Source organism: Lichenostomus cassidix, chromosome 15, assembly GCF_008360975.1.
Source record: "Lichenostomus cassidix isolate B80296 chromosome 15, HeHo_3.0, whole genome shotgun sequence".
Lineage (NCBI taxonomy): Eukaryota > Metazoa > Chordata > Aves > Passeriformes > Meliphagidae > Lichenostomus > Lichenostomus cassidix.
The window spans coordinates 11,633,519-11,863,224 of NC_139496.1; the positions used below are offsets into that span (position 1 = coordinate 11,633,519).

Sequence of the window (229,706 nt, forward strand, 5' to 3'; positions counted from 1 at the left end):
GTGATAGCGTAAAGAGTAGCATTGTATAAGATTGTATAAGATTGTATAAGATTGTATAAGGATTGTATAAGATTGTATAAGGATTGTGTATTTATTACAAGGTCAAAGTGAATCATAAAACAACACAGTAAGGCTGGCTGTGCTCATCTTGAGTCACGTGCCACAGGGGAAACTGTCTCCCAGAAGGGAAGGGCAAACCAAGTGCAGGGAAGGCAGAGCTGGAAAGACCACTGCAAAACAAGCATATTCCATTTTCCCTTCAGAGGCCTCCCATCTGGAAGAGCGCGGGAAGAGGAGCAGTTCCCATTGTCTGTGGCCCATGGCTGGCAGCACTGTGCCATCTGCTGATCCACGCAGCTGTGTTGGAGCCTTGAAGGTAAGGCAGCCATCCATCTCTGCCCACAGCCTGCTCTGATTTCAGTGCTGCTGCAGGAGAGTCTGAAATGCAGGCTCTGCTCAGCTCTGCTGCACTCCAGCTGGAGCCAAAGCCAAAACCACGGGATATCAAAGCACAGCTGACCATTGCATTAGTTCCTTGGATCTCTGACAAAAAGCTGTTCCCCAGACTTACAGCCTGAACCACGGCAAAGAAAAATAAAAGACAGTTTGCCCTAAACTAGCTTCCTGCAACCAACAGCAAGTGGTTCTTGCTACAGGCCAGCAAATTGGTGCCAGAGGGCTGCCCAAGGAGCTCCCAGTCCAGCCCAGTTAACCCCTTCCTCCCGAGCAGGCAGCCCCCACATTTGTGCTGGGCAATTGCTCACCTCCCTCTGGCAGAGCCAGCATTCTTCCAGGAATTCTGCCTGTGCCCGAGTACCGGGAGACCATGTGGTAACTCCATTCGCTGCGTGTGGCCAGCTGTACAATTCCATTATGCAAATGACAATGCTGATAATTAAAAGTGTTTATCAAGTAACCACAGAGGAATGGGGCTCTCCTCCATGACCAAGCTGCACTCCTCATCATGGTGGGACTATTTAATGTGCCTATCTGTTATCTTTGCTACAACTGCGTTACCCAAGACACAGCCAGTGTTTGTCTGGGATATGACTGACCTTCTTAGGATATTGACAAAATAAGGTATCTGGCATTTGCAATTTGGCATTTAACACCAGGAAATTACCTCTGAAAATTCAGCCTATTTCTCCTTCCATTTCTAAAAAATTAACTTTTGAAATATGAGAAATTAAGCTAGAAAAACAGAAGAGAATGTCTGGCCAGGTCATATGCAGAAAAGAATCTTTTATGAGGCCTATTGTAATGTTGGTGTTTTCTCAGATCTGTTTCAAGAGAAAAAAAATCAAACCCCCACAAAAAATCAGAGAGTATCCATCAGCAATGTAAAGTTTAAAATGGAAAAAGAATTGAATTAGGCACTAAGACAACTCTTAAATGGTTTGATTTTCACATGGGAATATGTCACATCACAGATTTTTCACTCACAACCACTGCTATAAATGGACTTCAAGGGCAAAATTATGTCAAATTCATTTGAGAGTAACAATGGGAGAAAAAACAAAAATGGAAGTGAGCTCAGAAATTTTAGAGCAAAGAAATGAAAGCAGGTCACCAAGCAGAGGTCCTGAGAGAGAGGGACCAGCTGGGATCAGACTGGACAACTTGTATCTGACCAGTGTCACCACTGATTCCACCAACCGAGTGGCTTAGCCTTGCACTGGAGTAACCCAGACACCTTCAGAAGGGGGTGATGTTTTATTTTACATAACTATAAAGAACTTATTCCTGTTTCTTTGATTAGCCTCAAGATTCCAGCTGGGATTCAACCAGCTGTTTCCTGAGGAATAAGACTAACCTTTGAAGTGACTGTCAAGCACACCAAAAGGCTTTAAGAGCGTACAACTTATTATTTGTGACTTGGACTGCCAAAATTATTTCCTCAAAAATGTCAAAACCAATTAAGAAATTGACAAAACCAAAACAAATGTAATCTTTTGATGACCCTGATAAGACTTTTCAAGACAACTTTCCAGATGTCCTGTCTGCCAGTTGCTAGCTCTGCAAAAATAACAAAGTTTAGATATCATTTTACTCCTTTCTTGCTACAAATATGATACACTCTTTCCTATATTCATTCTCAATTTTTTTAGGGGGTAAGGATAGTGACATCAACACAACAGCAAACTTCTGCAGTTCTGAAGGTAAAATGGCACAACCATTTGTTAAAAGTTAGTAAGTTTACCGAAGACACTATATTGATGCCTAAAACAGGCTACCTGAAATAGAGGCCAAGAGAGTTAGAGTAAAAAGAGGACGAATTTATTAAAGGCCATTAGGTACACCCAGGGCAAACAAAGGCCCCTTGTGAGGCTACACCCAAAAGGGACACCAGGTCACAAGCTCCTCACATTTTGTAAATTCTGTTGTGTTAGCATATTGGTCCTTAATTCTCCAATCACCCTTAGGTGATGATGTTAACCACCCCAGGCCTGCTCCCCTCCAATTCACTGCTGTTTACATAGTTTTGGGCTCTAGGACAGCAAATGTGTCCTTGGATTTCCATTCAGAGCAATTTTTTTGGCTAAAGGTGCTGTGAACAGAGGCTTTAGTGTTTTATATGACGCCCAGAACTACCCCAAAGCTACAGATACAAGATGAATAAAAACTAGAAATTCTTAAGGCATCAGTATGACCTTGATATCTGATGTCTAAACTTGACAACATGGGTTCACTTGGCTAGGTAAAAACACTTCATGATTATTCTTTACAGATGCATCCATGAGTCTGACATTTGATCCCAGGCAACTCCTAAGATTTGTATGGTTCCCTGTTCCATGGGAATCTTGGGGAGCTTCACCAGATAATACTACAAGGGCTGGGATACCTCAAATATAAGCAAGGTGGGAGAAAACCAGATTTTTGTACACATATAAGGATACTTGACTAGTGCTGACAGTTGTTAATTGCCACCTCTGTTATTTTTGCCTTCCCATTAGAAAACATGGTCCTCAACAGAATTTAGTTAGAATTTATTGAGTAATATTTTGAGGAGAGTAATAGAAAAGGTGACAGAAAATGTTGCAGTCACTTGCAACTGTTAAAATGTGTCTTGCTGGCAGCTTCATTTGAAGAAAAAATATAATCTCCAGTAAAAGGTGATTTATCACAATGACACATCTCAACACCTAGCTCAGCAAGAGCCACTTTAATACACACACAAAAATAAGAATGAGAGGCAGAACAGAGAATAGAATAAAAACCCTGCATTTCTGATACCTTCAGAAATGACAGTGCTCTTCTCCTCCACTCCCCACATAAAGGTAGCTCTCTCACCAGGCTCCCAACCCAACCCTCTGGCACATTATCCACTAATCTGAGTTGTTTTCATTGAAAGGGGCTTATTTTTATGTTTGTTTGTAATTAAATTTTAAAAATCTGTATCACGCAAAAATTTTAAGGAAAAAATATTTTCAAGATGTAGGGTTTTAATTACATTGAAATGGTGACCCTGAGATTAGTTCTGTTGGTTAGAGCAAGGTGCTAATGACACCAAGGACAGGGGTTTGGTCCCTGTGTGTGCCATTCACTTAAGAGTTGGACTCAATGATCCTTGTGGGTCCTTTCCAACTCAGAATGTTCTGTGATTCTGTCAAACATCTGGCTGCCATTTTCCCCCCTCAGATATTAATATTCTTAAATCAAAAGTTTTTTTTTTGTTTCATCAAAAAGCAATTTTCTGGGGGAAAAAGGATAGAAAGCCTTTGGCAAGATATTTTTACTTAAACCAAATGAATTAGTAAGTCCCTGCAAACGCGCTGGCTAACACTGCACTTGTCATGAAAGCAGTAACAGAATTCTGTTCTGTTCACAGAACACAAGCTTTGCTCTCCTGTGTAACAGCCAATTTTCCTGAGGTGTGAGCAGAGGAGGAGCAGACCCAGCTGAAGGGTCTGACAGGGCACAGGGCTCTGCTCTCCTTGGCACACTGTCTGCAGGTCACACTGTCCCTGTCCAAAGGCAGTGAGAGTAATGATGCACAGGAATTACTGACTTTGCCCCTCCTCAGCACCTCGCACTCAGACAGAGAGTACAGCCCTTCCTTATGACACTGCCTGAGCTCACAATGCTCACAAAAGATGACATTCCTGGTTTAAAGGGCAGCACAGCTAATGCAATACGTACCTCCCGATTCTGTGACCTGCTCAGTCACAGACAGGACCATTAGAGTCCTAAAATGAACCACAAGTGTGAAATGAAAACACAGCCACAGCTCCTTTCCCCATTCTGAAGGAATTCATTGTTCACACAATATTTTTCAATGCAAGATGAAAACTGGCCAGATGACCACTCTGATTTAAGTCATCAGGTAGTGTCAAGGCTTCTTAAGAAGGAAAAAAAAGAGGAAAATAACCACAGGTGTAGCACTAATAAGCTCAGCATCTTGCCAGCTACGAGATTCCCTAGCATCCAAATATCTGCTAAAGAATGGCTTCATTTGCTCACCGGCAGCACAATCCTTACAACAAGGCCACTTGTTCAGTCTTCTGCCCTAAGCAAAATCCTGCAAAGGAAGGCAGCTTTATTTGGCATTGGTTGCTTTGGGTATCAGTGTATATTGTTTTTAAATTAGCTCAGGTGTGGCTTAAACAGTAGAAATAAGGGATGCTGAGGAATTTCAGAAACCCTGAGGATGTGGTTCTCTTCAGAGATCATATTTACAGATGTTATATTCAACAGCATTTCCTAAAAAAGGATTCCTCGATAGGCACAAACTCTATTACAAGTAGCATTGGGATAAAATTACAGTAATATCACTACTTTAAAAGTTCTTCTCAATTTAAATCACCAAAAAACATAGAGATTTAAGCAGCTTGGTTCCAGATTTTCACTTCTGTCAAAAAAAAAAAGCTGAGGAAAGAATAAAAATAGCAGCAAAGCTATGCAGTGAATACTCTCTTTGTCTGCTACTCTAGTATAAAACAACAGAACCAGCAATAAGCAATCAGGGCAGCAGAGTTTGTGGGGATAAGTAAAACAATGCACACATGAAATAAGGGAATCAGTGAAGTGTCTGGAAATGCTGTTATTTCTTTTAATACAGTAATACAAATTTATTTCTTCAATTGAATCATAAATGACCAATAGAAAAATAAAGATCAGTGAAGACCCTAATGTAAGCAATTGAAAATGACTGCAGCTGTATCTTTTGCAGCCTTGTATACAAAATACCCAAAGAATTGCCCAACAGATGCAAAAATAAACAAACTAACAAATGATGAAACAGCTCCCTGGCTGGGCTTTGTCTGCCAAATCTCTGCCTGGAGAGGACTTTTATGTCCATGTAATGAACTCTCAAAATTATGGACTTACAAAGGAAACAGCTGCTTAGCCATAATGGTAATTATCCTGGTTGGACTAAGAGCACCCAGCCTTGGGGCTGTGGCTCAGGGCACCTGACCTGCAACACAAGACACAGAGCTGGGGCTGAATCAGTGCCACTGCCCAGAGCTCAGCACTGACTCACCTGTGCTGTTTGGCACAGGACAGGCTGGGGACCAGGAGCAGGCCAGTGAGTCTGGCTGGCTGCAACAGGCCCTCCAGGAAGGCCCAAAGGCTGAGTGTGCTCGACACAGGACCCAGGGAGCCATCAGAAGGTGGTGGGATGTCAGAAGTGACCCATTGTGGCACAACTCCACACATCCTACAGATTGTGGCAGCTTTTCGCCCACACTGAGAGGTAGTGGTGGCCAAGTCCTTCTGCCACTGCTCTGCTGAAGGTGGCCTCAAAACCCACTCTGAGACAACATCCTGAGCTCTGCAAGCAGAGAGGTGCTGCCCAGCACCTGCAGTTTTACAGCTGAAATTATCGTTATTGCATTTTTGTGGTCCCAATGGCCCATGGAGCTTAAAGCACCTCTGGGTGCACTGCTCTCTGGAGGCACTGATGAGTGCCTCCACAGAAGGGGCCCTGGCCCTTCTGCTGCCATAGCACTGGCTCTTTGAAGGGAGAGCAGAGCTTGTCCTGTCCTAAGTACAGTATGTCCTTCTCCAACAAACATGGTAGGTGAAGCAAACCCCAATAAAAGCCAGTCAAGTGTCTTTCTCATGGTCATTTGGCAACCTGGGAGTGGTCAGGCCTAGAAAGCAGGAATCTTGACTCTCAGTTTCCTATTCCAGCTACCAGAAAAACCCACTGCTTCCCACAAGTGCTATTTCCCATATTTATCTTGATTGCCTATATAACTATGAATAGTAACAAATAAGACACTCCCTAAATTCTTCTGCCCATATTATCCAGCAGATGGAATCTGAGATTCCCATTACCACAGATCCTGCCCTGAATGGTGGAAGAACCAAACTGAAATGGACAAGGCTTGTACAGAGCTTATCATTTTGGTACATATTTACCTGAGATAAAATCATCAAGTATTTATTCAGCAGCTGACAACGGGGACCACTTGCTAACAACATCTGCCCTCTAATTCCATACTGGCACAACAATTTTTTGGCTCAGAACCCAGAATGCTAACTACACAGCACCACCTTGGAAGTGCAGAAATGTTCACATATAAACTGCTCCTTCCAGCTTAAAGAGCACTGGGGCTGTAAAAGTTGCTGCACTACTGCCATGCACAATAGGGAGCTTTTAAACATGTCATCTGCCAAATACATTTTCTGACAGAAAGTGATCCCTGGGATGATACTGGATCATTTCTGTATGAATGGAGTTAAGCATAGCTTGTAAGGGACCAGTACAGCAGGATTTCAAGAATCAGACAACAGATTAGAGACAAGTGACAAGGCTGATCTCGGCAGCTGCAATTAACTGTCTTTCCTCCAGTCTCTCCTGCACAGTTGTAAGAAGGGCTTCGTTTTCCTCCCGCTGATGAAGGTTGATTAGCAGTCAGGTGGGGAGAGGCTCTGGGGAAGGCATGACGCATTAATTAAATCACTTCTACCAGCTAAGTGATGACACTTTGATTTATAGCAGAGCTCATTCAACCAGACACTGGCATTTCCTGGGCACCAAGATGAGGAAAAGCCAAGCTGGGAAGCAGGTGGGAGAAGAGGAGATGTGCACATAAAGGAAAAAGAACATTGTGAAGTAAATTGTGAAGTAAATACCTGCAACCTATGAACTATTTTTAAAAATAATGCTGCAAGGCCATGAAACATGAACTGAAAATTAGTTAATTCATGTTGCTTATTTATTTTGTCTGCATCTCTAAGAAAAGCTGCTTTAGGATAGAGCCTCGTAAAATTCTCTCAAACTAAACATAATATGTATTATTATTTCATAAGGCGCATTTCAACCTGACACACTCAGTTTGTGGCTCCAGACATGAGTCAGTGCTATCTTCAGGCACAACAGCAACAAGCTTAGAAAGAGAAACTAGAAATCTCCAGGAGGCAGAGCAGGACAGTGATCCAGGGACAAGTTTCAGATGCTGTGCCCCAGCCCACTCCTGCTGCACCCTCTGACAAGACCAATGTATCCTAAACACTGTGTTTCAATTTCTCCCTCTGCCAAAGGGCGATAATGTTATTTCATCAACCTTTGTAAAGGGTTACCTTTATCCAGTTTAATCTATTTTGTTTAGGATTTTGACATTTGAAAAGGCTAACCTAAACAGCCTTCCTCTTGGAAAGCTTTTCTTTTGATGACAAGCCTACATATTCTTCCTTGTAAACTCCATGGTCAAAATCACAAACCTTCACAAGAGAGAAAATATTTCTACATCCCAGAACCCAAAATAGGTCAAAGCATGATTATCAGTACAGTAATATTTCACTCCCTCTTCTGAGTCAAATATGCTTTAACAATTCTTGAATTGCTTTTTTCCTTGAAAGCCTAAGGCAGCACTTAGTGCTTAAAACATTACACTTACTGTACTGGCCAGCAGTATTTTTTAGTAAGACAAAATTTTGCATTTTTGAACACAAAGGTTTGTTTGCTCACAATATTTCATAGACTGAACATTCTTCCTTTATCTTTTTTTAAAGATATGCAAATATTAACAAGAATAATATTGGCCCTCTTCAATGACACCAGGCTCAGCCTGGTTTCATGCATGAAAAGGTAAAATTTAAGGACAACATCAAACAACTAGGTTGACTCCAAGGCTGCATTCCTTTCAGTCAATGTCACTATCCTTCTAGGTAACCTGTGTTGCTGGAGCAGGCAGTGACCTCACACAGGACTAAGGCCATGTCACAGTAGCTGTTTGTAAGATTTAATAAAAAGCAAATTCTTATTCTCTAACCTTAACTAACATGCAAACAAAGGAAAGCACAAACAAACTATCTCTACTCATATGGCTTCCGTAGCAGTGACCAGTGGCAAAAGATCTGCTCTTATTTTAAATCCAAATTCTGATCAGCAAAAGATCTCGTGAGCCCCTTTGCTTGGCACATGCAGCATGTACATTTATCTCACTAACTTTTCTTATCTAAACTGTATTTCTTCTTTCAGGTCAAAACCTTGCTGTGTCTCATATAAACAATTTCTACCTCTCAATGCTTCATCTTGTTTAGAAGTACAGTTACTGTTACCCTTGATAATATCTTGAACTTTCCTAGCACACCCCTTAGGACCTCCAAGTGCTTTATGGCTTATTTAGTGTGAGAGTCGGATACGAGAAAACCCTTTCCTGAAGCAGCAGGAACAAAGAAATTTGGGTCATAAAGGAACTCTGTAGCAGACCAGTACATAAATCAGTGTTCAACCAATCACATTTGTCCTTGTTAATGTTGTATAATATATTTGGCTCCTTTTGCATCATCAGCTCTTGATAACAAAAGACTTTATTTAACACTGAATTTGGTAGGTAGCTAGGTGGGGGTAGGGAAAAAAGCTGGCTTGCTTTTAAATAGATCCACATGCATCTTCTTTTCATCATTAGAATAAATTTCCGGAGAGGTGAGCAGAGGTTTAGCTGCATGACTCTCATTAATGTTAACTTTATTTCAGTAATGAGGTGAAAGTACAATCACTGGAGCTAATATAATCAGAGTGATGAGACAAAAGTCTGCTGCCGTAAATACTGCTGAGGAAGATGACATTGACAATGCTGATAGGCAAGGAAAAATAGGTGTCAGGAGCAAAATGATGCAGTGAGGGTAAAGACCATGCCTTTAGGTATAATAGTAGAGCTGAAAAGTGCCAGGAGCTGTTGCAGTGATGTGAACAGCCTGACACTGGTCACAGGTCCATCTGCAAGGTACTGAGCACAACAATCCTCAGCCTGACTGATTCCCAGGAAAAACTGAGGAAGCAGGGGGCAAACAGTCCTGTGCCCTTAAAAGTCATTTGGGAAGGATATTAAGGAATTAAGTAGTAGTAAAAAAGGAATGTTGAGATAAAACAAAACAGCAGGTGTGGGAAATCAAAAGCTATTGTGACAGCCCCAGAATACAATCCCACTAATATATTGCACCAGAAAGACCTCAGACAATGAAAAGTGAGAGCACCATCGTGCCACTGCACTCCATTACTTTAGCTAATAGAATGATCTGAACTGAACAAGGCTGGGAAGATTTTTACAGTAATTAGCAAACCTGTTAGTGCCCATTTTTCTTCTGCACAACACATGAACAAAAGAAAAGCAGACGCAGCTATTAGGGGAAACTAACGGGAAGAAAAAGTGGGAAGACAGACAATGAGTTGGGTAACTCTGCAGAAATAAAAATAGTAATTACATTTTTTTATTACAATACTAGTACACAAGGATTTTTAGGTTTGCAATAAAAAAATACACTGCAATACTCTAGTAAATATATAGCGTATAATCATCCACATCCAAGTACTACTAGTAGAGCAGGAACAGAGGAAATATAATGTATACATTCACTCTATATAATTCTTGCAACATTCAGTACCTCTGTAAGCAGCTCTGTATGACTTTATCCAGATACCATAAACACAGGGTTGGGGTTTTTTAAATCGTGTGGAACTTATGCACTGCAAGCTGTTTGTACTGAATCCATGAATTTAACTTATAGCTACAAATGAAATGCATTTATAATGACATGAGCAAGACGTGCCCTTTTCACTTGATTTCAGTTTCTTACTGACCCTCTGGAACAGAATTGCTCTGAACCTGCTGATGCCCAGCAGCAGATCTTGGTGGTAAGAGCTCATGCTTTTTGGGCCAAGACAAAGCATATTTGGGTTTGCCATCCTGGCTTGCTGCATTGTCCTAGTCATTGTTATTGCAGAAATCCAACCAGAGCCAGAAGAGCCCTGATCAATATGTCTTTGTTGTGTAGCCCTGAATTAACTACATCTCACTTTCCTTTGACAGCGACACAGATCACAGGCAGCTGCTGCTTCCCCTATGAGAAACACGAATTCTGGAAAGCATATTCATTATCTGGCTGTTAAAAGCAACGGAGCATGCAAGCCTCACCCTGCCTGGGCTACCTGAGACATCAACAGCTCCCTTTGATTAAGTGACTGCCAGCTAGTCACCTTCTCACTCTAACCTTGATGTGGCAGCACTGTGACAAGTGCATACAGTGTAACATCACAAAATGTTCACAAATAGATGGCTTAATTTGTTTTAATAGCCCGGTCCCTTGCAGCATTTCAGCAGCAAACTCTGGGTTTGAGGACAGAATATATCAGCTCTTCACAGGGAACTTACCTGCAAGCCAGCTGGCAGGAAGCCAGGGAGAATCCTGATGAGGTCCAAAGCTCTCAGTCTTTACCTAGCTTACAGCACTTAATAAATTCCAAAGGAATTCCACCCACCCCCAATGACACCATTTTTAAGTTGCAGAACTCAGGAATCTGAAAAATTGACTTTATAAAAATTGCAGCTTCTTAATACATCCCCTGTAGCTGAGTATTACTTGTGTACCAAAAACCACCCCCAAACCTGACTGCATTTGCATTTCATAGTCAGAAGCAACATAGACACTAAAGGTTGAAGTTTGATTTTTATTTTGCTCGTCTTACAGTCGCTGTCAGTCACCAACTCCCACAATGTTTTCCTGGGCCTGAGAATATTTGCGGGATTTTTTTGCAGCTGCTGGAGTAAGATAGTTACGTAGTTTTTACACAAGAACGAAAAATTCAACCTCTGCAATTGTAAAGAGGAGCTCAGAACTTTGAAACTTAATTGGTCCATCTTCAGATGATAAATAAGCCCATTATCACTTATTTTAAAATTTATTATGGGTTTAGATGTAGACCTGGCACACAATTGCTGAACATTTAAAATTAGAAATCTCAACATTCAACACTGCTGTTTCAGTTCATGTATCACCAGTAAATCATCTCACTTCAACTGCCAAGCTTTTAAAAACAAGAATACACAAGATACAGAGAGAACCCAGCCTGAATTTAAAAAATAGCAGGACAGGAAAAAAGCCTGTTGAGCACTGAGAACTAGCTCTCCCAGGTGTCATTAGGCAAAGCAGAACATTGTTTATATATATATATATTTATATATTGTAATTCCTTTTCAGCATAGGGCTGGGTTTCCATGCATTGAGATGAAGGTTCATGACCACAACTTACCTGGGCTCATTTAGAGATAACAACAAAATTTTAAGTACCTACTAAAGAGAGAAAAAAGCTTAACTGATGCTGGTGCTATTTTGGTATCATAAAAAGTTCTAAATATAAACTTATCACAGTAAAGATTCAGATCAGATAGCATGTACACCTTTCCATAAATCATTTATCTCCTGCAAGCAAGCTTCATTAGCGGCTGGCAGCAGGCTGGGATATTGGAATGAAGAGAAATGCTTTTTTTAGCAACATAGGAGTTTTCAGTAACTTTCAAGTAGCTTTGGAACTCCTGTGGCTAAAAAAATAAATGTATGTTTATCAAAGCAAAATCCATTGATTTGAGATGCTTTTGCTCAGTGGGATCCCGGTCCAAGAGCTGAGCTTTTAGGGACAAATGCAACATAAATGGGAAAATTCATACTCTGATTCCCAGCCCAGCGGATGGCACAGTTGTGGAGAAACACAAGTTTTCTCTCCTGAAAGTTTGGATGGGTGTGCCTTTAGCACAGCCTGCAACCATGACAATATGAAATTTTGCATAAATATACAAAAGCAAAGGAAGGAATACAATTGAAGGCCACGGGTAGCACCAGATTCATGTCGGGGTGAAGAGAAATTGAGGAGAGGGAAAAAAAGGAGAGATACCCTCCTTTATCCAAAGCAAGGAGGAGTGCTTTTCTTTAAAAAGCAGCTTTATCTCTAGGAGGAAGAATTCCCACTATCCTGTTTCAGCCTTCAGTAACTACAGCTGAGATAGAGCCAAGGCAAAGCAGAGGAAGGGAGAGCAGATAGAGGGGCCTGAGAAAAGAAAAAGATAAACTAAATCATTCAGTGAGCTGAGAGGAAAGAAGATGAAAGCAGGTTTAGGGGTGGCAAGAGGTTTCAAAGCAAATTCACATCAATGGCAGGCTGGGAAAAGTAAAACCAGGCTGAGGGACTGAGCCTGTCCCTCAGGGCAGGGCTGGCTCCGAGCGCCACAGGGCTGCTGGCCTGGGGACTGCAGAGAGGTTTACACTTAAATACACACTGAAATACTGCCTTTTAACCAAACATGGACCAGCAGCAGGCTCATTGGACTGCGGGCAGTGAGGGGAAGTGTAAGCAAAGCTCCATCTGGGACAGGGACAAAGCAGCACCTCAGCATGACATGACCGCCGCATCCCTCAGCCTCACCTCAGCTCTCCCCTGCGGGTCACAGTCTGCTCCAGCCCTCGCCACGGCCCGGGCAGAGCCGTGGAAATCAGGACACTCTCTGAGGGTGACACACCCCGTCCTGTCTGACAGCCTCGTCCCCAAACAGGTTCGTCACCACAGCACCACGCCAGGCAGATCGTGGGGGACATGGGTGCGTGAGGGCAAAAATGTGGGAAATGGACCGGGGATGTGTGAGGGGGAAAAGGTGGGAAATAGGGGCCAGAGGTGTGTGAGGGGGAAAAAGGCGGGAAACAGACCCTGAGATGTGTGAGGGGGAAAAAGGCAGGAAACAGGAGCCAGGGCTTTGTGAGGGGAGAAAAGGTGGGAAACAGGAGCTGAGGGTGCATGAGGGAAAAAAAGGTGGGAAATGGGGCCAGGGGTGCATGAGGAGGAAAACGCAGGAAATGGACCCTGAGATGTATGAGAAGAAAAAAGGCAGGAAACAGGAGCCAGGGGTTTTGTGAGGGGAAAAAAGGTGGGAAACAGGAGCCAGGGGTGTGTGAGGGGAAAAAAGTTGGGAAACAGGAGCCGAGGGTGCATGAGCAGAAAAAAGGTGGGAAATGGGGCTGGGGGTGCCTGAGGGGAAAAAAGGCAGGAAACAGGTTTGACCAAGGGTGCATGAGGGGAAAAAAATGTCCAACCCCCCTGCCTAGGCAGGGTCACCTGGAGCAGGTGACACAGGAAGGTGTCCAGGCAGGTTTAGAATGTCTCCAGAGAGGCAGACTCCAGGCCCTCCCTGGGCAGCTGTTCCAGCACTCTGCCACCTTCCATGGAAAGAAGGCCTTCCTCGTGTTGAGGTGGAACCTCTCGTGTTTTGGTTTATGGCCATTGCTCCTTGTCCTGTCACTGGGCACCACTAAAAAGAGTCTGCCACCATCTTCTGACACCCCTTGGAAATATTTAAATGGATTAATGAGAGCCACTCTCAGTCTTCTTTATACTAAATGGGTCCAGATCCCTTAGCATCTCTTCGTGAGATACTCCAGACCCCTCATTATCTTTGTGGCCTCCTCTGGACCCTCTCCAGTAGCTCCTTGTCCTTCTTGAACTGTGCAGACCAGAACTGAACACAATATGTGGCCTCACCTGAGCTATTTATTATTATTACTATTATTATTATACACTTATCAATTAGGATACCCCACTGTCATGTCTCTTTTTCCACATTAGCACCCAGGATCACCCAAGAGGTTGAAAACCCAGGCAGTCCTCACTGATAAGTTTATTTTGTAGGTTATTTTAGGTAGCCAGGCCAAAGGTGCAGGAGGAATTCCAGACACACACTCCATGCTTTTTGCTGGAGCAATGTAACAACTCTCATCCTGTACTCATAGGTTCCCCTGCTTTTCAACAACGGGAATCCAGCTCCAACGGCTCCACGGAGAGAGACCAGCCTTTATCCAAAGGCTGTGGTAACCTCTGCTGGCAGCTCCTGGCTGCTACACCAGCTGAGATGCTACTGGAGGTGAGCCTGTAGTTGAGCAGACAAAAAGACAGAAGAGGTGTTTTACATTTGCTTACTCATACTTTTGTATGCATTTGCTACTACAGAGGATTGGAATTTTTTAATTGAATGTGTATTTTTAAGGCATCAATGATTTAGATAAATTAGGACCCTGCTCATCCAAGTATGAACATGTTTATTTCCTCAGATAGCACAGCTTTTATTACCAAGCAGGTCTGTAACTGTAGTTTGCAGCTAATCTACAATTTTCTGTTTGAAGATGTGGATACAGCACAGCGAGTGTCATCTGACATACCTGAGGGATGCATTTTATGGATAGAATAATACCAGTAATGTTACTTTTTTTCAGTGTTTAAACAAACATGTCACACCTGTGACTTATACCCAACCATATCCCACTTCTTCAAATGGTGATTCTTCATATCTGTGTAAGACAGGCACAATTCATATCAATAGCTACATTAAAGGCTCCAGGTGAGGCCATGGTCATAAGTTTTAGGAACTACAAATGTTGTCTTTTTGCTCTGAGGAGTTTAAAATCTAAATAGATTTTTGGCAGGGCAGGAAGAAAATGTAGGCAATGGATATAGGATTTCCATTTACCTTGATTCCTATTATTGTGCCTTACTCTGCAAGTGCATGCAGAGAGATGGAATACATAGAGGAAAAATAAGAGCCTGGGTTTTATTGGAAGCTTTCATTAAATTGGCAAGAAATCAGGTGCTAGTCTTCATTTCAACTATTAACTGTAGAAAGAGATTGTCATCTCATCCATGGAAAACCTAACACTTGCCTCCCATTCCATTTGCAACTATAGCTTGCGGTCTTCTATCTCCTTAATTGAAATACATAATAGAAAAGCTTCTATGAGGCAAGATTTCAGCCAGAATTAATTTCTTCATTTTCTCTACTCTGCAGCTGTTATTTTACCATAGGCAGAACAGCAGACCACAGCAACAAACATGCTTCAATCTGAAGGCAGCCTGAGAAATCTTGCTTAAGACATATACTTCTAATCTACCAAAACCATGATTTCTAAGAAAAATCTGTGGCCGTATGACTGCCTCAAAATGGAAAACATCATGTAGACAATGTGCATGTTGCTACAAGTCAGACCTTAATTGACCAAAAATATTAGATAGAGCTGTCTGTTTAATTAGACATGGATCAAAAATGAAGAACTAAGTACTTTCCCATCATTCCCTGCAGGTTTTGAAGTTGGCATTTTCCCCGCTCTGCATATAGTTAGTTGTTTGCCTCGGGTTGTAAAGAAATGCAGAAGGCTGTTATTAAAGCACTGATAATTTGCTGAACTCCATCTTTTGTGGAACTTGCTGAGTTAGAAAATTCCTTTTCACCTCCTCCCCCACCTCTCCTTGACTAGAATTGAAGAACAAACATCACATTATGATGCTAGGTAAAAGGATCAACTGTGTTTGCAGTTGAGTGACTAGCACAAGACAGAACAAATCCTACAGGTCAAGCCTGTCCAGCTAAATGATGAGGGAAATAGAAAAGGCATTTGCTTTTTAAGAGAATATCAGAACAAAGCCTCATATTTAGGATTTGCAGTGCTTTAGTGCTTTATATTCAGAAATTGATTCCCAGTATAGTTAGAAAATTCTCCAAGTGATTAGAGCCTGGAGATAAAGAATTGCCACTGCAATGAGTGAGATTCTGAGAATGCAGAAAACATGATCTCAACTTATCACCTGTTCAGTGATGGTCTCAAGCCAGAGATCTGTGTTCCCTATTTCAGTAAGGGACATGGCAGTAAGGATTTTTATCCAGTTCTCCACATACCATCCCAACACAGTGGGTTCTTTCAAGGCCAGTGGCTCAAGTCAAAATTTCACAAAACTGGCAGTTAGCACTTTCCCCTTCTGCCACAGCTTGCTGTTTCCAAACTGATACAGCTAAATTCTATACCTGCTCCTCATTACATGTCAGCTGTGACCATCTTTCACTAGCATTAATATTCTTGTAAACTACAGAAATCAGGGAGTACAGAACCCATCCAATTATCCCCAGCACTGACCTCAGTGCAGATAAGCAGAGCTACTTGCTCCATGGTGCTCTCATTAAATCTGCTGCCAGACACCCATCAACCAGCCCAGTCTGTCAGCTGACAAATAAAAAGGAGATGTCAGACACCCACAGAATCACCTGGCTTTCTGCGAGAGGGATGGACGTCATTTAAACCACACAGAAGTATTATCAGGAAGCACAGATTCTGACATTTCTCATCACATATTCCCAACATGAAGCAGTCATTTGCATTCCTTCCCCAGCTCAATCCACTTTTGCAAAGGGTCTGATCTCTCTGTTAATCATTGATAGAAGCATGTTCTCATCTTACATTAAAATGAAATAGATTTTCTGTTTGCCCCTATTTGCTTGCCTTTTTTCACACATATTCAAGTCCTTCTCTGATCCACTGCATTCCCAAACTTACATTTTGGTACAGCTGCTTTGTAGTTCAAAGAAAGATAGGAGAACAGGCAGTATTTTGGAAAACAAATTTTTAATGATTTAACATGTAGTACAGACACAGTTGAACAGCTCAACTACCACAGAGGGAGGATGCAGTTTCTGTCCCATTGGATGGACAATGATCACAATGCACTTCTGATCACATCCTGTTTTTCTAGGAGAGAAAGGGGCCAGGAATTCTAACAAAGTTGTCCAAATTACATTAACTCTTATAATTTCTTATGAATTCTTACAATTACTGCTTCAAGCAGTGGTTTCACCTGCTAAGGAATTAACATCTAGTTGGAAAAGAAAGCAAGAGCAAGACATCAGCATCTTGACCTCATCAGCCGTGGGGCAAACACATGAAGTGCTGGAATGCATCTCAGCAGGAATAACATGATAGACCAAGCTGATGGCCCTCCCTAGGGAAAATGATTATGAAGTGCTGCAAAGGGGTGAAGAATCTGTTTAACACTGAGAAGAGAAGCAACCTCTGCTACCCTCTGAAGACAGCATTTCACACTGCATCCTCACACTGTACCATGGCTGCTGCAGCAAGCTGCCATAGGATGGCAGCAAAGGGGAGACATTTTCAGTTGGATAAACGGCTAATGCTAAAGCTCCCAAGCTTTTGGAAAAACAAGATTTCCAAGACAATCTGCTGATGGAACCATTACTTCACTTGACTTCTGGGACAGAACAACAAAATCCACAACAAGTGAATTTTATCAGATGGTTGGAAATACATCTTCTTTCATGTGTAATTGCAATAGCATTCTACAGATCTTTTGCAGCAGGATACTCCACCACTGTTTGTTTTTCGTGGTTTTTATCTTCAATGCCTCTGTAGACTTTTATCTACATTTTATTTGATTTTTATTTTATGTGGTTTAAGCAAGCATACACAAGTCAAAATCATGGGGGAGATGAATGGGATAGAAACAAGAGAAATGAGGCTCTGCATACAGACAACAGCCCAGTTTATAAAGATAGATAGACTGAAAGTCCAAGCACTTGGACTGTGCAGGGGGAGCAGAAATTTTACAGGTCCTCTACCCACCTTTTCTCTGCTGTGTGGCCTTTAGAGGGAGAGAGTTGAAACTGCAACTTTAGGAGAAACCAAGGCTGTTGTTAGGGTCATTCTGATCAGGCCGCAATTCCAGAGTAGCAAGTATGTCAAACAGCAAATCAAAACCATCACTTTAGCTGAGCTCATGCAACACAGCTGTCCTCAAAGGAGGGCTTGTGCCACCTTCTGACATCCTAATTACTTCACGCACGAGGACATCATTAAACTGAAGTCCTACAACAACTCCACCCTTTTCTCTCCTGCACAACCAGGAGTGAAGTACATTTGAAATACCAAGGCCTGAACAAGGTCAAGCAAACAAATCTCCCCGGCTCCCTTGTCAGCAGGTCAATCAGCAGAGCTGCTGACAAAACCAGGACTCCTCTTTGAGGAAACTGTTGCAGAGTAACAAGGGAAGTGTTTACAGACAATAAACATCCCATGGCAGGCAGATCCCTGCTCTTCTCTTGTGCTATGGGACTTTGGCAGAAGAACAACTCCATTGGAGTTCTGAATGGTTTAAACTCACTAAGAGGAACATAAGCATTATAGTGACAAATCCCAACACAATTCCTTTAGACTGAGGAAAAAAACCCTACCAACTTTAGTCAGGATCTAAAACATCCCTTCTAGCTGACATAGCAAAACAGGGACTGAAAGGCATCCACAACTAGCTATGCAAAGCATCAATACTTTCAGCTAGTGATCCATAAAAAATGAATAAATAATTCATAATTACATATGTAGTGTACGCCATGCATGTCAAGAAGGGTTCCAGAGAGAGAAGCACAGTAGGCATGCTTTGCTCTCTAAAAGTAAAAATCCTTCAGTTACTACTGTCCCTCTGGAAAGTCTCTGGACTGCAGAGACACAAATGAACCTCCACTGACAGAGCCACATTAGATATTTTTCCTACTATATTCTATAGCCTAGATTGACTCCATGATTCCTGAAACTTAGAGGAAGTATTCAACAAAAGCACTGGCACTGTAGCACAGTACTAGCTCTAAATCAGTGCTAGTAAAATCAGGTGAAGAAAGCAAGATTCAGTCATGACGAACTCAAGTTCCTTACTTCCTCTGTTCACCTCTGGGTTTGCCCCCACATAAAACACAAGCTTTTTACGCTGAGGCTTTGGTAAAGCAGCAGCTGTCATCTTGTTTTTCTGGATTCAAGTCTCCAATTCCTTCCTCCTGTTGCTCAGATCCTGCAGCTCTCACACAGGCAGGAGCTCTGGAGGATACTCGCCATAGCAGTATTTGGCAACTGGGTCTCTGTAGGTGTTCTCGTGCTGCACACTCTGCCAGGAAAAGAAGGAGAAGCTTTAACAATACACATACATTGAAACAAGCCTTCACTTAGGGCCATACCCCACAGCATTTAGGCATACAGAAAAAAACTCCCAAATTCTTCTACACATTACAGTATCTTTGGAGTCAAACAACTCTGCACTGCCAACATAAAAGAGCCAGCATATAACAGCACTGCACTGTTGAACCAGAACCTCCTTTTGAGGAGTCTGCCCAAGTAGGTGGGAACAGATTCAATAACAAAAAAAAAAAAAAATCAGGTCAGTTTAGGCAGTATCATCAAATGTTCTAGGCAAGCAAAGCACAATTAAGTTGCTACTTGAAAAGTGTGCATTTTTCTTGATAAACGGTAGAGTTCAGATACTATGGGTAAAAGCCCAATAACTTTAGAGACATTTGGAACTCTGTCCTTTCTTTGCAGTCTGTCCCTATTGCTACATTAAATGCTGAAGCTGCAGGACATTGCCAACAGCACTTTCTAAGAAGGCCAATGATTGCTTAGACCAAAACTTCTAATAAAATCACATGGGTAACAGAAGTTCATCTCCGTCCTTAACAAGCAAAAAAATCGTAACAGTTTTCGAGTTACTATGCAGATGATTGCCAGCACATGGTAAGTCTTCAACTGTACCATAAAGCAAATAGCATTCTGAGGCTACTGGGAATGGCTCTCTCTGTTTTTGTCCTTATGAGATCTTCCCTAGAACTTATCTGAGATCTTCAGTGGTCATTGAACTCAGTCTCTTTTTAGTTAAGCACTTTTTTCCTAGAGAGAATGTGTAACTTTTCCTGCTCTAAATGTGCTTTTCCTTCAGACTGGCTCTCAGCCATAGCCTGAACTTTTATGAAAATGCCCATGTAGATAAAGGCACAACACACCAGCCATTCACAGGACTGAGCTTCATTTTCCCAGGGCGCTTTTTTGGGCCTGGGACATGTGCTTGTGCATTACCTGTGATGAAGTCCTGCACTTGGCCAGACAGAGCTCAAAGTGATCTTCCACTGCCATGAAGAGGTTTTGGAAAGCAATTGCTGCCCGGTTCAAGAACCGCTCCAGGAGATGTTGCTGAAGTGGTCAGCAGAGAGAAGACAAAAACCAGAAACTCTACTTCAACAAGGAGTAATCAAACCCCACCCTAACCTACACAACTCAGGTACCAGAGGAAGAGTAACCAACTCCACTTAGGATTGCTAGCAAGCACTGAAAGGCTAATGCCTCACAGAAACCCAGCAGTAGGAAGAAGATCTAAGAGAAGCTCACAGAATACAGGGAAGTGCCAATTACAAAACTAATACTGGCTGAAGTAACTTTTCTGCAACCATTTCCCTTCAGCAAATGCAATTTCCCTGAAGCTGAAACACATTGCAAGTATTTCCCAGTATCTCCCAGTATTTCCTCCCAAAGGTGGGAAGGAAGAATTTTGTTAAAGCTTTGTTTATAGTTTGCCATATGGTCCTTGGAGGCTTTCCTCATCCTTCCAAGAAAAGGAATGGCCCCTCTAAGGAAAAAGCTCCTCACGAGGAAGCACTGTTAGCCACAGAGGAACCTGAGCAGCTGAGAGCACCTGAAAAGCAGGAGAAAGACCATGTACCTTGCTGGGCTGCAGGCAGCAGGACACACAGTACTCATAGACACTGCAGCAGCCGTTGGGAAGGCAGCTGTCACAGCTGTACAGCTTTGTGCTGGGCACATTCACATTGCAGCAGCCATTCACCAGCAGGTCCTTCCTCTCGCAGATGTAGCCTGGAAAACAGCAACAGGACTAACAACTGGCAAAGCACACTCCTCTGCATGTTCTGTAAAAATCTGTAGTAAGAATAACATTACTTAAGAACAGGTTTGTTTACCATTTAGTAGATTATGATTCCCCCAGTATGAACAAAAGTCCTAGGCAGCCATTATTTGAAATGGAGAGCAGCATTTCAAACAGCTTGGTGTGATCTGCACAACTATTATGTCTTACTCTAATATGTGCTGCATATACAATAAGAGTATTTAAATGCAGAATATTTAAGTTCTGATTTCTTTTTGGTACAGTTCCTTGTTGTGAAAGAGAGAAAGGGATTGGCATTGATTGTATTGGAAAAAAATATGACACACGTTTTTTTCAAAGGGTCTGTGTCTGGATAATTGTCTTTACAGGTCAATATGAAGAGACTTAGAGTTAGACATGGAGGATAGCTGTAATATTCATTGTTGAGTGGAAGCCTTAATAGTATAGAAACATGGTGTATATCCTTATGGAAACTACTGCCACAGTGTTAACAGACTGTGGGAGATCTGTAATTTTTAGAGATCTTATGAACTGGCACCAAGCCTAAGTCAGGTACTGCCAAATTTAACATTGATGCAAATCACAACATATCTGGTGGGTTTTCTAGAGCCTTGATTTGTGGTCATGAAAGATCCAGGGTCTAAGCAACAAGCACAGGGCAGGGCAGGAAAGAGTCTTTAACTTCTACCACTAAAACAAGTGGTTAATAACCTTGGGTTTACAAGGGCCAGATGAGCTTGTTAACTGTGACTGAGCACTAAATTACCCAGCGCTCAGCTGCCTCCATACAAGGCAATAATGTTTCCTCAGGTACTCTCCCTAACACTCCTGACAGCAGGAATACACTGCAGGGAGACACAAATAGCTCTGCAAGCAACCACAGTAAACTGAGCAGGACTCAATGTTTGGGTTGTGTGCAACGGTAACTGGAATTCTTTGACTCTAAGGTGGTCACAGTTACACTCATACAGCCCTGGGCCTCAGCTGAGCCCACTGGGCCCAAGTCTGGTGTGCACAGAACCAAACCAGCAGCATCTGCAGCCACAGCAAAATTCAGCCAGCCAGACGAGAAAAGGTCAAAGGCTGAGTAAAAATGTCTTTATTAAAGAGCTGCTGTTATGTGAAGGTGCCAGCAGCAGTCAGACAAGCAAAGCAGCTTTCAGCACTGCCATATGCAGAATAAATTCTTAATGTCAACTATACCCAGTTCATCTGTAATGAGGAGCTTCCCCTGCACAGAGTTCCTGCACTGGTTACTCAGCTGACTGCTGTTTCCCGAACTGAACTTCACCTTCCACATGATTGGCTGCTCGTGCTCCTGTACTTGGAGGAGATTGCGATCTCTCACCATCCTCTCTTCCTGCAAGGAAAAACAGGAATGCAACCAAACATACAAGTTCTTTCTGCCACTTCAATCCACATGCTTTTCCCGCGGTTAAAGATGCCTAATACTCATAAACTCCACAGCACAGGAAACTCCAGCACTAATGGTGTAAATAACTTACTACTTGTAGTAGCTTACTTCATACTATACACAACAGGAAGATACACAGTCTAGTGAAGTGAGGGTATTCCAGTTCACCAAGGATCAGCTAACACAGTTACAACCACAGAGGTAGTACATGCGATATTAAAGAACCACAGCTGCACGTACTTCTCTTTCATGAGTCCTTTGCCAGTGGAATTACCACTCACAAGAGATACAACAACTATCAAACCCCTTGGAGATTTACTTTTTCCAGTTTTGGTTCAAACCACTATTGCTGTCAAACACAGTATCAGACATTCCTATTTTAAAGTCTTGTGTCTACTAAATATTTCTAACTGAATTTTTATGGCAGCATAACCCAGGAGTTCGGTAACAGCACCTGAAGAACGAAAGTCAGTCTGGGATAAGGGTTGATTTAACCCACCCCGCGGCGCGTCGGGGCCGAAGCCGCGGCCGGCACTGACCTGTTTGAAGGTGCTGGTGATGAAGTAAACGAGCGAGAGCCCGAAGACGACGCCGAGGACCCATCTCTTCCTGAGCAGCCGGCGCCAGAGCACAGCCCCGCAGGGCACCATGGCGGGCCCGGGGGCTCAGCGCGCCGCCCGCCGCGGCTCGGGGCAGCGCTGGCCCGGGGCCGGCATCACCGGCGGGCCGGCGGCGAGGAGCAAACAGCCCCAGGCAACGCCGCGGCCCCAGCGCGGCCCGAGCGCTTCCGCCGGCAGGGAGGGGGAGGCGGAAGCCGCGGCCGGGCGTGCGCCGGGAGGGCGGGGGCGGGACCGGGACTGCGGCCGGGGCCGAGCTGGAGGGTACGGGGCACTGCCGGGGCCGGGCCGGGCCGGGTTGGGCAGGGCAGGGCAGGGTTGGCTCCTGCCCCGCTGGGGCACTGCGCCACGGATTCCAGCGGGAATCTCCCGGCTAATCGGAAGAAAAGGCCTCACTTACGTGTGTGTACATATATGTGTGTATCTACAGAATCGTATTGAGAGATGTATATATATACATGTGTATCTATGTATGTTTGTGCATTATGTGTGTATATATATGTATGTGTGTATATATGTATATATATGTAGATGTATATATATAGAGAGAACTGTATTAATAGGTATGGCTATGTAACTATAGATACGTGTATATCTATGTATACCTATACATCTGTGCATCTATAGGTACGTGTATATGTATAGGACTGTATTGATAGATGTGTATATATATGTGCATGTATATACATATGTATATATGTATATCTATAGATATGTGTATGTATGTGTGTGTGTATATATCCACACATATGTTTATATATAGATGTAGGTATAAAATATATAATATTATATACGTGTGTAATATAGTGTGTAATATATTCTATGACATATGTGTATATATATATAAAATACATTTATGAATATATGTATTTATTACAGACACGTGTGTGTAATAAAACATGTATGTATGTGCACAGTGAAGGCAGAGTACAACTCTGGGAGTACTCCCAGGGAGTGCCTGTGCAGGGAGCAGGGCTGCCAGTGCCAATCCCAGAGGAAAACAGCCTTGTTGGATCATGCATGTGGGCTGGGGTTGAAGCACCCAAGGGTTCCTCCACATCTCTGCCTTTCCCAGGGAGATGGAGGGGTAAAACTCTTTGTGCTGTGCTGAAAATTACTCTCTGTATGTGCTTCTTCCAGGTGGGCCTGTGTGACCACGGGGGCCAGGTGCTTGACAGTCACCCTGCCTGAAGGACCTGAGATGAGTTTGAAATCTGAACTGTCTTGGACTGTGTGAGACACTGTATCTGTGAATGTCTGCGTGCTCTTGGGCTTCCATGTCTCCCACTGTGGCACCTTACTCGTGTGAATAAAGCTCTTGTTCAGGTACTGTGCTTTCAGACAGCTGGCAAACCTTCCCAGAGCCATTATGCCTTTACACAGTACAGGTATAGGGCTACACATTTATTTATATATAACCATACACTATGAAATGTTATAAATAATGACTTTTTATACTCAAGCGTATTTACATTTTAGCCTTAATATTTTATAAAGTAGCTATTATTGTCTGGGGCCATGTGCAGAGTTTGCAAATGGCATTTTTTGTAGATTCAAATGAATGAGTTCCTTATTTAAAAATGTTGTGGTGACCTAATTGTATTTTTTTCATTTAAAATGTTTACACATTTGTTTTCTTTCATTCCCTCTCAGTTTTGCTTTGCAAAGCAAGTTTCTGCAGAAGAGGAAGAACAGATTTCATCAAGAAGATGTTCAGTCAAACGTCACATTGAGAGCTGCTGTTAGATGTCCCTGTGTTCTCTCCCAGGACACTCCATCCCAGAGCTGTACCCTCCTTGTGACAGCCACATCCTGCAGAAGGGGACCTGACTAATTCCTGCCCAGTCTGGAGACCTTTGCCATCTGAAGTTGTCTCTTTGCAAGTGTACTGAGAAACAAATGGGAGCTCGAGGTGTTCTGTTCCAGAAGCAAATGATTCGTGCCAGCCATGTCCCCAGCTGAGTGGGTCCCACAGCCCTCTGCCTCCAGGGCTTGTGCCAGTAGCCACACTGGGATTTGCTGAGCCACAGGGTTCATGTTGAGCGTGTTGTGTTTTAAGGTGCTGAGGAAAATGCAGAGGCGGCACAGCAGCAACACTGACACCGTGCCTCCTGAAAGGTAAATCCTTCCCCTTCTTCTTTCTTCCATTTTCCTCTTACAAGAGGAAATGTTCTGATTTAAGTGTAAAGGGTGTTTTAGAAGATGGAAGCTTGAAATTGAGAAGGACACTGAATTCCTGTGCATGTGGTGTGGCCAGGCTTTCTGCTCAAGTTTGGGGATTTTAGAGAGAGGGTTTAATCTTTTCCTTCCTATCAGTTATTGACTGCTGACAACCACAGTGTTTCAGGATGATCCAGTATGGCACATCTGGAGACAGCTGGTTTAGCATGGGCAGAATGTTTGGAGCTCTGGAGGAGAGATCCATGGCACAGTCCTATGGGGAACCTGAGCACTGTCAGTGTGCAAGGACCAACCAGTGTGAACAGAAACTATTTACACTTCTCTCATTAAGGTGTTTAAAAAGTCTGCTGTTCTTTAGCTCCAAACTACTCTGACTTAGTGTTTTATAAAGAGTTTGGGTGATCCTTTACATCTTCCCAGAGTCTGTATGTAGCTTTGTGTATGTGAGTATTTAGAAGCAGAATACCTCTAATTCGTTTCTGTAATTCTAACATCAGCATGGGAGCCTTGCCATTGTTGTTCTGCTACTAAATATTCCCTGGTGCTTTTCCAGAGTTAGAGCATGAGGTTTTTTCCTACAGAAAAAACTAATCTAATTACTTCAAGACAAAGGTGGAATTAACAAATTTTATTGCTGTCTGAGCTGAGATTATAAGTGAAAGATTGTTGGTAAATATTTTCTTTTCTATAGTGGCTTTTCAAGTAGAATTGAAGCTTAATGTCATGGCCACTGCTAGCATGGTACCATTCTTAATTTCAGGGGGAGAAAAAAGCCATCTTCAGGTTTTTTCTGCATGATGCTTTCTGAGCTTTAACAGTGTAAATCCATATTGTCAGCAAGAGAGACTGAAGTTTTTCTGACTGTAGAAGGAAATGCTTTTGCCACTGGTCTTCACTACTCCAGCCTAACAACTTCAACAAACTTTGTTTGTTTTTAAATATGTCCCAGATTAATTCCTTCCTGCCAAAAGCATAGTTGTGTATCCTGGTAGTATTATTCCAAACAATAGTTGTGTCTTTATTTGTAACACTGGGTTCCACCCAGTCTGTTTGTTACATTCCCAAAAATAAGTTGTGAATTTTAAGTCTGTAAATTGTAGCTGTGAGCTGGTAGTTGTAAGACCCTGAATTGTAATGTTATGTGTGAATTTAAAGGCCTGGTTCAGGAATATTTTGAACCAGAAAGAGGTTTGCATGTCTTGTTGACTTGATTCTTTGCTGGAGCCGGTGGAGAGACAGAGGGAATGGGGTGCAGCTGTAAAAAGCCTTATTAGGAGTTTACATGGTGGGAAAGTTTGCCCAGAGAGGTTTGAAGCTGTCCCCAGAGGGAGGTGACAGGCAGTGCTCTGTGCCCTGGAGGGTGCCTGGGGAGGCATTTGAACCCATGGAGGGAGAGAGGAGTCAGAGCCCTGTAGTACTGCCTCAGCTCATGACCACTGTTTCTAAAGAGATCTCCAGGGATTAAAATCAAGAGAGACCAAAGCTCTGCAACAGGCCTGATTTGTGGGCTTTGCCTCTTGGTGAGGTTTATTTATTTGTTTACTCTCCTTTTGCAAGTTAGAGAGCTATTTGCTGTCAGGCATTTACTGCCTGGTGATCATTGTTTGTTACCTGGATTGCTCCCTGTCATATAAACTTTCCTTGTACTGACTTCTAGTAAAGAAAACCTCTCGTCTTTTGCTGTTAGGATGAAGTTATTTAGACTTTCTTTTTGGAATCTGGCTGTATTCCAACACGCTCAGGAAAGAATGAGTGCAGAAACAGTTCTGTCCAGTGCCCAGTAATTTGGGTACATCCATGGCCCATTTGCCAGAAATATAAAAGAATTTATCTGGACCCATGAACACATCCTTCACTTATAATATTTGTCAGGTCAGGGACACACAAGCAGCTCTCAACACTTCTTTTCCCCAGTGATTCTGTCTCTTATTGGTGTAATTCATCAGTGGGCAGGTAGTTATTGTCCCGAAATAAAGACAGAAGATTTTGGGACTAGGTAATTCTTTGAGTTAGCTTAGTTAATTTGTTTGTTTATAATATGACTTGACTCGGTGGTGCTGTGTCAAGTTTCATGGGGTTTTGTATGTTTTTCCTTAAATACTAAAATCAATGTGGAAGATGTTTGATTTGGTATTGGATGTATTATTTCTTCAGTTTCTCCAAAAGTAAACAAGGTATTTGGGAGCTTCATTCCTTGGGTGAAGAATTGGTGCCTTTTGGTCAGGGCTTTAGAAGTTCTCTGATTTTATCTGAGGAGTCTGGTTACTTGACTCTAGTTCTGCACTGTGACTTCCCAACAGCAAAGAGAGGGAAAAGCACGTGTCAGGTGGAGACCTTGGTATTCTGATAATGTGTGAGGAACTCTGGAATCACTGCAGGTAGGGTTGGGCTACAAGACCACAAAGTTCTGTGCACTCATTTTCGTTTAATCACTTTAATCTCTTCCCACTGCAGAAACCGGAGCCAGACAGTCAGTTCTGAAACCAGCGTGGATGAAAGTGGAGTTTTTGAAAGCCTGAAGGCTGAAGCCTCCTCTCCGCAGCAGCTGTTCTCGGGGCTGGCCGGGATCCCCTCGGGCACCATCACTGCCACGCCCTTCCAGTCGGGGCTGGTGCTGGGCTCTTCGGCAGGCGGTGGGGAAGTGTTCATCCAGATGCCAGCCCCGAGGGAGGAGGGAGCCAGCCGAGCTGAGGGAGCCCCGTTTCACCACCGGCAGCCATCCCATCACTTCCACCACAGCCACCACCGGGGCTCCTCTCTGCTGCACATGGCAGGGGGGGACCGGCACGGGCACGCTGAGGAGGGCACTGAGGAACAGGCTGGAACTCCAGCCCCAGCTCTTTCGGAGCTGAAAGCTGTGATTGGCTGGCTGCAGAAGGGACTTCCCTTCATCCTGATCCTCCTGGCTAAAGTTTGTTTCCAGCACAAGCTTGGTGAGCATCCATGCTTTTTGAACTGTGATTAGAGAGTGATTGGGAAGCTTTATCAGGCTGTGATGTCCAATACATTTATCCATGTGACAGTGGCCAGATGGAGTCTAGCATGAAGGAAACATATTCAAATGCATGGGATGATGCATGTGATAAATTCACCCTACTTTCAATCCAAGCTGTTTTCATCTGGGTCAGATCCATCTGTTTCCTGTCCTGACCAGTTCTATTCCTTTTCCTGATTTCTCCTTGACATTCCTCTGAGGCTGAGGATGTTACCAAGGCTTCTCCCTTCAGAGCTGTCTCTAGGTCTTGCTGGTAGGGTGGCAGTTGTGAAATCAAGTCAAACACATCAGCAGTTCCACTCTGACACTGCCTTTCCCTGCAGGAATTGCTGTGTGCATTGGCATGGCCAGCACGTTCGCCTACGCCAACTCCACGCTCCGAGAACAGGTGGCTCTGAAGGTGAGTTCATCATTTTACTTTCTTAAATTCCCAGGAAAGATCATTCTCCATGCTCAAAATAACATCTGTGTCGAACCTTCAACTGCAGTGTAGTCTGAATGCATTTGTATGTGTACAGATCTGTCTTCTTCTTCTTCTCCCCACAGATGCTCTCCCACAGTTTCTCTCCTGCTTTTTTTGTGAAAGTGTGGCATAGTAAAACAGAGGACAGGTCAAGGATGTTGCAATCTGCTTCTTCTGCCTCTGACTGGCAGTGTCTATTCCAGCACTTCTCTTGGTTTCCCATCATGTACAGCAGAGATGCTGAAACCTATTTGACTTGTTAATGATGAGATTTAACTTATTAGCATTTAGATAATGTTTTGAGATGTTCAGCTGAATGATTTTGTAGATGTATTGCTTGCTAGTATCTTTATAATGCTCTGTGCATAATATGCTTAGAACATAAAGAAACCAGCAGATCTGGTTTTCTGGTCTTCTGATCTTCTGGGTCAGAAGAACATTTCAGTAGCACTAAAGGCACAAGGCTAAAATTGCTTTTTTGTTAGAGTTACATGAGTGGCACAAGTGCATACTTGTATCTACCAGCAGCAGTGGAATCAATGTGATCCAGTGCTGAATGAACAGATAAATGGCACAATCCAGTAACAGATTGCTGTTGCCTTGCACTCTGCACCTCTGTCCTTCCAGCAGTGTGCCCCTTAATCTGCCTGCTTTAAATCTCAGCCCTGGCTGTTGAGCAGCTACAGAGACCTCCTTTCTTAATAAATCAGCTCATAAGAAAAATGGTGGGTATTTTCCTCTCAGGAGTAAAATTTACTCCCCAGAATTACTCAGGGCCAAGACCCAGATCAAGGTCATCTGCTATCCAGCTTCTGTCTGTAACATTCCATTCCAAAATTTGCAATTCTTTTGACCTTTAATTATTTTTTCAGTAAAAAATGCATGTCCCAGAATCTCCATGTTCTTGGATAACACCCAGATGGGCTGCATGTAGTGATAGGGTATATTTGATTTAGCTAAGCCTTTAACTGAGTGATTTTGGATCTATTTATTAAACACCCCTTTGATGAAGTGTCACTCCAACCAGGTGACAGCTCAGAATTTAGGACAATATATGGAATGGACTTCATTTTAATCTGCTTGTCTTACTGCATTTTGAATATCAGGAGATTTTAGATGCCCCAAGAAAGATCCCAGCTTTGAAGATACACTCTGCAAGCAAGGCTGTTGTTTTCACCAGCTTATTTCAATTAATTTCTCTGAAGTTACTTCATCTGGAAAGATTACCTGAGTGAGAGGCATTTCTACTTGTGTTCATATATGTCTTTACCTAGCACCCTGGTTCTGAGTCTTAGTCCTGTGTAAATAAACTAATCCTGAACACTTCATTATACATTTGCATCCCCTGGGTTGGATTTTTTAGCAGTTGAAGGCTCAGGTCAAGTCTTGAGATTTCAAATTGAAAGAACTCTTCTTTTCCTTGCTCAGGAGAAGAGATCAGTGCTGGTTGTCTTCTGGATCCTGGCCTTTCTCACTGGAAACACCCTGTACTTGCTTTACACATTCAGCTCTCAGCAGCTCTACAACAGGTGGGCAAAATTTACATTGTACAGGATGGAGGCAGGTGATAATTGCCAGGGAGGAAAAGAGGGAAGCCTTTCCCTCTTTTGGGAAAGGAAGTGTGTGTGCCTAAAGTATCTGCTGTCTTTGTTACATCTTTGTGATATGTTTCAGTGAAGGAAAAGAATGTGTGTGTCACTTTAGCAGTGGATTGTCCTCCTATCAATAAATGGCATAAGCAGTGTGTCAAAGGGCCAGGGTGTAATGATACAGTACCTGTATCAATGCAGGGTGGATTCTTTCCTAGAGGGACCTCTGAATTCCCATTTTGACCACTGAACATTAAGTGCAGGTGTCAGAAGCAGATAAGGAATTGAGTCACTGATTTTCCTCTTCATGTAATGTCTTCAGTCTATCAAGCTTTGAGTCTAGGACAGGAGATAAACAGGAGATGAAATAGCAGTGTTTTACTCCAGTGTTCTCAGGGCTTGGAGGCGCTTGGGTCTGAGGTAATTAAGATATCTTTGCTTTTCAATTACTAATTAAATTACTTCTCAAATACAGAAAAGTTTGTACTAATGGATTTGGTTCAGCACTGTCCCTGCTTATTATTAGAAATGGCTGCTTCAGTTTTGTTTCCTTCTGGCTTATTTTTTATTTCTCTTGTTTCTAGTGCATGAATAGTAGTAAAGTCTCTGATTCTGTTTCTGTTTTTAGGGTGTAATTTTACCTGTTGTGCTGTGCCAGTGTTGTGAGTATTTTAAATTCATGTTCAGGCTTTTCATTTTGGGTTGGTTACTTTACTTTGCCTTTTTTTTTTTTTTTTCTGTTAAGTTTTTGCTTTCTGCCATGAGGCTTTAGCAGGTAAATACCCTGAAGACAAATCCTGTAGTTTCAGCCTGAGTAGGGTCTAGTTCTCATTGTTGCTCAGGTCAATATCTCCTGCCCATTGCTGGGTGAAATTCTGCTGTCCCAGACTCCACTTTTTTAAAACAGCAAATGTTCAGCCCAGGAAATGCCATCATGTAAGGGGCATTACTTTTTTGGATCTTTGGTTCAGGTAAGAGTATTAACAGAGCTCTTGTTCTGCTTTAGGCAGTGGCCACTGGCAGAGCATGGACCTTTCCACCATGGCTGGGACAGAGTTTCCTTTGTCACCACTTTGTTCCAAGCACAAGGAGCTTTAGGGACTTTGCCCCTGTGGCAAACCAGCCTCAGAGGCTGTGGGGGTGTTCACTTCCCCAGGGGTCCATAACTAGGTTAGGAAGTTAAGTCCTAGGATGTAGGACTTCCCAGGATAAGCTGTTACACCCAGACCCCATGGAGCAAGCCTGTGCACTGAGGGCACTGCCAGCACACCAGAGGCTCTGTGGCAGTGGGAAAGGCAGGTTATGGAGATTGCTGTCTTCCAAGACAGATTTTAGAGGTGTTTGAGTCCTGTTTTGGGACAGTGGGCAAACCTGCTGACCTCAGTATAACTGGTCAAGAGCAAAGCCAAGAGGCCCAGAGGAACCACAGGTCTAATTTGCATGTCTTACTCCTATTGCCCTTGAGAACTTCCTGGGCTTCAGGGGAGTTTCTAGGCTCTCTCTAGCCAGCAGTGAATACAAGGAGCTTCAGCCAGGTTCTCCTCATTGATAGTTGAGCTTTGGTGTCTCATGCCTTTCAGCCTTATATTCCTGAAACCCAACCTGGACAGGCTGGACTTCTTTGACCTCATGTGGATCGTGGGCATCGCAGACTTTGTGCTCAAGTACCTCACCATCGCCCTGAAATGCCTCGTCGTGGCTCTGCCCAAGATCATCCTCGCTGTCAAGTCAAAGGTAGGAGACTCTTCCAGAAGAACAAACCTTTGTCTTTGGTAAGCTTATACCTTTACAACATGTTTGCAACATGGAATCAGAGAATCATGGAATGATTTAGGTTGGAAGGGACCTTAAAGCCCATCTCATTCCACCCCCTGCCATGGGCAGGGACACCTTCCACTGTCCCAGGTTGCTCCAAGCCCCAGTATCCAGCCTGGCCTTGGACACTGCCAGGGATCCAGGGGCAGCCACAGCTTCTCTGGGCACCCTGTGCCAGGGCCAAATATGGATGGAAGAATAAAAATATTAAAATTTCTTGATAAAACTTTGACAGAAAGTCAGCTGGGTATTGAGGGTTGGTTTTTGAGCCATCAGAGGCCTGAGCAAGGGTTTGGTACTATCAGCAATGATTAAAGTCCAGAGAGGTGAGGTAAGCTCTGCTTGAGGAGGAATTGGTGCTAGCAACCAGAGAACTGCTTTTTTCATTGACTTTAAGTCTTGTTTTCTGAATAATCTCTGTACATACGTATTTCTGAAGCAGGAACCTCTTCATTTCATGGGAAGAAGTTGCAAGTATTTGTCTCTTTGGCTTTCCACTTGGGTCAAAGAAGCAGTAGGGTTAAATTTAAGCTAGTGATACCACAAAAGACAGCACCAGATCTAACCATGGGTGAAGAAACATTTTAATTAAATGCTTCACATATTTAAATTTTCATGAAACCCCACCTAGACTAGTCCCAACTTTGGAAACTTTCTCACTACATTATCTTTCTTAAAATACCTTTTCATATGTTTTTGCTTCTACAGATCTCTAATGCTGCCTCTTTCTCCACTCAGTAACATCCACATTTCAGTGGCAGATGTAGCAATGTGTACTATTTGCATTCAGTAAGAAACTTTCTGGCAGCTGTTGGGATGAAAGGCACTCTATAGATGCAAGGTACCAGCATTAATTGCTGAAAGTCTCAGGCAGGGCACTTTGGGGGGTATCTAAACTGGGAATAGTTTTGCTTAGAAATGACATGGGTGGCAGGGGAGTTGAGCAGTTTGTTCCTGCACAGCAGGGCTATTTGAGATGGTTATTAATTTATTTCTGGCAATCGTCCAGCTTTTTTTTTTCTTCCTCTACTATTATTATTATTATATTTTGGGAGATTAATGTGCTGGGTCAGAGCATAATCCAGCCTGGGGAGGGAGGGAGAAGTGATGTGAATAGTCTTCCCAAGATAAATTGCAGTGTTGGAAAAGGTTCACAGCCTTTGCTTGCTTGTCTGAGAGCCATCCCAAGTACTCATTAATCCTTGTCGGGGGAGAAGAAAGAGATGGGGTCTTTATTTGCAGCTCCAGTGAGAGGCTGGGAAGATCACATCTGTCAAGGGCCTGTAATGATTCAGAGCACAGATGCTTCATTTTTAATACCTTTTTCTGGATAGCAATGTGTCTCACTTTTTGTCTTAGGATGTTGTGGATGGTCTCACTGTGCCCTGTCCCCTGAGACTGCTGTTACCTTCCACTCTGAGTTTGGTTTGCTCCCCCAACCTGCAGTGCATCCATTAAGCCAGCTTGGGCTGAGATCTGGTGTCACAAATTACGCAAGATCCAACTGGGATGGGAGAGCTCCAGGAGAACCACAGGACACTGTGGAAACTGTAATTGGTAATCACATAGCTGAGCTCTTTCCCTGAGCCTGGTGACCCAGCTGACTTCTGCAGGCCAGCACAGTGCCACACAGATGAGGGGGTTTTAAATGGAAGCTTTTGCTCAGCACAGTTCTAGTGCAATTTATGCACATGAACTTGGACCAAAATTTTTATCATGTTTTTTGCTTTCTGTTGTCTAAATACTTGCCAGATACAAAGTTATTCTCTTCCTCCCAATGTCCTCCCAGTAGTATTTCTGCTTGAAGCCCAGCTTGGAGTTTATGAACTTCTGGGTGGTTGTCACTTCATGGTAATAGGCTGCTGGAGAACTATAAATTGAACTCAGTAGAGCTAAATTTTTTTAAGATGTATTTATACATAGTGAGAAGTTTTTGTGCCAATATAACTACTCAGAACAGCAGCCTCTTGCTCCCCTAAGAGTGGGTCTGAAGTGGAGGTTGCTGCACTCTCAGGGGTGGCATTCAGCACAGAGGGGTTTAATCCTGAGCTCCCTTGCAGTCCCTTCTTGCTGGCAGTCAGCAATAGATCCTAAAACTTGCCCACGTGAGGAACTTTGATCATCCTGCACTCAGCCTCTGAGCTGGCTCTTCAGATTTTCCTCATTTAGGAAGTTCAAAGGCACTTGCAGAGCTAGCCTGGCTTTTCCTGCTTCTCCTTGGGATTCTGGTCTTCTCTGAATACTATGTGGTTTTTACTTTTATTTATCAGTCTTCATCTCCCCCCTTGCTCTTGTCTGTAGACTGAACACCAGCAAATTTTTTTTCTTTTCTCAGAGATGGTTAATTCCAGATCTTATTCTTCTCTTGTGGACTGTCTTCGTTCCCTCCCTGTTTTCCAGACCCTTTCTCCAGTGTGTCAAGATGAATTTGGAATATAATCCTTCTTTCCAGTGTGTTTACAGCCTTTCCCAGTTTACTGTCAGCTGTACATTAATCTGTTCCATCTAGATCATTAATGAGAATAGTGAATAGCACTAAACCCTGCTTACCTCAGTTGGTTGCATCTTTTCATTTTGATAGTAAACACATGAAAAATTTGGGTTAGAACACTCAGTGCTCCCCATCCACAATTCCTGGGTCATGTTCCTAGTATGGCCCATCTTTTGGTCTAAGATAACGTTTGGATTTATGCAGTGAAAGAAGAGCTTGTGAGTAGGAGAGAAAGGCAGGAGAAGGAAGGTAACCCCAGCATCAGACTGCTCTGACACCTCTGGAGCCTGTGGAGTTTCCAGAAGGATCATACCTGTGCCTGGAGGTGTCCCTGCCTCCCCTGGAGCTGTGACAGGCACATCAAGCTGGGTACAAGTTTCAATAACAGCTGAGCTCATCATTCCTTTGCAAGGGGGGGCTTGGCTCCCACCCTGCATGCTGAAGGCTTCTCCATTAAAAAAGGCAAATAAGATCATTTGGTTCAATATAAAATGAATTAAAGTAAATTAAACTGCAGGAGCCATGTGGCCTGCAGAGGCTTCCATTGTTGTACACACATCAGTGGCAGCTTTTCATTTGCACTGCTAAGGAATGACAGCTTGAGGGGGGTGGAATTCAAAATAAGGAAATAAATAATAAAAAGACACAGTTGCCAAAGATTTCACTTAGGAAATCCCAGGTGCCTGCAAGTCTCCCATCCCCTCCTCATGTTGTTGTCAGCAGTCTAAGCTGGAGAAGTGAGTGAAACGTAGGGGGAGGGAGAAAGAAAATCAGACCAAAAAGAACTGTAAGAATCTGTTATCCTGAGTTCTTTTATATGTGCATCCCTATCTCCATAGGGGAGAAAGATACCAAGGACACTTTTCCAATTAACTTAATGACTGATACATAAGAAAGCCCTAAGTAAGAGTTTTCTCTGCATGCTCAGTGCAGATGTGCAGCCAAGCTACAGGGGACTTCATTTCCAGAAGAGTGAAAATGCAGAAGGAGAACACTGACATTGGTTTGTTGAAAGCATAGCAGGAAGTGACTATTGAATAAATACTCATCAGTTTAATTTGAAAGCTGGATCTAGACATTGCAAATGAGGTTTTGTGGCAAGACTACAATTACTCATGTGAATTTTTTTGCTTTTTGCTGTTTAAATGGTGTCAGTGACAGGTGTGCAATTGCTGGCCCACACATGTACTGTCCACCACTCACTGCAGCTTTGAAAAGATTTGCTTAGTGGGGTTTTTTCAGCTGATTGTTTTTTTAGTGCTTTTATTTTTAAAGTACCATCTCCTCAAGTGTGGTCAGAGAAAACTTGGCCTGGATGTGGCAGCAAGTATAAACTCTGCACTTGGACCTTGGACCAAAAAGCTTCTTCAGGTGCACATCATGTTTCCTGCTGTAGATGGGTACAGCTCTGCCATGGAAACTGGCACATTAATTTCCATATTCCTTCTGAAGCTGCACCTTTTTTGTATCTTAAGGGGGGGGAAAAAAAAGCTCTTAGAGCATTTGAGTCCTCTAAAAATATAGAAGCAATAAAAAATCCGTGGAAGGTGGCACGTAGGTGATGTTTAATAAAAAATAGCCAGGCAAAGATGTTCCATACTGTGCAATATGGAAGTTATTCCTGCTGTTCCCTCACAGTGTGGCTGAAGTGGTGCTCACAGACAGGTGACAGCTCATCCTCTCCTTCCCCTTTCCCTTCTGAGAGAGATCATCTCTCTGGGGAACTCACCCACAAACAGATTCACTCTTCTTGGACAGCAATCTGGGCTTGGATGCTCTGGAGCCACAGGAATTCCAGCATGTCCTACAAAGACTTCTCCCTGCTGCAGCCTGGGACTGGTGTGCTGTCCCAGAGTCAGCAGTGTGGGATTTATTGTTTACAAAATTAAAAAACTAATTAAGGCATAAGAGCAGGTACTGAGGAGTGGGGACTCCTCTGTCCCCCTCCCCAAACATGCTTTGCAAGTTCACTGCTACTGAACTTTAAAAAAATCATTGCTCCTAAGTGCTTTCCCAGTTTAAGATACAAAAAATGTGATTTTCAGAAGTGTTGTGCACTCACTAAAATTCTCATTTCCCCCTCTAGTCCCACCTTGACATTACTCCTCATTAGTCCTGCATGGATTTTCACCAGCACCCTCCGTGCCACAATCCTGTTTACTGCTCCTACCCACCACTTTATCTACTGGCACCATGACCTGAAATCCCAGCAGAGCCTGCTCTCCTCTGATCCAACTTGCCAGCAGGTCTCCAAAGCTTTTTCAAGCATCTCCCTGTTTCAGAATATGCCCTAATGCTGCTGGCAACAGAACAAGTGAGACTTGGAGCTTCCTTTGAGTGCTAATCACACCTTGCAGTTGCCTCATTGCAACTTCTCTCACTTCTGTTGCATCCCCACTCTAATTCCGCTGTGTCAAACCTTGCTGTGCCTCTCTGTTTCTTGTGGTGAGGCACACATGCACTTAGGCAGAGCCTTATGTCAGAGGAGGCTGCACAGGCAAGGCTCAGCAAGGCTCTGGGGGAATTAGCATTGCTTCTGCTGCTGCAACGTGCCCCCTTTGCTGTGTCTAGATTGGGATTCAGTTTTTAATTATGCTGTTCCATGGTATTTTTCTGGGAGATTTCTTCCCTCCCTCACCATGCCCCAAGGATGAAGGTGAGAGATTGAAAGAAGGTGAGAGATTGAAAGAAGCTGTTGCAGCAATTGGAAAGTTCAGAGGAAACAAAGAAACTGCTGGAAGAGCATTCTGTAGGTTCAACTTGAGTGCTACACTGGAGAATTAAGTTCTGTCCTTTACTTTGCCAAATAGTTCCTATGTGATTCAAGAAAAGTCAGGTAGAGCTGCAAACTGAAGTCAGTGGTTCAGCTTTTAATGGTAACGTGATCTATAAAATGAAGTGCTTTTTAAAAAGTCTAATCCCAGACATCTCAGCTTGGACACCAAAACAGCCTTACCTTGACCTTCATCTTTCTGTGCCTCAGGTCCTCATTTAGAAAATGCAGAGAAAAGCTGTCCCTGAGGTCAGCCAGCAATGTGAAAATAAGGAGGTTTTAAAAGTGTTTTCTGTAGTGCTTCATGTCATAAAGGGACTGAAGAAATTTTAAAAATGTGCTACTCTGAGCAGAGCTGAAATGGCAGGAAGGGATCACATGCAGATCTGCCATCAAGTAGTGAGGCTATAACAACATTCCAAGAAGTTACATGCTCAGTGTGCAAAAATAGTGCATTACAGAATGAAATACTGCATGTACAGAAGGAAAAGTGCAATTGCATAAAAATGCAGAATTCTCTTTCAAAATAAGTGCTTGATCTGATGCATAAAAATGGTCTTTTAGTGTGGTGAAGGAGGTGCAGAAAAATGGAATGTTATGCTTAAAGCACTGACTTGGTTTTTAACAGAGCATTGGAAAAAAGGAATCAAAATTTCACCATGTGGTATCTGAGGCTCATCAGCAGAGCTGCTAAAATTAGATCCCAGCACAGCCCTTCCCCACGTGTGCTAATGAAGTGTTTGATAGCAGCAGCAGCTCTCACAGAACTCACTCAGAGGAAGCAGGGCCAGCAGTGCCCTTCTCACTTTCGGTGAGGCTCAGCCCTTGGTGAGAGCAGAGCCTTTCTGCTCTTACCTACCTCCACCCTAATTAGGAGCCATAATTTCAGGTAATATCCATAATTTCAGGTAACATTTAATCTCTGCAGCTCAGCTTGCTCTGGAAGGCTGGCTCCTGCACAGTTCAGTCCTGCTCTGGGGCTGGTTCACAGGCTCACCAGAAAGAGATTTTGCTGATCTTAGAGAGCTGTTCAATCTCTCTGTAGTGCATTCAAGGGAAAATTCCCAGATTTACACAGGTTTTTATCAAATAGGAAAAGTCACCTAACAGAGGCAAACCTTGCCTTATTTCAAGCTGTTGTGCTAAGTCAGATGCACAGGACAAATTATTATATTTGTGCTTCATATAACACAGTTCTAATCGTGAAGAAAAAGAACCAGATGATACATTTTTGCTGAATTTTTCAGACAAAATTCAGCTCAAGACAAAGATTTGACTTTGAAAAATGTAACCTAGATAGCCAAGAGATAACAAGGCTGAGAAGTGGCAGACAGGTATGTTGGGTGTGCTTACCACTGATGGGTGCTGTCTGCAGTAAGTTACTGCTATCAGAAATCTACATTTTGCTGCTGAAATTGTAGGGAACAATCCTCATTTTCCAAGCTTCTGGCTCAGAAGGAGGGCCCCACTTCTGCAGCAGCCCTTTGTAGAATGATTTCTGATTTTCTGACTCTTCTAGTTTAAAAAAAGGGGCTGGTGTGGTGCACTGAGATGCTTGACAAAATTCAGAACTTTCTAGTTCTCTTCAGTGATGGTCAGCTGCCCTTGTATTGCTGCCTCCCTCCTGGAATCACTCTAAACTTGTCAATATTTAATGGTCAGGTGGGTGCTGTTTGGGGCTGCATGGAAGGATGCATCCTTTAAAACCTAACTTCACTCCTGGGAGGCTGTGACCAAGTTTGTAGCTGCTAAAAAGCCTGGTACCCTGCAGTTACCACTGCCAACTGAAGATCAGCGTTAGAAAAGGGAATTCTGAAGGCTCTGGGGAGGATGGAGGTGTTGTGGTTAGATGCTGAAGTTTATCACTTGCTGCCACTTCCACCTGCCCAGCCTGTCTGTGCTCTGGGGCTGCCCCTGCCCCACCTTTCCTCAGTCCTGCTGTGGACTCAGGTGTTTCAGTGCCTCCCAACTTGTGCTGTAGGAGAATTGAGCCTTGCTGCCCCAGCAGCTCTGTCTGATGCAATGGCAGAGCAAGCAGTGACCTGTCCCAGCCCAGCTGTGGGGAAGCAGGGATCAATGAAGGATGAGGGGTGGGAGGAAAAGCTGGAGAAAGCAAAGTTTGCTGCCTTGGGCTTGCTGGGAGCTTTCATCAGAGCCGTGTGGAGGGACATGGTGACAGCGTTGTCATTTCTGCCACAGGAGCTCCCGAAATAAACGATGATTGCATCGAAGCACGAGGCTGGAGAGAGACCTCTGTGCTAATTTAATAAATTGCTCGCATTTAGGACCCCAGATTGTTGCTGTTCGGTGTTTGCTCTGCGATGCCACCTGGGATTAGTGAGGAGGAGGGGATGGGGAGAGCAGGGAAGCAGCCCGGGTCCGATAGCAACCGCTGGTGTGACCTCACTCTCGTCCCGGGGGATATGAGCTCATGAGCGTGCCAGAGCTCTCCGAAGGATTCGATTTGTTGGGAGCAGCAGGATGGCCTGCGAGTGATCTCATCCCGAGCCCCCGGGGAAGGGCGCTGGCTGTTGCCAGCCCGGCTGCGAGGACTTCATCCCCACTCCCCACCTCGGCAATTAGTGATTGGCCTGCGATGACATCACTGATGACAAAGCTAACTGGGACAACACAGCAACATTCCAGGGGAATTTCCCCTTCTCCAGGAGCTTAGCAAATAAAAGGATTTTGACAGGACAAACCCAAATCTTTCGGTCCAGATAATGTCAGTGCAGATTAAGCATCGTTCTGGGCTCAGTTTGCCACCAGCTGTCCCTGTAAACAGCGTGGGACAAACCATTAACTGGCCCTCGTTAGGGCTGGGGGTGGCCCTAAATCAGACCCCCTTATTCAGGCTTTGGTGAAGGATTACAAAGGATGTTGCCCATTCTTTGAGTCTCTTTTGAGAGAGAAGCATTTCAATCAGCACACTTCCCCCTCCCCACCTTTTCTTCCTCGAGGTCTTCAGGAAGGTTTGGTCTCTTTGAGTTTTAAATGCCCCGAGGGTTTATTTTTCAGCACCAGTGCTTTTATCTGTGCATTGCCCAAGAACCAACACACACCTGAGCAGGAAGCTAGGGATACTGACAAACAGATCATTCATTTGATTCTTTGGGATTACCTAAAAAAATTGTCAGGAAGACTGGGGTCACTTTACATTTAATCCTTGTACTTCCAGAAGGGGTGTAAGGTCAAAGACATCTAACTTGCTTTCCTTTTCTCACTAATAATAATAATAATAGTAATAATATCTATAATTTACATTATATTAATCCCACGTTAGCCTTTGCTTTTCTGCAGCATTGTCCAGATACACAATTTATCGATAACCTTTCTAAAGTTTGAAATTCCAAAATGCAGCATAGCTGGGTCAGTCACAGAGCCGTATGGAGGAATGAAGCAATATTTAAACGATATTTATCCTTTCTAGGCACAGAGTTCAGTGGCTGCAGAGAAAGCTGCGTCTCATGTGTGGTCTCTGCACCATTTAACAGTGCAGTGATCAGTGAACACCAGCCCTGCACAAATTAAATGTTCTTCTTTTGGCTTGGTGATAATAATTGTCTCACTTGCCTGGTTGTCTTGCAGGGAAAGTTTTATCTGATTATTGAGGAGCTGAGCCAGCTGTTCCGCTCCCTTGTGCCCATCCAGCTGTGGTACAAATACATCATGGGAGATGATCCATCCAGCAGCTACTTCCTCGGTGGGATCCTCATCATCATGTACAGCCTCTGCAAGGTGAGCACCACCTCGTTAACAGCCTCTGGGGAGCTGTGGCAGGAGCAGGGGAAGCAGCACAGCAGAAGGGGACAAATGCACCTTTTGGTCGTGGCTGTGTTTGCCCAGGAAACTGCAGCAGCTGAGGACACCACGTGCTTCAGCTGCCAAAGGCATTTTGCTTCCCCAGCATGTGGGCATTGCTGAGCTGGGGGAGGATCTGTGGCTGCTCACCAGTGTTGCATCAGACTCATGAAGTCATTGCTGCTCTGCTAATGCCTTTCTGCAGAGGCTGCAGGAGAAGGGGAGCCAGGCTGGGGGGAGCAGTGCTGGCAGAGGTGCTGGCTGTCTCCACAGCTCCAGATGTCACACAAAGGCAGGCTGCAGACACTTCAGTGTTTGTCTCTGAGCTTTCCTCTGCCACTCACAGCTCTGAGTGCGATGGGGAGAGAGAGGGACATCCAAGTCCTGCCTCTGTGAAACAGGCAGCTCTGCCCCATTCTAGCTCCTGGTCTGGCTGATGCAAGTGATGGACAGGAGTAATTAATGTTTCCTCAAATATAAGAGCATTAAGAACATAAAGTCTGTACAACTGTAAATGAGTAGGTGTGATTTAGTCAGAACAGTGCCAGGTCTGAGGTCTAGAAACAGTTGCATTTCTAGTGGTGTGGTGTCCATCCCTCTGAGAAAGGCCAGGCTTGCTCCATCCCAGATACCTGTCTGTGCCTGTGGCTCTGCAGGAGCAGACTGAAAAATGAAGAACAGAGAATATATCCAAGCTGGAAAAAGCTCAGAGCAGCAGAGCAATACTAAATTATAGTGCAGTTCTGTATTGTGTAGGAGTAGAATCATGCAACCCCTCCTGTCAAGGACTTTACAGTTCTTGTCAGCAAATTAGGCAGAGGAGGTTGTGGACAGTGAAGTGATTTGGTCACAGCAGGTCTGAGCCCAAGCCAGGAGCAGAGCACACACTGCCAGAACAGGAGCACAGGAGGCCAGTGCAGCTCCCTGCACACCCATCCAGCCCTCCTCAGCTCTGAGTCCTGCTCTTTGTGCTGTGGGAGAGGATTGCTGGCCCTCAGAGGTGTCATTGCCTGGACCCACTGCTCTATCCAAGCCTTCCTTCCCTGCCCTTGCGGTTTGGCAGCTCAGGTGTGCAGACCACAGACACACAAGAGCAGATTTCAAGTGACCTTTCTTGTGGCCCTGCTTGAAAAAGTAACTCAACACCCGGAAAAACTGCTTCCCTGCAGTTCCATTTGCCATTTTCTGCAGCTGGAGAAGCCCTCAGGGTAGGGAGATGCTGGTGGGGGTTTCTGCTCCTTGGAGCAAGGGGAGCCAAGCTCAAAACCACAGCTGGCAGGGTGAGTGCTTCCCCAGGCAGGGTCAGACAGAGTCCAGCAGCTGCAGGGCAGAGCCACAGCAGTCAGACAGGCTCCAGGAATCACTCCCTGTGCTGGAGTGGCCAGAGCAGGGGGAACTGGAACAAGGCACAGCTGAACTGAGCACCAGCACCTTCAGAACACAGCTCAGCCACAAGCTGAGACCTCCAGGGCTGAGCTAAATAGAGCTGCTGAGCCCAGGGGCAGGGAGGGCTGTGGGGAGAGAGCCCAGTGAGGCTCCTCAGGCCCTGGCATGGGTGAGAGCAATTCCTTAGGGGTCACCTTGATGTTTCTGTGCTGTGAAGCCTTTATAGGGAGTGTTGGGATGACCTAGACTGGAAAAACAACTTCACTTTGGAAAGTTTGTGTCCAGATTGGGGTTAACCCTTAGCAGACCAAGACTTTGCTTGGAAGTGAAGAAAAAGTGGGAGCACCTTCTCCCAGTGCAAGCATGGAGCACTGGGTGTGTCCATGCCATTTACAGGCACCAGAGCTGCAGGCCCAATTCCTTGCCTGAGACACTGAAAATATCCCCAAAGGAGCCCACATTAGCAAAGCCACAAACCACATTAGAAAAACCACAGGAGCCAATTTGGCACTGAGAGCTTCTGTGCTCCTGGCTAAAATCCAGGGCTGGGCTTGGGCTGCATCCCCTTCCCCTGCACAAAGGGCAGGAGCACTTCCAGGAGGTTGCATGGAGCTGATGGGGGCTGTGGTGGTGCCTCAGTCTGGGCTGTGTAGTCATGAACCTCTGATTTTGGTGGAGAAATCCCAGGTGTTTGCAAGTAGAACATCCAGGTTGTATTTTTACCCTGTTCTGAGCAGAAACACTGGGTGTGTGTAACCCAGTAGTAAAATGAGTGATGCTACAAAATCATTCCATGGGTGAGAAATGGATGCTGGGCTTGTGAGACACACAGCTTTTGGGGCTACAGGGAGCTCCAGAGGGGAAGAAACAGAGCAGAATATGGGCTGGGAGAAGAGGAGACACAGAGCAAGGGCTTTAGAGTCATGCTGTAAGTAAAGCAACCAAAAACAGGTGGGAATTGCACTGTGGAAAAGAGCTGATCCCAATCCTTGTTAGAAGAGGGAAGGTCTGAGGCAGTGGGCAGCCTCAAGTGGTGGCTGCTGAGTGGAAGCATTACTGGAAGGAGCTTGGGAGCTCTGTGTTCTGACTGGAAGCATTACTGGAGCCTTCATTTGATTGCCCATCCATTGTAGGATGATCTCATTGGCATTCCCTGCAGTGAGCCCACTTCATCACTCACCAAAACCCCAAACAATGCAATCCTGCAGCTCTCTGGGGCCATGCAGGGCTGCTCCAGCTCTGCACCTGCAGCAGCACAGCCTCCCCTGCCCTGCAGGTGACAGATAGAGCTCCTGCTGTGCCACCAGGGCTGTTCCTTGCAGAGGTACTTTGCACATCTTGTTCAGTCCATAGTGTCTTTCCCTGCTCTCTTCCAGCAGATAGGGAAGATAAAGATTAAGTTTGCAAGCTATTTTCCTTTTTTCCCCACCTTTCCCCATTTCCCTTTCCCTTCCTTCCTGTGTGGGAATGGGTCCATTTAACCCTTCCCTACTTTGTAGGGCTGGACCATTGTCCCCACCACAAACTGCTGCCAGCCCCTCTTTGTGTCCTGTAAAGTCCCCAGTTTGCAGTCAGCTGCTCCCAGAGCTCTTCTGGCCACCCTTCCCTGCTGTCAATTCCCATTTATTACATATTTCATGATCACCATGAAACCTTTTTTGGCACCATTGTTACTTTTTTCCCCTCTGAATATCCATTTGGAGACAGTTTGCTGGGTTTCTGGACTCACATACACACACAGAGGTTTTGTGAAAATTACCTAAAATGGGATGTCTTTTTTGCAGTCTTTTGACATCTGTGGCCGGGTGGGAAGTGTCAGGAAGGCGCTGAAGGTCCTTTGCACCCCCCAGGTAAGGAGAGAAATGTAGAGGAGCAGTTTCAGAGGTGGAGCTTTGCTCCTAGTGGATGATAACATTGAAAATTGTACTGTGTATCATGATCAGAGAATAAAACAATGTTATCCCATGGCTGGACAAGCTGGAGTCTCCTGTCAGTGATGTCAGGAACCTTTTCTGACACCTGCCCTGGCCCAGCTGTGGTGAGAGATTGTTCCTGTTCTGTCTGATTGGAAGCTCTGTGTAATATGGATTAATCCAACTGCAAGGAGCTGACAGAACTTTGTAGAGCCAAGAGTGGGAAGGACTTTGTGGTGCCTGACGTGCAGTGACATTGAAAGGGACCCTGCAGTGCCCAGGGATTATCCCAGGCACTGCATTCCACAGGGCTGATATTTAGATCTGCTGCAGTGACTTACATTTTAAAAGGGTGAAATCAAAGACTGCAGAGGAAAAGAACCTCATCAAAGTTGGTTAGAGCTTATCTTGTTCATTCCCTGGGCTTGGGCTGGTCATTTCTCCTCAGCAGGTTTCTGTTTCCCCTCAATCTGTTACAGTGGGAGAAGCAACATTTACCTTCCATGTACCTAAAGTGGGCAGCCTGTGGGTGCTGCTACTGTTACTCTTTCTTCCATTGTCTACTTGCTAATAATGATACTTCCCTCTATCTAAACAGCCCTGCAAACGATGCTGAATTAATTCTCTCAGCTCCCTGTTGAGCTCATTAAATTCCATTATTGTTGCTGCACAAGTGGAGGCCCTGAAAGATGGAGTCAGCTCGAGGGGAAAAGCAAACAGGGAGCACAGAGCTGCAGCCTCCATCTGTGCTCAGATCTCCCTTCCCCAAACAGTGACACAACACCAGTGTCCTTGTGGGGACTCTGGGGGTGACAGGCAGTGTCTCTGTGCACATTTACCCTCCCAATCCTTTGACATGGAGTTTTTTCTCCTCCTCTCCCTAACAGACCTATGGAGTTCGTGCCACGAGCCAGCAGTGCAGCGAGGCAGGAGACATCTGTGCCATTTGCCAGGCCGAGTTCAGGGAACCTTTGATCCTTATGTGCCAGGTAAGACCCCAGAATTCCCCTGCTGGCATTCCTTCAGGGAATTCCTGCAGTGGGGAGAGGCACAGCCAGCCTGGGAACTCCTGAAGCCATTTGCTGGCTCTTGATCCAGCTCCTGGTGGATATTTCTTGCCCTGTTCTGGATAACAGTGGGTCATGGCAGCTGAGCCACTCTTTGGGGTGACCATGGCTGAGGGATGGACACAGCCCTGTGGGGCAGGGACTGGAATGGGCAGTGCAGATCCTGGGGCTGGAGTGAGCAGGGTTTTATCTGCCCTTTGGGGGGACTGGGTGGCTTTAACACTCCCTTTTGATGACAGGCTTATCAAATTAAAGCAATCCTGAGCATCAAAGGTGCCTCTTAGCCTTGCTGTGAACATCTGTGCAGATGTTCCTGCGCTGGAAGCCCCAGAGAAGCTGCTTTTTGGCAGAGCTGGGATTGTGAGGAGTGACATTTCTGCTGACTGCACATGTGTGGAGGAGTTCTCAGCTTCTCACAGCTCCTCATGCTCCCTTCTTGCCCTTTTCATGCTCCTCCAGTCTGGGACTGGATGGGATGTGCTGGAGAGGACCTGGGGAGGGGTCAGAGTAGAAATGAGAGGAGGAGATAAGGGGTGAAAACTGACATTTATGGGAAGGGGGAAACTGGGCCGGGGCAGTGAGAGCAGAGTAAAGCAAATGCAGAGAGCAGGGGGGAGGAAGGACTTGTTGGAGCTCAGTAAGGATTTAGTAACTCAGGGAACTGAGGGTGGAAACATGGTAGAGGAAAACCCACTCAGCCACTCTGTGAGCCCAGGTGTAGCCTTTGGAATGTTTCTTTCTGGAAAGAAATGAAAAAACAGAACACTAAATCCTAATCTTTGGCCAAGTGGGATTGATTTCCCACCCCCTGTGAGTGTCAGCTGCCCTGGCTCCCTCCCTGCTCGTGGTGACAGTGCCCTTGTCCCCAGCACGTGTTCTGTGAGGAGTGCCTGTGCCTGTGGTTCGATCGGGAGAAGACTTGTCCCCTGTGCCGCTCGGTCACCGTGGAGACGCTGCGCTGCTGGAAGGATGGCACCACCTCCGCCCACTTCCAGGTCTACTGACAGCAGCACACCTCAGCGAGGCACACAGCAGGAAAGGCTGGGGAATCCCGGGATCCTGTGCCCCTGTCTAGTCAGCTGTGGTTTTGTTGTCAGTCTTTCTTCCAGCTCTGAGCCAACAGAATGATTGTGACTGGCAAGAAACTTTATCCTCGAAGGCAGGGGAGGTGTGGGTTATGTTATGGCAAACTCCAGGATTTTTCTGGAGCTGACATGGTTATAAAGTGTCTGGGGTGTTCCCTATTTTCCTGTCCTTTTGGGATGGACCAAACACTGCGTGTCCAGGGCAGAGGAGCTGTGACTGCATGTGCTGAGCAAAGCTGTCCTCTGGCTCAGGCCCTACATTCCCCGAATCCGTAACTTTAGAGAATTACCCAGCACCTGTCTCTGAGAACTCCTCCCAAGCAGTGCTTCAGAACCTCATGTTCAAAGCTGTGGCTGGAAAACTGTAATTTCCCAGCTGCCCCGTTTTTCCAGTTGATCCCACAAATGCCACGTGCTCGCACCATAATGAAATCACAGGACACTTGGGAAGGACCACACCAGTGAAGCTGGAAATGACACTTCCTTTCCCTGGGAATGCTTTTTCTCTTTAATTCTCCTGATGACACTTTCTGATGGCCCAGTCTCTGGGGAGAGCAGCAGGAGGTTAAAGTTGAGTTGGGTTTGTCTGGGTGGAAATCCAGCATCTCACAAACTCAGTGTTTCTGCCCTGTGCTCCTCAGCCAGGACCTGCCTGCTCCTCCAGGGAAGAACAGAGCCTTGAGCTTCAGCAGGAGCTCCTGGAGGGAGGAGATCCCTGAAGAACTAACAAAAATTAACGGTGATGGTGATCCTGGTGGCCAAGGTCTCTGCTGAGGTTCTCCAGCAGCCCCTGCCTTCAGAGGGAGCTGCTGTTTGTTCTGGAGCTTTCCTTGTCCCCAAAGCACCTCTGCTCCCTCCCTGTCAGGAGCTGCAGCATCTTCCCAGCTCATTGCCATGGCAATGGCTCAAGGTGACAGCCCCACCTGAGCCATCAGCGGGAAGAGGCTCCTGGGGGAATGAGGCTCTGTCTGTGCTGATGGAAACTCCACAGGGGAAGAATTAAAGCAAACGGGAGCTGATGGGAACAGGATTAACTCCACATTTCCTTGGAAATAACAATTCAGTGTGGCTGAGGAGGAATGGGGAGAGGCAGAGCCTGAGCTGGGGAGAGGCCAAATGTGGCTTGAGAGATCCAGGGAAGCTGAGGAGGAAAAGTTTCACTTTCCAAAACAAAGTGATTTTTGTCAAATGGATCCTGTGGAAGTGGAGAGCAAAGCCAAGAACTCTTGTTTCTCTCTGCAATGGGAATAGCTTTGCTAATCTTTGGGATGGGGAGAGAGAGTTCAGAAAGGCAGGAAGCCTTTCTGGGCATAAAAATGTTATGTGTGATAGCCTGGAATATTCATCAGGAAAAGGGGAAATGAGGGATTCCGTGGGCAGGGAGGTTCTAAAAGGCTTCAGTGCCACCCTGCAGTGCCAGTGAACCCAAGGGTTGGTGTTCCCGCTTTCAAACTCTTTGAAAAGCTACTTCTCATTCTGAATTTTTCCTAAATGCTTCTGGAAAATGTGTTTGGAGAAGTGTAGGAAAAGGTCAGTTGGAGCCCAGCTCTACAGAAAGCATGGGATGCCCAGCTTCAAAATCAGATTTTCATTAGGTGATAAGGCGGGAAATCAAAGGGAAAGTGTGGGTTTGCATTCTTGAAGTTTTGGGGATTCTTTCTTCTCCTAAAACATGACACTTGGACCAGAAAACATCCAAGGGAAACTCCAGTTCCAATGACAGCTGCTGGCAACTTGTTGCTTTCCATGGGAAAACAGGGAAGGCTGTGGAAGGAAATTCCTCTGAGAGAGGAAATAAAACCCGGAGCCTTTTTTTGCCATTGAACAGTTATTTTTCTTTTTTTTTTTTTTAATAAATTCCTTATAAATATGTACAAAGAGTCTCAGCATATGAAATTCCTTTTACAAAAGAGAGAAGCCCCATCCAGCCAGGACCAGGAGCCTCATGGAGCTCCGAGCACAGGCCCTGCCCTTGCTTTGGTGAGGGGGAAACCTGCACAGTGACCCTGCTGGAGTTACATCCCAACGGTACTGGATCAGCAAAACGCCAGGAATTGGGAATTCCCTGCCTGTTATTCCCTTAGCAATGCCCCTGGGAGAGACTGGGGAATCCTCAGGACTGAGGAGGATGGGGAGGGTTTTGTGATAAACTGGTGGTCAAATTGACTTGGAAAAGGGATGCTGTGAAAACCCAGGGAATTCAATGCCACTGCAGCTGGGTTTGCTCTGCTTGGTGCCACCTGTGACTACTGATGGAGTAATAAAGGATGTTAGTAATAAAGGTGTAATTAATAAAGGTGTAATTAATAATGCTGTAACTAATAATGGCCATTTAATACTCAGATGCGCTCAGTGAATATTTATCAAGCTCCAAAGTCACTTCCTGAAAATATTAAAAACCTTGGGAAATTCAAGCACTCCAGCAGTTCCCACAGAGTGGACACTGAAGTCACATCAAAATTCACTCCTGTGTTCAAATAAATATTGTCAAGGAAAAACATTCACCTGTTTGTATTCTGTGGTGTGGAAACCCAAGGTGGGCGCAGCAGGTGAGGATCCCTGCCCTCCTCTCAGACTGGCTGGTCCTAAGGAAGCCCAATTCCCATAGTATTTACAATTCCCTCAGCCCTTGGATCTGGAATTGGCATGGCCAGAGTGTCCTCACCTGCTGTGATGAGATGGAAAGTTCAGCTCACAGCAAAGGTACAAGAATGAGGCTGAGTTTGAAGCCTGGATTGGAAATCAAATTTGCTAGGAGCAAAGTGGCTCCAAGGAAAGTTGTGCACCTGCTGGGGAGCTGGGATACAGCCAGGAGGGTTGGACATGGACAACAGGGAGTGTCCAGGATTTACTGTGGAGCCACACGTAGTTCTGTACATTGCAGGCTTCTGTCGAGATCAGGGGCAGATGTTGTGAAGGAAAATTGAGAATAGCAGATGTGCTATTCTGTCCTCATCAGGGGCCACTTTTCACAGGGCAGTGCAGTTTTCCAGCTGGAAAGTGCCTCATTCCAGGCTGTGTGTGGACACAGACACTGCACCAGTTTAACCAGTTCAGGTTGGGATGGATTTCCATAACAGTTACTGCTTCTGCTTATGCTGAGGGTTTAAGACCTTTATAACTTCACTGTGATATAGAAACCAAACAAACCCACAAATCAGATGAAATGGATTCAGGAGTGTTTGGGATTTAAGGGAATTGCTTTAGCAATGGGCTTGGCTCAATGAGGAATTCCTACCTTCCTGCTCTGAAGCAGGAGTGGGATTAGTTCCTCACCCCTCCTGGGCACACCAAGGTGTGTGACAGCCCTCATCCCATTTCGTGCTTTTTTACCTGGTGAAAAGAATCCTCAGGGAGAAGAGGAAGGAATGTGGACCTCATGGGCCAAACCCTGGCCTGGTGTAAGCCAGCAGTCAGCAGTGCAGCCCAGAGCTCACCCAGCAGGTGGGAGAGGAGCTATCAGCTCCACACCAGGCTGCTCTTTTACCTTGGAATATGGAATTCCAGGTTGTGCTGGGAGCTGTCTCGGCAGAGAACTGCTTTAAAAATTCATAAAGACTTCCCTGCCAGCCGTGCTCAGCACAGACTATGAGCTCATAACAGCCCTCCTGGCTGCTGAAACCCGAGAGGGCTCCTTGTTCCCATCTGGAGAGCACTCCCTGCTCTTCCCAGCTGACCAAACCCAGGGATTGCTTGGCTGCTGTGAGGAAACAAAAGGGCCAGAGGGGAACTGTGCCGGTTTCCTGCCCACAGGGGCAACAGGGAATTTCCAGGGAGTTCACAGCACCGTTCCCTTTCCATGCAAACACCAACCAGGGGCAAAGCAGGTCTTTTAGAAAGGATAAAAACACCCCTTGTCAAAAAACGGAGGCGTTCAGGGATAGCAATTACACCACAAAAGGTAAGGCTTTGACAAATCCATACCCTCCAATAGGGAATTCCAGGTCTGTACAGGAAATTCTGTCTATAAAACAACTTCACCCTCTGTTCATGCGAAACATCCAGTCTGGAACTACAAAAGTGAAGCAAATCAGGACCAAAGCAGGATTTGGGGTATCCAAACCTGCTCCAGATTTGGGGTATCCAGACCTGCTCTGGTTTCCACCTGGGAAGCACCATAGATGTGGTTGTTCCATGATGGGCAAGACAAGTCTTTAACATTTTTTGCTGACTGTTTGGAGCCCCTGAGGAGATCAATCCCCTGGGAGCTCTGAGGTTTGGGAATTCTTAGAGACAAGCCTGTCCATGGAGGGTGAGGAATGAGGGAGATCAGCCAATCCCTGCACGGGGGCTGATTACAGATTTGGGGGCTCTCCCGAGGTGGGGCCTCAATAGCAAGGACAGAACTTCCTTTCTTTTTCCTTGGCTGTGCTGTTCCACACAAGGATTTCAAGGGAATTGAAACCCTGGGAGCAGCCTGAAGGCTGCAGCCCCCAACAGCAGGAGAACCAAGGGCAGTGGCAGCTGTGTGCACAGGGAAAATGGAATAATGCCTATTCCAGGGGAGAAGTTTCTTACATTCAGAACTGCTAAAGGTGAGGAATGGGTGGGAGAGCCTCTGAGGGATGTGCCCTGCTCCTGGGCTGTCAAGGATGTGCAGGACAGAACTGCTGTCCCCTAAGCCAAGTGTCACATCCATGGTTCCTGTTCACGTGGGAATTGTATGATTCCATACACACAATTTCACTCCCACATCCCAGTGATTCCCAGAAATGGGTCTTTTTAAGGCTCTGCCCAGCACTGGTAGCACTGCTGGAATCAGCTGAGGCTCCTCCTTTTGTCAGAAGAATTTGTCCTTGTTTCTGTAGGAGACTGAGCCAGGAAGGGGTTCAGGATGCTGAGAATTACTGAGCACCAGGCCAAAAATGGCAGGAAAATGTTTCACAGGTCCCTGTGGCTCTGAGACCATCCAGAGGGTATGGACAGACAAACTACACAGAGCTACACCCCCTCCCAACACTGCACATCACCTAAGGCAGGGCAAGGTTCTTCACTGGGAACAATCTCCTCCTCCAGCAGAGCCCTTGCCGCTGTTTGAGAATGGACTCGGATCAATAACACCCAGGAAAATGTGTGCAGGGGCTCAAAACACTGCAGGGAATATCTGATAAAGGGAGAATTTAGCCTTCAGACTGCTTAGAAACATTTCTCCTGCAGCAGTGGCAAATGCAGGGTCTGACTGGACATGGTGGGTGGGTGAGGGGTAGGAAGTATTTTTAAAAGACAAAGAGCCAAATTTCCTTTAGAAATCGGGTTCTAACATTCCTTTATGCCTTTGAAAATGCCCTCCCTGCCATGGCAGGGTCGATTTTCTGGTGCAAATATCTGAAGGTAGGAAAAATGTTTCTAAAAAACTGTGCACAGTCACTGCTGTATCTGGAAGGTACCCGAAATCTGACAGGTAGTTTTGGCTGCAAGGAAAAAAGTGCTCAGCATGAGACTGAAAAAAGCCCTTTGACTTCTAAGGCCAAGTTCTCCTGTTACCCCCTGCTCTAGTGATCAGTGTGGATAAGAGTTCTCTTCCCTGGTTCACAGGATTTGGGACTGAATAAATCACCATGCAGGAGGATTCCCAGCTCTGGAGCTGTAGGAAGTGCTGCTCTAGCAGACTTTGATGTGCACACTGCAGTGGAAAGGGCTCTGTGTCCTTTCCACCTCAGTGCCTTCTGCTTCCCAAGCTCCACACCGTCAAAAGAAAAAAAAAACTGCTCCAAAGAAAAGGAGTTTTATAAAGTTCTGGGGTAGATTATTTGTTTTGTCTTAGTTTCTGCAGAGATTGAAAGAAAGGAAAAAAAAATAGCACCTTCTCAGCAAGTCTTATTTTTTGCTATCTTGTGTATAAATATCAATAACCAAAATAGATCTTTCCTTGTCCCACGTTTCAGAACATCCTCTTGGGGAAACTGTAGCACCACAGAGAGGCAGTTTAGCCCCAGACAAATATTAAATGTAGCACCAGAGAAACTAAAGTCATAGGAAAGCTGCTCTCCCCTGGTGCCAGAGCATGAATATTTACACACACAAACTGCTGTCCGAGCCGCTCCGCACCCGCTCCCCGCCACGCCTGCAGCACAGCGCGCTTGGAATTCTCGGCATTGCTAATCTGGGTGTAGAGATTCCTCCTCACCCTGCCGCAGAGGGGAAGTCAGTGGTGGTGTCCCAGCAGGGCCAGCACCAGTGCCAAGGCTCGGCCTGCAGGAGCAGGGCTGCTCGCAGCAGCGATCTACAGGGAATGTCGCTTACGCTCTCGACAAGGCATGCACGCGTCCACGTCTGCATACACAGGGGTTACATTCTTCTATATATAAGCAGGTTTTGTGTCTCTGGTTTGCTGCTGGGCCCTTGAACAGCTCCTTCCGGGCAAATCCTTCTTCTCACGTCGCCCAAAGCACTTCCAGCATCTCCCACTTCTTTCTTTCTCTCCACTCTTCACAGCTGCTGCTCAGGCTCTGGATTCCCTGGAGGAAAAGGGGAAACAATTTTCTCCAAGGGCACAGGGTTTGCTCCAGCCTAAGAAAGCAAAAGAATGGGGTTGGGTGTTAATTATGTTGATGCATTGGGTACAATAAAAGCTTCTTTTTAAATTTATGCCTGAACCCTCCTACTAAATTTACGGACGAGAAGAGGTGTGGAATTTATGGGGAGGATTGTTTGTGGCTCAGACAGGAGATGATGCCTTTGGCCCCGTGTTCTGCAGATTTCTGGGGAGCTCTCCTCCTGCAAGGCTCCTTCTTTGGGGTGCTCCATCTTCATTTACATCACGTTAACAAAAATGTGAACTTTCAGGGAAGTTGTTCAATTTGTTCCAGGTAGGCAGTGCATGGAGTATCACAGGAGACTGGAAGAACTCACTCATTCCTGGCTCTGCCACTGATTAGATTTGTGGCCTTAGGCAAACCACTGCTTTCAGTTCTGCTGGAAAATGAGGGCACTAATAACTTCTTTGCCTCACAGGTGGGCTGCGAGCCTTAATTAATAAAGTGCTCAGAGAAAGGCACCCATCTAAGTGCAAATTAGCAGGAGAGGTGCCCAAGGGGCATCTGCTGTGAAATTCCCATTTCCCAGCATTTATCCCCCAGTTTGTTGATGGGGCAGATCCCATCATTGCCCACGATGGCTGTGACGGTGAGTGATCCTATCAAAACCCGCCGGGATGAGGTGATTTCAGCGGCTGGGAGAGGGGAGGGGAGCGGCTGACAGTGCAACTGCAGCAGCCATGAGGTCACGGTGTAATTAGGGCTGGCAAACAGCTCCGGGGCAGATCCTGAGCGGCAGTGCTCCGGAATGCCTTCCCTTCCTGCTGTCCTGCCCTGGTCATGCCAGCGGGAAGGCTGGCAGGAGACAGCCTGGGGATGAGCTGAACCTCCAGGGAAGGAGGCGAATTCTGGTGCTGAGCAAAACCCACAGTATCCCGAGGGGCAAAAGATCCACAAGGATCATCAGTCCAACTCCTGACTCCAGGACACCCCAGCAATCCCACCCTGTGCCTCAGAACATTGTCCTAGTGCAGCCTTGGGGCTGTGGCCATTCCCTGGGGAGCCTAACCCAGTCCCTCTTCCAGCCCTCTAGAACGTCTCTGGTTCCTCGGCAGAAGACTGAACCCTGTCTGCTTTTTCCCAGTTCCTGCCAGCTGAGCACAGAATGTGGCTATTCCAGCTTCTCCCTCCCTCATTCCCAGCCTTGCTTTCGAGTTTCGAGGAATCTGAAGCAACAGTGGGAATAGCTGGAAGGAGGAAGGCTGGGATGAACCATCCACACGTGAAGCACATTTCCAGTCTGACAGCGACCAAGGCTGCCAGCCAGCCCCACCCTAGGGCTGCTGCACCTCCGTGCTCCACGTCCCACATCCCACCTGCCCCCTGGAAGCTCTGGAGTATCCTAAAGTGGTTTTGCAGAGCTGCTTGGCTCTTTCGGCAGGAGGTAAATAGGAGAGGTGCTTGCTGTGTGAGGAAGGAAAAACAGCCACCCAAAACCAGCAGCTGGGCACAGAGCTGTGCAGAGCTGTCAGGGATAGCCCAGGGCTTGGAATGTCACACAGCCCTCCCTGCATCCCTCCACGGCTCAGGGACAGGGACAGAGCACCACGGATTTCTCCAGACCCATGAAACATCCCGAGGAGGGGAATGGGACACTGGCACTCCCCACACAAGGTGCCAGAATTCCCCAGAGCAGGGCACAGCCAGGGCTGTGTGTGTGGCACTGTACAGAGCAGGAGCATGTGGCTGCCTGCACTCCAAGAGGTGAGATATTTACTCAAGCTACACTGGAATAAAGAGTTCAGGAGTTGATTAAAGGATTTCCTCCACAGCAAAACCATTTAATCCTTATTTATTATTTCTCCTGTAGCAGCACTTCCAGCTGCCAAGCTCTGAACCCTTGTCCTGCTGTGCCACCCATGGCTGGCAACAGATCATCCGTGGTGTCACTGTATTTTACAAACTGTCTCTCTGTGTCACTTAACGTATAGAAAATCTATAAAAACCTGTAAAAGTTGATAAATCCTAGAACATCTTGAACTCCAAGCGATAAATCTGCTCCAGGGCAGGCAAAGAGCTCAGCACAATGTTTATGCATCTCACAAGCCCCATTCTAAGGGCTTAAATGGCTCTTAAGTTTTGCATCAGCCTCGTGCTGGCCGTCTGCAGGAAGGTGAATTTCATGGAAAGAATAAAAGAGAACCCCAGAATCCTGGCCCTGAGCCCATCTCTCAATAAACCAATTTTGAATATCCTAGGCTGTGTTAAAGCCATTTCTGGGTGCATATTGGCTGCATTGCCAGTATCTGACTCATTAATGGAATATACTTTGAGCCAATTCTGATCTCATTTACAGCACCGTAAATCCAGGGCAACCCAATTGACTCCAGTGGAGTTACTCCAAATTTCCCACAATAGGCACTCAGCAGACAGAGCAAAATTTGGTACTTTGGGTCTGAAAAAGGCTGAGGAAAGCCAAACTACATCCCATTTGTACTGGGGTGGGTAGTAAGTTGGAAAGAGCCAGCATATCCCTTCTGTAGAGCTGCTGAAAAATTGATTATTGTATGTGTCATTCTTAAAACGTTAAAACTTTGGGGGGGACTGTTCACGACTAGCAACATTTTTCATTTACTTATAAAATAAAAGGAATTATGGCTGAGTCCCTAAATGAAAGCATGGATGGAAGTGGTAAGAAAAACTTGACTTCCTTTGAATTTTTTCCATGGGAACTGACATTCCCTCTGGCGATGCATCCCTCTCTGCCTGGGCATGTAGGGAGAGGCAGATTTCGCTCACAGTTGCTCTCAACCAATGCACAAATGAAGCACCGAAGTTATGAGACAACAAATCACTTTGGTTGCAAATCCACCTCAGCCAACCTCAGCACATCCCTGTGCTTTAACACACACAGGCAGCTCCACTTCCCAGTTCTCCGGAATTCTCCAGCCTTTTCCCACAGCTTGCTAAGCTGGTGTTTACCACAAAAACCCAGGCTGCTTTTCTCATGGATGCTGAGCGGGATGGGCATGAAACGACCCAGGCAGGGGGTCCTGTGTCTCTTCTCAGCACTTCTTCGGCTGATCTTTATTCAGGGAGAGGAGGAGAAGCCACCTTTGGGCAGCACCTGCACGAAGCCATGGGAGAGTTTGAGCTCCCGGCTCCAGCAGCAGCTGGAAAAAGGAGTTCTGCTCCCGGCTACTGTGTCAGCATGGAACTGCTCCATTTAAATGGATTACACGGGCCACTCACTTGGCACACGGCCCACTGCTAATAAACAAAATAACAGTTATTGATATATTGAAAGGGAAAAATAATCCAAGGGCTTGGATCGCTGAGGGCACGCTGGAGGCAGGGACAAAACGAGGCACAATCACTTCCTTCCTCACGCAGCAGCAGCTTAATGAGGGAACAAGGGCTGGGCAAGAGCCCTGTCAAATTCCCCAGCAGCCCCATCCGTGTACACTCACACTTCATTAGCATCTCCGCGGGAGATGGAAGGGGAACTTGGAACACTAAAAAACAATTAGGAGGGGCTTCAAGAGTACTAGGGAAGAACTGGGAAGGACGGTGTGTCCGGGAGATCTTCACACAGAAAGACCAGGGAACCCAGAAAGTAAAAAAATATATTGGGGCTCCAACCTTCCCACAAAAACTGTCCTGCTTGGCCTCAGTCCACCTGTGGAATGAGCCGTTTCTGGGCTGTTGTTTGTTTGTTTGTGCAAACTCTGCTGCTTATTTATCAGGAGAGTTAATGCTGAAGGTTTTCTTTATGCAATTTAACTGTGAGGCTGGGGTGAGGGTGGCAGGGACCTTTGGCCTTTTGGAGCAGGATGCTTGCCATGAGGAAAGGCTGGCTTTTTTCTTATCCAGGAGGATAAACAACAGTGGCTGCCTCTTTGTGTGAGGGGCACACACGGGGTGCATGAGGCTGGATGTTTGTCCTGGTGCAGAACCAGCTCTCTGCATCCTGCGCCGGCTCCACTGCCTCTGGTCCTTCGTTTGCTCTGCTCTCCTGCACAGCTCAGTGGGACACCTCCAGAAATCTTATCAACCCGGTTTTAATACAGATAATTAACTGCACTGAGACTTTGGACAGAGTGGCTCTGCATGAACCTCGCAGCAAACAGTGGGGGGAATTCCTGGCAACACAGTGGGCACGGAACCAGGCTGGTGGCGCTGGCAGGGACAAGTAGGGTTTGATTTTAATACACTGCCACTCCTGAACTAACAGAGCGAAATACAAGTGACACTGTATGCCAAACTGGCACCTGACAACTATACTTCATGCCCTGGTTGGATATTTCAAGGTGATGTCAGATTATATATTACAAAACTGCCAGTTGCAAAGCATCCATCCCCGAATCCCAAGCACGGACCGCAGATGCAAGTTGGTCACACACAGCGGCCCTAATCCTGCTCTCCCTGGCATCACCGGGGCTGTGAGAGCAGGAGAGGATCCCTGGAGCACAGGATTATTCCCTGAGCTGTGCTGTTGAGTAAAGCCCCACGGAGCTGAGGGAACAAGTACCAACCTCCTGCCTCAGAAGCCGTATGTGCGCTCATGGCAGCCAACGCCGGCACTGCTGCCTCTTGAAAGGGCAGGAGGGGAACTCGAGTAATAACCCAAGCTGAAACTGGCCTTTTCCTCTTTTCTCCATCCCTTCTGCAAGCACCTGATCTCGAGACAAAGGCTGACTCTGCAGGGCACTCACTAACTGTGCAAGTTATTCTCCTCTTACCAGCCCTTCCATGAAATCACAAGTGTTTAGAGCATGGACTTCCCAGCTTGTTGCAGAGCAATGTTACTGTCACTGCAGAGTTCTCTGAGGATGGCAGAAAAAATGTTTTGTTCAGAAATACTCTGCTGAGGTAATCAAACACTGTCTTACCTCATCTCCAAGGCTAACCCAGCTCACTGCACTGTCACTGGGGCTCCAAGACACTGCAGACAGTCAGAAACCTCCACTGGTGGGAGCAAATTACTTCTCAGGATGAAAAGATTATTAATGGCCAAAATAACCCAGGAACTGAGGTGTAGATGACACAGTTAATTATTCCGGCCTTGTACTGTATTTTCGTCTGCAGCTTGGCCACTTGTGCCTTAGAAGCGTGGCAGGAGTGGGACAGGTTGCACACAGGGACAGCCAGGAGAGTGTCACCAGCCTGTTCATGCCCCCACCTCGCACCTTTAGCCCTGAAACTGCTTCCCATCACACGTCAGGAGCTCCTGTCCAGCCCTGCATTTGTGTTTGTGCCCAGGAGCATTTGGAGGCAGCTCAGCATGCCCTGTCTGTGGCAGCCTTTGAAGCTGTGGGCAGGACGGTGCTGCCCATGGAATTTGCCTCGGAGGTGCCCAGGATAACGCTTGGCTTTTCCACAGCCTTTCATCAGAGCCATTTTTTAGCAACTGGTGGGCAGAAATGGAAGTGAGGACTACAGGACCAACAGCTGAAGAGACTGGGGAAAAGAATAGTGTCTGCCCAATAAACTTTGACAGAAATTAAGACTGCAAACAGCTTTGGCCTCGTGGGATTGCCAGAAAGTCTGGGCTGAGTGTGGGCATGGATCACCAGGGCCAGCTAACAGGCTCTGTCTGCCAGCCCTGCTCACCTGCCACCTTCTCTGCTCGGGATGCAGTGCCAGACTGGGCAGGGAGGAAATTCCCTGGCTTGTTAGAAAGAAAAGGACATTGGAGACATTAGATAAGGGAGCTCATTGCAGCTCCCCCTTGGATTTCAACGCTGAGCTCGGAGAGGCCAGCAAGGCAGACGGGTGGGTTTGCTTCCAAACACTGGAACCACACTTGCCACAAACTGATGGGGAGGGAGAGAAGTGTTTGCTCTGCTCTGACCACAGTCCCACACCACTGCCACCACCTCTGAGGGCTTTGCTGGGCACAGACCTGCAGGCACCATCCAGTGCCTGCTTTTATAGAAACTGAGGTTTTGATTCATCAAAACCCCACAATTTTGCTCTGTTTTTGTTTCAAAGAAAGCTTTCCAAAGGTGACCAGTGGAACCTCCTGCCAGACGCAGCAGTTGTGGCTCAGATGGATGACAACAATGTCCCCCCCCCAGTGCACACACACACACTCAGAGTGCAAACACACGGACCTGCTGGAAAACCTCATTTTTTAGCTCTCTGATAACCCTACTGTCCCTCCACACTACCCTATCCAAGCTGGTGGGATACAAGTGCGTGCTGAAAGTTAGACATGCACTGAAATTCTTCCCTGAACACAGACAAACACTGGGGGGTGTTTATGATGCAATTTAAAGCACCCAAAAGAGGAGCTAGTGCTCCTCAGTCCTGTGGGGACAAATCCACAACCCAAAGAACACTACAGAGCACCCAAAATCCCTGAGCTGACCCCATGTGTGCTCAGTGTCCTTGAGTACTCCCAGGGCTGACAATGCAGAGCTATCCCCACAAGCCCCAGAGCTGTCACCAGGATGACAATAACGAAAGTTACAGAACCAGGAATGTCTTGCTTCCCTGCTGCTCGTTTGCTCAGTGGCTCTGGAGCACAGAACCAGCAGTAACTGGGCTTGAGTGCTTTTCCCTGGCCAGTGGCTTGCCTCAGGGAGAGTTCCCAGCGCTGGGTAATGCATAACCCAAAACACAAAGTCAATGTCCCAGGCTGCCCCACTGGACAGTCCAGTGGGGATATCCCACCACCCCATGACCTTAGCCCTGCAGCACTCGTGGGTCTAAAGCCCACCAAGGAATGACACGGCACAGGAAAAGTTCCTCTATGTAAAAGAGGGGGGGGAGGTTTGGCAGGCACAGGTGTGTGGAGCATCTTCCACCTCCCGGGATCGGCAGCCGGGGCAACACGGGAGCTGCTCGGATCATCCCCCTGCCGCCGCTGCCGGGCATGGAGCTGACACTGCCCCACTCCCCGGGTAGCCCGGGCGGAGCAGAGGCACGGGGGTGGAAGCCGTGAAAGTTTGGGGAAGGGGAAAGAGGGCGTTTTGGGAGTCCTGGGAAAGGGGGAGAGGAAGAGAAGGAGGGGAGAGGGAAGAGCAAGAGGTCGGTGCGACCTGGCACCGGCAGTCCAGGGAGAGAGAGGGGAAAGGAAAGGGAGAGGAAGAGAGATAGGAAAAGGAAGAGCGATCGGTGCGACCCGGCAGCACCCGTACGAGCAGCCCGTGGCTCGGTGCGCTGCCGCGATCAGCCCCGGGCGAGGAGCGGGTACCGCGGACAGCGCGCTCCGCCGGGCCGGACCGAGCCGAGCCCCTGCCCCCGCGCCCGCGCCCGCGCCGAGCCCCGCCGGCCGCCCCGTCCCGCGCCCACCTGTTGCGCGTCCCGCCTGCTCCCCGCTCCGTCCAGCGCCCCTCTCCCTAGAGGCTCCTCCTGCGGATCAGCCAGGCCAGCGCGGCCGCGGGCGTGAGCGCGCAGAGCAGCCCCGCCACGGCGGCCAGGCGGCGGGCGGCCGAGGGGCCGCGGCCCCGCGCCTTGCGCCGCTGCTCCAGCTCATCGCCCAGGCGGCGCAGGCGGGCGGCCACCCGGCGGGCGGCGGCCTCGGGCCGGGCGGCGCGGCCGGAGCCGCAGGGGCTGCAGGGCGCGGGGGGGCCGCGCAGCGCGCACGGGCACATGGCTGCGTCCGCTCGCCGCCGAGCCCGCCGAGTGTGCGGCGGGCGGGACGCGGGCGGGATACGGGGGGGACGGGGGGTTACATCATCCCCCGCGGGGCGGTGCTCGGCCGCGGGCGGAGAGGGGGGAGCGAGGAGACGGCGCGGGGGGCAGGGGGGGAGGCGGTTGTGTGGTGGGACGTTCTGGTGTCCTGAGGTGGTGTGGGAGTTCAGTGGGACGAGGGCAAAGGGCAAAGGGATGGGGAATAGCGTGGGGATGGAGGGGACAGTGTGGGGATGGAGGGACAGCACGGGGATGCGTGTGACGGGGTGGGGGTGGAAAGACATGGGGGGAGCGGGGGGAACAGAGTTGTGCGGTGGGGCATTTCGGTCTCCAGGGATGGTTGTGGGAGTTCAGCGGGACAGCGTGGGAATGGAAGGATGGACAGTGTGCGGATGGAGGGGACATCACGGGGATGCGGGGACATCGTGGGGATGGAATGACGGTGTGGGACAGGGAGTGGAGGGAACAGTGTTTGTGTGGTGGGACATTCTGGTATCCAGGGTAAGAGTTTGATGGGAGAGCATAGGGATGGGGGGGATAGCATGGGGATGGAGGGACAATGTGGGATAGAGGGGACAGTGGGGAACTTGGGACAGAGGGGACAGCATGGGGATGGAGGGACAGTTTGTGGATAGAACAGTGTGGAATAGAGGGGACAGCATGGAGATAGAGGGACAGTTTGGGGATAGAGGGGACAGTGTGGGACAGAGGGGACTGTGTGTGTATAGAGGGGACAGGGTGGGGATAGAGGGACAGTGTGGGGACAGCATGGGGATAGAAGAGAGTGTGGGGGTAGATGGGACAGTGTGGGATAAGAGGATAGTGTGGGACAGCATGGGGATGGAGGGACAGTGCGAGGCTGCCGATGACTGTGGGCTGGAGGAGGGGACAGCAAGGAGATGCAGGGGGGCAGTGAGGGGATTACACAGAGCTGGAGCCGATTTCATCACCCACAGCATTACGGATTCGGATCACATTTCGGGTGGCCGAGGCAGGAGCTCAGCTCCCGGCACTGACCCGGGGCACGCAGAGCCTCCCCAGCTGCCAGGGCACAGGAGCAGGGCTGGCACCCCGGGCAGGGCTCCCCACCACACACCAGCCCTGGGATGACACCGGGGGCTCCCTGTGGGGCAGGAATCGCCCCAAACTGGCCTGTTTCCCCCTCTGCTTTGCAGGGAGGCTGCTACCACCCTCCTGGCAAATCATCCTGGTATTTCCAAGGAGTCTAGGGAGACCCTTCTCCTTCTTCTCAGCCCCCCACCCTCCCTGGAGCAGCCCCTGGGCAGCTCCTGCTGTGCAACCCCTCCCTTGGCAGGGCTCACCAGCATTTACACCCCAGGGAGACCCTCCTCTAAGTCCATCCAAGTGTTGTTTTGTAGGGAAAACAAGTCAGAATCGCAGACTGGTTTGGGCTGGAAGGGACCTTAAAACTCACCCAGTCCCACCCCCTGCCATTGGCAGGGACACCTTCCACTGTCCCAGGCTGCTCCAAGCCCTGTCCAGCCTGGCCTTGGACACTTCCAGGGATCCAGGGGCAGCCACAGCTTCTCTGGGCACCCTGTGCCAGGGCCTGCCCACCCTCACAGGGAGCAATTCCTTCCCAATATCCCATCCATCCCTGCCCTCTGATACTGGGAAGCCATTCCCTGTGTCCTGTCCCTCCATCCCTTGTCCCCAGTCCCTCTCCAGCTCTCCTGGGGCCCCTTTAGGCACTGGAAGGGCTCTGAGGTCTCCCTGGATCCTTCTCCTCTCCAGGTGAACTCCCCCAGCTCTCCCAGCCTGGCTCCAGAGCAGAGGGGCTCCAGCCCTTGGAGCATCTCCATGGCCTCCTCTGGACTCTCTCCAGCAGCTCCAAATCCTTCCTGTGCTGTTGGCCCCAGGGCTGGAGCAGCTCTGCAGCGTCTCACCGGAGTGGGGCAGAGGGGCAGAAAGGGAGCTCCCCTGCTGCCCACACTGGGGGATCAGCGCAGGGCATGAGGGCTTTGGGGTCCCAGCACACCCACCTGTCTTTTGCAGGGTTTCTACATACAGGAGTTCCTCCCCTAAGTGAGGTCGTTTATGTTCTTCCTGGATCCCTGTTCACGTTTATTAGGTTGGGTTCTATAAACAGCACAGGCAGCAATAAGCTTTAGAGGAGAAAAAACAGCAAGTGGCCACTGAGGAAGGTACAGGTGGACACCAGGGTGGGGGAACACCTGCACAAGCTGCTGCTGAGAGCAAGGGCCGTGTTTGATAGTCTGTTCTAGAAGGACTAGCTGTTTGACTTACACAAACACATCACTTACCTGTTTTATTTCCTGAGGGCTCCTCAGAAGTCGTGTTGAAGACTTGAATACTCGTGGCCTCTCCGCTCCCCAGGGCAGCTGGACTGGCTGAAGCGGCAGAAGCTCCACAGCCGTGGTTCAGCATCATTTAAAACACAGCCTTTGAGCACCAAGGTGTGTTGATGCTGGAGAGGAGCTGAGCCAACTTCATGTCCTCTCCAGAATGCCACAGCTCTCGGGCTGTGGAGGCTGCAGGAGGAGGTGAGTGTGATTCAAGCAGCAAACCACCTTCCCAGCAGGTGTGGTGGGCACAGCAGCGGTGGGGCAACCCTGCCCACCAGCTCTGCTTCAGACTTGGCCACGAGAAAGGAAAAAATGGTCCAAGCGGGGTGCATCGGTCAGCCAGAGCGACCAGTTCCACGGGCAACAACCCTCTCAGGGGCCACAGTTGTGAGGGGGCTGAGGGCTGCCGGCGCGGCTCTGGGCGCCCAGCAAGATCCTGCCCTCGCCCCAGCCACGGCTGAGGGGTCCCAGCGCGGCTCTGGGCGCCCAGAGGGATCCTGCCCTCGTCCCAGCCATGGCTGAGGGCACTGAGGGCTCCCTGCGGGACCCAGAGCCCAGACCGACGCTGCTGTCGCCGTGGCCTCGCTCGGCCGCCCGCGGCTCTCCAGGCCAGGCCGAGCCCTCAGGCCACCACCGTGGCCCTCGTGTGGGGACCACAAAAAGACGGCAGCGACCCCAGCCGCGGCTCCCGCCCCTTCACCGGGCACCGACCCCGGCAGCGGCGGCGGAACCTTGTGGCGGCGGAACGCGCGGGCGCGGGGCGCGGTTTCCGTGCCGCGCCGGGCCGGCCCCGCCGCCATGGCCGCCGTGCCGGCGGAGCGGGAGCCGGAACGGGAGCGGCCCTGCCGGCGGGAGGAGCGGGCCGGGGGCGCGAAGCGGCGGCGGCGGGAGGAGCCCCCCGAGGAGCCGCCGGAGGAGCCCCCGGAGAGGCAGGGAGAGCCCCCGCGGGAGCCCCCGGCCGAGCCCGGCTACCTGGCGCTGGCCCGCGGGCTGCTGGCCGGAGGCTCCCCGTCCCGCCGCAGCCCGGCGCCCGCCCGCCCCGCAGGAGAGCCCGCGGCTGAGGGAGCCGGCGATGGAGACGATCTGCTGGGGCAGCTGATCCGAGACCTGGTAGGGCCGCGCGGGGCCGGGGGCGGCCCTGGGGCTGTGCGGGAACAGGCCGGGAGCGGAGCAGGGAGAGGGCTTGGCTGAGGGCTCGCTGGGAGGCAGCGAGCAAAGGGGACGCCGAATTTGGGTTCCTCTGTGCTTGCTTATAACTTCTGCTTGTCAGTATATATCCTCTTACAAAGTTTTAACCCTTCCACGTCTGCCTGTCCTGTGTAATGCACAGGGTGGGATTGTTGGGTGTCCTGTGCAGGGCCAGCAGTTGGGCTCGATGATCCTCCAGGGTCCCTTCCAGCTCGAGGTATTCCGGGACTCCATGGAATAATATTTTTTGCCGTCTTAAAGAAGATTTTTGTTGTTTACTCAAGCAGTTTGATGCGGGTGCAGTAATTAAGTGTATTCTGCCTTTTGACACAGTAGCGTAGTAAGAAAACAACCTTTAATTCTTTAAATAAAGGAGTTAATTTGGAAATAGTCTTAAATACAGTTCTAAACCAGATAAAAGTTATTTTGGTAAATCCTCTAAATGCCATCGAGATTTTATTTACAGCATAGGAAAACGAGGGGGGAAACCCATTTTCTTGTTTCTCACTAACCTCACTATGACTAATTACTCTTTGCTTAAAAAAATTAAAAGGAACAGATTAAATTTCTGTCTGCAAGGCACAAATTAATCCATTTACAGAATTAGTGCTCCATTAGCACACAGGAGCCCGAATCTGTCTCAGAGGGACTGGTTGTATTTGAGTTTTGGACTCATTCCAGTAGACTTTTCGACAGGCTGGTGCTGACTTAACATCCCCGCTTCCTTGTGCTGAGGACAAGCTGCTGGGATTTTGGGGGTGTGGGAAGACCTGGATCTGTCTCTAATGTTAGGATTGCATTAGGCTGGAATCAGTATGAGTTTTTGCTCTGTTGTTATGTCCACTGTTTGCCTTCAGAACCTCAGGCAGATCCCAAATTAGGATCATCCCCTGCCTCTTGGCACCTTCCTAACCCCCATTCCTTTGTTTCTTTGTAGGTCTCTTCTGCAAATAATCCTCATTTAAAAATGGATGTTTTGCTGCACCAAAGTAGCAAAAAAAAGGCAGTTCTGGGTTTATTTGAAGCAGGGTATAAGTTGTCTTGCAGATCAGTTGATAAAAAGCCTGTATAGCTGTTTTTTGCTCTTTTCCCCACCTTTCCTTGCGAGCACTGCTGGTGTTGAGTGTTGTGTCAGCACTGCTGTGTCTGCAGGCCCTCAGTCCTTCCAGGGAGACCTCTGTGTGCATCCAGACAGCCCAGGATCTGCTGCTTGGACGTGAGTCAAGTCCAATTTGGAAGGAACACATCCATGGTGGTGCTCATGAGCCTGGAGCTAATAATCCTTGCCCAATGGCTCCTCGTATTTGTTTGGGCAGCCTGTGGCTCCAGAACGGTTCCGTGGCTCCTGGAGCCGAGCGGGTTCACATCTGGCCAGCTTGGAGCCTGCCTGCATGTGGCCATGGAGATGTTCCCTGTGTGTTTTTCTTCAGTGTCCCCTTTGGAAAGGGATGGGATTTAAATCACACGAAAGCAAAACAATCTTCCTGCAGATCCGCAGCGGGGAGTGGAGCCAGCAGCCCTCGCAGAGAGGGGAGGGAAAAGGAGCTGTTTGTGCAGGGAAATTGTGGATAAGGAGGGAGGGGAGCAGCAAGGTTGGCTGCAGGTCCTGGTTTAAGCAACTTTAGAACAAGTGTGAGGTTCCAGTTTGTATAAACTGGTGTTTTGTTGCTAAAAAGACCTAATGAGAACGTTGCCCATATTTGTGTTGTCAAAACACTTACCTAGTGTAGAATATCTTTTGCATTAAAAACCTCCACACCACCACTTTATATTGTGATTTTCCTGAGTAACTCTGCTTTAAACAAAGCCAGAATATCTTTTCTATTCTACTTTGGTGCTGCAAAGGGCCCAGATTTGAATGGGGAGCAGTTGTGGAAGAGACCTATGAAGAAACAAAGGTACCAGGATTAGGGAAGTGTCAGGAGGCAGGAGATGATCCTGCTTTGGGATCTGCCTGAGGTTCTGAAGGTAAACAATGGAGAGAAGTTTTAACTGGGCAGCTGATTTTGTGCATGAGGATTGATAGACAATGATCAGGAGCACCTTGGGGGACAGAAACCAGAGCAAACACCAGAGAGCAAAACTGGTGACATAGAAATGGTCAGAATCAGCTGATTTTACTTTCTCTGTTACATAATAAAAAAAAATGTTGAATATCCAGGCAGACTAAGGGAGAAGACAAATCATTTTGTGATAACTGCAGAAAGAAGATGTAATAATTATGTAGTTAAACCAAGCAAAATACATCTAGGAAAAATCTATATGCTGCATGTAGCTGTTAGCTTAAATTGATGGATTTGGGTTTAAATGTTTGTTTTCAGATGCTTGACCAGTTAAAGGAGGAACACTCCATATTAAAAAGACATTTATATGTTACTAAAGAAAAAATCTAACATCATCTCTATTCAGTTTTACTCAAAATATTTGTTAATTTTTCCATTATGTGGGTTTGAAGTCTTGTGAGTGAAATTAGGAATGGGCATATGTCTTCCAAGTGCTTCTTTATTGGGTCTTTCTGGCACTTTAGCCAAACTATTGTACTAAAACTTGTGTCTTGCCTTTCTCTGCCCTTCGAGGGGCCATGAAAGGGAGCAGAGGCACAATAACTCCTGAAGTGTTCACAGGGCTGTGATGGCACTGAGGACACCCCATCCTTTCTCCACCCCATGGTAACTTCTCCTGCCATCAAACTGCGTTTAAGAAGCCTCACAACTGATTTTCTCTTTTCAGAATGAAATCAATGAGGTTCCTTTCTTTGATGTCCAGCTGCCTTATGAGCTGGCACTGAAGATATTCCGGTACCTGGGCAAGGCTGAGCTGGGAAGGTGTGCTCAGGTGAGTGCTGCTGGCAGTTTGCTGCTCTGACACCACTTCCAATTGGCAGAAACAGTGAATCAACAGGCACCTCGGTGTAGGGAAGGGGGGTGGTAGCCCAAGGAACTCAGCTGGTTGTGCTTTCACTTACAGGAAACAGTTCCAAAGCTGAATATTGAAAAAGTAATGGTACATGAGCTGGATTTACAGCTGCACTTGAGCAGAGTTAAATAAAACATCTGTGGCTTGGGCAGGAGCAAAGCCTTAAAATTTAAAATGAATACTGCAAGGATATTTTGATTCAAGTGAGTTTGTTTAGAAGCATTTTTGATTCAAGTTAATGTCTTGCTGCAGTATTTAGAACTCAGCACTTGGCAGTGCAAATTGGAATAGTAACTTTTTGTCTGTAGTATTTTCATGTGAGGCTAAATTCTTAAATGGCACTGATTTCCTCCCCTCCAGCCCTGCAAGGGGTTTATATTTTTCTTTTCTGATACTTTCAGATAATGCTCTCAGCAGTCTGTACTCAGGCATAGTCCATAATTTATGTTGTAAACCTCCTGTCTCTTCAGTAGCTTTACTAACTCAAACACTCACACCTCATTCTATTTAGGATTCTTCAGCCCACACTTGGGCCTTTTTATTTCCTTTCTTCACACACTGAATGATGAACCTCCTCTCTGAATGAGTCTTCAAAGCAAAGATAATTGGCAAGTGCTGATTACCCTGTGAAATCAAGCAGAATATTGTGGATATAATCCCAGCTTCTCCCATGGCCACTATTTAGGGTTCCAGGCTGGAGTTCATTCTCTCTTCTGCACAAAGCACACCTTGCAACTTCACAAAAATCCAACCATTCTTTGTGCTACAGACAGTCCAGAGCGTGGTTTGAGTGGAAGAGAAAAATGTTAATGTGTGAAAACTGAGAAGTGACAGACAGAGTCTGTTGAGGATGGTAAACTAAGCACAAATATTCTGCAAATGTTCAGGCTTTGAGGGGAAATGGGGCTTTTAATGTTCAGTGTGAGCATGTCGTAGTGTTAAATAGCTACAAGTGGTTATTGCCTAAATCTTTGACTTGCTAATGCCTTTTAGGAACAGGGAATGTTAAAAGAAAATTAATTCCTTGTGCAGGGCTGCTGCTGCAGAGGGAAAAATTCTCTAGGATTGTTTTTTGATGCTGTCCAGGACACTAAAGCTTTCAGATACGCTCGAGTTTCTGTCCCTTGAGGTAGAGATATGCCATCAATAAAGGCCACAGCCCATGACATGGGACAGGGTTGCATTTTTGAAGTGGATTAGTTTAAGGTTATTCTTTCACTCTCTTTTTCCCCCCCTCCTCAGGCACAATCAGTTTACCTCATGGCACAGTAAAAAGATTGGCTGGTGAAGGGCTGCTCCTTTTCCCTGTGCTTGGGCTGCACTGGATTTTTTCTCTCCTTCACTTTGCTTTTTAGCTTGAACCTGTTCTCATAAGATGTGTTTTAACACATTTTCCACATTTCTCCTCCTCTTCCCAAGTCATTGTTCCTTTGTGGCAGCTGACAGGTAGCTGAGCAAGTGCCCAGTGTTTTACAGGGCTTTCCCAATCAGATGAATATCCAGTGCAGAGCTGGCTTCTTTTTAAGTGCTCAAATAAAAAGCAGAGCCATAAAAATAAATAGCATTTTCATTTTTCTCTTGGTGGTTTTGTTTTTTAAGGGGAGGAAAGCCCTCTTCTGTTCCATGGAAAACCCTGCTGCTTTATGGTGTTATCCTAGAAAGGTTTTTTTTTTATTAAGGTGCCTTGGGATTTCAGTGAAATTGGGGCAGTTGGTAGAATTGGCATCGTGATCCATGTGAGTGCCTTTGGAGAGGAGAGAACCTGTTTGTTTATTTCTTTATGCCAAATTGGTAACCAGCTAACAGGCAAGTAGCCTGACTGCAGAGCCTCTCTGAGATTTAATCACACCACAGACTGTCTGGAGAACTTTAATTTCACCTTGATATTTCCCTCTCCCTTGCTCCCCCACAGCTTTTCATTGATTTTTGGAATTAGTACTATAGAGCAGAACCTGTCTGAGTGGCATTGGAAATACAAAAGCCAGTCAATAACAGTGTCCTCAGTGCCTGAGCTCTGGTGGGTTTGCAGTAGGAGGTGACATTCAGTAGCATCCACCAGACCAGTCCTTGCTGATATTCCACCTTTGGAATTCAAGGAGAAAATTATCCAGGGCTTAATGTCTCAGCAAAACAGGCCAGAGTAATGCAGAATTTTTCCCATGTGAGCACCTTTTGATAGTGTTCTGACCACTGGCAGAAATATCTGTGCCATGAGTGACTCTCGTGTGAATATGAGCAGGTTTGGGAACAGTCACTCCTTCCTTCTGGTCCTGGTGTAGAGGGAAAGGGAAAACAATCCCATGGGACACCACAAGTGTGACAACCTGAAAAATCCTTGTATTATTTGGGGCTGATACTGTAGATTCATTAATTTTACCCATGGCCTGGAGAGCTGGCCTTTACACTGTCACCTTTGGGATAAGGGGATGTGCCTGAATTCAGCAGCACTGGATTTTGGCAGTTTTGTTTCTGAGCAGATCAGAGGGAAATTCCCTTGACCTGTTAGGTTTTCATCTTAAGAGAAGGTTTAGAAGTGTTTACCAACACAGGAATTGTGTATGCATCTAGGGCAAGGGAGACTGTTTCTAGGAATTTAGGAATGAATCGTCGTGCATAAATCAAGAATTTCAGCTGCATGCCTCCAGGGCTCCTGGAATTGTCAAACTGTTGAGGCTTTAATGTTTATACATTTACAAAAAGAAAATTGTATGTATTTTTTTGAGCGTGGTTTTGCATCAAGCTTGTTTATGGGTAAAAGCAGTCATCCATCCTCCTCGTGGTTCAGAGAGAGAGAGCAGAGAAATGGATGGATAAGGATATCCCTGCTGATCCCCCAGTGTGGGGAGGAGGGGAGGGGGAGATTCTGCCCCTCTGCCCCACTCAGGTGAGACCCCACCTGCAGAGCTGCCTCCAGCCCTGGGGCCAACAGCACAGGAAGGACTTGGAGCTGCTGGAGAGAGTCCAGAGGAGGCCATGGAGATGCTCCAAGGGCTGGAGCCCCTCTGCTCTGGAGCCAGGCTGGGAGAGCTGGGGGTGTTCATCTGGAGAAGAGAAGGATCCAGGGAGACCTCAGAGCCCTTCCAGTGCCTAAAGGGGCTCAAGGAGAGCTGGAGAGGGACTTGGGACAAGGGCTGGAGGGACAGGACACAGGGAATGGCTTCCCACTGCCAGAGGGCAGGGATAGATGGGAGATTGGGAAGGAATTGTTCCCTGGGAGGATGGGCAGGCCCTGGCACAGGGTGCCCAGAGAAGCTGTGGCTGCCCCTGGATCCCTGGAAGTGTCCAAGGCCAGGTTGGACAGGGCTTGGAGCAGCCTGGGACAGTGGAAGGTGTCCCTGCCCGTGGCAGGGGGTGGCACTGGATGGGCTTTCAGGTCTCTTCAGCTCAAACCATTTTGTGCTTACAGCTGTGAATAAAAAGATGAGCAGCTTCCATCAGAAAGGCTTTGGATTAAACACTCCTTGGCACTGTTTGTTGTACTGAGCTCAAAGTCCAGCTAGTTCTAATTGAGGCCCCTGGTCTCAGCAAATGAGCCTTGACTCTGCCTTTGTGTGTCTGGGGAAGAAAATAAACCTAGTGAAATAAAAACCATTATCAGATGCAGAGGGATGAATAAACCTTCATTAGGATTTGAGCCAGTTGATTTAGATGGGATTAGAAGAAATTTTGGATTTGATGGAAGAGGTGGGGTTTTTTGGGGGGAAAAATATCCCCCAGGGGCAAAACCAAATAGCAAAGCCTATGTCAGCAAAAGCCTTTGAAGTCCTTCTGAACGTTATTACTTGCTGAACTATAAAATATAAAACTGTCCCTGTGTGGAGCTCAGGGGAACCCAAACTTTCTTTGCTGAAAACAGTTGTAAAAAGATAATAGGAACACTGAAGACAAAATTAAATTCAGGACTCCAAATCTATAAACAAGTCTGTAAGATGTTGTCATTGATCCTTGCTGGAGTTTCTGTGTAGTTTAGATTTGGGAACAGTTTTAACAAGACCTTTGCACATCTCAGCTCCTCTCCAACACCCAGAGCTTGGGTGCATGTCAGTAAAGCCATAACGCCCTGGCTTTTGGGGCCTCACCTGAAACTCCAAGTCAAGCAGATCTAATAAAGCTGACTTGAAGCCAATGGCTGGTTTTAATGCTGCAGCTCACAGTGGTGCTGTAAAGTGAAATGCTTGAGACTCTTTATTAGTGATTTCGTGCAGCTGAGCCTCGCTCAGTGGGGTTTTACAAGGGATTGGCATGCGAGTTTGGGGCTGTAAGAAAAGGCTGGGTTAGGGACCCGTTGGAAATTCAGGCTTGTAAAGCAGCAGGATTCGCTGTAATTTGATTGAAAAAAAATCAGAATAGGATAGGATCTTTATTCCCCCTGAAAGTTGAAAAGGCAGTCGAAGTTTTATGTAGCTCCCCCCTCTTTTCTTTTGTTTTACTGTCTTTATAAAATGCTTTTAAGACCTTGAAACTTGAAAGGTCTGTGCAATATTGTCTGGTTTGGCAGACTCGAAGGTGTGTGTTTATTTTTGATTTTTTATTTTGGAAAGCAAGGCAAAAGCTGGCCTGGTTTGGCTGTGCTTCCCTGAGCGTGTGCTCAGGCTGGCCCTGTCAGGAAAATGTGCTGCTGTTTGGGGAGGGGGCAGAGGTTCTGCCTGGGGAGCTCCACTCCTGCACTGCAGCTGTTCTTTTGGTGTGTCAGCAGAAAGCTGCCTTTGGGGTTTTTTTTTTAATTCTTGGAGCGCTAATATATATATCTATCCTACTTCAAAATCAAATTGAGAGCAAATTCCTAATGGTTTGAATTTTGGATTGGGGTTTTTTTGGTGGTTTTGAAGTTGCTGAGTGTGTCCCTCTAGGGACAGGAGCACTCAGCACTGCTTTTTGATTCCAGATCCTCAGTGCTGGATCTGTCATTTCAGGGCATTGTTATTGCCCTGTCCAGGTTGTTTCCTTTATCAGAGGATGGAGTGGGATTGTCTCTCCCTGCCAGTTTGCATTGAGGTCTCTGGGTGATTATCTAAGAATATTCCTTTTGCTGCACTTGGATATTCCTATCTAAGCTTTGCTCTTCTCTGTAGGTCTCACATCTTAAAAACACTTGCAGGTTACTCATATCACCCCTTTTCTCATCATATTAAACATTTTTTGTGTGTGTGACTATGGAACAAATGGCAAATAAAAATGAAGAGATGGTCCTGGGAGAGTTTGTGTCCATGGGAGGCTTGAATTCTTGGTGTAATCTTGGGACTGAAACGAACATTAGATGCTTAATTGTAACTTACTAAAAATGATGTCAGTCTCAGAAGGTTCTTTTAATCTCTTTAGAAACAGAGCACAATTGATTGCTGCTTTCACCAGTCATGGCTTTCATTGGTTACGTCTGTTTTTTTAAATTAAGAATTACAGAGGGGGAAAAAAAAAGCTACTTAAGTTGGCTCTTACCTCTTGAATCTTTAATTCTGAGCCCACAATTGATTGTGATGAAGCTGTTCTCTCTGGAATGGGCAGCAACTTGAGGCTGCTTGAAAAACTTAATAATTCATTCCTATTTATGCATACTGTAATACAATAGGTTATAAATCACTAATGTCATACCCCTAATCAGGCATTGTCAGTGGGACTTCAGAGATGTGGTGCTGTGATCTGAGAGGGTTTCTTAGCTACAAATATGAAAATAAATTCATATTTTTTCTCTAAGCTCAGAATTCTGGTTTAATTGTTTTCTTGCTGTTTTTCCTGTCAAAAGTTTCCAGTACACTGATGTTTCAGGTTGATATGGTGTGGCCACTAAACTGGTGTCCATCTTATGTGGAGTTTTAGTGGAGTATAAACTCAGTTATCTCCTATAGAACCCACAGAAAACAAGCCTTTTGTTAAAGGTTTAGGGGTTTTATACACTGAGGTGTATAAAGAGTGAACAAATATATTTGTTTAGGTAAGACTTGTGTCTCAGTACAGGCCTGTATTGATTTATATGTTTATATTTCAGATGCTGTTTAATATTTCATATTAAATCTAATTTTTCCTTATCAGTTGATGAGAGATCCATATATGAACATTGATTTCTAGGTCAGCAGGACGTGGAAAATCCTTGCAGAAGATGAAGTGCTGTGGTACCGGCTGTGCCAGGAGGAGGGATACCTGTTGGATATGAGCATCTCCGACCATTCCTGCTGGAAGCTCGCCCTCAAAAACTGCAGAGCCAGAGAGCACATGTTGAAAACCAACTGGAAGGTGAGAGGGAATTTCTTTAAAGGGATCCAGGTGCTGTAGAAAAGTGGGAACCTGGTTTAAGCAAGTGGGAAAGGAAAGTGGGTGTTGTGTATTGCAGCACCTTTTCACCAGTTGAAAGCTGCTGGAGTGTTTTTGGGATAGATGTGTCTTCTCTCAGCAGCAATAGCGAGGCTGGGAGTTTTCCAGCAGTAAATTTTGGTGGATGAAGGAATGGGAGCACCAACCCTTGTGTCTCTCTGGCAGAACCGTGTGGGTGCTGTGAGCCAGCTGCGCTACGAGCCCGGGAGGGTCCTGTGTGATGTCCACTCCTGCGACGGTGTCGTCATGGCTGGGTGAGCAGCACGGGGGAATGGGCACTCCATTGTCACCAGAGGGTGGAGCAGCAGCTGCAGCTTTACTAGAGGGTGTAATGCTCAATTCACCTTCGCCAGAGGGTGTACTGCCCGCTCCATGTTCACCAGAGGGTGGAACGGCAACTACACCTTTACCAGAGGGTGGGAGAGCAACTACACCTTCACCAGAGGGTGTAATGCTCAATTCACCTTCACCAGAGGGTGTACTGCCCTCTCCACGTTCACCAGAGGGTGGAACAGCAACTGCATCTTCACCAGAGGGTGTGCTGCCCACTCCATGTTCACCAGAGGGTGGAACGGCAACTACACCTTTACCAGAGGGTGTAATAACAACTGCATCTTTACAAGATGGTGGAATAGCAACTGCATCTTTACTAGAGGGTGTAATGCCAACTGCATCTTTAACACAGTGTGCAATGCTCAATCCACCTGTACCAGAGGGTTTAATGCCACTTATATCTTCGCCAGGCTGTGTAAGACTCACTCCTCCTTTACCAGTGTGTAAATCCCACTCCACCTTCACCAGAGTGTGTAATGCCCACTCCACTTTTATCAGGCTGTGTAAATCCCACTCCTCCTTTACCAGGCTGTGTAATGCCCACTGCACCTTCACCATTTACAATCTCAGGTGATGCTTTTAGCAGATTCAAAAGCAGCACCTGTTGGAAGCATAAGAATGGATTCACCTGCAGTTCCTGAGATAGGCTGTCCTTAAGTGACTGATAAAGATGGTTATCCTACAACTTAGCAGTTCAAATTTTTATTATACTATTCAAAAGTTACCTTATGTACAAGTAGTCCCTGGGAAGACTCAAGTGATTTCTGATGAAATCTGTGTGTTGTTCTGCTGTGGAAGCACCCAGAATGTATTAAACATTTTGCACATCTACTGAAAAATGCCCCTTTTTAAAATGTTTTTCTGTAAAATATCTTAATCACAAGGATATCTTGTCACAGCACAGAAAAATAACTTTGGAAGGACTATTACTACTCCTTTAGAAGTTACTTTTCTCCATTGTTACTTAAAAGACAACCTGGGAGGAAAATAACCTACTCAAAATAGATAAACTTCTCTTTTCCTAATATACAAGTTTTGTGGACCTTGGTGTAATGTTAGAAATTAATTTGGCTTATGCTGTTAAATATGATTTTAAGAACCTCACAATCTCTTAGAAGAGGTTACAGTGATTCCCTCAATAAGTGTGAGGTTTTACTGTGTTTTGTTTGAATTTCACAGATTCAGTAATTAGTAACCTTCCAGAAATCACATGAGTAAATAAAAATTATTATATCCTGGGACAGTTGGGACACTGTCCTTAACATAGCAGAGTTCCATGTTTTATGGTAGCACTTCATGTTAGGGCTGTGGCATTAGAGTAAACTACTTGTAAAATACTTCAAAATTCACAGACTGGTTAAAAGAAAGATGCCTGGAAAACTCTAATTCATGGGAATGCTTTTGAGTACTCTTGGACAGCTGAGAGCAGGGAGTCTAAACTATCAGATAGCAAACCCAGTTGTTTCCTTGCTGCTGCCAAAACCTCCATCTCTTTTGCTTCATTTTCTCCATTGTATTTATATCCAAACAAGCAATAGATAGAAGTTAGGCAGATTAAATTACATTACTAAAGAATTAATAAACAACAGTTATTAATCCTGCATATTAAAACTCAAATAGTCCATATTTCAGCTTGGTGTATTGCAGGAGTTGGGTTCTCAAAGTTCCACACACTCTTTTCATATTGGTTCCCAATTTCTCCAGTATCTTCTGATTCTCTTTGTCAATTTGCATCAGGAATGTGATACAAGTAAGTAGTTAAAGTTCCTGAAAATAGGTGAGCAGGTAAGAGACCACTGAGGGAAAACTGCTTAGAAAAAGCAATGTCCACTTAAATTACTTTTTAGTAATTTCTCTTGGAAAATGAATTCTCTTTTTAGGAGGTTGTGAGCATATATTTGGTAAAACAACATGGGGAAATCAGAATTCAGCTGTTTGAATTTACCTGGTTAGTAAATGAAACATTTAGAATATTAGAACACAAAAATTATATCATGTCCTTTGCTGTTTACTGCTTGTGCTTCACTCTGCTTTGTCTCTTAATTTGGTAAATGGTAAATATCAAACCAGAGAGACTTCAAGTTGTGACTAAAACTTCCAAGGACATCAGCAAATTGTGCAGGGAAATACCTTGCTATGTGCATTTGGTAATTATTTAGGATATTGAGGAATTTGTTGGGCTTTTGTTGTTTGCTGTGTTCTATTTTTTAAATCCAAACATAGCCTTCCCCTGTCTCTCCCAGCTTACAAAATTGTACTTAATGGCATTGTGCTTTCAAATTTGTCATAAAAGTGTAATGAATCTGGTGATCAATAGCAAACTGTTGCATTCTTTCAGTACTGAAGAAGTAATTTAATAGCTGAGGTTTACAAAGTCAATTCTCCTCTCAGTATAAATATCAATTATCTGCTACATTTAATGATTCTCTCTCCAGTTTCACAAACACTTGTGTGCTCAGCTTTGCATGGGAATAATCAGTGATTACAGAGGGCCTTCTGTGTGTCTGAACTAAGCTGCTGTGGGAGTTTGCAAGGCCTGGTGCTCCAAATGCTAATCCAGAATTGTGGGGCATTTCCCTAAGTTTTTCTGTCCAGTGGCTTGGGACATCACTTATCTGTCTTCTATTTCAGGTTGTTGCACTGGAGGCTCAGGGCTGCTCAGTTTTGAGCAGGTTTTTTGATCATAATTCCCTCAGCCACTCCTGGCGCTCCAGTCCCTTTCCCTTCCCTGTTCACACTCCAGCCCCTCCATGTCCTCCTTGTCCTGAGGGGCCCAGAACTGGACAGAGGATGGGAGGTGCCCCAGGAGTGCCCAGTGCTTTGCCCTGGCACAGCCCAGGTGTCCTTGTCCTTCCTGCCCACTTGGGCACACCTGGGCTCGTGTCTAGCCCTGTTCCCAGCACCTCCAGGGCCTTGTGCAGCCACTCTTGCCAAGGCTGTAGCATTCCATGAGGTGGCTCAGGGTAGGACCCAGCACTTGGCCTTGGTGATGTTCTCCAGAACAAGGCCAGCCTGGGTCAGGAGGGTAAATCACCTCCCTGCTGGTAAGTGATGGGAAGTGGCTGGGTGAGCTCTTTGCCCCCTCCCTCAGCACCCTGGGGTGGATCCCATCCAGCCCCATGGGACTGTGTGTGTCCTAAGTGCCTTAGCAGGATGCCAGCCATTTCCCCTTGGATCATGGGGGATCATTCTGCTCCCTGTCCCTGTCTTCCAGCTCAGGGACTGGGTACCCCGAGGACAAGAAGGCATTAATTCCCTCAGCCTTTTCCTCGTCCTTTGTCTCTGTCTCTCCCTGATCCAATAAAGATGGAGATTCTCCTTAGCAATCCTTTTGTTGCTGATGTATTTATAGAAACATATTTAATTCTTTTTCAGGCAGTAGCCAGATTCTGTTCTAGTTGGACTGGTTAGAGAGAGGAGTTCTAGTTGGAGAGAGCAGGGATGCCTGGGCTCTGGTGTATTTTGGGAGCCTTTGAGTAAGCCTGGAATCACTCAGATTGATTTGAACCTGTGCTGTGCTAGGCCTGATCTTGTCATCTTCACTGTCCTGCTTCAAACTCTAATGCAAAGTGGAATCATTTTTATTTTAGTTGCTGTAGAGCGTTTCTAATCTCTGAAAAGGAATTCATCCAGGTTGTGGGCGGAGTGACTTAAACCAGCAGCTCCAGGTGTGATTCATAGATGCACAGTTTGGGTCAGGAGCAGCTCTTTGTTGATCTGTGAAGGAAGCAAAGATAAACTACACAGAGCAATGCCCCTATTCCATGCTCTCTCCACTTCCCTCCACGCTGCTGCCCAAGCTGAAGCCAGGAGATGGCAGAATATCAAGGATTGATGAAGTGCAACCTGAGCTGGAGTGGAAGGTGGCAGTGAGCAGCTCCCCTTTGTGCGAGCGCCGCGCTCTTGCTGCCTGACATCGGATAATTCAATCTGGCCTGCACGCAGAGCTTCTTGTGTTTGTCATTAAAATTTCATCCCAGTGGTTACGAGGCTTGTTTTCTGGGTCAGCCCCTGAATCCCTTTTCATTTGAGCCAGTGGTGCTTGTGGTTACCTCACTCCCAATCAATGTTGTATTCAGCAGCCTTTCTACAGTTACACGTCTCGAAGGATCTTCTCCGAAGGGATGATGCTCTCCCCCCCATGCTCAATTCAAATGGAGTTTCAGCCCTAAGTCAGAGCTTACTTAAAGCAATTATGTAGCTGCTTGCTTGGCTTTCAGAAATTCCTACTGGTGATGAGGCTCGCTGTGCCTAATGCTGTCATTTGTTTGGGGTCTGTACAGAATGCCTGGATTGCTTCACTTTCTCATACTAAAATCTGAATTTATCTGGTTTTTTATTTAAGCAAATGCATGTTCAGACAGTGAAATTGCTACTTTTTTGCTATTTTTTTCTAATTCTTGGCAGCATAGTCAGAGGTTGGGTCCTCCTGGGCAGAATGATCTCAGAACATACATCTGGTCCTTGTTTGACCTTGTCATTCCAGAGGATCCCGTGGTGTGACATGCCCATGGCATGTTGTGAGCCTGTTGCTGCCTGGCTGGCTCTGAAATACTCACCTGTGGCTGTTCTTGAGCACTGTGCTGGCTTTCCTTGTGCTGGGGGTGCCCATCTCACCTCGAGGCTCACCCCTGAAACCACACCAAGTGGGCTCTGAGTGGGGTGTGTTAATTTTTTAATGTTTGTAGAAAGGGCACTGTGGCTTTACTGCTCTGAAAATAAACAGAAGAGTGCCAGGCCATCCTTACAAAGACGCAGAAATATAAAGTATCAGCTTTTCCTTTTTTTGTCTTCAGTTTTCCTTGATTGAAGGAAGAATGGTGGCCTGTTAGTGAAGAGCTTGGCCACAAACTGATTTAGAAGATGCTGTGAGGAGTCCCTGCCCCTCTTGCAGACTGGGAAATCAGCCCTAGGTTCGCCTGAGATTTTGATTTCAGATGTTTTCTTCCTTCCCTACTGAGTACTGCTAGCTTTCCTAGAGATTTGAGGAGGTAGGACTGGTGAGATTCCTCTGCTGAGTGCCTCGATAAACCAACAGATTCAGATTTGCTCCCTTTTCAGGGTGGAGCACACCTGGCACAGGTGGTGTTTCCCCAAGTGATGCTTGGTAAAGGCAATGAGAAGCTAAGGAAGAACTTTCTAAATACCCTGGGTGGTTTTTTAGGGGAATCTGGACGTTTATTTCTCATGCTGACATGCTAAATGCTGAAATGATTTTATACATTTTTCTTCACTCTGATGAGTCTTGTGGGAGCACTCACAAACAATTTGGGCCTTTCATTTAAGTCATTTTGAGCAGCATGCACACACAAATAGCTGCTCCTTTATGGTGAGTTCCTTTGTTCTCTTCCATCACCTCCCACTCCACTTTCCTCTTGCTCAAAGGTGACCTGCAAATGACTTTTTAGAAGCTGGGCTTGCCACTCTCTTTAGTTTCATAATGATGTGTGAAACTAGCCCAAAAGGCTTGAAAACACTTCCCTGCACTTTTTAGAACTTCGTGTCAACTCTCATCTAATTTGGATTTTTTGCTATAGGGCTTGTGGGTTATTCTCAAGGTATTTATTATTAGCTCTTGCATCTTAATTCAGTGTGCAGACCCGAGGAAACCAAAATATTAATTAGTCGTGAAAATGAATCAAAGTTAACAAACTGAAGACTTCCAACAGCCTGAATAAACCCCTGCCTTGTTTAATTGCTTAAATTTCGCTTGTATGATGAAACTTTCCTGTGTTTCTCCTTCCCCTCCCAGTGACCGGGAGCCAAGATATCAAACAAAGCAGAAGGTGAACATAATTGCTTTTTTCTTCAACCTTTCCCCAAACCTTTTGTGCTCTCTTCACTCATTCTCACCATTGTCAAGGAGCAGTGTCAGGCCTCCCCTTTTCCACGTGAGTCACCTTTAGGAATGACATCAGGAGTTCAGAGGGGTCGGGTGACACACCGTGGGACTTAGGTAAGGCTGTGTTAAGTGACAACCACGATGGCTTTTCTGTCAGCTCCTGAAAAAGAGCCTTTCAGGTGAAACCAAGAGTGGAAGCCTGATCCTGACTCTTCGTGGATGCTGCTTTTCCAGCCTGCCTGGCCACGGAGTTCTTGGTTTCCCTGCAGGTTTTGCTGCTGCAGGGATATGCTCAGTGATGCCTTCAGTGTTCTCAGTCACAGGCAATCATTTTGAGTTTGGAAAACTGGTTTCATGCTAAGGCCAGACAAATCCATCCCTCTTTCTAGGAAACCTCTTGAAGATTTCATTTTCACTCCTCTGGGCTGTCTCCATCAGTGGCTGGAATTCAGGTGATGCCTCTCCTCTCTGCTGCTTGTCTGTGTTCCTTCCAGCGAGCAAACAGATCAATTTACAGCATCCTCAAATGGTGTTTTCTCACCTCTGTCTGCAACTGGAGCCACTGTTCTAGCTGTTGTCTGTCCTTTGTGACATAATAGGGCTGATGGAGCAGAGCCTTCCCAAATTGCATCATAATTCCTCCTGAATGCTTATGAAAATGATAATTTTTTTTCTCCTGTACCCACAGTAATTTGTTTCCTTGGTAGAGCAGCTGCTTTAATTAATGGGCCTGGGCTGATGCAAGCCACTGGAACCTTGATCTAAGTGATGCGAGATTTTTGGCCTTAAAAATCAAATTACTAGAAACAGTTTGGCTTTCTCTAATTTCTGCTTTTATAAATGTTCATTGAAATGTTTTCTGACAGAATAACCCTTTGGCTTGCTTCTGTTCCCTTGGTGTGACATTTGCATGCACTTAATATAGAAGGTGAGGCAGAAGCAGTGAGGATGGTGAAATGTTAATTTTGTTACAGACAACAGTGCTAAGCTGCAGAACGACACACTCCAGCAGCTTAACCCACTTTCTTGAGGGATAATTTCCTAAACAAGGCTCTAAAAATGAAGGTAGAAGTTCTCTGCAGCTCCATTTCTGTGAGAGGTCCACAGATGGGCGTGGGTTGCTGAATTGGAAAGTCAGGTTCCCAGCAGAAGAGGCAGGGAACTGGTCATGAGGCTGCTCAGAATGGATTTCCTACATGTTACATCTAAAAGTGCTTCCAGATCCATTTTGGGACACATTAGTCACATTTTTCAGGGCTGCACTCGTTTATCAAGCATCCCAAAAGAACATTTGGATGAAATCAGAGGGATTAATTTTCTACTCTGCATTCTTCTACCAGCGTTAGGATTGTTTAAAGCTCTGGTTTTGGTTTACCCCCATCTGGTTCTCCTTGTGTTTTATGGTGTAGCTCTCTGCTATGTAATAGAAAATTTTCTCTTCCCCGTTCCATTTGTGTTTTATTTTTGGCCATTGTGTTCTATTTATATTCCTTTCTGCCATGTGAAGTAGTTTTTTTTCTGCTACTATTAGTTTTTCCTGAATCCTTTCCTTAAGAAATGCCTCAGCCAAGCTACCTGTTGGTTATAGCTGGTAAAGTCAATGTATCCAAATACCTGGAAATGAGAAGACAGGGAGAATTGGGAACTTTTACCTCTTTGAGGCACCTCACACTGTGGTAGATGTTTGTAAGCAGTCCAGCATTTATCCCTCACTTCAGAGGAGTGTAAAAAAGGTGCTACAATCAATTTAATTCCAGTATTTTTAATTGTGATTGAGGTTCCTCCCAGCTTGCCCTGGTTCTGATGAAGAGGTGTTTTGAAATTAGACACTGAGTTACCACTGTCTTCCTTGAGACTTGGAGAGAAAATGAAGCTCAGGAGCAGTTTGAACCAACTTGAAGGTGTTTGGGCTTGGCTTTGCATGTTTAATTGGGCCTTATTCTTGAGCCTGCTGAGGGGGGCACTGGCTGATACCTTAATTAAACACATGAAGGACTGGGGAGTGCTTTTGGTGGAATAGGGATGAAAGCTCTGAGGTGCTTGTTGGAGCAAGACAATGCAAAATACTCATTATTTTACTTGCTTATCAACAGGCATCCATTGAAACAGAGACTGTTACTGGAGCAAAATTCCTACTGACTTCAATAAAATGCATTGACATTGTAAGGACTTCATAATAAGATCTTTTGAGTATTAACAGATGGTCACTGACTGCCTGAAACAAAGTTGTTGGGTTTTTTTTTTCGGTTTGTTGATCACCGCAGGTATCTGGAAACCGAACAGACTTTGCCTTCTGGAAATCAAACCTGACTGTGAAACAAAGGGGGTTCTTTCTCCTTCCTTTTCCTTGCTGCAGACTCTTTAGAGGAAAATATAGAAAATGGAAGCTGGTTTCTGATGTGTTTGATCAGAAGTCTTTGGTGCCCAGCCCGGCTTGGTGCAGCGAGCCTTGCCCTGGAGGGGTGTGCTTGAGGCAGCACCAAAAGTGAGTGGCACCAGCATCCTCTCTGAACAGAAACCCAGCAAGGGTCTCGTTGACCCTCTGGTTTGAAGTGAAATTCTGCAGTGCCAGCAGTACCCCAGCCATGAAGGAAAGCAGTTTGTCTTTGCTGCTGCCATGGACTGAACGAGCAGAGTCTCGACTGTTTGGAAAATGTTCCTGTTAACAGTTTTTCTTTTGTGTATTTGTCAGTTTATATATTAGTTGCAGTTGTACTTTGCACAAACACTAATTAGACAGCCATCAACACTCAGGGCCAAAGGCTTACTAACAATGCAACTGTGATAGCAGTGTCTTAATTGGTTGAGTATAATTGTCATTAGGCAACCATAAAGACATCTGGGGCTCTGGAGAGAGATCAGCCTCCCCCTCCTCCTCTTCCCCAAATTTGTTCTGGCTATTGCTATCCAGCACAGTGGAGCTTTTTCAGATGAGATTCTGTGTTTTGACCAGTTTCCTGATGTTTTTCTCCTTATGAAATCGTCTGCCTCTTCAGCACCACTTCATTAGAGCCATGCCCAGCCTCCAGCTCTGCTTCCTCCCACATGTGCTCTGCACTCCACCACCTGCTTCCCAGACATTCAGCGTGGGGCAGCAGCAGCTTTTAACCCCCAGCTCCTTCTGCTTCCACTCATGGGAGAGGACATGAGCAGAACATTCATCTCATTAGGGCATTACTGCCAGTAAAAAGTAGTCAAAATGCTTTTGATTACTGAGTAGGTATTTTTATTGGATATGAATTTAATTTTTTCCAGTTTTTCTATGCCATATGCATTCCACCTATTGTTGTTTAATTTCAGCAAGGTTTTTACGCATCTCTATAAAGCTTAAGCTGAATTTCCAGGCTAATTTTTACAGCTGTATCTATATCTGGCCAGAGTTACAGAAGTGGCTCATTGAGAAGTATATTTAGAAAAATACAGCTTGTCTTTTCTCCTGCTGCTGCTTCTCAAGTGTCTATATTGAAATGTTCTGAAGAACAAGGGCAGAGTGGAATGTGAGTCCATCAAAGCAGAGTCATTTGGGTGGAGAGGCTCTGTTGAACATCAGAGAAGGAAAACTGTGAGTGGGGAGAGCTGGGAGCCAGGTGTGGTGTGGATGGGAGGAATCAGGGAAGGGCTGTCAGGAGAGAGGGAAATTGGTCTTGAAAGCAACAGTCTTCTTGTTCCAGAGAGCAAGACTTTGGGCAGCCTTTCTAAATGAAATAAAACAGGTATCTTCTGTGGGTTATTTGAGGTTTTGGGGTTGGTTTGTTGGGTTTTCTCAGTGCAAGTGTCTTGTGTTAGGTGTTGGAGTATTTACCTGCCGCTGCAAAAATCATCTCATTGCACCCATCAGGGGAAAGAAGCAGCAGCTGAAGGCTCTTGGTGTTAAAACAAATAGAATATATTCAACAGGAAGGGAGTTTTGAGTTGGTTTGGGTGTTTTTTTCACTGCAGCAGAAAGTTAAGTGGGCATTTCATTGCCATTGTGGTAGAAAAATCAGGAACTGAGTGGGTTTGGAGTACTGTGCATGTTCTTGGGCAGGATTTGTATCTGGGATTATTCCATTGAGTAATCCAAATGAAATTTTCAGGGCAAAATGTAAGAGTTGTGGTGGCAAATGAATAGAAATACTGAAATTATCTAGAAATAGTGCAGAGTGTCCTTCAGTGTGTGTTCTTCTCTCCAGCCATCTCTATTGATAGGGCAGATTTGCCAATTATCTGCAATAAAGCAGCCTTTTTATTTTTTTACAGCCAGGCAATGCTTTAATAGTTTAAAAGCCTTTTGTTGTGGTTACAAATTGAAAGTGTGCTGCTCTTTACAACAGCATTAAAAGCGGGGAGTTGAACCATTAAATTTTTTTTTTTTGCCTTCTGAATTGGATTCATCTGTGTTTGAAATTCTTCCAGTTTGTTGCTGGTGTGCAGCCCCAGTGCACACTGGAAGTGGGCAGTGCAGGAGCTGGTTTATATCTCCCATTTCTCCAGGCTGGTTCCCTGCCCAGACCTGGAGCTCCACTTGTGTTCCCACCATGGTCTTGTGGAACATCTCTCCCAGTCCTTCCGCTTTGGGACTGCGCTGGGAAGGGTGGGAATGCTGGTGCTGGTGGGAAATGGGGGAGGAGGGATACAGGAACCCTTAGGAACCTTCCTGAGGAACTTCTCCTGTTCCTGGAGGGCAGAACTCTGCAGTTGCAGCCCCAGGCTGGGACTCCTGGGATTTCTGGAGAGTCATGGGGGAGGTTTGGTGGGCTCTTGCAGGGTTCTGCTGGCACATGGAGTCTCTCTGTTCCCTGTCCCGGCAGGACTGGAGTGAGCAGCACAGCCAGGATGCTCTCAGGGATTGTTGGGTAGTGCCAGAGCCCCCTGGGCACAAGTGGCCAAGCTCTGGTGCCCTGCAGCTCCTGGAAGGGCTGGCACAGCACAGTGGCTCCATGGCACTGCAGTGGGAGCTCTCCAGTGTTTGCTGAGCTCTCAGGGGAAGGAAGAATGAGGAGGAGGAGGCAGCAGGGTGGTCTGATGCAGACCCTGCCAAACAGGTCCCAGCACAAGCCTGTCAGAATTTGGGTCAAATTGATTTCAAACCAATGCTCAGAAGCATTTGGTGGTGCTGTTCCAGGTTGAGCTTGGCTTAGAGGTGGTTCAGGTGGTTCTTTGTGGACAAAAACCAGTTCAAACTGCATTTTGACTTGATTGAATGCTGATACAAAATTAATGTAAGTATTTTCTGTGGTACTGTGATGTTGAATCTCTAATTCCAGGATTGCAGTCCTTGCATTGTTATTTTTGGTGGATCCCTTGTATTCCATGCTGTGTAGGGAAACCAGATGCAGTGTGCTCTGAGAATTACCCAGCCCTGCTCTCTCCTCTTCTGCCATTTTCTTCATCTTTATCTTTCTTTTCACTTCTCCAGCCTGGACTATGTGAGAGCTACACTAGGAGGAGATGCTGTTCTTCCTTGTTTATTTAGGGATGAAAAGGAATATTCTGTCACTGAGTTCTGTCCATTCTACCAGTGTTTTATGTCTCCCCTGAAACTCACTTCTCAGTGACAAGAGAGTTTTGGCTTCCTTTGGGAGGAATCTGCTGCTCTTGGCAGTCAGGAGAAGCTTGAAAACACGACCCCAACCAACCCTAACATAAGGAAACAAAAATCAGCTCCAAATTAAAATGCTTCCAAAACCTTGTGTGTGCCTCTTGTTGAAGGGGACTGCAGCAGATCTGCGCAATCACCTGTCCTGTTGGGGTTTATCTCCAGGTTTTGAGGCAAAAGGAGCCCTTTCCAGTCTTGCAAACTGAAGATATTTGTAGTGATCTGATCTGCGCTCCGCGTCCGATCCAGCGTGAAACATTTTGCTTTGGGGAAGCTTCTTTCTTGGTCTATTCTTCTTAAATTGTGCTGCTGTAAATTGGAAATGAAAGCAGGATTCAGAGGGGATTTTGGGCCTTGTTTGGAGAGGAGGGAGAGGGAGAAGTGTCCCACCCTGTTCTCTCATTTGAGAGGGAGAAGTGTCCCACCCTGTTCTCTCATTCCCTGTGTGTTCCCCTGGAAAGCACAGCAGAGCAGGCAGGTGACAAGGACACAGCTCCCACTCCTGATCAGTGCAGGGAATTAATGTGCATCTCTCTCTGCCTGACAGATTTCACCACCCCCTTGGGCACTTGAATTGCTTCTATAAATTGGAGCCTTTTCACCCAGAGATGTTGGGAGTGATCTGCTCCCAGTACCTGGAGCCCTGGGCATGGCACTGCCCAGAGAGCTGGGAAACCTGAGTGCAAATCCCCCATCTTCCAAACCTTTGTTGCCTTCATCTCCTGTGCCATTAAGTGTTTTGTTTTCCTCATGAGCACAGCACAGCCAGATTCCCCACCACCAGACCTTTGAGGCTTATAAGAATCACTCTTTTGTAATATTTTTCCCCTAAAAGTCAGAATGGAACAACAAAGGTAAACAGCAGGAAGCACCTTTGATTTTCCAAAAGAATCCAAGAGTCAGCAATGGCAGAGGAAGACATCTGAGCCTTTGACAGTATTAATTATTCCAGTTTTGTCAAAACTGGCCTTAAATAATTATTGACCTGTGGTCTTTGACCTGTTGTAGAAGAAGCTTCTTCTCTGTTTTCCCTGCAGTGGTTTTTCCTTTAATAGTCTCTTGTCTGCACATAGATGGCCCAGAGCAGTTTATCTATTTGCTGTCTAACAACCTTCATTCATTCAATATTATCTGAAAAATTTAGTTCTTCTTTATTTCCTCATTGACAAACTGATGCTAAGTTACAGGTTTTGTGATATTTTAGTGAGCCTGCTGCAAAGACAGAACTGCTGGCTTAATTCTAAAGACAGCACTTAGTTGGATTAATTAAATAGTCTTCAGAGATGTAAGCAAATTGATCTGTTGATGACACATCAAGAAATTTCGTCCTATAAAAAGACATTTCTTTCTATAAAGAGCAGTAGGTTGGGTGGGTGCTTGTATGGACACAGATAAATGCCCTGATTCAACCACAAACCTTTAAAGACTGAGAAGAACCAGTTTGAAGTTTTGCCATGATGTAATTTAGCCTTGTTGCTGATTACCTTTTTTTCTCTTGAGCCTAGCTCTCTTTATAAAGTGCATATTGATAGTGGTAGCTCAGCTGTGTGGGGCTTGTAGCTCCCATTCCAGTTTACCTGCCTGCCTTGGTTGACTTGTTGCCTCATTCAGTAAAAGGAACTAAAATGGGCAAAGTTGATGAGTTTGAGGATGGGGAAGAGCAGTCTGGGAGCTGTTTTAACCTGTTCTTGTTTCCTCCCCTCTGCTGGAGCCACCTCTTTTCAGCTGTTGTGGGGTTGATGCCTGAAACAGGGTTACCTGAAACAGAGGCTAGACAAAGTTAGGAGAATAAAAAGCAGATAAATTTATTGAAGTCCTTCAGGTGCATTCAGGGCAGACAAAGCCTGCTTGAGAGGCTACACTCAACATGGACACTGAGTCACAAGTTCATCACATTTTGTAAGTTCTGTCTATTACCATATTGACCCCAATTCTCCAATTACACCTTCAGGTGATGATGTCAACCACCCCAAGCTTGCTCCCCCAGTTCACTGTTGTTTACATATTTTGGGGCTCTGAGGCAGCAAAGTGCCCTTGGATTTTCCAACGGAGAGGAATTGCTTTGTCTGAAATGCTGGGAATAGAGGTTTTTAGCACTTTATATGGAGCTATATAAAGTGCTATACCCCAAAATTAGAGATACATGAAAAACAGAGCCTAAAAATCCTTAAGGCATGAGGCTGAGCAGTGCCCTTGTGTTGCAGGTACACCTCAGGAGAGGTGAGGCTGTGGGACACTCGCACCTGGGACTACACAGCGCCCGTGCTGGAGGCAGTGCAGGGCCCTGGAGCTGCTGGAGCCTCGCCACACGTCTCCTTTGTGAGGATAAACAGCTCCCTGGCCGTGGCAGCCTACGAGGACGGTGAGCAACCACAACTCTCCTCCCTATTAAAACAACAACAGGGGAAAAAAGGGAAAAAAAAAGAAAAAAAAAAAGGCTTGACAAAAATGAAGCAGCTGTGCTCAGCTTTTTGTGTGCCTGTAATCCTGTGTATCCACACACACACACACACACTTGCTTTTATGTGAGAAAGTTGGCCAATAACCCTAAATGCATTAGGAGGCATTGGAACATAGCACCCGTTAAAACTGAGCTTTAATTCCTACTGGAGCTGCTGCACAAAGCTTGAGTGCCAGGCTGTAGTCCAGCCAAGCTATCTTAGGCAAATAACTTGTTTTGCTATAAAAATATTAAATATTCTTCCACCAGCCCTTCTCCTCTGGCCAAAACTCCCTTGGGGTGCTGTGGAGCTTTGTTATGGGGATGGTGGTGAACTTGGATGTCTGATTAATCCCCGTCCCTCTCGCTCTTGGCGTGGTATGTGCATGCACTGAAGTGTTGGTTTGCAGTGCTGGGTTATTATTATATCCTTGGATTTAAAGAAATGAAAGCTTTGACCTAATATTTAGTGAAACCCTCATAAAATCCTGGTTGTGTGCATTGTTTTAAATATCCTTGGAGGTTTTCTATAATGGACAACGATAGCCAAAGACCAGCGTCTTCTGGATGTGGGAACAGCAATTAAAAAAGTCAGGTTTGGACAGTGCTGGCCAACAGGGATCCTAAACTGAGGGGCTCAGGCAGAACCCAGCCCCAATAATTTTTCTTTAAAATGTATCATTTGATACTTAAAATGTATAAATGAAGAATATTTACAAATTTAGAGAGCTTTGTACCCAATACTCTCTTTGATCCTGGCATTTCTACAGGTGAAAACAGAACAGAAGGTGGGTAATCCAAACAAAATCCCTAATCCATGTGTTTTGTTTTAAAAGTAAATCAAATGTTTTATATATTTTAAGAATCTCAACATCCTTAGCTGTTTTACTAGCTTGGATCATGCCAGAATGGTTTTCTGTGGGTAAAAATTATTAATAGGAAGCATTTTCTGACAACAGCAAATCTGGTGTTATTAATATTATTTACTCGAGTCACAGGAAATTATAACACAGGTTTAAGTGCTGCCTTTTTTTTCCAGTGTGCCAAACAATGACTAGCAGAGGGTCTTTTGTTTGTTTTCTGGTTTCCCACTGACTAATCTAATAATTTGTCTGGGTTTTTTGCCTGTCATATCCCTTGCTGTCAGTGCTGAGACTGAACTAGTTTGCATAAAGCTCGGCGTCTTTTATTCTTTTGGGTAGAAATTTTAATAGGCTCTGTGATATGGCAGTTACTCTGATTTGAGAAGCCTTGGTCAGAATAGATTAGTTTCTATGGGAATAGGCAAATAAAAAGATCCATTTTAGCAATGTTTACTAACTGCAAGCTGAAAGCACATATTTACAGTTTGGTGGAGAGAGTTATTTTAAATTTCGGGGAGGGAGCGGACGGCTTTGAAGATAATGCGTTTGATTGTTCTTTGTTGTACTTTTCCAGCTCCCTTTCCTCTTTGTTTGTAAGTTTGACTAACCCAGAGAAACCATCTGCTCGTGTTGGAGGTGGTGCTGTCAGGCAGGGTCTAGACTTCCCTGGCGAATCGCGAGCTCGTGCCGATAACATCGGCTTCTCCCGGGCCAGCAGGGCTCCCGCAGAGCTGGCCTTGGCACCCCATCCCGGGGAAGGGCTGATCCCAGGGAAGGGCTGACACTGTTCCTGGAGATCCCTTCCCAAGGCACAGGAAGCAGAGCAAAGAGGGAGCTTTGTCTTACAGCTGAAGTGCGTTGTAACTCCACGGTGGCACTGAAGGAAGATGGCATTGTGGCTCCTGGTGAACGTTCCCGACAGCGCCAGCCTGGGAGAAACGAGCTGCACGGAGAGGGGAATGAGAGGGAAATGGATGGGGAGCAAATGAAGTTCCCTGTGCCCGTGCCAGCGCTCAGTGGGGGCACTGGATGTACACCTGGGGCAACGGGACTTGGCAACTGGAGCCACAGTTGTGATTTTTGAATTCCAACCCACTGGCCTCATATTTCTTCTGCCTTGTTTCCTATTGTCAGCACTGGCAGTGCTCCAGTTTGATTTTACCACTAATTGTGTTGCACGTTACCGAACTGAAATGAATCAAATCAAAATGCTTTTCCTGGAGCATTAGATAAAGCAGGCGAGGGTTCTGGGTAATGAGCAGATGCTGCTAATGCAGGGACAGGAGAGGCCTTGCCAGGACTCCATCTGCTCCATGCTTGCCTGCCTTTGGCTGGCAGCCACAGCTTTTGGGAAACAGCAGTCTCCTTTAGCCATCCCTCTCCCCCCTGCGCTCTGGAGTTTCACGGTTCGACTTGAAAACAATGTCAGCAGCAACAGGAGAACAGAACTTTGTTCTGCTGTCCTTTGAATGCCATGGCCACCCTGGTGTGGGCACAGCGGGGCACGTGGCCCTGCTGCCCTGCTGTATCACCCTGAGCCTGCTGTGAGGAGCTGGTGGCACTTCACAAGTTGCAGAGTCACTCCGTGGAGCAAAGGAAGGTGGTTGCTGCAGGGATCAGAAGGGCTCCTGCTTGCTGGCAGGCTCCAGGAGGGGAATTTTGGCAGCACTGCTTTTTGGGACTGCAGTTCTGTGGTCTTGTCCATTTTGATGCCCATAAAGCTGCCTGGGGGTGTTGTCCCTCCTGTACCCTCTTTGCAGAGTGATGGGTTTGGTGCCTTCCCCTGAGTGCCAGGGTGTGCTCCAAGCAAGCAGGAGCATTCCAGGCTGGCTGGAGTGAAGGAAAAGGTGTTAGAAGAGAACTGCAGGAGCAGGGGGTGAGATATTTATTCCCATTGGTGGCTGTGGTGCAAACCTCTTGGTTTGGGTGAGTGGAGTGTGATTTCCCATCCCAGTCATCCCATTCCCCAAGCTGGGAATGAAGTCAGGTCTGTCTTGTCTGTGCCTTTTCTGAGGGACAGTCCAGGGATGGTATCATGTGGTGGAAGTAAAATCTGGGAACATTTGGTGGGAACTGGTATGGTTATGATAATGGTATTGGGAAGGCAAGGCTCGTATCACTGAGGTCTAATCTCTCACTGCTTTGAACCCTCAGTACCTGCTGGAAGTGAAAATTAAATGTAAAATGTTGGTTCATGAACCTCAAGCGTCTACTGAGGTTGAATTGGCTCCTCTGACTAGAAGTGTCTTTGGGAAAAATTCAGAATTCACAGTAAAGTTTTGATACTCCAGGCTGGTGCTCATTTCCACCCATGTTTTTCTTATACTGCTTGTACTTCATAGACACATGATATAGCTGAGAATTATAAGGAAATAAACTAAATGTTCCCACTTTGGAGTTAAAAAATCAAACCTGTAAGGAGCCACAGAATCACAGAATACCGTGAGTCAGAAGGCACCCACAAGGATCATCAAGTCCAACTGTTTTCATAAGGTAAAAAAGAATTTTATTTTGTTTAAATCAAGGTGGCAAGACCACAACTCTGAAACAGGACAAACACCATGGAGATTGTGGTGAATTCAGCACCTTCTGGCCTTCCCACACTGTTGTGTTTAAAAGCTGAATGAGCATGAAAACCATGAGCACATTTGGATTCCCTGCTCCAGAACAGACAAAATTCTGGTTTTTTTGGGTTTTTTTTTTTTTTTCCCAGATAATGCGCATGTAAATTGCTTTATATCTTTTCCAAAGCTGGCAGCAACCACCAGCTGGTCTCAACATGGAAGATCTGATGCAGTGGGACTTTAGGATCTGATCTTCCACACCCACATCCAGCCCTCCATCCCAACCTCCTGGAGCAGGCAGCTCAGGTGGGCAATGCCCTGTGCTGTGCCCAGCTCAGGAGGGGCTCTGACAGGCTCTGTGGCACTGCCAGGCACAGCCAGGATAATATTTACAAATGAGATTTAACACTGTTTGCCTCTGTGGTTGTGCTGCCTTTCCCTGTCGGAGGATTAGGGGATTTTGCAGCAAAAGAGATACTTGTTTGTCGTTAATTTTGAGGCAAATATGTTGCTTGTAATACCAGAGAGAGACCCATGTGAAAATAGATGTAAAATCTGCTTTTGTAGGATGTCTTTTGTGCTTCCAGCACTGCTGGTGGAGAGAGAAGAACCTCCAGCCACCCACCTTGGGCACAGCAAGAGCTGGGTAAGGCTGATGCTCCCGAAATCTGGAGCTCAGGCAGGATCTCCAAGCTTATGCTCAATGTTTTCTCCAAATCTGGAGTGAACTGCCATTAATAGACCTCTCATCAGGCCACAATTCAACCATATTTTGGGTTGGAAGTTGAATTCTTTGTCACATTTTGGGGGAAAGTGACAACCAAGGCTGGTGCAGTGATTGTCATGTCAGGTGTCAGCATTACACCAGCAGCAGCCTCTTGCACTTGTTTCCTTTAGCCAAGATTACTTTCCAGCTTGTTCATGTTTCTGAATAATTTTGGGAAATTATTATTAGAGTTCAGTTGGAATCATCACAGTCGTGGTGTGGATTTTACCCTGCTGTGCTTGTAATGTTGATTTAATGACTTTCCAACAATTTGAAGATTTCAGTATTAAAAAGGTAAAAAAAGATAACGTATGGCTGCAACCTTAACTTCACCTTAGCAGGGGAATTGCTTTGGAAATGAGGCACTGGGCAGTGCTGGAGGCAGGAAGACAGACTATGGAGAGCAGTGATCTCATCTGCACTGGTAAATCTTAGCCTGATTTTTTTTTTATGTTGCCACACTAATAACCTGAACTGGAAGGATGGAGGTTTTTTGCTCTTACCCAAACGTGATTGACTGTTGCAAAGACTTGCACACCCATAAATACCTTCTGCTGTTTCTGCAGTGAAATGCAGAATATTCTGTGCAGCACCTTTAGTCCCCATAGCAGCTTTCCCTATTTATAAATCCAGTGGAGTGTTTGCTTTTTCTGTTTTCCTGAGTCCCTTCCAACCTGGGATATTCCTTGAACTCTCCGTGTTACTCTTTATTTTGTGCTCCTTCATTACATGTGAATTTGTGACCTTACAAGCCACATTTTTATAACAGGAATGTATTGCCTGTGTTGTGGATCAGATGTTGCACACACTCTGTTTGCCTGGTTAAAATCCTTTTATCTGGGACAGATTTTGCTGTTGAACATCTGGTTAAGAAAAAAACCAACAAACTACCTGTCTTGAAGCAATTTTATTATTGCATGAGCCATTTTCACTGTTGGCTCTTTTTGTCATGTTTTAGATGCAGTAATAACAACAACAGTAATAGTAACAACAACAATTATAATATAATATAATATAATATAATATAATATAATATAATAATTGTTATTATATAACAATTGTTGCCCAAAATTAGAGCAGAACTGTGAGTTCTGGGTTTCCCAGTGTGCTCTTGTGGTCAGAATATTTTTTTAATTTGCAGAACTTTCATCCATTTAGACACTGTTAAGCCCAATGAAATGCTCATCACAGAGATGTATAAACAAAAGGCTTCACAGAAAGCAGATCAGCCTCCCCTTTTCCTCTTCACGAGACTGGTCTTTAATTGGGATAAATGTGGAACAAAAATGGAAAATCTTCCTGCTTGGAGAAGCCTGGCAGCAAAATCTGTAGTTGGAGAAGTCTGACACAAAAGTCCAGTTCTAACACCCATGATCTGATATCACTGATGGGTTTTTTTGCCTGGTTCAGTCATTTTCCCTGGAGATGAGACTTCCCCATCCCTTTGTTTTGGGGAGCCTCAGCTCAGCCTGGGGTGGGGTGGAGGGGATGGAGCCCATGGTGCCCATTTGGATTTGTTAACTGGTTTTAAGCTAAGTGTGTGCAACCAGTCTGCTTTGCAAACCGAGTTCAGCAGTTATTTACCTTTCAAGCAATTAACATAATTACCATTATGCTAAGAAGTAATTTTGGGAAGTTCTGCTCGGAGCCCTTACAGCTCCGTCGGGACAGTTTTAGTCGGGACTTATCTTTTTGATGGAAGCCTAATTGCAGTTTTGGCTTTGTGTAAACAAACAGAGGCGGCTAATTGTTTAGGCAAATAGCAGATTAATTTAAATATTCATCCCTAATAAAACAAAAATGGTCCCCATTATGGTGCTCATTCCCATGGTGAGGAATATAAATATTCAGTGGGAGTGCCATTAGACAGGGATCTTAAGGATTATCTGCATTATTTCACATCAGTAGCACTTTCCAGATACCAAATAATCTTTACAAAAGCTAACATAAATCAATTTAAACTCATTTAGCTACCATTTCACTATGTGCAGTTTCATTACCACACTCTTGCTTCACCTCCTCTGGGACTGGGGAGGAGTGTTTGCAAACTGGCAGTGGTGCCCATCCACAGCTGTCTGTCAGGGCTTTTATGTCTCCTTCGAAGGAAGAGCTGCCATGAATCATTCCATCATTAACGTGCTCCACTGCAAAGGGAGCTTCTCCAGCCCTGCCTGTCACCTTGCAAGATTGCTTCTCCTTAATTCAGTGCAAAGGTGGCCCAGAAGGCTCCAATTCCCTTCTGTTCCCTCCTGATTACCTCAGGTTGCTCTTACTCAGATTATGATGGTTTTAAATGGAGAATTGGGGAGCCAGGCTGGCAAAAATGCAATTAAAATATGTTGGGGTTTAAGTTTACACTCCTTTATTCTTTAGGATCTGTATTCTTTAGCTTTTCTCTGTGGTCACCAGGGACAGTGTCCAGGGAGTGGCTGGAGCTGGTCAGGGAGGTTTAGGATGGAGATCAGGAAAGGTTGTTCCCCCAGAGGGTGCTGGGCACTGCCCAGGCTGCCCAGGCAATGGGCACAGCCTGAGGCTGCCAGAGCTCCAGGAGGGTTTGGACAGCACTGCCAGGGATGCACAGGGTGGGATTGTTGGGGTGTCTGTGCAGGGCCAGGAGCTGGACTGGATGATCCCCTGTGGGTCCCTTCCAGCTCAGGATATTCTGTGTTTCTGTGAATTGTGCAGCAAAGTGACTTAAAATTGGATTGTGAGCTCTTCCTTGCCGCTGTTGGGGTAATTGAAGGTCTCTGTAATAGTGGAACAAAATTTCAGGTACATAGAAATGTATGAATACATAGAAATGTGAGAAAAGTCAAAGAGTCTTCCTCAGGGTAGATACGAATGTTATTGGAAAGTCAAAAATGAGGAATTAGGTACAGAGAACAGAGCCTGGAATCACAGAATCACAGATGGGTTTGGGTTGGAAGGTCCTTAAAGCTCATCCCATTCCACCCCTGCCATGGCAGGGACAACTTCCACTATCCCAGGCTGCTCCAAGCCCTGTCCAGCCTGGCCTTGGACACTTCCAGGGATCCAGGGGCAGCCACAGCTTCTCTGGCACCCTGTGCCAGGGCCTCACACCCTGCCAGGGAAGGATTTCTCCCCAATATCCCATCTGTAAATCCCCTCCTTCAGCTTCAGGCCAGAGCACATGAAGACTCCTCAGAACCTCTCCCATGGTTCAGAGCAACCACAGCATCCTGAAGTTCAGCTTTCCCACCCTCATCTCTTCCCTGTATATTCCCTTTTTCCCACCAGACTGATGTGCAGCTGTTCAAATGCTCTTTGCAAGTCGTGTCAAACGCTGAGCTAACCGAGTGCCCATTTTCCTGTGTCCAGGAACTGTCAGTGTGTGGAGCCTGCTGTTTGGGAAGGAGCCAATCCATCACTTCCAGCACAACCAGAGGATCCAGGCTTTAGCTCTGGCCCCGGGTGGCACCACGGTGGCCACGGCGTCAGGCTTTGAGGTCAAGCTGGAGAGCCCTGATGACAAAGGATTCTGGCAAACCCCAGCAACATTTGAAATCCAGAAATTGGTGAGTCTCCAGGCTTCTCTGCTCCTGATCTGCTGATTATTTTTGGTAGGGTTAAGATGGATCTTACAAAAGTCTTACAGCCTGAACTAGCATTCCCAGCCCGAGGCTGTGACTTTGGAGCAGGTTAAGGCATGAGCCTTAACCTTGCTCTTCATCCCTGAAGAGCAAGAGGTGAAATGCTGGCTTAAACAACAAGTGAAAATGAACACAAGTCCATATGGTGCAGGAGGTTGGCTGGGTTTAATTTTTTTTTTCGATTTTTTTCTTTTTGTCAACAGTAAACTAAGTTGGCTCATTTTGTAAATCAGTTTTCTCGCGTAGAATTGGAGCTAAAACTCCAGGTCTCATTCCAGATCCACACTGTCTGATTATTCTGAGGCAGGATATTGCAGGCAGCCTGATAGTGTCACTTGTGAAGCTGTAACTACTCATGCAGTTTCTTTAGGTTGCACCTTCTGTCACTGAAGTTTTGAGACTTGTAATTAAAACTCATTCTCTGAAGTTTTATTTTGTCTCAGAGTATCAACATTTGTTTGAAAGGGGATGGAAGTGTGTAGGAATAATTGAGTCTTGCAGCCTCTCTCCTGTGGGAGGAAGTTGTGCAGTTAAAGGGTGTGAAACAATTTAAACCACTCCTGATTAACCTCCCCTCCAAAGCTAAGTCATTCTTACAGTTCAGAAATAAGCTTGATCCTTGTTCTTTGTGCAGAATTAATCCATAATTGGGGTGATTCAGGACACACACGAATAGTTTGCTCAGTTCAGCATGTGGCAGCAGTGATGTCAAAGATTTTTTGACTGTATTAAAAATAAAAAGTCTGCTCTTTTTAGGTCAACTTCCTTAATCTGGTTCCAGATGTCCCAGGCAGTCCAGTGGCAGTGGCAGCTGCAGAGGACATTGTGTATCTCCTGAAAGAAGAAGATCCTGGCAAAGTTCTCCACTCGGTCTATGGCCAGCCTGTCACCTGCCTCGATGTGTCTGCAAAGGAAGCAGCCTTTGGTGTCAAAACCTTTGGCTGGTTGTTGAATGAGCCCAACCAGGTATTGGGATTATTTTCTGATAAGATTTCTTTTGCCTTTGTAATTAAGAAAAAAAGAATTCATGCTGCTGAGGAATTCCTCCCTGCTTTTGACAGTAGAGGGGAGAGATTTTAAGGCAATAATCTGATTCTTCTTGGTGTTCTTCTGTGGGCTGAAATGAGGGATTATTGTTCAGCCAGCTGAGTTCACTTTGCAGCCTCTGCTCCTCAGCAAGGCCCAGCTAAGTTTATGCTGCACCAAGGGAACTCATCTCAAAAAACCCACCTAAAAACCCCAATAAACAGGCCAAAAACCCAAACCATCCCTCAGCCTTTCTGGTGAGGACATCCTGAGTAGTGCCAAGCAAATAAGCACCCTTAGGAGGAGGATGCTTTTTGTGTTGAGTATTTGACCAAGCTGTGGAGAGATCTGTTTCCAGATGTCTCCAGAGGAGTTCCTGTCCCTTTCCTGCATCTGTCCTGCCTTTTCCACTCCCTTGTTTCATTCCATTTTTGTGTTACACTTCAGGCTGTCAGCAGTGAGGGAAGGAGGGGGCTTCAGGCAGGTGCAGAAGGAAACAGGAGGGCAGCACCCAGATGAAAGGAGCTGTGATCTGTAGTGTGAAAATGCAGGATTTTCCTTAGCGAGTGACTAGAATGGGAAAGCTTTATTTAGGACTTCCTCTGTATTGGGAATAAACATGTCCAGCTGCATCTCATTCCCCTTAAAATTCCCACTCACCATAAATACCTCGAGGGCTGAGATGCTACGAGCTGTGCTGTCTTTATTAATTCCTTTGCTCTCCTAATCCAGCTCTTTTCCCTGCAGAGGTGGGAGGTCAGGAGGTAAAATTGCCTCGTTTGGGTTCATTACCCCAGTGATCCCTTCTGTGCCTCATAAAGGAACAGAGGAACCTCCCCAGGCCCCGAGTGCCGCTCAGCAAAGCTGGACATTGCTCCTGATTTAGTCCTGATCTCCCTGCCTCTGGCTGGCAGATTGGATTAAGCCTGGTGCATCCTAATCAGGGAGATGGGCCCAGACTGCCGGGGGGTGTGACAAGGACACTGCCTTGGCACTGCTGCTCTGGCTGACATCACGCCGGAAATTAATTACTAATGGCTATTATGATAATTAGCGGCCTCGCACAGACGTGGAGGGACTTTGCAGGGGCTGATTATGGTGACAATCTGTCTTTGGGAGAGCTTTCCATGCTGGAAATGCAGTCCTGGAGGATTCCAGCCCCCTTGGCTGCTGTCTGTGTTTCTCCTCAGTTTGGGGTTTTCTTTGTTTTCCTTCAGGTTGTTATTTTTCTCCTCGCAATCCCTGCCTAGTAACCTGCTTCCTGATGGAAACATTTAGGGAAACCATCATTTTCTCCCCCCCTCCCTCTTTTTTTATTAATAATTTTCTAATTTTAGCCACATTTGACAGCAGAGCCGAGATCTGAGGCATAAATTTGTGGGAACTTTTATGTCGGAGAGGAGGAAAACATCAAATCCGTGGCCTAGACTTGGCTCCTGTCAGATGAGAGACACTCGTGCAGGAGGGAGGGGAGAGCAGAAATTCTTCATTCCTGAGAAGTTCAGCTTTCACTTTAGTAGCACCAGACAGCCCAAATATGATGCTTTTTCTTGAAAGTTCTGGTTTAGTGCTCCTGGAACTCCTGTTTTAAGTTAAGCTATGAAAGATTTTGTTGTTTCAGCTCTGTTAACTCAACACTAAATCTATTATTTCCCTTATAAGCCAAATTCTGGGATCTGTGTTCCCATCTAGGCTTGTCTAGGGCTAATTAAATAGCCCAGATAATGACCCAGGGGGGAAACCCTTATTCCCAGGGCATCCAGGGGACATTCCTTGAGGGATGATGTCAGGCCAGTGACACATCCCCTGTGTCAGGCAGTTTGGAGCCCTGTGATCACAGAGCTGCTGCTGCAGCACCACCAAGGCTGGGCATTCACCTGTTGGAATTTTGGGTTTGAACACCATGGGTGAGATTAAATCCACAGACTGCCTTTCGTCCTCTTTGTGTCAGGATCTAAACCTCCTAAGGAGGGAGCAGCATTAATGTTAGGCTTGACTTCTGATTTCTGATGCAATCTGGATCTGGCTGAAGTTTTTCTCAGAGCTGATGCCTTTAGAACCTTCCCTGAATCTGCTGTCAGGTAAGTCTGGTCTCCTGCTGCAGTTCCAGTGAGCTTTGTGGATTATTTCTGTCAAATTTAGAGGTGTTTATTCTCCTGAGATACAGAAAAAAAAACCTCAAATGCAGCTTTATCCTGTATTTTGATTTCTGTTCAAAATTTTTAACATATTCAGCAGTTCTTGGGGATTTAGGATAATGAGCACAGGAGGATTTTGGGGTTTTTGCACCAAAGAAGCTTCATACAGCATGCAAGAGAATTTTTCTTCTATTATATACAGATATCATCATCAGGCACAGTTCAGCTGTGGTTTTAGTTGCTTTGCTAACCTGATTCCAGAGGTGGTGGATGGGGTAGAGAGGAGGGAAGGGATGATTTTCAAGCTTCCAGCTCCCAGACAGAAGGCTGGATGTGTTGAACTCAGCTCTCCTGGGTGCTGCTTGTTAATGCTGTCGCTTTTGCAGCTCTTTGGAGCTGCTGATTGGCTGGTAGTTGATGAAAGGTGCTCAGCCTCACCTGGCTCCTCTCAGCAGCCACTGAAACACTGCCTGGGTTTGCTCCTGGATCTCATGTTTCCATGGAATTCTTCAGCTGCTTGGAAATCTGAGTGCATCCAGTGGAATTAATCACTGTTGGGAACTGGTAGTGAGTGAAAAACAAATTTTAAATCATGGAATGGTTTGGGGTGAGACCTTAAAGCTCACCCAGTGTCACCCCAGCCGTGGGCAGGGACATCTTCCATTAACCCAGGTTGCTCCAAGCCCTGTCCAGCCTGGCCTTGGACACTTCCTGGGGCAGCCACAGCTTCTCTGGGCAACAGTAAATAATCCTTTAAATTGATAGTCATACTTTTTAGCTTTTCTTGGATGATGTATTTAGGTCATAGCTGTTTTAGATAAGCTTTTACATCTTTTTGCTCCTTATTTTAACTGAAATCCTCCCAGCTCAGAAGATGCATTGTCTTTTCTGATGCCAAATGTCTCCAGTTCTCATGGAGTTCCAAAGACCTCCATTTTTTAAAATCTTAATCTTTCTTGTTTAAAAAATATGGGTTTTTTCACTTCTATTAACCCTCATGACCCTTGTAAATAGCCCAATTTTCAACAAATTCATCTTTATGAGCCCTCATTTTCATACCAGTAGAAGGGCAGGGCTTACTGGTAGCTGAACAGATGGAACTTGCCCAAATGTCTGTCCTTGAGGAGCTGCAGGACTGCAGGGTGTTAGCAGGTCTTTGGAGGTGTTGAAAGATGTTTTAAATACCTTTTTCTTTGGTACCATCTCAGAGGGACAGAACTGAGGAACTGAACTGTGTTGGCCACTAGGAGAAGTAGAGTCCAGCAGAGAGTCCAGAACTTTTCCTTGTCTAAATTTTGCACAATTTATTGATCAACCCCTCTAAATGACCAGGAGTAATCTTGCAAGTTGAAATAAATACATTAATAAATTAAGGGATAAATGAATAAAGGAATAAATTAATAAATAAAGGAGTAAATTAATAAATCAATCCCTTTTTATTGGCTGCCATGAATGACATTCTGGCTTTTTTGTACAGTGGTGTGAGTGCCTCAAAATTGGCACAGTGGCTTAGGGAGGTGCCTCAGGTTTGGAAAACACAGCTGCCAGGATGTGCCATGAGTATTCCAGGTGATGTTTTTCAGGCTCAACTTGCCTCCCTTCTCCACAGGAGAAGATTTCCCTGAGGTTAGGGAAAACCTGTCCCTGGGCTGGAGGGTTTTATTTGAGTGAATGGGTGGTTCGGTGGGTAAACACCACATCCTCCCCACGGGCCCTGGAGCTCTTCAGCCACGAGTCAAACGAGCCTGGTGACCCCACTGCAGGTCCTAGCAGACATGTGCCCACATGCCAGGCCCATCCCAGGCTGGCAGAGCCCCGGGGGCTGGCAGTGCCCAGGGCTGCAGGTGCGTTGGCAGCGCCGGCACAACGCTTGGCTCCCCTCCTTGCCACCAGCCTGGAGCCTCACTCTGCAACTCCAGGCACGGGGAAACTTCAAAGGGAAAAGCAAACTCCACTTGTCTGTGGCTCTGTGTGTGCCTGGTGCAGCAGGTGTTGGATGGGGAGGAGTGGGGAGCTGCTTTTCCTGCTGGATTTGCCGGGAGCTGTGCTGGGTTGGGGTTTTCAGCATCGCCCGGCGCGTGTGTCTGCCAGGGAAAAGTCACCTTTAGGATGGCATGAAAGTCAATTTTCCACATGCTCAGAGAAGTGCTTGTGTTCCCAGCTCCCCACAATGACTTATATCTGGCAAGAACTTGCAAAATAGTCTCCCTGGCTGATTGTCAAAAATTACATCATATTGGAGTAAACTGCTTTTAAATCAAACATCCATTATTCATGGATATTAACTGCTTTTTTTTATTTATTTATTTTTTTAACTGGCTGTTTTGTGTTTGATTTACTCTTTTTCTTCCTCTCTGATTGTCTGTCTGTCTCCCTCAGCTGCTCCTTTTAAATCTTAGCTCATCTTGAAATTTATGGAGCCAGAACACTTATCTGTGTGCACAAGTATCAGCGTGCTGACCTTGCATTTGTTAACAGTCAAATTGTTTTTGTTGTTGTTGCAGTGTTATGTGCCATATTTACAGTAGGCAAGCCAATACATTTGCACTGGGAAACTATGCCCCTGGGGCTTGTAAACTTTAAAAATATTCTTTTTTTTCCACATCACTTTAGAAATAAAACCCAAACTTGCAGCAGGGTGTACCATATGTTGGGTTTAATTTGATGAGCTCCCCCACAAATGCATATTCCTGCTTTTGTAGGTACCCTCTGGATTGGATGGGTTTGACCTGAGCAGAAACCAGATCCTTTTTTATTTATGGTGGACTTGGAATTTCACAGCCCTTTTTTTTTTTCATTGGCAGTATTTGTGTGTATTCAGACAATGTTTTTTTCCAGTTGGCAGAGGGCTGGACAGAAGGAAAGGGGGAGAAACATAATCTGAAAATAAATGTAAATTCTGTTCTCAGCCTTGCTGCTTGATCCTCTGCTACTCTGAGCAACTCAGGGTGGTTTTATTTTATTTAATGAAAACAACAGAGAACTCAATGCTGGACAGTTCTTTCCGAAAAAGTGGTTCTTTAATGTATCCTGTGTGTTGTTCAGTGAGGAAAAGGATGTAGGGTTGGAGTGTGGTTTTACAATACGCTTTTTGCTGATATTTATGATGCTTCCTCCAACACTTCATGGAAATGAGAACCAAATCCACCTCACATGCAGAGGGATTCACCCAGTCCTGAGACACAGCTCGGTCTCCACCCTTTGGCCAGGAGGCAGGAATGGGATGGAACAGGAATGGGGTGGAAACAGGGGAGGTAGGAATGGGATGGGAAAGGGGAGGCAGGAATGGGATGGAAAAAGGGGAGGCAGGAATGGGATGGAACAGGAATGGGATGGCAAAAGGGGAGGCAGGAATGGGATAGAACAGGAATGGGGTGCGAATGGGATGGAACAGGAATGGGGTGGAACAGGAGTGGGATGGAACAGGAATGGGATGGAAAGGGGAGGTGGGAATGGGGTGGAACAGGAATGGGATGGAAAGGGGAGGCAGCTCTCAGCTGCTGGCTCCCAGCCAGGACAGTGGGATGAACACCCCAGCTCTTGTTGAAAGTACCACAGGCTCTTTGATAACAAGTGCTCAGGGATTTGTTGTTTTAATGTTCCGTCCAAAAAAGACATCTCCAACAGCACAGCGTCCCAAAACACCTGCTGGGGGTTTGGACACGCATGGAAGAGTTCCATCAGCAGCGTTCCCTTCAGTTCCTTGGTTTTTCTTGGAAGTATCTCAAGCAGAGTGCATCGAGCACGCTTGACCTCACTTAGCTGCGAGATGGAACAAAGCTCACAGCTCAGCTCTTCTGGCTCCAGAGCCTTTAATTCTTTGGGAATTAATTTCAGGCGTCTTTCAGGAGTTCTTGGACAGCATTTAAAGAGAGTTCCCTGTACCCACCGCTCTGCAATTCCATGCAGAACAGTAACTTTTCCTTTCTTCCCGTGCCTGGGCTCGTGGATTTGCTGGTTCCCTCCCCGAAGAGTGGCCACAGGTTGAGCCGTGCCCAAGTCACCCAGGAAAGAGGGGAATTAGTCTAATGCACTGCCTTAACAAAGGGAGAGTATGAGCATGAATAATTAATACCCCAGTCTGTGGCAACGGGCTAAAATGAAGTCCCATTTGCTCAGCCTTATTAAAAGAGAGAGAGGGAGAGGGAGGGATGGTAAAGGTCGTTAAGGGACTTGTAACAGGGGAAGAATCGCCTCAGAGATGGATAATGTGTTTTCTAATCTCTGTGGTCTTTAACTAAACACAATGCTGGAGGTACTCTGGCTATTCCTGGCTCGCTGAATTATTAAGCATTCAGGGAGATTGCCTGGCTTTTGGCCAACAATTGGACTTTTCATTTGGCCAATGTTAATAGGTGACACTTTTTATTTGGGGCGCTGGAGCCTGGTGCTGGCTGCACGGGGTCTTTAATGCTTTTCCTCCCTGAGATCCCACTGGGGGCAGGGCTGCTCGTTAGTGTGTTATCCCAGGGTTCTTCATTTCACACCCAAATGCTCTTGGTTCACTTCCCTCAGCTCGGTACCTATTAGGTCACTGGGCTTGGGTGTCCATTATAGGATTATAAATACCTTTAAAAGGGTAATCCCTTTGCAGTGTGCATTATAGGATTATAAACCTCCCAGAGATCTTATGCTTTATCTGCCCTTTAACACACAGGCCCTTATTTCAAGTCCCTATTGACCAGGTATTTCCATTCTCTCTCCTTGGCCTTTGTAAGGAAAATCCTTCTTGCCTTGGGATATTACAGGAGAGCTCATCAGAGGTGTTCCAGCAACTTCAGAATTGTCATCAGAGTGCTTTTAAACCCCTGTCTCCAGGAAATTATTATTCAGACTTAAGCATTCTGAGTGCTTTTTGCTTCTTATCAGTTTGTCAGGATAAGGGTTTGAAATTCATTTGCAGGCCATAAAACTGCTCAAGACAGGTTGAATTTTGAGGTAGGCAAAACCTGGATACTGAAAATCACAGAGAGGCTCTTCCAGCGATGAGGATAATTGGTTAGAAAGACATTTGTGCATGATAAAATTTAAATAAATTTTATTTTAAGCATCAGTCCTGTTATCGATTGTTAAAATAAACAGTCTTTAAAGGAATGGAGACAGGCATGAGAAGAGAATGAATTGAAGGAGATAGGAGAAGATGATAAAAGCTTTTCTTCCATTTTTGTGGGTGGGAACCTTTATTTTTTACAGATTTTGAGATGCAAACACTTTAAATTGGTGGCCATCTGTAAGTTTTGTGAGGAGAAATAAGTAAATTTTTCAGCTGGTGTTACCTGTGAGCTTTACCAGGCAGGGCAAATGAAAACGGGGGAATCTTTCGATGCTACATGGAAGCAATTTTTCATTGCAGCCTTTCATGGCCATGACTGGATGCTCAAGTATGTATCACATGTTTATAAGATAGATGGGAGCTCTGGTCATTTAGACAAATTAATAGTTTATGGATGTTCACGGGAAGTATCAGCCCCAGGGGACTTTTGAGAAAGCAGCTTTTGGCCCTCTCCCCTCTGGAGTTTTAACATCCAGCTGGGAAGGGCTCAACTGGGAGCTGGAATGCATTGCTCCTGACCCCAGCATTTATTGCTCTTAAGCTGAATTCAGCAGTTTATTGACTTTGTCTCTTGTTCCAAACTTTCCAAGGAGAAGTTTTGGTTGCCAGGCACAGATATTAATTTCCTTTGCACTGAAAACTCCTTTTGCCAGGACATCATTATCTGTGGGTTTGGTTACTGAGCTGTGGGGAGCTGGGCTGAAGTGAGAACAGGCTGTAAACTGCTTTTTACCTCAAACACTAACATTTCCATGCAGTTTGTAGCATTTTTCCTTAGGGTGGAAGTTTAAGTTAATTTTTTCAAAATCTTTGCTTTGGTTTTTGGGTCTTGGGGGTGGAAAATGCCATATTTTTTGAGACAGCTTCACAAAGAACACAACTGGGACATTATAAATTTTAGGAGCACCTGAGGAAGTTGGAGATGGTTGTGTTGATCCTGATAGGGAGCTGGAATATGTCTGAATTTGCCTGGCTTTTACTTGGGAGAAATGGCAGGGGAGGAAACCTGCAAATTCTCTGCCTCTCTTTGCACACTTCCTCCAGATTTTGAGAGCTTCACTTTGGTTGTCCAGAGGCCTCCATCACAAAATGATCCCCTCCTTCTCTCTTAATTCAACCTTTCAGATCTCTAAAATGGCACAGATAGGAAATAAAAGGCCAGGCAGCCTCAGTGCTGCTGTTCTGGCAAATGTTGGAATAATACATCCAGATAGTGCAATATTTATTGAGCTGCACGTGGCTATAATCAGCAAATTAGAAGTAAAGGATATTGATGTGACGTTGACATGGCCATGCTGATGTTGCCATGGAAGCTGTAGGGTTTTTCTGATGTTTTAAATACCATTAACTCTTGTCATGGTCACGGGTTTCTTTTAATTGAAACGAGCATCACCATGAAATTTAATCATGTTTATGAAGTTATATAAGACCAGGTGCAGCGCTGAGCTCCACTGGGCTTTGACCAGTGCATTTTTCTGTTTCTAAAAATACTTGTTCTCCTAAATTGAAAGGCCCAAGTAGACACATCTCATCTGGCCCCTCAGGAAGGACAGCAAACATGATTAAACTGATTGAGGAGAGGAGTGGGAGCGGCCGGGGAACAACGCGTGCTTCTCATGCAGCTTCTGGTTGAATCATCTCGGCTGCTGCCTAAAATCAGAGTTGTTTTTGTGCCTTTCCCATCTGAGCTGCCACTTCAGATGTGACATTTCTCTGTGTGTGTGTGATGGTACCCAGGCTCTCAGCAGGGCCATGGTCAGCTCTGCTCTGCAGTTCCTGCTGCACTTGGCTGGATCTGCCTCTCTCTGTCCATCTGTCCAAACCTCCTCAGGGCTGCTGCTGTTTCTTTTACTGCTCTCTCAGATGTTCAGATGGATGATAAACTCTTTGCTTTTCCTGTAAGCCTGAAGATTTGACCTGTGTGGTTTGCCTGAGAGCTTACCTGGCCATACTGGTGTTGCATCCCTACTTCTTGCTGGATCCCACTGGGAAATTTGAATTCCTAATTTCTGAGAGTGTCATTGCCTTTCTTCATAGGGACAGATCTGTCTCTTGGTTCTGTTTTACACATCCAGCAACGAGTCCTGCAAAACACCTCTGGTGGTCACAGCTCTGTGCTGTGACAAAGTGTCATCGTGGTGCTCCTGCTAAATTTCTGTGGTGTTTTATTCTCTTCCTGCCAGATCCTTCTTTACAACCTGGAAACAAACCAGTGTGTGACCAAGGTGGGCAACTCCATAGGAGACTTCTCGTGTGTCAACCTCCACAACAGCCCCCCCAACATGCTAGTGGCAGGCAACAAGGACAGAAGGTGGGTGCTCCCCTCCCCAGCCCCCTGTCCTGCTGGAATTGCTTTCTCCTCTCCCATTTCCATGAAGTTGAGGAACAAACCATTAGGTAATAGTTGGATGTGGCTGTCTGTGTGCTTTGTCTTGGGAAGCTCCCTGGGAAGAGGAGCTTTCGGAGCCATTTGGTGGCCGCAGTTGGTGCAAAGCCCGGCGAGAGCACTTGGAATATCTTCCACTTCCCCGCCGCCACCCGCAAAATGAGTTTGGCATTTCAAAGCTCACTTTCTGATATTAAAAAAATAACCTAAGGGATGAATCATGTAGGATGAGATGGGCCCCGCTGCCAAATGATGTCAAGAGTGTATTTCGGAACACTGTGATGTCCCTCAGGTGACGGGGAAAAAAAAGAGACTTTCATATGAACAGATTCCAGCTTCTATTTAGCTGATTAGCAGCTTTCTCTTTAACTCCTTGGCTTGGGGAGGAGGATTTTCCCAGCTCAGTGCCTGGTGCCAGGAATGGCCGCGCTGGGAACAGGCAGCGCGAAAGGATTAAAGTGCTTAAAAAGACCCTTTGAGTCCAATTTTTAGATTTCCTTTTTTTGGCCAGTCGTTCGTGGGGTCTGATCCAGTGCACCAAAGGAGATGTGGGATGGCCAGGAGCCAGTCTCTAATGGCTCCTGCTTCCTTCCCTCCTCCTTTCCTCACTGGGCACCAGGCTGCAGGTGGTGCTCTGCTCTGGTGCTGGGATCAGATTGGAAGGCGGGTACTTCCCTCTGCCAAATCCCAGACCTCTGTCCCGCCAGTGCAGCAGCTTGCAAAAATGATTATTTTGTCAAACAGCTTTTTTTTTTCCTTCTCGGTGAATAGGGAGTGCAAGCAAACCTCACACTTTCTCAGCAAGGAGGATAAAGGAAATAGCTGAAGTTTGATAAGTGGAATTGAATCCCTGGGAGGGTTTTTTCCTCTAAAAGCAGAGAATTGATTTTCCAAAGCACTCCAGTAAAACTACCTGCAGTTCTGATCTCCTGCATGGCAACAGGAGAGGAGCTGGGGCTGATATCCCTCCCATTTATAGTAGAGTAGATATCTGTGTCCTTCCCTCCTGAGAGCTTTTGGGTTTTCAGCTGAAGCACTGACTGAGTTCAGGGGGGTTGGATATCACCAGAACAGCAAGGAGTTAGGGATTAGTAGTTTGGAAGACAAGTTTGGCATCCAGGAGGCAGGACCAGGTGAGTTCCTTGTGTGATGCTGCAGGAAGGTGGAATGAGACTGGAATCTCCAGAGCCAGATCATGGAGCAAGTGTATTAAACAGAGACTTTGCTATGGGAGTTCAGGCTGCTACTGGCCAGAGGGAACACTTACTGCTTGAATTATATACCAGATTTCACATGAATCTGCTTTTCTTTTACTCAAAGCCCTGATGTCAAAAAATAATGCTTGTGAAATGGTTTTGGTAGGACCTGTAAAATCTGTCTTTCCATTAGAAATTCCTGCTGAAGCATTGCTGATGGATTTGATTCCTGAGCTGTGCCTTGCTCTGGCAAGAGGCCTCCTAGCAGGGAGCGTGTGCTGATCCTGCTTTTCCTTGGTGGAAGCTGGGGTGGTGAGACTGGGAAAGCAAACATATGGCAGACCCAGAAAGGTGTGGATCCAAACTATTCCATGCTGTCCTGAAGGCAAGGCAGCTCATTCCCAAGGTAGCTAACAGGAAGGTCCAAGCCTGGCCTTAACACTTCCCTGGAGCTAGGATGAATCCAGAGTGCTCCCACTGAGCCCAGCTGTCCAGGCAGGACGTGCTGGGCCAGCATCACTGGGATTGGCAAAATACTGCTCCTTTTTCCCCTTCAGGCACATCTGAGCAGCACAAGTGTGCCTCTGATCCTTCCAGGGGTGTGCCAGAAGGGACACCTGCCTGCAAGCTGGGTGCTTGCTCATGGAATAAGCAGGATTCAGTCAGATCTTCACTTCCAGCTGTGCTTCCCAAACAGGAGCAGCTTTGGTTGCTCTGAGAACACACACAGGACAGCAGGGAGAGCTCCAGGAGTGAGCCCTTCCAAACTCCCCATCCTTTCCCAGAGCACTGCCCCAGTTTAGAGCCAGAGCTCCTCTCTGCTGGAGCTGGAGGGAGTGAGGAATCCCTGCCACCCTCCCACTGTGGGATGGGCTGTTCCACATGGAGTTTGTTCCTCGCCCTGCTCCAGAGTGTTTTCCTACATGTCACATGGATGCTGCTCTGCTGGAGCTCTGGACTGTTCTGCTGCCTTCTCTCTCAGTCCCTGAAATGTGTGAGTTGTAAAATCATATGATGCAATCTCCGTTGGAGAAGGGGAGAGGAAGGGCTTGCAGCACCATTAGGATCATAGCAGGGGTATGGGATGAAGCACAGTTAATGTGATGGAACAAGTGTGTTTTGGCCTTTTGTGGGATTAATGTGTACCTGATGGGTTTGTTCCTGATAGTCATCAGCTGGGAGGAACTGGCTCTGGCTTCTTCTCAAATCTGAGATCACTATTTCCCCTTTCCTTCTGTTTTCGCTTGCTGCATTTTTTATTCACTCATGTACTTTGCATTATCTCTTAATCTTGACAAATAAAGATCAAACCAAACACTCCTTTGTGATATGTACTGGGTTTAAAACTTAACACCATCAGCTCTAACTGGTTTGTGGCCGTGTAGCAGTGGTTGAAATCCTAAGTTCTTTTTCTATAGTTCTGCTTTCTGGATGAGCCTTCAATTCAGAAGGCTTTGTCTGAGTGGTCAATAGTGTCTGAAAATCAGATGTACCTAAAAACTGCCCACACTCAGTTGCATTTTTGAAGTCAAAACAGATCCTGGTTGCTGGGTGCTTTGTTTTAATATTGGTGATTAAGTGAAGGGTATAAACCTGTAATTCCTTGTCTTGTCTTTGAATTGCCACACATTCAGTCTCCTCTGAAATCTTTGTAATACTAATCCTTTCCTTGATCCTGGTAACAATATTATCCCTCATCCATAGTGGATGTGGGTGTGTGCCAGGGGTGGGATGTGTTAGCAGTATGCCCAAAACAGGCATTTTGTGCCTTGTGCTATTGCTGATGTTTTGGGGGCACAGAGAGAGGAGCATTCTACAAATTTCACTTACATTTTATATAATGGACTCATAGAATCATGAAATTGTTTGGGTGTGAGGGGACCTTAAAGCTCATCCCATTCCACCCCTGCCATGGGGTGGCACCTTCCACTATCCCAGGCTGCTCCAAGCCCTGTCCAACCTGGCCTTGGACACTTCCAGGGATCCAGGGACAGCCACAGCTTCTCTGGGCACCCTGTGCCAGGGCCTCCCCACCCTCCCAGGGAACAATTCCTTCCCAATATCCCATCTCTCCCTGCCCTCTGGCAGTGGGAAGCCATTCCCTGTGTCCTGTCCCTCCAGCCCTTGTCCCAAGTCCCTCTCCAGCTCTCCTGCAGCCCCTTTAGGCACTGGAAGGGCTCTGAGCTCTCCCTGAATCCCTCTCCAAATGAACACCCCCAGCTCTCCCAGCCTGGCTCCAGAGCAGAGGGGCTCCTTGGAGCATCTCCATGGCCTCCTCTGGACTTGCTTCAACAGCTCTGTGTCCCTTCTTTGCTGGGCCCCAGAGCCTCTTTAGGTCCTAGGACCTGTAAAGACTCCGAGAGTTCCTTTATGGTGGGAGAAATCTGCCTGAGAAAGCTCTTCGCTTACAGAAATCAGGGTGAGCCTTCAGTGGTGAGGTGGATGGACACTCCTGGTTTCCCAGCCCTGGAGCAGCACTGCTGCCACCCCAGATGTATTCCCATAACCCCAAAAGCCCTGGTGCTGTCAGAACCCACAGGCTGTAGGTTCCAGGCTGGTTTCACTGCTGTTCTTTGCTTTCTTTCAGGGTGAGGGTGTTTGACCTGCGCCGGGGCGAGGCTGTGTGCTCTCTGTATGCACACCAGCTGGGCGTGTCTGCAGTGCAGATGGACGAGTGGAAAGTGGTCAGCGGGGGCCAGGAGGGGCTGGTGTGTGTGTGGGACCAGCGCATGGGCACCAAGCTCTGGGAGATGCACGCCAGGTACCTGGGGCTGGGGGCAGCTGGGGCGTGGGGGCTATCAGGGCTGGCTGGAGGAATGGGAGAATGAGATTTTTTGGGAGTTCTGTGTGGTTTCTCTGTGATTTGGGACCAGGTTGCCTCCCTGCCCGGAGCCATGGGTGTTTCTGTGAGGGCCCTTTAGCTGTCATGGCCTTTTACTCATAAACTGAGTGTTTCAGTGGGTGTTGGGGAGCAGGGAAGTTGTTCCCCCTGGATTTTCCATTAAGTTGAGTCAGTGACTTCTCTCTGCCCTATCCCCAGCCTCTAAAAGTTGTTAAACCTTGCATTCAAAGTGCTGGACTGCCTGTTTTGAGAGTGACCTGTTCTGGCTGTCTCTATCCAGTGTTCCAGTGTCTCAATCCCTGTGTTTCAGGGAACAGGATGAGCCTGTTCACCTCATCCACACATCCCCCTAAGGGTGAGGATCAAAGCATTTAAACTCATTTAAATACTGAAATATCAGTTTGTACTGAGCACAAGGAGCACAGTACTGATAGTACGAGCAGAGATCAGAATCCTGGAGCTGACACTTTGTACAGCTAAATGAAGATTTCCTGATCAGAGCACAATTCCTGGGCTTTGTCTGGATAAAGACTCGAGGATTTAGCTCCTTGTAAGTCTGAGTGATATCCATAAAATGAACAGATAAATCCTGATTTTTTTTTTTAATGCATCTTCCCCAAAGAAAAGCTAGATGAGGTATTTACAGCCAGGGGAGTTCAAGCTGGAGTTGTCATTGATTAATAGCAGGTATCACTTTCTGTGTTGACCCTGGGAATGATAAAGCCTGTTGTGATGTGGCTGATGCATTAAGGACAATATTCCATTGATTGTCTCCTTGGCATGCTCATTAGTGCTGCTCCAGGACGAGGGCAGGCAGGGCAGGGCTGAGCTTGGGGATGTACTCAAAGTGAAACCCTTCGATTAAACATTTAGAAAACACTGTTTAATCTATAGAGGAATCAGAAGGGATCACTTCAATCAAAAGGCTTTCCTAGATAAGGTGTGTGCTGTTATCTGTGCCTTCAGCTCTGTGCCAGGAATGGAAAACAGGAGCAGGAGCTGAGGGAGGTGACAGGAGACACATTTGAGGTGTGGAGATGAGCCATCCTCATCTGAGGAGAGAAGTGACTCCTGCTGGAACAGAAAGTGCTGTTCCTGTGGCTTGGGGTTAGTTACTCACCATGGAGAGGGAAAGGGATGAAGACCTGACTTCAGTGCCCAAAGGAGGGACATGAGGATGGGGAAAGGTCTGGAGGAGCAGCTGAGGGCACTTGGAATGTTCAGCTGGAGCAGAGGAGGCTGAGCTCAGAGAGCTCCCAGGGGCTGCAGCTCCTCCCAAGGGACAGCTCTGATCTCTGCTCCCTGGGACAGGACATCATCCAGGAATGGCTGGAGCTGGGCCAGGGCAGGTCAGGTTGGAGATCAGGAAAGGTTCTTCCCCCAGAGGGTGCTGGGCACTGCCCAGGCTGCCCAGGGAATGGGCACAGCCTGAGGCTGCCAGAGCTCCAGGAGTGTTTGGACAGCTCTACCAGGGATGGACAGGGTGGGATCGTTGGGGTGTCTGGGCAGGGCAGGAGCTGGGCTGGGTGATCCTAGTGGGTTCCTTCCCACTCCATGACTCCTAGCTTGTGCCTTACAGTGCATTCCTAAACCAGCTCAGTGCCTGGGTGTGTGGGGTGTCCTTCCCCTTCATTTTGAGAAGCATCCACCCTTCCCAGGAGTGCTGCAGTCCTCAGGGCAGCCAGCAGCCAGCCCAGCCCACATCCATCCTCACAGCTTGCCAGCACATTTTCCAACCTCCCCGTGCGTTCTGGGAAGAGCCCACTAGATGGGGATAGAAGATGTGGGATGTGCTGCAGGCTGGAGGAGCCAGCGGTGCAGCTTCCCAGCCTCTGGCCGGAGGGAGGGCGCTGATTTCCCTGACTCCTCGTTCAATCCAAAGCCATTCCTTTCCCACACCCGGGTCTGGGCAGTCCAGTGCAGGTTGCCCCTCACCTCCCCCCGTGCCCCGGGTTGTTTTCCAGACACCCAGTGCGGCACGTGTGGTTCAACTCCCACAGTCTGATCACTGCCAACATCCCCGAGGACAAGAACCCCCGAGGCTCCAGCATCACCGACGATGACCCCAGCGTGCCCCGCAAGTGAGTAACCAACCCTCAGCAATCTGCTTGCCTTTCAAACAGCACCCCGAGCACCTGAGTCATCACCCAGAGCGCTCAGAGGGGGTACAGCATCAAAGAAATAATGTCTAAGGGTAAGGTTTACCAAACAAGAGATGAATTGGCTCTTGATTTGCTTGAGCTCAAAGAAATGTATTTCTTTCTCAGCGGGGGAACATAAAGTCCACTGAAGCCAAGCAGGGAAAGCAGCCCTTTCCATGCTCGAAATATTAGTAATGCTATCTCCTCCTAAAGGGAAAACTACTGGCATTTAAGCTGCAGGTTTTGGTATTTGCATCTCAAATGGCTGTTAGTGCCTAATTGAACTATCAAATACCAATGTATTTATCTTCCCCCGTGCTGGAGAGCCTGGAGATGTTTCAGCAGATGACAGTCACGTCTCTGCAGGGCTGGAGGCAGTGATTCACCAGCCCTTCCCAGGCTTGCTGGGTCCCTGGGAGGAGGCAGGAGAGAGTTTTCCCTGTTAGAACTGCTCAGCCTCCTGCAGAAGGGATGGGGGTTTTACCCAGCTCCTGCAGCATCACATTTTTCAATTGGGATGATTTTTCTAGTGATTTCTACCTGTTTCCCCATGGAGGTGAAGTGGTGTGTCCTGGTTGTTTTCCATGCAGGTACAGGGGGATCATTTATTCCTACGAGTTCTCTGTGGACCAGCTGGCTGTGGAGAGTGTCCTTCCCATCTGCCGCTCCTCCTACGATGAGGTGACAGGTTACAACTACAACATCGGCCTGGCAGTGCCCTATGACAGCATTTAGGGAATTCCTCAGCTCCTGGGGGCCAGGCAGGGCCACAGGCAGAGGAAAATCCGTGTGGGATATGCACCCAAAAGAGCAGCTGTGGGCTGGGATTTGCCCTGGGGATGTGAACCCAAACAGAGCATGGCATCTCTGGAATGTGGTGCTCTGGACATGGCCAGAGCTGCAGCCTGGTGGAGTGGAGAGGCTGAGGAGGGAAAGGGAGCACTGCAGGGTGAACAGAAATATTCCTGCTGCAGGGCCCATCTTGGTCAGGAAACCAGAGCAGCACGCTGAAGGGGTGGGAGGCTGGGAGCTCCCTGAGGAGTTCTTGCCTTCCCCAAGAGGGAGAAAAATCACCAGGGACTTGGAGAAATCATGTGCTGAGCCACATGTTTGAAATTTCTTTCCTGGTAGTGAGCTGCTGGTTCTTGTTTCCCTTGGAGTGTGTTGGAATGTGCCTGGGAACAGGACAACAGGACCATGCACAGAAGGTTATGGTGGCTGGGAGAGGGATTAGGATGGAGAGAGGGAGGGGAAGGTTCCCTAGGCCAGGCTGGATGCTTGGGAACTCAGCAGGCCACACACACCTCAACATTATTTTAGAATAAATTATTTTTTTAATTCTCTAAAATCCTGGATTAAATGTTTTCTAATTGTGTTATGTACATCTGTCTGTGGAATTTTGCTCCTGAGCCTTTTTAGGGTGAGCTGACCCCTGTTCAGTGGGACAAAGGGCTGGCTCAGGTTGTCAGGTGTGTTCTTTGCTGGATCATGTCCTTCCACAGCCCCTGGAGGGTTTCCAGTGCTGTCCTTGATTCCAAGCTGGAATTGATCATGGAACAGGAGGCATGAAGTGGCCACAAGGTCCCTGCCCGGGTACTGAGCACCAAAACTGTGGGGTAGCACCAGGTGAAGGGAAAGAAATATTCAGGTGGAAATGAGCAGTGAGTCCTTACCTTAAAGCCAGGTAGCACTGACAGGTAAAATCAGCTTGGGGAGCAAGAGCTCCAGTCCTGCATGGATCTGTTTTACTGATTTTCAATGATTTTATTGTGATTTGCCCTTGTAAAACTTACTGGTGCAAACCGAAGCTGTGTCAGTTCTGTTTAAATTGAGGTTAAGTTTTAACTTAGCACCTTTTCCCTGGGTTGATGGAATCCATGGGGAGGGTGCAGGAATGTGCCCAGACCTGCAGGAGAGGGGCTGGGCTGGCACTTCACCCCTGGCCAGGCACTGAGGCAGCCCTGCAGAGAGCTGGATTTCACAGCTCTTCTTTGGCTTGGGGTGGTTTTCCGTCACCCCGAAGCCAAAATGTCACATTTTAGGTTTTTAACAGTTACCATTTTCCCTCTGATGGATATACAATAAGTGCAAGGGGCAAAGCTGTTCTGTCTGACCAATAAATCTGATCTTTCATAAAGCTTTGGTCTTCTTTTTTAATTCCTCTGCCCTTCTGGGAAGCCACCTCCCTCCCTCCGTTCCTGGAAGAGCAGGAAGTGTCATGGATACACAGTTTGGACAAGAGTTCAGCCGAAACCTGACAAATAAATAATGGTTTCTGTAGCATAAATGGCTGGGGGTTACTCCAACCCTGTGACTTCTGAGATGTGCTGAGCAGGGAGAGCTTCCCTGGCATTGTTCTCCCTTCTCCTTATCTCGCCTCATTATCTGGGAGCAGCTTTGTTCCTCCTCCATCTCCCTGCTGCAAGGAGCAGATAAGTGTGTGTGGTGCCCACGTGAGCCCTTTTCCCGAGTCCACCTCCGCATTCCTCCTTCTCCCTCTCCTCCAGGCCCTTGTCCTGCTCCTGGAGCTGCTGGGAATGGGATCTGCAGCACCTCCCTGTGCACGTGTTTGCTTTCCTAGCACGAACTCACCTGCAGAGGAGGTGGAGCTGTGTCCCCACAGCCCCCAGCCCATGGGCTCAGCGTGGATGCAGCTCCTCCAGGGGGTGATCCTTTGGGTCTGGTTTCCCTGGCATGGGATTGATCTAGGAAGGTTGCACCACAGCAGGGGTTGTGTGTGCATTTATCTCACACTCCTCGTGCAGATGAGAGCACTCAGGCTGCTGGAGAGGATCAGTGCTGGGAGTTTCTGTGAAGGGATGGAAGGGATGTTGTCCTGTTTCCCTGCCTGCTCATTACTGCTGGAGTGGAGCAAACATCAGCGAGGCTGCTGAGATTTGGGGTTGGGGGCATTGAAATGGAGCCTCTTTCTTCATTTCAAGAGCAAAACAGTCACCATCCAGCCTCTCCTGGGGACAGAAGCCACCCTGGGGCTTCTGGTAGCAGTCAGTGTCAGGGAGGGCCTGGTAGCATCCCACAGGGGTGGCACTGGAGAAGGGGCAGCTGTGCCCTAGTTGGCCTCAGGGGCTGCACGCAGGACATGCTGGAGCAGAGCTGGCAGAGGTCAGGCTGAAGGTCAGGCTGAAGGTCAGGCTCACCTGCCAGGCTGGTGGCCCTCAGACAGGCTGGGTGCTCAGGGACAGCTGAAGAATCCAAAGGCAGCAGAGTTTGGCACAAAAAGCCTCAGGACTTCAGTGTCTATTGTGACAGCAATCCTCAGCTCCAAAGAGGTGTCTGATCCTGGTGAGAAGATCCCTGCTCCAAAGGGAATGTGGGATCAAAGGGGAGCTGTGTGTGTCACAGCCCCAGCTGTGCTCGGCTCTGAGCTCAGGGAGCAGCTCTGCTGGTGCTTCCTGGGAAAAGGACACTGCTGCAGAGCCCTGCTGGAGCCTCCCCAGCTGCCCCTCCTCTGATCCTGGGGCAATCCACCAGCACAGGCCCCAGAAAGTGCTTTTTACCTCTGATTTATATCCTCAACCACCTTGGCAGTGAGGGAAGAGCCGTTTTGGGGGCTGCCATCCCTCTCCTGATCTGAGGAGTGGTGGCAGGAGGAGCAGGGGTGCTCTGTGTACAAAGAGGGACCCTGGGGGTCTCTGAACCTCCTTTCTCTCCCACCCTGTGTTTTTTCCCACTCAGCCTCTGCTTTCCTGCCCTGCCCACCTCTGTCCCTCCCTGTCCCAGTTGCTGTCACAGAAGGCTGAACACAGGTGCACTGAAGTGGTGCAACAATTCATTTAATGCCCTCTGTGCCCTCTTTTCCTCCAGTGACGTTTGCCTGCTCATTTCCACCTTCTGTGGATGGTCCTAAAACCTCCAGGTACATGGAGCTGCTGTCCTCCCAGCCCCTCCCAGCCCCTCAGGTACCTCTGGGACTGATCCCTGCTGCCAGAGGGGAAGGTGGGGCAGCAGTGACTGGAGACCCCATAAGCAGATGAAGTCCTGGTGGATTATGCAGCAGAAAGCAGGGGCAAGGGCCTGTTCCAGGTCAGGATTTGTGCCACTGGCAGGTTTTTATCCAGAAATGTGGGCCTTGAGCCTCTGGGCTGAATTCCTCCTCATGGAAGAGCTGCTGGTGGGAAATTCTTTTGTCACCCCTGCCTCAGACAGTGCCACTCGAACGAGGAGCTCCTCGAAATCTCACTGAGGAATACCAGCTGCAAGCAGCTGCCCTGTTTCCATGGCTGTGGGGTCTGTGCTGCCTCCTGTCCTCCTGCTTTTCCCTCCTTTCCCAGGCAGGTGGCCCTTGTTTAGTCTCTGCTGCCATTCCCAAGCTCCAGTGTGGCTGATGGATGGGGGGGAATGTTGGGGACATGGGTCAAGCTGTGTCCCCTCTGTGCCAATGCCCACCTGCCCAGGGCACCTGCAGCCCTGGGGTCACTCAGTTCCCCTCTCCAGTCCCAGGAGCCTCTCTGATGCTGCTCAGCCTTTATCAGCCTCCCTGGAGTTTTTCAATATGTGGAAAAGCAGCTTCAATTTCCCAATTACCCTCTGCTGACCACTGCTGGGATCTGCCACGGAGCTCAGTGCCACATCCCAGGGCTCAGCATCTTGGCCTCACAACACAGCCATTATCCTTTATGGAACACTCAGGGCTTTGCAGGATTTTGCTGCAGCAGAAGCATTGCCCTTGCCAGGTTTCCCGGGGCTCTGCCAGATTTTCCTGTGATTTCCAGGATGATTATCCTCATCTCGCTGGGGTTTGCTGTGTGTAACACCAAATCTGTGCTGTGCTGGCTGTGGCAGTGATGCTCCTGCCCAGCCTTGGGGCTCCTCACCTCCATCCCTTCACTGGGCTGAGGATCAGCCTTAGCTTCCCTGCTCCCTCTCTCTCATCTGCTCTGTCCAGCCCTCCCTCCTGCTTTCCACTAGATCCCATTTCCCAGAGAGAATTCCCACCATAAGCAATGGCAGAACCTGCAGCCAGTTTGTTGGGCCCTGCCTCTGCTTCCCAAACTCCCACACTTTCCTTGCCACTTGTCAGAATATCCAGGGGACAGCTAATTAGCTCGAGGGATAATAATTATCCTCTCATCAATCCTCTCCTGCCCTCCTGCTCTCTACTTCCCTGCATTGCAGGGCATCCCCAGCCTGTGCTGGTGAGGATCCTCCTGGATTATTCCTCCAAGGAAGTCATGGTGTGGAGCAGAGTGGCACCCTGATCTTGTGCCAACCCCTGCAGCCCAGCTGGGAGATTTGGGAATGGAAAAGGACCTTTCAGGCACCCAGGACTGGGAGCTTGCAGCTGGATTAGGGGGTGGGATGGTCCTGCAGTGTCTGAATGGAAATTTTGGTGAAAAAACAGGGAAAGGAGCCTGGCTTGGCTGGGGAAACCTGGGGAGGAGCTGGAAGTTGTGCCTTCGTATGCTTGGGGTGGGGAGGGAGAGCTGAGGGTCTGGCACAGGGAGGAGGAGGAGGAGAGGTTCAGGAGGTGGAGGAGGAGGAGGAGGAGGGGGAGGAGGAGGTTTCCTTCCCGGGGCGGTGCCCATGTGGTGCCCGGAGATGGGGCTGCCCAGAGGAGCCAGCGGGGATCGGGATGGGAATCCCCGAGCCCTGCAGACGCTGCCCAGGCTGTGGGGCCGAGGGGCAGCACCAGGAGCGTGCATTGCTCCTCCGGCAGAGCCGGGAGCTCCATCCCTCCATCCCCTCCCAGCCCCGGCTCTCCCCACCCAGCACAGCTCCTCAACACCGCAGCGCCCGCGGCTCCGTGGGACATTCCCCGCGTGGGAACGGGATCAGCTCCGTGCCTGGCCCCGGGATCAGCTCCGTGCCTGGCCCCGGGATCAGCTCCGTGCCTGGCCACGGGATCAGCTCCGTTCCCGGCTCCGGAATGAGGTCCATGCCCGGCTCCAGGGTCAGCCCCGGGCTGCCCGCGGTGCAGCCGAGCCGAGCCGAGCCGTGCCGGTCCCTCCGGGCCAGCACTGCATTGCAGGGAAGCGCTGTCCTTGGCCAGCAGCTCCAGGAGCTGTTCCAGCGGCTCCGAGCGGACACGGGCACTTTGGAGAGGACACAGCGGGCGAGGGAAGCGCTTCCTGCGCCCTCAGCGCGGCGCTGCCCCAGCAGAGACCCCAATAACGTGGAAAAACAGGAGAAAGGCTCTGTGCCCCGAGCCGGGGCTCGCTGAGTGCCACAGGGGTGGCGGGGGTGACAGCAGGGCCACACGGCTCCGCGCCCATCGCTCCCGCAGCCCCTCCCGCAGCCGGCCCTTCCCATCGCGGCTCCGTGTCACCAGGGGAAGCTATTTTTTGATAAAACAAATAAACCTTCCCTGCTTTTCTAAAAATAGCCATTGCCCTTTTTTTCCCCCTTCCTCCCTCCCTCCCTCCCCAGCTCAGACTGCCTTAGAGACAGAAACCCGCCTGGAGCCATCCAGTTATTAATACCAGTAAACAACCCCCCGGCTGCGGTGCCTTGCTCTAGCGGGAACATGTGGGGGCAGCAGCCACCTGGTTGCCAGGAGCCCACGTCCCCATGTTCCTGTGTCCCCGTGTCCCTGCTGCCTGCTCCGGGCTCCTCCTGCCTGCCTCTGACCGGCAGGCACAGCCAGGGGGCTGCTTTGGGATTAAATAAGGAATATTCCTGGTGCCACTGCCACCAATTTCACCGTAGGGTGCACAGTGGGACGTGGTTGTCCTTTTAGGATGCTGCCTTCACCTCCTGCCCCTCAGCGTCCCCATCCCTGCCTCTCTCCCCTCAGCCTGGCATCAGCTCCTTCCCCAGAGCAGCGTGTGGCAGAGGCTAAAAATCCAGATTTATGGGGAAACCAGGATTTGTGGAGGCTTTCTGCTCAGGGAAACACTCCACCATGGAGTGATGGATGGATGGAGTATTTCTCAGCGAGGACTAAAAAGAGAAATATCTTTTATTATAGATAAAAGCCTCTTACGTTTCTAGAGAGCAGAGGGCAGCCCAGTGCAGGACAGGCACAGGGCAGGACAGAGCCATGGAGCTGGGAGCCAGGAGGCAGGACATGGAGCTGCTGCTGGGTCCTCTTCCTTCTCCATCTCCTCCTCCTCCTCCTCCTCCTGCTCCCCCTCAGTAGCAGTGAGCGATGGTGTCCACGTTGAGGAAGCGGACATGCATCTTGGTCTCGATGTCGATGCCCTGCCACATCTGGGGGGACAAGGGCTGAGTGGGGCCAAGGGCCAAACCCCCCCTGTGCCCACCCAGGTCCCTCCTCCTGGGACACGAGCAGAGATGTCACTGACCTTAAGGAAATCCTCGAAGGTGATGCCCTCATACACCTGGTCTGGGCCCTGTGCGAGAGAGAGGGAAGGTTCCTGCTGCCCCAGGGATGGGACAGGGGCTGTGGGGTGACCCAGGGATGTCCCCTGGGGCTGAGGGACATCTCCCGTGGGTGCACAGTGCTGGCCCTGCACTGTACCCTGAAACTGGTTCCCAGCCTGCAGTGCCTACAAGGAGCAGCCTTTCAAACCCCATTAAGGATGGAGTTTATGGGATGCTGTTGGCTGATCCCCCTTGGGTTTATCATAAGACAAAACCACCCTGAAAGCTGCTGCCTGCAAAAGGATCCCCAGCCAAAGAAGCTCTGGGGACAGGGGAGATGCCCTGGGCAGCACAGGCACCTTTCAGCCCCATTTCTGTGCCCCCACAGCCCCTCTGTGCCAGGGCAGAGCAGGGGAGCAGCTCCCCCAAGAGCTCCCACCATTTGTCCCACACAGATGCTGGCAGCCTCCATCATGGCCCCGTCGGCGATGGACCGAGCCGACTCCTTCTCCAGGTGGGGATTCCCTGACAGCAGCTCCTCCACCACCTGCAGGGCAGAGGGTCAGAGCAGGGCTGGGAGCTGGGGGCTCAGGGCAGGAGGGTCCATACATTACATTTCTGTACTCCTGCAGCGTGATCTTCCCGTCGTGGTCTGAGTCGTACATGTGGAACAGGACTGTGAGGGACGAGAGCAGCAGGGCAGTCAGGAGAGCCTCTTCCCACCCCACCCCACCCCAAACCAAACCAAGGCCAGGCTCTGGGAAAGCCTCACATTTGAGCTTCTCCTTGCGGAAGCGGTCGAGCTGCTCCTCGTCCATGTTCATCTCGATGGGTCGGAAGTAGGACATGATGGTCAGGAAGTCCTCGAAGTTGATCTCATCCGCCAGCCCATCCGACTCCTGCCGCAGGTTCCTGGGGGTTCCAGAGCCCTCAGTGATTCCCAAACCATCACAGCCCCCAGCAAAGCTTTAGGACTGGTTTGTCCCTAAGATTTAGCTTAAATGTCTGTGATTTCCCCCCTGGCCCCATCCCAGCCTTCAGGAAGATCCCTGCCCAGCCCATCCCATTTCCAGAGGATAACCCAACCCCCCCCATCCCTCCCTGGGCACTGGGGTTTCTCACCTTTTGTCAAAAAAGGCGTGGACGATTTTCCCCCTGATGGGGTTGAACTCCAGGTCGGGAATGCTGTCAAAGTTCTCCTTGCTGCAAAGGGGACAGAGGCAGCCCAGAGCTGAGGGAGTGCAGAGGGAGCTGCTCCCACAGCCCCTGGGACTCCCAACCCCTTTCTGCCATGGAATCATGGGAAAACACAGAGGTTTTGGATGGAAACCCCTTTTGGCTTCAGTTCAGACTGAGAGCAAATCTGTGCTCAGCAAATTTGTCCCCACTAAAATGGGTTTTTGGGAAGCTCTTGGGATGCCACTGGGGCCCTTGGAACGGCTTGACCTGCCATGGTTTTTAAGGTTTTCCCAGGAAAAAGGCCTCAAACAGGAGAAGGAGCTCCTGCTGCCCCCTCAGCTTCGTGCTGAGCCTGTGCTGGTCATTTGCTATTGATGATTTATGGAGCAAATGAGCCAGGAAATGACCCCTGGGAGGGAGGAAGCAGTGGGAGCTCAGAGCTCTCCCGAGGTGCACAATTCCCTGCACAGCCATCGAGCAGAGAGATGAGAACAACTGCAACCCCACTGCCCTCCTGAAAGCTGATTTTAGATCTGGGGGTGATGAGCTGTTTGTGGGGAGCAGTCCTGCTCTGAGGCTACTGCACATTCTTCCTTGGATTATATCTTCCTTGGATTATTCCAGCTCCATCCCAGGAGCTGGCTCAGCACGGCTGGGATGGCTGGGAAGGATGGGAAGGACACTTGGAACCATAGCCCAGGCAGCCCAGGAGAGGCAGGAGATGCTCTGGGCAGCCCCAGTGGGACTGGAATTGCCATGGACTGGAATTGCCATGGACTGGAATTGCAGTGGACTGGAATTGCCATGGCCTGGACTGTCCATACCGGATGGTCAGCTGGTCCTGGCTCAGCTGCTTGAAGCGCCGGTGCAGGTGCTCGATCTGTTCCGAGGTGACTGCCAGGGAAAGGACAGAGGTGACAGGGCTGAGCCCCAGGGGACCCTCGGGACACTCCTCTGTGTCTGTCCCACCCCCCAGCAGCAGGGCAGGGTCTGGGGCACTGCTGTCCCACCCCCGTGTCCCTTTGGTGGCTCTGTGCAGCCCTGCAAGGCCCATCAGTGTCCCTGTGTCCCTGTGCTGGCTGCAAGGATGGTGCCAAGGCTGGTTCATCCCCTGCCCTGGGCTGCAGGAAATTCCCTGGCCCAGCACAGCATGGAATGGCACAGTGGGATCCCAGCTCAGTGTCAGCCCAAACTTTCATTTGGGGCTGTTGGCACCGTGGGCAGAGCTGTGCCCAGGGAGCTCCTCCCAACCTGCCCTGGCACACCTGTGCCTGCAGCCAGGAGGTGCCTGTGCCCTGTCCATACCCACAGCTGGGGGCAGGAAATAACTCTGGGGTCAGAAATCCTGACAGCAGCGACCTGCCCCATGCCAGGGAAGAGGAAAGGACATGGGAGGGGCACAGCAGAGCCCCAGAATCAACACCTGGCTTTGAAACTGCTGCCCTGCTCAGGGTGAGCCACGAACCATCCAGGGATGCACCACTCCATCCTGGGGCAGGGGCTGGATGGGGGAGCAGCAGCTCCCTTGGAGCCCCATGAGCACTGGGGTTCCAGCCCAAAGCTCAGCAGCAGCTCCCCACTGCCCCAATCCCACGGCACAGGTGAGTTTATCCTCCCCAGCTGCCCTCCAGGGCTTGTACCCAAACTCTGAACCCCCAGAGCCTGACTCTGTGCAAATATTGAGAGGGGCTGTTCCCAGGAGCCGGGGAAGTGCTTTGGGGCTGTGTCTGCCAGAGCTGGGGGAGTCTCTCTGGCCACCAGCTGGATCCCCACGCTCCTGCAGCCCTGGCTGGGGCTGGGCACGGGGCAGGGCTGCCCCAGCAGCTGGAAATCAGCCACTGCTGGAGTCGTGGAGAGACATAAAACCATGCCAAAGCACCACTGAGGGGTTGCAAGGGGTTAATTGCTGCTAGACAGCAGGGCAGAGCTGGGCAGAGCTTCCTCCCTCGCTGCCTTTTATGATGTTTGAATAATGTCCTTTGCGTTCCCCACTGCTGCTTCACAGCCTGGAAATAGCAACTGTATTGATCAGCCAGGCTGAGCCTTCACAGCCTTCCATGAACAGCCTGGAGAACCCATCTGGGCTTCCTCCTGGGGCCCTGGGCCTGCCTGGATCTCTAGCTGCCCTGACAGCCACCAGCACCTCTGCAGGGTGAGCTTTAAACCCCATTTGTTGAACCCCCTGGGCCCCCCTGGCTCCCAGGGGAGGATGCTCAGGCCCCACTGGTTCATCCCTTTGCTGTTTTCTCCTCTAATCCCTCCTGGCTGCTGCTCCTGCTCTCCACACACCCATGGAAACTTTCCCTCGACTCTGCTTTCCAATTTTGGCCATGGAGAAGTGACCTTTCACCTTCTGCCCTGACGACATCGCCGTCACCATGGGAGCAGCTGAGCCACCAAGCCCTCAGCATCTGGGACTGGGTGAACACCAAGAGCTTTGATCTCCCAGAAAAATGTCCCAGGCTGTGACAGGACAAAGAGCTGGGGCCAGTGGTGATGCTCGTGGTTGGGTGAGCCCTGCAAGGATGAGGCTCTTCCTCCCTCTTTCCCCAGTCCCAGGTCTTCCTCTCAGGGAAGGTTTCCCAGGGTGGCTCCATCCTGTGAAAGGTGGCAGCACTTGGCTGCTTTCCAGAAAAAAAAGGGAAAACCTGCACAGAAAGCAAAAGCTTGGCTGGAGGAAGCGCTGGCTGAAGGGCAGCAGAGGCTGCTCGTGTCCCTGAGAAGCATCCTGATGCTGCAGGCCCCTGGCCAAGCACGGCAGCCTCCGCAGATGGGGGGAAAATGGGATTTAAAACACAGAGAGCTGGGATTGCTGGTCCCAGCCTTGTGTGGTTTGTGCTGCTTGAGCAAAGGGAAAAGGGAAAGGGGTGCTGGGGGGGCTCAGCTCTCCCCGTGGGAGCAGCCTGGGTGCAGGGAATGATCCCAGCATGCCGGGAAGAGCTGCTGCACCCCGGACAGACCCTGCTGCAGCTTTGGGATGGAGCAGAGCAGGCAGGGAGGAGAACCAGCCCCAGCGCCTCGAGCAGCACCTCAGGGTGCTCTCCGTGGGGAGAAGGGAAAGGAACAAGCCATGGGCACATCCAGGCGGCTCTGCCCTGTCCCTGCAGCTCCCACGGGACCATGGGTGGCTGCAACGCCCTGAGTGAGGTCGGACAGCAGCAGCAAGGCTGTAAACGCCCTGAATTCCCAGGGGTTTGGCAGCAGCCACAGCACGGTGGGAACTCTGTGAACCCCACCGGGAGCTCAGGACAAGCATCCCGGGCATGGCTGGCAGTCAGGGGCTCCCCCTGCCCTCCCTGCTCTGGTTTTGATGAGATTTTTGGGTGTTGCCTTCACAAACCCTTCCCTGGGGTTGATTCACGGGGCACCAGGCAGGAGCCTCCCGCGGGCAGGTGCCTCCTGTGCCGCAGGTGTGCTGCGGGGTCCCCGGGCCAGGGGGTCCCCAAAAACCTCCTCCCTCTCTGGGCTGCCAGGCTGGCACCCCGCGGGCTCCCCAAGCTCCTGAGTGTGCCCAGGGGGTGCCCAGGGGGTGCTCAGGGGGTGCTCAGGGGGTGCTCAGGGGGTGCTCAGCCCTGCCTGGGGGAGGAGGAGAGGAGATGGAGATGTGACCCTAGGAGCAGCAGCAGCACTAGGGACACTCACTGGACACTCTCGGTCCCCACAGACCCTCGGGCCGTGGGCACAGCTGTCCCCTCAGCCCTCCCTCACGGCAGCCCGGAGCTGGAGGATCCAGGCAGGAGCACCCTGATCTCCGTGCCCGGAGCTCGCCGCGTCCCGAGCGGTGACACTTCCCAGCACGGACACGACCCTGTCCCACACCCCGAGCCCTGCGGGGAGCCCCGGGCAGTGTCCCTGCTCCTTCCCCTGCCTGTCCCTCGATCCCAGAGCCCCGCGCCCCGGAGCAGCCCCGAGGGTGTCACGGCCCGGTGGCTCCGGGGCACAGCAGCCATGCGGGGACAATTCCCTGCCCGGATGGCGCGGGTGGGCAGAGCTTGGCTGGCGCTCGCACGTGTGGCCGCTCGAAGCCCCGGCTTGGCACTGTGGCACTGGAGACACGGCTGCACGCCCAGGGTGACATGCTGGCACCCTCTGGTGACATCCCTACACCGTCCCCTCTCATCCCCTGCCCCTTTCCCCCCTCCACGCCCCGGGTGACACATCCTGCGCTCCCCCCGGCCCAGGTGACACCTCCGCACCCTCCCCGAGTGACATCTCCTGCCTCCTCCCCCGCGGGTGACACGACACGTCCTGAATCCCCCTCCCCTCCTCCAGCGCCACCTCCTGCAGTCCCCCGGCCCCCAGGTGACATTTCCAGAGCATCCTCCCTTCCTTCCCGGCTGACACCTCCCGCATCCCCGCCGGTGACACGTCCTGTCCCCCCCGCGGGCGCTGTGTCCCCCCGGAGGCTGCGGGGTGGGGCGGGGGGCGGCAGCGGCAGCGCCCGGCCGAGGTGCCCGCGGGTCCCCGCTACTCACAGCCGGTCCTGTCCGCCAGCTCCCGCATCTCGGCGGGCACGGAGTGCGCGGAGCCCATCCCGGGCCGTGCCGGGAGCGCCGCCGCGGGCGCTGCACCGGAGCCGCCGCCGCTCTGAAGGGCGGGAGCGGCGGGGAGGCGGCGGCGCGGCGGCCCCGAGTCCCGGAGAGCCCCCGCCCAGAGGCAGCGCAGGGCCCGCCGGGGGTGGGACCCTCCGGGAGCGGGGACAGCCCCTGCAGCGCTGCTGGCACCTCCGGCTGAGCCCCACCGGCGGCTTGGAGCGTCCCCGGAGGAGGGCACGGAGCTGCCCCGTGTATCCCGGTGAGGAATGGGGCAGGGGTGTCCCCAAAGGTACCCTGCAGCAGCTCCCATCTGTGCCCCTCGGCTGCCCCCAGCCCTGGCACCGCCCAGGCTGTGCCACCCTGGCTGGGGAGACACAAAGGGGGATGCACAGAGGTGACCCGGGACCCCCAAAGGGACCCCCAAAGGGACCCCAGCCCTGGGGCGCAGCTGTGCACCGGGGGGATTCTGCCACCATCTCCCTCCCTGGCAGACTGGCAGGGCCACGTCAGCCTCCCACGGGCCCCGGGAAGAGCAAAGCCTTTCCAGGAGGGAAGGCAGAGGCTCGGGAGGCAGATCAGAAAGCACAGCACACCGCGGCAGTAGGTACCAAGTCAGTGGTGTTTATTTGTTTAAAGCCAAATATAAACAGGAGAGGAATGAAATCATTTCCAGCCTCCAGCTGTCCAGGAAAATACCTGTTTATAAATAAAAAAGGAGAAAAGAGAGGTATCCCCATCTTGCAACCTCAGCTGTCAATGTCAGGGGCCCTGGGGCTCAGGGCTCCTCACCCTCCATTCCTGGGGCAGCAGTTTTCCATCCAATGTGGAATTTTGCTCAGCCCAGGCGCTTCCAGCTGGGAGGAGGAGGATCAGGGGGGGTAAGACATGCACCACTCTGTCCGTGCCACCACAGTCCCTGTGTCCCCCGTGGAGGAAGAGCCACCAGGCAGGGCAGGCAGGGCCCATGGAGCTGGGATAGCCCTGGAGCCAGCTGGTGTGTGGATGGAGGGGGCCTGGAGGGACCAGGAGATCCCAGGGACTTTTGCCAGCCCAGAGCAGCCCTTTGCTCCCCTCGTGTGTCCCAGAGGACACAGCTGTCCCTGGCTCCGGGTAGGGCTGGAGGGTCCTGGTTTTCCTGCAGTTCTTGTCAGAGACAAACTCCATGCTTTGTCCCAGAAGCCTCACTGGCTGCCCGTGGCTGGGTCAGGTGCTCTGAGTGCATCCCTGTGTGTCACGATGGGGCTGCAGGGATTTCGGGTTTCCCAGGAGGATGCTGCTGCAGGAGCTGTCCCTCCCTGTCCCTTTGCTGGGGGAGGGCACGGGCAGCTCCTCAGCCTGGCCTGGAGCAGCAGCACATGGAGACCTCGGCCTGCAGGGGTGGAGAAACCTCCCACAGACACTGCTGCTCCCAGGACTCTCTCCCTGCCAGAGGAAACCTGGGAATGGCACTGCCTGAAACATCCCTGAGTGCCAAGGTCCAGTGGCAAAGCTTGGAACCAACCCATGGCTTTTCCTAACGATCCACTGTTATTACTCCTCTTCTCCTGCCCTTTCCCAGACTCCTCTTCCCCCATTCTGTATTTTTTCCTTCACCCTCTGGATTTCAAGGTGACAGCACTGGGGATGTTCTGTCCCCAGGGGAGATGGTGACATGGGCAGGGAAGGGAGAACACAGCATTAACTGCAGGAAATTCACCCCCTGGTCCTGAGGAGTGCAGGACAGAGGACTTTGGCACTGCACAGGAGCAACCTGGCCAATGGTGGGAGAGAGGGAAGGCAATTCCACCTTCTCCAGAAAGCCAAACAGCCCTTCCTGGGAGAGCTCCTCAGACAGGACAAACCCTGATGGATGGCATTATCAGCACCTTTAACGCAGACACCACAGATCCAGACATCACTCACGGACACAAGGAACTTTTGGGATCCACTGCTGGCTTCCTGGGGAAAAGGTGACTGTGCTGTCAGTAGGGGAGGGAACACAGGCAAACCCCAAATGTCACCCCATCATCCCACAGAGGTGTTTCCTGCCGTGCTGGACCTCAGCTGGGCAGCTTGTGGGAACCCATGTGAATTCCAAGAGGTATCCTGGGGGTTTCCAGCTTTCCCTGGCTGCTGGCCAGAGGCCTCCCAGAGCACCAGGTGCTCACTGGGGAGTTTCTCCTCACCATGACCAAGGACTCCACCCAGGGCAAGCAGCACTGGAGGCACTGGGGACATCCTCCCCAAACGGGAAACAAAGGGAACACACCAATCCCTTGGGGTTGGGCTCAAACTCCAAAATCTGACTTGGACCCTGGGCTGAGGTTGGGTGGAGAATTTACTGGAACAGGTCCAGTCTTTCCCAAATCTGGCACACCCAAGGCTGTGCTGGTGCTCTGGGAGTGGATGTGGGCAGCACCCAGAGCAGGCAGAGCTCTCTGAGGACACAATTCCCCAAAAGCTCCTGCCATAGGGATGAGGATTTATTTCCGGGGCTGCTGGGCTGCCTTGAGTGCCCAAGCCTGTCCCCTCTGCACAGAACACTTCCCTTTTGCACCCCAGGCAGCACCAGCTGTGTGGAGGTCTGTGGGGAGCAACAGCTATCCCCGGGGAATGGACACACAGTGGCCCCAAAAGAGGGACAGGAAGGGAAAAAGCCCTGAAGCAGCCAGCAGCTTTCCAGGAGGGTTTTCATGGACACTTTGGGTGTTTCCTGTTGGCTCCTGTGGCTTTTTTATGGCACGGCTGTACCTGGCACTCAGGCAGCTCCTTGTGCTGAGAGCTCCTGGGAGCTCCAAAATTCCCTGGATGCACTGGAGAGAAGCCCAAGTGACAACAAAAGGGAGCACAAAATCCCAGGAATCTCACTGACATCCATAGGAATGGGAATTCCAAGGGCCCAAGCCCTGCTCTGCCTGTTCTCAGCTACCTTGGGACTCATCACCCCCATTCCCAACCTTGCACCCCTGCCAGGCATCTTTTGGGATCTGCTTTCAAAAGGGGTTGGAGGGCTGGGGTCTACTGCAACCTTTAAGAACAAGACATGGATTTTAGGGTTTTTGCCCAAGGATTCCCTACCCTGCTTCACAATGGAAATCCCTCCCACCCTCCAAGTTCACATCAGTGATAGTGGAAGGCGTCTCTGCCCAGAACAAGAGGAGCTTTAAGGTCCCTTCCAGCCCAAACCCTCCTGGGATTCTGACTCTTCAAAGACAGGTAACTGCTTGGAGCAGAGCCCCCTCAGCACTCCTCACACTCTCCCCACAGGTGCTGCTCCTGGAGCCCCCAGATCCCTGCAGATCACCACCACCACGGCGCTGGGCTCTCAGCATTTATTTCTCACAGAAAACCAGTGCTCAGGGTTGCAGGAGGTGACATGCAGGGCAGGCATTGCTGGAGAGGAGAGCTGTGATTCCACGTGGACATACCTGTAGTGTATAAGAGACTAAAGAGCATCCACCTACCTCTACAGGGCCCTAACTGTCAGCTGGGAGAGGAGAATTATTGTGTTGCAAGTGGACAGTGACAGGAGACACGAGCTGCAGCTACTCTACACGCATTGCTTCAGAAACCACAAAGATATGCACAAACACTGTCACTCTGCACCCCACAGCCCCTGAGCCCAGAATAAAACCTCTTCTGCAGTGGTTCTGTCTGGGCCTTTAAGTCAAGGTTAAAATTCATGTGCCTCGAGCTGCTAAAGCTCTTCCCTTGCAGGCAGCGAAGTCTGCGCTGCCCCAAAATCAGTTTTCTTTTGGCAAGAAGGAAGAAGGCCTCAAGCTGCAGGAATTAACATCTTGCTTCCATAATTGTTTGGCTGACTCCAGGGATGGCCAGGTTCCAGTCATCATTCCACTGTATTGCATAAATACCTATTGGAAAAAAATATTGGAGATGGCAGCGAGCGGCAGCTCCGCGTCCATCAAAGTCATTCTGGCGTCGCCCTCGAGGTTCCACCAAACGTTCCCACGAGGTCCCAGATCCTCCTGGGAACACTCATGGCTGTGCCATGGATCCCACTTTGGACACATACGATGGACAGACCGAAGAACAAGGTCAGAACATGGGCTGGGTGTGTTCAGCAGGCATGGAAAAGGGCCAGGAGCTCCTCTTCTGCTCTAGGAGTCTGTCATGGGTGATGTGGCCACCTGGGCCCTGGGGTCAGCACTGCTTGCCACCCCACGAGCCTCCCTGCTGCTGGTTTTGTGGCTGGAGCTCTTCCCCAGGCCCATAGGGATATTGCCAGGCCCAGGAGGATATTCAGAATTGGAACAGGAGCTCTAAGAACAATCAGACTACAGAGGTGAAGCAATACCTGACCCAAAAATTCAGACTGGGGAAGACAACAGTGAAACGGAAGAGACTTTAAAAACTATCGCCTGCATGGGATAGACATTCAAACCAAACAAAACACAGCCTAACAAAAATCCCACAATACTGCAAGGACAAGCAACTTCCTGCTCTGGAAGAGGGGGTTGCTCCATATTCCACACCAGGATCTCACTGTGTTGGCCTTCTAAGGTGAGGCCACCACAGAACGAGCAGAATGTGCAGATCCTTCCAAAGGACAACGCTCCTGTCCCTGCGAGGTCCCCTTGCTGGGCCTCAAGTACCAAAGTGTCCCTGTGCCTTTGGGCCAGGATGGGCAGGCAGACAACGGGAAGATGCTGTAGCACCAGTTTCCAAGTCCAATGCAGCTTCCAATGCATTAAGCCAAAGGATTGTCACCAAACTTGCTTCCCACGCAAGTTCTGCAAAGAGGGTAAAGCTACACTCCGGCTGCTTCTGTCCCCAGGCTGCCTTTGGCACTCACTCCTTGCCTGAGCTGTAAATCTTCTGCACCGTGGCTCGGGTGAGCTCCAAATCCTCCGGGTACCGAATTTCCAGCTCGGTATTTGCCAGGTAGTGAAGGCCGGTGAACTCGGAGAAATAGCGGCCGATGTCGGGGTGAGGGATCTCCCGAGGCTCTGAGTTGTACTCCAGGTTCTCTGTGAGGGAAGGGAAGGAGCAGTTAGCACCACAGAACAGCCTGCTGCAAGGCAGGGAATCCTGGGCCTCTCTCAGGCCTTGTTTATGTCTCTAGAAACACCAATTCCTGACGTTTTAAAGGAAAGAAAAACCCCAATCCAGGAAAATGTGCAGTCTGCCAGTCTGCTCACAGAGCCTCACCTCCTCATGACCCCACTTTCCAGGGACATGGGAACTACTTTATGCCTGAGATTGCCTGGCATTAGGCTGGAGGAGCAGGATGCTGCTCCCACTCTGCTGGTCACAGGACTTGGTTATAAGTGCAGGGAGAAGCTGCTGCACTGATGTCTGACCCTCTGATCCCTCACAGCCCTTGGGTGATCAGTCTGAGGAGAGATTCTCCTCAAATGTCCCAAGGTGAGCCCACCTGCACAATGCTGTTCTGGCAGAGGAGGCAAGACCTTCCTCCCTTAGCCTGTGCTTCCACCATGCCAAGGCCCAGCCTGGTTTTCAGCTCAGCCTCCAGCAAAATAAACTTCCCTAAATCCAAACTTCCCCAAGTCAAAGTCCCTAAGAAGGACACACTGATCCTTTCCCACAGCAGCTCCTTTCCTTTGTTTTACAAGGTAACCTGGTTAGGCACAAGGGTTAAACAACACTGAAACCCAAAGGTGGCCCCTAAACACTGAAACCCAAAAGTGACCCCTAAACACTGAAACCCAAAGGTGACCCTGGCCAAGGGCTGCTGTGCTCCGCAGTGTCAGCGCAGAGCAGGGATTGGGAGTAAATCCCACAGGCAGGAGCCCTGCAGCACTCCCCAAATGATGTAATTTTTCCCAGCACAGTGCCAGATAAAACAGGTAGTATTATGTAGGGAAGAAGAGAAAAAGCTGCATAAGGATCAAAGCCTGACTTTGGGCAAGGCAGAGACAAACTGGGATGCAGAGAATGTCATTCAGGAATAATCTGTCTCTGAAATCCAGTTCATCACAGGGAGCATAGAGAATTCCTATTAATCCATGCAGGCTCTTTGAAGCTGCTGCATGTCACGGTGTGCAGCTAGCAGCACCAGAGCTTTCCATCCCTCAGCAGGCTGGTGCAGTCCTAGAGGCTTGCAAAGGACCTTTTTGGATACTGCACCACTGCGGAAAATGATTTGCACTGCTGAGTGCTCTGCAGCAGCATGGCTGAGCTCTGAGCTGTGCACAGGGAACTGCAGGGATGGAGCTGCAGGGATGGGGCTGCAGGGATGGGGCTGCAGGGATGGGGCTGCAGGGATGGGGCTGCAGGGATGGGATGTGCAGGGATGGGGCTGCAGGGATGGGATGTGCAGGGATGGGATGTGCAGGGATAGGATGTGCAGGGATGGAGCTGCAGGGATAGGATGTGCAGGGATGGAGCTGCAGGGATGGGATGTGCAGGGATAGGATGTGCAGGGATGGAGCTGCAGGGATGGAGCTGCAGGGATGGAGCTGCAGGGATGGAGCTGCAGGGATGGGGCTGCAGGGATAGGATGTGCAGGGATGGAGCTGCAGGATGGAGCTGCAGGGATGGAGCTGCAGGGATGGAGCTGCAGGGATGGAGCTGCAGGGATGGAGCTACAGGGATGGGATGTGCAGGGATGGCATGTGCAGGGATGGCATGTGCAGGGATGGCATGTGCAGGGATGGCATGTGCAGGGATGGCATGTGCAGGGATGGCATGTGCAGGGACGGAGCTGCACGGATGGGATGTGCAGGGATAGGATGTGCAGGGATGGAGCTGCAGGGATGGAAGCTGCAGGATGGAGCTGCACGGAGAGGATGTGCAAGGATGGAGCTGCAAGATGGAACAGCAGGGATGGAGCTGCAGGGATAGGATGTGCAGGGATGGAGCTGCAGGATGGAGCTGCAGGGATGGAGCTGCAGGGATGGAATGTGCAGGGATGGAGCTGCAGCTGGCAGGGAGCAGAGGCTGACGCAAGCGAGTTCAGCACAAGGTGGGAGCCTCACAAAGGTGCTGACGAGCAGTTTTGAGCCACAGATCTCCCTCCTGCGCTGTCACAAAGCAAATAAAACACAGACAAGAGTGGACAGGTACCAAACTCCCTGCATGACACAGGAGTTCTGGAATTAGCTACTGTCAACCCACAGATTTACAGGAAGCCTCAAATTCAGGTTCATTTCTCTGTAATAAGCTTGGTGTTATTTCTGAGCTGGTTAAATTTAACTCCACATGAGGATTTGTTTAGGATTCTTTCAGTAAAAAACTCATTCCCTCCCCAAAAAAAAAACTCAGATCAGGAGGTTATGAAATAATCCTTCCCAAATGATCTGAGGATGTGTTTTAGAGTGGATATCAACAGCCAGGCAGCACAAACCCTTCACTTTCCCCCAAACTCTTGGATGGCACAGAGATGCAGTGATAACAGTGTCTCCCACACAGAGATAACAGTGTCAGCCTACCCTGAAAGCCACCGTGGGACCAGCCAGGCTTTTGTTTGTTTACACATCATTAGACAAAAGATAAGTGATGACTCAGCCCCAGCAGCACTGGGGACAATTACCTGATTAGGTAATTACCCAGATGCATATTTTAGTATCAACCCATGGCACACAAGAATTTCTGGTTTTTCAGACTCTCTGAGAGGCCAAGCCCTGCCTGATCTGAGCCATCAAGATTTGTCACTTCATCGTTTTTGGCTACCCAATATAAAGCCACTCTCAGGACAGTGGGAAAGAGCCAGGAGTGTCCCTTCCAGTAAAACCACCTCTTGTCACACACAGGGCACCAGACAATGCAGGGAGCACCCAGGGGAAGAATATTTTGGTCAGGATTTTCCATCCAGCAGCTTCCATGTCTTCCTTTGTTAAAACACACTCTGGCTGTGCAGCTGCCCTGCCTCAACAGGACCTCTCTGTCACAGGGAGAACACAGACATGAGGCAAACTAACATTTTTTACAATATCCAGAGTCACAGATGTGCTTTTCTTTTGTAATTTTCTTTAGAACTTCAGTTCAACAGCTCTTCCTGTAGCCCAACCACACACTGATCATCAGACAAGAGTTTCCTCTCATGGTATGTTGCATAAAGAACATGTGACATGGAGATTTCTCCACCTCTCTGCACTTTGTAAAGACACATTAATTTTTGTTTTGGTTAACAGTGGCACAAAAAGCCAGGTTGTCTGTGCTCCCTGGGATGCTGGCACGTGACAGTGGCCAGAACCACTGAGGAGCAACTCCTGGGTGCTCCCTCCCCAAATGCCATTTCCAGCTGTCCAAGCACAGCTGTCAAAGCAGCTGACAGACCTTCAGCCTTCAGCAAAAGCTGAATTATTTCTTTCAAAGCAGCAAACATGGTTCAAACCGTAAGAGTGTCCAAAATACTTTCTCTGACCAAGAGAAGATGACACCAGAATGGACTTGCACGTCCATTCCCAGCAGTGCTGATTTCATGGAGAGCAAACAGAGCAGGCCATGACTCAGGATCATTTTCCTTCCTACCTACACATTTATAAAACTTGTTAATCACACTTAGTTCATCATTTAAGCATCCCTGCTGTGGCCAGAGAGTGCACTCAGGAGCTCCTGCTCACCTTGGGCAGCATATCTGCAAGAACCATCTTCCACCAGGACGTTGTAGAAGGGCTGGTGGGGGCCGTGGGGGAGGCTGTGCACGTTCATATTCCGGATCCACTCGTGTCCCATCATGCAGGCAGGATCCCAGCCATAAATCACACAGTTATAGCCATACCTGAGGCAAGAAATTGCACACAAAGGCGGTGAAAACTCCAGAGCCAGCTGTTCTTCCTCAAAATTAATATAGCACAAACAGGATAGGAACCTCCTGAGATCTGGCACGAGGAGGAGAGGAACAAGAGGGAAAAAAAAACAACTCAGAAAGACTTTGTGTTTGTATTTTGAGGTGGAGGGAAATGACTATGAATGGCTTGATAAACATACAGGAATAAACAGCTGAAGACAAAGGAAAACCAAATGTGAGCAAGAAAAGAGAATGGGAAAGAACCTGGAAGTCAGCAACCAGAAGAGAAAGCAAGAAACAAAGAGGGATCAACCACCCTACTGGGCTGTTCAGTTATTTCTGTGCCCATCACAGAGATGAGGTAATCCCAACACTGAGAAGAAAGCCATCACTATTTACAGAATGTTTCTGGGATTAATTGTGAGGTGTTACAACTGTCACTGGTGATGCCCCTAAAATATGCTCTGGATGAGTCAGAGGAGTGGCCAAAGCAACACAGTGCAGACAGGAGCACAAAGGCTCTGGGTAGTGCAGGAGAAGGAGGGAGTAAGAGCACAGGGAATATCAGAATCGATTCTGAAGTTGACTCTGTTCCACAGTCCCTCACTCAGTGACTGTTGCTGTTTCCTGGAGAGCTCTGTGCTGGGCTGATGTTACCTGTGTGACAGAGGATGACTCAGCCAAGCCAAGCTCTCTGCAGTGCAAACATTTGCTCTCTCCAGGCACACACAGAGCTGCTCCCATTTCCCTACATGGGTCAGATACACACGCCTGGCATTTCCCACTCCTCCTTGGCACTAAACCACATCTAATTCCCATCAGCACAAACCCCTCTGCTCTGCTGCTACACAGCTAACTGTGGGGACAGCTTCCAGCTCACCTCTTGTGTTTCATGATGAGCCCAATGGAAAAGCAAACCTCCTTGTGCTTCTCATCGGAGCGGTGCTTGACCTCTGGGCCCAGCTCCTCCTTGCGCCGCTCGATGTGCTCCAGGGTGTGCTGCACCAGGTACCCCACAGCCCCGTGCTGAGATGGGTCCAGGGCCTGGATGTGCTGCAGGATGTCCAGGACCTTCCAAAACACAGCAAAAACAGCTTCAGGACACAACCCTGCAGCAGATACAACACTTACACTGTTGGGTGTAAGCATGCAGGCCTGAGCTCTTCCCACACAGGCCTGCTCTCTGCTCCCCACACACTCCCAAGGAACTCCTCATGCTCAGCCTATTTCTACTTCTTTTCTCTCCCAACTTCCATGGAAAGGCCCTGGTGAGCACAGCAGCTCCTTAAAACTAAGGCACACGAGTTCCTCATGTCCCATTTAGTGACCACAGAGCATCTCCCAAGGTTTCTGGTTATGAGAATGCTGCTCCCAGCGTCCCAAAGTGCTGCTGGGAAGTGATTCCAGGTGACTCCTGCTGCTCTTGCTCTTGAGAACTAATATTTTAACTTAAAAGAGCTTCTCAGCATGTCTGTGGGAGTAAAAATAGGGCAGCACAGGAGGAAATGGCAATAACCTCTGTGATGCTTTCCCAAGGAACAGGGAACAGGACAGAAAAGCTGCTTGTCTCAGGATGACTAAAGAACACAAAGTAAAGCAGCAAGATCCAGAATTCCCTGCAGATCCAGAATTCCAGCCTCCCAACACTCTCTGGCACAACATCAGAGCATCTGCTGCCAAGCTGGTTAGGGGCATGCAATGCAAATTTCAATTTTTTGGTAAAAGCAAGGAAAAAAACCCCAACCTGTTGTGCAAACATGTTGGGAAAAATACACATTTCTGTCTCAACATCAAATACCTCAAGTCTGTTATTTGGCACCTGGCAAAAGGATTGTCTCCTTGATGACATGCTGGCTGGTTTGCTCATTAAGTTCAGAGCAGCAGCAGAAGAGGAATAGAAATCTCAGGCTGTTGAGCATGAACATCAGCCAAAAAACTGAGGAAAATCAATTTCAAAAAAGAAGAGGTGACTAATTTATGAGAAGAAACCCAGCTCAGGCTGCTTGGCCACTTTAGTTCTATTAAGAATGAAGGATATGAAAATCCTGAAAAATCCTAAAGGAAGGGGAAGGAGGTAACCATAGATGCCAGAGATTCTTGGGAGTTTTATTTACTGTTAATTACAAATATTTAGGGCAACATGATGTGTAGCTCTGCAGGACTTTCAAGATTTTCTACCCCTGTCCATAAATCTGGCAGACCCTGTCAAAGCTGGTACATTCTGTCCTGTCAGACACAGAGCATCCTCTCTGGTTAGCTGCAATCCTGCCTGACAGCCTGGAACGACTGGATGTGATCCTGAAAAATCCAAATTTGTACATTTCCACTGCATCTGGCAACGTGGTGCAGAGAACTGCAGGGAGAACTCAGCCCTGGGGTAGAGCTAAGTGTTCTGAGGGGCAGCAAATCTGAGGATGGTGTGCTCTCCAAACACATCCCTGGGTGCCAGGAAGGGGGAGGAGGATCTTGTAGGATCTCTGTTTGTGTCTAGCTGCCTTTTGAGCTCAGTGAGTCCTTCCCACACACAGTTTTTTGGTGCTTTTTTCGTGTGGTGACCCTAAAATTCACTGCCATATAAAAGGAAGGCCAAAAGCTCAGCACAATTTGTTCTTCAAGGGGAAGAGAGGCAGCTTCTCCAGCAGTCCTGTTTAGGTTGATTTGGTGGGAAGAGCTTTGCTTTCTGCTCAGCTGTCAATATTCCTGTCCCCTTCCCAAACCTCACAGGTGGAAGTGGCACCACTTTTCCTCCACCACAATTCCTCCACAGGGAACTGTGAGTAGGGAACATCTCCTTGCTGCAGTGACACAATAAAAACATTAGACTTTTTTGAGTTACAGGCTATTCCCTGTGCCTTCCCCTGACCCAGTGAAGGCCTTGGATGATCCAGATGACCTATAAATCTCAGCACCTTCTTTCCCACACTCCCAAGTAACAGGACTGGAGTTGTTACACTGATGGAAAAGGAATTCCAAGGGCAGGAATATCAAGCTGCTCTGCCACAGACTGTGTGGCCAAGACTGGGAGAACAGCTTTGGTTTTATTTATAAAAGATAACTTCCTGAAGTTTTCTGATAAGGTAATTGCTCCTTTTCCAGGAGCCCAGCAAGGGTTTTACCACAATTTAGGCACAGAGCAAACAGGATTCTCTTGTAACTCACAGTCCACAGTCCAGGTTGTAAAACAAGCTGTAAATCATAAATTATGACTCAAGGCTGCTCCCAAATCTCCCCCAGGACAAGCAGACAAGAATCATCTACTCTTCCTGCTTCAAATTGATTCCCTGCAATGTGATAACTCCTCCAACTGCTTTTATTACAGAAACAACTCGTGGCAGACTGTAATGCAGGCTGACATAGCCCAAAAATCAATACCCCAGTGTTAATAGCACTCAGCCTACCCCAAAACATTCCCCCCAGTGCCCAGGTACCTTTTCTGGCCAGATTCCCAGGTGGAAATACAGCCTGGCCTGGAGCATGAGGTGCTGCACATTGTCTGGATACATGGCCAGGTAGAGATCCAAGGAGTCCCTCAGGAGCTGGTAGGACTGGTCAGTGCTCTCTCTGCCAGCAGAAAAGGAACTCAGCTGTAAGGCTCTGCAACCCCTGGGCACAGGGCTCTGATGGACAGGGGGAGTCCCCAAAAATGATGCTGCAGGTACAGGCATGCTCACAGCAGGGACTCCAGCAGGGATTCAGCAGCTCACAAGGAAAAACACCCCACAACTGGTGCCTGAACTCTGCCCTCCCCCTGGTATTATTCACTAACAATTCCACACAGAGAATTCACTCTCCAAGCCATTTCCTTCTGTTCCCCTGACATCTAAAACAGTCCTTTCACTCCTGTGAGTGAGTCTGTCCATGGCTGCTTGGGAAATGGATTATCAGCAGCATTTGAAAACAAAACTTAATGTTCTACATACCAACAGTACCTCTGAAATTGCTCATTTGAACAAGAGGGTTGTGCTTATCACATAACAAAAGGCTCTGCTCTTAAGGGATGGTGGATGGTCAGCTTTTCACAGAGAAAACAAATATCTTGTCTGTTTTCTTGAGAGGAACTAGATTCACTAAATATTTCTGTTTCCACTCAGATGCAGGTGATTGAAAGCATCCAGCCAGTGCCCTGTGACACAGAACTTTCTGGGTTTCCTGGGGTGAGTGACACCTTTTGGAAGCACTCCCTGCAGTGCCACAAAGCAGCGACAGTGGATGTGCAGATAACACACCCTGGGTCCTTTTCTCCAGGGGATGGATGCTCAACTCACCGCTTGCCAAGGTTCAGGAGATTCCCCACCATCCTCTGCAGGACCTCCTTGGAAGTCACCACTCCATAGAACTCCTCTGTCACGTGGTGCCCAATCAGGTACTCACACTCCTTCACTGTCAGCTGCTTCCCCTTCCCAAAGGCATCGATGTAGGTGTAGTCAAAAATATCTGTGCTTCTAAAGAGGCAACAAAGAGACCAAACTGTGATCAGGGGACTCGTGGTAAAGCAGGATTTGCTGTTTCTGCTCTTCCCTCAGCACTTCCAACCTGTGGCCTTCATTCCTCAGCTCCCTCCTGAACAGAGATTGCCTGCTACCTTCTCTGTCTTCCATAATTTTCCCATCACCTCATGGGTACTATTATTTCAGGAAATCTGTTATTATTCAGCAGCAACAGAGCTGAGTTCTAGGAAAACTCTTCAAGAGATCTGACCCTTTCCCCTGTATAGGTAATAATTCCAGATGGAAAATAATGGAACATTCTCACAAAGGTCTAGAGCAGGAAATCTGTTTCCATTCAGCAGCAGCAGAGCTGAGCTTTAGGAAAACTTTCCTAGAGGTCTGATCTTTCCCTCTGTATAGATGATAATTCTGGATGGAAAATAATTGAACATTCTGGTATAGGTGTGGAGTTGTCAATGTTCTCTGGTTTTTGCCACTATGGGCACAATTTCAAAGTTCAGGAGGTCACTCACCCTTCTTTCCCCTGACACCATCGCAGTAGGAAGTGGCTGGGAAAGTTCACTGGCTCCAGTTTGACTCCCAGCTGCCTGGCAATTGTTAAATAAAGCACAGACAAACTGATGGGAATTCCTGTCCTGCGGATCAAAACCTGGGGGGAGAAAAATGTGACAAAAACACAGGGGGGATTTAAGAAAAACACAGATTTCAAGGGTTGATTTCACTGATGAAAATACAACCTGACAGAAAATGCACTGAAGGATGGCATATTTATTTAAGAGTTGCTCTTCACAGAGAATTATTTGTCTGGCTACATTCACACAAATAGTGTCTCAAGCCTTGCAGCTTCCCAATTTTTGCCAAACACACACACACACATACCTGGTGAATGTAGGAGTTTAGGGAGTTGTAGTAATCCAGCTCATTTCCTTTGTATTTTAACTGCTCATACAGGACACAGTTCATGGCATCAAGCACCTGCCTCTGAAGCTCCACTTCTGGGATGAGAACCTCTCCTGGAAACACATGCAGTGGAATAGAGACAGAGAAAACAAGTGCACTCAGCCTCTATGCAATGAAATCTTCACATGGATAGGCTCAGTCTCTCCTTGAAAGCCAGAAATTTCACAGTGTTTATAAAACCAAGGAGCAAGATGCTGCCTGACCTTTAAAAATGATAAACATGCACCTTTCTATTGATGATTTTCTGAGACTGGCATAAAATAAGTTGTTTCTCTGTCCCACAGCTCTGGGACTATTAAGATTTCAGGGACAAAAGGCAAAAAAAAAAAAGAATTCCCCTCCCAATTCTTCTGGCTTAGACAGCATCTGATAAACTGAACCCTGGGCTACTGAACAGCTGATTCTTCAACGGAGGCACAGGTAAATGTCAGCATTTTGTTTGCCAGGGGATAAAAACAGCTCTTAAAGCTGCCACAACTCCCCAGCTGTTCCACCTGTGCAGAGGTGCAGGAAAGCTCTGCAGGGAAGCACATTTCCGTACAGTACCTGCCTTGGAAGCCAAGCTGGGGTGCCTGGGGTTCTTGGTCCGCAGCACTTTGCGCACTTTGTCTGTGATATCGTCCACCTGTGCCTGGACACTCTTCAGGCAGATGTCTGACAGGGGGTTACAGTATTGATCAATTAAAACAGCACCTGCAAAAAACAAACTACATAAGAAACAGGACTTCAGTTTTTTCTTTGCTTGGTTTTGCCTGCTCTACATTCCAGGCATGCAGCGAGCGATTGCAGCAGAACAGCAGAGCTCTGTGTTTGAAACCTGCAGTCATCTACTGGATTTATCCCACCAAATGCAGAGAATAAGATGACAGGATGAACTGCCACCTGAATTCAGTATTCCCCTCTCCAGCAGGCTGAAAGGGAGCTGTACATTGAGCAGGAATGCTGCTAGGCCAGGTTTAATCAGCTCTGTGGTCACACCGCAGCCCCTGGCACCTTCCCAGCTTACAGCGCTTTTTATTCAGAGCCTCAAACAATTTCACTCAAACTGCTGCTGCTCTGATTTCTCCCTGTCACATCCTCCATGTCATTCTTGTTCAGCATTTCCTTGCCTGCTACATTCATCTTTCTCTTCCACACCTGCTCTCCATCTTCCTAACACAAAACATAAAAGAACAAACTTTCATGTTCTGCCTACCCAAGCCTCTGCAGGAAAGAACTCCCTTTTCACAGAACCTTCTCCTTGTCACCTTGTCACCACTGCTCTTTCCAAAGCCTCCTATTGTACAATCTTTGAAATTTTTCATGGATCATATCTCTTCCAGCTTCCTGCATGGCTTTGCCAGCTTGTCCACGACAGGCAAGGAATTCAGCAGGGCCCCAAGTCGTGTCTCCTTTTTGTCCCCTCAATTCCCTGTGCTGACCAGGGGAAACTTCCCAAAAAACTACCCTGCTGGTGCTCCAAAGCCACCTCCGTGGCAGACAAATTACACATATTTATGACACACATGACTAAGTCTCATAATTAATTTGGTTTTTTTTCTAGAAAAGGCCATTTTTTGCTTTCCCTTCTTGCCCCAACAGCTCCTCCTTCAAAGTCTGTTGCATTAACAAGAACCACCTTTGGTGTTACAGACTTTTTCCTGGGATATTCTGGAGTGTGTACCAAGAGGAAGGGATTCTTCTGCAGCCACCAGCAGCTTCTGAGCCATTCAGAAGACTGAGAAGGAGAATAATCCACCAGACTGAGGCTATGAAGAGCAGAAGTAGCAGAATAAAGAGCTTTTTCTTTCTTCTCAGCAGGTGTGTGTGCCCTCCCACTGTGTGACTGGACTTGGATCAGCTTCCCATCAAGAATCCAGCAGTCAGTTCCTGAGACAGTCCCAGTGCTCAGGCTACAACAATTCCTTCTGCTTGCTCCCTGCCCTTAGCTGAGGAGCTCCTGGGAAAGGAGAAAGCAGGGAGCTGACTGGAAATAGATCAGCTGAGTGCAGCCCAGGGGCCACAGTTGCAATGTCAGTAATGGGGATGTTGAGTTACAGCTCATTTTGTCAGCACCCTGTTCAACATTCCAGTGTTTCACCATTTTCTGCCTTGCTTCCCAGCCCAGCTGTCCATGGGTCATTCTTCAAGCACACAGCACTGACAGGACTTAATGTCATCCTGACATTTTGATGCAGCGCCGCTGTAGGATGGGAAAGATTCCAGGTGCATCCAAAATCCAACCTGAATTCTGAGCCACTAGCCAAGAGCTTGCCGGAATCTAAGCAAGGCAGGCTCCCTCCCAGTCAAACCATGATGGAAAGCTGTCATTAGGTGTTCTAGCTGGGCTTTCTGCCAAAGACTCACCCTCCAAAAACGACTGCCGCTCCGTCGGGCGCTGCAGATACTCCTTCAGGTTTTTTAATATATTCTGTTGCCGTAGGAAATACAGAATTTTCTTTGCATAGTACTTCCAGGTGAGGCCTTTCCTGCACAGGTAAACACAAGAAGAAGCATTGCCTTAAATAGGTATTTCAAGGGTGAACAGTTGATTTAATTTTTCCAGTGAATACAAGTTTAAAATTTAAGTATTGCTTTTCTCAACAAGCACTGTCACTGATAGTCAACCTTGAGAGGAAATTTATCATATAAAACCCACACAACTTGCAAAACATTGCTCCTATCATCTCCAATTTTCATCCTATCACCAGTATATCATTTTGAGAAGATGCACTATCATGGGAGACAACACAAATCCTAATTAAAGGAGCTCAGGAATATCTGATTAAAATCCTCTACTTTATTCATAAAACATTACCCTCTGTCTGACTGCATCTCTCCAGAGTCAATGCTCAAGCATCATCTCAGCATTAAAAATAGATTGATGAGGGACATGAATGGGAGTCCAACAGCATTCAGAAGGAAAACAGAATTTCCCCAAGGAGAACCAACTCTGCTGCTGTGAAAAGGCAGGAAGAGATCAACAGTTGATCTGTAGATGACACAATTCCAAAACTTTTTACAGCAAAGCCCCATTACTTTCTAAAGCCTCTCCATCCTCCTGGACAGCAGGGCAATCAAACCTCACAATACTTTATCTTCTTCCAATGAACTGGGATCCTCAATAGGGACAACTGCTTTATTGGGATATCTTCCAGGGAAATGATTTAGCCTAATGCTCCTGAATGGCAATGACTACAGCTTAATCAGGGTGTAATTAGCATCAATCCTGCTTTATGGGGAGGCATTTGGCCACTGCAAAGCCTCAAAAGCTTTGGAACCAGTTGTCAAATGAGGGATGCTCAGGCCCAGCTCAAATAGAGAAGGCAATAAAATGGATGGGAAAAAGCAAAAATGAGATGATTGCCATGGCAGTTGGGTTTTTTCAAGCTCTATTAACAGTCCCTCTAATCAAGGCTATTAGACCCCATTAAGAGCAATTTAGATCACACCAAACCCAGCCTGGTTAGGTGGTACCAGCAGAAAAACCTTCAAACAAAGCAGTGATTTACTCATCTTGCCCAGTGTTAACCAAGGTGATGAGATTACCCAGGCAGATGCAAACCAGGAGTTTTATTTCACCTGTCTGAATAATTTACAGAACTGTAAATTTTGCAGTGGCTGAATTAAACCCAGCTTTATTTGGGGACAAAAACTGTACCAACCCACTCCAGCTCTGGAAAGGAAAGAAAAAGCTGTAATTTCATGGTGCAGGGAGTGACAGTGGCAATCCTGAAGGATTCCTGCTTCCCTCTGGTGCTCTGGCCTCATCCTGCAAATCAGTTCAGCAAACTCATCCAGGCTTAAATCAAAGAGGAACAAGAGGATGGGAAGTGCTTAAGCAGAGATGAGGGTATGTGGGACATGTGCCAAGAGATGCCACCAATTTGCAAGGAAATAAACAACAAAAAGCAACACAAAGACAGAGGATCTTCCTCTTGTGGGACAAGGTTTCCATGGTTTCTTCTGGAAATACTCCATTTGTTCTGCAGTCAGGCCTTGGCAAGCCTGGGGGTGTTGTTTAATGAGTGACCAAGGACAGAAGCTGAGGTCAGGCATTAAGCACAGTGGTTTTCTCCTTGAACTAGTGCCAAGAGGAAAATCCCTGGCATTCCTCACCCCTCTCTTACCTTCCTTCCATGTTGAGGATACACATCAGCTCATCCTCAAAGAAATGGCTTGGGCAGCCCAGAGTCTCAATGTCACTGAATCCATCACAGGGGACCTGCCACACCAGACAAGGAATTATGCACAGCACAAAAGATTCTTCCATAACTTCATAAAAAGTCTCAAAACCAATTTTATCCTATTTTTTTTTTAATTTATGCAAGATCTTAAAAATGTCCTCCCCACCACATACTCAGAGTCTGTACTCACGGATTTATTATTCCATTGAGAACTCCAGGAACATCCTACAGCAATTTCAGCCAAATTCTACAGCATTTAGGGCTCTGATGGTGAGTTCAGGACCAGCACAATCACATCTTATGCAGGGTGGGCACAAGCTGAATGTAATTTTAAGGTGGAATCAACTTCTGCCTGTGGCTGACTGAACCTCTACCTACACCCCCCTGTGCAGGAGATTAATCCTGGGTGAAGGAATGGAGAGGGAGGAGCCTTTATTTTTTGCAACAACCACTTGTGCATCTATATTCAGTACGGCTATTTTCTTCCAGGATCCAGAAGTACTTTTTAAACTTTGGTTGAACTGTAAAAAAAAAAAAAAATCGGCTTTCAAGGTTTTCACTACAGAATATGGGCTCATATATGGGTTGAAAGCCTCTTCCTCTCAGTTCTGAGCAGGAAATCCAGCTGCAGTTTCTGGGCCCACAGGAGAGGAGTCTCATTATTATTAGGCCTTTGGGTATTGCTTAATGGTCTCTCCATAGTCTTTGCATACATGATTAAAACAGGAGGAATTCAGGAGTTTCTTTTCCTAGTTAATGCACTGATAATTCTCCATGGACAAATGCCTGGCTGCTGCAAAACAGAACAGCCAGGAGACACCAAACACCCACCTGGCCCCACTGCCTTGCTTTTTCATGTTATTTCTGTACAGGAGCCACAGAGGGGGGGCTGTTTAGTGGCTCTTGTGTGAAATTTTAAATCCAGCCAAAGTTACAGGCAGTATTTATGCTTTATTCACAGAATTCCAGGCTGACCCAGCTGTACAGCTTGCCAAAATCCACAGCCACCTACTAAGCAAACAGTCAAATAACTCCTGTTTCGTGTGCAAGTCCATCTGAGACACCACATTTTCACCTTTTTCCCACTGAACACAAAAGCATCTTGGGGGTCATGGCTGGCTGGAGAACTTCAAAACCAGCCTTTCCAGCTGAGTGGCCCTGTTGTGCCTTGCTCCTGACTTCAAAGGGCTTGTGACAGCTCTCAGAACTCGTCCTTGCACAAGGTCTGCAGCGAGGAGCTCAGCAGCTGCACTTTGTGTCAACAAACTCTGCGGCCTTCAGAATTCCCAGGGCTGAACTCCCAGCAAAGAGCAAAGAGCTTTCAGGGCTGGAGGCAATCACAGAGTGTGCTGCACTCCACACACCTCTGGAGTTTGAACTCTCTCCCCTCTTGGCTGTGTTTCAGATTTTCACACAACGTCAGGGAATACAAAATCTCTGATGGCACAGCTGAGGTGATGTGGAGAGAGGAGCGAAATAAATTAATAAAAAGTATTGGTCACAATCAAGGAAGGTGAATTTTTGAATTATTACAGAATCATGGAATATCCTGAGCTGGAAGGGACCACAAGATCACAGAGTCCCACTCCTGCCCCTGCCCAGACAGCCCAACAATCCCATCCTGGGCACCCCTGGCAGTGCTGTCCAAACACTCCTGGAGCTCTGGCAGCCTCAGGCTGTGCCCATTCCCTGGGGAGCCTGGGCAGTGCCCAGCACCCTCTGGGGGAAGAACAACCTTTTCCTAATACAAATAATAATAAAGACTAACTAATAATTTTTTTAAAGGCAAAACCACCTGAGACAGAAACAATTTTCAAACTGTTTAGGAATTTTTTTTAGGATGTGAATTTTTTCCTGATGTGACTGCCCAGCCAGTGCTGAGGAAACAACCTCAAGCTGTGCCAGGGGAGGTTTATGTTGGATATTAGGAAAAATTTATTAATTGGAAGGGTTGTTAAGCATTGGAACAAGCTGCTTAGGGGAGTGGTGGCATCACTGTCCTCAGGAGGGTTCAGAAGATGTGTTGATGCAGTGTTTAAGGACATGGCTTAGTGGCTGGACTCGCTCTTGGAGATCTTTTCCAACCTTAATGATTCCATTAATGGTTCCATTAATGATTTTATTAAACAAGTGGCCAGGTTGTGACACTCACACACACACACACACACACACACACACACACAGGAGGACTTACATGTTCTGAGAAGAACCTTTTGGAGAAGGAAGCTACAATTCTCTGGGCTTCCAGCCCCGCGTTGTGCCGTGCCTTGTACTCCTCCAGCCAGCTGACGCCGTCCGTGTGGCTGTAGTACTTCAGCAGGGATGGCCACCTGCAAAACAGACAGGAATTAACAGCAGCATTAATATTTCACAGCCCTGAGAATCCCTCCAGAATGTGAAACTGCAACCACACGACTTGAGGAGCTGAGACAGTGCCCAACTTGAAAGTAATCGTATAAAATTGCCTCAGACATCAAAGCACAAAGCCCTGATCGCAGCTGTGTTTTAATGATTATTTAAAAGCAAGCTCTCCTGAAACCTTCAGAGGCTCCCACTCCAGGATTTCAATATCTAAACATCCTAAATGCTTCAGTTTTATAATTAAAAGAGTTTACCACAAAGAAGGATCACGTGGAAGCCAACCTGGCACTGAACAGAAGGGGAATTTTTTGTCCTGTGCTCTTCCTACCACCTCGGGGAGCTCATTAAAAGGCTGCACAAAACACAGCTCCCTCCACTGCCCTTGCTGGTGGCAACATCTACTGGAGGAAAACAGAATCCTGGAGTCAAATTGTGACAGCTAAATGCTTCTGCAGTTTGGTTTTGAGACAAGAAATTATTATTTGAAGAAAAACCAAAACGCCCTCACAGCTTTCTTGTAAAAAACCCACCTTTACTGAGACTAGAAGTCCACACATTTCACAGCTTACTCAGAATTTCAAGGTTCAGCTGAAAATCCAACTTCAGGTCATATTTTGGGGGCTGTTAGCAGCACCTTTTTGAAGAAAGTGGGTGTGTGGTGCCACAACACAGCTTTGTGCAATAAAATATGTGCCAGCACTGCAACTCCTGCAGCTCTGAAGGCACCAAGACCATTTGTGTGAGAAACACGACCAAGAATCAGCACAGATGGAAATATTTTGGAAAGTAAGCTGAGAGAAAGGTTTCTTTTCATTTGCAGGGGTATTTATTCCACATTTTGAAATACTGTTCATTATTACTGGTTGATGCACAACATTTCCCTTCAACTCCATGGGTTGTCTCAGGTTCTTTTCAGATTATATAAATATAAATTGATATACATATTTCATTTTATAAATAGCTAGAGGGCCAAATGTTTAAATCACTGAATTCTCTTAGGTTCTTCTCAGGTTATATATGTATAATTTTATAAATAGCTAGAAGGCCAAATATTGAAATCACTCCTCTTGTACAAAAATTATTAGCAGTGCCCAAACCACACCTGAAAGATATTTCACTGCTGGTTAATAATAAAACTGCCCTGCAATCGCCTTCACAAAATAAAGTGAAATAAGCTCACATTACATAACAACCTCTCTGCTGATGAGTCCCTTGGCCTTTCAGCTACTGCTGAAATGCAGCCACCTCACAATAACCATCAGAATCCTTTACTTTGGGATGAGAAAGGAGAATGTCTGGGGTTGAAACAATATTGAGAATTTTAGGAAGACAAAGTGCCATTGCTCACGATGGAATCCAGCCAGGATGGCAAGGTCAGTGTGAAACCTCCTGCCAAAAACTCCATTATCAAGGAGAGAGGAGGAGAGCAGTGTGTGCTAATCACCCATCACATCCCATTCCAGCTGCTGGATCCCAACCAGTGTCAAACCTGCAGGAATTCCAGCCACTGACCTGGTGGAAGTCAATCCCAGAACAATGGCTTGGTGGGTTGGGGAAGCTGAAATTGTTCAGCAGCCTTTTTTATGCCCCCTGACAAGACAATAATCCCCTCATTTGGGCTGTGCTGAATTTCAGGAGCCAACTGGCAGTTAGGGAAAGCAATTGTGCTGCTTTTCCTGTGCCAAACAGACAAAAGCAGGTAACAGATCAGCAGGTGCACCCTGGAGGCCCCAGGGATAAGTGGAGGTGGCTGAAACCAGCACAGCATCACCAGTACCACACCCAGCTAAAATACCAACAGTTTCACTGAGCACAGCACCCTGAGGCTGCCCCAGGGGAAACAAAACAGCAGCAAAATCCCATCCCAAGGAGTTGGATATCTGTGAAAACAGCTCTCCCAAACCCTCATAAATAAACACTCCTCTGCTGTCCTGCAGCATTTCTGAGGCTGGTCTTGGCTGCTGTTTTGGAAGCTCCTGCAGGGCTCAGGGAGGTCAATCCACAACCTCAGAGCAAGCGGCCACTCCCAGATCCCGGGCTGGATGTGGGAACGCAGGTGATCCACGTGCTCGGCTGCTGAAAGGGCTGCGGGACTGATCTCCGGCCAAAGGGAATCCCGTGCACCCAGCGGACTCAGCAGTTCCCTCCCCAGGGGATTCGGGAGGGAAGGCAGCCTTGCCGAAGTCCTCGGAGAAGCGCAGGACACCCTTGGAGAAGCTGTGGCTGCCCCATCCCTGCAAGTGCTGCAGGCCAGGCTGGGTAAACTTGGAGCAACCTAGGACAGCGCAAAGTGTCCCTGCCCGTGGCAGGGGTGGGATGAGAAGCGTTTAAAGCTCCCTTCCCACCCAAAGCGCCCTGCGACCCCACGATGGCACAGAGCGCCGCAGGTCCCTCCAGCCGTGAGGAGCTCGCCGCGGAGCCGGCAAGGCACGCAGGGAGCGGCGGTGACGGCAGCGCTTGCACCAGCCCAGGCCCGGCCCGGCCCGGCCCGGCCATCCCGGGGGTTCCATTCCATTCTATTCCCTTCCCTCCCTGCCCTCCCCGCCGAGCCGAGCCGCCCCGGGCCGGGCCGTGCGGCGGTGCCCACCTGAGGCGGAAGCGCTCCCGCCACACCTTGCCGCGGGGCTGGCACGCCTCACGCAGCCGGCGGCAGGTGCAGGACACGCGGCCGATGTCGGCGGCGCCCAGCACGTCGCAGCAGAGGATGAGCTCCAGCAGCTCGCCCGGCAGGTCCGTCAGGCCCGTCCCGCCGCCGCCGCCCGGCCCCGCCGAGCCCGCGGCCTCCGCCGCCATCTTGGCTGTTTACCTGCGCTCCGGGGCCGCCCGGCGCTTCCGGGGAGGGGCAGCCCGGGGAGCGTCCGCCAAGTGCGGAACAGCGCCGAGCGCAGAGCCGAGAGCTAGGGAGCGTCGGACAAGTGACGGGCGGCCCTGGGGCGGCGGGCGGGGACAGGCGTCTGGCGATGGGGATCGATACCGGTATAGGGACAGGGCATCTAGCGATGGGGATCGATACCGGTATAGGGACAGAGCAATTATCAATGGGGATCGATACCGGTATAGGGACAGAGCAATTATCAATGGGGATCGATACCGGTATAGGGACAGAGCATCTAGCGATGGGGATCGATATAGGGACAGGGACAGGCGATGGGGATCGATACCGGTATAGGGACAGAGCAATTATCAATGGGGATCGATACCGGTATAGGGACAGAGCAATTATCAATGGGGATCGATACCGGTATAGGGACAGGGCAGTTATCAATGGGGATCGATACCGGTATAGGGACAGGGCATCTAGCGATGGGGATCGATATAGGGACAGGGACAGAGCAATTATCAATGGGGATCGATACCGGTATAGGGACAGGGCAGTTATCAATGGGGATCGATACCGGTATAGGGACAGGCATCTAGCGATGGGGATCGATATCAGAATAGGGACAGGGCATCTATCGATGGGGCTCGATATCGGGACAAGAACAGGGCATCTAGCGATGGGGATCAATATCGGAATGGGAACGGGGCATCTATCAATGTGTATCGATATGGGAAGGGCACGGGGCATCTGTCGATGTGGATCAATCGATATCGGGACAGGGCATCTATCAATGGGTATTGATATCAGGAAGGGCATCTATCAATGAGTATCAATATCAGGAAGGGCATCTATGGATGTGTATCGATATGGGAAGGGCACGGGGGATGTATCGATGTGTATCAATGTTGAAAGGGGATGACAAAAAGGGACCTCATCAATATGTATCAATATCTAATACGGGGTGCCCAGAGGGTACCTATGGATAGAATCAATATCAGAAAGGGGTGCACAGGCAGGATCTATTGATGTGTATCAATATCGAAAGGGGTGCCCAAAGGGGACCTTATAAAATGTGTGTCAATACCTAAAAGGGGGTGCACAGAGGAACAGGAATCAATAGGAATAAATGTCAAAAAGGGGGTGCTCAAAGAGGACCTGCCAATGGCACCAATATCGAAAATGGGATACCAAAAGAGGACCTATCAATGTGTTTAAATATCTAAAGAGGAGCCAAAAAAGGACCTCATCAATGTGTATCTATATCTAAAATGGGCTGCCCAAAAGGGACATATCAATGTGTATCAGCATTGAAAAGGGGGTTCACAGGGGGCACCTGTCAATGTGTATCAATGCCAAAAGGAGCTGCACAGAGGGAACCTATCAATGTGTATCAATATTGAAAAGGAGGTGCCAAAAGGGGTCCTATCATTGTGTATCCATACCTAAAGGGGTGCACAGAGAGGACCTCATCAATAGGTATAAATACCTAAAAGGAGGTGCCAGAAGGACCTCATCAATAGGTATAAATATCTAAAAAGGTGCCCAAAGGGTTCCTATCAATGTGTATCAATATCCCTGTGCCAGGGCCTCCCCACCCTCACAGGGATCAATTCCTTCCCAATATCCCATCTCTCCCTGCCCTCTGGCATTGTTCAGCCATTCCCTGCCCATGTAAAAAATTACTCTCCCTCTTTTTTCCTAAGCTCCCTTCAAGTACTGGAAAGATCCCCCTGACACAGGGAAAAATTTTCCCATGGGAAAAAAAGGGGATTTTTTGGGAAAAACTATATCCATACTTCTGCCTCATTCCCCTGGCTGCTTCCTGCCATTCCCAGGTCTCTCAGCTCCTGCCTGGAGTCCTTTTGCTGTGTTCCCAAGGCTCAAGAGCTCGGCTGTGACATTTTCCCCGAGGACATGGGATAAATGATGGGAGCCATGGAATGCTGTGACTCAGGCCACCTCGCAAGGTCTCTGTCTGGCAGGTGAGCAGGTCCTGCTGATTGTCACTGCTATTTCTGGTGCCCTGGCATTGCAGGTGGCAGAGCAGAGCCAGGCCAAGCCATCAGCAGAGACCTCGAGCAGCCTCTCGATGCTAAAAACTCAAAGAGGAGAACTGCCAGCTCGGAGTTCACTTTTTTATTTTGACCGTAATGCAAACAGGCATAAGTATTCCATAAAATCAGAAGATTGGGACTATACAGAGAGAGGTGCATGCTTCAGAACAACGTGGATATCTTGCAAACAGAGCCAGAGTCAGTCTGAGAGAGGGGCTGGAGCACGGGGGACGAGTGGCAGAGGTTTTAGCAGCGCCGAGAGCTCAGAGGTAGGGGAAGAACCGCGTTGGTGGCTGCTTGAAGCACTGCAGGATCACACACAGCACGGGCTCAGCCCAGCCCTTGGCTCCTCAGCACAAACCAGCCTTGGGGTCACACAAAAAAGCTACGGAATGAGCTCCCCCCTGCTCCACACACAGCTGTTCCGTGGGATGCAAAGTGAGAGTGAAGACAACGTGCCGATGGTGAATCGTGGCATCGTCTCCTCGAGCGAATGAAGGCACAGTGACATGAGGGGAGCGAGGCAGGAGCAGAGGCAGCCACGGCTTGCAGCCCCACCCAGCCCAGCAGAATTCACCCACACCTGGAGGTTTGACAGTGGAAAATTTAGGAGCTGCCTGCCCCAAAGCTGCCACCCTGTCCCCTTCCTCATCGTGGCACCGCAGCTCTTCAGGAAAAGGCCACCGGGAAATGAAAGAATCCAACCCAACCTTTGAGCCTGAGACTGAAGGTGCCTCAGGGAGCCGAGGGGATAAATCCCTGCTCCTATTACAAAAATTAATTGGCACTGAATATCAAATTCCCCGGGCGGCTGGCAGAACTCGTGTTTTGAACTCCATGAAATGTAAAAAAGCAACGAGTCCCGGCTGAAAGTCATCCCGCTCCGCCTGTCCTGTGCCTGGGGAATCGTGTGTGCACTCTGGAAAAGCTGCAGACTACTCACAAAGCACACAGAGCTCGGGGTTTTTCAAGGCATTTCAAGGCAGCAGAGCATGGGAATTCAACCCTGGGAATCGTGGGGATTTGCCTGTTGTGTAGGATTCTAGCAAAGCAGGGATTTTGTGCTGAATCTCGCTTGCAGGGAGATTCTCCAAGCCCATCTCCTGTTCCTGGACATCCTGTGGGCTGCTGGGGAGTGGGTTTGGTTAAGCCAGCGTTCCATGCCACGATCACACAGAGAGGAGAACAAGAAAGCAGGCTCAGAAGCAAGGAGCATTAATGTCTCAGTTAATTAAGGCTGTTTTGCTGCCCTTGATGAATTTTAAAATCTCCGCTAGCAGTTACTGTAGGAACAAAATGTTTCATTTAATCCAACTTCGACACAGTGGCTCTTTGCTGTTTGCTTTCCCCACCCCAAAAACCAACGTGTGGAAACAAAGCAACAAAAAGAAGCCCCGAATCAATTTTTTAGATCAACTTTTCCAGGATTTAGCCTTCCAATTTTCCAGGTTTTAAGGATGCCCCTGGAAGAAAAACACTTTGCTTGGTGTTTTTCACTCCCAGATTTCTGCAGCAGCCCTGCAGAGAGCTGAGCAGGAGCATCCCAGTGCTGCATTCCTGCTTTTCCACAGCTCCAGGACAGCTCTGAAAGCTTTGGCCCGTGGATACAAGAGAAATCCCTGGTGCCTTGCCCACTTTCCCACCACAGGAATGAGGAATAGCTGCAAAGCCTTGGCCCTGGTAATCCAGGAATTCTCAGGGCCAGGCTCACAGGTTTGATTTGCTCACTTTGAGGCTCTTCCTGCCTCCTCCCTCCCCAAAATCTGGCCAGGCAGGACACGGATGAGTGAGGCAGGAGAGCAGCAGCCCTGGCAGGGAGGTGCTGCCACTGCTCACCTGTGAACTCACAACATTTTGGTGGTTTTTTTTCCCTGTGATTCCATGGCTCAAATTTCCATCACAGCCAAACATCTGTAGTGGTGGAGGCCAGGAATTTCCAGGAAAAAATGAATTTCCTTCATTTTCCCAGCAGGAAAAAAAAAAAAAGTGGATCTGCACTTGAATATTCCGCGAGTTTCCCTGTGCTGAAATCAAGCCGATTCTGACCTCTCCAAAATTCTGTTTTACTTCTGGAACCAAGTGCTTTAAAGCAGGAGATCTCTCCACCTCCCCTGACTCCCTGCTGAACACATGGAAGGAGCTGGAGCTCAGATCCCCATGGGAAAGGGGAGATTTCCCAGGGATTGCTGGAGCCATGCAGTGCAGGTATGTGCAAGTGCAGATTGACACACGGAAATATTGTGAATTTGCTGCTGTGCAGGCTGCCAAAATCCCCAGTGCCACTGAAGCCAGCAGGTGTGGAAGGCATTCTGGATGTGGGAGGACTTGGATTCAAATTTTGTCCAAGTTCAGAATACAGGTCTGCAAGAGCACCAGCCAAATTTTGCTCTCCCCGTTCCAGCAGAAGGAATTGTCACAACAAACACGGAGTCACAGCAAAGTTGAATGGTCCTGAAAATGTGTCTCCATCTGTTCTGGGAAGGGACTGTGCTCCCCTCTGGAGCCATCAGAGCAATTGAGAAGTTACCAGAGCAATTCTGAAGCTGAGAATGGCTCCCTTGTGAGAGCAGGAACAGAATTTCGTTTTGAGCATAAAATTATCCTTCCAAAAAATGGTGGGAACCCTCAGAGGGCAGTGAGGGTGGTTGGAAGTCAGGAGGCAACAGATTGGGCTGGGGCTCAGAGCAAGTCCATGGGGCTTCAGCACAAACACAACCTCACCTCCAGCAGTTTAACCAGAACAGGGAATTGTTCACAGCTCCAGTCTGTGCCCACACTGACCTCCACCCCTGTGAAACCTCACCTCGGGGAGATGGGGCTGAGCAGGGCTGAGTTCACTCCCTGTCATCCCAGGGGGATTTCCCCAGCCATGCCAGAGGGCAGGAGCAGTGCCATGGTCCCTCCCCAGCACAAGGCACTGTGAGTCCATGTCCATCCCCAGGAGCTGCTCAGGCAGGGCTGGCCAGGAGGAGGAAGGAGGGATCTCCAGAGGGAGCCTGGGATAGAGCCAGGGTGGGGTGGGAAGCATCACACACTGAGAGGACAGGAGCAGCCCCAGGGTGGAGCAGTGTTATTGTCCCTTCTCTCCCACCTCCCCTGGTCCAGGACACACCTGCAGGATTGCTGCTCACCCAGACACATCAGATCCCACTGCTCAGGTGGGGACAGAGCCCCTGCTCGCCCTGGGGACACAAGGTGACACAGGGAGCATGGACAGCTCAGAGTCAGACCCCACGTCTCACAGGATGGATGTTACTGGCTCAGTTCCTCTCGTGCAGCGAGTTCAGGCCACGATGTGGAGGTGACAGATCTGTGAGGCCACTCCTGGTGGCAGATGTCTCCTTGTTTTCCCATTGTCTCTCATAAGCAGAAGAATGACAATTCCAGGCAGTCCTTCCAGGGAGATGAAACCTCAGAAATCACCACCAACACAGGCACTGGATATCCTTGCACTGAGTGGTTTTTCCCTGCTGGTGGACACAGCAGGTTGGGCAAACACAGAAATTTTTCCCATGCGTTTTCAAGTCCATTTAATAACTTTCTGCAAATGCTTGAAAGAGCTAAGAATTAAAATCTTTGCAAAAACCCCTCTTTGTAGTGTCTTGAAAATCAAACCTCCTGTTCAGAGAAGAGTCTCTTCAATACCTGGAGAGCGGAAAGGAGCAGAGCTGCTCAAAAAGAGGAATAGTGGTGGTGGAGATCCTCAGGACAGGGTGGGACACTGGCCAGGCTGGGTGTCCATCAGCTCCAGCACAGGAGGGGATGGGCAGCAGCCACCCCGAGGTGACAGATTTGTGATCCAAGTGCCCCAGAGGCACAACCCTTCTGTGTGTGACACCCTGCAGCAGCTCAGGGCACAGGCTGGGACAGACTGCCCTCACTCTGTGTTTATAGCAACATTTTGTGGCTACAGCCCCACGGCAGGAATGCCACAGCCAGAAGAGCAGAGTCCAGGCTGGAAGAGCTGCATTCATGGAATAATAAAGCACATCCACAATTTCCCCGTTGCTGTGGGAGAAAATGAAGCTCGAGGGGAGTGCGAAGGCCCTGCAGGGGAGGGGATGAAGGGGAGCAGTTCAGACGTCTGAGACTGACTCAACAGCAAACAATGAATCAAAATTCCCAGCGGTGCAGCTGGTGAGGAACCAGCAGTGCCACTCAGGCAGAGGCAGCTCAGAGCCCTGGGGGCTTTACCTTCATGGCAGGGAGGAGTTTCTCCTCCAGATCCAGGCCTTAAAGCAGCACTTCCCTTGCCAAGGGCTGGGCAGGACTCAGCCACACGCTGTTTGTGGAGCTCTGTCTGCCTGCCTGGCCCAGACCCCTCTGCAGACCCCAGGGGAGGCAGGGCTGTGCTTCCCTGCTGGTCCTCAGGTGCCCCAGGTGGGAGGGAGGCAGAGATGGCAGGTTTGGGATGCAGGAAAAGCAAGATAATCCAGCTCAGACAGGCTCCAGATGGGAGATGGAGCAGCGGAGCAGGTGGAGGGCAGGATAGGAGGGAAAACCTTGCCAGTGCCATGGGGTGAGCTGGGAAGAGGACAAAATACATTTCTTTGGATAGTACCTCCTCCTCCTCCTCATCCTCCTCAGGTTTCATCACCCTTTCCTCTAAAGGAGGACCACAGCACAAAGCTGGATCCAGGATTTCCCAAAGGAGGAGGATGAGTCTGGTTTTTTCTGATTTTAGCTCTGCTCCTGCAGCCACAGGATGGGGGTCAGGGCCAAGCTTGCTGCTTGTTCCCAGCGCTGCGGCCAGGGAGTTGTTTCCCAGCCAGGACCTCTCCCAAACTCACCCATCCCAAGCCAAGGGACCCAGCTCCCCCATCCCACTGGGACTGGTGCACAACCCCCATGGCTGGGCTGCCCTTGTCCCTGTGCTCTCCTGCTGTCACCTCCAGGTCACCAAGTCCCCAGGCAGTGCCATACAGCTGCCCAAGTGTCCCGGCCCTGCCAGCTCAGCCAGCTCAGCTCCGGCCACACTGTGGCAGCATTTATTCGTTTTATCCCGTGCTGGATGCTCTGCCGGCACCTGCGGAAACGAGACTTGGATCTCACATTCTCCCAGTGCTTGGAGGCCTTTTGCTCCTCCTGGATTTTGGGCTGGAGCTGCTTCAGGGATCCAGGGAGTGGAAGTTGCAGAGGGTGTCCCAACACATGGAGATGTGGCAGGAGAGGGCAGGAGATCCTGGCTGAGGGTGGAATAACTGCACAGTGTGAGATAGAGGAGCCAGCGTGGCTTTATCCATGGGCTGGGAGAGCAGCAAACCTCCCACAGCTCGTTTTTAGCTCAGGGCAGGTGATCTGAGCCCTGTGAAAGCTCCTGGACAATCCCTGTGCCGTTGTTCTGGTGCTGGGCTCCATCCAGGGGTCTGTGCACAGCTGAGCAGAGCAGGGCAGGAGGGGAGGACCAGCAGCTGCCACCTCAAGATGCCAACCTTGCATCCCTGCCTCGTCCCTGCCTCGTCCCTGCTGCCATGCCCTGCTGTCCTTGTGCTGGCTGCGAGGGAGGACAAATCTGGGATTGGCTCTGTTGGGCAGAGCCTGGTGCTGAACACATCCAGGCTGCATCCCAGGATGGGCCATTCCCTGAAGAGCTGGGCTTGATCCTTGTGGGTCCCTTCCAGTTCGGAATATTCTGGGATCCTTCAGGAGGAAGGACACACAAGGTCACGTTTGCTTTCCCCTGCAGACAGCTTTTCTCTGGTGGAGGCTTTCTGTTTCCCCTGACCTTTCTGTGGCTGTGTTAACAAATTGCTGTTGGGGCCAGGTTCTGGCAGCAGGCTGAGGTGTGAGCATGTCACACCCAGCACCTTTCAGCTGATCTCACCTCCCTTCTCACATGAGATGTCCTGGCTCAGACAGCTCGTGCCACGGGCAGGTGGCGCAGAGGGGAACGGCTCACCCCCAAAATGCCACACGTGTCCCTCCTGGTGGCCAGGTCGCTCCATGGTGGCACTTTCTGCTCCCAAAAATGCAGAAGGGGCTGGGGTGTGCTGTCCCAGAGCTGCTGATGGGATGTGCTGAGAGCTGATGGCTCTGGAATCCCAGGAGTCCTCCGTTGGCACATCCTCTCTGAGGACATGCAGCCTCCATCCTGCTCTGAGTGCTGCTGCCTTCCAAACAGGCTTTATTCCCAAGAGAGCTGGAAATTTCCAAGATAGCTGGAGTTGGAGCTGCTCCTGTCCCATCCTCGTGGCTTTCCAGGCTCACCCAGGAGAGGTTCACAGCATGCAGAGCTCTGGGCACAGCCAGGCCCTCAGTGTGTCCCATCAGCATCGCGACTGTGGATCAAATATTCCCTGGAAAACCCTCTGGAGAAGTCACTGCCAGGAGCTTTTCCTCAGCCTGCACATCAGCCTGTGTGTTCAGAGCTTGTGGGAGAACTTCCATGCCAGCAGCAGTGGGGGTTGAGCAAAAGGAGAGACTCACAGGGAGCAGGGAAAGAGGGCAGGGAAGGAGAGACAAAGCGCAGAGCCCGTTTAGGAGAAATTGTGACACATAAATGAGATCAAAAACCACACAGCTCTACCCAGGCTGCTTGGGGATGAATAAAACTCATAGGCATGAGGGCATTGCACATCATCTGCCCCCAGCCTCCAAAGGAAATCCAAAATCCCAAATCCAAAGGAAAGCCATGGAAACACAAGGATTCAGGCAAGCCCCGAGCTGGGGAAAGAGGGAACCTGGCAGGAACAACCCCCAGCTCTGGACAAGCAACAAGACCTTGCCATGGCCCAGCCCCTGCCACCTCTGCTCACCCCCAGAAACACCCAAAATGATCACGAAAGTGGTGATTTCATGCAGCTGCAAAATGCCCTCATGAGGAGGAGGGGAAATGTGGAATTCTGAAAAGAGCCACTGCAGGTTATAAAGCCATCAAACTTCAGTGGGGAAATCCAGGGGAGGGGGAGGAGGTGAAAAGAAATGGCCACAGGACAAGAGCAAGAGAAAGAGGAGGAAAAGGAAATAAAAGTCATCATCATCATCATCATCATTATCAGGACACAACAACAGGACGAGAGACAGAGCGCTTTCCATGGGCAGCTCCCCATGGGAAAGGAGCCACCGTGTCCATGAAATACAAAACCCAGTGCCCTCCAGCTGGAGGGGGCAGCAGGTGCTGGGAGGACTGGTTTGGCATCCCCTGGGGGCGAAGGGTCCAGTTAGGAGCAGAAAACCCTGCAAGGGAAAGGGGAGAAAGGCTGGCCTTAGAGGGAGCACTGAGGAGCACCAGGATCATCCCAGCTCGGAATTTCCATGGTGTGGGCAGGGATTTATGGAGAGGTGGGCAGGAAGGTGACTTTTATCACCTTTATCCCTACCCACAGGTGGGACACTGAAGCACTCTGATACAGTCCAGGCCCCAGAGCATGTGATTCCTTGGAGAACAATTCCTGCCAAACCTCAGGGATGTGGGAAACCCATTCCAGGCACTACTCAGGGAAAGGATTTCACCCCAAGCTACCAAGGGCCAGCACAAGGAGCAAGATCCATGTGGCTGCCCAGCCTTTATCCTAAATAATCCTTCTGCTCAGCCAGGGAAAATCCCACCATGACCGAGCTGAGCAAATGGCAGGAGTTGGTAGAGCAGAAACAAACACAGCAAATGTCAAGATCTTTTTTTTTTTTCTTTTTTTTTTTTAACTTCTGGTTGTTTTTACAACAGCATGGAGAAAAATCTCTGGATCTTTCCTAAAGGGGCACGAAGCAGCCTGGAGAGCTGAACACCTGGAGCCAGCCAGGGGAGAGTCACCTCTTCCCATGGGTTTTTCCAGCCTGGAAGCAGACAGTGGGAAGGGCTGTTTTCCTTTGGATGGGATTGTCAGGTCTGAGCACATCAGTGCAATAAATTGGGAAGCTGGAGGGATTTATCCTAGTGAGGTGGATAATTTTGCTATTCCGGAGCAAAAATCCAATGCCTTCCTCAGCCTCTGCTCTAAGGACCACATGTGCACAAAACTTAAAGCTTCCATTCCCATCCTTTCCCATCTTTTCCCCACCCTTCTCCATCCCTCAGCCCACGAGGTGACTGCAGGGGTTAAAACAAACATTCCGACTCACTCATCCGTGTCTTTTTTGCTCTCCTCGATGAACGCGATGGACTCGGATCTAAGGCGGTTAGTCACCTCGTACGTGCGCAGGGTGACTCCAAAAATATCCTCGTGGTACCGGCTGTCATCCTGGGAGAGAGGGTGGGAGAAGGGCACAGGGAAAATGGGAATATTGTTTGCAAATAGCTGGTGTCAGCCCCAGCAAAATCCTGTGTGGTGGGGAGGCAGCAAATGCACAGCGAAGGGTTTGGGGTCTGTCAGGAGTGGGACAGAGGGTGGAATGACCTTCCCAAGGTCACTCCACAGGACATGGCAGTGCTGCTCCATGTGTTAGACCCCCTCAGCTGCTGGGAATTCCTGGCTGGCAGGGGCACAGGCAGCCCAAGGCTAGTTTGGGGACAACCAGCTGAAAATGTGGCTCCCTCGGGGCCTGGATGGAGCTGGGGATGTGGTTCAGAAGGGATAATCCCACGGGAGTCGTGCTGAGTTATCCTCCTGGGGAGGAGCAGAGCTGTTCCTGCACCCATCCTGCCTGTGTCCCAAACTTGGCTCATTGAACCCCAGCTGCATCATCTGTGTTTGGCCAGGGGGATACAGACAGGGAGATTTGCAGAAAGGACCCACAAAATGCCCTGAGAAATCCATTTTTGGATGGAGGGACTCAGCGAGGGGAACAAGCCCTGCCAGGAGTGCCCAAAAGCATGGGTGACTGCACTCAGCATGCTCCTCAGGGGATCCAAGTGGATTCCCTGCACCCACAGACCTTTGGAATGTCACCCTCCCGACCCTCCCTGGGTGAAGCCATCACCTCGCTGGGCAGGGGGAGGCAGCAGGTGCAGCACCTCTCTAGGTTCTGGTGGGAATTTGGAGCAGGTATTTACACTGGCTCTGGGCCACCCTGTTGGGTGACAGCCTTTTCCCCTTTCCCCTTTCCCCTTTCCTTTCCTTTCCTTTCCTTTCCTTTCCTTTCCTTTCCTTTCCTTTCCTTTCCTTTCCTTTCCTTTCCTTTCCTCCCCTTTCCCCTTTCCCCTTTCCTTTTCCCTTTTTCCTTTCCTTTTTTCTTTCCTCTTTCCTCTTTTCTGTTTCCTTTTCTTTTCCCTTTCCTTTTTCCTTCCCTTTCTTTCCCTTTCCCCTTTCCTTTTTTCCCCTTTTCCCCACCTTTGCTCTGTCAGGCTCCCAGGAATAGGCAATATGGAGCACTCAGCACACTCCTCATGGGATCCAAGTGACTCCCCTGCACCCACAAACCTTTGGAATGTCACCCTCCCGACCCTCCCTGGGTGCCATCACCTCTCTGTGCAGGGGGAGGCAGCAGGTGCAGCGCCTGTGGCAAGAGATGGCAGCGGCGTCACCCACAGTGTCACACACACAGTGCTGTCACCCACTCGTCGGTGTCACCACAGCCACGACTCACCCTCAGCTTGCTGAGGAAGGCTCCAGCCTCCTCGGCCGACAGCTGGCCCTGCTGCCTCACAATGCGCTGCACGGCCTTGAGGACGTCCCCAGCCATGGTGACATCCCCGCAGACGTAGATGTGGCCTCCCTGCTCCTTCAGCGCCTTGAACACGGTCGGGGCCAGCTGCTCCTGCAGCACGTCCTGCACGTATTTCTGGGGACGAGGAGGAGGGAGTTGGGGTTAGCTGTGGTTTCTCAGCCCTGACCCTCCCTGGGGGCAGCAGGGACAGGTGAGCCCTCTTTGGGGGACATCTGTGCCTGGCAGCAGCCATGGTGACAGAGCAGAGATGGGGACAGCAGCAAAGCATCGCTCTGCCCTTGCATGGTCACACCTGCACCGGATCTGTCATTGCCAGGCCTGTTCAGGTCCCGGTGGGAATTTGGAGCAGGTATTTGCACTGGCTCTGGGCCACCCCACTAGGTGACATCCTTCTCCTTCTCCTTCTCCTTCTCCTTCTCCTTCTCCTTCTCCTTCTCCTTCTCCTTCTCCTCCTTCTCTCATTTCTTCCTTTCCTCTTTCCCCTTCCCCTTTTCCTTTCCTCTTTCCCCTTCCCCTTTTCCTTTCCTCTTTCCTCTTCCCCTTTTCCTTTCCTCTTTCCCCTTCCCCTTCCCCTTCCCCTTCCCCTTCCCCTTCCCCTTCCCCTTTTCCCTTCCCTTCCCCTTTTCCCTTCCCTTCCCTTCCCTTCCCTTCCCTTCCCTTCCCTTCCCTTCCCTTCCCTTCCCTTCCCTTCCCTTCCCTTCCCTTTCCTTCCTTTCCTCTTTTTTTCCCCTTTTTCCCTTTTTTTCCCTTTTCCCCATTTTTTCCCCCTTTTCCCCTTTTTTTTCCCTTTTTCCCTTTTTCCCTTTTCCCCACCTTTGGTTTGTCAGGTTCCCGGGAATAGGCCGTGTACAGCTCTCTGAAGACACCTTGGGTTTTGGCAAAGAGCGTCTCCTCCTTGTAGATGTGGTCGATCCTGGACTGCCGGCAGCCGAACACCAGCACCATGGGACACGGCTTGAGCCCTGGGGCAGGGATGGGGACCTGTCAGCCCAGGGGCCACCAACTTCCACCAGCCACCTCCCTGCAGACCTGCGGGGACACCCCTGGCAGGATGGGATCCCCAAGCCAGCGTTCCCAAAAGCAGTTTGAGGGGAGGAGCAGCAGAGCCCCACCTTTGTGCTGGATGTCGAAGAGCCGCTGCTGCCAGAAGCTGCGGAAGGGGGCGATGCCGGTGCCAGGGCCGATGAGGATGCAGGGCACCTGGGGGTCCTGGGGCAGGTGGAACCCGGGCGCCCTGCACGCAGCAAAGAGCAGGTTAAACCCAAGCAGTTCCCTCCCTCCCTCCCTCCCCTCTGCCCACAGCCGGCTGAGACACCTCCCGGAGAGAGAGGGTAGGAAATGAGGTGAAATTCCAGGATGTGACATTTTTGTGCAGATTTTAACCCAAAGGGGAACCATTTGCTCACAAACCCAGCCCTGTTTTCTCTCACTGTGATAACAACTGAGGGCAGGGAGCTGATCCAGTGAGGGGGCTCACCCCCTCTCCCTCAGCCCTTGCCCTGTGTGACCTACTCACCCTCTCACAAAGCACGGCACCAGTTCATCCGTCTGGATCCTGTTGAGCCACGAGGAGCAGACTCCGTGGTGGATTGGTCCCTCTCCATCTGGGAGGGGAGGGAAGGAGGTCTGTGCATGGCACAGCACCCAACGACTCTGTTTTCTGCCCTAAAACCCTCCCTGCTCCATCTCACACAAACACCTCCCTGAAACACTGAATAGCTCAGCATCCATTCTTCATGAATTTGGCAAGGGTTTGGTGCTTGGATCCTTCTGTGGAGCTACCCAGGACCTCCACAATCCTTAGGGAGCACCTAGCTCTCCTCTGGTCCTTTTGAGCAGGAGCAGCATCGTGATGCTCTCAGACACAGACCTTCCCTGGCAGCTCCACTGTCCTCCCTGTGTCCTGCAGGAGCACCAGGGCTGTGTCCACCTATGCCATGACCAGGGCTGCTTGGACTACAGAAATTTGGCTACTGGGAATGTAGATTTTGGGATGGGTGAACAGAATCCTGCATGGATCCGTGATGTGGCACCTCTGGAATACACTGCCCTTTGACGGATGATCATTTTCCATGACCTGGGACAGCAGTGCCATGGTTTGAGGGAATCTCCTCTTGCAGCAGGCAAATAAACAGATAAAACAACATCTCCCTGCCTGAGATTTTGTGGGGTTTGTGCTGCTTTTCCCCAGAGCCCTGGGGCGGTACCTCGGGTGCGGTAGGACACCACAGCCACGGTGAGGTGAACCTCTCCTGGGTACATCTCCGGGGAGGAGCTGATGGAGTAGTAGCGAGGCTGGAGGAGGGGGAGCTGGGTGAGCAGCAGCGTGGAGGGCATCTGCACCGAGGGGAACTCCTCCAGCACCTCCACAATCGTGGGGTTCTTGGACCACTTCCACTCCTCGTACTCCTGCAAGCCCTGGGAAAGAGGGAGGGAGAAGAGAGCTGCAGGATCCACCTTTTCCAGGGGCCTCAAGGGATATCCCACCAGCTCCATGGCAAAGCTGAAGGCCTAAGCACAGTGTGGGATGAAATGCCCTGGTTGGGGCTGTGATTGTCCCCAGGGCCTCGCAGAACCCAGAGTTTGGGCTCTTCACCTTGCTGAGGACCTGCAGGCGTTTCTTCTCCTTGTCACTGGTGGCCAGCAGGGCGAATTGCTGCAGCAGCAGCGGCGTGGGAGGCGTGGTGATGTCCAGGTAGTACTTGAAGGCCTGGAAGATGGTGCACGGTGGGACACGGTTCTCATCTGTCCAGTTGCTGATGACACCTGCCAGGAGGGAATCCAGCACAAGCCTGGGATCAGTTGAGCAGCAGAGCCAAGGCAGGCAAATCCTGGTTTGCATCCCCCTCTGAGACAATGGGTTATGGTTGCCCATCTCCAGGTATGCATGGCAGTAGGATATCAGATTTATCCCTGAAATATGGGGTTGGGATGGCCCCTCAAGATCCCTTCACTCTTCTTCCCAGTTCCCAGTTCTCGACATTGTCCTTTCTAAGAGAATGTAAACACCTTTAATTTTTCCATGCAATATCTCCCCCAGGGCCCTGCCCACCCTTCAAACCCTCTCTCCACATCCCAAGTGCAGGTGAGCAGTGGCTCTGGGCACAGCAGGGTTGTAGGAGGTGCTCCCAATCCAGGCAAAGATGGCAGGGAGATGGGAAATTATTTCTCCTGGGGATTTCTCCCTGAGGAGCTACAAGAACTTCAGGAGCTGGGAAAGGAGGAGACAGGCCACCTGCACTCGGTGGTTACCTAGAGCTGTGCTCCTCTCCTCCAGAAGCTCCACCTTCACCAGCTGGTTGGCTGGAGGGGCATCCTCCAGCCTGTCGATGAGGGCATTGACCAGGTCCTCGTGGTTCCCTGGGAACACCCCCAGGTGGTCCCCAGGCAGGTACTGCAGCTCCTGGTGCCCGTTGGTGTGCAGGCGCAGGAAAATCGTCAGGCGGCTGCAGGGAGAGGAGGAAAAGCAGGAAAAAGTGTTATGGGAGAATCCTTTGGAGGAAAAGCAGGAAAAAGTGTTTTGGGAGAATCCTTCAGGAATCACTGAGCCCTGGCCTTGGGAGCTGCTGGTGCCCCGGGAGGTGGTGGTGGCACATGCAGACTGTGATGTCCATGTCCCCAGTGTCATAGCAGGGAGAAGGGACACTGCAGCACCCACTGATTCACCCTCAGGGACTTTTTAAAATGGAAAAAACAGTTTAACCTCTTGCTCAGCAATTTTATCCTTCCTTTGCTGCCTCTCCAGCCAGCTCCCCATGCCACGGGCTGAGGGAGGCACCAGCAGGGATTCCACCCTGCACAGAGGCTGGGAATGCCCTCCACTGGCTTCCAGTTTGCACAAAGGTGGATTCTGTAGGGCATCCAGGGCTCCAGGGCTGTTTGTAGGACTGTTTTGGGTGCACCCTGTGTGGGTTCAGCTCCCAGGACAGCAGCATTTCCTACCTGGATTTGGGGCTCTGCAGGTTCTGCCGTGTGAGGAGCCGGGCTGCATAGACACGCTTTTTGTGGATGCTGTACAGTCCTGAGGAGGAAGAGAGTCAGGGACGGGATTCAGCAGAGTGTGGCCAAGGCTTCTGGCTCTTGTAGGATCATTGTGGGGTCAATGACCAGAGCTGCCCACAGGGGTTTGACCTCCCTCCTGAGGGAGCCTGAGGGATCAGAAACCCCGGAGGACAGCCAAGCTTGTGTCCCTTTTTTAGTGACCGAGGAGGACTCTGACACCACCCCCAGAGACTCAGGGCTGTGCCCTCACATTGCCCACAGGCTCCTCTCACTGCCAGTGCCACCTGGCTGGCAGCAAAGCACCCGGATTTGGGAAGAGCTGAGCCGGTGCTGCAGGAGCCGTGCTGAGGGGCCAGGTGTCCGTGGGATGGACCTGCCTTCGCTCCGGAATGCTCAGCATTGGACAGAGAGCTTGGAAAGAGCCCAGGTTTCCAGCTCCTCCCTTCAAGAAACGGGGTCAGGAGGAGGGAGAGCAGATCCCATCCAAACATCTCTGTTACAGACACAGGCAGGGACTGGCCAGAGGGCCTGGGACTGGCCAGAGAGGCCTGGGACCAGCATAGGCCGCTCTGTGGGTGTGGGGTGGAGGGGAAAGGCAGGGCTGAAATGCTGGGAAGTTAAGAGAGATTAAAAAAAAGGGGGGCTGGCCCCTTTGTCCCTGTGTCCTCTCCCTCTGCCGCACAGCAGAGCCCTGCAGAGCCCGTGGCTGTACCTTGTGTGAGCTCTGGGGCTTCAGCCACATAGGTCAGGCGGAACTTGCTCCTCTTCCAGCTGCGGTCGTTGCTGATGAGGGAGTTGTTGGCTTTCTCGATGTTGACATCGTCCCCCACGCAGAACACGTCACAGGCTGCCTGCAGCACACACCAGGCCCTCAGGCACCCCCTGAGCCCAGCTGGCCCCCCTTATCCCAACCCAGAGGCAGAAGGAGCCCCCAAAATTGCAGAGCTGTATCAGTGGCCATGGGCACACCTGGTGGTGCTCTCCTTCCCAGATATCTGGGATAACGCAGCAATTCAACACATTGGTGACCTTTTGGTGGTCAGCACAAACCAGAGCCCCACCCAAATATGGAGAACCTCTTTGCTGTGGGCCGGAGTGCTGACAGAGCCCAGGGACGGGGAGGCTGGGATCGGATCAGCTCCAACTCTGTCCTTCTCCCCCTGCTCCTCCCCGCAGCCCCAGCTTACCTTGAAGACCTTCTTGGCCCAGGTCCTGAAGGACTCCTCCTGGCCACAGAGCTCATCCCCTTCTCCCATGCGGAGGATGCGCTCCCCGCCCAGCTCCTCCAGCAGCGTGTCCACGGCGCGGGCGAAGGCGCAGAAATGGGGGTAGGCGCGGGAGCCCAGCCCGAACACGGAGAACCTGCGGGGACAGGGCACAGCTGTGGCTGCCCAGCTGGCAGGGACGCTGGCAGGGACACTGGCACATCCCCTCCTGCGCCACCACCACTCTCAGCAGCCTGGGGAGGTCTGCATGCCGACAAAACACCTCAGGGTGAGGTGGGAGAGACAGGTCGGCACAGCACCAGCTGCTGCTCTGTCCCTCCCGCCCTGTCCCCTTTACCTGACGTTGGCCAGGGGTCCTGTGCTCTCGAAGTTGTCCCTGGAGTCAGGGCCGTCACTGGAGGATTTCCGTGCATCCGAGTAGGAGGAGACGCTGTTGAACCGGACCTTGTAGCTCCTGTGAACGGCGACAGCACCCAGGGTTACGCTGGTGGTGTCACATCGGGGTGGCTTTGTGCTCAGAGGGGACCAAATTACGGAGGAGACCAACCCAGAGCTCAGGGCTCACACTTCCATGAGCAGAGGGATGTGTTCCCTCCCAGGGTAAAGCCACAGCAGCCCCTAAGCACCCCCAGCTGGAGCTGGGATGCTCCGTGAGGTCCTTGTCACCTCCCACTGTGCTGACCCCAGTGCTGGCCACCACATTGTCCCCGATGACGCAGAGCTGCCAGGACCTTTGGCTTTACCTGTCCTTCCCCGGCAGCACACAAGGTCGGGTACGTGTCTGAATAGATATTCTGAGGGTTTTTTCACTCATAGGAAGTGGGAAATAAAAAAAAAAAAAATAAAAAGGGGTGAGAAAAGAAGGGATGAGGAGGGGGAAGGGGAGCGGAGAAAAAAAAAATCTGACAACAGCAGAAGTATTTCTGAATTGAACCATCTTCCAAAATTACTCCACACAAGGGTTTCTAAATTTACAGCCAGAGCAGTGAGCGGTGGTGTGTGCATGAGTCACGGCACAGCTCCGGCACCAGGCACGGCACCCGAGAGCACGGCCCCGGGGTGAGGGACAGCCGGGCCACAGAGCCCCCAGTGCCACCTCTGCTCCTCTACTCACCCTTGCTCCTCACACCTCCAGTGCCACCTCTGCTCTCAGCCTCACCCTCGCTCCCCACACCTCCAGTGCCACCTCTGCTCCTCAGCCTCACCCTCTCTTCCCACACCTCCAGTGCCACCTCTGCTCTCAGCCTCACCCTCTCTCCCCACACCTCCAGTGCCACCTCTGCTCTCAGCCTCACCCTCTCTCCCCACACCTCCAGCCTTTCCAGCTTCACTCCACCTGCTTCGATCCCCTCTGCCGTCCCTGGGCAGTGTCCTCACCCCAGGTTATCCCAGGGGATGTGGCCTCCCTTCCCAGCCTCTGGGATCTGCATGGAGATGCCCAAAGCTTGTCTTCCAGGGCTGGGGGATTTCCTGCAGTCCCAGATTCTGTGCAGGGTGGCACAACCCTCTGGATTAGATTAGATGGACACAAAGGCCAAATTCCCCCTGTCAAGGCAGCAGCAGCAGCTTTTTCTGGGATGAGCAGGTCCTGGTGGGGTGGGATGACTGCAGAAGGCTGGGCTGCATTTGAACAGCAGGTCCTTAAATAGGAATGGCTTAGGAATGCTCCCGAAAACCCTTGGAAAACCCTCGCTGTGAGACATGAGGAGCCAAATATCAGCTACAGCATAGCCTCAGGGCTTGGGAAGGGCTGTGGCCACAGTGCCCTGGCAGGATCCTGTGCCACTGGGGTTTAGAGAGGGATCTCATCCACCCTCAGCATTCCCTGGCGGAGCTGGGAGTCTGTGGGTTGCATGGACAGGAACTGTCCTCTCCAACTCTCTTTTCCCAGGCTGACACTGTCCCTGTCCCCCAGACTCTCTCCTCCAGGTCTCCTTTTCTCACTGTAAAAGGTTTTTTTGTGTTTGATGTCAGCAAGGTCAATGGCCCTGGACAATGTCCAGGGCCACGTTGGACAGGGCTTGGAGCAGCCTGGGATAGTGGAATTGTGTCCCTGCCTGGCTCTTGGAACTCCTGCCACCCCTTAAATCCCACTTGGAGGTGTCTGGGACAGCAAGCACCGAGCTCAGGGGTTTTTATCCTCCTCAAATCTGCCTGATTCACCCCAGGCAGCACCTCTGCACCCAAGGAGGAGATCCTTGGGGTGAAAACCACGTGTGGAATGTCCCTTCTCCATCCAGACCCCTCCAGGGCTGCCTGCACGTCCTGTTTTGTCCCTGTCCCCATTAAGGAGGAGGCCATTAGCAATCTAATGGGTTTTCAGCTGGGCAGCCCTGCAGGGATCCATGGAGGACTTGGCTGCACAGCAAGGAGAGCACTTTGGGGCTGCAGCAGGGCCAGCTCTGCAGAGCCACAGATCTGTCCCTGCTGTGTTTGTCACCACTCTGGGGACACTGCTCCAGGTCAGGGGGCTGGAATTGCCCTGGATCCCTGGCCAGAGCTGATCCATCCTTAATTAAGGAGCAGCCTCGTGCCAGTTGTTAGCTCAGGAGACATTCCAGGGCAGAGCCGTGTCCCAGTTCAGGGAAATATTTTATTCTTCACAGCTAAAAGGAGACTCCAATTGGTTTTTAATGCCGCCCTCCCTTCACAGCCCTTGGGATCTGCACGGAGATGCTCAAAGCTCATCTTCCCGTGAAGGGGGATTTTCTACAATCCCACATTCGGTCTCCAAGGTACCGGTTACAAACATCACAGGATTATCACAGCTCTTATTTTCCCTAGAAATCTTTTCACGCTGTGCATGGAGCTAAATCTGGTTCACAGGCCCTCCCCCACCTACATCTGCAAGGCTGGGAACTCCCTTCTACCTCCAACTCGTACTATTTTTGTGTCTCCTGGACAGGCTCTGGCTCTCAGAATCGATGATTTTGGGGAAATTCCTCCTTTTTTTCATAGATTCCTGCCTCTTCAAGCTGAAGAGAGAAGCTTTAAAATGTCACCCCAGGGAATTCCAAGCTGGAATGCACAGACACCCCTGACTCAGTGCTTCTGTTCTCCCTGGGACCTCCACCCTCCCTGTTCCCTGCTTCTCCAGGCAGGTCCCATCCCTTGGATCTTTGTGCCCAAGGATTTCTCACTCCCTTGTGAGAGGATGAAGCCAGGGAAGCTGGCTGGGGTTCAGAGTGGGAGGGGAAAGGGTTGGAGTGCTCTTACTTCCTCTCCTCCAGGTGGGAGTTGGGATTCTTCATCTCCATTAACGCACAGCCAAATTTCTGTGGAAAAAGAACAAAGAAGGCCATCGGTTTTGCCAGTTTTTGCAGGAAATGAAGCCATGAGCACAGCCTGGGCTGTGGCTCTGCCCCCTGCCCGCTGTTCCCAGCCGGGTGAGGTCACAGCCCCCCAGCCACGGGGCTGTCACCTTCTGTGTGACACCGGCAGGGTTTGCACAGGATGAATGTAGGAATCCTCGGACTAAGGAGATATCCCTGCTCCAGAGGCCATTCCAGCTCAGTGTGAGCCTAAAGAGGATGTTCCTGCCCCTGTCCCACTGCTGTCCCCTGCCGCAGCCACCCCTACCTCGCCGTTCTCAGGGGGGTCCCCATTGCCAAAGGTGCTGGTGACCACCAGGACCATGGTCTCGTGCTCCAGGTGCACAATGTCATACTCGTCCATGGACATCACCTGCGGGCACAGAGAGGTTAGGGAGAGCTGGGAGCCTCCTGGGGATGGGAACAGCCCATCCCTGCTGAGATCTCCACACAGGGAGGGTGGGAACAGGAGCCCTGGGGGACATGAGAAGCCCTGGAGCTGCCATGGGCAAACAGAAATCAGCTGGAAAAATTCCTGTGCAGCTCCACCCCAGACCCACAAGGTCACACCCTGCAGACCCTTGGCAGCTATTTGCCATGTATTTCCTCGGAGCACCCATGATTTCACACCCAACCCGTCTCAGGGGCAATACCTTGGCGTCGAAGGCATGTTTGAAGATCTCACACAGAGTTTTTGCATAGACCTGCGATTTCCCCGTTTCCGTGGCGTACAGGATGGTGGCCTTGACCCTCTTGGCCATGGCTTGGCCCATCAGCTTGGCTGAGAACTTCACAGCCCTGGGAAGCAGGAATAAATCCCAGTCAGAGCTTGGTCCTTGTCTGTGGCCTTTTTATTTATTAATAAACGACCAGCCTTAAAAAGCTGCAGCATCAGTTTTGGTTGTTGTGTGGCAAACAGGGAAGCCTTGGCTTGGAAGAGCTTGGCTTGTCAGAGAGGAAGAGGAGATGGGAGAGCTTGAACACAGAGCTCAAACACCTGGATGGGTTTTATGAGGAAAATGCTAAACCAGGCATTGGAGGGTGGGATTTTTGCAGGGCAGGGAAGCAGAAGAATCGGGGGCAGGTAATGCCAAAGGAAAAGCTGGAATCAACCAGAGCTGGAGATCCAGGAGGAGGAGCAGCCCCTCCATCCCTTAAATACCACCTGGGGACAAGGGTGGAGAGTTTGTTGTTTTAGGGACATCCATCAACGCTGTTTTTCCTACATGCAGGATATCTTCATCTTTTCTAAATGGACTACAAAGCCTTTAAATGAGGCCACGAGAAATGCAGAAATCCATCAGGTCTGGATTTAGACCAATGTTTCAACAGGGAAAAGGCAGGATTTGAGAGTCTGAAGGAGCACAAAGCAGTTGTGTGGCCTCAGGAATGTCTCAGGAAGGGCTGCCCCAGGGTGTCAGGTTCAGCAGGACTCCTGCATCCCCTTTGGATGAGCTGTGGGGAATGGAGGCTGCAGCTGGGATGGTCACATTGGAAGGAGGAGTCCAGCTTTCCCCTGTTCCTCCTGCTCAGAAATACTCTGGGTTTGGGGAATTATTTAGGGATGAAAAAAAGAGGAAAGAAGAGGCAGAACTCCCCCTGGCTGGTTTCTCCTGCCTGCCCCTGGCAGCTCCTGTCCATGGCAAGGTTCCCCTCAGGAACATTTCTGTTTGCTGCTCTATCACCACTTGTCAGTGTGATTCTGCCCCTCTGCCTTCCCACGGTGGCAATGTCCCCTGTCCCCAGGACCCCCACTGGCCCCAGGGCAGGTGAGGGGCAGGAGGGGCAGAAACTGCAGCTCTAAAGGCTCAGACTTGGCCAGAAGCAGCCCAGCCTGCCTGAGCAAGGCATCAAGTCACGCTCAGGGCTTTCTGCTTCAGCTGATTAGCTCAGATCCAGACAGGATTAATGGTGAATTACAAAAATAATTCCTTTCCCTACATCAAGAACAATGGGGATTTTTAAAAAAAATTACCTGCCACGCTCACATTTCTACAAAACCATCCCTCAGTGGGGCACACAGCAATAAAAGCATTTTTTCTCCCAACTCCATGAATCCTCCTGCTCTTCCCCCAGCCCAGCCCCAGTGTCAGCTGCAGGAGGAACACATTCCTCACTCAGCTGCTGATCCTGTTTATGGATGCACCACGGAAAACAGCTCGCAGGAGGTGACAGCTGAAGAGTGGGAACAAATTGATGGAAGGGATTCGGGGAAACTGAAGCGTGGGGAGATGCTGTGACGAGCCAGGGCCACCTGGCAGCCTGGCCACCGACAGCAGGGCACACCCAGCCCTCTCCTGCCTTGGCCCAGGGCTCTGCTGCCACAGAACCTGCAGCTCCTCTCTGCCAATGGCCCCCAGGGGAGGGATTTGGGCCAGGATCAGGGTCCAAATTGCACTTTATTCCTGCATCCCTGCTGCTGAGGAGCCTTGGCAGGGAAGAGGGGCTGCTGTGGCCTCTTGCCAGGGGTCAACTGACCATGAAGTGCAAATCTCAGCTCAGCCCTGATCCATCTGCTGCCTGCAGGGAGATTCCTGTTGCCATCTCCCCCTTTTCCTTGCAAGGCAGGTGTTTGGAGGGTTGGGCATGCACTGGAGGCAGGTGCTCCTCAAGGAGGGAGAAAGTCACAGGGATAAAGAGGAATATGGACAGGAGTTTCATCTCATCAGTGCCAGCACAGCCCCCGACAGGGAGGGGGGATCTTCCTGCCCCAAGGAAAGGACAAACAGGGAAAGCACCCTAAAAGGGTGGGAAAGGATCCCTGAGCATTACTGGAGGATGAAGAACTCAGGAGAACAGTCAATAGCCAAGATCTGGTATTGCCCAGATCTGGTGTGACCAGACAATACCCAAGATCTGGTGTGACCCCACCTGGTCACACTCCTTTTGGAGCTCTAAGGGGGTGTTCAGAGGGCTGCCTGTGTCCCCAAATGTCCCTCATGGCAGGTAAAGCCTCCAGCATTCCCAGGCTCAGAGCCCACCATCCATAGGGTGATGCTCACACCCGTAGGGTGCCCAAAACCAACCCCAAACATTCCAGGCCTTTCCAGAGCCTGCTGGTACTTACTTTGCCAGCTTCTTGAAGCCAATGGCCCTCTTCTTGGTGGGTGTCCCATTGACCCCTTTCCAGACGTGTGTGTTCCAGGGGTCGGGCTAGGAGAGAGAAAGGCAGGATCAGCTGGTGGGGAGAGCTTGGAGAAATGCAGCATCCACGGCATTGAGAGTTAAATTCCTCCAGTCAGGAGAGGAGGAATAGCTGCCACTCCACAGCCCTCCCTGTCCTCTCTGTGTCCCTGATCCTCGGAGCCTCATGGGGCTTTCTCTGGGCAATGGAACATGCCCAGAAAAATTGCAATCTAATAAACCCTGCTGGCTTGTAACAGCATCTGGCCAATTGCTCTGCCACCTCTCGAGAGGAGCATTAATAGGCCACAGGCAAAAAGAAGGAAGCGCCAGAAGGGGAGAGGTGATGGAAACAGATCCTTCCCCCCGCCCTGGCCACAGGTTTTTTTTCCCTAAGAGGCCCTTTGGGAAGGGGAGGCAGCTGAAGCCAGGAGCAAGCAGACAGAAGCTCATTCCGTGCCCTTGCAGGCTGCAATCAGGGCCAGGAAGCATTGGGGTGCCTGGTGGGTTGGTTATGGCAATGAACAGACTGCTCCTGCTTCGTGATTATTCCTTAAGGGCTCTTGACTAAAGGTCACATTGTGTGGAAAGCACCGGAGCAGGGATGGCTGGATAACCAGGCAGGGTTTGCTTAGGGGCTTTTCTTCCCGTGGTCTGGAGTGTTAAACACTCCAGCAGCAGTGTTTGATCCCTGCTGGCCCTGCTGGGACCAAACTCTGTCCCACTGCTGGATCCCAAATGCTGGCAGGAGCCTTTCTCTCAGACCTGCAGGATGGAGAGGGCAGGGATACAGGAGCCTTTCTCCCAAACTGCAGGGTGGAATGGAGAGGGCAGGGATACAGGAGCCTTTCTCCCAAACCTGCAGGGTGGAGATGGGGGGAAATTCACACATTTTCCAGGCCTTTTCCTCACGTACCCATGGAAGGGTGAAATGAGGCACTTCCAAAGGGAGGAGTTCTGTGTGATTAAAAAGTTTGTCCCATGGAGGGACAAAAGCCATTCTTATACTGCATTAGTGGGGAGGATCCATTAGATTTGTCATGGAATACAGGGACAGCTTGTGAAGGAATTGGATGGTGTCCCTCTCCTTCCTGCACCTCCTGAGCTCCCACTCCCACCCCGCTCTTGGCCACAAGGCCCGGGTGGCAGGTGACAGTGGGGACAGCACCTGGTACTCAAAGGAGGGCGTCAGGCGGTAGTTGAGCATCTCCTGGTGGAAAACTGGGGTGATGCTGCCCGACATGGGGGGGACAATCCAGACCCAGTCGGCAGGACAGCCCCCCCGGCAGCGGTACTCGTTCTCCATGTGCTTGATGAAGGACTCGGTGGCCGAGTGGTGATCCACGATGGTCACCTTGTCACTCTGTCGGGGACAAGACAGCAGAGCCAATATCATAATTGACAGATATCATCTGCAGCCAAATCCTAAAATTTTACAGTTGGAGCTGTTTGTCCCAAATATTCCTCACTCCCATGGTCTTACAGGACCTTTAGAGATGACCCAGGGCTGATCCTGAGCTTCCCAAGAAGGCTGCCCCAGTCCTTTGGGAATAGATGTGCTATGGAACTGCTGCTCCTCCTATTAATTGTCCTCAAGCAGGCAAAGGCTGGGATGGGATGAAATGGATGGAACATCCCCGGCTCAGAACCTTGGGAAGCTCTTCCAATGGGGCAGCTCAGACCCAGCTCTGGGAATTACCCTCATCCTCTGAAGCTGGCTTACCAAGGACTGGTTTTGTTACTCAACCCTTAAATGCAGGCAGGGGGAGAACCTGGGCTGATTCCTGCCTCATGGGTGGGTCAGAAGGGCTGGATTTTCCCCCTGTTGATGGGTCAGAAGGGTTGGATTTTCCCCTTATTGTTGGGTCAGAAGGGCTGGATTTTTCCCCACTCCGGACATTCCCTCCGGACCAGCAGAACCCAGGTGCTGGCAGTGCTGTTTCACAACATCCAGAACACAGAATTATTAAATTTCACTGGCACAGCCCAAATTAGGGAGGTCCAGCCCAATTCCATCTGCTGTCCTGGGTTGGATGTACCCACACTTGTCCCACCCAGTCCCTGTGTCCCCCCAGCCTGGCCTGGACCAAGCAGAGTCCTGAGGCACCTGGAAGCTGTAGAGCACAGCGATGTTGATCTCCACCAGCGCCTGGTCCTTCCACAGCGACGAGGTTTTCCTCATGTCCAGATTCATCTTCTTGGCCACTTGCTGTAACAACACATGGCAGGAGGGGAAGGATTTAATGGCCAAAACACAAGGATTGGAGATCTATGCTTGGGGAGAGGAACCCAGAGAGGCCCAGGCTGACACAAGGCACCCCCAGTGCAGGGAAGGGCTGGTGTTTTCTGGGAAGGAATCCTGCCTTTCCCTCTCCATGGCAGGAGCATGGCCTTCCTGCTCCCTGAGCAGAGACAGGTGACCCAATGCTGCTGAGAAGGCCACCAGGAGCAGTCAGACACTCCCACTGCTGTCACCCCTCTGGTCTTAGCAGCCTGGGGAGGGATAAACAACACAGCATTCCCTGGGAGGCTTTGATGGATCCAGATCCCTGCACAGGCTTTGTCTCTCCCAGTGGCAGTCCCTGAGCCATGGCTGAACACTCCAGAGGGAGCAGCTGGAGGGTCCCCAAGCTCAGGCACATCCCTGAGGAGCCCCAAGTGTCTCAGCACCCTCTCATGTTTTAGCCCTTGGCCTCAACCAAGCCCAGGCCTGCAGATCCCTAAGGTGCTTTGGGAAGCTCAACAGGGATCACATCAGCCGTGTTGGATACCAGACAGCCCCACAGGACACCAAGATTTCGGGAAATCCCCCACTCCAGGCACTGTCCCAGTGACTCCACATCCCCAGGAGCAGCGGGATCGGGAATCACCTCGAGGATGTTGTAGCGGGAGTTGTCGCAGTAGTCGCGGACGCCGATCTCGGTGCCCATGTACCACCCGCTGAAGGGGCAGGCCGAGAACTCCAACCCCCCGATCTCCAGCAGCATGTTGGACACTGCTGGCAGCCCGTACCACTTCAGGCCCAGGTCCTTAAACCACTCAAACCTGCCAGGAAAAAGGTCAGGATCAGACAACCAGCCAGGATTTTCCCGCCCAATGCAGGCCGGTGGATGGCTGAAGTCACTTTGCTAGCAGGGTGAAGGATGTGAGGAGAATATTTCCATCAGCACCTCTCTTAGGGCTGTTTATGGGGAGAAGGTGATTAAGGAGTGGTGCAGAGTAGCATTTGCCTCTGGGAGGCTTGGAGGAAAGGGAAACTTTCCCAGAAAATCAATCTGGATATGAGGGAAAGCCCTGAGACATGGACACAACTTCCCTCCCAGCTCTGCCAGCTTTACTGGGAGAGGGTTTTGGGTGAAGCCCCCAAAGCACGGCAAGGAAAGGCCAAGCACAGGACGTGGCTTAGGGTGGAACCTGAGGATTTCTGTCCTGCTGATCCCCTCAGGTTTTGGGGCTGCCCTGACTCACTTGGGGTGCCGGATGGGCACTTCCAGCACGAGCTCCGGTGGGATTTCGAAGAGCTCCGGGTCGTTGCCATTGGCTTGGAGGAGCAAGGGCAGGATGTCAAAGCGCCCATATGGTGCCTTCCAGCCTTGTTGGATGCAGATCTATGGGGAAAATAAAGGCAGGGCTGATGTCCCAGCAGGTCACCTGCTCCTCAGGCACTGGGGGCAGGAATTGCGTGGCCGTGGACATCGCTCTCAACAGGATTTCTATACTTGTGGTTGAGCAAAGACCATGGCCTGTCCCAGCCCACCCATGGCCAGTGTGGGGGGATTTGGGGTGAAAACGAGCCTGGAAGAGATCCCCAGTAGGATCATGGCCTGTGCCTGCAATGGTGAAGGAGAAAATGGGTAAGAAAAGCAGAAGAGTGGCTTTATTCCTGGGAAAACACCCGAGGGTGACACAAACCCAACCTCACTCCATGATGCCGCACTGTTCAAGCCCAGCCTGCCTGACCCAGCCCCTCAGAATTCCTGCATGTCCCCAGCAGCCCGGGAGGGGCAGGTTTGTCACCTCGGTGAGCTCCACGTTGGCAGGATCCCCCAGGATGGTGCCGTCGGGCTGTTTGTAGCCGGCATAGCGGATCAGCTGCGCGTTCCAGATGCGGAAGTCGTGCTTGCTGTCCGTGCGCTGCGGGAAGATGGTGATGGCAGATCTGCAAGGGAGAGGCAGCGCTGGTGAGCGCCAGGAGTGGGAAAATGCTGGAGGAAAAGGGGCTGTCCCTGCCTGCCACCTCCTCTGGGTGGGCCCTTGATGCCGTAAGGATATTTAGGTTTTATTTTTCGTGTGTCTCTAGTTTTGGTGTGTGGCTCTAGGCTGAATATAAAGTGCTAAAAACCTGTGTTCCCAGCATTTCAGACAAAGCAATTCGTCTCCATTGGAAAATCCAAAGACACTTTGCTGCCTCAGAGCCCCAAAATATGTAAACAACAGTGAACTGGGGGGAGCAAGCTTGGGGTGGTTGACATCATCACCTGAAGGTGTAATTGGAGAATTGAGGCCAATATGGTAACAGAACTTCTAAAATGTGACGAGCTTGTGACTCAGTGTCCATTTTGGGTGCAGCCTCTCAAGTAGGCTTTGTCTACCCCAAAATGTACCTTAAAGGCCTTTAACACATTAATCTGCTTTTTATTCTCCTAACTTTGTTTGGCCTCTGTTTCAGGTAACCCTGTTTCAGGCGTCACCTTGAGTGAGCCCCAGAGAGTTGTTACACTGGAGAAAGCCATGGCTCTGGAATTTGGGGTGTTCCCAGCTCCTGGAGAGCAGTCCGTGGTCTGCCTTGGATGCAGAATGTAGGAAAGGGAAAATCATGGGAAAATCTGCCCTCTGAGGTCCCACAGGCAGCAAGAACAGAGAGACTTGCACCAGCAGGACACCTTCACCCCAAATCAGGTGCCTCTAACACTTCCCAGGACTGGTGTGGCTACAACCCTGTGATTGTGCAATGACTCCAGCAGGACCTTCACCCCAAATCAGGTGCCTCTAACGCTTCCCCAGACTGATGTTGGCCACGCAGTGGCCCAGAGCCAACTCCAGCTGGCCCAGAGCTGGGTTGTCACCCAGCCGGAGGCCCTGGGACACCAACCCTGTGACTCCCTGGTGGCTCACCTGAGGTTCCCCTTGTTGGTGGCATACTTGATGTGGTTGCAGATGTAGTTGAACATCCCGTGGGCTGTGGTGCAGTCCCGGGCATCGAACACCTGGAACAGGGAAGCAGCTGTGGGGATCCTACAGGATGTTCCAGCTCCTAGGGCGGAGCCAGGCAGAGCAAACACAGCACACGGAGAACTCCCAGCACCCCCGTGGCTTCTCAGGGATCTAAAGCTCCTTAATTATGTGTTCCCTGCCTTGGGAACACGTGGATGTCTAATCCAGCTGCCCCTTTTGCTTTGGAGAGGTGACTCATCTGCTGCTCAGGCAAAAACCTCCTCGTTCCCGTGTTCCCAACCTGCTGCTGTTCCTGCCTTATCCCAAAACAATCATGGATTCTGCTCTTGAGGATCAGCATTCCAAGCTGGAACAGGACAGGTGTCAGTCTGGCCTGAGGAACAGCAAGTCGTGGAATGGTTTGGGTTGGAAGGGACTTTAAAGCCCATCCAGTGCCACCCCTGCCATGGCAGGGACACCTCTCACTATCCCAGGCTGCTCCAAACGCTGTCCAGCCTGGCCTTGGACACTGCCAGGGATCCAGGAGCATCTGGGAAAGCACAGGGAAATCAGGAGAGAGGCTCAACAGAAGAGGCTGTGCCCATTCCCTGTGGGAAGCAGCCACAAGAGCTGCTCAGCAGCTCTGGATTTGTTCCAGGTTACAGGAGGAGAGGACATCTCTGCACCACGGGATTCCCTAGGGATCACTGATTCCAATCCTGTTCTGTGTTTTCCTTGCCAAAAGGGCACAGAGCCAAATCCTCTCCTGCTGCGTCTCAGTACTGAGGACAAATGTGCCCTGCTGCCTCTCTCCAGGCTGAGCAACAGGTTTGGAAAGCAGCAGGAATGTTGATGCTGGAGACAGATCTGATTTTGGAAAATGTACCCTGGAGCATCAGCTTCCATTTCAGACAGCCACCTCACGGATGCTCTGCCAGCTCCTGCTGACATCCCAAAGCTGCCGCGGGGAGCTGTGTGTGCTGAACACCTTCCCCTCTACCTGTGCTGTGCTTCCCAGGTGTTGGAGAGTAGGATTTGCCTCTTAAAATTCCAGCCCATCTCTTCGGAAGAACATCCCAGCTGTCTCCTGTGGGACTGGGGCTCACCTGCAGCTCAGAGCACTGGATCCCAGTGGGATTTGGGCTTACCTGCAGCTCAGAGCACTGGATCCCAGTGGGATTGGGGCTCAGAGCACTGGATCCCAGTGGGATTGGTGCTTGGACCACTGGATCCCAGTGGGATTGGGGCTCACCTGCAGCTTGGACCACTGGATCCTGCCCACACAGCGCGCCGCGTTCCTCCAGGCATGCTTGGCTCCGTAGATCAGCTCTGTGTCCCGCAGCTGGTAGGTGTCAGTGGCCTCAATCTCCTTGGTCACCTCCTCCAGCCTCTCCATGTGGGCTTTGGAGCCGGATCTGGGAAGGTTGGGAGCAGAGGAGGTGGTGGGCCAAGTGGAGGACAGGGAATGCTGGTGCTTCCCACCTGGAATGCTTTGTTCTACACACCCACGGGGAATGTGGGGATTTGTATCACAGCTTTGGGATAACAGGGACCAAGGGCCAGGGGAGGGACAGTGGCTTGCACAGACACACAACAGATGGAACATCAGGAATGAGACTCCACTGGAGAAGCAGGTGCTCATGGAGTACCAGAATCTCCCCCTGCTTTGATTCCCAAGTGTGAGAGATCAGATCATGGAATCATGGAATGGTTTGGATGGGAAGGGACCTTAAGGATCATCCAGTTCCACCACTGCCACGGAAGAGACAGCTTCTACTGTCCCAGGCTGCTCCAAGCCCCAGTGTCTAGCCTGGCCTTGGAAACTTCCAGGGATCCAAGGGCAGCCACAGCTTCTCTGGGCACCTTGTGCCAGGGCCTGCCCACCCTCCCAGGGAGCAATTCCTTCCCAATATCCCATCCATCCCTGCCCTCTGGCAGTGGGAAGCCATTCCCTCTCCAGCTCTCTGGATCGCCTTCAGGCACTGGAAGGGCTCTGAGGTCTCCCTGTATCCCTCTCGTCTCCAGGTGAACACCCCCAGCTCTCCCAGCCTGGCTCCAGAGCAGAGGGGCTCCAGCCCTTGGAGCATCTCAGTGGCCTCCCCTGGACTCCTCCAGCAGCTCCACATCCTCCCTGTGCTGTGCCCCAGGGCTGGAGCAGCTCTGCAGGTGACACGTGTGACATCTGGGCACAAGCAGTAGCCCCAGGCTGTGCCCCCTGCAGGCAGAACTCACCTCTTTATGGAGGAGTAGTACTGATCAATGAAGTCCTTGGCCAGGAGCAGCACCTCCTCCTTGGTCCTGGTGTCCTCTGCCTTGCGGATGTGTGGGCTGGGAGTCATCACGGAGCCCATGCAGATCTGCTCGGTGCACGCAGTGGCCTGAGGGGACAGGAGGGGACAGGAGTGTCCTGGAGCCACCACAGCACCTGAGCTGGGCTGGGGGAGGTCAGTGATCACACACACACAGGCTGGTGGGGTCTGGCCAACAGGGACATTGCCAGCTGACTGGGGACACTGTGTGTGTCCTGCACAGCCAGGCCATGTGCTGTCATCTGCTGTCCCTCCCAATCCACACAATGGAGAGATGGGATTCACCCCCCAGCTTGGCACTGTTGGCCAGAGGTTTTGCTTACTCCTTGTTTTTGCCTATTCTCCAGTCCTTTTTCCCTGGAAAACAGGGATTTCAAGCAGCCTGAGGCTCAGAGTGTAATACCATGCACTGAAAATATACTGGGAATAAGGGACAGAGGCTGGAGGGGAAGGCAGAGATTTACAGCCTGACCCCTCAGTAGGACCTTCTTTAGCCCTGGCAGTTCCCAAGGATTTATCTCATTTATTCCAGACTGATTTCCCTCTCCCTGTTATTGCACCAGAAGTTTGAAATTCAAACCCTCCTGGAGGGAGACAAGACTGAATTCACCCACTTCAGCATTCCCAGGAAAATGCATCTTGGAAACCGTGCCACCTCTCAACAAGCCTCAGGGAATTTTGGTGTGCTCACCATGGCAGTCTTGAGGTGCAGGGTGTCGTGGAGCACAGAGCCTGTCTCCCAGTTCTTGATCTTCACAAACCGCGGGCATTTGGAAGGACTGCCGTTGTGGGTGTTCTTGGTCGGGGACTGGCGGCCGGCTGGCGGCGGCTGGAAAAGAGAGAACACCCAGCACAGGTCAGAACTCAGCAACAAAATACAGGAAAAGGTCACAACGACATGGGATCGGGTGTGGGTGGATGGCTGTGCTTGAATTCTGGGGTGACACAGCCAGACGAGGTGTGTTATCCCAATATTTGGCATTGTTTGGGATCTTACAACAGAGCAGCCAACTAGCAATGTGATTGGGAAGTTAGGTCTGGTTATGGGACAGCAAAACCTGTGGGAAATTAGGTGAAAACAGAGGTAGAAGTGACTTAGGAGAATGTTGTGTTCAAGTATCCCAGAGGAAGAACTTAGCAGAACGTTGTGTTCAAGTATCCCAGATTTTCCTCCAAAACCTATGGGATGTTTCTTTCCAAGGAGCATCACCTGCTCAGGCTCTGCAGGTGCCCAGCTCTGCCTTGGTGATGCCACAGAACCAGGAGCTGATCAGCCCTGAACGAGCCAAAAGCACAATTCCTTTGCTAGCAATGCTGGAAGATTGCAGGAATGAGGATGGATGAACTATCCAAGCAGGATGGCTGCTGAATCACGAGTGGTTTGATTTCTCCCTGGGATTTCTGCCTTGGGATTTGCTCATCCAGCACTCCTCGAGTTCTGTGCCAGCACTGGAGAGCCTCAGCCAGCACAGAGCTGGCGAGGAGAAGAATTGGTCACAAGTGGTTCTTTTTGCACATTTTCACAGATAAAACCTCAATTTTCCACCACGGCCCTTACTCACCCCCAGCACTCAAAGCTTAAGGAGCCATCAGTGTCTGTCAGTGGCTCTGGGAAGCAAAGACATTCCTCCTGGGAATCAGACCTGACAGAGGGATGTAATTCCATCCCTGGAACCACAGCGCTGCTGCTGCAGCTCTCCAGGGGATATCTGAGAGCCTCCTGGCCAAACAAGCTTGTGTTTGGCACCTCTCCGAGGCTTTGCACGGCAGAGCTGGGCTTGGAATGGATTTCTTTTCCCTTCCTGCATGAATCCTGGGGCTGGTATTACTTTCTGTGATGGTTTTTCTCCTTTTTGGGGGTTCTGGGCTCATGACACAGACTGGCAGCAAGAGCACAAATCCAAGGATTTGAAGGACCAAGCAAAGAACCAGCACAGGGTGGGAGAAGCTCCTGGTTCAGCAGGGAAAGCAAAAGGAGCCACAGGGATGACAAAGCAGCAAAGGCTCCAAATCTGACTTGTTCCTGCTTTTCCAGAGAATTGCTCTGCTTTTCCAAAGCATGGAGAGATCCACGCCTGGCTGATTCCAAAACCAATTCCTGGGCTGAGCAGGTACCTCTGTGTTGTCCTGGTGGCACTGTTGGCCAGAGTTTTTGCTCATTTCTTGTTTTTACCTATTTCCAGTCTTTTTTTTCACCGGTAAACAGGGATTTCAAGCAGCCTGAGGCTCAGAGTGTAATACCATGTACTGAAAATATTCTGGGAATAAGGGATAGAGGCTGGAGGGGAAGGCAGAGATTTACAGCCTGACTGCTCAGTAGGACCTTCTTTAGTCCTTGCAGTTCCCAAAAGTTGCTCCCTGCACCCCCTCAGGCTGCTGCCACGGATCTCTGACATTCCTCATGACACAAATTCCATTATTTTCCCAAGGAGTGTGTCCAAGCCCTACCCCCAAAGCCAAATGACCACACACCGAATCTCAGCCTCACCTTTCCATGCTGCAAAAACCAAAGATAAAACCTCACACAGGGCTCAAACCCAGCAGTAAACAAAAAGCACCTCCTCAATGCAGTCCTGGAAAAACATCATTTTTGAGCTCAATTTTTTCAATTTTGAGGAATCTGACCTGAATGATGACAGTGGCAGTTGCTGGTTATTATTTTCCCCTGCTTGTTTTACTCTTGCAAGAGAATGAAATCATTCTTTAGCCTCTAACTGCATCCTGTGCTCCCTGACCCACCCTGAGGAGCAAAGGGGACAATCTGCCACCTTCCCTCTGAGCCTGATTGCTCCGAGCAGCTCTCAGAGATGGGCGAAACGGAGCTGGAAACAGCTCAGAAATGCCACCAAAACCAATCCTCACCTGCAGCTCCACCTGCCAGACAGAAACAGGGAGCGCCAGGCAGGGAGTGTTGATTGGATCCAGCACTTTGTAATCGCGGTTTTGATTTCTTGACAAGGTGTGCTGCTAAAATACTTCTTCCTGGAGCAGGTATGGCCCAAAAACGTGCTGTGAATGCAGATGTAGAATGTGCTCCATCCTCGGAGCAATTGAGGGGCATTGGCTGCTGAACATCTGCCCAGATGTTCTGCCTCAAACCCCCTCCAAGCTGCTCCCTTTCCCATTTGTCTTTTCCCTGGAGAAGCTGGGCGAGCTGCAATCTTGGAATCCCAAAATCATTAAGGTTGGGAAAGATCTCCAAGGTTGCTTCCAACCTTTCACTGAACACCAAGCTGTCAACTCGAGCAGAGCGCTGAGTGACATTTCTTGGACCCTTCCAGGGATTCATGGGACTCCATTAATCTGGTCCAGTGCCTCCCAACCCTTGCTGGGAGAACGCTGGATGCTGAAATCCAGCAGAGGTGTCAGGCCTGACAACCCCATCCCGGAGCAGCTGGGGAGAGAGAGAACCCAGAGGGGGCTGGGAAGGAGCTCTGTGTGCTTTCGTGGGTGTGATTTTGTGTGTGTGTGAGTTTTTGTGTGTGCCTTCCCCGCACGCCGAAACTGAAGCCAAATTTTCCCCCTCGCTCTGCCAGCGAGGCCCTGAGAGATCTTTCCACGATTTAATGAGGCGGCTGGGATGTCGGCGGGTCGGAGCGGGATGGACAAACCGAGGCACGGCGCACCGGGGCGCACACGCGTTGTGCGAACACCTTTCATTACAGGAGTGTGCCGCACCTCCGGAGCTGTCTGCTCCTGCTGGAGGAGCCCTCCCGGCCCTGGGGGCTCCGTGGGGACGGAACGACAGCGGAATGTCCCGCTGGGGCTCTCCAGGTCCCCACCCTGCCTCCACCTGCTGCGGAATGGCTCCGCTGAGCCCCACCGGCTGCGGGAGGGTGAGGGCGGCAGCAGCAGCCGGGTCGTGGATTTATTTCCCTGCTGACATTTCCTTCCAGCCTGCATCAACTCCGCTCGGCTGGAATTGTGTCCTTTGCCTTCCTGCAGCTGCAAATCACCCTCACAAGCTGCTCTGAGTCCCTTCCCCCGGGAGCCACACGGGCACAAACCTCCCGCCTGCCCTCGAGCTGCTCACAAATCAATCCCCGTGGGCTGAAACAGGAGTCTGTGCAGCCACGGCATCTCAGGTTTAGGGCCAGGGGGATTGGGCTCCTGGGAAAGCAGCGAGAGACGCGCTGTGGTTTAGTAAAAAAGAAGAGAGGGATGGGGATCGATGCCCAGCGGGGCTTTCAGCACCTCATTACGAGCCTCAGTGAGCATTCACCACCTGGCCAAGTGAATCCACCCAATCCTGCTTTAAAAAAGCAAGGAAAGTTCCCACTTGGCTTGACTTTTCCCTGTGTTAATAGTATTTATTGCTGCTTGAAAGAAGTTCAGCTGCCTTGACTGCACACAGCCCCGGGGAACGGCTGGGGGAGAAACCACACTGCTTCCAGAAAAGCAGGCGTAAGGATTCGGGGATAAGAAGGATAAAAAGAAAGCTGTGCATCCAGTGAAAAAAAAAATAATAAAGAGTTTAATAGCAGCTTAAGACTGGCGGTTTTGGCAGCCCCAACATGGAGAGAAATTAAGCTCTGCACACAGAAGGTTCTAAAGTGCTTATGGTAACAGACACGGACATGCTCGGGGCTTAGCAAAGGAGCCAGGAGACGGAGCTTTCCCGAGCTGGGGCAAAGGGAGAGGAGCACTGACCTGTCCTGGGGCTCGGGATTCCTGCCACAGTGCATTATCCGTGGGATGGGAAGTGGGGCTGCCCAGGGACATCCCTGCCGTGGCTGCTGCAGCTCAGGGATGCTGTCACCCGTGTGGGGTGACACCCAGCCCCAGGGTGGCTGTGCTGCTGGGACACCTGGCCACGGTGCTGAGGTGAGGGGAGGATGGAAATGGATCCCAGCTGCACCTCGGCACCTAGCCAGGCTGGTGAGAGCCCTGCAGGAATTCTGGTGTGCCCAGGAGGATCCCAGTGCCCTGTGTGGGCATCAGCAGCAGCTCTGAGGGTCTCGTGTGTCCCCCATGGGTCTGTGATGCTGTGAGGCTGCAGAAGGGCAGGGGGACATTCATTCCATGCAGGAGCCCCAGGAGAAATGCACCCAGCTCTCTTCCCAGCTCAGGAAGGACCTGGAGCTGCTGGAGCCACTCCAGAAGGGACCATGGAGATGCTCCAAGGGCTGGAGCCCCTCTGCTCTGGAGTCAGGCTGGGAGAGCTGGGGGTGTTCACCTGGAGAGGAGAAGGATCCAGGGAGATCTCAGAGCCCCTGCCAGTGCCTAAAGAGGCTCCAGGAGAGCTGGAGAGGGACTTGGGACAAGGGATGGAGAAACAGGACACAGGAAATGGCTTCCCACTGCCAGAGGGCAGGGATGGATGGGATATTGGGAAGGAATTGTTCTGTGTAAGGGTGGGGAGGGGCTGAGATGGCATTCCTAGAACAGCTGTGGCTGTCCCTGGATCCCTGGCAGTGTCCAAGGCCAGGCTGGACAGAGCTTGGAGCAGCCTGGGATAGTGGAAGGTGTCCCTGCCATGGCAGAGGTGGCATGAGATGGTGTCCAGCCTGGTCCCTGTGCCCTGCCCTGGTTAATCCCACCAGGGAGCCCCTTTTGCCCGAGCACTGGCAGGACTCACGCACGTCATGTTCTCCCCGAGGTGATCCTGGTGGCCTGGCAGGGTCTGCCTGACGTCTCTGGCTGCTCTACAAACGTGGAGTTAATCTCCTTTTGGCAAGGCAGCCTGAGAATTTATGGCCGTGGAGTGTGAGGAGATGAAAAGGCACCGTGGAAGGCATTATCTGAAGTGCTCTATTGAATTCCCATCAGATGAATCAAAATGACTTTAATGATGCAGTTTGGCTCTGTGCCACCAAAGGGATCACATTCCCCAGGGAGGCTCTGGCGTCCTGCTGGGCTCCCATCCCAGGACAGCCCTTGGATGGAGAGCATCATTCCCCAGTGACCTCCATTCCCTGCCTGAACCACGGGGAATTCTGGCCTCAGTGGGCTCTAGGATCCATCAGCTCCAGCTTTTGGGATCAAACATCAAATGGGCTCTAGGATCCATCAACTCCAGCTTTTGGGGTCAAAGACCAAATGAGTTCTAGGATCCATCAAGTCCAGATCCTGCGATCAAATACCAAATGGGCTCTAGGATCCATTAACTCCAGTTTTTGGGATCAAACACACGTTGTCCTCGCATTGTGAGAACTCATCAGGATGGGTCACATTCCCATAAACTCTGGGAATTTTGGTTTTCCCGCCCAAAGCAGCCCCAGCCATGGCCTCTTACCTGCTGTGCCTCGGAGCAGGGGTTGTTCAGGACCACAGGGGCATTGTTCTTCCCCCACAGCTCCCCTGGGACACGGTCGTTCTCCATCCGAGCCGGCAAAGCTTTCTGGGGATTGTTCTCCCCTTCCCTGAAACTGAAGGGTTAAAAATCATTGGGGTGCCTGGGTTTTGGGACCACGGGCACAGCTCCTGCTCCAGCTGCTTCCCACAGGAGTGAAAACTTGGCCATTGCCCCGCTGGAAGGAAGGGAAGGAAGGGAAGGGAAGGCTGAGCCTGGGCCAAGGCGATGAATCACCGAGGTGAGGACAACCCAAACACAATGCAAACTCCAACAGGAAAGCCCTGGCCCCACGCTGGCTCTACAACAGAGCTCTGCACCCCAAAATGCAGGCTGGAACCCCGGGAAAACAGGCATGGAGATGGGGAAAGGAGGCTGGAAAAGCTCGTGGCAAAAGGAATTTGCAGAGCAGCTCGGTGTTTATGAGCAGGGCAGAAGGAAAAATAACCCAGAACAAACAGGAGGCTCCCAGGAGCTCTTTCTCCTCTTCCTGACCTTTCCAGAGGCTGTGAGTGGAAGTGATTTCAGTCAAGCAAACTGATGGATTCCCTGGCATTGCTGGGGATGAGGGGAGGGCTGGGGACTGAAGGTGTCCCAGTGCTGGCTGCCCTGGGCCATGAGGTGACACTGGAGTAACTCAGGTGTAACTCAGGTGTAACTCAGGTGTGACTCAGGCGTAACTCGGGTGTAACTCACTGCACACAGCACGTTTTGGGGTGTGGGAGAGGCTCTTCAATGACACCAGAGCGGGTGATGACAAACCTGTCAGACCTTAAAAGTCTGCAGATGCCACTGAAATCAATAATGAGGCTTCTCATTAACAGAGGCTGGGTTTGGGCACTGACCAAAGTAGGACAATTGCACCCAGGGCATAAATCACACCAGCATCATGCTCTAGATGCCATTTCAGGAAGACCAATAAATTCAGTTTCACAGTCCTTGAACTCCTTTAGCTTAAGGAAAAGATTTCACTCAAAGAACATCTCCCTGTGCTTTGAGTTTTCTGTCATTTTTCTGCTTTTACAGAGCCATGCTCAGCTGCCAAAATATCTCCCTGGGCTCTGGCCACCTTCCAACCATTGGCAAGTGGCCACCTCGGTGCATGTGAGGAGGTACAGGTGCCTTAGGGCCATTTTTCCTGGGATTTCTGTGCCCCTCCGGGCCAAGAAAGCTGTTCCTGGCTCTGGGAGGATGTGGAAGGACTTCAATCAGATAAAACACAAGAAACCCCACCTGGAGCACTGCAGCCAAAGGCAGCAGATCCCAACCTCTGCTGCTCAGTGATCCACACAGATCCCAGAATCCACACAGATCCCAGAATCCACATGGATCCACACGGATCCCAGGGCCAGGGACAACCAGGAGCCAAGCAATCACACTCTGCCCAATCCAAAGGGCAAACTCAGGGCCTCTTGCCCAGTCTCCCTCCATCTCCATAATCCCCAGCAGCCAGGCAGGGAATTAGCAGGATGAGAACTCAGCCGATCTGGCTCTCCCCTCGGAGCGAGGCCCAGCTGTTAAATCCCCCAGAGAACTCTCATTTCCACATCCCTGCCCTCCTGCCCTGATCCCCACGGTGCCCTGGAATGTGGAGCCAGGTCAGCACAGGGCCACCGAGCACACGGAGTCACCTCCAGCAGCTGAGGGGCTCCAACTGCTGCTCCTCACCACGGGCCTGAAATCCAGACAGAAGGACGAAATCCAGAAGGGAGAAATCCCTTTGCTCTGCTGGAACTTGGGAGAGAAAACCCATTGGAAAACCATAGGAACTCTCCAGGGACATGGACTTTGCCTCTGTGCGTGCAGGAGAAGTTTGGGATCAACCAGAGATCCCAAAATTATTTTGGCACCTGGCACAAGCTGCTGCTCCCACAGAGGTGTCTGTAAGGCCACTGGCACGAGGGAAATGTGGAGAGGGATCCATCCATGTCCAGCAGCAGCTGGAGGTCTGGAATGTGGGATCTCCTTGTGGGATCTCACTGCTTGCACAGCAGCAAAGCCATAAATATTGGCACCTGGAGAAATCCCAGATGTTGAATTAGGTTGGGTATCGATTTGGGTATTTTGGGATTTTCAAGTCCTGCCAGAGCAGGGGTTGCTGCCATTCCCTGGCCTCGAGCACCACCTGCCACGAGGTGCCTCGTGCTGAGGGACAGTGACATCCAGGTGGGAATTCCTGGGATGCTCCATGTCCCATTGCATGTCTGCAGGTGTGGCAGGAGCAGGACTGGTGTTGTCATTCCTGAGGGATTCACGGCTGTGTGAGCACAGCAGCGAGGGGCTGACCCTGCTGGAAAAAGCCGTGCTGGAAAAGCACAGCCAAGCGTGGCTGTGACAAAGCCACCAGAGTGACCTGGGGCTGTCCCTGGGGCTGTGCCTGGCTCGGAGCAGGGGCTGCCCTGAGCCTCCCCCGGATGAGGCTGCCCAGAAGGATCCGGCTCTGTCCTTCTGGAGAGAGGCAGCGAGAGAAAAGCCCATTCAGAGCAGCCAGAGCCTCACCCCAGCCCGAGCACAGATGGGGGAGTAAAAATAAAAACCATCAATTGCTCCATTTTACAAATATTTCCTGCCCCTCGCTTGTGAGGGCCTTGTTTGCGAGCAGGGACAGGAACAGCATTTTTGGGATGTTTTTTTCCTCTCCTGGTGTGGCTTCTCCTGCCCCCAGAGGCACGGGGTGACCTGGCACATCCCACGAGGATGTCACACACCCGAGGAGACTGAGGGGACAGCCACAATGCCGAGCTCAGCCCCTGGATAATGATTCCAGAGGGATTTGATCAACAGGAGAACCCAAAGGGGGACACTGGGGAGGATGCAGCTCCAGGCTGGACATCCCCAGGGAGCTGCCCAGGGAGAGAGGAGCTGGATCCTCTTTGGAGAAATCCTGGCCAGGCTGGACAGGGCTTGGAGCAGCCTGGGATAGTGGAAGGTGTCCCTGCCCATGGCAGGGGTGGAATGGGATGAGCTTTCAAGTCCCTCCCAACCCAAACCATTCCATGGGGCTTTTTAAATCCCCACTTTCATGTCTTTGAGGAAGTGGAGTCAATGCTGACGATGTGTCCTTGGAGGCCATTGAGAGGCTGGACTCTCCCAAAAGCCAGATCCAGATCCAAGTATCCCTCCCTGACCACTCCCAGATCCATTAAATACCCTTAGCCAGATCTCTCAGATCCAGAGAGACCCCCAAGACCCTGTTTGAGGGGTTTTTTTCTGTCCTGAAAGCCAAATTGGACACTTTAAAAAGGAAAGAGGAATCCTGCCCTCCCCCACTGGTGGCAGGCAGAGTCTGGGATGCTGTCTCCCCTCGGAAAGAGCATCTGGCTGTTTGGAGAAATGAGAGGCACCACTGTTTTCTTTTGACTAATTTGATGATGTTGCAGTGCTCCGAGTGATGAAGCAGAAGGGAAGTTGCTGAGACAGCTCTTTCAGAAATTTCTCCAAAGCTTTTCCAAAAAGAAATTAATGGGGGGGGAAGGAAAAAAAAAAAAGAAAGTTTGTCACTCGGCTCCTTTGAATTTCCTTGGCAGAAGGATCTCTGATTTCCCAGAGATAGCCCTGGCTGCTGCCATCCCAGTTTGGATGGATGACAAAGATGGGATGGATGATAAGGGTGGCAGTGCCCACACCTCGGTGACAGCTCAGGTGACACTGATAACATCACCCTGTGCTGTGCCTGTGGATGGGCTCCTTCCTTCCAGGCCCTTCTCCCAAAAACCTGAGCTTGGAGCTGCATGGGAAGCTCAGACCTTGGGAGAGAAATTCCTTTTTCTTATCTCATTCCCTGATTTATCCTTGGGAATGGCTGCACTTGCAGTGCTTGGGGCTGGGAAAAATGGCTCTTGCCTCACCTTTCTTTTGCCCCTTGGAAAACCGTCTTCCAGAGGGCATGGAATCCTCAGAAATTAATATTTCCTTGCTCCCTTTCCTGGGGAAGCTCCTGGTTTGAAGTGTTGGAAAACTCTGGGTTCTTCACCTTCAGCAAGGTCTGGACAAGAGCAGAGGGATGGGGCAGGAGAAGAGACTTGTGGGGCACAGAGGATGGGGCAGAGCTCGGGAAGGAAGCAGGAATTTGGAAGAAGGAATAACGCCAAAAGGTGGGATGTGCTCCCCAGGGAGGCAGCAGGGATGGTGTGCCCAGGGTGGGAATTGCAGAGGAACAAATGCAAAGAACCCAAGCAAGGAACAAATGGGAGAGGATGTGGGACAGTGCTGGAGGAGGAGAACAAAAGCCTGAGGAAGAACCTGTGGAATGATCTGGAGAAGGTCCTGCAGCCTCAGAAGGTCAGAACACAGCTGGGATGTGCCCAGCACTGGGATTAGGGACTAATGAGCCGAGCAAGCTGTGGCCTCAGGGACTCTGTGAAATATGAGGCTGGAAAATGCCTTTGAGGAGGCACTGACAGATAAAGACCTGGAACAGATCCAGAAATCCCAAAGTCCCACCAGCATCACTCAAAATTCAACCAGCACTGAGCTGCCACTGCTGTTCCCAGCCCTTCTCAGCCATTCCCAACCAGCACCTGGAGGATTCCAGCCTCTCTGGAGGAAAAACACAGCTCAGGTCTGCTGGGAATCACACATGGATCCACATCAGGATCACACCTGGGCTGTGGGACCATGAACAAGGGGAAGGGCTGTCCCATCCCATGGGATGTGAGGAGCAGCATGGTGGGCTGAGAGAGTGAAGGGTGATTTGGGGTCTGATGGATTTGGGTGGAATATGGGATACATTTGGGTGGAATATGGGATACATTTGGGTGGAATATGGGATACATTTGGGTGGAATATGGGATACATTTGGGTGGAACATGGGATATATTTGGGTGGAATACGTGGTTTGGAGGCACAAAATGCCTGTCTGGATCAGACTGATGGAGTCAGAGTGATGAGGAGGAAGTCTCAGCCAAGGGACAAGGGGAGGATTATTCCCTGCCAGAGCTCCCTGCATCCATTTCCAGAATGGCACAAACACGGTAGTTCCAGGAAATCTTTTCCTTTGCAAGGTTTTGAAGTTTTGTGTCCATGCACAGAAGAATGAAGACAGATCAGAAATGCAAATGAAATGTTTTGAGCAACACAAAGAGATTTTGGCGGCCCGGAGGAAGGTGGGAGGAGGAGAATTTTCTCTTCAGGAACTGCAAAATTATGGGGTTTGTTCCAAGGCAAGATGGAGCCTGAAACCTTAAAACCTTTCCTGAACTGAATTCCTGCTCTCAGCACACTTCTCCCTCTCGGGGCTGCTGTTTGGACTGAAACTGCCATGTTTCCATCATGCTGCTCATGTTATGAAGAGACCTGGGAAGGAAAATAAACCTCAGCAACTCGGTGGGGAGGGGGGAAGAGGGAGGGAAGATGGGACCTGACAATCTCCCCAGAGCTCCGAGGGAAGAGCAGACCTGGGTTCGCTGGCAGGGAGTGAATCAAGCTCTATTTTTGCTTCCTAGCCCACGGTGAGCCTGGTGGCAGAAATGCCATTTCTCATCATACCTTGAGCCCCTCTGCCATGCTCTGTTTGCCGATGGCTGATGGCCTGAGCTGAGGAGCAGCCGTGGTCACAGCCATGCCATGGGCACACGGGGGGAGGAAAAAGCAAGGAGAATTCCCTTGGGGAATGCAGGGGATGGAGAGGAACTGATTGTGTCCCCAAAGCAAACTTAGAATCAATCAATCAATCAGAGGATGGATTGGAAAGGACCTTAAAGCTCATCCAGTCCCATGGGCAGGGATATCTTCCACTATCCCAGACTGCTCCAAGCCCCAGTGTCCAACCTGACCTTGGGCACTTCCAGGGATCCAGGGGCAGCCACAGCTTCTCTGGGCACCCTGTGCCAGGGCCTCCCCACCCTCCCAGGGAACAATTCCTTCCCAATATCCCATCTGGCAGTTTGAAGCCATTCCCTGTGTCCTGTCTCTCCATGCTCCTGTAAAAATTCCCTCTCCATCTTTCCTGCAGGCTCCTTTCCAATCTTCCTCAGAAGTAACACCGAGAGGAGCTGGAAGCCCAGAGCATCAGGTGTAGCTCCAATTGTTTCTGCCAAAGCCCATCTCGAGCGAGAAGTGTTTGCCTCCCTATGAACAAGCTCAGCCTCATGCCATCCCCGCCTGCCCTGGGAATGCTGTCACAGCTCCGTGAGCTGGATCAGCTCTGACAGACCCTGCAGGCTGGGGAGGTCAGCACGGGGCAAAGAGCACACAGATCAGGATTCATCCCAACCCCATCAGCTCCAGCTGGATCAAACAGGCCAGGCTGGAGGTGTCCAGCTCAACCTTGAGTGAGGTTTTACACCCTCCTGGATGTAGGCAGAGCTCAATTCCTGCTCTGTTCCCACCTGGAGAAGTCACAGCCGACAGCCCAGGAGCTGCATCCATCTGATAAGGCTTGCTGGGATTTTTTGGCATTTCCTTGGCATCGTCCAACACTCTCCCCAGCCATCCACTCCCCGTTATTCCCTGACCTTTCTGCACTTCTGCCATCCAAGAAAATTTGGAGAGTTGGAGACCTTCAGGATGCCCTGGACTTGGTGTGAGGCTGAGCTGAGGAGATGAATCATCAATCCCACAGAAATGCCCTTTGCCCCTCACGGCAGCTCCTGACAGCTTTCCCTGCAGTAAATCTCCTTTCCCACATCCCTGCTCCAGCCTGGGTCTTCTCCCTCACACCTTCCACAAGAGCCAGGCTGCAGCTTTTCATCAGGCAGGAGATTGGGACCGAAAAGTGGATTTTCAGCCCCAAGTTATATAGATTTATTATTTCTTTTTGGGTATTGAAAAAAACCAATATTGAGATTTTGGTGAGGTACCCACTTTGCTGCTTCAAGCTCCTTCGGTTTAAGTGAAATCAAACAATTTCTGTTTAATCTCTGAATAGAAGAGACTCCTCGAAGTAAAATCACATTTTTCATGCCCCACCATGGCTGGAGCAAAATTTCCTCAGAGACCCTGAAGGGTCTGAAGGGTGAGGCTGTACCTTGTACAGTCCCAGTGTTTGGGATTGTGTTCACTGGGATGTGACCCCAGGTCTCTGAGCTAAACCAGAGGGGATTTTAAAGCCCCCCTGCACGTTTGTGTATCCTATCAGGACCCTTTTGATGTCTCAATTCTTAAACCAGGATCTCCCAGGATGGGCTGGATTAAAGAATGCACAGTCCAGACAGGTTTTTGGAGAGCGTGCTGGGCTGGGGGGGTTAAATCCCCTCTCATTGCACAGCAGATTTCCAAATTTTCCAAATCCCAACGATCCCCAGGAGTACAAGACCCGGAGGGTAGCTCAGGCGGGGAGGGGATGGCAGGAAGGACACCCAGACACCAGCACCGAGCTGAGCAGATATTTTTTCCCTCTGACTCAGTGTGAGCACCCTAACAGGCTTTGAGGTAGCGTGTCCTCCACGGGGAACAGGAATAATTTGGGAGAGCGGGAACGACATGAAAACAACTGCAAATGAAACAAGGAAGGTGGGAAACACAGGGGGTGGGGGTGGGATTGGGATGGGAGCAGGCAGGAGCTCAGCCTTGGCTGGGAGCCCACTGTGGGGACCCCGCTGGGTCTCTTCTCCCCTCTCGTTTCTGATAAAGAAAAACGAACACAATTTTTCTCCCCCCCTTTTCCTAAGAAGTGTCTGCAGCGAGAGAACTTGAAATTACAGAGAACTTGAAATTACAGATCTTTCCGTGGCTGAGGCACAGATCTCCAGCTCCTGCAAACCCTCGGGGCTTTTCCAGCCAGTCAATAAGCGAGGGCAGCCTCGACCTGCTGCAGCGCTTGACACCGCTAAAATGTGTTTGGGGACTTGGGGAAAAGCAACAGGAAAAGGCAACCTATCAGTGTTAATAAATGGTCAGGAGCAGAGGGAGTTGGTGCTGAAAGAAAAAGCTACAAACAACAGCTTTGTAAAGCAGGAAGGGCCCCAGGGAGCTGCTCCGGCTGCGGAGCGATGCGCTGCATCCCAGGGAAACGCTGAGGAAAATCGGGAGCTGTCCCACCTGCCCCTCCTCGAGGGGACGTGGGACAGTTGTTGTCCACATCCCCACCCAGGCACACAAGTCCTGGAAAAGTGATCTGGCTCTGGAAGGAGCAGAGGCAAATCCATCCTGGCATTTCAACAAGGATCGGCTGTTCCAAGTTCTCGACAGAAAATATTTCCCCTCTTCCCACCAGGCTGGTCCTTTGCATTGTCTTGGCTTCAAATGAAGCTGGACTGGACTCCCCTCCCCTCTCCCAAGAGGTTTGGAAAATCAGTTCTCCTGGGAAGCACCGTGCCCTGCCGGTCCGACCTTCCTGCCTCCTCTCCCGCAGTTCATCCAAGTGGATTTCCACTGGAGAGCTCTAAAGCAGGACCACGAGGACAGGAATATCGTGGGTCTCACTGGGCAGGTGGGGAAACTGAGGCATTTTGCTTCAGCTTCAAACAAATGGGATGGAGAGCATGGAGCAGAAATTTAGCCCAGCTCAGCCCGTGAGCCACCACATCACACAGCTCAGCTTTCCGTGAGACATCATCCCTGCTCTCCCCGATTTCCCATGCTTAGATCTTTTTTCCACAATCTTCTCCCAATTTTTCATTACTCTTATCTTCCCCTCATCAGCCACTTCCCCCTTTTTTGCATCCCTTCCTCTCCATCTCCACCCTGCTGTGCCAGCCAGCAGCCAGCAGTGGCGAGGCACTCCCCAGCACCTCGGGGAGCCAAAACCAGCAACGTTCCACCAAAGGTAAAAAATGTATTTAGGGACCTACCAGTCCACCTGGACTTCTATATCCCGTGTCTCTACCTTGGAGGGTGCATCTCCATCGCTGTCCTTACTGCTGCCCTTCAGGAGGTCCAGCACAGGCTCGATTTCTTTGAGCAGCTCATTGTCTTCCACGCCGCCGTTGAGACACGAGTGACCACAAGCCCCGTCCTTGCCCTTGCCGGCGTCCGGCCCTTTGCTGCCGGGAACGACGCCGTTAACGTGGACCATCGGCTCCACCTCCTTGCCCATTTCCCTGCTCCACAGGGAGCCCATGGCTGCTGGCAGCGGCTGCTCTTTGCCGGGAACGCTCGGGTTGGACAAGTCAACCGCCTTGGGCGCCGGGCACAGGGGTCTGGTGACGCGGATGGTTTTGGGCGTCCCGTCGCCGGCAAAAGTGGTCTCCAGGTGAGTGGTGAAGCCCTCGGGGCCCCGCAGGATGAGGACCACGTAGGTCTCGGAGGCGATGCTTCTCAGGATCTCCAGCGCCGTCTCATAGCTCATGTCCACCAGGGGCCTGCCATTGACGGCTAAAATGATGTCCCCAGCCTGGACGAGGCCACTCTGCTCGGCAGCCCCTCCCCGGATCAGGTCGGAGATGATGACGGGCGGTTTGCTGACGCGCTCCTTCACCAGGAAGCCGAGGCCGCCCACCTTGCGCTTGAAGAGCCTCACCGAGATGACGTTGGGCTGGATCTGCTGCACGCTGAACACATTCTCTTCCATGGCAGCCCCTGCACTCCAGGACCTCAACACCCGCTGGGAATTCGCTGTCGGAGGCGCTTCCCAACACCGGGCTGGGAAGGGGCAACTCTGGCTTTTAAGGAGCTGGACTCACTGGAAAGCTCCCCTGGGCTTCGGCTGCAGGGGGGCTTTCTGCGGCATGCTCGGTGGCACTGCTCTCCGAACGGGAGGAAACGGGGAATGTCACCCCTGGGAAGCCAGGCTAGGGGCAGGGCAGGCAGGGCTGGGCATCGCGTGGAGCGGGAAACATTCCAGCTTCCAGTCAGCCGCTGGTCCCGCGCCGGGCAGAGAGGGGGAGGCAAGCCGCTCGCTTCACCGGCATCCCCGCCAACGGGGCGCGGGCTTCTTTATCTGGAAAGGAGGGAAAAAAAACAACAAAGGAGGGAGAAGAGTGAGGCAGGGCAGGCGCAAGTGCCTGCTCGGCACGGGGCTCGGCACGCCACAAGCACCCTGTCCCCACAGATGTCACCCCCCGGGCTGCGTTTGGGAGCCAGGCTGCAGCTTCGCAGCGCTCCGGGCTTTGTTTCCTCCACCTCCCCCTGCGAAAATCGGCACCATCTGTTCGGCGGGGGCGTGGGGGGAGCGGGGCAGCCCTGGCGAGGGGCTGTGGGCACTGCTGGGCACGGGCACTGCTGGGCAGCCTGGCTCGGACACTCCCCGCCCTCCCCACCCTGCGAGGCTCGCAGGCAGGTAGAGCGGCGCGGGGCTCGGGGATGATTTCTGCTGGCTGAGAATCCCGGCTCCATGTGTTTTCCAGAGCATCCAACCACCTGATGGGTGAGGATCAGACAGGGAACGTGAATCTCCGCCCGGGAGGAAACCTGTTCCGTAGGTGCTGTCGCTCCGAGGTGGCTTCAGGAGCAGCAGCAGAACAAGGGAGCAGAAGAGGCCATTCAGCTCTGTTTTCCCGAGTTAGGAAAACACTTCCAAAGGCAACTGCTTCCCAGGCTGGCTGCAGGGATCACCGCTCGGCTCCTCCTCTCCCCATATTTCCAGCCTGGCAGGGGAGAAGGAGGCGATGCTCGCACTCCCCCGAGCCCAGCCCTGCCATCCGGCTCCGAACTGTTCCCACACCAACTGCTTCAGTCGAGGGAAACCATCGCCAGGAGAACGTGCAGGGATCCATGCGGCCCTCGGGGGAGCCCCGTGCAGCTGGGCATGGCTGGGAACAGCCCTCGCAGGGCCCGGGAGTCACATCCCATTGACTCCTGATGGGACCCTTGTTCTTACACGGCCACGCTTGGCTTCCGCAGCTTCTGCTCCCAAACCCTCTCTCGGCACTCCCCTCGCGTTTCTCGGATGCTCTGGAGAACGTTTCTCTCCAGGATATGCCCTGACATTCTGCATCGAGCCAGCTCCTTCTTTTCTTTTTGAAAGCTGGGTTTTGGGCAGAGAACAGAGGGCACTCGATCTGCTGGAGACACTGACGTAACAAGGAAAATTGTATTTTCTTTCCCTGTATTTCAGGGCAACGATTGCACCTTCAGCCTCCCTCTGCCAGGAGTTCCCTCCAGCTCCCAGATGGGACAAACAGGGACCTGAGGAGCAGGACAGTGACCCCAGCCCCACCCGGGCACTTTAATCCTCATGTGAGGAATGCTGCTGAGCCCAGGCTGGGCTTTGGACAGGCGAGTTAGTGTAAAACAATTAGAGATTGATAACCCAAACCGATGGGTTTAACCCCTGTGGCCCTTCCCATGCTGTGACAGCAGCAGCAGCATCCAAAGGGTGAAAGGCCAACGAGTCACAGCCTTAAGGGCTAATTAACGCCCTAATTGGCAGGTTACTTCCTGCAAATGACACTGGATCAGGACCTCGCAGAGCTCGGGGCAGCAGAGCAGGATAGGGAGGATCCCGGGTTTGGGGAGGATGGAGAGAGGCAGGAATTTGCTTCTATCACAAAGGTTCTGTCCCTTCCCTTCCTTCCCTCCTTCCTAGCCGCTCCATCCTTTCCCCATCCAGACCTCACTTTCACTGCTCTGGACAGTGTGGGACCCCGGCCGGTTTCCCCCTCATTCCCAGGCTCTTTGGGAATGACAGGAGCAGCTTCCCTCTCCCTGCCAGGATCTGATCTCCTGACCCCACAAGGTGACCGTCACCCTGACGTCCGGACACGGCGCTGAGTCACACCAGACTCATTCCTGACGCCGTGGGGACAAAGGTGGCTTCGGGAGCAGCCCAAGCGCCGCGGGAGCATGGAATGCCATGGTCAGCCCTGGGATTCGCTCGGGATTCATCATCGGCAGCTCAGCGCTCGCCATCTCCTCAGCCCGGGCGAGCCCTGTGTTTGCAGCGTGCCCATCTCAGCGGGCACAGCCACCGCCTGGCACAGCCCCCTGGCACCGCCAGGCATCCCCAGCCGCTCCACGGGCAGATGCTGCACAGCTGGACGGGGCCGTGGATGTCCTTCAGCCCCGCTCGACCTTCCAGCGGGACTTGCTGAGCTCGCTGGAAAGAGCTGAGGAACCCCAGTGTTTTGTCCCTCGCTCTTCTCCCGCCAGGATAATTTCCAGCTATTTCCGTGGAAAAGCTTGTAATTTGTTGTGTGTGTTCATCCCCAGCCTGCAATCCCAGTGAACAGCAGTTTCTCGTCCCCAAAACCCACTGAGACCTCAAAATCCACTGACACCTCAGCATTCCTTACAAGAAGGCATGAGAGGGAAAAAGTAGACTTTAAATTATATTTAAACACTCATCCAGGGCTTTGTCCTTTTTTTTTTTTCCTGCTGCTCCTCAGAGCCAGGAAGGTTAGAAGAGAGCCAGAAGGCAGAGGGACCAGGAGAATGAGGGTAACCAGCCCCTAAGCCCTCTGCTCCTTTAGGGGATAGTTGGATAGGAGTTTCATGGAATCATTGCATCATTTACATTGGAAAATAATCTTAAAATTGTTGAGTTTGACAGTTTTCCAGCTGGAAAGTCTTGCACAAACTCTGACTGGAGAGAGGAGGGAGAGGGAGAACTTCAGGGAGGCAGCAGAGACCTGGGAGTGCTCAGAAGATTCCCCCAGTGAGGATTTGGGTTCCCCCATCCCAGCTCCTGGGGTGTCCCAGGTGTGATTCCAGAGGGGAGAGGTATGAGATGGAACCCAAATAATCCAACCGTGTGGGTGGCTGAGCTGTGCTGAGCTCTGTGAGCCCACAGATTCCCAGTTCTCCCTCCCAGCATCCTGAGCACTCTGACTTTTGGACCCCAGGTCTTACACTGAAAGCTGCTGGAGGTGTCAAGTCTAACTCTAAAACAGCAAGAGGTGGACGAGTTTCACCAGGGTGGCGACAATTATTTCACCCCATGAGACAGCCAGGAGATGGCAAATCCATAGGCAAAGCTGGGCTCAGCTCCCTGCCGAGCTGAGCTGCCCCACAGACGGAGGTTTATTCCTCCACCATCCCACCCCTGCCTCAATTTCCCTTCCTTTTCCAAAGCATAAACCCAACTCAAACTATGGGAGAGCAACAAACCCTGCAGAGGGGCAAATTACAGCACCCCAGAGATGCCTTCACCCTGATCCCAACCCCAATCCCTGGGAACATCCCTCCTCTGGAGGCTCTCAGGGCAGAGCACAGAGCAGGCTCCCCTCCGGCAGCGACAGAGGCGTTGGCTCAACAAACCAACCCCACGAGAAGCTCCTTGAGCTGCCAGAGAACATTCCAAGAACAAACTCCAGCACAAATGTTAATGGGATGATTAGATTTCCAAGGCAAAGCGGAGGAGAAATCAATCTTGGGAGCTTTAACACAATCTCCTGGCTGTGCCAGGCAGGAGCCGCCGGCTGTGCCCAGCTGGGTCGTGCCCAACGCCAGCCTCTCTCCGTGGCCACCCAGGCTGCCCTCAACCTCCCAAATCCATTTGGAGCCCTGCTTTCCCGGTGATAATGGCTCCTGGATCCGCGTGCCAGCTCTAAATGGGCACCATTGTCCTCTTTAATTAGTTTTCGTGGGATTTATGGCGCTCGAGGAAGAACCCCGGCGCTGATGGATTGATGCCCATTTAATTTTTACGACCCACGGAGCATCGGTGGATGGGATGAGGAGCGCTGGGATGCAACATATGCACAGTTCCTGCAAACCTGCGTGGCCATTCCTCCGAAAATGGAGCATTCCAGTGATTCCCTGGCAGCCAGCTCTCCTGTGCCAGCAGCTCCACGCTCCATTCCCACCCGGTGTCTCCTTGTCCATGGCCTTTTAATCCTTTGGAACTATCAGGAATATCCTGACAGTGTTCCTCCAGCTCTCCCTAATTACCCAGCTCCCCCAGCCTTTCAGAACCCACCCGGGAAGGGGGAGATCTTTTCCCTTCAAAGCCAAACGATGGTTCTGCTCCTCCCTTCCCACTCCCAGCGTTTCTGGTTGGGAATCATTATTCCACCTGGGCTGTGGCATTGCCTTTGCCCCCAGTAAACCTGATTTCCACCCAGGAGTGACTGGAATGAGGCACTTTGGCATCTGTACAGTGCCCTGGTGCCAACGCCCAGCGACCAGAGCTGGGCACCAGCAGGCTCTGGAAGGATAATGCCAAAAGGACGGAATGCCAAAGGGATGGAATGCCAAGGGCTCCACCCTGGAAGGCCCCCTCACCTCCCCGTGGCTGTCTGCACCAAAACCATTCCTGTTCCTGCTGGAAGAGCAGTTAATCAAATAAATCCTTAATTCTGACAGAAATAAATCCATTTTCAGTCCCCAGGAGGGTTCGTCTGCCTCTAATCAGGGGCTGTTTCTCGGAAAACAAACCTTTCCTGTTTGCTCATGTTGGGATGAAGCTGCCCCAAAGCCCTGGGACTGGATATTTGTCCAACTCCCGGGACGGTTTGGTGTCCATCCTGTCTCCAGGGAATGAAACACCAAGGAAAGCTGGCAAAAGCAGCCACTGGAATGTCTCCTAGGCACCTGAAATGATCATCATAGATCCCCTTAAACTTAAATATTCTGTTTTATCCGATCCTCTCCCATCCCATCTGGACCGGCACCCTGATCATTCCTAACCGTGGAGCGCTGGAGGAGGCAGAGCCACCCCAAAACTTCCCAGCAATTTCTGGGAGCCCCTCACCCCTCTCCCCTCGGCCCCACCCGACACAACCCGAGCAGCCGAAATACATTTTAATGTTGCCAAGACAACTGTGTTGACAAAGTCCCTTTTTTTTTTTTTTAGCTGCCAGAACCAGGGTTTTGTTGTAATTTGGAGTTCGTGGCTGAGCAGATTTCAGCACCACGCCTGCCATTCCCTCTTTTGCTGTTTCCTACAATATTTTCCCGGCGCCCGCGGTGCGCGGAATTTAGATAAAAGCGTCAACTCCGCCGCTCACCCCATCTCAAACTGATGTTCTTATCAGGGCTTGGCCCATCTGTAAAACCTCAATTCCAGCACCATCAATTTTCCGAGAGGCTTGGAATTACGCCGGTGACTCCGGCGTGACAAATTGGAGCAGTGTTAACACACCGCCACTTTGTCCTGGAAGACAAAATGGGTAGGGAGGAAATAAATGAGAAAATGCCACTTGATGGATGGTCTGGCAATCCAATCGCAGCACGAGAGGGGAATTTGGGCTCCATTTAGGAAAAAAAAGAAAAAAGGGAAAGAAAATTTAAAAATCGCAGCAGGTTGGCTGGAGCTGTAATAGCTCTGGAGCTGCCAGCCAGCATCAGTGAAGTCAGGGATGGAGCTCCTGGCTCTGAGTCTACCCAGGAATAAACTCCTGGTTCCTTTCATCCCCTCCTTTGCTGCTGACACCCCAAAATCCTCCTTGCATGGCATGCAGTTTTCCAATAAATCTTATTGCCACTGGTTTTCCAAGGAGTGACTCAGATCCCTGTTTAAATTCCTCGGGAAAAGATGGGGCTCCTCACGGCACAATCCCCTAACCCCAGCCAGGTCCCAGTGAAATTCTGCCCCTGGAACAACTCTGGGATTTCCTGAGCATTGTCACTGTCCCTTTTCAACACAGGGAGGTGCAGAATTCCTCACTTCCCCGTGGATAAATCCAGCACAAGGAGCCAAAGCAGAGCCCTTGCCCTCTCTGTGTTGGCATCCTCGGGGATGTGCCAAGGAAAAATCGAGGATAATTTGTTCCCCCGAGTTTCTGTCCATGCTTTGCATTAGCACTTGTTGCCATAGTACCAACAACAGTGGCAAACTTCTCCAGGAGCCTCCTGGGACTCGTTCCTTGTCCTACAAGGGCCCTAATTCCAGCAGGATTCAGGTGGGGAGATGATGTGGAATTTTCTGCCTCCTGGATTTTGCTAATAGGAGAGGCTGTTCCTTGGAAGCAGCACAGCCACATTGCCCTCACTCCAGCAGCATCCCTGAATGGGGGCCATGGATGTGGTGAAAAAGCCAGGAGTGTGTGGGGGAGAGGAACGGAAATGGACCCCATTGATCCCTGGGGTTTTTCCCTTCCCCATGGGACACCTCCTTTGGCTGCACCCCCAGCCCTACCCTAAACCAGTTTTTCCCTGTTCCAGAGGCGAGGATTCTGCCTTCCCAAGCCCCTGCTCCTCACTGCTGGCATTTGGGGCAGGCTGTCACCCCAGGGCCAGCCCGGGAGCCCTTGTCCCAGATGTAGCAGTGATGCTCCATTTTCCTGCCTTTCGGGGCCGAAGGATAATCCCTGCTGGGAGAACACTGAGCTCCCCTGCCTTTGAAAGCGAGGAAGAGCTGCACGTTTCCAGCACGTCTGAAAACATAAGCCTGAAACTCTGGAAAATGGGATTAAGACAAGCCTCCCCTGGAAGGGCATTGCTAGATCTCGTTAAGCATTTCGGGGTTGTCACGGAGAGGAGAAGCCACGGGAAGCGTTTCCTTGGCATCACTGCCCTGGTTTTTGTAGGGACACACACAGAACCTCCAGGTTTCCACACTCCCCATCCAGAGCCACCATGCTGGTGACACCTGGGCTTCCCACAGCCACATCCCGAGCCAGATCCCGCCCAGCTGCCACGGAGGGTGACAACCCAGGGTCCCTTATCACGCACAGCCCATCAGAGCTCATTTGGAACGAACAGATTTTTCCAGCCTCAGCCAGGCAGTGGCTCACAGGCCTCTTCAGGACACAATACATTTATTTTTGGAGGGATCAGATTGCATCTATAGATTTGATTTAATGCACAGATACGATCGGAGCAGTGGGAGTAGAACAAAGGCATCTGAGCTCTGCTCGGAGCTGCCTCTCCCAGCCGGCCCCTCGTTAGCAGGGTTGGGTTTCTTTGGGGAGAAATTGATGGGATCAACAAGTATCAAACAATATCCTCGTTACTCGGGAAAGGTAAATGCTAATCTATGCGAGCTGAGCTCATGTGACTTATCAGTTACTAAAAATAGTTGTTTTCAGGCACTGATTTAGGGAATCTGGCAGATTTCCTAAGCCTTTGTACAGACACACCACTGAAATGGAAAAGACAAAATACGCAAAGCAAGCAGGGGGAGAAAAAAATCTGACAGGGCCAAAATGGCCCTGAGGGCGAGGGAGGACCAAGCCCTCCCCATGAGCAGCCAGACAACGTTAATTCCAAGTGAGGATTCCAAGGAGGATTCAGCCCAAACCCCTCTGCCTAAGATGGCCTCTCACTCACGGCCGTCGCGCAGGCAGAGGGAATGAACAGAATCCAAAGGGCACCAGGAATTGTCCCTCTCCGGGGCTCCTGAGGGGTGTGATGCTTCTCCCAGAGCAGGTAGGGAGTAGGGAAATATCCCCCTGCAAACCCACGGCTGCGTGGGAAGAGACTCTGCACCCGGAGTTTGTTTGCAAACATTTGCACGTTTGAAAGCTGCAGAGTCTGTGCCTGAGTTTGTGGCATCTTTAAGGAAATATTCTGGGAAAGACAAGCTGGGAGAAAAGAGAGGGAGGAGGAAACTGCCGATGCAAACCGAAATCCTTTAAGGCTTCCCCACCTGAGACCTTGAAGAGAAAATCACAACCATCAAAACGTGCAGGTGGAAATTCCCGGGAGGGTGATTTCCCCCCTGCTCCCAAAGCCTCCCTGCAGCTGCTGTGTTATCATCCCTGTAGGTTCCCTTTTGCCAGAGCCTCTGGCACTCGGGAATGTGGGTGAGGAAGAGGAGTTGTCACCGAAATCAGCCGAACCCCCAACCGCTGCAGCTTCCCCCTGCAATCTCCCACTTTTCCCGTGCCAGACAGCCCCTGCTCCCACGGAAAGGAAGGAAGGAAGGAAGGAAGGAAGGAGACACTTCCCCTCCATGGCGGTGAGAGGCGGCTCAGCTCCTCGGGGGCTCGGCGGATCATTGTTGCGTCGCCTGCCAGAATTTCCTCCCGACAGTCATAACTTGGAAGCGTTGGAAGAAAATGTCTGCACCTGGGCTGTGGGTGCTCGGGCAGCTGAGGCAGGGACCCGGAGCTGGATGGGGCGCTGCACACCCACCCCGGCACCAGATATTCCAGATGTGCCTCAACAAAGAGCTCTTTTCCCCCTCTGCTTTGCCAAGAAGAGCCAAAAGCTTTCGGCTGCAAACCCAGCCGAGGCAGCAGCAGGGCAAGCAGGGTTCATCTCCTCTGATCCCTGCGGCAACAACTCCCTCCTGCATTCCCAGCGCATCCCGAGGCACCAGCGAGGTCCTTGGGGTGCAGGTGGGCAGGGGGAAGGGGTAAAATCCGAGCTGACCCCGCGCTGTCCCTAAAGGACGGGAGCCAGCCATGGACAGGACATCCCGAGGGCTGGAGCGGCACTGGGAGTCTCTTTCCCACCCCGGGTTGGATGGGGGTCTTGCTTCTGCCCCAGAGCCCCGGAGATATTTGGAACAGCCTGGGGACAGCTGGGACATCCCAGCCCCGAGGGACAGCGCAAACAGCGAGGGCAGAACCTGGCGGGGACCACCTGCCACCCCAGCACTGGGCTTGGTGGCATCTCCTGCCATCCCAAGCCCTCCCCGTCGGGTATCCGGAGGGATCCCGGCGCTCCGGGCAGGCGGCGGCGGCCGCAGCGTTCAGCACCCGGGACAGCTCTGGCGAGGCGGGGAGGATCGGCTGGTGCCCCCGGGACAATCCCGCTCCAGCCGGGACAGTGCCCCCCACCCCCGGAACTGCCTTCTCCCGGGACACGGCATTCCCAGGGAAACTGCCCTCCGCCCCGGCAGGCTGGCATTCTGCGAAAGCTGCCCCCTTGCCCTCCCCATGAAACGCCCCTGCTAACCCCACTTCTTTCCGAAGTCCGCTCCCGGCCCTGCCCTCTCCGGAGCGATCGCAGCCGGCCCGCTGGCTGCCCTGCCCGGGCACAGTGCCGGCTGTCCCGGGCTCGCTGCCCGCCTGCCACCCCCGCACTCCATCCACCTGCCCTGCCTGCCCTCGCCCGGCCCGGGCACGCCGTGCGCTCCCCCCGGCGCAGCCCCGAGCCTCATCCCGACTCGCTGCTCCCACTTGCGGGGAGGCAGACGGGGGTCCCGCAGCCGCTCAGCTCCCCAGCCCGGGGGCCTCGGGGCAAGCCGGCCTCGGAGGCGGCGGAGGAACTTTGCGGGGTGCGGAAGGACTGGGGGAACACCCACAGCGTGTCCCGGGGTGGGGGGCGAGTGGGAGCCGCGTCTCGGCACTGCCCCCCAGCCCGGCAAAGCCGCTCTGTCCGGGCAGGTCGCACGCGTGTCCCCGGCTGCCCGCACTGCCAGGAGACAGGGTTCCCGGGGCTGGGGTCCCGCTGTCGCCTCCCCTTCCCCCGGCCAAGGGCACGGCGGAGCGGCGCGGCCCCGGTGCCCCGAGGCGGCGGCGCTTCCGACGGGGCGCACGGTCCCGCAGCCCCGGCAAAGTTTCCCGGAGAAGCGGCGCCCGGTGCGGGGCCGGGGGGCACCTACCGTGCGCGGAGAGGAGCCGTGCCCGCCCCGGCCCCGCGGCCGGCCCCGCATCCCTCGCGGCGGCTCGGCAGGGACGGAGCCCGGCGCGGCGCTGGGCTCGGCAGGGCTGGCAGGGGGGGAGCCAGTCCTCGCTGCGCCCCTTTATCCCAGCATCACCGAAACGAATCCGCTTTGACGTCCAACCAGGGTTTTTATGGGTGTGGAGCGAGCCGGTGCAGCCCTCATTAGGAGACACTCTGCTCCCCAAATCATACATCTTTTATATAACCTCATTTCCAGCGTGGCTTTTCTCCCCCCTCCCTCCCCTTGCCGGGGAGCATCGCCCACCCCCACCAATTAAAGAGCTCACAGACACCCCCCGGCCCCCACTTGTTGCTCGGCAGCTCCGCTTCACCCCCCGCGGGCCTGACTCAGCCTGCCCCGGGCGAGCGGGGGGCTCTGCCTGCCCCGGGGGGCAACGGAGTGGCTGAGCGCTCCCCAATCCCTGCCCAGCCCTGCTGCAGCCCCCACATTCCTGCTCCCAAGCGGGTTGTGCTGCAGAAAATCCCCCTCTTTTCCTGCCAGCGGGAAGCCCCCCGTGCCTGCTCGGTGCCAAGGGCAGACACCACCATTCCTTCGGGATCTTCCGGCGCTCCCAGCCCGGATCCAGGCGGCGCTGGGACAGCCCCGTGCCTCAGCTGCCGGAGCTGCCCCTGGGCTGCACTCGGGACAGAGAACAAAGGGTCTCCTCACCCCATTCCCCTCCTGACTCTTTATTTGCCCCCAGCGCGGCCCAGAGCAGACCCAGGCTTGACATCAGTCTCCAGCCTTTGCGACTGTGCTCATTCCCATGGCAACAACAAACACACAATTATAGATATATAATATTATATAAACCGAGCGGGCTCTCGGGCAGGGGTGTGAGGTTCACCTGCTCCCAGCCTCCTCCCAAGGCCAGGAGACAGCTCCCGCCGGGGCAGGGACAGGTGTCCCGAGCCCCGTGAAGATGCCCAGCCCGCGGATGGCCGGCAGCTCCGGGTGCCACCCAGCCCGGGCAGCGCCAGCGCCCTGCCCCACTGCCTCCCCAGAGGCAGGCAAACAACGCACGGCACAGCAGGCGATTCAATCACAGAACTTCCCGCAGGGAAGGGGGAGCGGAGCAGCCCCGCTCCTGCCCGGCACACCGGGAGCCGTGCAGAGGTGGAGCGGGGGAGAGGACGGGCAAACGCAGCAGCACAAGCGGGGCTGCCTCCCCCGTTCGCCCCTCCTCGCAGAGATCAGGCTGTAGCGCTGTCTGGGGCTGATGAAAACATGATTCTGCCTATTTCGAGCCAGGAGGACTCCTCCAAGAGCGAGCTGCCCAAGGGCATCTCCCTGATCCAGGGAGGAGTGGGCACACGCTGGTGACAAAGGACTTGGTGCCCCAGGCACGGGCCGGCAATGGGCAGCTCAGCCCCGGCTGGGAAAAGTCCAAACCCTTCTCCTTGCAGGGCTCACAGCTTGGAGCCTTGGAGCTGCAGGGCTCTGCGGGTTGGTGATGGTCGGGGAAGCTGGAGCAGTGTTCCTTGGATAGGGTGCAGGCGGGTGCAGGCTCACGCAGGGCTGATGTCACCTCTCTGAGGGGACTGATGTCACCTGTCTGAGGGGACTCTGCACTGCCAAAGCCACCCCAGCACACGGCACGGGCTCCGGCCACCAGCACCTCGTGCTGTCCCACCCTCCTGCCAGCGAGGCAGATCCATCAGAGGAAGCAAAGCCCTGATCCCAAAGCAGAGCTCCCTGTGCCACTCCGGGTCACCACTCTGCAAGTGCAGCTCTCCCACCACTGCCCTCAGCAGGACCCCATCCCAAGAACCAGCCCAGAATCCCAGCAAACAGAGCTCTGCTCATCCAAGGGCCACATCCTCACAGGGCACGGCAGAGCTTCCTTCCCCCGAGGAAAGCTGACTGGGACAACGCTCATTTTGGGATCACTCGGAGCTTTGCCGCCGCCCGGAAAGCCGGGCGAGCCAGGAGCGAAGTGTCCGTGCGGGAAGGGAGCTGGTGGCCTGTGCGTGCCCTGTGCTCGCCCTGCCAGGGAGGAGCCCCAGGTAGCCTTCCCCTCAGCTGGAAACCCTGAGTCAGCCGGGAAGGGAAGGCTTGGAGCTTCATGAGCAGCTGAGGAGGCCAATGTGGGGCTGTGGGTGGAGAAGGTGGGGCGAAACCCTCCCCAGCACAGAGAGCCCCTTCCCAACACAGCTCCTGCTGTGACAGCAAAGCCTTGCACCTTCCTTCCTCCAGAAAAAGCGTTTGGGGACAGGATTTCTCCTCAGGGAGCATGTCGCTGTCATCCTGCCTCCCACCCTGGAGAGCAGACCCCCAGCTCTGGAGAAACCCCCCCATTCCCAGCCCTGCCGAGCCAGCCATGGAAGTTGCTTCCCCCTTTCCCACAGCTGGCAGCAAATTCAAGCGGTGCTGCCTGGCAAGTTATCCCCCAAAACTGCTCGGGCGAGGGAAGAGCCTCCTCCCTGCCCCTCACAGCGCTGCCGCCCGGTTCTGCCTCTCCTCCGGCAGCATATGGCCAGGAGCGAGCGGCGCTGAGCTGCTGCCAGAGGTTGGGGATAGAAACCAAATATAAACCCAGCACTTAACGCCCAAGTTTCCTCCCCACCCCTCTCCTGCCGCCCTTCTCCCTCACCCACCTCTCTCAGGGGAGCGTGCCAAGGAGCCGGAGCTGGATCCCTCAGCCGGAGCGCCCAGCCCGCTGGGATCCGCCGGGAATGTGCCGCTCAGGATGCTCGGCTCTCCCTAAGATCCTTAGGAATGCGTGGCCTCGGCACAGATCACACACACAATCTCCCCGGCAGCCGCGGCTCGGGAGTTACTGGGCTGCTATTTCCATGCGGCTGGAAATGCGTCCGGCGGATTAAAGCCCGCGGACTAAAGGAAGGGCTGAGCATATTTATACCAAAGCTTTAGGAGCTGTGGAGCGGCGCACAGCACACACACACACGCGCACCAGCTGATAGCGGGGTCTGGCACCGCCGCTGCGGCGATTTGGGACAAATCCCAGGATTGTCTGTCTGTGCTCCAGTTTAGAGCGAGCGCCGATGCGGGGCTTTGCCTAGAGGTGGCAGTGAGCTTTCGCTCTTCCCTTTCCCGAGCCCCCAGCACGGCCCGGGAAGTCCCGGGAGCTCTGCGCTGTCTGACGGGCCGGGAAGGGTTTGGGGTGGCAGGGACAGGCGGGACGCGCTGTCCCCTTCACCATCCCCTGCCACAGGCTCGGGGGGTTCCTTGGCATCGCCCACGGGGCACAGGCTGGGGGTTCATCAGAGCCAGATTTGGAGCGAAACTGGGTTTTGTTCAAATCCTTAAAACCCGGGAGTTCACGGCCAAGGTTTTTAAACCATCTCCGTGCCAGCTCCCAGCTCCTCCATCCCTGTGACATTTTGGGGAAACTTTTTGCTCCTCACTTCCAGAAGCCATCGCAGCCCTCAGCGACCAGGCAGAGCTGTGACAACGGGAAATGTCCCAGCACGAGCCCCAGTATCCAACAGGACACCTGTAAACCTCACCCAAAGCCACATTTACGTCCCAGACCTCCCCGCCCTGGGGGTCAGAGCTGGAAAACGCTGCCGGGAATGTTCCTTGATGAGCTGGGAGCTCACGTCCTCCTGCGAGGGCACGAGGTGGGCGGTGAAGGGCGATCTCTCTCGCTCACACGTGGGCACACACGCACACAGCAAATCTAATAAAAAGATATTAGTCCGAGAGAATTTGGCTCCTGGCATTCAACTATCTCGAGCTTCATACAGACACCAAAGAAATGAGATTATGGGAGCACACAAACAAGAAATTCCAGGGGGAGGAATTCGTGCTTCATCGCTCTTATAGGGCAGAGAAATACCTGTCTGTCTTCCCTTGCCTTTCTTTTTTAATTCTAGCTCAAAATATGAACCCACTCCCTTCAAAAGTCACGTTTCCTCCAGCCCCGAGCCCTACCACCTTCCCATCAAAACCCAAATTGCTCTCATTACCATTAGAAGGACACGCTGGAGCGCTGACAAACGCCCCAAAGTTCAAGGACTCCTCGCAAATCCGGGGTGTAATTGAGATTTTAAAAAACCCCCTGCTCTAAAACCTCTCTTGGCAGCCTGAAGAGGGGCTGGAGTCACTCCTGGGTTATTCAGATGCAAAGCCTGTTGTGAAGCACAAGTGTCTGCGCTGAGCCATCCCCAGCAGCTGGAAGTTCGGGGGCAGATGCTTCGCAGCAGCAGCACAGCTCCACGACTCCACTGGAATCAGCAGAATCGAGATCATTAAAGCGAGCTAAAACCAGCCACTTCCCGGGGTTTGGTGCCATCTGAGTCCCTATTCCCAGCCCGTTCCTTTCCAGCGGGATCAGGCCCTAGAACGGCACCTTTGAACCTTCGGATCGATTCTTGGCGTAATTACAAACCCGAAAAATCGCCTTTGTGTCGACCTGAAACAGCAAATTTAGAGATTTAATTCTTTTTTTTTTTCCAACGAAGTGACACATTTCTGAGGGCTGTAGGTGAAAGAGCCTTTTGAAAAGCCCCAAATCCCTAATCTGAAGTGAAAAGTTATCACTGGAGGACCTTGGGGTGGGTGGTGACAAGCACAGGAAAGGTCCCTGCGTCAGCCAGGCTGTGGGTAAATAGGGCCGGGGAGGAGCGGCGAGGGCTGGAGCAGCCTGACGAGCCTGATAAGGCAAATCTGCGCAGCACTCGCTGCAAAAACCCACACAAAGCAAACCCAAAAGCAGAGGAACAGCTGCCGGCGAGTCCTTCATTTCTAAAGAGGAGCAAGGAGGCAAAAATAATGTGACAAAAATAATCCACTACGCAGCAGCAGAGCCCCTCGGTGCCGCCCTGCGGGGTGGGGGGGTGGAGGCTGCGATTCCCTGCTCCCCCCAGAGCCTGCTCGGTAAAACAGGGAATTTGGGCACTCCGTGAGGAGGAGAGAGCTGTGAGACCCTCCTGAGGGCAGGGTGAGGTGGGATTTTGGGAAGGAATTGTTCCCTGGGAGGGTGGGGTGGAATTCCCAGAGAAGCTTTGCTGCCCCTGGACCCCTGGAGGTGTCCAAGGCCAGGCTGGACAGGGCTTGGAGCAACCTGGGACAGTGGAATTGTGTCCCTGCCCATGGGAATGAGATGAGATTTAATCTCCCTTCCCACCCAACCCATCCCTTGATTCCACATCCCAGCTTCTTCCAGCCTGGATGGAGCACAAAGAGCAAGGAGAAGGTGACAATGTGGAAAGCAAATCCAAGCCCCAAAATACTCACAGCCCAGCAAAATACTACCACTAACAACAAAAAACCTGAATAACATTCATCTCTAAATCCTCCCCGTTTGGCTCATTCCATCCGTGGATCTCTCTCAGCCCAGCTCCCCCCAAAAAAAAGGGAGACAAACAAGAACTCATTAGACAAAGCTGTGGGATTTTCCCCCTTTTCTTCCCCAAAGCAAACAAAAAGCTCCGCTCAGCCTTCCCACCAGCTGAGGAGAAGTTTGCAGATGCTCTGCCAGGAATTTGGATTTATTCCTGGCGTGGTTTTAACGGCATATTGAAACTGCTGGAATCCCAAACCCATCCTGGTTTTGAGGTCTCCCAGTAAATTTCTCTGGATTTGCCAGGAGGAGGCAGAGGGACAAAGCCCAGCTGGATGCACCCTGCTGCCTTAGGGAAGGGATACCAAAAGAATCCCCAAAACCAAAGCCAATCCCCCAAACCTTCCAAAGCTTTGGTGCTGTTGGAGAAGGGAAGTTATCCCTGTGTTTAAAACCTGGAGGATTTCCCCCTCTGGATACACCCCGAGGGTGATGGTAACTCCACCAAGGGTGGAATTGCTGCCCAGAAATCCCAGGTTGGCTGCTTTGGGGGGTTAAAGATGTTTTCCTCCAGCCAGATAAATACTAGGCAGGGAAAGGATTCCTGATCCCTGGAAATGTCCAAGGCCAGGCTGGACAGGGCTTGGAGCAGCCTGGGATAGTGGAAGGTGGGTGGAATGGGATGAGATTTAAGATCTCTCCCACCCCAAACCATCCCACGATTCCTTGCTGGGCACACACAGATCCCAATCTCACCCGTCCGACTGGATTCCATCCAGTTTGCATTGGGAGGAGGTGAAATCCTGGGAAATCCTGTCTCTCCATGCCAGGAAAACACTGCAGGGGCCCCACCTGTTTTGATTTCCAGGCTTCCCTTGCACCTCAACACCCTGCAGCTCTCGGGGATGCCTCACTCCAGGCTGGATCCTGGGAAAAGCCTGGGAAGGAGGATGGAGACCCACAATCTGGACAGACCCAGCCCCAGAATATTTTCTGGATCAGGATGGGATAATCAGAAACAGAAAGGGGGAGAGGTGCTTGGGAGACCAGGAGAGCTGGCATCCAAACCACTCTTTCTTTAAAAAAAATATTTTATTTTATTTTAGCAATGTTATTATTTTATTTTATTTTATTTTATTTTATTTTATTTTATTTTATTTTATTTTATTTTATTTATTTTATTTTTAGCAATGTTATTTTCCCCTCCTCATCCGAGGGTGTTTTGCAGCAGGAGCAGCTGATGGGCTGGAAAAAGGCTGGGAGTTGGGAGCAGGAGGTGCCCATCCATGCAGCCCCAGGGAGGGATTGGAGGCTAAAAACACAGTAAACAGGAAAAACAACCTCACAAATCACCAGGCCACCTTGGGCCAGGGGAGCACTGCCCCATGAAAGGCTGGAAAATAACCAATTCCTCCCCAGTTCCCATTTTAAAAAAGGGAAAATTAAGGCACAGAAAGGAGCAGGGTCAGCCAGCAGGTTTGCAGCTCCCCCAGGGCCAAATTTCAAAGGGAAAAATAAAAATTTCCAAGCATTTTCCCTTTTTTTTTTCCTCACCTCTCTGCCGGACGGGAGACAGGGCTCAGGGCTTTCATGGGACCACCAGGAATTCCTGGAGCAGGGAAAGGCTGGAAAACTCTCACCCCGAGACAGAAATAACTCTGAGTCTGAGGCTCCGAGAGAAAGACCAGGAAGGAAAGAAACAAACCCTGAACACGAGCAAGATCAAGCAAGAAAGGAGCTGCTGCAAAATTCTGCATCTCTCCCTGCTCCCTGGGGCTGCACGGAGCATTTCCAACCCCACTCTGCTCCCTGGGGAGGCTTCTCATCAAGAGGAAAACCTGGGAAGTTTGGGGACACCTGCAAGGTGATGGGGGGAAGGAGGGGTGTGGAAGGGCAGAGAGTGGGATTGCAGTGCTGCATGGCTGGGATGGGGACTGGGAGTGTGGGAGCACTGAATCCAGGGGGATCCCAGCCCAGGAAGGACATGGAGCTGCTGGAGGAATCCAGAGGAGGCCATGGAGATGCTCCAAGGATGCTCTAGAGCTGGGGGTGTTCATCTGGAGAAGAGAAGCTCCAGGGAGAGCTCAGAGCTCCTTCCAGTGCCTAAAGGAGCTCCAGGAGAGCTGGAGAGGGACTTGGGACAAGGGATGGAGGGACAGGACACAGGGAATGGCTTCCCACTGCCAGAGGGCAGGGATGGATGGGATATTGGGAAGGAATTGTCCCTGTAAGGCTGCAATCCAACTGCCCCACAAAGGAATCGCTGCCTCTCCTAGTCTGATTTTCCCTCTTCCCCCTTCCCTCTCCAGCATTCTGCTGCTTCCCAAAGAAACCTCTGCCTCCTTCTCCAGATTTTGGGGTGATAACACAACCTCAGCTGTGTTTTCCTTGCTCTCAGGGTGCTATCAGCACCCTGCAGGAAAGGCCAGGGCAGCCTCTGACCCCAAACTGCTCTCAGGGGGCTGCAGGAAGGAGCCCCAAAAACCAGAGCTTCCCAACCCTTCCCCACAACCTCAGACAGCCTCCCCATCCCCTTCTCCCTCGCTCTCTCTTTATTTTTCCTCCTTCCCCCCCTCTCTCCCCGACCTCTTATTCCCAGTGGCCGAGAACATTTAGTCTGGCCGGGAAAAGGAAATCTCATTACAGAATTATGGTTCATTTAGCAGGTCCCACTGGAAGCCCTGCAATAACCACTGCCTTCCTAACAGGATTAGCCAGCGTCTGAACCTCCCGCTCCCCCTGCAGCCACCTCCCTGCCCAAAACCCCCAAAAAAAACCCCAGAAAACCCTAAGCAGACATGGAAAAACATGATCTAGGTGGATGCAGGGAAGGGAAGATTGAGGGGAGCTAAGGTGGAGGATTTGTTGATGTGAAGGTGGGCATTGCCAGGGGAGGTTTGAAAGAGTTATCCCAGAGTTATCCCAGAGTTGTTATCCCAGAATTATCCCAGAGTTATCCCAGAATTGTTATCCCAGAGTTATCCCAGAGTTGTTATCCCAGAGTTATCCCAGAGTTGTTATTTCAGAATTATTCCAGAGTTATCCCAGAGTTGTTATCCCAGAATTATCCCAGAGTTATCCCAGAGTTGTTATCCCAGAATTATCCCAGAGTTATCCCAGAGTTGTTATCCCAGAATTATCCCAGCTTCTCCAGCTGCAAATCCCACTTGGCTTTGCTGTCTTGGCCTCTCCCAGCCTGCCTGTTCTCCCCCAGAGCTGGAAATTGGGAATATTAATGTCAGAAGCAGCCTGGATGCCACAAGTCCTGCTGAAGCTGAGGTTTGCCATTCCCTGCCTGCTGCTCCTGGCAGTATCCAGGTGCTCCTGGAAGCTGCTTGAGGCTTCTCCTGGTGTCAGGCTTGGAGTCTCTGATTTTTGGTTGGAAACAGGAAGAGAATTCCTAGGATCAGCTCTTGTTAAGAGGGTGGGAAATATAATCCAGAGAAGGTGAAGAAGATAAAAAAGGCAAATTATATGAGGCCAGCAGAACAGCCCAGACCTTCAGAGAGGCTGAAATCTCCCTGCTCCTCCCATCCCCATCCCCACTTAGCACCAGGAAAAGGGGGTGAAAGAGCAGAAAATGGGGTGTAGAATGTGTGAAAACACCCCTGGGACCTTCCTGCTCTCTGCACCATCCCTCCCTGGGATCTTCCCACAATCTTCCCCCTCAGGAGATCCCCAGGAGATCCATGACCACGGTGGGTCATCTCTGCCTCATCCTGACAAATCCAGACAAATTTAATAGACATCAAAACCAGGATGGGAAAAGGGTGGCTGGAGTGTGTGGGATACCAGCAGGGAGCTGGGCTTTGGGCTGATTTGGATGGGGAGGTGACACAAACGCTGTCCCCAGGCTGAGGGTGGCACACCCAGCCTGGAGCTGGCTCTGGGCCTGGCCCCGGGCAGGGGAGGAAAATATGGAAACACGGAAAATGTTCTGCCTGCAACAACTGCTGGAATTGTCTCAGCAGCAGCATCCCTGCAGGTGTTCTGGCAAAGGAGGAGCTGCAAACAGGAGCAGGATCTGCCTGCCCTCGGAGCAGAGAGAGGTTTCATCAAAAGGAATGGGAATAATCCTGTTAAAATAGGGAATTTTTGGACCAAGTTTGCCAGGACTGGGCTCTCATCACTGCCTTGCTCCATCTCTGCTGACCACACCGATTTTCATGGGGAAAGGAGGATTTATTTCCTCCACCCCTTTGTCTGTCAGAGCCCCAGGAAAGCCAAACCCTGTGGGGTCACTCTGGGAATGTCCCATTGTGGGAATTCTCCATGGAGCAGCCTCAGGATCAGGGGGGACTCATTTAAGGTGTTCAGGGATGAATCCACACCTGCAGGGAGACTCTTCCCACATCCCACATTTTTATCCAAGCTCATTCCCCACTGTGCCCTCGAGGGGCCCATGCTGTCAGGTTGGGGGATAACATCATTAACACTCACTCACTAATTGGAAACTGGGACAGGCTGAGGCCCAAGGATTGCCACAGACTGCAAAAATGCATCCAAAGCGATTTATGAACGAGATCCAACCCCCCAAATGTGCCTCGGGATAATCCTGCAGCACACACAGAGCGTGATCTATGCATGAGAATAATGAATAGTCATCACCAGTAAAACACAAGGTGTGTGCTCAGCACGGGGTGGTTCTGTTTTGGGGTAGGTGACTCTGGGATGGAGGGCAGTGTTAATCACAATTGGGTTAAAATTCATCCTGGAGGGTTCATCCCTGGGCTGAGAGCTGCTCTGGGCTCCCTCAGCTCCAAGGTGCCATCAGATTCCTCTCCCTGCAGGGATTCCAGAGCCTGGCCTGGGATTCCCACTCTGCTCCACCTTCTGTTCCACCCCAAGCAGCTCCCTAAGTTTGCAGACTGGGGGGAATCATCATGGAACAATTTCTGGGGGACATCTACCCCATTCCACCCAGGGAGCAGCGACTCCATTTCCCCCTGCAATTGCTGCCCTGTTAAACCTTCTGCTAAAATGGGACTTGACTTCCCAATTTTCCCTAATTTGACCACGCCAGCCAGGTCCCCTGGAGCTCCACGAGGATCATGCAGGAGCCCTGGGAGCTGCTGGAGCCCCACAGCACCAGGAGCTCCCGGTCTTCACTCCCACCTCAGACGTTCTGAACGAGCTGGGCACTGCTGAGCCACATCATCAGGAGCCAACAACAGGCCAGGGTGGGTTGTTTGTCTCGGGGATGAGCCCTGCAGCTCCCACGCTGCTCCAGCAGAGGTTTGCCATCGCTAACAAGGCTCTGTCTGGAGCTGCAGGGATGCAATAGCCCCGGAATGGCTGCTCAGGGAGCTGTGTGGGCAGGGGTTAAGTGCTGGGGGCAGCAGGCAGAGGGGTTTGTGCTCCCAGGGTGACAGGGACATCCTCAGGAGGGCACTGGGGATCTCACCAAAAGGCCTAAGGTGAAGACTGTGGGAAGAGAGGAGGGAGGGAGGATGCAGAGAGCAGGGGAAGTTCCCCTCATGGGCACTCTGTACTTCGCTTTGCAGCATCTCCTGAAGCCCAGAGCTGAGGCCAAAAGGTGTTCAAGGAAACACAGGGACGATGATCCTGCCTGGAGGGTGCAAATCCCTGCTCCAGACCTTCCAGGGCATCCTCTCTGGGAAGGGAGGGCAGACGAGCTCTGTCCAGCCGCGGGGATGGGCAGGGAAGGGGCAGCCAGAGCTCCAGGACAAGGGTCTCACTCCCTCACCCCACAAATCCCTGCTGTCCCTGTCCCCTTGGCTTTGGGAAGGGATTTTATCCCCTTTCCCCAGAGCTGGGAATGCCCTGCCTCCCCCTGGCCCCTCTGCAGGGACCATTCCCACCACACCTCCACGGGCAGAACGGGAATGTCACTGGGAGGACTGGGAATGGACAAATCTGACCTTCCAGCAGGGTACAACCACCCAAAACATCACCCACGGTGGGGAAAAGGACACAGGGCTGGCTGACCCCAAGTGTCCCCGCAGCTTCCCCCGCGCCCTTTTCCCATTTCCCCTCTCTCCTTGTTTGTTTATTTGGCCATCCGAGCCTCCAGCAGCAGCAGCAGCAGGGTCTGGCAGCCCAAAACTCCCCCTGGGGAAGAAGTTCTGGCATCCAGCGGCCGAGTCAGGAGACTCTGGAAAGTTGCTCCGAGCCTGTCTCATCTCAGGGCTTGACATATCACCGCTGCCCATTTCCCTTCCCAAGGAAATCTGATTTGTTCCAAAGTTTATAGTTTCAGTGACCTAATCCCAGCATAGTTGTTCCTGTTTCCCTTTAATTTACTGCCGCAGCTTGTATTAATTGATGGATTGCAGAGGGTTTGAGCCAAGCTAATTGTTTTAGGAACTGAAAAAAAAAAAAAAAAAGGAGAGAGAAAGGGAGATGTGAGGTCCCTTAGTGGATTAGGGAGGGATTTGGAGGGGGAAGCAGCAGCCACCGGGAGAAAGCTCCAAACAGGAGCTCTGTCTGGAGAGGTGGAGAATCTCCAGAGCAACCAGAAATAACTTCCCTGGGATGACCTTGGAGTGGGAGAGGAGGGTTGGGATGGTTCCTGTGCTTCCCTGCTCTGGCTCTGCCCTCACCTGAGCTGCTCCTGTCCTGGGGTGATGGTGGCACCAGGGGTGTTCCCTGAGCCCAGGGAAAAGGGAAATGTCACCTGTCATCCAGCAGGGATGAGCCAGGGAAAAGGGAAATGTCCTCCATCATCCAGCAGGGATGAGCCAGGGAAGCACAGGCTGCTCAGCTTGGCCGAGGAGCTGATGGAGCAAATCCTGCTGGAAGCTGTTGCCACCCGTGATGGATGTGGAAGTCACTGGGAGGTGCCAGCAGGGATTTGTCAGGGGTAAATCACAGCCAGTGGAGCTGATCTCCTGCCGGGAGAGGGGACTGTGGATCAGGAAGAGCAGCTTGAGCTGTGTGACCTCACTTCTGCAAGGCCTTGGACTGTGTCCTGTAGTGTCATGGAATGGAGTCATGGGATGGATTGGGAAGGACATTTAGAGGTCTATTCTAACCTCCTCTCATGGGCAGGGACACCTTCCACTGTCCCAGGCTGCTCCAAGCCCTGTCCCACCTGGCCTTGGACACTGCCAGGGATCCAGGGACAGCCACATCTCACCACCCTCATCCTAAAAACCTTCCTTGTATCACATCCAAATCCATCCTGTCCCTGTTTAAAACTGGGGGATGTGACCTGGATGCAACCCCACGGAATCCTGGGGTAGGGCAGGAGGTGGGATCTCCTCTGCCCTCCCTCCTCTCCCTGCCCCCATCGCTGCCATCCCTCCTCCATCTCCCCTGGGAAAACCACGGCGGGAGCAAAGCCCAGCCCTCTCCAGGCAGCACCTCAGGGCCAGAGGAGAACCCTTGTGGGATGGGGGGCACGGAGGGGACACCCCAGGAGGAAATCCCAGCTCCCTCGAGACCCCAACACCCTCTGAACGACAGCATCACCGCAGCTTTAAAGTTTTCCAGGCAAGAAACTCTCTCCTTGTTGTTTCCCTGGCTGAACCCCCCCCGTTCTCCATAAATCAGCCCAGGCTCTTTCAGCACCGCTCTCGCAGAGAGGTTGATTTATTCAGGAGCGACACAGGGAGTTTCCAGATTCACACTAATTGCTCTCCCAAATTACTTAATAGTTGAAATTGCAGTCCTCTCTTTGGAAATCATCTCAGACAGCTCAATAAAAAACTATCAGCGCAGAGACAACTGCAAATTGATAAAGTCTTTGAGACGAGGGTAATATCATTGTTGTCTGGCAAATTTATTCATCTGAAACCCAAACGAGGAGGATAAACAGCCTCGCTCGGCGAGGAAGACACCGCCCGCTACCGAGTTGCTCAATTTGCTCTTCCAGAGCTGCTCTGATTACTCGGAGAGAGGAGAGGCAGAACGGCTGAGACCAGGCAGCCACCGCATCGCCTGCGAATAAATCGCTCCAGCCTCTCCCTCGCCGAGGAGAAACGGAATTTAAAAGAAATATTATAATAATGATTATAATAATAACAACACGAGTGTTTGTGCTGGTTCTGGCGGGAGGCACGGGCTGCTGCTCCCCGCGGAGGGGAGTGGATTGGGGAGCTGGCTGGTGGCCACAGAGCTCCCGCTGGCTTGAAATTGTCACCCAGGAGGGAAGGGGAAAACTTGTTTCATTTTGGCCGCTGCCCAATTTCCCGGGCGCTCCGGGGGCGGGAGGGGAGGGAGGGCAGAGGGGAGGCTGCGGCAGGGCTGGGGGGGCGCAGGGAGAGCCGGGGGTGCGGGGGGCTCCTCTCGGGGCACAACCCCGGCGGGGAGGCTGCAGAGGGGCAGCACCGAGCGAGTGCTGTGGGTGCCGAGGAAGCACCGGGGGGATTTGGGGGGATTTTGGGGGACGCTGCCCGGGACAGCGACACTGGGAGCGTCGCCTCTGCCGTGCAGCGTTTGGGGCTCTCCCATTCTGGGAGCATCTCCTGTGCCGGTTCAGGGGCAGTCTGGGGTCAGGATGGAGCTCAGCACGTCACCCCGCATGCTGACATCCCCCTGGCCACGCTGTTCCATCCATGGCACAGCCACTGCCCTCCTGGGGCCAAAGAAGTTGCGATTTGCTCTGGTTTGAAATGCATTTCTGGAAGGGTTGGCAGGAGGGGGATGGGGGAGCAGGGTCCTTGTTCAGACCCACAAACTCCCTCCACACCTCCAAACGCCAGCACGGGGCATCACACCCTGAACAGCAACGAGAAACTCCTCGGCAGGCTGGGCGCGGGGCTTAAATGGCAAACGTAGGACGAAGAGCGCCCCAAAACCCCCCGGCTTTTCCCCTGAGAGCAGCGTGGGAGCGAGGGGGTTACGAGGAGCCGCTGCCCAGCACGGTGCCAGCAGCCACAGGGATCTGAGAGGCAGCCCGGCCGATGGCTGCCATCTGCTCCTGGCACCTCGTGTCACTGCCGGAGCCCGACAGCGCACGGGAGCGGCCAGAAAACAATCCCAAACCCCAGCCTGCCCCAAAGCGGCCCCGGACCCGCGAGTCCCCGCCGGGGAAACCGGGACAGCGAGCGGGGAGATGCCACGGCAGCTGCGACAGGGCCGGGCGGGGACACGCGGTGACACATCCGAGCTGCTGGAGCCCTCGGGGGTGTTCGAAGAGCTGCCAAAGCCTCCCAGCAGGGCCGGGTCCCCCCGGCCTTTGTGGGGTGGCTGCGGACAGGGGGGGTGGGGAGAGCTCTGTGAGGTCCCCAAGCAGCCTCCCCCAGTTCTGGCACCCAAGGGTGCCCCGACGGCATCGATTCCCTGCGGAAAGCCCAGCGCCGAGCGATGCCCTCGCGTCCCGAGGAGCTGCGGCAGGGAGCGGTGAGGTGGCAGCGCCACGCTAAAGGACACCCGAGCGGCCAGCCGCGGGGCACGGCTCTGTGCCACCCCAGCCGCGGGGAAGAGCAGCGCTGGGATCATCCCAACCCAGCGGGAAGGAATCCGAGCGAGCCGGGCAGGCAACTAAAGCGAGGAGAGGGCGAGCGGCGACACCGAGCCCCGGCTGCCACGTCCGGGTGACCTCGGAGCCGCGGGGGAGAGCGGCCGCGTTTCCTGACCCACATCCCAAGCCGCCCCCCGGGGCTCGGGGAAAGAAAAAACCCTTGAAAAAAATCAATAAAAAGAAGTCTCATTCATCATTCAGCCTCTGTTTGTTTTCTGCACTCCGCTAAGCTCAAACAAGCAAAACAGATTAGCTGGGCTCATTTGTTTCCTACTTAATTACACCTCTTCGGTGCTGATGTAATATTTCAAGATTTGGGTTGCTAAGGCTGAAAATCCACCTGCCCCACTCCCACACCCACCTTGGCTTTTCATTGCCATCATGAAAAAGCCCAGATGGGGATTTTTTTTCCGAAAAAACTCCTCTAATTATTGAGGAATTCAAGGCTCTGAATGCAGAAGCTGCCAGCGAGCGCTCAGGTTGTCAGAAGCAGATGGACGCCAGCTCCAGCTTTTGATCACAGGCTCGGAACCCCTCCCCAAAAAAACAGGGAGAAGGGGGGGAAGGACCCCGCATCTGCGGCGGCACACGGCCGCGGATAACTTTAGTCATTCCCCCTCCCTCTCCAGGATTGCTTTGGCATCAATAGGACTTCCCAGGAAGCCGGAGCAGCTGCGGTGCCGACGCAGTTTGCAGGATGAGCTCCGTGCTGGAGGAAGGAGCGCACCGCCTCCCCGCTGGAGATGCTTCCCTTCCCTTCCCCTCTGGGCGCTTTTCCTTCTCCCCATCCCCACAGCCGCTCCTCTGCACCCCACGCCTCTCCACGAGCCAAAATCCGCGGTGGTTTAGCCAAGGCAGAGCGCGGCCCTGCCGGCCCGAGGTGCGGAGGAGAAGCTAAAGGTGCTCCAGGTGTTGCAAGGTGCACCTGGAGGGGGTTTTAAGGCTGTCAGAGCCTAACAAAGTCCTGCAGAGCGCAGCTAGGAGGGAAGTGCAGACCTGCTCCGGGTGCTGATGGCATCCCCAGCCCACCCTGCCAAGGCCAAAGGCGTGTCCCAGGGCAGAGGGTTGGGGATCAGCGACGATCCCGCTGTGATTCCCAGGCTGAGACACCAGCCGGGGCAGAGCAAACCCCCAGGATCCCATCCCGAGCAAACCACTCCTGCAAAACTGCGACTCCCACCTCGGTGAGAGCCACAGGCATTGCCACCCTCCGGGCCACCCCCCCGGGATGTCCCCGCCGCCGCCGCCAGCCTTACTTGTGTCCGGAGAGAGCCGCGGAGAGGCCACCGAGCACGGCGCCCCGCTCGCCCCCGCCGCCTGGCCGGAGCCCCGCTCCCCCCGCCCCGGGCTGCGGGTCCCGAAAGGAAGAGCAAACAAAAGGCACACACCGAGGCCATGGCTCGTCCAGAGCCGGGGAAGGAGGCGCTGGGCAGCGGCAGGAAAAGGGCTCAGCCGGCGCTGGAGCTGCGGGAGGGCTGCGTGAGCCGTGCCCAGCCGGCTGCGCGCTCCCCGCCGCCTTTCCCACGGTGGCATTGCCCTTTGGCGGGGCCAGCACCGTCCTTGTCCCCTCGCCAGCTCAGCTCCAGGACTCACCCTGCTCAGCAGCCCATGCAGGACATCCCCTGCGGCTCGCCGGGGCTGGGATGGGGGGAGATTCCTCGTGGTTTCGGGGTGACCGAAATGCCCGCCGGGCACCTGGCAGCGGCCGCAGCCCCCGGAGCCGCCGGGGCTGACGGAGGAGTTGGGTTATTCAGTAACTTTTAATCTCTGCCGGCTGGAAGTTGCTCCACGCCTGCCTAACCACAGCTTTCAGCTGATTTTCGGGCGTTTAGCGGGGGCTGTGTCTCCCTTGGTGGGGTTGGGGAGGAAGGAGAGGGTGGGAGAAAACTCCGGGGTTGAGTTCCGAACATCACGGGAAAAGCAGGAAGAGTCTGCAGCCCCTGAAGGGGATCAGGACCTTCCCCTCCACAAAAGGCTTTTCCCAAAGGTGCAGAGCCAGGAAAAGCACCCCACAGCTGGGCCAGGCAAGGCTCCTTTTGCCCTAAACCCCAGGAATTTTATCCCTCTCCAAGGAAAGGTTTGGTTTTTAACCCACTCGCCGAGGAGAACGCAAGGAGCTCCTGTCCTTGGCGCAGCAGTGGGGTTTTGTTTGAGGTTGATCAGGAGATATCGGGGCTTTCCGGGCGGTTTGAAGGGTTTTCCATTGATTTTTCTCAGCTCCAAAGGGAGGGAGAGCACTAAGGCACGTCCAGGCTCCTCACCACGACCTCAGCCCCCGGGTGCTGCAGTCAGGCGTGCCCCGGCAATTAGGATGCATCCAAGGGCTGCTGCGTTAATTAAAGGAGTCCTTGGAGATTAAATCATCCCCAGGGATCTCGTTGTCCCTGTCCCCTCCAAACGTCCCATCCAGCAGGACAAGCTGCACCTCAACTCAGCATCAGTTTCGGCTGCAAAGCCTCTGAATGTCCCCAGAAACAATTTTCTTTAAATTTAAGAGATTTTATCACCTTTAGAGTCCTGAGCAGGGAGAAATGAGCTTGACCCACCTATTGCACCAACACAGACGTGGCTCACTCGCACAAAAGCCTCAGTTTAACTCCAAGGAGCCCAACAAAATAAAATAAAAATAGTTTTTGATGTCACATCGCTACTGTCAACACCTCCAGAGCAGGACCTGCTGCACTTCACACGATCCTTGCCATCCCCAGGTGACTCGGATGCAGCTCACGAGAGCAGGAACCCTGCGTGCCCTCGCTCCAAACTCCACTTTTATCCATCTGGGAGCCATTTAATCCAGCACTTTCCTTTCCCAGAGCCAGAATCCATCCCTGCTCTTCTGCCCCAAGGTCGTTTAACCAACAAATTTCCACGGGAAAGATTTTCAAGCAGCCACCTCTCGGCAGAGGCATCAGGGCAGCTCAGTGGTTCTGAACCCCCAGCTGTGGTTTCCCAATCCCAGATTCCCAAGATCCATCCTCAGACACTACCAGATTCATGGAAATGAGGGTTGGAAAAGGTGCTGTGACTGATGGACAGGCCATTTCCCCATTTTTATAATCGACTTTGTCATTCAGAGAAGGGGCTTGGACATCTCCAGCAGCACAGGAGGAAGCCGTGGATGGATGGATGGATGGATGGATGGATGGATGGATACCCTGGATGGAGCTGCAGCCAGGCAGGAGCATGCAGCTCCCACCAGGGAAACTGCTCTTTTAGCAGCTTCCCAAATATTTGAAGGCATATTTGCCTTTCCCACCTCATTCCCATGACAAGAGCAGTGTTTGGATCCACAGCAATTCCCTTCTCCCTTCAGGAGCAGAGCACAACCTTCCCAGCCACTCATGCCCCAGATTTCCCCACAATAGGCACCCCAGAGCACGACATCCCATCCAGCGCCATCCCAACCCCCTGGCACACGGATCCAGCGCGGAGCATCTCCCCCAGCCCCAGCACAGCCCAGATCCTGCTCACCGCTGCATCCAGGGAGGCCTCAGTGCTGTTTCCCAGGAAAAGCAGCCCAGGGTGCCCCGCGGGAGGTGTGGGAGCAGCTCCCGGGCCGTGGTATTTAAGGTGTGGGATGGAGCAGGGATAATGAGGCCATCAATCCATTTGCCTCCGCGCCTCGGGCAGGTTTGCTCCGAGCCAAGCCCGGGGGTAGGAGCTGGGGAAAGCCACTGGGGGTGTCTGCCCAGCCATGGAGCCAGGAATTGCCACTGCCAGAACCGAGGAGTTCCCACTGCCAGAACTGAGGAATTCCCACTGCCAGAACTGAGGAATTCCCACTGCCAGAACTGAGGAATTCCCACTGCCAGAACTGAGGAATTCCCACTGCCAAAACCAAGTAAATCCCACTGCCAGAACCAAGGAATTCCCACTGCCAAAACCAAATAAATCCCAGTGTCAGACCCTTCCCCTTCCCCTTCCCAGCTCTCCAGAGCCTCCCTGCATCGCTGTGGATGCATGAGATCCATGATGTGCAGCCTGCAACACCAATGCAGAGCCATTCCCGCATGGTTCAGCTGCTCCCAAAGCATGGATGCACTGCTGGAAATGCAGAATGAACCAGGAAACAGCCAAATGTTTCGGATTTCGGGCTCAGGGTCTGATCCCCACGTGGGAGGGATAATTCCAGCAGCAAACCCCCCCATGGAAGGGGTAAACAGGGTGCTGGAATTGGGGATGGATGGAGCAAAAAGCTGGGAATACGAGTTAAGGAAGGGTAAATCCCAAAAGAGAGCTTGGCCATGTGGAGGAAGGACCCATGGTGCTGAGCGTTGTCACCCATGGGATTTACAGGACCAAAAATATCTGAAACCCAATCCAGGGACATCAATCCCAGCGTTGCCATCCAGGGGGGTGGCTGTCCCCTCCTGCAGCCCCCCAGCCACGAGAGGCTGTTGGTGCAGTGTCACCAGACACAGAGGGACAGCAGGGCCACAAGTGCCACAGCAGCCAGCAAACCAACCTCTGGAAAAACCTCCCGGGAAAAACAGGTATTCCTGGAGGGAGATTTTGCTGCACAAATCCCGCCGGGAGCTCCCAGCACTGCAGCACGGCTGGGGGTGATTTGGTGCAGAAAGAGTTGGAAAAAACAGGAAAAATGGTCTGCAGTCCCTGCCAGCAGCATCCCAGTGCTCCCAGACTGTGATCCCACATGGAATCACATCCAGCTCGGGATGGTGCCCGATGGCTGTGGGGCTGAGCTGTCCCCACGGAACCTGCTGGCCAAAAAGGATGGGAGGAGAGGCTGGAGGCTCATCCACAGTGCCTGGCACCTTCCACGATGCTGGGATGTGTCTCTCCACCAGCTGGAAGTGGGGCCATGGAGCCAGGGGGTACCACGGAGCTCCATCCCTACCCCATGGCTGTCCCTAAAATGGGGGCACAGAGATTTCCTCATGCTCTCCAGAGACCCTGGGTGACATCTGGCACGCTGAGGTCACCCACACCCTGGTGGGCCAATTCTCCTCTGGGGCAGCTTCTCCCCTCCAGGTGCCCAGCCCAACCCCTGAGTGTGGGATTATTTTCCTTCAGCATCACAAACCCTTCCTCACCCCACAGGGACCTCACAGCACACCCAGGGTGCCCTGAACCCCCACCCACCCCTCAATCCAGGCACGGAAATCCACCCAGTCCCCCCAAAAAGCAAGGAATAAATAAATATCTGCAGGGCACAGGAAAAAAATCCAGCCAGTTTTTCTACCTGGTGCTGCCCAGGGCTCGTCTCGACTCTTTGGAGGAGGGCGCAGGTGCAGAGTTTGGGATAAAAAGTTGGGAACTGGGGATCACTCCTCCTTCCCAGAGCTGCCAGGAGGGAAGAGTCCTCCTCTGGCAGCCCGGCAGGAGCTCAGCAGTGTCTGCGGGGCTCAGGTTTCTGTCCCCGACGGCAGCGTAAAAATAGAGGTGAGGAAAGAATCTGCTGAGCAATGGGACAGCAGGAGCGGGGGGACACAGAGCAGGGCAGCCCCTTCCCGGCAGGTGGGGGGAGATGATGGAAGCCCCCGGGGGACGTTTCCTGGCTGGAATTAATCCCTCCGGGTCTCTCGGCCAGGGGGGATCAGCTCCGCGCTGGCTCACAGCGACAATCCTGTCACAGGCCGGGTGGCCACGGCGCAAGTGGCCAATTAGCCCCGGCTAGGGCAGCCGCAGCCTCCCCGGGGCTCTCCCTGGGGCTCTCCCGGGCTGTCCCAGCGTGTCCCCCTCGGGGAGACAGCCCTAAATGACCTAATCAAGCCCTAAAAGAGAGCTGGAGCTTTCCTTTTCCCCCGGGCCGGGCTGGGGTGGCTGCGGGGGGCTCAGCCCACCCCAGGCCCCCCCGACAGCTCCAGCCCTGCGCTCCTCGCGGCTCCTGAGAAAGGCCAGCCGAGCCTGGGGAGGAAACATAAATCAGAGCAGCGAACAATGTCCCATTGTGGGGCTGTGCCGGCCTGGGCAGGACCGGCACGGGCAGGATGCTCCGGGCTGGGGCAGGGATTCTGTGGGATGGCCGCCAGTCCGGCTCCGAGCTGTGCCTTCACCTGTGGGTTCCCCGCTCTGCCCTCCCCGGGACCCCCCGGCGCCGGGCTGGGGCTGGCCGAGGCTGTTCTGACTCGCCACCCCGGCTCGGCCCCTCGCCAGCCTTTCTCTGTCCCGTTCCTGCTGATCCGGAGCCGAAAGGGGAGCCCGGAGCTGTCGCGGCGCCTGGGGCTGGCCCTGCGGGGACAGCGCTGGTCCCACGGTGAGCAGAGCCTTGTGGCCACCGGCCAGGTCTGACCGCCGCACCCCGGCGTGGCTGAGGCTTTACGTTCAGGTCAATAAAAGGCTTAATTTGGGGAGAGAGTTGAACAAATCGAGGCTGATTTGTGTCTCTAACACGCCCCGTGTCCCCAGTGGGTCACCCAAGCAGCACTGGGACACATGGGGACATGTTTAGAGCCACCCTCCCTGGTGGGAACAGAGCTGGCTTCTACCTCCAGCATCCTCACAGACCCCAAAAGTGTCCCCACCCCACAGCAAGCCCTGTTTGATGTTGGTGCATCCCGACTGTGCCAACAGCACCGGGATCCAAGTGGGAATGACGCTGTGGGCTCACCCGGGAGCAGCGACAGGAGAGCTGCTGGCCTGGGGGTTGAGCTCCTCTGTCACCTCTGCGTTTTCCCTCTGCCTGTGAAATATTCATGGCCGTGATTCACGCCGGCAGGGAGGAGGTGACATCCACGTGTGCCTGTCCCTGTGCCTCTCCCTGCACACACACACACACAGACCCGCGCAGGGATGGATCCAAAGGCATCCCTAATCCTCCAAAGCCGCCATTAAAGCTGCTTTTGGGGGATATTTTGCACATTTCTCCCTGTCCTGGCGCTGGCAGCTCATTACCCACAAGCCAGGAGCGAGCTCAGCCTCCCCGCGCTGGGCTCGGCGGGGCTCAGCAGGGCCAGCAGCACTCTGTCCCCGGAGCTGGAGTCACCAGTGACACACCAGTGACGACCAGGTCCCCTCCAGACTGGTGGCAGCCCTCCAGGCTGACCATCAACGCCCTGTTTATTGCACATCCAGGAGCTGGTGACACCACGGTGACCCGCGAGGGAGGCAGAGATGGCATCAAGCCGTGGCTCTTCACCCCCAAATCCCCCATTTCTCTCGCTGGGAGAATCCACGAGCAGCCCCTTCCCAAGAAATCCCCCCGGCTGGCTCCAGCCCCGCTCCCCACCCGGGATGAGCCTGGTTTAATTGCTTCCCAGCTCCTGCAGGCTTTGAAAGATGAAAAGCCCTCGCCGGGGGAAGTGTGGAGCGTTCATGGTTTATTAATGGCGAGCCATCATTATTTTACCTTTCAAGTGCTCGGGCGATGGCGAGGAGGGAAGGAGAAGGGGGAAAACCACGCGAACTTCCCGGGATTTTTCTTCCAGCCAACTCCGCCGCTTTTCCAGAGGGGCCGTTCGGCAGATTGATGGTGGCTTCCCAAAAAACAGCGTGCGAGAAGCAAACCCACGGAGCAGCAGATGCCAGGAGGCTCCAGTGCTCCATCACCGGGCTCGGCTGGCGAGGAGCAGCCCCCTGGCCCTCACCCACTCCAACCCCTCTGCTGAGCAGAGCTGGGTGGAAATTTATCTGCTGCCAGCCCGTAATGCACCCAATTCCCACATTTTCCTGCTGCTGCGTCTCCCATCCACATGTTTGCTGGGAGTTATAATCCCCGAAGGGCTGGGCTGGGAGCTGGCACGGTGGGAGAGAGAGGGGAAAAGGGATTTGGCAGTGCTGTGCCCCCTGAGCATCCCTGAGCATCCCTGAGCATCCCTGAGCATCCCTGAGCACACAGAGATGCTCCCAAGGCTCCGAGGGACTCATCCAGACCCCACCACGGATAAAATTCCCAGGATACGACGAGGAGAGGACGCAGAGCAGCACAGGGCAGGCAACACTGGGTTGGTTTTTTTTTTTTTTTTCAAAGGTGTTTTGTTGTTTGTTTTTTGGCTTTTTTTATTGGCATAAATAATTCATACACTGTCACCTCACCAAACACTGCACGAGAAACCACGGGAACAAATGGCTATCCAGGTCTGCAGGTCCCAGAGATTCGCACCCAGCCAGACAGCAGAAATTAGAAATTACTTTCTCCAAGTGTAGAAAACGTTAGAAATGTTCCTGTACAAATTTACAGCGGGGGAGAATCCATCGTGCCTTTCTCGGAAATTCTTTTTTTTTTCTTTTTTTTTTTTTTGTCAGTAGTTTGTGGGGGTGATTTGTATTTTTTATTTCTTCACCAGCTTCTTTTTTTTCCCAGAGTTTTTTTTTTTTTTTTGAGACGACGACAACAAAATATATATATATATATATATTTATATTTATATATATATTTATAAAAAGAAGAAAAAAAAGGGGGGGAGGAGGGAAAGGGAACTGAAAATCAGCTCATTCTGCAGAACTACCACGGAGAAAACGAAGCAGGCCAGCAAGTTCAGTTGGAAACTGTACAGGATTGAGGTCTGTATATATCTATATACATACATATAGAGATATGTATATATATCTATATATACCTTATGTACAAGGCAATGGAGCACAGGGCTTTACAGGGACCTGAAATTAAAGGCAGCGCTCGCAGCTGACCAAGCTTCCCCCCGAAAAGAGTCACTGTTGGCAACAAAATGGATAAATTCAAGTGAACCCATAGAAATCCGAACCATTTCAGAACAAATGCAAACAAATTCCAATAATTTAAAATAAATAAAGGGTGAAGAAAGGAGGAAGGGCTCGATTCAGGGCACTTGGGGGGCAGAGAGAGGCTCGTGGCACCACCAGCACACAGCCCTTCTCCTCACAGGGCCACAGGGACCATTTCCAGGCACCAACTCTTCCAGGGAATCCTAAATTGGCACAGGGAGGGGTTGGATTTGGCGTTGGGAGGGAATTTTCCCCAGAGAAGCTGTGGCTTCACTTGGAAGTGTCCAAGGCCAGGCTGGCCAGGGAAGTTGTCCCTTCCACCTGGAGTGGGTTGGCTTTAAGGTCCCTTCCATCCCAAGCCATTCCATGATTCCACACTAAGGAAAGGTTGAGCAGCTCCTCCACCTCCAGGACATTCACTTCTGCCTCCCCTCCATCCAAAATCTGCATCATGCCAGCTCCTGCCATGGCTGAGGACTGGATCAAAGTCATGGGGGCCAAACTCTGAGCTCGTCATTCCCAGAAATCACCCGGTCAGGGCTCAGTGAGGATTTTCTCCTGCAATCCCTCCCAAATGAAGCACTGGATATTTTTTAACTGGGCAAAAAAATAAAAATAAAAATCCTTCACAAAGGCAGAGTCAAAAAACCAAACAACAAAAATCAGATTTGTTGGGGTTTTTTTTGTTGTTGTTGTTTGTTTGTTTTAATAACGAAGACTAGGAAAAATAAGAAGGAATGATGGGAATAACACAGCTGGCTGGACAGCCGTGGGTGAGCTGGATGGAAGGGAAGGAGCTGCTCCTCGGAGCTCATTTGGGATAAACACAGGGCAGCTCTTTTCCCATCAATATCATTGTGCTGTGCCAGTGGCTGAGACACCACGGCGAGGGGAGAGGAGGAGGAAGAGCGTGGAGAAGAGGGAAGAGTTGGTTGTTGGAATATTTAGTTTCTTTCAAATGTCAAATATCCAATGGTGTGGCCAAGGGGATGAGAGGAAAAGAGGAATGGCTTTAAACTGAAAGAGGGCAGGGATGGATGGAATACTGGGAAGGAATGTGAGAGTGGAGAGGAGCTGGGATGGAATTCCCACAGAAGCTGTGGCTGCCCCTGGATCCCTGGCAGTGTCCAAGGCTGGGTTGGACATTGGGGCTTGGAGCAACCTGGGACAGTGGAAGGTGTCCCTGCCATGGCAGGAGGTGGCACTGGATGGGATTTAAGGTCCTTTGAAACCCAAACCATTCCATAGTTCTGCAGCCCAGAGAGGACCTGACCAGGGGAACCAACCCAACACCCCTCAGTTCATTGCTCCCTCGACTCCTGGCTGACAAAACCCATCAGCTCTCTGCCAGCAGCTGGGACACCCCAGGGGGGACACGTCAAGGGGAGACTTTCCAGTCCCAGCAAGGATTTGGGGCAAACCCACAACATCCCCAAGATGGACATTGTCCCTTCCACCATCAATCCACACCACACCCACCAGGCTCCAGCCCTTTGGTGATGAGCATCACCCCTGGTGTCACCTCCTTCCTCCTTCAACACCTTCCCCTCTCCACTGCTCCCCTGAGAAGTTCACACCTGCTGGGAAACCAAACCCAGAAGGACACTGGTGATCACTCCTTCT

General features: G+C 50.6%; 7 protein-coding genes and 1 long non-coding RNA gene across 19 annotated transcripts; 2 read left to right on the plus strand and 6 right to left on the minus strand.

The window, feature by feature from the left end:
- Nucleotides 1-16,642: 16,642 nt before the first annotated feature.
- SPRING1 (SREBF pathway regulator in golgi 1) lies at nt 16,643-22,983 on the minus strand. The gene is made up of 5 exons (XM_085076158.1): nt 22,718-22,983; nt 21,968-22,124; nt 20,582-20,733; nt 19,942-20,055; nt 16,643-18,979 (listed from the first exon to the last, which is right to left on the minus strand). Exons 1-5 carry the CDS (start codon nt 22,826-22,828, stop codon nt 18,896-18,898), a joined length of 618 nt encoding a protein of 205 aa, XP_084932284.1. The 5' UTR covers nt 22,829-22,983; the 3' UTR covers nt 16,643-18,895.
- An 815-nt stretch (nt 22,984-23,798) lies between these two features.
- RNFT2 (ring finger protein, transmembrane 2) lies at nt 23,799-48,666 on the plus strand. The gene is made up of 10 exons (XM_085076162.1): nt 23,799-24,121; nt 24,449-24,913; nt 27,431-27,909; nt 28,295-28,371; nt 29,863-29,963; nt 31,604-31,757; nt 40,691-40,840; nt 44,074-44,139; nt 45,090-45,191; nt 46,139-48,666. Exons 2-10 carry the CDS (start codon nt 24,831-24,833, stop codon nt 46,271-46,273), a joined length of 1,347 nt encoding a protein of 448 aa, XP_084932288.1. The 5' UTR covers nt 23,799-24,121; nt 24,449-24,830; the 3' UTR covers nt 46,274-48,666.
- Nucleotides 47,952-60,460, minus strand: HRK (harakiri, BCL2 interacting protein). 2 transcript variants are annotated; one of them, XM_085076164.1, is made up of 2 exons: nt 60,130-60,460; nt 47,952-52,812 (listed from the first exon to the last, which is right to left on the minus strand). In XM_085076164.1, exon 1 carries the CDS (start codon nt 60,429-60,431, stop codon nt 60,177-60,179), a length of 255 nt encoding a protein of 84 aa, XP_084932290.1. In that variant the 5' UTR covers nt 60,432-60,460; the 3' UTR covers nt 47,952-52,812; nt 60,130-60,176. The 2 variants fall into 2 exon arrangements, with proteins under 2 accessions (XP_084932290.1, XP_084932289.1); XM_085076163.1 differs by having other exon boundaries at nt 47,952-52,864.
- A 3,102-nt stretch (nt 60,461-63,562) lies between these two features.
- FBXW8 (F-box and WD repeat domain containing 8) lies at nt 63,563-114,124 on the plus strand. 2 transcript variants are annotated; one of them, XM_085076160.1, is made up of 11 exons: nt 63,563-63,908; nt 66,717-66,821; nt 72,966-73,130; nt 73,374-73,462; nt 87,166-87,323; nt 94,934-95,130; nt 95,962-96,171; nt 105,606-105,733; nt 109,592-109,765; nt 111,811-111,927; nt 112,578-114,124. In XM_085076160.1, exons 1-11 carry the CDS (start codon nt 63,597-63,599, stop codon nt 112,720-112,722), a joined length of 1,800 nt encoding a protein of 599 aa, XP_084932286.1. In that variant the 5' UTR covers nt 63,563-63,596; the 3' UTR covers nt 112,723-114,124. The 2 variants fall into 2 exon arrangements, with proteins under 2 accessions (XP_084932286.1, XP_084932287.1); XM_085076161.1 differs by lacking the exon at nt 63,563-63,908 and adding an exon at nt 65,853-65,954.
- Nucleotides 114,125-118,888: 4,764 nt separating this feature from the next.
- On the minus strand, nt 118,889-125,110 carry TESC (tescalcin). The gene is made up of 8 exons (XM_085076165.1): nt 124,926-125,110; nt 121,275-121,344; nt 120,394-120,474; nt 120,044-120,183; nt 119,886-119,947; nt 119,711-119,818; nt 119,253-119,300; nt 118,889-119,157 (listed from the first exon to the last, which is right to left on the minus strand). The coding sequence occupies exons 1-8, from the start codon at nt 124,981-124,983 to the stop codon at nt 119,080-119,082; spliced, it is 645 nt and encodes a 214-aa protein (XP_084932291.1). The 5' UTR covers nt 124,984-125,110; the 3' UTR covers nt 118,889-119,079.
- A 3,172-nt stretch (nt 125,111-128,282) lies between these two features.
- Nucleotides 128,283-148,412, minus strand: FBXO21 (F-box protein 21). The gene is made up of 12 exons (XM_085076166.1): nt 148,200-148,412; nt 145,446-145,581; nt 143,195-143,289; nt 141,432-141,553; nt 139,632-139,778; nt 139,005-139,138; nt 138,638-138,774; nt 137,943-138,119; nt 137,106-137,238; nt 134,558-134,748; nt 133,511-133,668; nt 128,283-129,952 (listed from the first exon to the last, which is right to left on the minus strand). The coding sequence occupies exons 1-12, from the start codon at nt 148,403-148,405 to the stop codon at nt 129,774-129,776; spliced, it is 1,815 nt and encodes a 604-aa protein (XP_084932292.1). The 5' UTR covers nt 148,406-148,412; the 3' UTR covers nt 128,283-129,773.
- A 2,142-nt stretch (nt 148,413-150,554) lies between these two features.
- NOS1 (nitric oxide synthase 1) lies at nt 150,555-224,774 on the minus strand. Of its 9 annotated transcripts, none has more exons than XM_085076169.1 (29): nt 224,644-224,774; nt 194,180-195,267; nt 185,391-185,523; nt 179,847-179,984; nt 179,079-179,224; nt 178,099-178,261; nt 176,808-176,899; nt 175,710-175,851; nt 175,161-175,300; nt 174,563-174,737; nt 173,800-173,901; nt 172,861-173,055; nt 171,637-171,722; nt 169,223-169,367; nt 168,838-168,942; nt 168,475-168,533; nt 165,596-165,712; nt 165,220-165,394; nt 164,745-164,883; nt 163,973-164,051; nt 163,283-163,476; nt 162,627-162,796; nt 162,238-162,448; nt 161,547-161,634; nt 161,143-161,264; nt 160,844-160,992; nt 159,950-160,144; nt 158,546-158,664; nt 150,555-157,663 (listed from the first exon to the last, which is right to left on the minus strand). In XM_085076169.1, the coding sequence occupies exons 2-29, from the start codon at nt 194,896-194,898 to the stop codon at nt 157,648-157,650; spliced, it is 4,314 nt and encodes a 1,437-aa protein (XP_084932295.1). In that variant the 5' UTR covers nt 194,899-195,267; nt 224,644-224,774; the 3' UTR covers nt 150,555-157,647. The 9 variants fall into 9 exon arrangements, with proteins under 9 accessions (XP_084932295.1, XP_084932298.1, XP_084932297.1 ...); XM_085076172.1 differs by lacking the exon at nt 224,644-224,774 and adding an exon at nt 221,034-221,712; XM_085076171.1 differs by lacking the exon at nt 224,644-224,774 and adding an exon at nt 220,829-221,013.
- LOC146430449 (uncharacterized) lies at nt 165,732-167,227 on the minus strand. Of its 2 annotated transcripts, none has more exons than XR_014855372.1 (3): nt 166,569-167,227; nt 166,445-166,478; nt 165,732-166,354 (listed from the first exon to the last, which is right to left on the minus strand). It is a non-coding gene; the product is annotated as an uncharacterized LOC146430449 (long non-coding RNA). The 2 variants fall into 2 exon arrangements; XR_014855373.1 differs by having other exon boundaries at nt 165,732-166,373; nt 166,418-166,478.
- Nucleotides 224,775-229,706: the final 4,932 nt, after the last annotated feature.

Excerpts from the sequence above, each read along its gene's own strand:
- RNFT2 (XM_085076162.1), top strand. The coding sequence starts at position 24,831 with ATGTTGAGCGTGTTGTGTTTTAAGGTGCTGAGGAAAATGCAGAGGCGG. Across the intron at positions 24,914-27,430 it reads GACACCGTGCCTCCTGAAAG|AAACCGGAGCCAGACAGTCA; the intron begins GTAAATCCTTCC and ends TTCCCACTGCAG. Across the intron at positions 40,841-44,073 it reads TCATGTACAGCCTCTGCAAG|TCTTTTGACATCTGTGGCCG; the intron begins GTGAGCACCACC and ends TCTTTTTTGCAG.
- FBXO21 (XM_085076166.1), bottom strand. The coding sequence starts at position 148,405 with ATGGCGGCGGAGGCCGCGGGCTCGGCGGGGCCGGGCGGCGGCGGCGGG. Across the intron at positions 145,582-148,199 it reads CGGGAGCGCTTCCGCCTCAG|GTGGCCATCCCTGCTGAAGT; the intron begins GTGGGCACCGCC and ends TCTGTTTTGCAG. Across the intron at positions 129,953-133,510 it reads TTGCAGATATGCTGCCCAAG|AGAACCTGGAGTACAACTCA; the intron begins GTGAGCAGGAGC and ends CTTCCCTCACAG.
- TESC (XM_085076165.1), bottom strand. The coding sequence starts at position 124,983 with ATGGGCTCCGCGCACTCCGTGCCCGCCGAGATGCGGGAGCTGGCGGAC. Across the intron at positions 120,475-121,274 it reads CAGGACCAGCTGACCATCCG|CAAGGAGAACTTTGACAGCA; the intron begins GTATGGACAGTC and ends TCCCCTTTGCAG. Across the intron at positions 119,301-119,710 it reads GCATCTGTGTGGGACAAATG|GGCCCAGACCAGGTGTATGA; the intron begins GTGGGAGCTCTT and ends TCTCTCGCACAG.
- SPRING1 (XM_085076158.1), bottom strand. The coding sequence starts at position 22,828 with ATGGTGCCCTGCGGGGCTGTGCTCTGGCGCCGGCTGCTCAGGAAGAGA. Across the intron at positions 22,125-22,717 it reads TCACCAGCACCTTCAAACAG|GAAGAGAGGATGGTGAGAGA; the intron begins GTCAGTGCCGGC and ends TTTTCCTTGCAG. Across the intron at positions 20,056-20,581 it reads GCTGCCTGCAGCCCAGCAAG|CAACATCTCCTGGAGCGGTT; the intron begins GTACATGGTCTT and ends TGACCACTTCAG.
- HRK (XM_085076164.1), bottom strand. The coding sequence starts at position 60,431 with ATGTGCCCGTGCGCGCTGCGCGGCCCCCCCGCGCCCTGCAGCCCCTGC.
- FBXW8 (XM_085076160.1), top strand. The coding sequence starts at position 63,597 with ATGGCCGCCGTGCCGGCGGAGCGGGAGCCGGAACGGGAGCGGCCCTGC. Across the intron at positions 63,909-66,716 it reads GGCAGCTGATCCGAGACCTG|AATGAAATCAATGAGGTTCC; the intron begins GTAGGGCCGCGC and ends TTCTCTTTTCAG. Across the intron at positions 66,822-72,965 it reads AGCTGGGAAGGTGTGCTCAG|GTCAGCAGGACGTGGAAAAT; the intron begins GTGAGTGCTGCT and ends ATTGATTTCTAG.
- NOS1 (XM_085076169.1), bottom strand. The coding sequence starts at position 194,898 with ATGGAAGAGAATGTGTTCAGCGTGCAGCAGATCCAGCCCAACGTCATC. Across the intron at positions 169,368-171,636 it reads GGCTTCAAGAAGCTGGCAAA|GGCTGTGAAGTTCTCAGCCA; the intron begins GTAAGTACCAGC and ends CCTGCTTCCCAG. Across the intron at positions 168,534-168,837 it reads ACCCCCCTGAGAACGGCGAG|AAATTTGGCTGTGCGTTAAT; the intron begins GTAGGGGTGGCT and ends CTTTTTCCACAG.